At 41.9% G+C, this 285,107-nt stretch overlaps 15 protein-coding genes across 27 annotated transcripts; 4 read left to right on the top strand and 11 right to left on the bottom strand.

The window, feature by feature from the left end:
• Positions 1–38,730: 38,730 nt before the first annotated feature.
• hbp1 (HMG-box transcription factor 1) lies at positions 38,731–46,730 on the bottom strand. Of its 2 annotated transcripts, none has more exons than XM_080864696.1 (11): positions 46,655–46,730; positions 45,113–45,276; positions 44,844–45,021; positions 44,387–44,507; positions 44,141–44,255; positions 43,593–43,711; positions 42,591–42,747; positions 42,300–42,444; positions 41,820–42,107; positions 39,779–39,920; positions 38,731–39,639 (listed from the first exon to the last, which is right to left on the bottom strand). In XM_080864696.1, the coding sequence occupies exons 2-11, from the start codon at positions 45,249–45,251 to the stop codon at positions 39,622–39,624; spliced, it is 1,422 nt and encodes a 473-aa protein (XP_080720822.1). In that variant the 5' UTR covers positions 45,252–45,276; positions 46,655–46,730; the 3' UTR covers positions 38,731–39,621. The 2 variants fall into 2 exon arrangements, with proteins under 2 accessions (XP_080720822.1, XP_080720823.1); XM_080864697.1 differs by having other exon boundaries at positions 46,640–46,661.
• A 382-nt stretch (positions 46,731–47,112) lies between these two features.
• prkar2b (protein kinase cAMP-dependent type II regulatory subunit beta) lies at positions 47,113–53,979 on the bottom strand. Its single transcript, XM_080874287.1, has 11 exons — positions 53,413–53,979; positions 52,330–52,365; positions 51,223–51,275; positions 51,051–51,134; positions 50,697–50,803; positions 50,399–50,552; positions 49,117–49,218; positions 48,953–49,027; positions 48,778–48,846; positions 48,551–48,686; positions 47,113–48,408 (listed from the first exon to the last, which is right to left on the bottom strand). The coding sequence occupies exons 1-11, from the start codon at positions 53,675–53,677 to the stop codon at positions 48,275–48,277; spliced, it is 1,215 nt and encodes a 404-aa protein (XP_080730413.1). The 5' UTR covers positions 53,678–53,979; the 3' UTR covers positions 47,113–48,274.
• A 5,012-nt stretch (positions 53,980–58,991) lies between these two features.
• hsp90b1 (heat shock protein 90, beta (grp94), member 1) lies at positions 58,992–64,570 on the bottom strand. The gene is made up of 18 exons (XM_080874222.1): positions 64,405–64,570; positions 63,834–63,936; positions 63,373–63,514; positions 63,164–63,280; positions 62,748–63,079; positions 62,380–62,491; positions 62,141–62,269; positions 61,837–61,953; positions 61,614–61,751; positions 61,440–61,517; positions 61,273–61,338; positions 60,752–61,021; positions 60,410–60,655; positions 60,151–60,287; positions 59,982–60,060; positions 59,664–59,819; positions 59,363–59,458; positions 58,992–59,260 (listed from the first exon to the last, which is right to left on the bottom strand). The coding sequence occupies exons 1-18, from the start codon at positions 64,451–64,453 to the stop codon at positions 59,237–59,239; spliced, it is 2,391 nt and encodes a 796-aa protein (XP_080730348.1). The 5' UTR covers positions 64,454–64,570; the 3' UTR covers positions 58,992–59,236.
• A 3,745-nt stretch (positions 64,571–68,315) lies between these two features.
• On the top strand, positions 68,316–78,713 carry nt5dc3 (5'-nucleotidase domain containing 3). Its single transcript, XM_080876675.1, is given in 15 exon segments — positions 68,316–68,702; positions 69,710–69,894; positions 70,346–70,420; positions 70,515–70,570; positions 70,677–70,767; positions 71,774–71,911; positions 72,723–72,783; positions 72,945–73,047; positions 73,686–73,787; positions 73,931–74,012; positions 74,111–74,197; positions 77,122–77,262; positions 77,392–77,456; positions 77,564–77,789; positions 77,791–78,713. Coding segments are annotated over 15 exon segments (1,743 nt in total). The 5' UTR covers positions 68,316–68,410; the 3' UTR covers positions 77,830–78,713.
• Positions 78,714–78,965: 252 nt separating this feature from the next.
• Positions 78,966–82,268, top strand: LOC308393152 (parapinopsin-like). The gene is made up of 4 exons (XM_080876676.1): positions 78,966–79,631; positions 81,151–81,479; positions 81,629–81,874; positions 82,011–82,268. The coding sequence occupies exons 1-4, from the start codon at positions 79,280–79,282 to the stop codon at positions 82,164–82,166; spliced, it is 1,083 nt and encodes a 360-aa protein (XP_080732802.1). The 5' UTR covers positions 78,966–79,279; the 3' UTR covers positions 82,167–82,268.
• A 2,581-nt stretch (positions 82,269–84,849) lies between these two features.
• On the top strand, positions 84,850–86,811 carry LOC308392869 (uncharacterized protein). The gene is made up of 2 exons (XM_080876156.1): positions 84,850–86,425; positions 86,626–86,811. Exons 1-2 carry the CDS (start codon positions 84,911–84,913, stop codon positions 86,782–86,784), a joined length of 1,674 nt encoding a protein of 557 aa, XP_080732282.1. The 5' UTR covers positions 84,850–84,910; the 3' UTR covers positions 86,785–86,811.
• Positions 86,812–86,829: 18 nt separating this feature from the next.
• LOC308392868 (A-type voltage-gated potassium channel KCND2-like) lies at positions 86,830–119,029 on the bottom strand. Of its 3 annotated transcripts, XM_080876153.1 has the most exons (7): positions 118,704–119,029; positions 117,212–118,398; positions 92,925–93,087; positions 92,287–92,385; positions 91,068–91,166; positions 89,803–90,023; positions 86,831–88,930 (listed from the first exon to the last, which is right to left on the bottom strand). In XM_080876153.1, the coding sequence occupies exons 2-7, from the start codon at positions 118,321–118,323 to the stop codon at positions 88,756–88,758; spliced, it is 1,869 nt and encodes a 622-aa protein (XP_080732279.1). In that variant the 5' UTR covers positions 118,324–118,398; positions 118,704–119,029; the 3' UTR covers positions 86,831–88,755. The 3 variants fall into 3 exon arrangements, with proteins under 3 accessions (XP_080732281.1, XP_080732279.1, XP_080732280.1); XM_080876155.1 differs by lacking the exon at positions 118,704–119,029 and having other exon boundaries at positions 86,830–88,930; positions 117,212–118,372; XM_080876154.1 differs by lacking the exon at positions 92,287–92,385 and having other exon boundaries at positions 86,832–88,930.
• A 25,462-nt stretch (positions 119,030–144,491) lies between these two features.
• LOC308391677 (filamin-C-like) lies at positions 144,492–168,465 on the bottom strand. Its single transcript, XM_080874342.1, has 46 exons — positions 167,671–168,465; positions 165,144–165,392; positions 163,552–163,649; positions 162,263–162,413; positions 161,706–161,824; positions 160,160–160,237; positions 159,888–160,050; positions 159,599–159,799; positions 158,527–158,664; positions 158,235–158,361; positions 157,997–158,133; positions 157,698–157,891; positions 157,495–157,608; positions 157,252–157,395; positions 156,950–157,073; positions 156,516–156,676; positions 156,333–156,423; positions 156,036–156,205; positions 155,794–155,911; positions 155,445–155,707; positions 154,751–155,348; positions 154,410–154,583; positions 153,473–153,635; positions 152,987–153,315; positions 152,770–152,893; positions 152,446–152,602; positions 152,177–152,366; positions 152,057–152,080; positions 151,703–151,944; positions 151,501–151,600; positions 151,267–151,407; positions 151,014–151,142; positions 150,746–150,919; positions 150,461–150,625; positions 150,118–150,321; positions 149,884–150,036; positions 149,669–149,791; positions 149,300–149,548; positions 148,926–149,195; positions 148,684–148,821; positions 148,402–148,517; positions 147,390–147,522; positions 147,091–147,267; positions 146,764–146,982; positions 146,066–146,287; positions 144,492–145,136 (listed from the first exon to the last, which is right to left on the bottom strand). The coding sequence occupies exons 1-46, from the start codon at positions 168,044–168,046 to the stop codon at positions 144,949–144,951; spliced, it is 8,118 nt and encodes a 2,705-aa protein (XP_080730468.1). The 5' UTR covers positions 168,047–168,465; the 3' UTR covers positions 144,492–144,948.
• A 3,844-nt stretch (positions 168,466–172,309) lies between these two features.
• Positions 172,310–192,133, bottom strand: LOC308389800 (uncharacterized protein). 8 transcript variants are annotated; one of them, XM_080871328.1, is made up of 10 exons: positions 191,125–191,255; positions 190,815–190,959; positions 183,950–184,267; positions 179,697–179,771; positions 178,842–179,144; positions 177,730–177,847; positions 176,994–177,270; positions 176,779–176,910; positions 175,009–175,121; positions 172,310–172,964 (listed from the first exon to the last, which is right to left on the bottom strand). In XM_080871328.1, exons 2-10 carry the CDS (start codon positions 190,864–190,866, stop codon positions 172,952–172,954), a joined length of 1,401 nt encoding a protein of 466 aa, XP_080727454.1. In that variant the 5' UTR covers positions 190,867–190,959; positions 191,125–191,255; the 3' UTR covers positions 172,310–172,951. The 8 variants fall into 8 exon arrangements, with proteins under 8 accessions (XP_080727454.1, XP_080727453.1, XP_080727456.1 ...); XM_080871327.1 differs by having other exon boundaries at positions 190,815–190,962; positions 191,125–191,235; XM_080871330.1 differs by lacking the exon at positions 191,125–191,255 and adding an exon at positions 190,438–190,640 and having other exon boundaries at positions 190,815–191,118.
• Positions 192,134–199,020: 6,887 nt separating this feature from the next.
• On the bottom strand, positions 199,021–213,725 carry LOC308392834 (transmembrane and coiled-coil domain protein 3-like). Its single transcript, XM_080876103.1, has 4 exons — positions 213,481–213,725; positions 201,800–202,773; positions 201,461–201,596; positions 199,021–201,192 (listed from the first exon to the last, which is right to left on the bottom strand). The coding sequence occupies exons 1-4, from the start codon at positions 213,562–213,564 to the stop codon at positions 200,887–200,889; spliced, it is 1,500 nt and encodes a 499-aa protein (XP_080732229.1). The 5' UTR covers positions 213,565–213,725; the 3' UTR covers positions 199,021–200,886.
• Positions 213,726–217,305: 3,580 nt separating this feature from the next.
• nr2c1 (nuclear receptor subfamily 2, group C, member 1) lies at positions 217,306–225,930 on the bottom strand. Of its 2 annotated transcripts, none has more exons than XM_080876095.1 (14): positions 225,804–225,930; positions 223,427–223,561; positions 222,967–223,200; positions 222,745–222,823; positions 222,451–222,630; positions 222,219–222,369; positions 220,595–220,691; positions 220,184–220,371; positions 219,688–219,841; positions 219,455–219,576; positions 219,183–219,325; positions 218,685–218,822; positions 218,489–218,594; positions 217,306–218,198 (listed from the first exon to the last, which is right to left on the bottom strand). In XM_080876095.1, exons 2-14 carry the CDS (start codon positions 223,496–223,498, stop codon positions 218,027–218,029), a joined length of 1,836 nt encoding a protein of 611 aa, XP_080732221.1. In that variant the 5' UTR covers positions 223,499–223,561; positions 225,804–225,930; the 3' UTR covers positions 217,306–218,026. The 2 variants fall into 2 exon arrangements, with proteins under 2 accessions (XP_080732221.1, XP_080732222.1); XM_080876096.1 differs by having other exon boundaries at positions 220,184–220,368.
• Positions 225,931–234,519: 8,589 nt separating this feature from the next.
• LOC308389942 (FYVE, RhoGEF and PH domain-containing protein 6-like) lies at positions 234,520–250,151 on the bottom strand. Its single transcript, XM_080871552.1, has 20 exons — positions 249,905–250,151; positions 247,468–249,274; positions 244,329–244,467; positions 243,998–244,065; positions 242,693–242,723; positions 241,000–241,151; positions 240,383–240,539; positions 240,187–240,274; positions 239,605–239,655; positions 239,418–239,476; positions 239,255–239,326; positions 238,465–238,533; positions 238,089–238,172; positions 237,908–237,987; positions 237,635–237,737; positions 237,367–237,513; positions 237,085–237,273; positions 235,676–235,804; positions 235,444–235,583; positions 234,520–235,345 (listed from the first exon to the last, which is right to left on the bottom strand). The coding sequence occupies exons 1-20, from the start codon at positions 249,915–249,917 to the stop codon at positions 235,309–235,311; spliced, it is 3,615 nt and encodes a 1,204-aa protein (XP_080727678.1). The 5' UTR covers positions 249,918–250,151; the 3' UTR covers positions 234,520–235,308.
• Positions 250,152–250,951: 800 nt separating this feature from the next.
• Positions 250,952–258,448, bottom strand: LOC308392484 (uncharacterized protein C3orf20-like). The gene is made up of 16 exons (XM_080875556.1): positions 258,134–258,448; positions 257,959–258,053; positions 257,407–257,843; positions 257,050–257,088; positions 256,858–256,957; positions 255,914–256,120; positions 255,629–255,778; positions 255,366–255,480; positions 254,491–254,616; positions 253,959–254,130; positions 253,458–253,677; positions 252,664–252,744; positions 252,218–252,575; positions 251,975–252,091; positions 251,261–251,403; positions 250,952–251,102 (listed from the first exon to the last, which is right to left on the bottom strand). Exons 1-16 carry the CDS (start codon positions 258,188–258,190, stop codon positions 251,057–251,059), a joined length of 2,463 nt encoding a protein of 820 aa, XP_080731682.1. The 5' UTR covers positions 258,191–258,448; the 3' UTR covers positions 250,952–251,056.
• Positions 258,449–258,716: 268 nt separating this feature from the next.
• LOC308387026 (methionine aminopeptidase 2-like) lies at positions 258,717–264,833 on the top strand. 2 transcript variants are annotated; one of them, XM_080866898.1, is made up of 11 exons: positions 258,717–259,035; positions 259,725–259,835; positions 260,050–260,112; positions 260,653–260,755; positions 261,064–261,225; positions 261,402–261,583; positions 261,831–261,925; positions 262,545–262,641; positions 262,743–262,846; positions 263,853–263,968; positions 264,085–264,833. In XM_080866898.1, exons 1-11 carry the CDS (start codon positions 258,891–258,893, stop codon positions 264,335–264,337), a joined length of 1,431 nt encoding a protein of 476 aa, XP_080723024.1. In that variant the 5' UTR covers positions 258,717–258,890; the 3' UTR covers positions 264,338–264,833. The 2 variants fall into 2 exon arrangements, with proteins under 2 accessions (XP_080723024.1, XP_080723023.1); XM_080866897.1 differs by having other exon boundaries at positions 258,720–259,035; positions 259,722–259,835.
• A 185-nt stretch (positions 264,834–265,018) lies between these two features.
• On the bottom strand, positions 265,019–273,521 carry LOC308387016 (netrin-4-like). Its single transcript, XM_080866888.1, has 10 exons — positions 273,166–273,521; positions 272,491–273,038; positions 270,589–270,861; positions 269,691–269,817; positions 269,287–269,475; positions 268,451–268,658; positions 268,218–268,330; positions 268,002–268,070; positions 267,166–267,339; positions 265,019–266,753 (listed from the first exon to the last, which is right to left on the bottom strand). Exons 1-10 carry the CDS (start codon positions 273,275–273,277, stop codon positions 266,611–266,613), a joined length of 1,956 nt encoding a protein of 651 aa, XP_080723014.1. The 5' UTR covers positions 273,278–273,521; the 3' UTR covers positions 265,019–266,610.
• Between the last annotated feature and the right edge of the window lie 11,586 nt (positions 273,522–285,107).

Genomic DNA, 285,107 nt, shown 5'->3' with positions numbered 1-285,107 from the left:
GGTTTTACTCAGAATTCTCTTGTTAATGTGTTGCTTCCATAACTTTGCCAGTCTTCTAGCTTGCTTACTTGCCACAAGTGCACTGTGCCACCTACCAATAGAAAGGAAAAGATAATGTGCATATTTCCACGAGAGAAATCCCACGCCTGGACCGTCATTGACTGCTGCCATGATTCTAGCCTACGTCACAGCATCATGTGCACCTTTTACATCCAACACAAAAACTGCAGTCGTGGTGCTTTCGATTGTACTCAGAACTCAGAAATTCTGCCTTCTGAATAGGAAGATGTAGGCAACACCAGACTGCAGATGAGCTGCATACAGGGCTGGACTGGGACTGGGAAAATTGGCCCGGGCATTTTGACTAGAGACTGGCCCACCATTATAGGAAAAATCTTAAAGCCTTTGAATGAAAACAAACACTGTTGTGACAGTGATGTACACTGTTCTGATGCTATGCATCAATCTATCAATCGTTTGTTGTAAGATTCAGATAATTATTTTTTAAAAGCTAGACATTTTAAATGAGAATAAGAAAGAAAAGTATTTCTTTGTGCCCCCCCTCTCCCTGTTAATGCCCTACCTGGCCCCCTGGCAACACTTTGCTAGATCTGCACCTGCACAGTTACCAGCTGTCAGCTACCTAGAAAAGGATCCTGGTGTTATTTGTCTCTCAGAAACAGTTCATAACTTCCCTTCAACTCATTCATGTCACCTAAAAGGTAAACCTGTTTCTCCATCACAGCTCTGATGATTCAGTAAGGACATCTCCTGGTTTCATCTTCATGTTTCCCTCTCACCAGATAACCAAACCGATATCATGACCAGCAGCTTTACAGCTGTGGCTCCAGCAAACATCAGCTGATACTAGAAATTAATATTAAATAAATTCTAACAACAGCTGATCGAGCTTAAATGTGCTGCTGGTTTCCTCTTTCGGCGCAAAGTGGGCGATAAACAAACAAGAGAGCCGATCAGCTGATCATTGATCAGTTTCATGATTGAAGTAGAAACGGGAGAGGGAGGGGGGAGAATGAAAGAAGAAGAGGCAGCTGTGCAGCAAAGACACAGAATAAATCCAGCTTTGTGTCTTTTTCATTGTAGCTGAATTACGGGACAAACTGTTCCTTTTCACCTCAATAAGAAACGCGTAATATTTTCTCTGAATACCAGACGGGACGGTTGGCAACTCTAATAACTTATGAACAAAATAAAGTGCAACTTCATTAACTTCATAGCATCACCCAGCTGTATAGAAACTCCGTCATGCTAGCTAGCACGCAGTACGGAAAAAGTCAGAATAACGAAAATAAACTCCAACTAAACTTGGTTCATATCTGACCCAGAGAGACTGCAGGTCATAACTTCTTACCTGAAGTTCAGTTCACACTTGGACCGGCGGCCGCCTCGGGTCTCTTTTTCCTTCTGCGTCCCCTTTCCTTCATCCACCTGCTGCCCTCCACCACTTGCTAATGTTACTGACTCTGTGGAAGCTCCGCGATAGCCACCACACGAAGTAACGAGTAACGACCCTATCTAAATCCCAGTAACGAGTAACGCGTTCCTGATTTTGGCATAATAACTAGTTACCGTGCTCGTTACCACAATAATAACGTAGTTACTGTAACGCGTTACTTAATAACGCGTTAGTCCCAACACTGCCTGTGACATTTCCAATAAAGTCCTTTCAGCCACAACAGCTCGGTTCTCATCACTGACCGAAAAAGAGAAGGGCAATTTTTCTGCGGTTTCATACTTTAATGGTTCATTTCATTCTGAATATACTGCACTTGTCTTAATGGATTTTTTTATTTATTTTAGACTTGAGAGTAAATGGGTAGGAGTCCTTGCTTATTGTTATTTGTTTTGTTTTTTTAATCTTGTTATTCTTATTCATTTTTATACCAAAACCATCTTTTAACTCACTTCTATAGGAACTCTCTGCTCATTTGTATTCCAGCCTTAAAGAAGAAAAGAAGGGAGGGGTGCGTGGGGAGTGGTTAATGCATAAAAAATTAACCTTTTAGTTTAAATCCAGTTCTTTTTCAGGTTCCTCACAGACAAAAGGGAACGTGGGTGAGTGTGTGAGTGAGTGTCCAAAACATTTGCACAGCCATGGGTGGATGGAAAACATTCAAGCTATGATCAGCTCTTAATCCATCACCACTCTGGTTGTATTTTTGCTCTTTTGCACAGTTTCACAGAAGGTTTAAAAAGTACTTACATATTTAAGAACAGAGAGATAAATGTAAGATGTACTTCTGCATGTATATAAAAATGAAGACGTGTTGGTATTTCAATCGAAAACTGCAGGAGGCATCACAAACCACAATCTTAATGTATGTAGTGCATGTTCATAAATACCATAGGATATACAGACAGCCCACCCACTCACATATGCGGTAGCTGTAAATTGGTGGGAATCCAACGGCAGAGCCAGATTAACTCTCCTTGTAATACAGAACCTCATTATAAGATGAAAAATGAACTCAAAGCTAGAAAACCATACATTGGAATCTACTGTTGAATTCCTGCATTTCTGTTGAGCTTTCGGAGTGTTTTACAGTATTTATCTTTCATAATGCGCCGATAAATTGAACTCAGAGTTTGATTATATCCCCAACCTTTTACAGTTATGACCAGTTTTTAAATGTTACGTGAACCTCTTGGTAAGAATTTCAATTTGTGACTTGAACATTTTTCATTTTGCTAAAACTTTCAAAATATATATGATTATACAGTATATACAAGGCACTGGAAGATTGTGAATGTCTTTTAAATCATTTCTACAGTTTAACCTTTTCTGATTTGAGATTATTTAGACTCATTTTTAGAGTTTATATGTTTTAAGAAAAGAAAACAGTTTGCAAATGCAGGATGTATTTTTCTCTAGTCGCAACATGCTTTACCAGCATTATATTGAACTATAAATCCTTCTGTAGAGCCTAGATGTACTGTAAACATGCATTTAGCAGAAAAATAATGAAAATATCAAAAGACAATGACTTTTCATCCAGCAATTGTTGCCAGTTGCAGAGAAATATTTGAATATGACCCAGTTTTAGGAGATTACTTGCGTTTTGCTGACGTCAGTGTCTAAAACGCTGGAGGCCTGAGAGCTTCTGCATGAAAGAAAGACGTCTTAAAATTTTAGGAACCCTATGCAGGAAGGAGGGCTGTGGGAAAACCTTGTTTGAAGTTTCAAACCGGCTCAACCTCAAGAGCATAATAAATTTAGAACTACTAATTTCACTAGACTCTAAGCCTTAGTGTTGCATTTAAAAATCTCTGTGTCTCTGATAGAGAATTGTTAGGTTGCTGTGTTACTTGGAGTCTGCATCCTGCAACTGACTGCTTCATTGCTTACCTGGAGTTTTGTATGAGGTGTGTAAAAACAAAACAATCGGGCCCATCAACATGCTCAAAACCATTTTATACTAATAAAACCTTGTTAACCTTCTAAATAAGCTGTCAGGACCTTTAAGAAACACAGCCAGCTCACTCCGTTATTAAACTGCGCTGTTATTTGTCCTGTTTTGTGCATAATTCTCATTGTCCAGATTTGGCTCAGAGATAACTGCAGATAACAGATTCCAGAAGTGAGTTTTGTGTTTGTAGGAAGATGTGGGTGGGCACCTCTATCAGAGTCCATGTAGATAGGAGTGCAAAGCTAAATAAGTAAAGCACTCTCTCAGAAATGCTAATCTGTTTAGTAGGCTCACTGTTAGATTTCCTGTAGCATAGTACACAATTAAAGTGATTGTATTGATTCTACATTTCCACTGCTGATAAAAAAAACTAAGATAAGTCATTACTGCAGTCATGGCATATCCTCTTCTGATTTTAATAATGTGCTTTTTCAGCCTCTATTACATTCTCTCAAAACTGCCTCCTGTCCTTGTGAAGCATGATGCTGCTTGATGGATTTCATGGCGTTTTCTTGGCCTTGTGCATTGAATCCTCCCCCTTCTGCATTCCCCTGTGGCAGCAATTATCCCTCAGTTTGTCAGAGGCTAATGGCTTTCTAACCGAGTCTCCGCAGGTAGTTTACCTGTTTGTGGAGGTTAAACGGAAACAATGCGGGCAGGACAAAGATCTCTCCCCCCCCCCCCCCCCCCCCCCCCCCTCTTCATCATTTTATGGCAAACAGCAGGAAACAGTGTCCTCAATATATAAGTGTCATCCTTCCTGTCTCTCAGATTGTCACCCAACTGCTCTTCATCCAGTTTGCTGCAGTATCGTGCTGTTCAGCTTTGACTTGTACTTGACTCCTTTAGTCTCCAGTAAACCTCAAAATTCAACCTTACACCAAATGTATGCCTATGTTAACACATTTAAAATTTACAGTACGCTTTCACATCAAAAAGTTAATTGACAGTATGACATTTTTTTTATTTGTTTTACAGGTTTTTTGATAAATTGGAAAATTTCACCTTGCAAAACTATTCCAGTGCACCACCATGCATCCTTCTTCTCATTCCTCCGCACCACATATATCTTTGCACCCTGCATTTTACCTAGCCCCTACTCAGCTTCAATCTTCTTTCCAATATCCCTCTCCTATGGTACATTTTCCATTTTCTATTATCATTCTCACACAGGGCTGTCTCTTTTCTTTAGATCCACAGTTGCCCATCTGTGTGCCTTTTTTCAAAAGCTTTTCTTTTTCTGCCTGGACTGAAGGACACCATCAACATCTCTAATATCACTTGCTGTATTTTTAAAAAATGATTCTTACATTCCTGTTCCCCAATTATTTGCTAGCTATGGGACAAACCTAAAATAAAAGTATCATCTCTCTCACCTTCATCCAAATGAGCACCTCTTCGTATTGATTGAGTACTAAGTGCATTAGTGCCTAAACATGGACTCTCGCTCCCAGCCTGGTAAAGCAATAAAAGGCTATTGATCATCCTGCTCATCTGACATCTGCCTTTTTTGTATGTGTGTGTGTGTTTGTGTGTGAGAGAGAGCGTTTCAGGTCATGCATTGCTGATGGAAGTGTTTGTTACATGTTTTTTTACAGAATTTTTTTTTACAGATTATTTTTTTCTTGCATAGTAGAGACGTGTAGCAATGTAATGGGAAGCTAATCATTTAGCTATGCACAGGTATAAGCCATTATGACAGAAAGAATAGCTTACAGCTGCTGTCCACCTAATTGCACCTGTTGACCTTTCCGAGGCAGTTTGGTGCAAAAACAGGATTGCATTCACAAAAACAGTCCCGTGTAATTATTGTACACTGGGCAAATGAATTTGTCAGAGTAGGTTTGTGGGATTTCGGTATGGATTTTTTTGCTTTGGGCACAACATCTACATACTACTGTCTGAACTAATTGTTAGTGAATGAAATCTCAATCATGCATCCCTCTATTTTCTTCCACTTTTCTGAAGTTGGGTTGCAGTGACAACAGCCTTAAGCAAGGTTTTCTCTCACCATACGGTTCTTGTTAGTGGATCCTGAGGTAATCCCAGTCCAGAAGAGATATAGCTCTACACCAGGTTCTGGGTACACCCCAGGATACCCAGGACCTGGGTATCCCGAAAGAATCTCTGAATGGATCCACCCAGGAGGCATCCTTGAAGATGCCCAACCCATCTCAGCTGGCTGATCCCAGCCACCCTACAGGGGAATTTCATTTCAGTCACTTGTATTCTCAACTTTAATATTTCAGTTATTACCCAGATCTCATGATCATAGTTGAAGCTTGAGACATAGATTGGTGAATCGAAAATTTTGGTTTTTAGCTCAGCTCTCTCATCACCGTGACAGTTCGATTCCTGCATTACTGCCTGTACCACACCAACTGACACTTGAATGCTTCATTCCGGCATGGACGGCATGAAAAAGTAAGGTTAATGTTAATGTGCATCATGGGACTGTAATTGTGATAATAGATACTATTTTGCTAAAAGTGTCAGCAATTACATGGAGGGGAATTTCTGAGTGCGAATAAATCAGACATCACTTACATTAACAATCATTGCCGAGCTATCTCAAAAGTAAATTAGGTACATATTTACCCAGCAGCCAACTATGATGATCACAAGCTTCATAACTATATTTCTATTAGGATATATTTGTCAGAAAGCCCAGTCTGTGTTGTGCTGCATGTAATTTATGAATTTACTTTCATATATAACATATCTATATATTGTAAGTACTGGATTCATTGTCAGTCTTACATAACTGATTATCAAGTTCATATTAAAAAGTGAAAACATTTTTTACTGCAGTCAGCTTACATTCCCATTCCCACTTCATCATTAGCTCATGTGGGAATCATCATTAGGTATGCCAGATAAAAGGAAAAAGTATGTGGAGAGAAGTGGGAAAATAAGTCAGTATGTTGTTATAGGATAATCGTTGCTATATGCATGAAAATTATAGTCTATGTTTGTTGAGGGGGGATGATAATGGAAAACTCCAGACCTCAAACTTAGATTTGGTCCCTCCAAAGCTGACTCCATGCCTTCCCACATGTTCATATTTCATAATAAATGATTTAATATCATGAAAGGTTTCTCTGGGTGTTTTTGTAACCTGTGATGCATCACTCAGTTTCCTTGACCATAGAACAAGGTGTTACCTCTGGGTAGTGAATAAGAAGGCAACGTGCAATCATAGAATTTCGTAACCTGACCGTAAATATCAGTTGCTGTACATTTAATTTAACTTTGATCAATCTTCCCTTCAAGGAAACCCCGTAGCTCACTTTCGCTCGTACAGTAAAGCACAAACTTGTTTAAATAGCAAAGATTCTGTGTTCAACTCAGCTAACATTCATGTGTAGGGTCATCACTGATGACAGTTCCCAGTGTCCAAGTCCAAAGGCTGTGCATCAGGTGAGAAGCAGAATCAGGAGCATTTTATCAACATGTGCAGCTGACACAAGATCAAATGCAAATACTGTGCAATGACATCATGGGTATGCTAATCAGCACTGTTAAGCTGTGTGTCATGGGTTAAACATGCCTGTGACATTTGAGCGCCTCATAGAAAATACAGAGATATGCAATATACAGTTCATTGTCATTCAACCTAAAAATACCACAATCTAAGTTTTGGTCCATCTGCATCAGAAAAAGCTGAACAGCTGTGTTACTATTAAGCAGTGCAACTTCTTAACTTCTGCAAGTTTTCAAATATTTAATCTTCATACAGTTACAGTTGATGTGATCTAAAGTGTGCAATGTTTTGTCATTTTAACCAGAAATGTTTAAGATGTAAAGCTTTGATCGTGCTCCTTTTTTGTGTTCTCATCCTAGCCGGATTCAAAGACAATTATTTATTACACATACAAAATATTCCACTTTTACATTTTTCTGTAGTTGCAGGGTTCCAAGATGGATGTATGGCTCAAATTTTTATGCTAAATGCTAAACACAGCACAATTCCCATACCACCAATGTATCAGTATCAGATCAGAGCATCAGAATGAGGAGAATAAAACACAGTAAGCCCAGCGAAGCCTGGAGTAGCATTTGTTTGACCCTATCAATCCTAAAAAAAAAGGTTTGATCCATGCCAACAACAATCCTTTAGAATAGCTTGGGGCAATAATTCATGGTGCATCATACTTCTTATATTGCTCAGCATGTCCTAAATTATTCTGTACAAATTTCAAGGCATAGAACAAAGTGTTATTTGGGTTCACTTGTGTTCCTGTCCCGTGTTTCTGCTTCTGTGTTGTACACAGTGTCCTCTTGGTGTCACTTCAGAGTTAGGACAGCTGGCACAGGACTATTTGTTTCCCTCTGTAACGTCTTTTAATTATGAATAAAATTAGATCTCACAGGGCCGTAGCTTATATGCAGATCCAATTCACACCAGTTTGTCCTTTGGGCTACTGGTACCCTTTTTGCTACATTGTGCAATATGACGAGCCTGCTCCCCTCTATGAAGAAAGAATTAGCATATCTGAAAAACCCATTGCCTGCACAGGTCTTTGACCATTATGTGCATTTGATAATTTTGTTTCTCTCGAAGTGGCTTTTGAAATAGAATTCACAGATACAACTGTATGCTTCTGTATCTCTTTCCCACTCATTTTGCTCAGAGCAGTGGAGCAGAAAATGGGAGTGTGGTGCATGGGATTGTGTTTATGTGCGTATGTGTGTGTGGAAGGGGGGGGTGTACGTACTTGTGCATATTTGGAGTGGGTGTCGTTTAAAAGATGTGAGATTATGTGCATGTGAATTATCTGGTATTTTCTTATGTGGTTCAGGGACATCAGCTCATTTATCAGCGAACAGCCTAATTACATTAATTCAAAAGCCGCGTGGTTTTCAGGTTAAGTGACATTTAAATTTTGCAGTCTGTTTTCGAAAGGTCTTTTTAACGATGTTGCACACGATGGAGAAGGGTGTGTGTGCATGTGTGTGTTCTTGTGCGCGTGCGTTTTTGTGAGGGAGCGAAGCAAAAAGACAGAGGGGGTGTGTGCATAGAGAGGTGAGAGAGAAGGAGGAGGGATGTGAATCCATGATTAATGCAGTATTGCCCTTGTATGTTTCAGAGGAGAGAGGACGGAGGTAAGCCTAACAGCATTAGCATTCTGCTGTACTCCTGGAGTAGTCTGCTGTGCCACTGTACAGATGCTCCATTGCCTTTCCGATTACTTGATATGTGCTTCACAGACACACTTTAGTCTGGATGCGCACTAAACAGACATTTTCCAAAATCAGTTTTAGGCCTATAGTGTACTCATAGATCGCTTTATTCTTTAATACAGTTTTTTATGGTGTGTCTATTCATCTGGTCTCAGCTGTCATCTCTCTTCATAGCTCTCATTCTAATGCTATTATTGAATACATAAACAATAGAGTTTGCTACCTACTGTAATTGGGGAATCGCTTTAATGGTACTGGGAAAGTGAAATATTATTGCCTTCAAGTGACAATGTTGTCCAAGGGCCTGGCTTCAAACTGACTTCAAAACTCATCACATATTTAAATCCCGCCACGCTGCCAAAAACCTTTGGGGTGTTATTTGGAGTAGTGACAGCAGGCACTTCAGGGTTACTGGTATGCAGAGCAAGCCGTTCCTGCACATGGAAGAGCTACTAGCCTGACGGTGCAACTTTTGACATTTCTGGTTCTGTGCTGCATTATAATGTGAAATATGAGCACCAACCTAGCAGAAAACTCCGTCACCAAGTTAACTTTGGTTCTGTACATGCCTGAGCAGGACCAATTCTGTCCAAACTACAGACACAGGCGTCCCAATTTAACATTTTTCTTCTCACGTGTGACACAGATCTGAATGTGAGCAGCAAAAAGCACAAGAGCATTATTTTTCTAGTTTAAGTTGGGTCAGCTTTTGTTAAAACCTCAATGAAACAACTCAGAATGCTTACATTGAGGATGAACCCATGCTTGGAACAATCATTCATCAGCACACAATATATGAAGTATTTAAAGTTTTAAGTGTTTCTGCAGCATTATTTGTTCTCAGGAGCAAAACCATGGTATACAAATTGACTGCTGATCATTTTCAAGACCAAACAATCTTCTGTTAGGAGTGTTTTCCAACCTTTAACATATACGTAGTTTGAAAATGACAAATTATTTCTGTTTCTGTTGCTTGTGTTACTCACTTATGGCAACAGTACCTCAACAGTGTTGAGGTAGTTTTTCAGAAAATGTAATTCATTATGCATTACTCATTAATTTCCTTAAAAGTAATGCAATTCATTATTTTTATTCACTGTACAGAGTACTTTGTTATACTACTCAAGGTCAAGGTCAAGGTAACTTTATTTATACCCAAAGGCAAGGTAAATTTGCTTTACAGAAAAATGACAGCATTACCTTACTGTGGTCGTGCAGCGTACTGTCACGTAATTAAGGTCTAACGATATGAAACTAAGGCTACCATCCAACACACACACACTTTCTTTTCCTTTTTGTATGAACACAGAAATCAAAAACGTAAAGCAAAGTTGAAAACGTGCAGCTTCAGCATCACTCTGGGGTTATTGCTAGCTTTGTGTTAGCATACTTCTGTCCAGATGCTTGCTTGCTAGCTAGAGTGGTGCTAGCATAAAAATGTGGTTTTTATGCACACATTACAACACAGGAAGTAGGGCTGATTGTAGCACTAAGGAAGAAAAGAACATGTTTTTTGGAGTTTTTTCTTTCTATCTGCCTGTCGTGCTGATAACTGCAAAACCTTTGTAATATGAGTAATGACCTTATTGTAACTCTAATGTAATTACTAACTTATTTAGTACGGTAATTTACAGTAATAAAAAGTGCATTTTCTTCTATCTGACAAATGTAATGTGATTGCAGAAGCATGTTATTTTGGAATGCATTACACAAAACCTCATGACAACAGTAAAAATCAGATGATGGAAAAGGCATTTTTTCATGACAATGCAAGAATTTGCTGTGAAACCATGCGTCTTGGTATGTTGTTTTTACTTTGACATATACTAACCACCAAAACATTGCTACAGTGAGCACCACCCCATCACCCCAGCCCTTTCACACTGAAGAAATTACTTGAGGAATGCAACAAAGCAGACCCCAAACAATTAGCCAGATCCAACCCCAGACCTACTCAGCAAAGAACTCAAACAATCTATTGTCACCTTTGTGATCTGGACATCAAAGGACACCCTCGGAGCTCCTGCATCCATGACCGAGAACTTTAACAGGTAACAAAGGCAGTGATGAGCAGTCAGGTTTGTAGTGTTGTAGCCTTGCACATGCCTATGAGAGGCTGAAGTCTCCTGCTGTATAAAAAGCTACATCAACGTAGAGTCAGCCTCAAAAGATGCACAATAATGAGATATGGATATTGTGGGGGAAAATAGACAGCTCTTGACATTTAATTGCGATGGAAAATTGATCTTTGCATTTACTCAGTCAGTACCTCTCAATGGATCAAACCTAGTATTTCATTAACATCCAGAGGTAAACCATATGTTCACACTGGTCGTGTAGAATTAAGTAATGCTTGGAAGTTAATCACAGGTCTAGGTACTAAAATGGTCAAAATCTCATAGTTCTTATATTTTGCGGTATAAAAATTGTCATCTCGTGTTATTGTGGCTGAAAGAGGCTTGTTTCAGAAACAACGTGAGCATCTCTTTGTGTTGTAGGAACTGCTTGATTTTTGTGCCGGCAGTGGAGGAGCTGTTTAAGAATGTCTTTTTGATCCATAGAGCCGAGATCATCACAGCTGCCATTGTACCAATCGATTCCTGCATTTACCCTCCAGTGCTTGTCGTTGTCCTCGTGTTTCTTCTCCGCTGGGTTAAGGAAATGTTTGCACACATGGCTTGTTCGGGTACTTATTTCTGCTCCTGCCTCAGGTCACATATTGAGCTGAACCTGGCAGTAATGTTTGTTATATTGTCGGTCAGACATTAACTCTGCATTGTCTCCTTGTTACATGCTGTGCCAGAATGATTTTTTTAGCACTTTGACCTAACTATCATTCTTAAAGGACAATCAGTGTGGTATGGTTATTTTGTCTATACTCATCCTTAAGTTTGAATATCACCACAGATCAGTTTCATATTGTTAACTAATGGAGTCTTGGTTAATCAACCAGCTGATATGCCAAATGTATGTTATCACTGATAATGTGTATACACTCATCAGCCACTTCATTATATCATGCTAGTTCTGGGTTGCTTTCCAAGCAATCCTCGGAGATATATTGACATGATAGAATCACAGAGTTGCTGCCAATTTGCTGGCTCCACATTCATGATGTGAATCTCCTGTTTCACCACATCCCAAATGTCCTATATTGGATTGAGATCTGGTGACTGTGAAAGCCATTTGGAGTACATTTGAGAACTCATTGTTCTGCTCAAGAAACCAGCTTGAGATGATTTGAGTTTTGTGACATGGTGTGTTACCCTGCTGAGAGCAGCCATAAAAAGATGGGTACATTGTGGTCATAAAGGCACGGACATGGTCGGCAAATGTACTTAGGTAGGCCGGGACTTTTTAAACAAGGTTTTCGCTAATGGGCCCAAAATGAGCCAAGAAAATATCGCCGACACAATTACACCACCAGCAGCAGCCTGAATTGCTGATACAAGGCAGCATGGAGCCATGTTTTCATTTTGTTTATATTATTCTCACCATATTCTCACCCCACCATATCAATGCTACTATAGAAATGAAGAGTCATCAGACCAGGCAACATTTTCACAATCTTATATTGTCCAGTAAGCATGACAGAACTGGAGCCTCAGTTAGGTTATTAGAAAGGAGTGGCCAGTGTGGTCTTCTGCTGCTGTAGCCCATCTGTTTCAAGGTTGGCATGTTGTGTATTTAGAGATGGTATTTACCATACTTGAGTTATAACAAGTGGTTATTTGAGTTGCTCTTGCCTTCCTATCAGCTCGAAGCAGTCTCCTTCAAGCGCCGGCATCAACAAGTCATTTTCACTCGGAGAACTGCAGCTCACTGGATATTTTCTCCTTTTCCAGAACATTCTCTGTAAAATCTAGAGATGGTTGTGTGCATAGTCATCCTAATCTAAGGAGCTTGGAAAGAAAAGCGTCTGGACTTCTTTAAGTTGCTTGAAGACGTTTCACCTCTCATCCGAGAAGCTTCTTCAGTTCTAGGGTCAAATGGTGGAGAGTCCCAGATTTATGCTTTGTGGGCGTAACCCACCGAGAGGGACAAAGGACCTCCTAATGATCCTCTACCTAATCACATGAGCATTTTCACACCTTGGCTCATGTGATTAGGTAGAGCTTAAATCTGGGACCCTAGAACTGAAGAAGCTTCTCGGATGAGAGATGAAACGTCTTCAAGCAACTTAAAGAAGTCCAGACGCTTTTCTTTCCAAGCTCCTTAGACTACAATGACCTGGATGACTGAGAACCTTCACAGACATAGTCATCCTAAGTTCATTGAAAATGTTGGGCAGTATCATTATTTGAGTTAATTAGTCAATAAACCAGTTAATTTGTGATTACCTATGAAGCAACAAAGTCACTATGTAACTATTATAGGGATAGTATATCTGAAATTATTTTAATAATGAAATGCATACAGATTAGATGAAGTTTAACTTTGTTTGATGGGTGTAAATGTAACCTTAGTATTGTAAAACCTGTTACTTCATTCATTTCAGCAGTTCTGAAACTTTTCTGGCACCATCATAGACTCACATGAGAAACTGGAAAAACCTCAAACTCTACACCTTAAAGGTCTTTTATCAATCTTTAGAAAGGAAAAAAAAGGATCCAGGTTCAATTTTGCTTAAATAATGAAGGTCAACATTTTCACAAGATTCAGTAAAGTCCTGCTTATTAACTTCTGTACACTTCTTATTTTTCACCTGGTTGTCCACACCCTAACCAGAAGGGTTTCGGCATCCTACCATGGGGGGCAAACAGTTTGAGAACCACTGATCCGATCCAACACTGCTGAATAACAGCTGAAGGAACCAGTTTATATCTTCAGATGTTGCAGACAATAGGCACGTAACTGGTGCACCTGATGTCTCGGTAATTTCAGAAATTGTCTGAACTTATGTCATCGGATGGGATTTTCTCATTCATGCTTTCAGGAATCATAAAATCTTCCCATTCTTTGCTATCGATGTCTCTGCAGAGGGTACAAATGTCAGCCTCAGAGGTAACTTTTGTTCACCAAATTCACAAATGTGATACGCATATTTTTAACCTTATTCACATCAGTTACACAGTTTTAATAGTGTTTTTTCTTTACGTGCTGTGAACTAAAAAATGACTTTCATCAGTTAAAATGTAAAAAATCTGCTATTTAAACAGCAAAACCTTATCCACGGATAACCTCAAGTATCACGTCTTCCTTGTATACATAGTATTTCAGTGTAGTTCATTATGCAGGCATATTGTGTTCAGCCACATTTAAATCAGAATCTGTTTTCAGTTAACAACCCACATTCATCTGTTCACATCTTCTAGCTTTGATACTATCATCCATATTTATCTGGCATATTTTAGATGCGCATAACACAGTGGTTTGGATGTGCACTGTGGGACTTGTGAACGTTGTTAGCCAAAACAGCTTGCATATGTTAAACTATAGGTAATTTCCATAAGTTATCATTGATTACCATGTAATTGTTAACGTCTTTTAGAAGCATAGTTATTAGTTAAAAATCTTGCTGAATGCTAAATCCATTTTATGTCACTTACAATACTTAAACACTTCTGTTCAAACAATATATAAGTTTTAAAATTTAAGTGAAGTTTGTCTCTAGCTCAGAAGTAGCAAAAGTGTTATTTTTCACAAAAAAAACAAAGCCTTCAGCTCCTGCCTAGTCATGTGTTGGACTGGCTGTCTGAACAGTCGTTGCAGTGGCATCTTTTTCTTTTCTTTCTTTCTGTTTTTCCCTTTTTTTTTTTACTGCCCTCTGCTTCACTGCATTGTGGAAACGGATGACAGCACCGATACAAACAATGCTATACAGTTACACACCACAGATTCAAGTTTAGAAAACTTTTTCTTCCCCTTTTCACGTTCCGCCTTTAAATATCTTTTGCTGCAGCTTCACCATTTATTGAAACAGACGTAACCTTTGCTTTCCCTCATTGCATATGGTTCCCCTGTGCTTTTGGTGCATCCTAAAATACCTCTAAAAATTGTTTCATGTGTTACTGAAGTAGGGAAAGCAGGCAACCTTTGGGCATCCAAATATGGGTCATGAAATAATTTGAGTCCTGTGGATGTGAGGATATCTTTGTGTTGGAGTTAAAAAATATCAGCAAGCTGAAATGTCATGGGGGTCGTGTCTATTAGTGAATAGATTTTTTTTAGGGGGATCAGGACCTGTTGCTGTTTCTAGGAGTGACTTTCATGACTCTTAGCTTTCCCCAGCACCTGGGCCCCAGAGCTGGGTTTCTGTGTTTGATGTAGCTTAATTACTTTAACTGTGCTGTAGAAGTCAAGGTCTCCACCTGTCTCCGGTGCCTGAAGTATAGTTCATTTTGCAACTTTAGCTATCCTTTAAAATTTTAAATGCTCTGCTGAGAAGGTGATTGGCTGCAGACTCCCATCTCTGCAGGACCTGTACACCTCCAGGACACTGGGGCGTGCAGCTCGGATCACAGCTGACCCTTCACATCCTGGACACAGTCTGTTTGACCTGCTCCCCTCAGGCAGGAGGCTCCGGTCCATTCGCACCAGAACCTCTCGCCACAAGAACAGTTTCTTCCCCTCTGCTGTTGGACACATGAACAGTAACCGTATGACTGTTCCCACCACTAACACATGACCCTACGCTGTGTTCACTGCATCATTCCATGTTTGGCACTGATCACCACCTGCACTCATGTATATATCATGTATATATCTATCTATCTACTTAGCACTTTTAATTCTTATTCTCATTTTTATTTTCATGTCTATTTTAGCGTAATTTATGACAGTATGTTTGCACTGAAGCACCGCAGCAATTTCCTAATGTTGTAAACCTGCTCAACATTTGGCAATAAAACCCTTTCTGATTCTGAAATTGACGTCAATTCACTCCTGCTTGGCTTGAATGATAGTCAAGTAGCATCCTTCCTGCCACTTTCATATACATAACTTTTATTTTACAGGAAATTTTCCTCTTTATTTATCCTGCTGTATCTCAAAACATTTTATTCTGAAAGCAGCGTAACAACAACAAACCAAAACATATGATAAAAAAAAAGTATTTTCAGCAACAAGACGAACAAGGAGTGTGTAACAGATGGTTTGACCTTAACAGAGACTTGATCTAAATATCCTCAAGTCAGTCTGATATTACAGAGACAGATAGAGACAGAAATACTGAAACAGACAAAATCTGCAGAAGTGCGGCAAATTTTCTAAAATGCTCACGCAGATAAATTGTCTGGTATTTGCATTTCAGCATGGACGTCCCTGCCAACTATGTGTATGGACACTTGTTCAGGAACCATTAATACTATTTTTCCATAAGCAGGCACATCTTTTACCCAAAATCACCACCTTTTCCAAGTAGTTCCCCCAAACTGTGGCCTCCTAAATATGGACAAAGTTACAGCTTAAACATTTGTCATCCATCCTGCCTTTGTATACAAAGTCCTGCTTCAAACAGGACTGTTTAGTGTCCAGTAGCCGTGGTTAATACGTCAAGGCACTGACACATTGCGTGTCTGTCACTTAGCACTTGATACCCTTAAATGTGACTGTATTGAAGATCTTCTTTGCATTGTTTTTGAAGGGGTGCTGATTTAACATCAGCGCTGCTAATGCTGTATTTATACAGGGTTTTTCTTTGTTAAAAATAATGCAGTCTGTATACCTCTGTCCACCCAAATCGTACACAGTGAGTCATGGCAACATATTTCAGGCTAATGTACAAAGAGCAGGTATGTAATTTCAAATATTGCAGCTTTGAATAACTGAAATGCTGTCAGAACCACCTAAAGCATTGCTTTGGACATCATTCTTTGTTACTGCACCTTATGCTCTAAATTATTTTCTGTGCTGTCAAAGTGTTTAATGATAATATGCTGCAGATGATTCATTATCACTGTGGTTTAGAACAGAGTATATAAAATGAGGCTGATATTGCTCAATTCATCTTAACCCATGCATACGCTGTATATGACCGCAGACTGTGTTAAACTGCAGCCACAATCACTAATATAAATTCTCAGCTGTTGAATATTTCCCCTGAGATGTGTATGCAAAGCCAAATAATGTACTCTCTCCTCTGTTGATAATTAGAGACGTTCACCTAATCAGGGTTGTGAGACCACCTACAGTAATGTTAATATATTAAAGTCCCCGATCTTCCCGGTGAGATCTTATTCCTCTGCAGTTCACTGTGTTAGACTTTTAAGACCCAGATCTTCTCAGCGGTAGCTTCTCCAACCCTTATTTTTCAAACATTGTATTATTCTCCTGCTGTGCCCCAGGTTTGAGGCTGTTGTCGTCATTAATTCTGGACACAGCGCAGTGTTGCTGTGACCCATTATAACCCACATCTCCATCTTGGTTCTGTGGTGATGCATTGCTCTATAATTCTCATTAATAATCCCAACTGCAAATAGCATGGTGGTGGGATGAGGCATGGCAAATGCACTACAAAAGGCAAGAAAGCAGTGTTTAGATAAAGCAAAGCAGAAGTAGCTGATGGCAATACTGAATGGAGTATTAAACCACCTGTGTAGGTTAATTACTGTGATGATCCATTAAAGTAGCTATGTCCACTGATGCTCCTGGGAAATGTAGTACTAAACTAACTGGTCATGGTTGTGTATTATTAACTTTCAAGGAGCTAAGACAGACCTGAGGGAGGTTTGTGATATCACAAATATAAGGCAGGCATGTTTCCCTCCCACAGCCTTCGCTGTAGCTGAAATGATAAATATTTTTAAGGAAACAATCTGTTTGTGCTTCCTCAAGTTTTCAGTGTTCAAAATGTAAATTTTACCATTTAAAACATGTCTGAGGAGATCAGTCATCACGTAAAGCTATTATGTTTTCTAGTGGTGAGGAAAAATGTCAAATAATTAATCGATGGGAGATAAACAACATGTAATTTGTGATAGCTGCGAGTCTGTAGCGTTAGTGCAATAATTTATAGCAAACAAAACTGCTGCAATGTCAGGAGAATCTGGGTGTAGTACACAACAGAAGACAGGCAGAAAGATTCAAGGGTTAAGCACAGTTGCTGCCTGGGTAGGACATGCAGGACACGTGACATGCTAGATGTGATTTCTCTGGAATATTACCTGCACTCTACTCACACAGACTTTTTCCTCTGCAGGTTAAAGGCTGTTTAATGTCTCATGTTGGACATTTCAGGTCTCGCATCAACCTCCATCAGATAATGTCTACAAAAGTTGTACAAAAAGGGTGCAGTGCATGTGGAAGAACAAAAAACTGTTAATGAATCATTTATTCTGTCGGTTCACAGAAATTTACATTATTGCGGTGCACTTTTAGAGCTTTCAGCAATACATCGCATGGATTTTCTTAACAACTTGTTGACAGTTTTCTAGTGTCTTTCAGGATGATTTGTAATATTTTACAAAGATGCATATTTGCTGCAAAAAAGCAATGTTTGTGGATCTTTACTGCTAGCGAGCGTTTTTGTAAATTCAATAAGGAAGATCTGATCTCTTCTCTGCCTGCTTTCCTGGGTGGTCTGCTGCTTTTCTGTTCTTTACATGACTACAGCTTTCCCACGCTGTCAATCTCAATACTGACATCATTACTTTAGACTCTCCACCTCCTCCCCATCTCCACCTCAGACACCTCAAGCCTCAGTCTTCATCTTCTCCGCCACCAGCAGCTAGACTCTGTGGTGTCCTGTCCTAAATCCTATCACCACTGGGATTCTCTTCTGCCGTGATGGTTCATCGGAGTCTGATCGCTAAATACATAAATTTCACTACCTCAATAAATCACGTTCAATTCTTTGGAGTCTGAAGGCACTACAAGCTCCATCGCCAAAAGTCACGCCATGTGTGTTGTTAATTTGTGTTATTTTTAGACTACACATGCACAGATAATGGCCTGCATTGTCAAAAATTTCATGTAGCCAGTGAGCTGATATTTCTAGTGATTGTTGTTAGCACATACTGTACAGTACAGTGCTTTAGGCTGCTGCTGGATTTCTGATATTCTTCATATCATAATTAGATCTAAACAGCTGAGATGGTCTTATCAAACACGCAGAGCTTGTTCGGTAGTCTTGTTAGTAAATGGAACTGAGGCAAAAAATTGGACTCAGACATGAAGGACATACTCTATTCACTGCACCATTCAACATTGTGCAAAAGTCTTATAGTCTAAATTTTCCTGGGAAAAGGCTTACAAAGCAATTTACGTGCAGCATTTTATTCAAACAAGCAAGCATGGAAATGCTGTATAAAAGACTAAAACAAAGCTTGTACAATTATAACGAGCTTGAAAGTCAATATTTGGTATGACCACCGCTATTCTCCAGCACAGTATGAGCACTCTTTACTTTACTGTGTTTCTCTAAGTAGCCCTAAGCTCTCTAAGCTCTTCTTTGGATGCTGCCTGCCTTTTTGTTGCATTTGCTGTCCAAATGATCCCACACTGCTTCCAAAATTTTGAGTTCTTGGCTGTGGGGAGGCCAGTCCATGACTGATAGGGTCCCATCGTGTGTTTGCGATCGTTGTTATTCTGAAAATAAAGCCGTTGCCAGTTAGATGTTTTCCTGATGGTATTGCATGGTGGATCAAAATCTAACAGCAATGTTCTCAGTTCATAATCCCATCAGTTTTGACAACATCCCCGCCACATTATTGACTGAAGCTGTAGCTCTGAATCAGAACAGAGCCACCTCTGTGTTTTACTGAGTGCTGTTGACTCTCACTGTTGTACCTCACCTGATGAAGGCTCAATCATCCACATGAAGAAATCCCAGAAAGTTGATTCTGTTCATCTGGAGGCAGCTTTTTCAGCTGGAGAAAAGTTTCTAACCTATAAGAGAGGATCCTTTATGAAGATGACAAAAGCCTAGAGAGTCTGATGGAAATATGTTTGCTGAAAATAAAGCTGTAAAACTATTTAATATCCTATTTGTTTTGAGGGTTATCTCTCCCATCTTCCATTTTCTTCTTTTCACTATCTCTGACTGGATCACTTGGAAAGGCTTACCTGTTTGAGCCTACTCACTATTCACTCAAATACAGGGCTGTCAGGCCTAAATGAAGAAAACTTTTTGGTGCTAATCAAGAGCATATGTTGCTTGCCACCAGGGTGACTAGGAACCTCACTGACAAGGCAGTTTGGCACACTACAGAACTCCCAGAATTAACAGTATGTTGAACGGCACTGCCAGGACTCCTTGATGAATCCATCACACTGTCACTGTGATACTCAGAGGATTCCTCATTAATTCAGGTATTTTTTCACACGACCACATTCACTTTAAAGGTAAATGGTGAGTCTTTCTATGTAAGTGCTTTCTATCTACCATTCACACACATTCATACTCTGATGGATGTATCAGAGAGAAACTTGGGTTTAGTATTGTGCCCAAGAGCATTTGGCATGCCGAGTGAAGCAGACGGGGAGCGAACCCTCTGATTAGTAGGTGACCTGCTCCACCACCTGATCTACAGCTACCCCATAATTGTGATACTGTTCTCTTGATTGTCTATTGACAGTCACTGAATTGGCTGATTTATTATTAGTAGTATTTTTTTAAAGACTGCTACTATTACTTTTAAATGAGATTTCAGCTATATTTGATTGCTCAGGCCAGCCCCTTCAGGTACTGTTTCTCCATCTGTCAATCTTTCTGATTTGTTGCATGGCAAAAAACGAAAATGCAGCTCACAGTATTGACCATTGCAGATTTATGTCTTAAAATTATTTGTCATTTTTTTAAACTGTGGGCAGCTAACTGCAGGCAAAAGCAGAAAAACATTTGATATCTTTCTGATTATCACTGATTCTGATGGATGGACAAATGTTACAGGTTGCAGGTGGGCTACAGCTAATTCAGCTAAAACAAACTGCACTAACTTGTTAAAAAATACTGCCTGTGAGGCATGAAGTTAAGGGATTATTCAGACAAGTGTGTCATTTTCATCTGGTCGTTTTTCAACAAAAAAAGGTGACCACTTGTAAAGGAATGTGCTCTAGCTTGATCACATCCATTAACCCTAAACAAGTTGTGTTTACTGCCGTGACCTAATCACCACATGCTAGAAAAGTTTAACATGAAGGGTAAGGGCTGCCTGCTCACTGAGTTTATTAGTGGATCCGTATGTCATGAGGCAAATGCAGTAACCCTGGTTCAAATATTCCCTGAGGCCAGTTATTTCCTTCCCCCGGTCTTTCTCCCAGCTTTCCTGGCTTCTCTCTCTCTCTTGGCTGTTATACCTGTCACTTAAGTGTCAACCCAGGGTGGAAACATTAAATTCAAATGTCAGCATACCCAAGATGATGATCCATGTGGAACAGAGGAAAATGAAAGAACAGCATTGCTTTGTATACAAAGTTTTCCACAAGTATAGGATAAGAACAAATATTCAATGTTATTATTTTAGTGTACATGCTTTTTAATATATATACATATGTGTGTGTGTGTGTGTGTGTGTGTGTGTGTGTGTGTGTGTGTGTGTGTGTGTGTGTGTGTGTGTGTGTGTGTGTGTGTGTGTGTGTTCATCTCTGGTAACACTGAGATTTCATGATTTTTCTTGGGAGTGACCAGCAGGGACAGGATTGAAAATCAGAGGGACAGCTCAGGTTGAGTGGTTTGGAGACAAACCTAGAGAGAAAAGCTTGATGTGGTTTGGACATGTGCAGAGGTGGAGTGCCACAGAAAAGATTCATGGATGTTGTGACGAAGGACATGCAGAGCATTGGTGTGACAGAGGAGGAGGCTGGGGTTAGAGCAAGATGGAGGCAGATGATCTGCTGTGGCCATCCCTAAAGGGAGCGGACAGAAGAAGGAGACCATCTCCGGTAACACCGACAGGACTGCTAAAAGTAAACATCCCCAAAAACTAATAAAGAACTGTACAGAGCTGGTAATGTTACACTAAAATCTGATATCTGAGAGAAGCAAGCCAGGTCACTGTGCTGTTGCTCTTATGTTCTCATCTTGGAGAGCCCAAAATATGACACCACTCTCCAAACCATCTAAATATGCCTCAGTTCATTCCCACCAATTTAGGTGTTTAGAGGTCAAGTGTGTTTGGTTCTTTTGTATTTATTTGTATTTTCAGTAAAATGCAAATTCTCCGCTGTTTACATTTTTCATAACGTTTAGATGGATTGTTGCTGTTTTATACGATCCTCGGTCTATCACGAGAACCAAAAAAAGACAGATTTGTGGGATTTATGAGTATGGATTTAAACTCCAACTTGCAGAAATTGATTTTTTTTTTTTACATCTAGTTTTGAAATGTTAAACTGTTGGAAGGCGCTCCTTTAGTTGTCCATAAAGATTAACTACTCAAGTGCAGACATCTGGGGAGACTTCCTCAGCAACTGTGATGCTTATGACTCTGCCTGCACACAGCAAACACTTGATGGCTTAAAAGGAGAGTTTGTGAAGTGCCACTTAATATACTGATCATCACCTACTGTAAGTGTGAAAGTCCAGGCATGTCGCTCCATCTGTTAAGAAGAAGCAGTGATTATTAGCTCGCGTTAGGGTTGTTGTCACTGCTAGAGCTGGCCAAAAAGCAATGTGTTCAAAGATTAACCTTAAAGCTTGGAAGATTTGTGCCAATGTATGAGAGGGGGAGGGGGTCAGAGTACTGCATGTATTATTCAAAAACACTTATTTAATCATCAAAAAAGAAAGAAAGAAATGCATTATTGACCAGTTGCTCCGCAAATAACTATGACTTTATTTGTTTGAAAGCACCGGATAGCAGTGGTAAGAATCGGATAACAAGCAAGGGCGCCGATGCAGTCTCCTCGTCTGTCTCTGATCCTCCTGACTTTCTCATCCCGAGAGTATAACCGTCATCTGTGGGCTAAGATCAGTGTCTTAGCTGAGAAGATCTTCTTTCCTCATATGCAAGCTATGCAAGTGTTTTATTTTGTGGGTACAGTCACAGGACGATCACGAATGGTGACAACCACGTATTTAATGATTGGTTGTTTTTTTTCTTCTATGGAAGATCAGAAAGACGTGCTCTATTCACACTAAGTTTTCTATAAAGATAATTTTGCATTTCTGCCACATTGGTTCTGTTAGACTGGACAAAAGTTGCACAGTTTTTGTTCAGTGTAATTTTGCAGAAATATTTCAATGATTTTTTTTTTCCTGTGGATGGCTGAAGGAGAATAGAACAGTCTGGCAGACTGTGGCATAACACTCTTTCTTATTTACATAATATGTCAAATTCACTGGAGAAGCAATGATATTAGAGTCCACTGGTGCTTTTGCAGCTTTTATTTAAATGTTGGGGGGGGGGGGGGGGGGGTTCTTGCTTCTCCATCACAGCAAGAAAATTTTTTCTCACTTAACATAGTGAGATTACATATCCACTATGACAGAAAATAATACACAATCGACATAATCTTCCCTTTGCCTGGAACAGTGAGGAAAGAGATGAGCAGGTAGCTGATAGTGAAATAAATATATAAATTTCAGAATCAATTTTCCTCAAAAGTGTATGTCACAGAGTTCATCAAGCGCCATCTCTGACCTTAGAACTTGAGGCGAGTGAGCGCACCTACATGAATGAATGTGACAATTACGTTCAGGCTGCACTGCGCTTGCTGATCAGATCAGCCCTGTGTTTACATTCCTGATGCCTCCCATTCATCACGTGAAAAGAAGACTATTTTTTAAGCGCTAAGCATCACTATGAATGAATTATGCGATCGTTTTATAGCTGAACGTGGCAGAAGTCCTTTTTGATTTGCACTCCAAAGATAAAGAGGTGTGTAATTCAGCAGTGCTTTTGCTTATTTTTGTCACGGTTCTGGGTCCGTCGGACCCAGTAGTTTGAGTTTTATTATGTTTTAGTTTGCATCAGGGATTGTTTTCTTGTTCTCTTGTAGTGTTGATTATGATGATGTTTATTACTTGAGTTTCATGTTTCTGTGGTGTTTAGGATTTGTTCTTCAGTTGTGTCTGCTTAATATTTGTCTAGCTCCATGTGCCATTTTCTGTCTGTCTCTCTATGTCGAGTTTGTGTCTTAGTGTGATGGTTGCTTGTTCCTGTTTTATTGTGATGGTCTGCGTCTCATGTGAGTGTGTTCAGTTTTACCTTTGTCTCGTCTTGTTGATTATTCCCAGCTGTGTCCACCACCTGTGTGTAATTCCCCTGTGATTCTCTGTGTATTTAAGTCATGTCTGCCGTCATTGTAGTTGCTGGTCCGTCTGTGTTTCCACCCTGCGTCATCTGTGTGTTTCCCTGCCGTCACCATCTTGTACCGTCGTCCACCTTGCTTCATGTTTGAGTTCCGGTTTGTACTCAGTAGTTTAGTTGTCTCCAGTCTAGTTTAGTTCGTGCTCCATTTGCTGTTTGTCTATATTTATTTCGTGTCCAATAAACCACCTTCACTCCTCCACTACTGCCTGCAATTGGATCCTCATTTATTATTTTTATACGGCTCATCTCACTCGCCGTGACAATTTTATCCATTTTATTTTTTAGACCTAGTCAGCCTCGTTGATTTGTATTGAATCTGGCAGAGATGCAAAACTCTTTATTATCTGCTTTGACTGGCTAAGAGCCTCAATAAGTGGATTGCATACATGTACAGATAGTAGTGCTATAATACGTAGATATGTAGATTAACTGAAATGTCATCTTTCCAACTTTCTTAGATTTTGCAGGTATTATGGGGATTACTGAAACATGCTGCAGAACACAACCATTCAGAAAGCGATGATAGCGCAACCATCAAATGGTCTCTGGCAAATCCTGTAGAGACCATATGTCAAGCAGTATCTTTGAAAGAGTTACAGCTGGGTATTTTCCTCGCACGTTCACATTTTCCTTCAGTACTGATGGCTATAAAAAAATAAATAAGAATAAAACTGGGCTAGTCTCTTGGCGCTAGGGGTTCCAGAAATACCTGCAGGTGATAACTAGCTGAGACTTTGTAGCAGGTGTCCTGTCACCTTCACCATTATCATAGCTGTGAGTGGAGGTGGTAATTAACTGTTTGCCTTTTTTTAGAATGTTGCCATGACAGCTCTCCCTGTCTCTCTCTCTTTTCACCACTATTTTCTCAATAACTGTCACCTACTTCCAAATGTCTCTGCTTCTACATTTTTACCCTCTAGCTATGTGCCATTACACTTGTTCCTCGTTGTTACATATTTTTTTAAAATAGAAAGTCTGCACAATGCAGTTAAAATAGAATCATCTCATCTTACAAATGTGTGTGCATGTGTTTGTGTTTTCTTCAAATAAGGATGGTTTTGATGGGCTGACAATGTCATCCATCACGGTCAGGTCAGTTCATGCACTCTGCCCAGTGGGTGGTGGCCTGCAGGTAACAACAGCTGCAGCACAGTGTCTCAGTTGTCATCGGGGTACCGAACATCAGTGCGACAAGCCCTGCCCATGTCAGCCTGTTGTAATTCAATGGGCACACACGTAAAAACATCCCTGTTCTTGTTGTGCTCTGAGCCCTTTAAAGCCTGTTCTTTGATCGATGTTGATATCCAGGCATGTGGGTTTTAAATTACAGTCTTGCAAAAGAAGAGAAGATTTTTTTATAGTTGGGTTTATTTATAACAGTTTGAAATGATTAGTAATTATTTGTTAGCTGAGAGACAAATGCTTAAAGGGGAACTATTAGAGTCATTTCTGGCTCCATATTTTTATTCTTGAACTCATCACAGGTCATCACAGCGGGCGGCTCCACATATCGGATTTGGCTGATTTTTTACGCCCGCTGCCCTTCATGACACAACCCCCAAGGGATTGGTGTCTCCTCCGGGGGGCTTTCACTTGTCCTTGTTTATCTTACCTACTGAGCTTGTACTCGTGCAGCCCTTCAGTCCATCCACAGTCCAAAACAAGTCGTTTTAGCTCCATTCTCTTGAAGCCAATTTTCTTCTGACTGGCTGCACCTTGCAGGCAGTAGATTTGAAGAGCATAAGGGAGGGCTTGCTGTGTTGACAGCTAGAGCTGTGTGCCTGACATGACTATATGAAGTATATCTGCTCTCACTGACATGATTCAGAGCCAAGAAGAAAAAAAAAAATGGAGAGGTCTGACTCCCGATCTTTTCCTCACTGGGATTACTTGCACATATGCTGCCCACAGGATTTGAAACTTTTACCATGTTTAACATGACCATCCTCCATTGTTACAGTGCAAAGATGACAGAAAATACTGAAAAGCATATCAGATCTCTTCGAATTCTCAGAGTTTCTGCAGAAATCCTCGTAATTTTTACGGTCCACAAAGCTATTCTTGCGACCTTTTTCTTTTTAGCTCTTCCTCTTGTCTCATTCAAATGCACTTACTGCAAGTTGCTTTGGGCAAACGTAATTGTCCCGGGAATGTAATGTTAAGGTTCAGCCATGTATTGTGCTCAGAGGGAAATGGAACACTTAGAAATGATTCTCAAATAATCTGTAATCTACTGTACCCGTGGATTTGTTTTTTCTGTGGAAAGATGATTCGGTGTTGCTGCTGTTGGCTTCGAGGTTTCCTGCTCTGTGTGGATTTAGTCATATGCATCTTACAGCGAATAAGCATGTGGTACTACCTCTGCTTGTGCTTGTCTCCCTTCTGTAGCACTATAGCTAGATGCTGAAATTCCACTGTCTTAATGCGGGGATGAGGATGAAAAACGGGTGTATAGAGAGTGCAGGTGGGATGATGGGGTGACATTACTCTGTAATTTAGTGAGTGAGTAGCCCCGTGAACACCAGGCTGCGGCACACAAAAATGAACTCACTTCATATCGTTATGTATTAAACTCCTATTAGGTCAGTCCCAAATCATTCCGGCCCACTTCAACCCCTGACTGTGCTACCTCCCTTACTACAGATGAGTTTTTTTGTGATGACAGTTTGTCATTCAGAGTCAGTCACTGGTGAGTGAGCACCATCATAGCCATGATGGACAGGTCCCTTCGAGGGGACCCTTTCCCCCAAAGGAGCAGAAGCTCAGACTTGTCCAGGTCGAGTTTTCAGGCAGTCCATCTCAATCTGCTCTCAGATGTCAGCCAGGCAGGCATCAATCTGCATGGAGTGTAGCGTATCTGGGAGCAGATAGGTCAAGGAATATGAGGACAGAAGAGTCTGTAGCGGAATGAAGCTCTCGTGCTACTGCGAGGATAGGCAAACTAAACTGGTGGGGATCTAAGAGGTAAGCAATTCTGTTTTGGCCATTTGTGGGTCCAGTGTGTGTTGACAGTGTGATAGTGATAGCGGCAAATTTGACAGGAGTAGAAAAACCAGACAGGTTTTGATAGGGTTGGTCCAAAAGGAGAGAAGGTTGGAGGTGACAGACTAGTGGAGGATAGATAAATGGTAGCAGGTGGGAGCAACTGGGAGTCTAAATAGGAGGCGGGGTATAAGATTGGATTATTTTAAATGGAATTAGATTGTCCAGGTGTTACTGAATGAGCACGTTGTTACCAGTACAAATTGTCACATTAAAAATTATGTCTAACCTCTCTAGTTCAGTGACAAATGAAGTAATAACATGAAAATAGTGTCACGGCGAAATATTTGTTATTTAAAAACCAGGATAACAGATATTAATATTGTGACTGAAAATACTAGTGCAGCATCATCAAAAGGTGAGTATTAGTTGAAGAAGGAGATGATGCTTGAGTAATGATATCTCAGGTCTGCGAAAGCTCTCCTGTGCATCTGCTTGAACACTGGTGATGGAGAACAAAGGCGATAAAGAGCAGACATGCCAGCATTAACATGCTACTGTAAATCACTCAGGCTTTGGGGGCCTATTTTGTAGATTGCTTGCAAGGCTCAAGCGCTTGTTATCTGTACATGTTTTCACCATCAGAGAGTAAAAGGTTATATCTTCTGTATTTCATCTTCAGCTGGTTGATTGAACTTGATTTGATCCTGTATTCTTCTGTGCTGAAATTGATCTACCACAATGATGTCTAAAGTGTGCTGTGTTAAATCTAGCAGACCATAACTCAGACAGCACTGTAGCACATTTTAATGGTTTTACTGCTGGGAGTGTGCGAATGAGGATGATCTGTTTGGTTGTTAAGGATGTTTTACTGAATTAGACACACAGCCCCTGTGGAAATGCAAAATAGCTGTTTTCAAATCATGCAGACTCTTAATTCTAAATCTCTAAAGCAGGGGAGTCAAAAAAGTCAGTCAAAATTGGCCTGTAAAGACTCCAATCCAGCTAACTGAATGGCTTTAGAAAATGTGAAGGGGCGCATACATTTTGGACTTTCAGCTTTTGCTCCTCTATCATGGTCATTCAAAGAATCCTTTCTTTTATTTACCACAGCAGCATGTCTCTATCATGTAGAAAAACTGAGACGTACTGTTGATTTTGCATTTCTTATCTTAAGATATCTCTGGGATAAGATGTGTAGTTAAACTCTTTTACACTGACAGGAGGGAACGTTTGACTGCTCCAGCCCTCTTAAGATCAAAGTGGGCTGCATGTGGCTCATGATGTAAAATGAGTTTGACATCCTGCTCTAAAGAGACACGTATGTTTGCAGGAGCGCTACTAAAACTGACAGTAAATTTCATTCTCGTGATTCCCGCCAGACATCCGCGAGAAGCCGATATTCTGCAACAGCATTGATTTTTTTTTTTCTTTCTTTTTTTTTTTTTGGTACGGTCTCAAATTACAAACTTCAGCTGGTGTTTTTGGAAATCTTTGTTGAATGTACTATATACACTTGATGGACAGACCCGATATCAAGGATTTAGCCATACCAGCGGGCTTAGAGCAGCAGCTTATTAGGTTTTCATTAATGTCTCCAAAGATTCAATAAAAGATAAAGCATCCAGATCTGAAGCAGTGCTTGCCCCTCTTCTTCTGTGTCCTTGGCACAGACTAATTCTCACTCATGCTGGCATATTTATGGTGTGAAGCACAGGTTGACTGCCAGGTTAAAAGATTTACTTTTGAATTTAAGAGGATGTTTGGAGTGAGGGGGGCTTGAAAGAAAGTTCATATTATGTGGTTGGGAAATAGGCCTGTATATATTGTGAGGCTATAAATTTACCAGTCTTCAGATATTTTTACTACACTGTTTACACCGTGACAGCTGTCACTTTTATAAAGGTAGCTTCGGATGCAGAAGGTCTTTGTGCACTATGTTCTAAAGTACTGAGGGCAGCAGCTTTATGGCAGTATTCGATTTTTCAGCCATTCTATGAACTCAAGGAATGTCACAATTGATCTGCCTGCCAGCCTGTCCAGAATAAAATCTCTATTTATTGGACGTACTGCTGAAATTTGTCATTTCTACGACATAAATCTGGATGTTTTTTGACAATGCCTCGATTTTTCAACCAAAGCTTTCAAGTACAGTTAATCTTTGCATATTTTATGGGTTTGTTGGATTGCCAAAAGTTATTTATTTTACTTATGCACAGTTTTCAGGTCAGAATTGATCTAACATCTATCTTAGGTCCATTGATGAAATTCCCTTTTGCTGTAACTGGTGTTAAGTAAGTAAAGTTTATTTATATAGCACCTTTCACAGACATGTCACAAAGTGCTTTACAAGAAAGGTAGGAAAACACAATACCGTCATAAAAACATCATAAAAACCCCGGTCTAATTAAAAGCTTTTTGACATAAAAATGTCTTTAGCTGCGTTTTGAAGGCAGAAATAGAGGAAGTGCATTCCAAACAGCTTGGAAAGATCGGTCCCCTCGAGTTCTGAAAAGAGTGTGGGGGACCACTAAAAGGTTTGGATTCGCTGACCTCAGGTTACGAGAAGAGGTACGTGTACGAATCAAATCAGCAATATAGGGAGGGGCCTGTCCCTGTAATGCTCTAAAGGTTAAAACTAAAATTTTAAAATGGAACCTAAATCTGATTGGTAGCCAGTGTAGCGACATTAAAACAGGGGTCATATGAGCTCCCTTGTTCGAGCGGGTCAGTAGCTTCGCTGCAGAGTTTTGAACAACCTGTAGACGAGCTAGCCCTTTCTTGTTTAGACAAGTAAACAGACTGTTACGGTAGTCGAGTGTTGTAGAGACAAAAGCATGGATTATCATCTCAAGTTCACTTGTTGACATGATAGATCTAAGTTTTGAAAAGTTCCTCAAGTGAAAAAAGCAGATTCTTACTATCTGATTTAAATTTCCCTCCAAAGAAAAAGCTTAATCAAAAATAGCATTTAGATTTCTAAGGTTATGCTTCTGTGAGGAACCTAAATCACCCAGTCGCTGTTTAATATCAGACATTGCACTGTCTGGTGCAATAATCAAAGTTTCTGAACTTTTATCTTATGAACTTCAGAAGGCTTAAATGAGTAGTATAGCTGAATATCGTCAGCAAAAAGATGATAAGATACATCAGGAAACTACAGTATTATCTAGCCTAAAGGAAGGATGTATATTGAAAACAGAATAGGTCCCAGCACGGAGCCCTGAGGAGCTCCCCACAGCAGCTATGTAGATTTTGACATAATCTGGTTTGCAGATACACTAAAACTCCTTTCAGATATGTAGGATGAAAACCAGTCTAGAACAGAGCCAGACATCCGAACCAGGTCTCTCAGTCTGTTTATCAGGATGGTATGATTAACTGTGTCAAAGAAAGAGGTAAGGTCTAACAAGACTAGGACTGTGATGATAAGCTGGTGTTAGTAGGCCAAAGGGCTAAGCACACAAGATGAACAGTTGTTTCCATCATTCTTTGTCATTATACGCATGATCTGCTGCCTCACAGACCTGCTACCGCTGCTGAAGACTTACAATATGCTGACAGGCTGCAGGGTCCTGTGTTCGAGTCTTGCTTCCTGTTCACCCTCTATTCTCCAATCAAAAAAAGGTTGATATATTCCTTTAAATACTGTATAGGAATACTTAAAATGACATGTACTTTAACAGAGGCTTTGGTCTACAATGAACCCCCCTGCTTTGTGCAAAGGCATTGTCATTGCCTGTCTATGGAAGCATACAAACACCACTACACACAGTCATTAGCGCTGAAATTCTCCTTTTAATTCATATGTAAATTGCTGGAGCCTGATTAAGTCAGGATTAAGATAATGAAATTAAACAGCAAAGATTCAGAGATGGTAAAAAGGTTTTGAGAAGAGTGTGTAAGGCACCTGTGGGAGTTTAGTAACAACAATGTCTGGATGTCTCAGAGCAGCAGTGTTGTTAACCTGTATTGTTACCCTTCTCTGCGGCTTCCTGGGCTTTTGTTTGGGATATTTAGTATCGTTATGTAGTGTAACACAAAGGACCCACGCGCACAGGGTTGTAGGTTGAGTATTATTATTTTCAGAGTGTCTTTGCGGCAGCTTTCAGCTCACCTCCCCTTCTGTTTCACGGTGCACACAGTTTTGTCTTCTTATTCCAGCGACATATTCAAATGGAGAGACATGATCAAATGATGGAGGTCAGATGTGTGAGTCAGCCTCCCCTGACACCACACCCTGAACTCACTGCTCCACCCCTCCAGCTGAGCCACAAACCACACCCCACAACATGCTGATTAAAATGATTTCCTTCACAGATTCATAGTCAAATTAATCTCTCTCTTACTCTCACTTATTAGCAGTGCATCAGATGGTAGCTTATGTATTAGTTAATGAGTCACTCACACTTGAATTTATTTAAATTATTGCTAACATATGTCGAAATACAATATATAAGTCAATTACTGAGCTTCAAAGTCAATACTTGGTATGAACACAGCCTGAACTCTCTTACGTTTCTTTAAGTAGTCTTCTTGAAGGACATCCAAAGCTCCACTTTGCCTTTTTTTTTCTGTTCTCTGTCAAGATGATCCCACACTGCTTCAATAATATTAAGGTCCAGGCTCTGGGCTCTGGGGAGGCCAGTCCATGCCTAATAGTACCAGTATTCAGTTGTGCGTTTGGGTTCATTGTCATGCTGGAAAATTAAGCTATTGCCAGTGTGGCGTGATCCACATGGTATTGCATAACAGATGAAAATCTGACAGCATTTTTTTCCACTCATACTTCTATCAGTTTTAACAAATCTGCTTCTCACAAAGGCTCCTGAGCAAATAAGAGGGCAATAACATTATGTTGAGGTAGTAGTGATTTAATTTAATAAAAGCATTTTTTTAATCCACCTAAACATATGAGAACAATCAATGAATTATATTTCCCAGTGAGACCACATTCTACCAGTATTTTATGGCACCTTATAGAAAAACTATTTATTAAGCATCCATTCACTCTCAGTGAACCCACTGGAACATAATGTGAGCAGAGTCTGATGCCTGACTCCATACGTCTCTCTTTCATGTCTTGAAGTCTCATTAGCTGCGTGCTCTAGGGCTATTGATCTCGAACAGACGTTAATTACATTATCAAAGCTCGAGTTCTATCCTTCGTTATAGTAAACACAGGAAATGAGCATATGAGGCTGGTTTTAGTCATGTACTGACTCGGGCCTCTAAGTGAACCTCCAGTTTCACTGCTTGAATAATATTAATCAATTAATATACGAGCAGCAATAAAAGCTCCTTGTATCTTGTTTAATATTTTCCTGTGAGAGATGCCTTTTGCTTTCTAGCTTCCTCTCTCTTACTTCCTTTACATTTGCAGTGAACTAACAGTATTTTTTCTTGATTGTTAGTTTTTGAGAATGAATCACTGCACCACTTCCTGTCCCAGTCCCAAGATCCACGCTCATTCTGTGGGTTATTATTATATGTTGAATACAACACATAACAGGCAGTAAGCTGATTGGTATCACTTCTAAATACATTACCACTGAGTAGACTGATCATAAATGTCATCTGTGACAATTAAAGATTAATGGATTCAACAATCATACATCGTTAATGATACTTTAAATAGAATATCTACATTGTGTTACTGTGTTCCAGCAGCGTATTGGACCTAATGCAAGTTTTTCTTAGTTAAAGGCTAATTCATCAGTACAAAAGCTCTTTTCCCGTCCTGTTAGCACAGCTGATAAAAGGAGTAATAAATCTGGCTAGCTGGATGCCCGGAAGCATTACCCTGGTACAAATGTCTCAAAGTGGGGGAAAAAAGGCTTGTTTTAAAACTGTCAGAACACTCTCGGGGTTAAGAAATGCAGGCTACTTTATCAAGGACATTTCCAAATTTCGTACAAACATTATATACTACTCTATTCACAGAACACCACAAAATGGGAAAATGGGTCTAACCTTAATGGAAGAAATGATGTCTTCTCTGGTTGAGAAGCAGTTGCCTCACATGACTTCAGCTGGCAGCTTTGTTAAACGGTACCTGCAAACCATCAGGATGTAGGCCTTCTCGCTGTAGTAGGACATAAAAAGAGTTGGAGTGACCCATGAAGCGAGGGATTAAGATAAACACAAGAAGACAAAGATAAAGAAGAAAAAGATATTAACAGCAGACAAATTAGATTCTAGATGCTTGGATCAAAATTAAGGACATCTGTGAACAGACAAAGACATGCTAGAGGAGTGCTTGAAGTCTTTTTGTTGGGAAGTCTAGATATTTACTGAATTATCCTGATATTTTGACCTGTACTGTAGTGGATCACAGTTGTTTTGGTGATTCTTTGAGTTTTTATGTCTCCTGATAGATTTTAACAACACTCACTAGATGAAGTGATGCAAAAATGACACATTCTAACAACTGTCCTCAGGTTTTCATGATGTTGACATTTTACTTTGTACCATAAGCAGCTTAAATTATATATTAATTAACAAAATTAATGTTTTAATTTTTCATTGCCCTTCTCATTCTCTGATCATTTCAGCCCCAGTTTACTTGGTTTTTAAAAGGTTCTGTAACCCAATTGTGACACAACTTTTTTTTTCATACTCCAAACTCAGTCACGCAGAAAGTGTGCGTTGTTAACATTAACAGCTATCGCACATAATCCAGGGCAGCAGCTACTCTTTGAGCATTAGTGTAGATTAGTCTGAAACAGCAGCTTCTCTGGAGCAATGTTCAACTCGTGTGATTTCTGTCCTTTCAGCTGTTCTGTTGTTCAGCTGTCAGAGCAAAGTGCAAATTCTATCAGCAGGAGTTTATTCAATCCAGTTTTCCCCAGCCTGAAACCTGTGGACCGAGAAAATGGAACGATTTTCCCCCCTTTCACAGTGTTCACGCACCATCCAATTAGAGCGCCGAAACACAAGGGACAGCGCAATAGGCAGGCAGAAATGTGGGCAGTGTTAAAGGACAAAAGAATGGTAGTACGGCAGGTCATAGAATATTATTAGAGAAGGAAGGACACACAAAGAGGCGCAGAAGTGGTGTCCTTGAATGCCAATTATGTGCTTGTATATGAAAATTAATTGAATACATTAACAAATGAAAGTTCACTCTGTAAGTACATGTGTTTTCTATGTGGTGCAAAAACTGAGTATTTTAGAGCTAGGACCAATATATTGCCCAAGATTTTCTTTTGGTTACTAAATCAGATATAAATGTTCAACTGCTCATTATTGCAAATATCCAATTAGCCAATCACATCTCACAACCAGCTCTAGTGTTTACAGAAAATGGTCCAAAAAAGGGAGTAAAATCTCCAGTGAAAGACAGGTCTCTGGGTGAACATGTCTGGTTGATGACCTGATAGGAAAAGACCTATAACTGAAAAAAACGATTACTCAAACTAAACTAAACAACCAAGGTATGCGGAAGAGCATCTGTGAACACACACCACGATAAACATCGAAGCAGAAGACCACACAGGTACACTGCTGTGAGCTAAGAACAGGAAACAGACTACAATTCCCATGGTTTTACTACAACTCAGCAACAGAAGAGGCCTTCCAGCTGTTCTGTTTTTCAGCTGTAATAGCTAATTCTATCAGTTCAATTCAGTTTTATTTACAGAGGCTTATATCACGGCTGTGTGTGTCGAGATGGGCCAAAATCTCTGAGGAATGTTTGAGACTTTAAATAGTAAAAACACTCAAATATCTTTTAAATCGATGTTTTCTTTCAACTGCATTAGGATTGATTTTAAAAGTCCAAGCTGTCTTATAATTTAATTATATACACTTAAATCTATAGATCAAGTTCCAAATCTCTGACATGAATAAAAATGATTAGTGTTGTTGCGATTTGGCACTACATGAATTGAATCGAACTGAGTAGTGCGCAGGATAGTGGATTTCTTGGTTTTTATACCATACGTGAATTCTAGGGTGCATGTCTTTGTGGCATGCACTTTCCCACCAGACAGATCTCCTGCTACATGCTGCCACTGCATCAAAAGGCGTCCCCTGAATCATCGTTAACCTCGGCGAGCAGAGATTTCGTGATGATAGGTGTCGGTCCTTCCCACACAGCACTGATGGAAAGGACCAACACCTTCTTCTTCCAGTGGTCAATTTTAAATCACAGGGGGTGACTGCGTTTCTGCTTGAGTAAGGCAAAAGTGGCAAGTTAACAGTCGCTATTCTTTTCTGGACTCTTTGCAGGTAGAACAAAAGCAAAGTGACAAATATCTTTTAGGGTCGGTGCTGAGCTTATCCATCACTTTGGTAGCAGAGCTGTCAAAAATCGGAGTGTTCGGCAGCCAAATTGGGATTTATGTTTTGTATTTTAGGGCAACTAAAAGAAATAAAAGTACTGACTTTTCTCTGATGCAACTAAAGTGTAGGTTTTTTTGTCTATTTCTAGTATCAGTTAAATAAAAAAGAAAAACACAGCAATGTGTTTTTCAGCAATGTGAAATTGGTAATATTAAAGTGCTTTTCAGTAGACTTAACACGGCTGAAAAAAGATGCAGGGGCATCTCACTCTTCCAAACCTTTTATTTAATATGCATCAACTCCTAATGAGAAGTTTGTGCATATTAGATAAAGATCACGAGCTCGTCTTTTTCTTAAATCCCAACCTTTAACTGTTTTTTATGTTCTCCGAGTCAGACTGTTGCGAGTGATAGCTTTGCATTTTAAAGCAGCATTTAAAATTATTCACTGTGCAAGTAAAGTTCAAGGAGAATTAAGCAACCAAGAAATTTTGTAGTAGGATGGGGGAAAAACACTCAGTGCAGCAATATATCCTATCACATTCTCTTGTGACATGTTATATACAAACTGTATGTTTTTGTAAATACATACAGACGTTCTAAAGAGAACTCTAGTCCCAATTTTAGTAATATCACCATAATGACCAACTGACTGTAAAGAAGAAACTCAAATAACAAGGGAAAACATTTCACTAAGCTAATTAAGCTGGCACATTATTGGAATTATACTTATTATTATTATTATTATTATTATTATTGGAATAACATTGATAATCCTTATACACACTGATGGAATGTAATGAATAAATCCACAAGTTTTGCTTTTTTTGGCCTTTGTAGTGTTGTGTTTATTTCTTGTATTGTACAAGTATCATGATGTAACCAAAATCAATCAAAAATTGAGTCTTGAAAATACATCATGAGATTTGGAGAATACTTGGTCACTTTGTTACAAATACCTTGTCAGTACCGAATTTGACCCTTTTACCTTTTGCATAGTTTCAACAAGGTGCTGGAAACATTCCTCAGAGATTTCGGCCCATATTGACATATTGGCATCACACAGTTGCACATCCATGATAGAAATCCCCTGTTTCATCACATCAAAAAATGGGTACACTGTCATAAAGGGATGGGCATATTCAGCCACAATAAGCCTGTTTGGCTCTGGTATTTAAACAATCCAGCCTCAGTTTCCTGCTGTTAGCTGACTGGAGAGGTCTTCTGCTGTCTGTTGCCAATCTGCTTCGTGAATGGATGTGTTGTATATATTTAGAGATGTTCTTCTGCACACGGTCTCACTATTTTCCTGTGATCTCTCACATCAACCAGGCATTTTCTGTTGCTCACTAGATGTTTTCTCCTTTTCAGACCATTCTCTGAAAACATTTGAGATGGCTATGTGGGAAAATCCTGGTAGATCTAAACTTTCTGAAACACTCAGACTAGCACCAACCAACAGCCATGCCATGTTCAAAGTCACTTAAACCCAATTCCTTTCCTGTTCTGATGCTCAGTTTGATCTTCAGAAAGTTGTGCCTAAAAGCATCGAGCTGCAGTCATGCGACTGGCTGATTAGACGTTTGCCTTGAGGAGGAGTTGAATGTGTGCGCCTCACAAACTGGCCAGTGAGTGTATCGTGATAGTATCGTATCTTGTGCTCCCTTAATTCAAACATCTATCAAACAGACATGATTGTGTGGACTGGTGGGGAATAAGTGGACCTAGATTGCCTAAAAAGCACCCTTTTGTAGCTCACTTAAGTGACACATACGTCTTTCCCGTCACTACTGACAACCCAGTGAGCCTGCAAACATGTTCAGCTCTCTTCAGATGCCAAGGCAAAAGTGAGCTGCTGCTGATGGCTGTAAAGACTTGCCTTTTTACAAGTCATCTCCTTTTTTTTCCCTAAATCGTCAAAGCATCTCACACTGCGACATGTGACAAATAGGCCTCTTGCATGCATTCAGCAATCTACTCACATAATATCACACAATGTTTGTCCCACAGAGCTTCTTTTTTGTGCTTTACCAGATTTTAAAATGTGTAATGCTTAGTGTGTGTTAGTGGGGGGGGGAAGGCAGCCATGTATCCATAAGAAAAATGTCATTAACACATTACTGCCAAACACTTTGCTCTTACAAAGACACCAAGAGTCTGCTATCTCTCAGTGAATTACTAAAGCTAATTGCCCCTAATTAGAAAGCCTTGATTAAGGTGCAGCTTTTGATTCAGGAGGAAGCCAGCAGTGATGATCCCCTGAGTTTCTCGCCATTCTAATTTTTCATTTTAGTATTCGTCATTTCTTCCTGCAAAAATAAAGGGGCTTTATGCATGAAGGCAAGTCATTTGTCCATGATTGCAATTTTTCTGGATGGCTGTGTGGATTGCAACTCAGCGACCTCTCACATGAATTGTCTCTATCTTTATTCGTTTTCTAGAAAAATCATCCAAGATGGCATTTTTGTACGATTTTTTTAAGGGTTTCCATCCTTTTGTTAAACGTGAGAGCAGCAGACCTTTAAAATCCAAATGTGAGAGGACACAGCTTATGGGTTTTTACTGTTAGGTGTCAGGTTTGCTCACTGTCCACACCTTAATGTTCATAAATAAGACACCACAGCCGTTTCTGTGTTATCCTTATGGCAGTGATACATTGTTTTAATTTACAGAGCAGTGACAAGATTTGAAAAATGCTTTTAATTTTCCACCACAATTATGACATTCTTTAATTCTCCTTTCAGACGTACAGCAGCGTTCAGCCAGAAGCACGTCAGACTCAACTTTTCATTCCCCTCAAAACACCATAAAGTATTAAACATCAACTATTTTAGAGCAGTCTGCTATGGATATGCTATAATTAGATTCCTATGCTTGAAAGGCCTGCAGGGTGTTGATCATTGTTATTTTATGAGGCATGTTTTTCTCGCCAGTTTTAAAATTACCATTTTGTGCTAGCAGCCAAACAGGGACCCACAAAAATTTTTATAAGCATAAAAATGCTTTTATTTGAGCACCAATCACCCGAGGACTATATTACTCTTTTATTGTTTAATTACAGTAAGGAGAAAGGAAAATCATTTTCTTTCTGTTTTTCATGCTGAAGCATCATTTTGTAAAATTCACACATGCTTTTATACATGTTCCCTTTATGATGACCTAGAAATCAGGGTATTTTTTATAAAGAGAAGATTGACATGGAAGAATCAAAAAGCAACTGTCTCTTTACAAAAACTGGGTGATTGCACCCTCTGGTGGTAACCATACATATATATATGTAACGCCTAAAATGATTGCTTAGATTAGACAGACAGACAGACAGACAAACGGGCGCATGCCAAGGTCAGATTCCACTGAGCATAAGATTCAGCTAAAACCTTTAACGCTGCTGTCATTCAGCACAAGAATGAATTCGGCACACTTCCAACTTTGTACATGGTGGCTTTGGTGTGGTAGACAAACAAAAGATTAAACTGCATTAACCTGTGATGAAACTGTCAGTCTTTCCCAGTTGGACTTTCAGCTCAGTGAATATTAAGAGCTTTTAAAACTTGCTCATGTAGGAAACTGATAATTACTCAAAGGATTACCAGAACAAGCTATAAACACGTCAAAATATATTCACACTTAAAGCCAATCACCAAAGAAACACACAGCTGGAGAGAATTTTAAAAAATTATTTATAATATGATACAAGGATATTTTGTGCAAGAGGTTGTTGGTGCTGTAAAACCTGTACATTATGAACAAAAGCATTTAAAACTTAAGAGAAACCTGAAAGCAGAGCATGGCTGCTGGGCCACGATTGTGTCAAATGGCTAACTGTCAAGAGACGAGCTGTATTATACAGTTTCCCCCTGTATACAATGGCTGTATAGGATTAGATTACATATTTATATAAAGTGCAGAAGAAATAAACACTTACAGTGAAAGCCTGAAGTGCTTTATGACTGAGTATAAACCCACCACCGCATGCGGAAAGCCCTGTCATCATGTGACCGGGTGGTCGGGCAAAAACGACCTAAAGACTTGCAGGGCAGTAATCACAAACTGTTCGCCATAGTTCAGCGGCAGAATATGCTGTATACTGTAATACAAAATGTTTTAATAGATTATCTATCTGTGCAATATACTGAATATTAAAAATATCACTATGAACAGGTTTGAAAAAGTTATCTGAAATTCCCCCTTTTGTCTTTTTTTTTTTTTTGACTGAAGCATAGCACCACAGGCTCTCATGTTTTCCCACCACTAGATATGAAATAACCTGAAATTCATTCTTATTTCAGAGGAATAAGACCATTTTTGACATTAAAGATATAAGAAAATATATGCACTGTTAGTGACTAGATTAAATGCTTTGTATATATATCTCATAACTCTGTTTTGTCACTATAATGTTTCATGGTTATAAAAAGCAAGTGAATTCAGCATCACAGTCGAGTCTCAAGAATACAGGAGAGCAAAGAGGCATCAAGCGGTCCATCAGACTCTGTCCAGCACCTCTCCATGCCAAAACAACAGCAGCCAGGGATGTGGGTAGATTATCTAGGTCTGCTGGGAACCCTGTGCAAAGACAACAGGAGTTGTAGATACACAGCAGACTGGACCCATGTTTAAAACCATAAAAATGCAATGTCAGTGTGCAATGTGGAATCGGTTGTGAAATAGAAATCGGTGCGTGATATCTGATTTTGGTCCTTACCGAGTTGGTTCTTTTACGTTTCCAACAGTCTGGATTGAGCCTTTTCTGCTCTTCGGCCAGGGCCTTGGCCTCCATGGTGTACATCCTCCTCTCCTCGTTCTTCATCTTCTTCCACTTGTCACCCAGAATGACACTAATGGCTCTGGAGCGAAAGGTTAGAGACAAATCGAGATTCAGTTTTTCAGATTTTTGACATGCCAGAATGTGTCTTTGTTTTCCTTTTAACACCGTCCCGTTTGCTCCTTCTGTCCAGGATATAGAAAAAGCGGCCCGCATACGTTTGATTAAGAAGTGAAACTAAATGTCTTTAGAAAAAAAATGTAATTTAATTTAATCTAAACACTGTCAGCTGTCAGTGCTAAATCTGTGACAGAGTTTTAGAGTGGAACCCCAAGGTGTAGATTAGCCTCATCTACATCTAATGTTTCATGTCCACTCTAACTTTTGACCTAAGAAAATAAAAACAGCTACACTTGGTTTTACTATTGCTTTTTTAACAATTAAAGCTGGTAAGCCATCTGTGGGTGGAGAATAAAGCCTTAATTATAATGTGCTGGGAGACGTGTGTCTTCATACAGGGTTTGGGTTCCTAAATGAGAATAGAGTTTTAGTCCTTCTGGTTTTCTACGACTTGTTTACAGCTTGTCTACATATCAGAAATTCTAACCCACCACTGAATGAACAGCTTCTCTATCAGAAGCATGACCCACAGTGGCTCTGCTGTTTTGTTTTGTTTTTTTGTTTGTTTGTTTTGGGGGGGAAAGTTTGGGTTTCTTGGAGTGTTATTTTATCCTTGCTGTCAGGGCTACAGTGGCCAATAAGGAATTATCTTTGTGTTCAACTACAAGGCAACCTCTAACACAAGTTGGCGTGGGAAGGGAGACACAAAGCGACCATAAAGCTGTGGGCATTTTGAATCATGTGAAACTGTTCCACATGTTCCTCCGTTGACCTGGGGTCACAATAACCCATTTGGCAAACAGGTCAAAGGGATACATTTTGATCCAAGGTCACAGAAAAATTCAAACTAAAGGTCTGATAAAAATTAAATAATTAAAAACATCTAACCAAAGAACATCTAACCATGACAGGGGGTTGGTTTATCAAGTCACTTAATGCTCACCTATGACTCATTCAAGCATTTAAAAAAAAAAAATTTTTTTTTTTTAAAAATCCATCTTGAGCAAATCTGAAAGTCATGTCCCTGAAAAAAGTGCATCAAAGCTCTGGCTGTTAAGTTAATCCATCTATTGCTCAATGAAACCTCATCAGAAGTTATCTCAATTGCACTCAAGAGTCCATTATTAAGGAAGGGAAACAAGGAGGAAAGGCTGAGGTATGCCAAATCAGAAGTAGAAGTAAAGTGAAAATCAGTGAGAACAGGTCTGATGGATCCAAATGTAAAAGTTCAGGTTCAAATCATCGTCAATATGCACAGAGGAGGTAAAACGTAGAGTGTCTACAGCCACCTGTAAAGTATGGTGGAGGCTCTGTCATGGTTTGGTGCTGCATTTTAGCCAGTGCTATTGGAGATCTTGTCAAAACTGATAAAATTATGAAAGGTAATGACAGATTTTGATCACAATAGAACACGAACAGTCATGGTTTGGGCTCCCCAGAGCTCTGACCTCAACATTGTTGAAGCAGTGTGTGATCATCTTGAAAGAAAACAAAACAAAAGAAAACATGCAACATCCAAAAAAAGAGCCTTGAATGTCCTTCAAGAAGCCTGGAGAACTATTCCTAAAGAAATGACCAAAAAAAAAAAAAAAAAAAAAAAAAAGAGTTCAGTCTGTATTGAAAAATAAAGATGTTGATACCAAATATTGGCTTTCAGCCTTGTTAGAATTGTACAGACTGAGTCTTTGCCTTACATAATCTATATATTTCCAACTATGTTTGCACGTTTCATGAAATTATTGCACTTTTTTCATATTTTCCTAGCAAAATATAGAAAAATTAGTGGTGGCACAAGACTTATGCACAGTGCTGTAACTGGGAATATCTGTAAGTATATTGTATTTCAGTGACATTTGCACACCTGTTGTCCTTTCCAGGATACATCTGTGTGTACTCCACCCTGTACTTCTTGGCAAAGAGCATGAAGGCATTCATTGGCCGCTTGCATTTCGTAGGTGTGGCACCACTGGCTATCCCTGAGTTGTGGCTCCTGTTCGATTTGCTACTGGAGGAGTGAGGGGAGCTGGAGCGCTCGAGTTTATCACAGTCTGGACTGACAGCACCCCCACTGGACAAGGAGGCCCTCCGTTGACGAGCCATGCTGCTCAGAACATACACCGCTGAGGAATCTAGTGGGGTAAAGTCATAGCTGCAGGAGACAGAAAGGAAGGATTCAATTAACCAATCAATAACCAGAACCTTCTTCTGGTGTGTGGAACAAACAGTATTTCTAAACAGCCAGGTTTCATGTGAAAATATTTACAACTACTTTGACTTATCATGTATCCAAGTGAATGTGAAACGACTGCAAAAAAATTACATGACCATCTAAAGAGCATACCTTCTGAAAGTGTCAAAGACGACTGAGTCATCACAGTTAATGGCATCTGGGTGGTTTGGCGGCAGGCACACATCACCCAGCTGCATCTCATAGCAAGGGATCCCATGGTGCACCACAGTAAGACTTGGATAAAAGGAAGACCACCCTGAAACAGGATATTATATATTAGTTTGATCCTAAAGGTGTTTACTGAAATGCAAAAACTAAATAGATTGGATTCAGCAAATTGTTTAAGTGGAAGATTCTAACAGCAAAGATCAATTTAAAAGGAAAGAACATGTGTTTTTGTACCTTTGTTTTTGACAAAAAAGGGGTGATCCAATCGGCATTCAGCTGTTAGCAGGCCTTCATCTTGTGAGCCCGGGTCAAAGGTCAGTTTCAGAACTGCCTGCCCAAAGGATAATGTCTCCTCGTGGTTCACCAGTTTAAGCCCATCAGAGCCATATCTCTGTAAAGGAAACATAAATGCAGATAAGAAATGTTTCTATTAACTGGAAAAACGTGCATGACAAATTCACTACCAGAGAAGAATTAGTGTAGATACAAATCAGTGTCCAACTGCTTAAAGACTCAGTACGCGAGACACCCACAGTGCTTAATGTAATAGACCACCTGTGATTAAATTTTTTTTTTTTAATTAAAAAAAAATTTAAAAACCAAATATTTTTAGAAATCTGTCAAAAACTAAAAATAACTGAATTCATGTTTTTATACCCAAACTTCAGCCACCACTGGAGAATTTAGAAATTACTCAAGCGTAATATTTGACCACTAAAGCTCATTTTTCTGTTCGGGAATGCAGTTAAATTTATTTTAATTAACAAATAATAATTTGCTTTAATATTATTAATATTTATTTATTATTTATTTATTTTGCAAAACCGGAAATTTGAAAATTTGTGGAGTAAAGACACTAAATTGATTAAACAGTTTGTACACACTGGTGGATCGACCATTACAGAAACATAAAAGATCATTTTAGTTATTACCAATACTGTTAATTTAGGACAGCTGTGGCATAAACCTTACTTGGGTGATAGTCTAATAAATTAGTTAATTACTTTACACCAACACACACATATATATATATATATAAAAACGACCATTGCTGCAAATCATTTGAGACTCATTTGTGCACACAGTTACTCAAATTTACTGTCAGTCACTTTCTATAAAGTACAAAGTAAACTACATATTATAAAGCACCTTATACAAGTGTCCACAATGATTTACTCATCTAGTCAGACTATCAGAATTTGTAAGACATACTAAAGGCACCATACGTTGCCATACCTTGAAAGAGGATGAGGATGGAGGCATGCTTTCATCATCTGAGTCATCATCCGAATCCCCGAGTTCATCAGCTTCCTGCCACTCCACATTTGGACCTCGATGGAAGCGCAGACGAGTCCCTGAATAGCAACAGAACAATGAAGCATGACAAATTAGCATAAGTGTGCTGATGTTGCAGAGAGGATGCTAGAAACTGGATGCAATGCTGCTGTTTGGACACCAGAGGTAAGAACTGGTCTTCTTTGCAATTTGTGCTAATCCTAGTGGAAGAAAATGTTAACAAAATCATCCTGAATGAATCTCTAGTTGTCCTCAGCACATTTTGAAGGATTTTCCTGCCTTCATCAAGTGATGACATTTGAAAAAAAAAGTGAATTTTGCATTCATGTTTAAATATCAAGCAAACACTATGAGGAATTTTCAAGACAATTGTTTCAAGTACTTCAAACGTTCACCATTAACTCCAACATGTGTGACTGAATTGACTTCTAGGTGTGTGTGTGTATGCACTGACGGATGCATATGGTCATGTATTCTTATTTATGCACCTTTTAGGAAACAATGCCAGGCTGTGGAGGGCCAAGAGTGAGACCATGCCATGTCTTCATCATCAGAAAACGATGATGACATTGAGAAAACCCCAGACTCTGATTCACTGCTGGCCTGTTTTTGATAATTAAGAAAGACAAATTACAATCATATCAGCATTGAGACAGGTTGAAAATCCATGCTGAGTCTGTCAGAATGAATGATTATCAGGTTTTTGAGTGAGAATGTTAGAAATGAAAGGTTACCCTGACACGCCTGCGCTCCCTGAGGTGGCCTCTGGACGGGTTGGGTGCACTACTGGCTAACGGGGGCCGGGCATAGGAATGTAAACTATTGCTGTTGCCAAAGATGTGAACTGGAGATGATCTGAAAAACAGTGATAATGTCACAAACATCAGTAGTTAGTTTGTTACGCAAGTAGATATATTTGTCACACACTCAAATGCACTTATATGCAGCTTTATGTGATTCTTTTGTAATTAAAACAGATTTTGCTCAGTCTTGGTCATAATGTTGCATGTCCCAACTGCAGTTAAAAATCTGCACAATTTTAGGGGCTATTTTTGCTGTTGTTCTGCTAAACTGCTACTCTTAATCTTGTGAAATTACCCCCAGGTGTACTGGGGTGTACTGTTACTACATGTGTAAAGGCGTCTCTGTGTTTACATCACACATGCAGGCATTCCTTAAACATCTACAAACCTTTTGTGTGGGGCGTCCTTCAGTAGAGGGCTCTGAGGACTGGTGGCTATGTTGGCCAACTCGGCAAGCCAGTTGGTGCTAGGAGAGCAGCTGAGCTCCTGGTGAGACACTGCTCCAACTTGAAATAACCTCGGAGACCTCTGGTCCTCCTCCACCTCCTGCAGCTCTGGCATGTCGTCTAAGGAGATAATTCAGTACTTTTCATACGCATATCTGAAGGGTTCGGTTTGCTTAACTGCAGACTGCACATTCTTTTTGGCTAGTTTTACCATACTCCATGTGGCACCCAGGAGGGGAAGGCAGGTCCTCATTACACTTGAGCGGATCGAACGACTCGTCCATTTTCAAGATGTTCGGTTTCCTCTCTTTCAAAATAAAAAACGGGCTACTGTCCAGCTTACTCAGCATCCATCGTCATACTCTGACACATCATCTGGTTTTGGGCAAAACCAAAAGACAAAGTTAGAGCTAAAATGGAGCTACTGCTGTCATCTGAATCAGGGCTGTGCAATAACCAGTTGCACTTGAAGCCCTTGAGGCAACTGTTGTTGTAATTTTGCACTATATATAAATATATAAATAAAAATTTAGCTCCGTTGAATTGAAATATGAACTAAATCAAAATAAAGTCTTTGCAGTTATAAAGTTGTATGTATGTCTGCGTTTGTTTGTTTTTTTATGGTAATATGGTTTGAAAGAATAATCAACTGAAAGAAAAACACGACTATAACACCCATGAGCTATCAAAGATCATCACCACAGCAAAACAAAAACACCACAGTTAGTACTGAATCATTGCATATCACGTATGACATCAATATTACGGAAAAGGCACAAAGCCTTTGGGAACTCCTTTGTCTCTGAATCGACACAGCAAACCTCTGTGAATAGTCATGTGACTCCCTGCGTGGAGGCCTTGTTTATAAACTTAAAAGGGTTTGACGCATGCGTACCAGAGCTCATTCATTCATAACTGCGCAGCGAAAGCGAAAAATACCAGAAATTCGTCTTAAAAAGTGTCTTACCGACGGTGGAAAACATCGATTTTGAAAACAAAAGTATGTGAGTGTCAATGACAAAGTAAAATATATCATTCTTATTGGGAATTTATATTGTGTTAATCGACAAACAATGTATGGAAAATCGTTAAAATATAAAGGTGACCGTGACTTCCTGAATTTAACACATTTAAATGAAAAACTGACGAACACTAACGGTCTGCCAACCGATCAAAGGCCGCAGGTTCGGAGACACCGTTGTTTCGACTTCGTAAGCAAGGATACACGAACAACATAATACCGTTCAGAAAACGCTTCAACAGTCTTATATTGTCGAAAAAGACGGTTGGGGACTCGGCCTGCTCTTTCTCCAACATTTAAATGCAGCAGTACTTTCCTTCGCTCAAACCTCGAAGCTCTGGGGTCTAACACTGTAAACAAAAGAATGTCAACAAGTTGAGGCATGACGCAACATCTTTGCCCCGTTCAAAATGAATGACACGAAAACCTATAGAAGCATTTTGACGGCATTTTCACACTATTCAAAGCATATTCTACTAATTTGAAGACTTGTTTTAATACAAACAACTGCTGTCGGATGGGTTTCTTGCAACAAAAACAACGAGCGTCACAACGGAGAAAAAAAAAGCCCCACTGTCGATCTCAATCTTTTAGTCGACGTCAAATTAACGCGTGACAACCTCGCTTAAACATTATACAATAATTGCAAAGACACGAGTCTCACGTGGACCGAGTTAAAAATTACTTTCAACCGTTTATTTCTTCGAAAAAACTCACCAACTTCCCACTTACCAGAGCTGTCGACATCAAGTAACTCTGTGGCATTCACTCGAGGGGAGGGATTGAATGGCTCCAGAGGAAGCTCCCCATTGGTGCGTAACAACGTCAACAAGACGAATTCGGATATTCTATTGGTTGATATGTTTGAGAAAAATAGGAGAGGTGTCCCCTAGTTTGTTGTTTATCCTCTCATTGGATAAAAGTACACGCCTGTTACTAGCCAGTAACAGCTGATTGGCAATAAAAGGAACAATACATGACTATTTTTTATCTGCAGTGTTGCAGTTACAGCAAGAATCACATGGACACATCGTTTTAAAGATTAAATTCTCTTTTTCGTAACGAAATAATCTCGTAGAAGATATGGGGACTGCCATGAATAATGAGTGGGTCAGTAAGAAACTGACTCTTTCATTCTTTTAACAAATACTAACCGGAAGCACAAATACAAAAAAAAAAACTTTATTGACATGAAAAGTGAAACATACAGTACTTTTAGCCAGTATTGTGGGTATGCCTTCAAAAATGACCAGTCCTACGGGGAAGGGTGGGGGATAAAATCTGCATGTTTAACCAGTTAAACCATGTAAGCTGCAGACAAAATACAGAAGACCTCAGTTACTTTAAAAAGAGAGAAGTAGTAAGAGAGAGGACCCACTTTAGATTCCTGTTGAGCGTAAAACTGTAGAAGTTGTTGGCAGAGGTAGACAGCAAATATGGATGTCATAATAATGTATGTTTCACCTATGCAAAAACAGTATTACCTAAATTTTACATTGAAACACAGAAAAATGAGTTGCCTTAAGATGTTGCCTGTAATGACTACTGTCTTGTTGGGCAACTTATGAAGTTTAAAGTGGGCCTATTATAATAACAGTAAATACTCCGTTTTAAAATTATACAGCAATGTGTTGTGTGTTGTTACAAAACTATCAGCTATCTCTCTGAACTTTGCTTTTTTGAAAAAAGAAAGAGCATAGTACTCAGCTAACTGCCACAAACACTTAGCAACAGTGATACGTGGTTTATGAGCATGTATTCCAGGGACTCCATCTTATGCTAAACAGGAATGTATTTTTGTAGAAATTTTAGGATACTGCCAAGTTTTTTTGTTTTTTCATAATCAAAATGTCAAAGATTTTATCCTTTACAAACCGTTTACCCTTTCTCAGGTTTGGGCCCTTTTGTACATGTGACGTTTGCTCGCACTTATCCAGTAAGAAATCAGCTTTGGCTTTTGACTTTGACACGCAATGTTTAGAAATTTACAAACGATATATATAATGTTGTACGTGTGGCTATAACACTGTGGAGAAAATGTGAAAGTAAAAAAAAAAAAATGCTCAAATTACAAACAAGTAATGCACCCAACACCAACAAGTAAAATGCACACTTACATTTTTTTTTTTTTTTTTTGTAAGGTGAGTGTTGTGGAAAATGTAATTTAAACAAGCTTTAAGCAACTCTGCTTTGGCTTTACTTTTCGGCCATAACCTTCCGACAACGTGTGTTTTATATATCTGACGCTCAAATGGTTTATGTAGGTGGATATTCACATTTCTTGTAAGAAAATCTGTTTAAGTGGTTACAAGCCTTTTTCCATCCACCCATTTACAGTCCACTGCAGTCGCTTCATGCAGTCTGTTGCTCAATTTCAGGGCTACTTCCAAACAGGGTCACCAGCTGCTCCTCATAGTTAGCAATGTTTCTCTTCATGATGTCCATGCATGGGCCTAGCAATCTCTCAAAGGCTTGAACATCCATGACTGATAAAGAAGAAAACAGATACAGTCAGGACTTGGAGGTGAATTTGAAAAGGATGGTACAAAATAATATGTGTTTTACTGGGAGATGTGCATCTTTGGCGCAATATATGAACGAACGAGCACAAAACTGCACAAAATTTACCCAAGCATTTGACACTCCCCACAGCATAGGCAGATGCAGCTCTGGGTTTGTTTGTGACGAGAGCAAGCTCCCCAAAATACTGGCCCCTGGAGCATGTAGCGATGTCCACCTCCTCTTCTTCTTGGTCTGTTTTTGTCTAGCAGAGAAAAAGAAATGCATACTCCAAGTTTCCAGAGATTTTTTTTTTTAATCAAAGGCTTGTCTAAAGGGTGGCGGTGCAAACTTACCCGACTTCTCTTCATAGTGATTCTAACCTGGCCAGATTCGACAATGTAGAAGCAATCCGCTAAATCACCCTATGACAAAAAGCAACACAGCAATTGCAAAGGAGCACAAAAACATGTAGAATTAAAAAAAAAAAAAAAGTCCAATAAAAGCAGATTGTACGAAGACATTATTCACCTGAGCAATGATCTGCTGCGAGTCGCTGTACACCCTGGTGGATAGCACGTCAACTACCTTCATTCTCTCTGACACCTGTGCATGAAACATATTTGGTTTGCAAATGTTTTACTGTAAATATGTAGTACACTGTGTAAATGCTGGAGGACAATGTTAATCTTGACCTCTAAAGATGTAAGCAGGGGTAGAGTTTCAATGAATGCCTCATACAGCTTCCTCTTCTTGGCATTGTTTTTCACTATGATCCTCCTGAATGTCAGACGATCCTGAAACAGATTTAAAATAAGGCTTCATTAAACACAATTTCTGATGACACTGACCCTGGGGTTAGACAAAAACTAACAATTCACACATTATAAAATATTATTCATAATAGTGCTATACAGTAATAAAAATAATAATAAACATAATGATGAAAAATCCCCAACCAAGAAGTCCAGACTGATCTCATGTTGTGTTGTGTTGTGTGCAGTGCCGACGTGGGACAGTTTCCAAATTCGTTATACTATTGCACCAGGTATGACTGTGCAATGACAATAAAGAGTTATCTTATCTATCTTATCAAATAGCTCACATAAAACAATAGTGTGCACTTATAGTTTGAATTTAAGAAAAGAAAAGAAACAGCACCATCCATGTGTCATTATGTGAATGAAATGAATGAAAGGACACCAAGCCTGAACACAAAGAAAGGAAAAATATCACAGACAGCATGGTCAACAAAGCTTGCAGTAACATACTGTGCTGCAGGAAACATATGTGACTGCAGAGGGCGCCCTATAGCTGACAAACCTTTTTCCCCTCACCCAAAGGTGCAAGCAAGGCTGGAACCTCATGGTTTAAAGGTTGCTAAAGTTGGACCCACTTCAAGTTCATATCCTATCGCTTGTTTACAAAATGAACAAGGGCCATAAATAAATTTTCGACTGTTTGACTGGATGCATTTTTTGGCAGCACTCTTCCTCCTTGACCTAAACCAATTGGTGGTCAAAAGGGGCTTCCTGTTTGAGATTAGAGACTCAAATAAAAACAACCTACAAGTCCTCAGGTGAGCACAGGACATGGCAGCAACCTACCCAGCTGCACTGAGAGGACTTAACTGAGACGTTACCCGCAGTTCAGCGATGGCTCTCATAGTCACTAATAAACAGCAGCTTCTCAGAAACAAGTCAGACTGCGACTGGATACTTAACTGGATGTTTTGCCAGTTTTCCTTAAGTAAAATAGCATCCATGCTGAAATGTAACAATAAAACGAACAGAGCCTGGAGGTAAAACAGCTGCTTTCGCCTTAATTTGTGTTCACCTAATGATGGTTTCCACACCGTCGCAGATAAACTCCCTGCTTACTTAAATCATGACAGCTGACAGCACAGCATGCTATAAAAACCCGATTAAGGATCCAACTGTGCCATTGCAGTGGGGTGCGGTGTAATGGTTTACTCACTAGGCACCAAAGGGCTCCAGGTGAAGTGGCGATTATTGTGGCCGCCCTGGGGGTGTTGTACATCAGCGCCAGTTCTCCAAAGCTGCCTCGGTTGTCATAGCAGCCCACCAACTTTTCCGTGCCATCAACCTTCACGAAAATGTTAAACGTGCCACTGAATGGAAAGGCAGCGGGGAAAAAATATCTTCAGTTAGCACAAAACAATGATTTCAGCAATTATTTAGCAACTGTGTTCACTTTTTCAAGTTAAATAACCAACTATGATGCGATTTGAAATTCACGAGCAAGTTAAACCCACCTTTCGATAACGTAGAAGTTGTCCCCGTCATCATCTTGATCAATGATATGTTCCCCTTCCGTGCAGAACTTCTCGAACATGGCATCCAGCACCTGAGACATCTCTTCCTGTCATGGGGGCGGGGACAGCAGTCAGACAGTGAAAGAATCATGCAGAATGCACTCAGAGTTTGTTTTCGAGTTTCCAAAACAAATAAATAAATAACTATCTCTAAAAAAAATTAGGCACGGTGTACTGGGCATGCAGCAAAAAAAGAAGAAGAAATTTACTGGCCTTGGGCCATGTTTCCCTTTGTTTAATTTAGGATATGGCAGGGCACAAACCAGAGAAGAGCTTATGGAATAATCCACTCACTGGATCCAAATTCTTGAACAGAAGAATGTCCCTACATGCTTCCTGTAGTCTCTGTCTCTGCTCGTCAGTTTTGGGGTGAGTGACCTAAAACAGATCACGAATCACACTTATAACCTCTGAACAGTTAAACCAGTTGTGTAAAAACAATAATCACTGGATGGATGCAGTTTACCCTTGGCTCTTTATCCTCATCATCTTCATCAGGATTGAATGCTTCAGCACACACTGCATGACACAAACACACGAATCACATTTACATTTCTCTTATTGATGAGCAGCAGCTATTTTGTCCATATAGTGTTTTCGACTCTGGGGCAGTTTTCTTGTTATTAGCGACAGTAGATGTTAAAGGTGTTTGTAAATAGAATTGTTAATTGATCCCTTATTAATTGCTTGTTTCTTCCCGTCCGCGAATTATAACGCTGAAGTATACTAGCATCTCTAGGGTCTCTGAGAGCTCACTTCCAGTGGAACTGTCTACCAGGTCTTTATTTGAAAAAGCTTCACTTTTTCTTTAAATGAACTTTTAGATGAATAACGACACCTTACATAACATCTGAAAAACAAATGTTCATCTTCAGGTGGCCCACGGCACAGACTTCATCCCAGTCAAACAAAAAAGGCAAATTCCAGGGATGATTCAGGACCAGTTCAAGCAATAAATCTTTCAATAAAAACAACTTTTCTCATCTTGAGTACAGGAATATGCGGTGATGGATGACAGCACTCTTACCACATTTCCTTCCTATATGTTAACAGAAAGATGGGGTAGTGGTATAAAAAACTTTCAACTTGACATAGGCTAACGTGGAATATGGTAAGTGACCAGCTTAATGTTAACTTAATTGAATCTGTTTTCATTTCATGTGCAAGATTTACGGTTTGCTAAGTAAAAGATGTTCGTTCCCCGTCTGAAGTGATAAGAGGTAAGGTAAATACCCAAGTTATTAATAAATAATTCTTTCCATTCAGAAAGGCAAACCAAGCAGCTATCCAAACACAACTAAGTTATGTGAAGCCGCAACTTTACTATTGCTACATTACTCACTGACGGGTTCGAGACAAAGTGGCTTCACAAGCTGTAACATATCAACACTATTACAATAAGTGGAAGACGGTAACAAAAGACAGATGGAAAAATACTTAAGTATCACTTGTACTGAAGCCAATCTGACGCAGCCTCGCTAGTCATGTGTCACAGAAGGCTTTATTTAATGTTTTCAGCTCAGACACTGTCCAGAGTTTCCCTCCTTGACACAACAGGAAGATGGTAACTCACCTGATGCTCTTCGGATGAATCTGTTTATCACAGGGGCTGGAGAAAAGAAAAAGAAAGATATATATCTGTATTTTTTTTTTAAAGCATGTTAGATTTCACCATAAAAGATATCCATCCATCACAAACTGTTATTGCTAGTAAGGTTTGAGGCCGTTGTATTTCGTTATCTACAGCACAAGTGGAGCATTCTCATTAGGGTCTATATTCATCCGAGTAAAAACTGAATGGGGGACAGCTGCTTTGAAGTGGATTTTAGCCTTTGAATCAAATTTAAATGAGAAAAACAGTGCCAAGCTGCTACACAATAGGTCAGTATGAAATATACATTAGATAGGTCTCGTCCATTAATGGCCTGCCAGCCAGTGATGACTGGGGAATCTCATTGAAATATGGGAGGCATTAATGGTGGTTGGTTGGTTGGGGGGGGCACAACAATGACCCAAAACACAGACGTTTAACAACTGCATGCGAGGCATTTCTCCTTATGTAACCATTGCAGCCAGTCTTGCAGAAGCCACCACTCATTGGGATGCTGTGTCAGAGCTCTGGGTTGCTTCTGGCTGCACCTCATTACACTCTGGCAGCAGTCACTGTGTTAAATACTTCAGGAAATGTAGGCCTGTCGACAGCACATTGTGTACTGCCTGCATCTATATAACAGCTAAAGCTATAGGCCTTTATATTTTACAAGCTTTGTCTTTTTTGGGGGGTACATATGAAGGGGAGGCCCACCGGGCCTGCACCTGAGACAGAAAACATTTAAACGGTCCAGATGTTTTTATGACTATCATAATTATTTATAAAGCAAAATAAGCCGCAGTGTGCAGGTGCTATTCTCTGAGCAGAAACGTGAAGAGCATAACACGTTCGTGAACCAGCATTGAGCCTCGGTGACCATATATGGCAAATGACAGAGCCGTTGTAAATGTATGGCGGCAGCATCAGCGCGCTCGATGTGGATTTTCATTCTCTCCCACGGCCATCCATCCATCCATACATGCTCACAATTCAAAGCAAAGCATCTCGAGTCAAGTTCAGCATCCCCCCATGACAGAAACACGCACGGTGAATGTGTTAGCCCACCTATGAATTCCTCGTCATCGTCGTCGTCCTCCTCTCCGTTTTCCGAATCGATCTGCATGGCTTCGTCAATGAAATTGACCGCTTTCCCAAGTCTCGGGGCCGAATTTTGGTCATTGCCAAATGAGGCCTCTTTGGTCTCGTTCTCCTTAAGCTGGGTGAAATACTGTAGCGCAAACTCGAGCAAGTCCCTGGGCTGATTCCTCAACACTTCCACGGTAAAGCTCTGTAACAGCTCCGTCAGTCCTTCAGGAATTTCTATACTCATTCCTGTTATCAGTCTATGGATGTGGACAAAACCGGTTTGCTGCGAATTTCAGTGATTCAAAAGCACCCAGATCAGGTTTTCTTCCCGTCGTGTTTTTTGGTTGGCTTTTTTTTTTTAAAAGATGCCGAAATCAGCAGACGGGTGTGTAGTCAGACCACCCGCTCAGCAAGCCCTCCACAGCGGATCCTCTCTTTTTCTTGAATGAAAATGGCTCTGGATTTTTGGTCCGAACATCTTCTGCTGCTTCTGGCTAGGAAACCCACGCATGTGACCCAGGAATCCATGGCAACCACCTATCCAGAGATTGCGTACGAGCAGCAGCGGCGCAGAAACTGCAGTCAGTCGCAAAATACAAATGATGGGAAAGAGAAGCCCTGGGGAAGGCTCTTTCAGTCATAGATCGATTTTTCACTAACAGAGATTAGATCAAATATCCTGCGGTCTGGCATGTATGTTTGCCGTGGTTGTTCGCTCATACTTACCCTAAACGATTAAAAATATGATTAAATAAGAAGGGCAACATCGCATATTATTTAAAAAGAAAAAACAACAACAGCAGCAGACATAGCAAGGATAAAGACAAAAAGGTACTGCCATGCAATGATAAACACTGAATCTGAGGGAAATGTACTATTTTTTGTTTACATGTAATTCATATTTAAACAGGTAAACATTAAAACCTAAGGCCTCTGTAAAGACCTACAAATCAATAAAGATTCGTTCTGTATTTTTATTTAGGCTTTCTTCTTTTTAAAGGCGCTAATAAGAAAAGATCGTTTATGATAGTTTAGAGAGTTTGGAGGCTCATTTCTTAGGGAGAAAATAATAATACATGTGCTGGATATTTTAATGTCACGGGACCTGTCAGAACACTTTGACCACGCCAGAATGAAGTTTCATTTCAGAATCAAACGTTCCCCCGTGATATCACGGACTTGTGTAGCTGAACATTTAGAAAAACGGCTCAGACAAAGAAAAAATAAGTCTAGGTCTCAAACTAAAGGCCATTAATCATAGACTTCATATGGGCATCTATCAAGAGATGAACTAATGATGCTTTTCTGTGGGTCACAATATGACTGAGCCACAAAAATGTACATCCATAATATGAGTTCAAATTTGGTTGACACTTTCTCATTCCAGAAACATTTGTAGGAGTGACATGAGTTCACAAGCCTGCAAAACTACATTCTGTCAAACAGCTAATCCAAAGAGCTTAGCAGAACAAGGGGAAGTAGAGCAAAACAAGGGGGTAAGGGTTAAACTGGAATGCAGAGCAAGTGGGAAGTCTGCCCACTTGCTGAGGTTGGGTGACCTCAGGTGAGTTTTAGTCATGGCATGTGGTGGCACTACTACTACAGTGTGAGAAATCCCCCCCAAAAAATCCCGTCTCATATTGTGTTGGAATTTCAAGGCTTCCAGCAGAGAGAAGGTTAGTTTGAGGGAACAGATAATAATTGTGCTAAAGGAGCACAGCTATTATCTGCCATGGTTATCATTCCACTGTGGCTCCACTATGACACCCCTCCCCCTGCTGTGGCCCATATCTGTCACCCTTTATTAAGAAAGGCGCAGCATTTTCTCACTCCGGCGAATGGGAGCATGTCGATGGAGCGACCTGTAATGCTCCACTGCTGCAGTTTAGCTGTTAGCTTTCAAACTCACTATTTCAGACCACTGTGAACTATAAGACACCCCCCCCCCCACACACACACACACACACATCTGAATACAGCACAACGCCATCATTTCATACTGTAAGAGTCAGCTGCACAAACACACACACTGTGCGTCAGCCCTGTTCACTGAACCATAGATCCTGAAGACTGTTTCTACTTTAAGCTTCACAACAGACCAGTGGAGCTTGCATTGGTGTAATTGTTAACTACACTTAAACAGCGAATATATATATATATATATATATATATATATATATATATATATATATATATATATATATATATATAAAGAAGATAAAAGAACACATAACTTCTAGCTACTCTTCATCAGACGTAGATTGGTTTTTTTAGGCCTGCAATTTTTTCTTTTGTTCTTCACTGGCATTCTTGCACGTGTAACTGAAGAAATGGGGGGAAACATGTCTTTTTGCAATACTTAAATAATACTTGTCAAGTGAAGTGGGGCGATATCAGCTTCGAAAGGGCTCCGTGTTTTTATTCTTTGGCTTTAACTCAAAAATGTAAAGCTGAAACCTCTTAAGTCAATTTAATGACGTAATGATTGAGTACGTCCTTCTTTAATTCATTGGCTGCTAGAACCCATTTTGAATGTATTAGTGCCACCTACTGGACATCCCACTACATTACAATGTATTGTTAAACTAGTTAAACAGTTGATGTTGCTTCCTGTTTCAAGTGCCATTAAGTTGCCGTCTTTCCTGAGTGTGTTGGAACAAATGTATTCCTTGGGTATTACTAAGGGTAAAATAAGCTTACTGTGTAAAATTAGATAATTAATTCAGTGGTGAAGCTGTTCCACATTCTTGTGGGTTTCATTGGTGCTTTCCTGTAAACCTTGAAAAGCCTGTGGTCTGCATGTTTAGGTCATTGTAACAGATTCTGAGATAAACCCACACAAGTAGATTTTATTAGATTTAGCATTTAGTGTACAATATTAATATAGTCAAAATCACTATATCCAACAATTAAGGCTAGGCACCTAGTTCTGCTCACGTTCATGAAAGAAAGAAAGGAAGGAAAGGAAGGAAAGAAAGGAAAGAAAGGAAAGAAAGAAAGAAAGAAAAAAGGGCATGGCTCAATGAAGACATCCTGTACAAGATGCATCAGTCTTCATGACATTTTACCAGTAAGCCATCTCCCTGGGGTTGCTGTAGAGAAACCACAGGGGTGTCACCCTCAGTGCACTTAATTTTTTTTTTTTTTTTTTTTAAATGCATCCTTCCTCATTAAATTTGCATAAATGTGCAACCGAAAAGAACAGTAAAGTATCCTAAGTGTAGAACAGCTCATGTCACCATGACTCTTTAATAAGAATAATAATAAGAATCACTTTATTTATCCCGAGGGAAATTCTTTTGTCATGTACATGCTCAAAGTAGCAGGAGAGACAGAGGAACAGATGAATAAGATATACAATATATACAATAAGAATAGTAGTATACAGTAATATACCGGTACAGTAGGATAGTGCAAGACATAGTATCAAATAACTCTAACGAAGTAATATATATAACTATAACCTGGAGAATAAAGAACTATCAGTGCAGGCGATTCTAGAAAGTGGCAGTATTGTGCAATAGAATAAAGGGAGTAGCAGCGTATGATGGGGGGATGAAACAAATATTCAATAAGGTACTGTTGGATAATATTGCACGGTCTGAAAGGTAACACAATAACGCTGGTAATAGTCTCAGGAAAATCACCTACAGAGTGAGGAAGAGTTATACAGTCTTATTGCCACCGGTAACGCGTTACTGTAATCCGATTACTTTTTTCAAGTAACGAGTAAAGTAAGGGATTACTATTGCAAAAACGGTAATTAGATTACAGTTACTTTCCCGTAGGAACGCTGCGTTACTAAAACCATGATTTCTTTTTGTGAGAACATCTCATGACATTGGTGACAACAGCTGTGTGCAGATCAACAACGGATCATATGAGTGCGGGAGAGAGTATGAACATGCCATGTTTAAAGCGTGGAAGTACTGACCTTACTTTGAGTTTGATTCCATAAAAACTGACAAAAACATTAGTGTCCATTGTGCGTGGGAAGAAAACTTCTTTTTACACCGAAGAAAAACCCCTAAACTTCCAAGCAAGCACAGAGTGCGCTATGACATAATGGGAAACTCACGGAGAAACTAGCGGATTCTTCCACTGACCGCTGCGGCACACCTGCACCAGGGTAAACCTCCGCCTACATCACTCCTGCTTTACAGGTGAAAATAGAGCAAAAGGACCGCTAGTCTTTGATGTTATTTATTTTCTGCTGTGTTTTACTTGCATCTATTTGAAAGAGTGTAAACACAAAACATATTTTATTTTATGTGCTGGAATGTGCAGAAAATAGGTTTAAATATTAAACAAATTTCTTCCAGTCAGAGAATATTGCATATAATTAAATTTTTGCTTGATGCATAAAGTTAAAAGATTAAAACTAATAAAACAAGTTTTAAAAGGGGACCTTTCCGTTTGATTACATTTTGTATGATGGATTATGCAGAAAAAGTAGAATTGGGCTGAAAGATCTATCGCTTTATCACCTATTCAGGTTGTAAATTGTGTTTTTAAAAAGTAACTAATTAATTACTTTTGAAAATAAGTAATCAGTAAAGTAATGGGATTACTTTTGGGGGGAAGTAATCAGTAATTAGTTACTGATTACTTTTTTCAAGTAACTTGACCAACACTGGCCACCGGTACAAAGGATTTACTGTGGCAGTCAGTTCTGCATTTCGGGGCAATGAGTCTTTTGCTGGGTTTGCTCCGATGGTCCATCATGGGGGTGTGCATGGGGTGACAGGGGTTGTCCATGATAGAAAGCTTTTTTTTTCCTCTTTGCTTTTTTAAAAAAAAAAAAAAAAAAAAAAAAAAAATTTCTCCTCTCAGACACATCCAGGTTCTCAAGTCTGACACCCAGGACAGAACCAGCCTTTTTAATCAGTTTGTTCAGCCTGTTGGCATCAGCTGTCTTCACCCCACTTCCCCAGCACACTGCTGCAAAGAACACGACGCTTTCCAACACCGAGTGATAGAACATGGTCAGCATTTTCCTACCAACATTGAAAGACCTGAGTCGCCTCAGTAGGAAAAGCAGACTCTGCCCTTTTTTGAAGATAGCATTGGCGTGCTTGGTCCAGTCCAGTTTACAGGCCAAGTGTACCCCCCCCAGGTACCGGTAGTCCTCAACGATCTCCACATCAGCCCCTCTGATGGTGACAGGGTTAGGAGGAGCCTGCTTCCTAAAGTCCATAATCAGTTTTTTTCTTTGTGATGTTAAGTTGTAGGTGGTTTAGCTCACACCACTCGACACAGCTCTCCACCACACTCCTGTACTCCTCCTGTCCATCCCTGATTCAGCCCACAATGGCAGAGTCACCTACCAGTGGGGCGTCCACCTGCATTTCCATGAGCTTATTTACATCGCTTCAGTCTGAAAACAAACTGTAAAAAGTGTCATGGCACCCTATGCATGAGTAGATGTATTACACTGCAAGCTACAGCCAGACCGTACTTTTGATATGTTGGGATTAAGATGACTGAAAAAGAATAGTAGCCAAGACCTGTCTGAAAGCAACTCTTTCAGTTTTGAATAAAACCAGAAACGATGCAAACATTTTTCCACGAAACATTTATTTGATCAATAGACAGGATCACATCTTTCCATAAACAGGTCAGTTAAATATTAACAAATTTACAGTCATGAGGAATGTAATACAAAAGAAACAAAAACAAATACTCGCTTTAAAAAACCCCAACCCAGGGACCCCACCCAAAATAATGTGACCACGGTGGCACTGAAACAGAGACTTAAGTCCATTTTCCAGCGCCACTGTTACACGCTCTTCCCTTCAGTGCTTCACAGTTCATCCTTGTCTTTTGTCTGCAAGCATGATTAGAGAAAGGTCAGAAGAGTAAACCACTTCAACATCTAGATTCTTAATTTTACATTGTCCTCAAGCAAGAGTGTGTGAAGTCTTCTTACCGTTTCTTCGTCATCATCCTCATCCACAGTCTCCTCTTTATCTTCAGAGTCATCTTCTGCTGGTCCTTCAGGCTCCTCCTCAGGTTCTTCTTCAATCTATAAAAGAGCCATGATTATTAAACATATCCTACAGTCTTAAAAATCACTGCACAAATACTTAACATTTTACAAAGAAGATTTAAAAAGCAGAGACAAGACTAAACTCAAAAAAGGCTCACTGCTGGAAGAGGAATCATTAGTTCAGACACCAAGACATCTGCTATGCAAATTAGTACACCATACAAGAGCTGCAGTGACTTGCCTGTTCATCTAGTGGTACATTCAAGCTGAGTCGGAGCATGCGCTCTATTCTGTCTCCATAAGCTTTTGTATCAGCGAGCTGGTATCCTGAGCGCAGTGTGGCTGTCTCAAACAGAACCACAGCCAGATCTGATGCAGTCTGGTCCTCAGCATCAGTCTGGGGGGTGTGAGGAAAAGAAACTGTTCAACTATGTGCTCTGATTGGTCCATTTTAAGTTTATTCATGTAATGAACTACATTTACTAAGTAATTTGATGGTAGTCTTAGTAAAGGACCATTACTATAGTACAGAGACAAAAATGACAGTGGTTAAACTCACATTGACTCTATTAAGCAACTGCTTGACAAGAGGATGTTTGGGGTTGAGTTCTAGTGTTTTCTTCTGGCTGGCGTAATAACTGGAAAGATTAAATGGAAATACAGATTTAGAACAAAGCAATAGCAGTGGGAGTAATAAATGCAAAGATGAGCCCAGGATTAACACTCACTTTGTGGAAATGTCCTTTCCTGTCTGGTAGGCCTGTGCCTTCATGATCCTCTCCATGTTCCCTGACCAGCCGTACTGGCTGGCAACCAAGGCGCAGGGTGAGTTGGTTAGCCTCTGAGAGAGAACAGCCTTCTCAATCTGTTGGGGAATAAAAAAAGCAATGCATTAAATGTTGCAGACATAAATGAGCAGGTAGAGCCAAAATTAACTGCTTCTACAGCTGGCGCTCATGCCCCATTCTTTTAATGTCACAGAATTACCTTGTCCTTTAGAGCTTTGTCCTTCAGCCAAGTTGTGAGAGGTTCGAACTCCTTCTCCAGGGCCTCCCTCTTCTCCTTGGTCTTTTCACTCTCGTCAAATTTGACACCTTCCTTGGCCACGTTCTGGAAGCGTTTTCCATCAAACTCTGGCAGTGCCTGGATGCAGTACTCATCCACAGGCTCTGTCAGGTAGATGACCTCATAGCCCTTCTTCAGCAGCTTCTCAACAAAGGGAGAAGACTCAGCCTGTAGTGGATGGAAGAACAAGAGACATGAGAATTTCAGCTAGTGTAGGATAGTTTACACTTCTTTCTCCTGACCAATAAACACACATTCACTCACCTCTTTCCTGCTGGTGCCAGCCATGAAATAGATCTTATCCTGCTTCTCTTTCATGCGCTCCACATACTGTTCCAGGCTGGCCAGGTCTGTTTCACTGTTGGAGGTCTGGAAGCGCAGCAGCTTAGCGAGACGGGTCCTGTTGGAGTGATCCTCGATCACACCCAGCTTGATGTTTGTGCCAAACTCCTTCCAGAACTTATCGTTGTATTGTTCCTCTGCAATCTTCTTAATCATGTCCAGAGTCTTACGGACCAACTTCTTGCGGATAACCTGAAAAAGATAAAGTAGGTAATGACCATTTCATACTGCATTAAATCTAGCGTTAGTTATTCAGAATCTTTAATTTATGGTTTCATTTAACCATGTTCTAGTGCCCCCTGTTATTCCTGAAAGCACTTTATGATTTGCACTACATAAAAATTGCTTTGTTGCTTCATTATCCATTTTAATCAAAGGCTTCATTGGTTAATGATGACTAAATGATGGAATGGGAAGCGAACAGGGCTGCACGTTGAGCTCACCTTGAGCAGTTTGTGCTGCTGCAGAGTTTCTCTGGACACATTCAGAGGAAGGTCGTCAGAGTCGACCTAACAAAATAAAGTTTCCCTTAATCACAGTGCAGGTGATAATGTAGAGACCAAGCACATAACATTAGCATGAGACCAAATAAGAGTTAAAAATAACTCACCACTCCCTTGATGAAGTTCAGGTACTTGGGCATCATGTCATTGAAGTCGTCTGTGATGAAAACTCTCCTGACAAACAGCTGCGAATGGAAGGCATTTACTTTGAAACTCAGTTTTTGGGGAATTGCTGAAAAAGTTGAATAAATCTGATACCAAATATTGCTTAGAGTACACACCTTGATGTAATCGTTCTTCTTGGAGCCATACTCGTCAAACAGCCCACGGGGAGCTGAAGTGGGCACAAACAGGATGGACTTAAAAGTGACCTCACCCTCAGCTGTGAAGTGGATGTGAGCCATAGGGTCATCATTGTCCTGTTGGAAGATGGGTAAAGTTTATAAAAATCAGACATTAGTATACCAGCCTATAGAGCCGGTTTGATAAAGTATGTGTGCCTACCTTTGAGAAGGTCTTGTAGAAAGCCTTGTACTCATCTTCCTCAACCTCCTTAGCAGGCCTCTGCCAGATGGGCTTGATATCATTCATCAGTTCCCAGTCCCACACAGTCTTCTCAACCTACACATCACACAATTATATAACTTTTGAAAAATATACATTTTAGATCAGACATATTTTCACAGACTTCTATTTGAGTAAAATAGTCCACAAATCTTAATGACTCAGTGGGACTTTAACCCACCATAAAAACTGTTAATGATCACACTCACACATAGTCTCAACCACCATTTCTTCATCAACATACCTTCTTTGTTTTTGGTTTGTCTTTGTCTTCTTCTTCCTCCTCTACTTCAGCCTCATCTTCAGAAGCCTCTTTCTCTGGTTCCTCTGCTGCCTCAGCATCTTCATCAATGGGCTCTTCAACCGTCTCAGTCTTGAATGTTAAAAGAAATTATGCAACCGTTTGTTCATTTCCATATTTGTCAGTTTCAGTCTGGAATTAAGTCTGACTCATAGTGTTGAAGGAAATGACAAAGTAGTCACCTTGCTGGCCCACACATAGATGGGGAAGTTGATGAACTGAGAGTATTTCTTGACAAGGTTCTTGATGGTCTCCAGCTCCAGGTAGTCTGAGGCCTCCTCCTTTAGGACAAGTCTGCAATTAAACAAAGACAAGATTAAATGTAAAATTCCAGGCTTTAACATTTCAGACTCATGTAGCAGCATGAAAATACTCTGCAGTTCTTCTTCAATAGAGGCTGTACATTAACAACACATAGACATTAACTACGATTTCATAAGCTTTGACAAATAAAATGAGCCACGCATTGAAATTAATTTCACAAGAGCTGTTTAAAAAGATCAAGAAACCAAATCTGGTGTGGGCAAATGTTAGCACATAAATAACATACGTGATGGTGGTTCCTCTACCCAGTGTGTCCCCACGGGGGTCCTCAATGACAGAGAACTGATTTGAGTCAGACTCCCAGATGTGCTGTGTGTCATTGTTGTGCTTGGATGTCACAATGACCTTGTCAGCAACAAGGAAGGCAGAGTAGAAACCGACACCAAACTGTCCGATCAGCTCTGAGGTAGACTGTTCCTCTTCCTGCATCTCGGTCATCTTGTTAAGGAATTCGCTGGTGCCTGACTTGGCAATGGTTCCCAAGTTCTTTACTAGCTCCTCCTTGGTCATTCCAATACCAGTGTCAGTGATGTGCAGCATGTTCTTCTCCTTATCAGACTGGGGATAGAAATAATGAAATTCAATTAGTGGATGCACAGCTTTTCCATTAAAGGTGTCAGCATTCAGTAAGTTAATGCATACCTTTATTTTGATGGTCAGCTCTTCATTTGTGGCCATTGCATCCTCGTTGGTTAGGGACAACAAGCGGATCTTATCCAGAGCATCCGATGCATTGGAAATCAGCTCCCTAAGGAAGATCTGCAGCACAAAACAAAGTGATGAACTCTGTGAGAAATGTCTTAAATAAAAATATGTAGACACAGGTTTGAGTAAAGATTATTCCTGCCCACCTCCTTGTTCTTGTAGAGAGAGTTGATGATCAGCTTCATCATACGGTTAACTTCAGCCTGAAAGGCATGTTTTTCAGACTTTTCCCTGAGTTCCTTAATCTGAGCTGCATTCAAACCGTCCAACTGGATTGCCTCCTCCTCTCTGAAGGCAGACAGATGCAAATACAAACAGGGTAAGAGAGGAGAACGACAGCAAATCTTTGCTGCCAAACAAATCTGTTGTCCTTTCAGATAAGACTGAAGATGAAAGCAAGATACATACAACTTCCTATTATTACAGGCAACTTTACAGTAAAACTTACACACCTCTGCCTCCACTGTAACGCCAAAGTGGCCCTGAGCACTTGTACACAAGCTTTATCTTCTTGACCTTGTTCTGCTAAGATTTAGTGGACTTTTCCCTGATACAGTAACTGCAGTTTTCTAGAAAGATATATGGACTTACGGAAAGTAACACCTACCTCTGCACCACTTCATCGTCTGTTCTGGAGCCATCCCTGCTTTTACCCAAGTCCTCCTCTACTGTCCCGTCAACGTCAAATTCATCATCTGCCTTTACAGCAGCTGTCAAGGGAGAAGTTGCTCGATTAAAATTCATTATCAATTACCGGGAACATGTGGTAATTTTAGACTCATTAAGTTTTTAAAGCACTGTGCAAACACATGCTCACAGTCACCAAATTAATTAAGACGTAACGTCTGACCGTGTCAGCCTTTTAATCATTATTTAAACGTGCATGTATGCAACAGTGGAGGTTAGCTAACATGAGACAGCTTCAACACAGGTGGTGTTTCTGCTAGAAAGTTCTGGAAAGGCAAGGAGATTAACGGACACTGGCGTTACTCTAAAATAACAGGTAAATTAAATACGCTCTCCGTTGCTTTGACACCTGCAAGCCTTTTAAAGTCAAGTACAGAGAGAACGTACAAACTCCACAGTGAATGAAAAGAAAAGCAAAAACCAAGTTAGTGCTAGCATACGGGCTAAAGGTAGCTAAAATAATGAATAATTAAAAAAATACCACTACTCACCAAATGCTAAGAGTGCAAAAAGAAGCCCTATCACCCAGACTCGTTTCATTGTGAGATGCTTCCTGATTGACTGCCTGCCTGACGACTTGAGCCTTCAGTTGCTGAGACAATAGCCGGGAGATCAGCGCATGCAGTACTGGCTTTTACAACGAGGAATGACTAGCTGTCTCTCCCACCAAAAGAGTCCACTCGCCTTACCCCGTGACTACCGACCAATGGCTGTGCACCACGCACGACCGTCGACCAATCACAATACAGTCTACGGTACATGTTGTCCAATCAGTTTCTTCAACATATGCCTAGACCCGAAAATCGTGGCTGGACACCATTGGCTAGGAATGAATAATCAGCACATCACTTCCTAAAATTTACCTTTCATTGTAGGGAAAACATCACTGACAGCACTTCCAGTTAAAGTTCCAGAGCCAAGGAACACACTTAGGATCAATAATAGAAAGACGGCGAGTGTTTGGTTTATGGCTCCAAGGCCGTTTCAGTCTCTACAAAAGTAAATGATGCAATATTTCTTGCTGTGTATATGGCGCGTTATTCTGGAATTTTGCATTCCCTTTCCTTTAAATGACTGGATGCATCGTAATGCTGTGGAAGCATAAATGATAATGAATGAGTTTATTTCAAGTTAGTCACCGAATCTAATCCACTTGGTGGCGCTATATAGTTAGCAAGCTGAAATGGCAAATGCTAATGTTTCAGGAACTAGTTCTAAGTGTTCTCCCGCAGATCAGGATACCATTATTGTGCTGCTTGCTCAGTTTGTTTTGTATCAGGGGTGTTAGCGATCGTGTCAGCAGCGACATTTAATGTGAATCTTATTTTAAAAAAATGACAACCATCGTCAATACTGAACATCTCAAATGTATTACACTTGACTGTCTGACCAGTGTCAGCTCCTATTAAGTGTGATGTTTCTCCAAATGTGAATGGAAAAAAGATCAGAATTAACAATTTAAAGATAAATAATAAAATACTGGGCTAGTACTTTTTTGTTATAAGGTCAATAGTTTGATTTACTACATTACAGTAAGTCATAGTTCTATCTTAAAAATGATTTTTCCAGTCTAATACAATTTTCATAAAGCATCTTTTAAACAACAAAGATTACCGAAGTTCTGTACACAAAAAGGTGGATTACATAATAAAATACAAGATATACACATGTGCGCACATGCCCACACACATCAACCTAAAAGGACTGCAAAAAAACACAAAACAGCCTTAATGCCTTCAACTCTTATGCTGGGTCAAAGCAAAAGAAGAAAAGCTCGTTTCAAAGGTGGACTCAAACAAATGTTGCGCTTATGGCTGAGATAGCTTGATTCAAACATACAATGCAACATCAAAAATCAATTGTAAAATACACAGGAACCAGTGAAGGGAGGTCAGGACAGGGGGAATATGCTCCATTTTATGGGTTCTATTAAGAAGGTGAGGAGCTACATTTTCTTTTTTTTAAGCAGAATTAATTTGTTTACCCAATTTTAAGTCATAATCCTTCTGCTTACCCAATCCAAGATCATAATCCACAATTCAATGTGAACCTACACAGGAAAAACATGCAAACTCCACACAGAAAGGTCTCAGCTGGCTGGTGGATTCAAACTCTGGACCTTCTTGCGTTTAAGTGTCAGTGGTAACCACTACGCTGCTATATCATTATTAGTCTCTATTAGTCTTAGTCTCTGTTCACAACGATTGATTAATTTAGAAAGCACAGTGGATTCTAAATCAGACAATCAATATGTGCTTGAAGTGCACACTTTCATCTTTAATTCACTGTGTTTAACAAACCCTTTGCAGACACTGTTTAGAAATTACAGCACTTTTTATACATAGTGCCCCATTTTCAGGAGCTTCATGGCCAGGTGAGGCCTGTTCCCTCATTACTCCATGACAAATCAAGGAGATCTGCAGTTCATTCCAAGTGCTGAACTTGTATTTGGTTACTCTTCACTGGAAATCTCAATATGAGTTCCAAAGAGATATTGATGCAAGTGAAAAAACAACAACAATCATTACACTAAAACCCAAATACATCCATCAGAGAGATGGCAAAACCTTCAGGAGTGGCCAGATCAATGAACTGATACCTTCTTAAAAAGAAATACACTGGCGAGTTCAGCAAAACCAAAAGACCTGAAAGACCACAAAATAAAGTGGATGATCACAGACTTCTTTCCTTGGATAACTTTGATGAAAGGTTGAGTCTTTTCATTTGAAAAGCTCTCATACGTATGTGAGATACTTAATATCTATCTGAAAATGTTAAATGTTTGGACCGAGAGATTTTGCATTTTCTTTTCCTTTTTTGGTATCAACTAATGAGGCAGACTAATTATGTGATTGGTTTGGTAAGAGCATCCCAGAGAGGAATGATAAGTTATCAATTAAGGAATAGCTTTCCACTTACATTAATATAGAGTAAACTGAACCAGACAATGTTTGTTGTCTTTGGATATAAACCTTGAATTTGGAAAAATTAGCAAAGTCCCAGAGTATCTAGTGATATAAGACTCTAAGCCTGTTCACATGGGATTTCACAATTTCTGCTATGTAGCTAGTCCATCTAGCTAATATTAGATAGATGTGATGTCATCTGCTAAAAAAGTAAGAAGCACATACTGTATTAGCCTAATAGCTATATTGTGAGCTATCTGGAGGTGAAATAATGACTTTTGGTGTTGCACTGATCAAAAGTCTTGAGCCTTCTCTCCACCTCTGCATAGGAGGTGAAAGTTTTAGTAGCGTTTGCATGCATATGTGCACGTCATACTTTCAGTCTGTAAACACGATAGTGCCAAAGGTTTTGAATGAATTATGATAAAACTTTGTAGGGGTGTAGATGATGTCATGTTCACAATCCATTAAAATGTAGCTCACATCCACCAAGGTCTTCAAGGTCAGCTTAAGAATTAATTTATCAAAAATCATCCTGTCATGTCACATTTTACCTCTGACCTCTCCCTCAAGATCAGTAGATTATTCCGGAGGTCAAATTGATATAGAGCTACTGCAGTTGTTAGTTGGTTAGATATATGGGGCAGCAAGGTGGCATGGTGGTGGCACTGTTGCCTCGCAGCAAGCCTGAGTTCATTTCCACCATCAGGCCGGGGCCTTTCTGTGTGGAGTTTGCTTATTCTCCACGTGTTTGCGTGGGTTCTCTCCGGGTACTGCAACACACGTACACACCTGCTAAGTAGTGTTGACGGTGAGTATTACACCAACTCATCTTGACAATGCTGTACAAGCATACAGCGAATGAGTGCTGATCTTTATCCACTAAGCGGCACTATTTAGCTACTGACTTAAAATATACACCTTATAGTAAACACAAATGATAGAAAAAACACTGGTGCAAGTTTCTCCCACGAATGTGCATATTATTCTACTGCTTGCTCATTCTGTTTACATGTTTATGTGGGCAGCGGAACAAACAGAAGCTAAAAGACACACAACTCTTTCTGATAATCCTCGTCCCAAAAGGATAGATAGATAGATAGATAGATAGATAGATAGATAGATAGATAGATAGATAGATAGATAGATAGATAGATAGATAGATAGATAGATAGATAGATAGATAGATAGATAGATAGATAGATAGATAGATAGATAGATTTGATTCAGCATTCAGTCTTTTATTGCTCTCATATTTTATTGGATTTCTACTCTCTAATAACACATTTACTACGTGTTGGCTACCTGTGATCCCAAATGATGGAAGGGCAGTAAGGAGCAAGCATAAAGTATTAGAAATATGCATCTTATATGCATTTATAAATATATTCAGGCTATGGGAGGCACTGAACGTCAAACGCACGAGCTCCTGATTGGCTGGCTGGTCGTAACCTTACCAAACAGGGAAGTGACGTAAGAGCAACTACACAGCGACAGTTTCTGTTTTTGCCGAGGGAGCCCGTTGCCGCATGCAGTCGGCTGGGGAGTACACCGCAACCTCCGCACGGTCCGCCACGCTCTGAACAAAGCTATGGCGCCCTGGTCTTTGCCGCTCTGTTCTCTTCTGAAACACACGGACTGTCTGCAGAAGGCCAATATTTTTTGTAATGTCGTACAGGGGTTACACCACCACTACCATCCGGTAAGGTCTCGGTTATGGAAACGGAATTTCAGAGCGGTGTCCCAGGGAGTTGGTCAGCTACTCTCCCACGAGCCCAGAGCCGGAAAGTGCGCAGCATCTGTTTGTAGCAGCTCCTTAGACGGTCAGAACACGACAGAGAGGCTGTGGTCTGTTTACGATGAGACCAAAAGACAAACTGGAGGTAAGGTCACTGTTCACAGTGAGGCGGCTCCTCATTAATAATTACAGCCCTGCCCTAAATACAAAGCTGCTGTTTCTTTATAACTCTGTCATGGCTTGTGTTTCCTGCTGACTAACTACATCTCGCCATTGCTCTATATTAATAGCTTCTCAGACAGCAGACTCTAAATGTGGAAAATAGGTTGTACCTGTAACTTGATTTATTTGTGTATCACTGATGCTAACAAATCCCCAATGTCTACATTTCGGAACCTTAAAACCTGCATGTTTTTATTTATTGCATTACTGATTAATGATCTTTTTTAAAGGTCAGAATTTGTTGGGAAGTTGACATTGAAGGGTTAAATCAACGCTGTGCTGATGTTTGACTGAGGTGTTCTTTTACACACCTTTTGTCCACTCCTGAATGAGAGTAACCTTGGGAGTTGGTGTGATTAGCACTGTTGCCTCACAGCAAGAAGCTTCCCGGTTTCCTCCACATGTTTTAGCTTCCTTCCACATTCCAAAGACATTCATGTCAGGTGAGTTGGTGACTCTAAACTGGCCATGGATGTGAGATAGATAAAATATTTTAGGTGCATAGAATCAAGAGCTGTATGAATGCATCCCCCCCCCCCCCCCCCCTTTTCTAATGTATTAGTTTTTACATGTTTGTCACAATTACATATTTTCAGATCCTCAAAAACTTATATTCACTTCTTCCGATTACTATAAATGATTTTAATAATGCTATAAATAAAATAGACGTGACAGTCAATGTAGGCAATATACTTATTAATTATAGATGAAATATATACAATAATGCAAGAATTTATTATAAATATTTTTTAAAAACACAGATGTTAATAATTGCTGTACATGTGTCTGTGCAAAGTTTTGCTGAGATTGGCCCACTTGTTAAGAAAGAGGTAGGATATATACAGATACATTCCTCATCTGTATTATTGTTTATATTTCTGAATTCAAATAAGCTGAAGAAAGCTCTTGTGTTTTTATTTTTCTTCTCAGATCTGATCTCCGTTATAACTGCCAACTCTGTCGACCCAGACACTATTTTTGCCAACAATGAGATGAGTCTGCGAGACATAGAGATCTACGGGTTCGACTACGACTACACTCTGGCATTCTACTCCAGCCATCTCCACACTCTCATCTTCAACATAGCACGGGACATCCTCGTCACTAACCACCGGGTGTGTGTTGTGAATGATTCTACAACCTGACACTACTGATTAAGTCACCCCTCCGCTCCACCATAACTGGTTGCCCACACATGGCCACCCATCCCTGAGCCCGGTTCTGTCCGGCTTCTTCCTTTGAAAAGGGAGTTTTTTTCTTTCCACTGTCACCAAATGCTTACTCGTATGGGTCATCTGATTGTTTGGGTTTAGGGTCTTTACCAAACAATCCAAAGCGTCTTGAGGCGGTGGTTGTTGTGCATTGGCTAAAAACAAAGCAAGTTAATTTATGTAACATATTCTTAAAGGTTGTCAGTGTGCTAAGGTCTAAAAGAAGCTACAACCCTGTTTAAGCTCCATGTGCAAAAGTACATTTACCTTTGTGGGTAATTTATGTTGCTCATTGGTTTTAAGTAAACCTAATGCTTTTCTTGTCACTAAATGTAAACCTTTGTTTTTTTTAAAGTATCCAGAGGGCCTGCGAAAGTACGAATACATTCCAAGTTTTGCTGTAAGAGGACTTCACTATGACGTCCAAAAGGTGAGAGTGGAGCTTCCATTGTCTTAAACTGTTTAGACAATCTAAGAACGATGTGAGGACCATCGGTATGATGATTATATTTAATCATTTTTAGGCATTACTGATGAAGATAGATGCTTTTCACTATATCCAGTTGGGAACTGTATACAGGTATGTGTGCACTTTGTTAATTCCATGTCTGAGTAGTGACCATTTATATGACGATACAAATGACATGCTGTTTAGGAATTTACATTGTTTAATGTTTTTGATTCAGAGGTCTTCATCCAGTTCCTGACGAAGAAGTAATTGCCATGTATGAAGGCTGCCATGTTCCTCTGGAGATCATGAGTGACTTCTATGGCAAGGTGATCAGCACTTCCACACTGTCATGTCTCCACACAGATACTGTAACAAACATAATAATTATGATAATGACTAGGGCTGGGCTATATCATACCGTTCACGGTAATACCGGTATAATGTTGGGCAATGATAGGAAAATGAAATATCGCGACAGAATATGGGTAAAACGGGCATGCGCCGTGCCTTTGCTTACATATGAACATGGCGGCGACGCAGAATGAGAAGAGCGAAAGCGGATCGTTGAATGAAACGGATGAACCAGAATTGGTTTGTAAAAATGCTGCAACTTCAGTGGTGTGGAACTGGTTTGGCTTTCATCCGTCAGATACACAACAAAACACTATTTTTGGTAGAGCATGCTAGCGGGCCGTCGTTATTACCGTGTTTTTTGGAAAATACGGCACACTTAAAATCAATCCTTTGATTTTTCTGAAAATCGACAGTGCCCCTTATAATCCCGTGTACCTTGTTTATGAATTCTGGTTGTGTTTACTGACCTCGAAATGATTTTATGTCGTACACGGCGCTCGAGAGTCTGTCAAATGTTTCAGTACGACTTTGCTAAGCTACAAAGCCGCACAGCTTGATGGATTGTCGGAGCATTACGGTTATCGTAGGCAGGAGCCTCGCGGAGTGATACGTACTGTGCTTCAACATAATATTACCGTATTGTATGTGTATAACCTCTTTTTAAGTTTTGTGGATATTATACATGGTTATGCTGAGGATATGTCGGCCAGTTTTCACTGGAAATGCCTTTTGGTTAAACTGTCAGCAAGGAATTTGCATTTGCACTGTTACATTTTTATATAACTTTAATGCACTTAAAACAGCTGCTTGTTTAAGTGAAAATACATTGATGGGTTTTTTTTGCAATTATAAAGTTGAGGAGTTGTAAAGTGTTTTGTCTAGTGTCAATTATATCATCAGTTATATCGTTATCGCAGATTTTCAAATGTATATCGTGATAAATATTTTTGGTCATATCGCCCTGCTCTAATAATGCAGAGTTCACATGGCCATACGATGAAACAGTTCATGGACATATTCTCCCTGCCTGAGATGACCCTTCTGTCGTGTGTCAACGACTTCTTCATGAGGCACAACATCGACTATGAGCCAGTCCATCTCTACAAAGATGTAAAGGTCAGCTGTCTTGTTATCGCTGTACCTTGTTTTAATGCAATGATTTAACAGCACTCTCTTTTTCCTGATTGGATCTCGAAAAAGGCCAGTGTGTGTGTGATGAGAATAAATCCAGCCACATGTTCATGACTGTAACTGTATTTACATGTTTCCAGGGAGCGCTGTGGTACTCCAGCCATTCGGTTCCATCTTATATTTAGATCTGAAAAGCAATGTCTAATTTTAGTCAAGCATGCTCGCTTGCAGCCATGTGCGTCTGTTCTCTGGTGGCTCCACGACTTCACAGGGAGACCGGCGAAAAATCTGATCTGCGTTCTCCCTTTGAGGCCAACTGTCATGGTGGGCTTCTCAGTTCTGTGTCACACTGTAGGGTATTTGTCAGATCGCTGTCTTTAAAAAGTCCTCACACTGACTCTCTGTTCCGCTAATGCTTCTCATGTTTGCTCAAGGACACCCCCTTCCTCCTTTTTTTAATTACTTTCAAGCCCATTTTATTATTTTTTACTTCTTTTGTGCATCAAACAATCTTTGTATATGTTAAACATCCTAAGTTTTCCCTGAGGGGATCAGGATTTCAGGGGAAAGTTTACTCGCACACTCATTGATTCAAACACTTTCTCAGTGTGTCACCAAAGAAACTAAACTCTGGGGCTTTCTTTCTTGATATTCATTTGTATTCACAGATGCACTTGCTTTGTGCTTCTAAGTCAACTGTTTATATTCACAGCAAAGTTGCTATTGGACCTGAATGTTAACATAGCGTCGCTGAAGTTATAACTTGTGGCTAAGGGCTGTTTACTTTTCTTCACAGGAAGCTATTAGGGATGTTCATGTCAAGGGCATAATGTACCGAGCTGTGGAGGCGGATATTGGTAATTTTACTTTGATTTATATTACTTAGTTTGAACTAATGAAAGAAACGATATGGCCACATCTGAATAGTTGCCAAGAAATAAAAACACAATTTAGGCTTAATGAAGCTGTGATTTACAATTAAAAGCATAGGGTTTCTTTTCCCCCTCTCTCTTTTCAGAGAAGTACATTTGCTATGGTGAGCAAAGCCACGCTGTGCTGAAGAAGCTGTCAGCGCAAGGAAAAAAGATGTTCCTCATTACCAATAGCCCTTTTGACTTTGTGTAAGTGAGAGCAAACAGAGTGCAAGTGTTTGTTGACGTGATTAATTAAAAATGTCGTGTATTGGTGTACTAATGTTTAATTGGTGCCGCTTTATAATGCCCCAAGTTTTATGGATGGGCAAACACACATCAGCAGGCTGGTGTTTGTAATTCATTGTAAATCATTCACTGTGAAGCCTTTTGAAGTGTCTTTTTTTCCAGAAATATAACAAGCTTGTGCGTATCCAACCTCGAAAGGTTGAAAAATCACTGAAATTATGTCTTTGATATAATATTTTGTTACACTGAGTTATCAGGATGGGCCTGATGTGTGCTACAATGTGCACGATCTCGTGTTTTTATTAATGTCGTAATTGGAAGAATGGGCTTCATAACTGTGTTAGTAAATGTGTAAATGTTAAAATGAGATGTTGATATTTTAATTAACAGGCAATCTAAGTTGTGCCCAGCTGGGTTTGGATTTGACTGTCCTCCATTTTTATGAATTAACAGGTGGACCAATTTCCAAGTTTAACTGAGTTTACGCTAGCCTAGTGCTGCATTGACATGCTAACCCTAAGCTTAGTGTTATTGCACCCTCATAACGAGCTCTAAGGCGTTGCTGACAAAGTAAAAAGCAGAATCTTTGTTTGCTGCAGGGATCGAGGAATGAACTTCATCGTAGGAAAAGACTGGAGGGACTTGTTTGATGTTGTCATTGTTCAAGCTGATAAACCTAGTTTCTTTAATGACAGGAGGAAGTAAGTAATATGCTTCTCATACTATCTTCATGTTATGTTTTAGGGCACTTAAATAACACATGCCAGTGTGGCTACATTGTGTTGATCGTTGTATAAAAATGTGCATCGCTTTACTAAATATCCAATTTGCCGTTTTGTTTTAGACCTTTCAGGCGAGTGACAGACAAAGGTGTGCTGCTGTGGGACAGAATTCACAGGCTGGAAAAAGGGCAGATCTATAAACAGGTACTGTGCTCATTTAACAATTCTAATAAATCCCACTGGATACACTGCATGATGAAACAAATGGTTAATCTTTCTTTCTGTATGACTTTGGTATTCAGGGAAACCTTTATGAATTCCTCAGGCTGACCGGCTGGAGAGGATCCAAAGTACTCTACTTTGGAGATCACATCTACAGCGACTTGGCAGTAAGTTGCATATTTATAACAAAGCATTAAAACTACACCAAGGCCTGCAGTGTTAAAAATTATTGTACTATGAATACAAACAAAGAGTGGAACCCCGCTTTGACCATGCAGTGCTTTGATAATGCTCCATTTAGTGTGTTTTCCCAGAACTCAAAGGTCTCAGGCTGGATTATTCTTTACAACAATCTAAGTCTTACCTGTTCTGGAAGAAGACAACAGGGTTTGAAATATACAACTAAATGCACTGAAGCCTAGTTACTTAGACGCTGCATTGGGTTTGGCTGATAAATTAAAGGGAGACTTTTTAATAAGAGCACAGCATCAGGTCAGTTAAACTTTGGGGTATTGATCTGGTCAGTTAAGTAGCAGAGGGGGTTGTTAATAGGTTTTAGTTGCTTTCATGTTAATTACATTAACAACAGGTGCACTAGTGGAGCAACAATAAATCTACCCCCAAAACAGGAATGGTATTACAGGTGGAGGCCACAGAGATTTTTTTCCCTCCTCATATTTTCTGTCTGTTTTTCACTAGTTTTGCAGTAGTCCCACTCCTCCTCCTCCTGCTCCTCCTCCTCCTCCTCCAAGTCCTCCAGTCATACATGCAATTTCCAAAGGTTTACTGTGTCTCCCAGCACAGTCTCAGGAGCATGGAGGAGATTCCAGGAGACAGGCAGTTACTCTAAGAGGGCCAGACAGGGCTGTAGATCTGTTTTTGCACAAAAGAGCAGATACAGAGGAACAGGATGAGAATGCCAGAGCTGCAAAATGACCTCCAGCAGGCCATTGGTGTGAATCTGACCAGACAAGTAGAAACAGACTCCATGAGAGTGGCTTGAGGACTCAATTGGCATTTGCCATAGAATACCAGAAGGGCACCCTGTGCTTTTCACAGATGAGGTTCACCCTGAGCACCTGACAGACATAAAAGGGTCTGGTTTGGGCTTTATAATTGTGGAGAACGTTATGCTGCCTCTAATATTGTTCGGCATGACTGGTTTGGTGGTGGGTCAGTGAGGTCTGGGGAGGTATATCCATTGAGGCAGGGACAGATCTCTACAGGCTAGCCGACGGCACCATGATTCCCATTAGCTATCAGGATGAAATCCCTGGACCCATTGTGAGAACCTACTCTGATGCAGTGGGTGCTGGGTTCCTCCTGGTACATGACAATGCCTCATGTGTGAGAGTATGCAGGCATTTCCTGGAGGATTACATAATTGATACCACTGACTGACCTCAATGTTCGGCTGATCTGAATCCAGCAGAACACCTCTGGGACATTATGTTTTAGTCCATCCAACGCAGCCAGATTGAACGTTAACTGTCCAGGAGTTCAGTAATGCCCTTGTTCAGATCTGGGAGATTCCCCAACCGTTGTCTCATTAGAAGCATGGCCCAATGTTGTCAGGCATGCATGTAACCACATGGGCACCATACAAACTACTGAGTGTAGATTGATCATTTTGATTTTCATCAAATGATCTGGCTTCCTTTCATTCCTAACACATTACACAGTAGGTATCAGTACAGATATCCAGTAGGATTTTTTCCCCCCATTGACATTTGATGTGTTTTTAAAGTGATCACTTAAGTTTGTATGACACACCTGCTGTAAAGATAGATAGATAGAACTTTATTAATCCCTCGGGTAGGTTCCTCCGGGAAATTCACTCATGAGTAGCACAGCACATCACCACCTCTTATCTTTTCATGCCTGTAACTCAGGAACTGGCAACAGCTTGGACAAAGCAGGTTACATATATGTATAAACTTGATTAGCAGTAAAAGCTGATTATGAGAGGTAGATTTTATATCGTTGGCATGATGCCTTGCAGGTGGCAGGCAGCCAGGAGTCAGTTATGTCGTCTTGCTTGTTTAGAGAGATGGAAGCTGGTATTTTGTAGTTTACACTAGTCACAGCTTACACTCAGGCTGTCTGGCTGTGGAATGACCTCATTGCTGCAAGTGGGCACAGAGTAGAAACATTTCTGAGTTTCCTCTTTTTAATTACTCAAGTCCAAAACATGTTCCTGCTTTGGATGTGTTGCAGATGGCATTTTCAGAGGTCATGTTCCTCTTAACTAGCAGATGAAATTGTTATAGTTTAGTTCTGGTTATCTGTCTTTACTTAGACATACTACCGTAAGTACTGAAACACTGTGTGTTCTGTGTTTATTATTGTTTAATCAGAATCAGAATCGTGTTTATTGGCCAAATATGTGCAGACACATACAGGGAATTTGGTTCCGGTAGATGGTGGCTCACAAGCACAGCAATGTAACACACACACACACACACACACACACACACACACACACACACACACACACACACACACACACACACACACACAAAGCTGTGTAAACCAACTATAAATAACTAATCTAAACTTATATACATAAAATACAGAAATGAAATGAGGTGGAATGAATACTACAGAATGTACATAAGGTGCAGTTTCAGTTTGGCAGTGGGAGCAGTGTGACAGGTCAACTGTTAAGAAGGGAGATGGCGAGGGGAAAGAAACTTTTCCTATGTCGGGTGGTCCTGGTCTGCAGGCTTCTGTACCGTCTGCCAGAGGGCAGCAGATCAAAAAGTCTGTGTCCAGGGTGTGAGGGGTCTGTGATGATTTTCCCTGCCCGTTTCCTGGTTCTTGAGAGGTACAGATCCTGGATGGAGGGCAAGGGGGCGCTGATGATCCTTTCTGCTGCCCGTACAGTCCGCTGCAGTCTGCTCCTGTCCTGTTTAGTGGCTGCACCATACCAGACAGTGATGGAGGAGCACACGACAGACTCAAATGATTTATTTCCTCCATACCCTGTGCTAAAGATTCACGGCTCAAGCCCCAGACTGAAGGAGTATATTTCTAAATTATTGGCCTATCATGATCATGAAGATGGATCTACTGATCTTTTGTTCAACAGGATCTAACACTGAAACATGGCTGGAGGACGGGTGCCATCATTCCTGAGCTGAGGAAGGAGATTAAGATCATGAATACACCAGAGTACGTCCACATGATGACCTGGTTACAGTCACTGACTGGACTTATTGAACAGATGCAGGTCAGAAACCTAGTATATCATCCCTCCTCTTAGTTTTTTATTTGTATTATTATTGTTATTGTACTTTATAAACTTTAATTTCATTCTTAAAGTTTTTTTGGTTCACATTTATGCACTGCTCTCTAACAGGTGCACAGGGATCCAACGTCTCGAGCTGTGGTCGAGGAGTGGATCAAAGAAAGAGAAGCCATGAAGTAATAACAAAATGTTTTATTTATCTAAAACCATTTTGGATAATTTTTAGAGATATTGTGGAATCGATCTAACCATATCTCGATGGTTGTGTTTTCATATATTACAGGCCTCATACCAAGGACATCTTCAATGCTCAGTTTGGAAGTCTCTTTCGAACATACCACAACCCCACTTACTTCTCACGCCGACTCTCGCGCTTCGCTGACATCTACATGGCCTCCATCAGCTGCCTGCTCAACTACGACTTCCAGCACACCTTTTTCCCTCGCCGTACTCCTCTGCAGCACGAAGCCTCCTACTGGCCCGAGCACGGTTCTGCCGGTTTAGGTGCCTCCTCTCCAGCTCCACAGGACCAAAGCAGAGTGTGATTAGCAACAGAAAACCACCGTAAAAAGCAAAACGCAGAGGCTGAATGATCTCAATCATTCGTTCATTTATTTAATTTTATTTTCTTCAGCATGCCACATTTTGAAGTGAGCTCCAATGGTGACAGTTGATGTAAACTGTTTATGAAATTTGTGCTTTAAATTAGTAATTTATGTCCTTGTAAAACAACAAGTCTTAAGATGAGTAGTTTGTGTTTGACAGAATTGTTTAATTAAACGAATAGATGATTTTATGCAGTACAAACAACAGGGGGCAGTCACGCACCGTTTTAGTTTTCTCCTATTTCGAGCTGTGAATTGCACACAAATCATCTATGCCTTTTATGTCCTTTGCATCTGTGGGTGTAATGGATATTTACAGTTACATTACAGACTGCGTTGCCTTAATCCCTTTGTTTACGTTACTGCAGTATTTACTTTTTGCAACACCCTGATATAACTTTGTTGCAATTAGCTTTTTCAGAAAAACATTTGCCAGCCACAATCTCCGTTGATGTCATTATTTGCTGCACATTGTCAAGCAAACTGCACTTTGATGTTCTGAGACGTTTAATAGTTTTAGGAGTTCTCACACAGTACAGCCTGTATGTCTCATTTTAGCACGTGAGAAATGTTCAATTTTCTCAGGAGAAAAAAAAAATTGAACATCATCGCTATATTTAGCATGAATGTTGCTTTTTGATGTGTGAAGGAAGCTGCGTTTTGGGTTTGTTAGGTTTGAGACTTTTGTAGGAGATGAGTAAAATGTTTTGTGCTGTAACCGTGGCTATATTTCATATATATATATATATATATATATGTATATATATATGCTGGAGTTTTTAAAAAAGGAATATCAAAGGGAAAATTACAGTGGCCACAACCATGACCTCATAGTCTTGGTCTGTAGTTTAAATGATGTGTTTATGAAGTGTTTACTTACGGTCTATTTCATTATTTATTAAACTGGAAATGGCCTGATCCTAACCCAGTGATTATGTCGTCATTTAAAAGGGCATGATCTGATCTGCCGACTTAATTAGCACGTATGTGTTCACTGAATGAGTAATCCATTCATTCTTTGCTTATGTTATTGGTATTATTACCTATACAAACAACAAAAGGTTTCATAGTTGAAATTTAATTTTCAGGACTAATTGCACCGGTGTTAATAACCACTCGAGTTTCTAATTACAGTTATAGCAGAGGGTTTATTGGGATTAATCCCCCACCCAAATCGTGTTACTGACTAATTTACCGTATTGCATCTGGGGCTTTAACTGTCAGGCAGGTGCAGGCTCTGGGATCTTAGAAAGAAAAAAAAAAAGCCTAGTGCTTTGACAGGGATCAAAAATGATCAAACCAATGATATTGGCTCCTGAGCTGAGGAGAGAGTATCTGGGGGTTCAGTCCCTGACCTCATAGATGCTTCATTAAGGCTGGATAGTTTGGGCACCATGGACACTAACAGCACACCTCTGAGCTCCAGCTCTCCATTCCCTTCCATCCAAACTGAGGTGGTGACCGTACCACCAACCATCTTCCCTCATGTGGGCTACAGCATCCTTTCTTTCCTCATGTTCATCAACACGGTGCTATCAGTGTTTAACAACAGTGTGGTCATAGCCGTGATGCTGAGGAATTCGGCTCTCCTACAGCCAATGAACGTTTTGATCCTCAGCCTCGCTGTGTCTGACCTCATGATAGGCCTTTGTGGCTCCCTGGTGGTCACCATCACAAACTACCAAGGCTCCTATTTTATTGGACACACAGCCTGTGTGCTCCAGGGATTTTCAGTCAATTACTTTGGTAAGTTTAGTTGTTATATGCGGTGTTTTTGTATGTGTGTGTTTCTGGAGTTCAGACTTTCTGTCTGTCTTACTGCCTTTGGTCCATAAAATCACATTATATTCTACCATTCTTATGCAGGTGACACTCAGTTGTATCTATCATTTTACTCTGATGATGTAAATTCTGTTCTCAAACTAATGAGCTGCATTGATTGCCGTATGCCTTGAAACTTTTTACAACTGGACAGGGACAAGACAGAAATACTTGTAGTTTCTTATTTATTATCCCTGTCTCTGAAACACAGTGAGCAGTGAGCTGAGTCAGGGACCTTGGCATTATTTTGGACAGTGATCTCAGTTTTGATAATTACTCATTTAACCAGAACTGCTTTCTAGCACTCAAAAATATATTAAAAGTTGGAAAATTCTTATCTCAAACTGACTTTGAGAAACTGGTTCATGCTGTCATATCAAGGATGTTCGAATATTATAACGCTGTGTTTTCAGGACACTCCAAATCATCAGTAGAATTACTTCAACTCATTAAAAACGCAGCAACCAGAATTCTTAAAGGTATGAAGGACAATGATACCCCACTATTGAAGGCACTGCACTGGCTCCCAGTACAGCATGGAATTACCTTTTAAATCTTTTTAATAGATCACAAAGCTCTTAATGGTTTGAACACCCCCAGTACATCTCTGACTTGCTCACTGTTTATGACCGAGTCAGACCTCTCTGGTGATCAGGTGTAGATCTTGACGTTCCTAGAATCAGATCCAAATATGCTGATGGTGCTTCTTTTAGATACTGTTGTCCTGCTCTTTGGAACAAGCTGCCTGCTGACCTGAGATCAGTTACATCTGTGGCAACATTCAAAAATAGACTCAAAACCTTTTTTGTTCAAACAGACCTACACACAGAGGTTTATATGTTTGTTTCTTCTGTTAAGCACATTGAGTTTACACATAATAAAATGTAGTGTATGAATCCAGTTGCCACTGTCATTCTGTCACAGTGAGACATACTAATTAAAATTACTAATGCTTTAGATTTCAGTGCCAAATCACAACAACAGTTGCCCAGGGAGCTTCATATTATAAGGTAAAGACCCTTACAATAATCGAGAGAAAATTATCCTTGTAAGCAAGCATTTAACAGTGGAAAGGAAAAACTCAATTTTAACAGGAAGAAACCTCCAGAAGAACCAGACTTAGGGAGGAGCCTGAAAGCTGAAGGCTCTGCTTCCCATTCTGCTTTTAAATATCCTGGGAACCAAGAAACATTAGAAAATCTTACATTTTTGGAGCATCTTTTTTAGCATTTCAAGAAATGACTTTTGTTTCTTTTGTGTTTTATGAATGTTTTCTTTGCATGTAGAGTTTAGTCACGTGTCAGATTTATCAGATATCTTCTTCATGACACCCGAGCATACTCAAAAATCATTGGAGTTGATAACTCTATAAAAGAAAAGAAATCCGAGTATGCCTTGAACTGTCTAAATGTCAGTTATGTTTTCTTGTTGTTGTCTTGTCTAGGTTTGGTGTCTCTCTGCACTCTTACTCTTCTTGCCTATGAGCGATACAATGTGGTATGCAAGCCAAAAGCTGGTTTAAAGATGAGGATGCGGAGAAGCATCTTTGGCTTGCTGTTTGTCTGGATCTTCTGCTTGTTTTGGGCTGTGGCGCCATTATTTGGCTGGAGCTCCTACGGACCTGAGGGGGTCCAGACATCCTGCTCACTGGCCTGGGAAGAGAGATCATGGAGCAACTACAGCTATCTCATTTTCTACACACTCCTCTGCTTCATTATTCCAGTTGCAATCATCATCTACTGCTACTTTAAACTGCTGAAATCCATGAATAAGGTGGGTGTGTAATAGCTTTTGCTTATTCATTACACCATTTAAGCAACATTTAAAATTCATGCATCTATCTATGTTTGCTTGCAGTCTACCGCATGCATAGTAAAACAAGTAATTAGCTTTTAATGTGGCCCAACGTTGCTCTCTTCTAGCTGAACAGGAGTGTGGAGCTACAAGGTGGGCGTTCCAGCCAGAAAGAGAATGATCATGCCATCAGTATGGTGTTGGCTATGGTAGTAGCATTTTTTGCCTGCTGGCTGCCCTACACAGCATTGTCATTGGTGGTAGTTATAGATCCAGAGCTGCACATTCCTCCTCTAGTTGCCACCATGCCAATGTACTTTGCCAAGACGAGTCCAATCTACAACCCCATCATCTACTTCTTTTCCAACAAACAGGTAAAAGCACACAGGTACTGTAGAACTGAGATAAAATCTTGATTGTGAACAAAGATTGAAGAAACACTGTTTGTGAAATTATTGCTCATATTTCCTGACAGTTCTTGTTCTTGGTTGTTTTTTTTTTTCCTATCAGTTCCGTGATTGTGCTCTGGAGGTGCTGTCTTGTGGCCGTTACATTCCTCATGGGTCCACCAGTGTCAGCATCCGCATGCACTCTGTGAACAAGGGGAGCTGGCTGTCCTCCTTTGGCAGAAGCGTCAACACACACAGCAAGGTGTTGCCTCTGTGACAAAAAAAAGCTGTCATGGTTGTCAGCGTTCACTGGTGCCTCATCAAGAAGACAGACCAGGACACCTACAGACTCGAGTCTGTCACAGAGGTACCAACGTTGTTAGAGAACAGAATCAGCTCAGAGGCTGACAGGGATATTCAGAAGGTTGGACAAAAAAACGGGAAACTTCACAATAAAATGCTGTAATGCAACCCAATACCATGTAAATGTTGTGTTATTTTTTTGTTTTAAATGTATTTTCCTGATTAGAATATTATATTGCGTGGTTATTTTGTAGTCTCTTCTTTTGATCTGTAACATTTTACTAACAAAACCAGTGATGATTTTTACTTATGAATTGAAGGAGATATATAACAAACAGAAATACACTACATAAAAAATGTATGTGGTTTTCAATTTCTTTCCATTTTTAAACACACTATGGTTAAACACACCCAGACTGCAGAGAAAGACTGCGGGAAACTGAAATCCTAGACTTTTTTTCTTTTCTTTTTTTTTTGCATAAATTTAATGCAGTGGCTCTTTTTCTACTCATTTTACTCATATAAGACGTCATTTCCTATTTTTCTTCCTAATATTGTTGAACTGTTGGGTAATGAATTGTTAATTCATGCATATAGTAGACTGTGTGACCCTTTTTACATTAGGAGGACTGTTCTGGGAATAGGTGATCTGTTTTTATGGAAACTATACAGCACACCATCCTCCTGTGTGATAGCATTATGCAACAACAACAAAAAAATTTGAATTAAAGTCAACAGTAGCCAGCTCCGTGGTCTAATCAATACTGACAGCTTGGTCAAATAATTTTATTTGTTTTTGGATTATGCAATAAGTTCTTCCTTTTCCCAACTCTCACACTTTCCAAACGTCTGCTGCACAAAAACATTGCTCCGGCATTATTTCTTTGTCGAGCGCCTTTGTGAATACACAATGTACTCGGTAAAATTATTATTTTTATTCTAGGGAAATAGCAAAGAAAAAATAATATGCTTAAATCAGTTTTTCTCTACCCACAAAATCGCATTAGGAAAACATGAGAAATTTCGGTGCACTTGTTAAGCAAGCTTGCTGCACAGCTCACCTTGTGCATGTTTTAACAATGAGTAGTCAGTCAGGCAGTAAAAGACTTTCATTTTACTTGGTTAGCCTGGTCTGTGGTCTGGCAATTTTTCATTTGTATTATTTTGTGCTTTTTCGTCTGTGTAGACAGTTCAAAGGGGCATTAGGCGGTTCAGAGAAGGGTAACATAATAACATCTCTGGGTCTGATTCAAAGGCAGGACATCGTGTCCCACGTGACACGTTCCTGAAGCAACGATGAGTCACGAAGAGAAAAATGCATTGCTGATTAACGATGGAGTAAAAGCACCCAGTTGAGGAGAATTTTTTTTCACTCTTGAGTTGGTGCTAACAAACAGGATAATTAATTTAAATCAATCACTGTAACAATCCATCATTAGTTTTACTCAAAAATTACTATGTGACAAGTCAAACTTCAGCTTTGAGCAGCTGGACCGTTCCGTCTGTGAGCAGCAGATCAGTTTTTCAGTGGTCCTAGTCAATGAAATCCAGCCACACAGTCTCAGGCTTCAGGAACAGCCACAAGCACGGCGAAAGAGCTAGTTTCCCCTTTGGCGCACTGTAGTTATAAAACTGTAGCAGTATTTTTAAATTAAATCTACACGTCACATTACATCACATTACACTGTGCACAGCTGAGTGATATCTTTCAGGTAATTGTTTAGTGCTCTGCTACAATATTTTACATTGTCTTTTTTTTGTCTGTATGTAAGCTTTGTTATATTAGTGTGAATCTGTTTCACTCTCTTGCTCACATTGTTCCCACCCACCTGTTTGGTGCGCTGTAAATATTGCAGATGGGCATCTGCTTCGGAATAAAGTGTTTTTGATCTTTTATCTTGTGGTTATAAGCTGCACATTGTCTTTGGCGTCCAGATATTGTCAGATGTGCGATAACTGATTTTGTTCTTTTCCAGAACTTCTGATTTGATTCCATATGTTACTGGAAGATATTTGATCAGCCTAATATGTTAGATGATCAAAAGCAAAATGCATTATATATTAATCTAATCCCAGATTTGGTGTAGTCCATAGGTTGCATATTTGAAGCAAAGAGCATTTCACACTTTATCTCCAAACAGGATTACACAGTGTCGTGCAATAATCCTGCAGCATTGCTCGCTTTATATCCTGAGCCAATTCAAGAACTCCCAAGTCATCCATCTGGCATGCTTAATGCAAAGCTTTTAACCTTTGTGGTGCACTGTATTAATATGACACGGACAGCTGTTCAGTTCGCACATATGCGCACAGTATCCTGTGCATTACAGTGCCATGCCGTCATCATCGCCGCATTATAGATTTGAACCCCTGCCTGGTTTTTTTGTGTTTTTTTTTTGCAGTTATATCAGGATTGAGACAATGGTGACGTAATTGCTATTTAATTAACAGCCATCGTTTCCCCCCAGTTGTCTCTGCTGTGAATACACTGCAGAGCTTTTAATGAATGTGAACACTGAGGACTCCCAGGTGACCCGCCGGTGCTGTCGAGTGATAATGAAAAGGGCGGATTCTTTGGCGCAAATTGTCTGAGCTACAGGTTTACCAGTTAATATTATTCATTCAGTGGCGATAAGGGACGCAGGCTTGACGTGCGTTTGGTCAGCGTGGAAAGAGTGATGATAAAGAACTAAATATGTTGGCTCTTTGAATCCAGAGATGAGAGGCGAGCCCACACCTGCACTAGACTCTGGGAACAATACAGCCTTGGAGGAATACGTTGAAATCGCATTTGTGCTGGCGAACAGCTTTATTCTCTCCAGCACTTCTGTTGTGGGGGCTGCGGCAAATGTTTTTGTCATACTGGCGGTGTATCGGCAAAAGTCCCTGCAAACTTCCAATAACGCGCTGGTGGTCAGTCTGGCTGTTATAGACTTTCTGAGATGTGTAATCGATTGCCCGGTTCTCTTAACCATCGTTGTGAGTGTGTATCGAAACAGAAAAGTGGACAGTTTCATCTGTGATGTACAAATGGCCTCTTTTTCATTCAGCTGCTGTATCCAGTTGTTAACACTGGCGTGCATAAGTGCAGAGAGATACCAGGCCATTGCACAGCCCTTCAAAGCCAATCAAAGGAAAAGGCGAATTAAGGCGCTGATTCCTCTCACATGGACCTTCGCTATTCTGGTGTCTGCTTTTTGTGTGATATTTTTGAGGGACTCACCTTTGCATATGAAATGCCAACGACAACAGAGAGAAACGTTATTCTCTTTTGACAAATTTGGGCTTTACATGCTATTCCCACTGTGGGCAGCGTGTTTTGGTGTCATCATTGGATTCTACGCTCGCATATTTGCCCTGGTGAGATCACACAGCCGTAAAATATTTGACAAAGGTACTTTTACTCTTGCTACAAAAGACAAAAATGAAGAGAAGCCGGAGACAGAAAAAGCCGCAGTGGTGGAAAATGAATGTGGAAGATTTGAGCAAAACCCCACTTTGAGCTTAGGCAATGCTCAGACACAAGCTGAATCAAATTCACCCAAAGAAAAATCAGTACAATCTGTCTCCATCAATTCAGAGGATAAGAAAGAATTTAAAGATACAGTGAAGATGAGCAATGCAGAAACAAAACAAGCTCGGCCCCTTCCAGTACAGGCTACAGTGCTTACTGAGAAAAAACCTTTAAAAACAGAGCAGTCAAACCCCCATGTCATGAAGGTTGAAGTGAATCTGTCAAATGGAGATGCTGATTCAAATGTTAAGAGCTTAACCACAAAGCGGGCGTCAGTCAGTTTCAACACACAGGAACAGTCCAAAGACAGACTGAAGTCTGAAGAAGAATCCAAAGAAAACAGCCTCCTGCAGCCCCCATCATTGCCTGCACCAAATGTAAATTCTCAGTCTACTACTATCTTACTGACAGAGCCTGACCAAGCCCTAAACAACAATGAAGGAGAAACACTGACTGTTGCCTCACAGGCTCAGGTGACCGCTTCACCTCCAGTCTCAAGCAACGTCCCCGAAACAGAAGCAATGCAACTCCCTCCAGCGGTAGAAGGGGCTGTTTGCATGATGCCTTCAAAAGCAAGTAAAGAGAGAGCAAACAAAAAGAAAGAGGGCAAAATGGCTAAACGTGCTGGCTATATAATTCTAACCTTCCTCTTATTCTGGTTACCACTGATCACAACGATCCTGGTGAATTACTTGGTTCACAAAAACACAAACTCACAGGTAAGTGCCTGCAGAAATAGGCTTGTGATTTCTCTCTATTATTGCAGGGTCGTTACCTTACAATACAAAACACGTCGGGGGGCTGTTGCTGTGATTTAGTGCTATGTAAATGAAATGGGATTCACATGAAAATCTCTGTTGTGTTATACAAAGTTAATCTAAAGATCTCTTAATTCTTAAAATTGCCTATTGTTTTTCAGATAATTATCATTGAAGACATGGAGGTCCTGTCAGTGTCTGTTGCCTGCATCACGTCACTAAGTGACCCAATCATATACGCTGCAGTAAACCCTCAGTTTTCTTCAGAATTTTATCGGCTGAAAAACAGGATGAAGTCCATATTTCATAAGAAAAGATAGACTTTCCACCCCTATAAACATCTTTTAAGTGGCTCTAGTCCCAATGACTGTATTCATATTCGCTGTGCAAGTGAATATAGAATTTAATAACGTTTGTCTAGTCATTGTCCAAATATTAACTAAATTAAATCCCAGTTGTCAAAGTGGGATTTTTCTTTTTTTTTATTTGGGTATAAGAAGCTTATTATTTTATATGCCGCTGCGTTATCTTAGATTTTATGCAGGCTGACTTCTCAGCAGTTACTAAACACTGCAGAGCAGAGGCAGTGCATGCTGTGAGAAGCTGCCTGGACTAACGCAATCAGCTCTGCAGGGGGGGTCGGTGCTGCGCTCTCTGTCAAACAATCACAGAGGCCTGCAGTCTGCCTCCAGAGACCCTGCAGCCGCGACCCACCGCTGGGCCAGTCAGGTCTTCACATGTCCTCCAGCAGCACCTAATTATTATGCCATTCTGTTATAAAAGATGCTCTTTGAGTGGTCGTGAAAAAAACATTATCAGATCTACCTAATTATTTTCTTTCTTTTTTTGTAAGAAAAGAAAAGACATGGGTCATTTAATGGATGTTTCCATAGAGCTACAGTATTTATTCTATCCACTGCACCAAATGCACAATGTGTGTGATCATTTGTCCCCTTTTCCCTTGCCGCTTACATATGTGGTCCGTGACAAGACTTGTGTTTCATTAAAAGCAGAATTTACATCATGACATACCAGGCTCACTTGTTTCCTTCCCACCAATCTCGTTTTTACTGACAAACCAACAAGAAGCAGAGACATACTTTAATAAAACAGAATTCGGCAATGAGAGCATGCAAATCCTTAATTCAACCAGTTAACAGACAGAAAGAGAATGCCAACAAGTGTCAACTAAATCTAGAAATAAGAGAGGAGCCAGCTTCAAATGCGGTTGAGAAAGTCCTAACTGAGATATTTACAACATGAAAAGTGTACAAAATGGCCCTTTGACACAGTAAACTCCACTGAGGCTTGCTTTTGAATATCATAAGAATTGGTAAGTCATTGGGATTGATGCTCAAAACTCTCTCATATAGTTTTCAGTCCAAATACCACGTGTCCACATTAGGGTTAGTATTAGTTAAGTGCCGCCGAGAACATTGACTTATGTTTCTACCTTGTGACCTAACTAATATATACCCTGTATAGTTCTCAGTATCAATTATTAACTAACGACAGCGGCTGTCACACAGATCCATATCAGGATGTCAAATATGTAAGCTAACACAGAATTCGTCATTTGACTTTCACTTTGCACATTTCACAAACATGGTCAGGATGCGTAGTATATTTTACTCGTCATCGAGCGATGTTTTTCAACTAGTTAATGAGTCAGTTAATGAATATTCACAACAGTTATCCATTCTGGTGGATGTACGATTTTTGGAATTTACAACAGTGAGGGGAGCGTTAGAAAACATGTCATTGAAGGGGGTTGGGGTTCAAAACAATCGATGTAACAAGCAGTGAGTGAAACGAATGTCCCGTGATGTGTAAAGGAGACTGATTTAATATTCACAAAGATCGCCTTCAGGCAATGAATATGTGTGCTTTGTCATCAGAGGCCATCGAGAATGACCTTTAAACATTCGCATTTCCTCCTTAAATCATAGACAACAAATATGACTACATTACATAATCAAAAATAAAGTTGTTTTTCTTTTTTCCTCAGTATTTTTAGGCAACGACGATGACCACGCGTTCCTCGCCCTCTTCCTTGCTCTTGCTGTGCTTGATGGAGCAAGATCTGCTGGTTCACTTCCAAGGCAGCTGTCCACATCATACTAATACCATGCAGAGTTTGACATCAGATGAGATAACAACTTCAAAAAAACCCTTGACCTCTGTTAATCTTATAATCCTTCTTAGATTATGGCAGGTTGATGCTCGGTGGTCCCTCTCCTCAGCATCTGGTGCTTCTTGAGACCAGTTAGCCAACCAGATAGGCGTGACATCTACAAGGCAGATACTCGGACAATGTTGCTCTGAGAGTATGCTGTGGTGGTGGAGCCGTCCCCGTCTGATGAAGTCACCACCGGGGCAGATAAGCTGACCATGGAGGGAGTGATGTAAGGTTCATCACATTTCAAGGGCACGGTCTCGTCGAGTTTAGCGTTCAGGCTGGCGCGACTGTGAAAGAAAACAAAGGAATTAAAAGAGGCTGAAAGGTCTGAGCTTGCAAAATGTACACGGCACAAACCTGTTATTTAATATGTTCTTGTACAACGTATACACGAGTGAGGATTGTATACAGGCATGAATACACGCCCTCTTTATGAAGTGGTTCATCCTGTGATGCGTATGCTGTAAAAATCCTACATTTTTAATTTACTGTCCGAGAACAGTCCTTTATTGTAAATACTGAAATGATGTTCCACACACGGTAGACGTTTTCAGAGCAATAGCACCAGACTACTCCACCCAGTTTGGAATCGCAGATTCTTTTTTTTTTTTGACATTCTGAAGTAACAAGAACTGCAGATCATTTATATTGTACTTGCCTATGGGAATGGGTTTGCTCAGGGGAATCTGCTGCCACCCGTTGTAATGAAGAGGAAGGGTATTTAATTTGTGGTACTCACAGGGGGGGAGAAAAAAGACCTGTTACTCTGCATAATCCACTGAATGTGCTTTCAACAGTTTTCATGAGAGCAATTAGGCAGGAAGCAGTTCCAGTGAAAAACAGTGAGGATTATTCCGAGATAACAGGAATACTGTGCTGGGATAACAGCATTAACTACAGCACGTTAGTGCGTTTATGTCAATACAACCTACATACTGTATATATGCCAGCTGTACTGTCGATCTTTTTTTTCTTTCCTTGTGCTTGTAGCTGCTTGTTCATTTGTTGCTCTTTGCTGTTGCTGCATATCTCCACATTTATTGAGGAGGGAAGAGGTGACATCACTTGTAGATGTATGATCAAATCAAAAAACACACAAGTCATTCATTTAATTTCTCAGCATCCCAAAAAGCACTGTGAAGTCAGAGAGACTACATACCTGTTAGCCACTGGCCTCTCTCTTATCTGTATGGTGCTGAGCTCCTGGTTATTTGTGCTGGGCAGGCTGAAGCTGCTCTTCTTTCTATGGCGTCGAGAGCAGCATGAGCCCAGGCCGTGCGGAGACGAGGACACGGAGGAGGTCCGGGAGCCGGACTTGTTCATTACGGAGACCTCCATGCAGTTTGCCTGAAAGGTCTGCTCGTCCACAAACTCGTGATTCTGGAGAAGGAAAAAAAATTGGATTCAGTGTTGCTTATGAATCACTCTATTACATCGATGATTGGCTCTGCTCAATGATGAGTAAAGATGTTTCACAGTAAAGCCTAAACAGACTGAACAGAATCCACTGCAAAATTGTTTAATAATTGGAAAATGAATCATCAAGGGAATAGAAATATATTGGCCCAGATGTCCATATTAAGTGCCATCTGTGAGAACATTCACAACTGTTATCGCTGTGAAAAACGAGCAGAACTTGAAGGTCAGCCTTCAAGTGTGTTTCGGGCCCCGCCAGCAGGTGGCAGAGAGCGGCTGTGCAAGATCTGATGCCGTGCCTTGAATCTTATAGCTCACCTCTGTCACTCTTGGTCTGCTCTCTGTCTGTTATCTATAATGCACACTGTAAAAGACCTGATGTAAACCTTTTCATCGCCACGGGAATAGTGTGAAACCATTTTTTGGAACTTTTCCCAGATGAGAGGCAAGCCGGTTAATAGGAGAGGGATCATCTCATGACATGAAAAACTGATTCACTCCCTGCACACGTCTGTTTGCAGAGTTTAGATCTGCACGAGTGTAAACCTCATGTCAGAGCAAAGAATAAAAGAGGCCCCTGCATCTCTAAATTATTGATACAGTAAAATGAAGTACGCCGGTTTGTTTAGATGAAATAATCCTTGTGGATGGCAGAGCCTATCTTTAGCATGTCGCTGGCTCGGGGACTCAACATTTCCCAGCCCCATTTAAAGCTATTTTTAACTTAGCTGAACAGGAAATAGATTGTACAGTCTGAGCATAGATGAAAAAAAAAGTCACTTTGTTTCTATTTGCAACTCACTGTAACAGGTTGGAACTACTGATGATACAGCGCAGACTGTAGGAGTAATGCAATGAAAGGAGCTTTTTTCCCCCCCACAGAGAGCTATTTTAAACCGTGTGAAGTCTGTTACCAAGATAGTAAAAAATGAAAAGTACCAAAGCTTTCATCTTCCAATCGACATGGCTTTAAGGTCTTCTAAGATTTTTTTTGTCTGTTTTTTTTACCGTGGTCTTTTCCAGGCAGTGCAGCAGATGATGATGCTGGCTCTCGAAAGGAGGGCTGGGGGCCTTCCCCACCAGGGCTTGTCCTGCCTCCTTGGAAGCCTTGATAGAGTTAAAAGAGAAAAACAAAACAAAACAAAGAGAAAACCACAGCAGTGTAGATGAGCAGGGTTACATTCTGCTAGTAGACAGTCAACAGCAAGTAGCTCGGCGATGTAGTGGCGAGGACGCAAAAGCACCGAGAGTTGAAATGCTGATCTGTAGCATGGCAGCCAGTCCACTGAACCTAGTGACACGGCGACGTTTTAGGGGTGGGTGCACAGAAACTGCGACTAATCGCAGCGTCTTTACGCTGAGAACACTGGTTTTCTTATTCTTTCACAAATTTGATGATAAGAAGCAGGAAAAGTCCAATTCGAGGTGAAATCGCTTTCAATGCGGCAGCAGTGGCACACCTAGACACAGATCAAACACAGCGTACCAAACACAGCAACAGCATTCTGCACCATAATGTCACCACACATATGAGACACACTTTATGAAGCTTTGCGCGGCTCTGGGATGGACGGTATGCTGTATTAGTCTGCACTACAACCTGGGATGCTCTAGAAAATACGCACAAAACACACAGTAGATCCAAAAAAACACCCCCCCCCCTCCCCCTTCAAAAAACCCCTCCCCAAATCAAACAGCAACAAAAAACAAACCAAAACAGAGTTTAGAGGAGATGTGGGCTGAGCGGACAGCCTCCACAGGTGACATACTGTCATGTAAGCCTTTGTCTCCCTCCTTCCCCTCCAAACCCTGTTGGACAGACATGCAGAGCTTGGTTAATGAGTAAGTGTGAGTGTAATGGCTGAGGCTCCACCAGAAGGCAAGTATGCCTGCCTGGTCCTCCTGCTGCATGGACAGAGAGAGGGAGTGTTGACAAGGAATGTCAATGCTGCAGCTGAGAGGGTTGATGTAAGAGAGGACGATCACACTGAAGCACTGGAATGACAGCAGCCCCTGTGTTACAGCATGAAAAGCTTCCCCGTGTGTGTGTGTGTGTGTGTGTGTGTGCGCGTGTGTGTGTGTATAGTGTGTGGTGGCATGCCCCCCCACCCCCGACCACCCTACCCACACCCCTGAGCAGAGTGACATGCAAGCATCAGCGAGGCCCCGGTCAGTCAGCCCCCACCCCCCACCCTCAAGCCGCTGCTTGGCCCCCAATCCGGTTTACCTCCTCCAGTGAGTCGATCAGGAGCCCATTTTGTTTGTAGCGCATATAGGCATTAGTGCCTCGAATCTTCACAGCACGGATTCTAGCGAGGCGAGTTTTCTGTTTGAACAAACAGACCTCTGTTTTAGCCTCTGACAGTTTGTCCGTCACACTAATTGGCTACGTCTTCCTCCACCACCCCTCCTCCCCACCCCGCCCTCTCCACCCGCCCCGGCAGCCGCAGTATTTAGTGGAGAAAGGGTATGCCCAAATCTACGATTAGGAAGTTCTGCCTTAGCAAACACTTTTAGAAAGAAATGCACATATTGCTATCGAAAAAGCTGCTGACACAATACTCTGAAGATCATTTGTTCTGTCATTGTCATTCGCTCTTTTATTTCCCTCGTTCCCCTCCCACCCCGAAATATACTTAAGCAAGTCAATACACACATACGCTCAATAGACACACAATACGCAGAAGCACAATAAAAGACTAATATTCTGGAAGATAGCGTTTGCCCTGTCATTCTGTTACATGCGGATAAGACAGGGACAGAGAAGAGGGGGAGAAAAAAGAGGGCAGATAGAAGCAAAATAAAGACAGATAGGGGGAAAAGGAAGACAGGGGCAAAGGAACGGGGAAGGCGGGGAGCCAATACCCTCTGTGCTCGTCGTTTCTCTGCCCGCTGGCTTTGGTGGTAGATACGGCTGAAGTTTGACACTATGACAGGGACAGGCAAGGCAATGACCAGCACCCCACTCAGAGAGCATATGGACCCAAACACCTTCCCTACGATTGTTTTTGGCACCATGTCACCGTACCTGAAACACACACAAAACAGATAAGAGTGAGCACACTGGGTAGGAACACAAACAGGGAAAATCTTCCACTCAGGAGGTTTATTTAGCATGTCAAGTTGTTGCGTGTGCCTAACGGTATTTTTAATAGTCTTGAAGATAGTTACGGTGACCTTGGGATATTTCACACCTTCAAATAAAAAGTCACACATTTGAAGTGGGCGAAGAATAAATAGGACTCCCTCTGATGTCACCTCTCCCCGGCCTAGTTTCTACACGCCATTGCGATGTTCCTCTTTTAAAACACTGTTTCATATATAATTACACACCTGCTGGCATCGGCTAATGCTTTCACGTCGTGACCAAATGCGCTACATATCCTCCGTGACCTCTGTTAGCCAAACAGCTTGTGAAAGATACAGCGAGTAGTATCACGTTGAGTAAAAGCAAAAAGGGGAAGGGAGCAGTGTGATGCCGAACCCCGGAGAGATCGATTAAGTCTGTGGTCCTCGGCGACAGCCACCGGTGTGTTTTGTTCTTATTCCCACATTAAAATGGAATATGGAGACGCAAAGGGAACCCAAAAATTCAACACAAGGAGAAAAGAGCTTTTCTGGCACACATGCATGACACTGATGAGGAATGTTTCATGGTATACCTGAGCACAATTAAAGCATGTCATTTTTCAATGGTGAACAGGCTGCATTCAACAGATTAAAGGCTGCGCTTCTGTCAGGTTGGACTGACTCATCCCCAGTCCCATCAAATTAACGTGCCTGTCTTCTGCTAGAAAGCCAAATCCGTCTCTGTTCAAGGCAAACCTGAAATCAAACTGTTTTCGTCACCTCGTTTTCTTTACTTTAGCAGGCACCCTCAGCACCACTTACTACGGTAAGCACTAAAACCAAGGATACCAAACTGAAGAAGAGAGACACTTCCTGACTTTCCCTGAAACTTTGTTGTCTTTTCACCTGTTTTATAAAAGACATAGCTTTGGAGATACTAGGCCATTATATGCTCCTATTTTGATGACAAAATTTGATTTAATGCCAACATGTGCAACAAAGGTAATTCAGGTCATTCATAAACACTGTTATAAAATGATATCGCAAAATGTAAAAAATTTGCAATACAATCCCAGGCATGTCTGAAAGCAAGAGACATGCCTGAGGCTAATATGTTCACGAGCTTTTGAAAAACTGCCACAGTGAAGGTTTTAAAAACCTCAGTTTCTATTTTTAACATGTGGTCGAATAAAACGTGGATTTTGTCTCACAATGTTAAAGGTGTGCAGCCTTATTTCCTTTTTTGATGTTGGACTGTGCGCCGTGTTGAGCCTGGGTTATGCTTGATTGCGGACACGGACACAGATAGCTGGACGGCCGAGTTGTAGTTCTTATTATACTTCTTTAAAGTCCACTGCCTGGGCGCGTGCGTAGTTGGTGCACTGTTATCTAAATTATCTGCGCTGTCACAAAATTTGGACAACCTCATACTCAATGTTTGATGATGAAATTTATGTTATGGGGCCCAAGCAGAAATCGTGTGCACGGAAAGTAGAAATCTCGCTTTATTGTTTGTGGACTTTTAATTGGCCAATATTTCTTTACGGTTAAGGTTATATTACCACTTGTTCTTTTGATATGCATGAGATAATTTTTTGCATGTGGACGGCGACTTTTTTCATAACGAATTTGGAAAAAAGTCCCCGTTGCCTGAAGCCTAAAATGGGAGCTACTTTAACAACCTCTAACAAATCACAGTGCTTTGTAAAACACGCTAGAAAACTGTCTCCACTAAATGTGGAAACGATAAATTCAATTCACCTCATGAGGCACAAACACGCCGTCTATTACAAACAGGCTACAAGGAGGAGATGCTAGCAGCTGGTGATGTGCAAAACACATGTAAACAAATGACTCCACCGAGCTTCGGGAGAGGACTTGCTAGTTTCACTCCATGTGACGGGAAGAGCAAATGGTGGACGGAAATTACTGATGCGATTACAGGTGGATAAACAGGGTGGTTAAAAAGCTGGATCTAAGATACAACATCCCAGGTAGGAAACATCTTTCAGTTTTATAAGGCGACAACATTGTGCAGCTACTGAGAAGTTATTTATACTTGAATTTTCCTGGGAAAATGCTACCTTTGCATTTGACTTGCAATAGATTCACACTTCAAACTAGGTAATGTGTCATCAGTGAAAATGTGTCCTCATTGTAAAGTTTCTTCAAACATTGTGATATAAGGTTGAGGCTATAATGGCTGCCCCTAGCACTCAGGAGGAAATGCTGGAAAAAGATGGAGGTATTCCTTCTCAAAAAAGGCCAAATCAGATCATTTTTGTGTTTGCTGGGTGGTTAAACAAGCTGTAGCCCCTGCTACTATATACACATTTCAATATGGATTTTTGTATGGACGATGGATTTTATGTAAATAACATTTTTTCTAGTGCTTTACCAGCTCACTGCTAGTTTATTACAAATGCATCCAATGTAGTATATTATATATGAATTTATGTTTTTTTTCCTCATTCATTTATGACATGTGTGGGTTGCATAGACTACCAGATAGTCCCCCCTGGGACAATAAAGACAATTCAATCCAATTCAAACATTTAGCTGCAAACACAGTGACATCCTGTAGCCACATGCACATCTGATTACTTTTCAAGATTATTACTTTATCAAATAGAAAATCCCGATGTCTCCAAGGCAATTAACAGATCCAGGGAAAAAATCTGCAAATTCATTCGTATGAGCATAATCTGCATATTCACAAGCGGCTCTGTGCTGACATGCTAGGCCACCAGCAGCACTGGGACTTAAAATGAATGATTCAGGGCACGTATGTTTTCCGTGTCATCTAAACATCTCTCCGTGTGCTGCAGAGGACCGGCAATTCACACGTTCGCAGGTGGGTGAGATGAATGAGTGAGACCCTAATGCGCAAATGACCTGAGTAGACCATTACCTCCCGAGAGTAAGATGAATGCAGGTAGGAAGGAACATCAGCATTGCTCAGTGGCTGTGACAGTAGTCCGTCTCTCAAGTGAGGCAGGGTAATGTGAATGTATCGCTACACGGGAGGTTGACTATTTCATAAATGAAGTTGTCTAATGCCCACAGACGTCTGCTTGAGTCATTAGCTTCAGGTTTCCATCATGTTGGGCCCAACAGTCTGGGCTTTTACAGAGCTCGGGCGGAAAGATGTAAAAGTGGACATTTTAATATCACGCTTGATGGGACTTCATGTACAACAGTTTGCTTTCAAGTTGACTAATCTCGCACAGATGTCATTAGTTTTGCAGTTCATTACAGGTCAAGTCATTTTCCTATCTAATGGCAGACAATGACTGAAAGCAGGTGTCAATTATAGGTTCTGGATGTGCTGCTGAAAGCCTATTAAGAGATCCATAAAAAAATGGAAGACAGCATTCCCTCGCATGTACTTTACTGCGGCGAGTGGAGTGATGCAGGCACGTCTGTTGTGGAATACAGTGTGTTGCAGTGACTGTCTTCTTTTGGAAGGAAAGCCTAGCAGCGAGCAGATGAGAAAGGAAAGCAGCAAGCGCACTCTGGAGAGAAACAGTAACAGTGATGGATTGTTCATAAGGGAAAGCTGAGATACACAAAGCCTCGTGGATGATGGCAGAGGTAGGAATTAACAGCAGCTGCAGATTAAAGTAATGTTCCTACTTTGTTCTTGTTGTCTCTAAGTACCAGGTACTCACATTTGCTACCCCTGCTACCCTAAGCTGACACGGGTGAGACACAAAGACGGATGACCGGATTCTTATCCTCACTGCAGAGGATGAAGAGGAATGTCGAGATGACTGAATATCAATTCCCCACTTCCACCCACCTAAAACCATACCGTGCTCGCGCTGGCGCCGGCCTTTAAAAACAACGCATTCTGTAGAATTGTCCGACAGCGAGATGACAGCATTGCAGATGAAGCTCGGCGCGTCAAGAGAGAGTGAAACCGCGGGGTTGCCTCAGACTGTAGGAGAAATGTCAGACTCAAAGGAATATTTGAATTCTAGAAACGGGGGGATGAATGTCCTCACCTGGCTTTGGATAATAGACCAATCAAACATTCATGAGTCCCTGTATCAACCTGCGTGGCAGAGTTTGTGCAGTTGACCTTAAAAGCAGTGCGGTATTCCATCAGGGGTGCTCTGAGACACTTCTGTACATGACCTCACCGCCTCACAGCTAGCGCCAACACCTAAAAACAGGGACACGCTTGGACACACAGGAACTGACACACAGTCAAAACAGACGCTTGTTTGTGTGTATATGTGTGTGCGTAGGGCCTTTAATTTGACATATAGTTAAACCAATCCTCCTTCCTAAAAAAGCAATCTTGTTCCTTGATTGTCTTCCAGAACCCTGTGTCTGAAATCTGACTGCCATCTGGTTAGTGGGAAGTGAAAAAAAAAGATATCTGGATGACTTTGCAGATACGTCATTTGTTTATTTCTCTTTTCAGAGACAGGGCAGGTTCGTTTTTTCCCCCTAAAGATTAAACTAAATGAAATGAACCTTTTCAGGTAATAAACTATGCCTGAATGGCCTTTTCTGGTCATTTGTACCACTCTGTCTGCTGCACACAAATAGGGTTTGGTGGCTGATAGAAATTACAAATCCCTACTTTAAGCGAGCATAAGCTCAGGTTTCTGAAATAAGCACAGAGGCCTGAAGTAATCACACTGCTGTCCCAACAACTCACATTCCAGTTGTGATTACTGCCAACAGCTTACCAGTGCTGACAATTAGGATTCAAGGAGGGCTGCGGCAGATCTTTCAGAGGCTTCGTCAACAGCATCGAAGACCAGTCGCCCAGCGGCGCCTCTGTCGCGGTCTTCCTACCCTCCTTTTTGTGGATTTTAGTACAAAACTAGCTCACACACTGCACAAGTGACTATAGTAAAGTGCATTAATCAAAGCAAAGTGAATATCTAACGTTCAAAAAGCCTCACAGTGTTCGCCTGTGCCGATAAGCGATCAAGGTCAAGGTGTTCAAAGGAAGAAGAATCCTATGATTAAGATAGTGAAACTGCTGGACTGTGAGGTGACATCCTATTAAATCCTTCATGGTAAAGACATTAAATCTCACTTTCATCAAACCACACTTTGATCTACTCCAATTTGATATTTCAGTGAGAAGCAGTGGAATGAAACTAATTTAATTATTAACCGTTTTGATTCATCAGCTGATTAGAATACAGATGAGTTAAGCACACTGTCCTTATCTTGTGCGCCATCTATGCATGTTGTTTTATAGCAATAATTACAAAGGGACCTGCAATCTGAAAATCTGAATCTCAAATTAATTTCGGTCTCATTTTCTTCCCTGAGACTGATTTAACTTCACATCCCACTCAGCATTTGTCTTTTATGCTCGGAAAGTCACAATGAGCTTACTGTGCTAAAACAAGGCTTTCATATATTATAAAAAAAAAGGACTTTTATCAAGCAATTATGTGCAGGTGAGCCACTTTTACTCTACATTTTCTTAGACTGGTAAACTCCCACCGTGCATTGTGAATCAAGTCTCCTCAACACGTCTTTGATCATTCTGGGAATGCACAATTTTCTGTTTGACCTTCACCGAACATCTCATGGCGCACCGACTCCCCATCATGCTTCCAGAGGTAATTCACTGGCTCCGTTTCACAGTTCAGTGGTTTCTACAGTGCAGACAAGCCCTCCAAACCTGTGAGACCAAATCCTGTCAATTATAGTGAAACTCTGATACTGTCACCGACTGTACCAATCAGAAGTTGATAATGACAGCGAGAGGCAATAAAACTGTGCGGGGACAACGGGACAGTGGCAAGGTCAGGAAGTATTAGGCGCTCTTGAAGTGAAGACATCTCTTGTGGGCAGTGCTGTGAAACGTACCACAGAGATTAAAGTGTCAGAGTGGACGCAACATTAAAATCTTCTCTAAGGACTTAACACAGACTCTTCCAGATATTAGCCTGACCAGTTGAAACAGTCTCCATTTCTTTTACAAGTCATGACAAGGAGCAAATGGAGCAATGCTGCACAACAATACTGCTCTCTGTACCTTCTCCATGAGGCTGAAAGAGCACAATATTCATCCGTGCTGACAGTTAAATAATAGATGTTACCCCCCCACCCACCCACCCCCCACAACAAAAAGAAAAAAGTAATTTTCCTCCAGAACTCTATCATACTATGAACTACGAATCGAGAATTTGAGGAAAATAGATTACACTGCCTGGATGTCATACAAGGCATATGAACATGAGTGACAAGAGGATATAGATTCTCTGACATTGTATTTGTGAAGACTGCAAGATTCATGGGTTACTGAGAGGTTGTAAGGGTGCTTATGTCATATTAAGAGCCTTCATAAAATGTTTGTTTCTAAAAACACAAATGAGCTGACCAGTCGGCCATTCTTTTATGTGCCAGTAGGTAGTAAATCTGACCATGTAGTAAGAAAATCGAAGCTGGATAGACATTCTTGTATGTACAGATATACAAGGGCAAGTGAAGGTAGCAGAATGAAAGAAAACTCCCTCTCTCTCGCGCTCATAAATTTATATCATTGATGCACCAAATGTGCATCTGTTTCGTGTTTAAAATAAATTAAAAATATTAAGGACATTTTGTATTTATCTATTTCCACCACGAACAGACTGCAAAACAGTACAAATTAAATCTTTGTAATTGCCAGATAGACTGGCACAATCTTTGGAGGCTCGCACTCAATACACGCTAGCACACCTACAGTATGTACCACTGCAATGCTGGGAGACACACCACAAGGGTTCAACAGTCTGACACACAATAAATGAACATGATCTCCAGCATGATCCCTGAACACAACATATCATTCCTGATGTTCTGCACCACATCTCTGGCAAGAGGCCGGGAGCACAACATTCAAAATGCTCCCTCTCCTGGGTTTGGACACCACAGACTGATGGGATTAAGAGTGTGTGGGCTGATAGGACTCTGCTCTGATGCTATCCCTCAGATATACATCATTATAGAGAGGGGAATCCCACAGGCACTGGGATTAGCCCGCTAGATTTTCACTGCAGGTGATAAGGGAAAGAAGGAGAGGCTGGCAGAACTACACAACATAATGGGGAGAAGGAAGCACAGATAGGGGAGGACCAGAGGACCGCACTGCCTGGTGTTATGCATGCGGTAGGAAAAACAGGGTGCTCAGGTATGAGTAACTGCAAACAATAGCTACAGGGAAGGACAACTTTGTGATAGGTGCCTGTCGCAGTCTCTGCAGGCAGTAATGCAAAGGCTGCATTGTTCTGGCTGTTTGCTGAAATGCAGGGAAAAAAATCAAATTAAAAAAAAAGAAGTGTGGAGCAGATGCGCGAGATCATTTTTTATGATTTTCACAACCCAGCTGAGATCCGGTCTCTGCAGATTTGTGAAAGCTGACGAGTGGAGCCAAAGGTTGGGATGTGAAGTTTGTGGGAGCAAGAATGTGTGGCTTCGTGCCAGTCAGTGTTAACGCATAGTAAATGAAAGCTTTTGTGGTGCTGCAGTGTCTATATAACTTTGATCCTCCAGCTGAATGTTCACCTCAGAGTCTCAGGAACCACACAGACCTAATAAAGAGCGGCAAAATTCCTCTCTTCGAACCACGAAGACACAGATAAACCATATAAAATAATCCCTCACGTATGGCTCTGGCAAAGGCACCTCAGCTCTCTCTCTCGCTCACATATCAAACATGTATTCCCTCAGCCCTGCAAATCCCAGCTTAACCCTCACCCTGCAAAACCAGGCAGCTAGTTATCACCGCGGCTTTGACATTAGCATGCACGCCCTCTCTCATTTGGGAGATCTTCTTAAGAGTCAGGGATGATAAAAAGCTTTCCTCTTTACCGCTCTTCCGCTCCTGACTTTGACTCACCCTTCCTCTGCCTGGACCTGCCTGCCTCTAACTATGAGTTGGAGATGAAACGCTTCATTCACTTTCTTTTTCTCCTCCTTTTCTATTATCATGCAGTGCTAGCACAGCCCTGCTTGACATTTTTCTTTTCTTCTGCTCCTCTCCAGTCTCCAGTCTACACCTGCTGACACTTGAGAAACAAACGCAGTACTATGCAAAAAAGCGCCCTTTTCCCCCCATTACTGTATATGCCGAGTCACCTCTAGGCCCACTTGAGCTCCTTATGGTCATAATTACAACCATTTCCTTGTGCCAATTGCTTTCGATAACTAAATGAAAGGCTGTTTTGTATTATTAAAAGTTTTAAGAGGGTTGAGTGTTGACCTGGACCAAGAAAAATAGCATGCCACCGTGTAAATATGAGAATTATGATTTGTGGCTATTAAAGCGAGGCCTGAGAGATGCTTTAATCAGTCTGGACATGATGAAACCAAGGTAAGCCAACTCAAACATTGCTCAGAATCTTAATTTGTCATTGCATGTTTATATTTCTGCCCATCTGCCTTACATCATTCCAGAAAGCCAAGGGCTAAAAATATATTCCACAACGTCGGTATAATACTTTGATAATGCAATTACACTCCTTCGTGACTGAATGGGGAGGGCAAAGGAACATGAAAGACTGGGCTGAAAGCACGAAGGGGCGACAGAGCTATGGATTATAAGGGAACGTGATAATAAAAATGAAATCATCAGACACTCAAGCGATTATGCTAATGAACTCGTTCTGTATTCATCGTAGGTTAATCTGAATGCTGGCAAAAGAGCAGTGGCATTTTCTTGAACGCCGAAAGCTTTCATTGAACTGGCAGCAAGTTACCTCACCTCCGGAATCTAAATGCCGGAGGCAGGGTTAAAGGTGAAAACTGAATTTCTTAAGATGATCAATTAAGGAAAAACTAGCAGTAATGACAGCGGTTGCTGTGTTCGTGGCATTCGCCGCATTAATACTTGTGTTTTTTCCAGTCTAAAGTAGAAAAAAAAGTACACTTCAAAGTAAGATGTGGCTCTTAAAGGCAAAATGCACCAAAACCAGCTTTCCTTAAACTGAAACACAATAAACACCAAAACCAGTGGCGATGCTCAGCTAGTATTGACCAGACGAGATTTCAAAGGGAACCTTGTGACCTTTGTTGTCTGGTCAGGTGATGAAGCGGAGAAAAAAACGTGAAAGGTCTTGTGGATTAGTGCCTCTGTGTTGGAAAGGGGAACTGGTCCAGGAGCCTCATCACGCTGACAGCAGATTAGTGCTCCGCGGCGCCGCCAGAGCAGACGGCACAAGATTAACTTTGATGTGCGATTCCACGCAGAGCAGCCGCTGGATATCAGCTTCCTCCACCAAATGGCCCCTTTTGCCCTGACTTTGCAGAGTGTGCATTCACAAGCTACGTTATCTAAAAAAATCTGCTCATTTAACAGGAGAGTACAGCGTCACCAGGCAGAGGTAAAGATGTATAGCTCTTTTTTGGGCTATATGTCCCTTTAGGTCTGCATTTACAAGTTTCATTATGTATCAATTCATCACTTTAAAGGGTAGGGGGGGGGTGTTTTGGGGTTTTTTAGATGACATAAGGGTACTCCATCAATTTTCCAGACAAAGATCAGTTTTATAAGGAGGAGAGCTACTTGTAAAAACAGCTGTGTAATTTTTTCTGTGGATCTCAAAGGAGGTTTATCTGGTGTATATATAACCCCTGACTATGTCACAGCAGTGTCATCAGGGTTATCTGTACTATAAGATAAAGCCAGAGTAGAATGGGGTTTGAAAGGTTTAATGAAACAGTCGCCCGTCGAATGCCTCACAACTGCACATGTAATACAAAAACGAGTAGGCCATTAATTCAGCAGCTGTTTAAACTATTGAATTAAAAAAACAAATTGGAAATGCCCGTCACAATATAGCAGAGCTGAAGGTGATGTGGCGATCCACCATTTCAAACTCAAAGGTTATTCGATTTCCAATTACAGAAGACAAATAAAAGCTGCCCATTTGAGAAGCTGACATCCAAAGTAGTCAGCTGACGTGTCAATTGATTCATCGTTATGACAAATGATGAAAATTGTGGTGTTAAAAGCTCCAGACAAGCTAACCAATGGACTGGCTTAAAGGGTTACTCATGAATCAAGTCGAAAAATGAATTTTGGTCTTTAGCTGCGGGCATGTTAACGTCATAACAAATGGTTAAAAGAAAAAGACTGAAGGTAGGCAAAATAAATAAATAACATGAAAAAAGTTGCAGGATAATACGTGTTGAGGAAGAGAATCAATTGTCCTCAGGCTTTAAAAAAAAGTTCTGTATTCTGTTTGAGCTGCAACTTTAAATTGTCTGTATCAGCTTTTTGCACCAAACAGCTGCAGCCTCTCATATATCGGTTCACTTCCTGTATACACAAGACTATACATACATTCAGGATGCTTTGTAAGTAGTTACAGTACTCAGGGCGTAAATGGCCTGTGCCAATGGAGCATTGTCTTTGAAATAAATATCAAGGTAGAAAAATACAGCTGTTAAAAATTATATATGTATATATAAATATAGGAGCAGTCGCCAGTTCAAAGGGACACTTCAAAATCTCACAGTAAAAGTGAGAGGAATAGCTGAGGTTGGAATGAGACGGAAAGAGTGGCGAAGCGTAAAAATGTACTGAGCGCGCTCTCTCCCAGAGAGTGTGGACGGCAGCCAGACCAGCGACAGCAGCGAGCCCAGATAACAGCGAGTACCAAGGAAGCAGCGAGAACCTGCAGGGAAGAATTGGGAAGAGCTGAAGCTCTCCTAACAGCTGCAGACTGGCCCCCGGGGCAGAGCAGAGCTACTAGCTGCGGCCCTATCTACCATCGCCCCACCTGCACCACGCTACATCACGCACATGGGGACATCATTACTTTTTCCATTTCACTCCTCGAGACTTCTCCTGTCAAATCAAAAAATGACATGAAAAGTAATAACTCGGGGGCCGTGGCGACAACAACAACACAAGCAAAAGGTCATTTTGCCAGTGAAAATTGGTCTTGCATCCACACAATCTATCAGTCATCAACAGGTTTATTGCGATGTCTGCATTAACAGCAGGGGTGGCTAAAAGCCAGAATTAAACCGACCTAGGCCCAACGCGTGCTTGATGACACAACTCCCATTATTTATAACTTCGGCATCTTTGCCAGCGCTGAGGACGAGCTTCCTGGTGAATAATGATGTTCAAACTTGGAGGACAAGGCAGATAAAGGCACAGCTTTGGCCCCCACCACAGACAGCACATTCAAATGTACCGTTAACAAACGTGACTGAATGAAGGTTATTCGTTTTAATCACACCACAGCACGCCCTTCCTTCTACTATCCCAGGGGGGTTGCTATATTTAAGCACTTTTTCATTCTTTCTCCTTTTTTTGGTCTTGGCTAATGGCAAGGCAATTGCTATGTGGGATGTTTGCCCTTGAAGAATCAGACAACATAAGGAGACATTTATACATATTGTAGATGTGGCGCGAGCAAACTGTATCATATTCGGTGGCTACTTTTTTGACTGTGTCATGTTAAGAAATCAAATCCCAGCCTCGTTATCCTTTATTTCTCTTTTTTTTTGTGATGTTTTCCCTCCGACACGTGTTGGTTTTAATACCTGTGCTGAAAGAAAAGCTGTCTGTCCCGGGAGAGAAAGAGCAGGGACATTCATCTCTCATTTTTCCCACTTTCTAATTGGACTTCTCCATCTGTTGAGGTCTACAAATTGTCTTCTGGGGATGCTTTAGCTAAACCATCCTATCAAACACGCAAATACAGGAGGGACGCTCTTCTTGGAGCTCTGCCATAGCAGGCACTGAAAGAGTAGTGTGTGTGTGTGTGTGTGTGTGTGTGTGTGTGTGTGTGTGTGTGTGTGTGTGTGTGTGTGTGTGTGTGTGTGTGTATAAACCTGTATGATGTATGATTAGTCCAGCAGCATACTGCCTGGAGATAAGTAGATCTACGTGATTCGCTGAACTCTGATTGGAAGCTGGCAGAGTTGGCTTCTTGGGAAATTAATCTATCTAGCACGCAGCAGATCTGTCAGTAACAAGTGACATACTTTAATAAGAATTATTTCACCAGATGACAATGTGGATGGGTGCCTGAAAAACGGCGTCAGTAGTATTGACTGTTTGTCACATATGCATCTAATAAATGTTTCTCCTCTGCAGTCCCAGAAGAGGTTGAGCAAACAGAATCTAAATCTGAAGAATAGGCAAAACTTTTTTGGGGGCGGTGGGTGGATTCTTTTCCAATTCTCACTCGGAGCCGTTAATGATATGGGAAATTGTGTTCCTCATGCTTGTCACTCTTTACATCCCATTGACTGGGAGTTGAATACTCAGGAGCGAGCAGTGGAACGTGTGACAGTGTATTTGTGGTGATGATTACAGCCCATTAACTTTGATGGATGCCATTTCATAGAAAAGACGATGGGAGTTGAAACAACAGCAGCGCAGCTTGTTTTCTGTCTCTGACATATGTGCGCAAAAATCTCGGGGAAAGAAACTGCAGTTAAATCCATGTAAAATGGAATTTTTGGATTCAAAATGAGACCGTGTTTCCTTTGGAGGTTACTGAATGTCACATCTGACACTTTGATGCTGGATCAGTTTACGTGAAAGCTCGGGTATGATTGTCCTGCGACCTCCAGAGGACAGTCTACCACAGATTTCACCATATAATACATTGCCAGTGAAAATACTGTGAGACGCATATGTGTGCAATTAAATAAGGCTGAGCTGGTTCTGGAATTGACTGCAGTGTCTGCCTTTATTAAGGTTAACTATCTGGGCAGCTTTTTTTTCCTCTGCACAACTCACTCAGTCAAAGTGAGATACATTCCATTTGTCTGTGTTGGTTGTGTAAAGATAAGAGAGTGTATGCCAGAAATCTAACTCTTAAGCTCCTTCGTGGGATTACAGACAATTGGCTAAGAGGAAAATACAAATAATCATCAACTGTTTACGATTTCCCACTAATACCTTTGAAAAAGGAAAAGATGAAAATCCCCCACATGGAAATGCAGTCCTTAACTGAGATACTCCTGTGTAGGACACCTGCAACAAGATTCACAGGCAGGAAATCCTCTAGATGGGAGCTGGACCCACACTGCAGTAACACCCAGACAAGCAGAACAATCTACAGTAGCTACCGTCTATCCCTTTTCAAATAGCGCTTTCGAGTATTGTTGTTTTTACATCCAAGAAATCCAACCAGCAAAACATCAGAAGGCACTGATAGGCAAGATAGGATTGGAATTTCTCTCCCTCTCTCCTTTTGGACCTTTAATATGTCTGCCTTGTTTGACCTTATTAGTTTTCTGCCTAGCGTCCCCTGTGAGGCATGTAATCACTAAAATAGGGGCTTAAACTGTGGGCTAAGAATCAAGCTTTTTTTCCCCCCAATGATTAAGAAGTACTCTGTTCTTCTACACAGAAATACTTTGTTTGAACTACATGTTCAGAGGATAACACAAAGTCGTCCTTTTCAAAAGATCTGTATAATTCTATCTATTATATGGATAACATAATGCACCCAGTTAAGCAAAAAGTGTCAGCCTAAGCCGCTGTGCTCACGCACCTCTAACCGACAGTGTTTTCTCTGAATCACTGCCCAAAAATCATTCATTAGACACATCCAAGTGATAGATGGTTATGCATCTGTGGACTTGATATTAACTGGGCAATAATAAGTTTTTTGGGCAGACAACGATCAGCGATCACTTTCACCGCCGATTTCTTTCTCCAGAAGTCGATGAATTCGCCCCAAGTTGTTCTGTGCTGTAGCAGGTGACACATTATCAGGGGAACACAGACATCCCGCATGGGTGCTTTAAGTAATGCTCAGCACAGTAAAATGTGAATTAATCAAGGAGATAGCCAGAGAAAATACAGCTGAATACATTTCTCTAACAAGATATCCTGTAACACTGATGTCAAAGCAATCAGACGTGAAACTCCTTCAGTGTGATATTTGAGAAAATTAAGGGGTCTTAGTATTGAATAGTTATAGTTATATATTTTAACAAAACAAAGTAACAGGGTGTAATTGGATTACAAAAATCGGAATACTTCTACAGCAACACAAGCACTGTGAGGCTGTAGTCAAACATATGGTTGCTTTGAACAGACTACGTGCTCAAACCTGCAGTACCAACATGCTGGTGTTAAGTAATGTCACCGTTTTACAGTAGCATGTCAGGACGCTCATATCTGGATATTGCAGCTATTTTTCTTTTCATTTCATCATAAAACTTTATTGATCCTGAAGGAAATGCATCAGTGTTGGTCAGCGGTTCACACACACAATAAAATAAAGTGTTTGCTCTATAAAAAAGACGAGAATAAATCAAATAATAAGTCAAAAATATCTTAATTAAAAATACACTCGCTCATCCTTAAGGTCCATTAGGTCCACAAGGTGCTCCTGCACTTTTCTAATCCTTCCCCCTGGTAAAGTAATGGGAAAGTCCATTTTTGAAACAGTTCATGGATTTCTGTATTAGATTTCAAATCCCTCCATACATGTGCTAGAAAATAAATGTAGGGATGAGTTTGCAACACACAATTCCAATGTCATTTCCTTTTTTTGGAACACCTTTCAAAAGTAATTTCTTGTAGAAATACAGTGGTGCACGAGAGTTTTATTTTTGTTGGGGTGGTACAAATGTTGTTTTTCATGCACTTTGCTACTAAAGTTTTGTTATTTCTCTGATATAGTGAGGAGCAATCATAAGAGTTTTTATAAGTTTCAACAAAATCTTTTAGTGGCAAACAAAAGCAAGATTTTGATTGTGGCAGTGGTGCCTCTGCCAAAGCTTTTGGCCACGATGCACTTCCTTTCACTGCAATTCTTCATTGTGTTCATTAAACAGTTTGTGTGTCATTAGTTCAGTTGGACTGTGTTTTTTGTGTTGTGAAAATAAATGATCAGAATTCACAGCAAAAGCAGATTAATTTTAAAGCCAATTCCCAAACTTTTTCTTGCAACTGTAGATGTGACTAAAGTGGCGCACTGACTTACAGATCAGCTTTGCCATTCATGAAGCCATGCCAGTAAATTGGCTTAAACAACTTCTGCTTCTAGCTGTTTATACAGAAACCTGGAAGGAAAATACTATGCTTTATCACAGTGGGACAGTAAATTACGCTCAATACACACAAGAGACTGACACTGATATGTGCTGCTTTCCGCCGGTCGTGTAGCTGCTCTGAGTTTACGGTGGGTGGGCACAATGAACCAGCATCGCCGGTTCCCTCTGTGAAGATTTAATGCTCGGTTCTCGAGAATGTGACAGCAAAGAGTTGATTTAACACTCTTTCTGCAGACCGTAGTTTGTGGTAATTTAATTGTGTCGCAGCGTTGTGTGTGACTGAAATGTTGATGAGCTAAAACAACACCTTTCTGAGACATTAAAAAAATAATAATCACACAATGAAACACTATAATAGTCACAAGCTGATCCTTATTGCAGGCCTATTGCGCCGGGATCATTCAGACTGCCTTTATTTACTGCCTCAGGATTTTAGCTCTACAATATCTCATCAAAATGTTAAAATTATAGAAGAATACTAATGAAACCTGTACACAATTGTTCTTTAAAGATTTTTGAGCGTGCATTCGCTCAGCTGAAGCTCCGAACCTGACGTAAAGTGATGGCGCTGCAAAATCGCAACCTAATATGTCATCAATCCACGTTGGACAGGAAGGAGATAGTCACAGAAGGATAAAACGGTGAAGATTTGGTGACACCACCGTGCATGAGAAATTCGTTTGAGGTGAAAGGGAAACATATAGGCCCAGAGCTCATGCCCTGTTTAGTTTCTGTTTGACCAAATGGCCTACATTAGGTGATATATTTAGCTATTTATAGTAGCTGGGGCAGGCAGGAAACAGCTGCCATGTGTCAGGGTGACAGGCTGACATCCCTCATCTCAGCAGGACCTCCCTGCCAGGCAGACAGGAGGAAGCTCTTTATACCTAAACTGAAATGGGACATAGCCTCTTATCATTCATGCTGCATACAGAAACTAATAATCTATGGAGCCTGTGGCAAAGACTCAACAATGAAACTGGGTTAACAGTGGCTAGCATGGGCAGCTCGATTCAAAGCCAGACTCGTGAGCTTTGCACAGCTCTGTTTTCTTTCTGTTTTTTCTTTTTTTCTTACAGAGAACACTGTGGATTTCATTCAAGCCGGATCAGTATTGATCACGAGGAGCTTTTATTGTGGCATCTTGGCGGCGTAAACTGGCACAAGATTCCTCAGTTCTGATGAAATAATGTGTTGATTCACAAGCGCTGGAAGAAACGTTCAGGCTGACAAACGGGCAGAATCAATATTCACGACTTCGCTCGAATCTGCAGGCGTTCAGGTATTACGGATGGCTGTAAACAAAGTTTCCATTAATGTGCTAGCGTCAAGGTCTTATTGTTTTCTCGAAAAACTCATGAAAACCCATGCCTTACGTTTGTTTGGGGAACATGAAAGTCCATATTGATTTCAGCTTTTTTGCAAAACGCATGCCATTAAATGGCGTTAACATAACATACTGCTGTACAATAAAAGTCTGACACAGCCAAATGAATGTATGCCGTGTAGCTTTTAAAAGTAGATACTTTAAAAACTGGGGTAGGTGTCAAGGTAATGTGCTTCTCTCATTTCAGCCTAGTTAATGTTTTGCTGAGAGGCTTTAAAACCAGAACCGCTTTCTTTTTAAAACCTTATCTACAGTGAAATCCTATCGCTCTTCAAATGAAGTGTCAGAAAAAGCACGAAAGCAAAGCGCGACTTTGAATGCTTTTTTGTTTCTGTTTCATTCACGCAACAGACTGATTGTTGCTGTTAGCTATAATCTCTGAATCTCTGCTGATCACAGATGTAGGCTTGTTAGCTGAGGGGTATTTCTGATAAAGAGACAAATGTCAGGGGGAGGGAGATTCGCACTCTGGCATTACAAAAGCTGGCACCATTTCAAGATATTATGTTTGCTGTGCTGTCCCCAACGCTCGAGAGAAATAGTGGGTGCAAAGAGCAACACATTTCTCCCAAGCTCCTCACAGAGACGGGCGAGCCTATCGTTGCCATCGTCTGCGAAACTCTTCCGCCCCACGCCCGTGCTGCGACGTCGGATTTTGAGGTCAAGAAGGGTGCGAGGGCTGGTTCGGTCTTGAAAAAGCAGTATGATGATTGCTAGTTCCACATTTATTGTAGTGACGGTGGCATCTAAAAATTTAAGAAATAAAAAAAGGTGACATTTTCTCCCTCAAACTACTCCATGTTGCATGCCAATATGGGTGCTGTGCAGTGTTCACATAGGAACAGTGGGCATTAAAAATGTTGCAGCTCACCATGAAAACAAACACAGCTTGTACTTTGTATGCTGATTAGTTTGAGAGCTACACAAAGGTAATAAGTGCAAGGGCATTGGCTTGCATATGTAAAACTCAACAGTTTATTATCAGTGACTTTTTTTTCCCCCTCCGCAATGTTAATGTGACCATGTGGCTCATACCAATTAATTCCTTTGTTGTTTCAACACCATATTGAGCTGATAATGAGTTTGTTGACCTCATGGTGAAACCCACACCATGAAATTTTAAACAAGTAAGTGGTACTCGCTGTTTTTCTCCAGGGAAACTTTTTAGTTGCTGTTCTTGTAGCTATAAAAAGGGGTCTGTGCAATGTGTGAACAGTTTTGGTGTAGCAAGCAACAACGCTACACTTAAAGCATGGTTTGGTTGATTGGCAAGAATCACTTGATTAGCTCTGAATCATGATTATGTTAGATAAGCACTCAGCTTAGGTAAAAATAACTATTTTGGTAAGGTACCTAAATGATTGCAGTAAAAAAAAAAAAAATTCTCTCACTTTTTTAGTGCTACTTGCTGAAATTATCGATGCTGTCACTGTTATTCGGAGGACAGTGTCAAATAAGAAAACTGCTTCCACTCAGTAGTTGTTTGCTGTAACCAGCTCCTGTCAAGGTTGCTCATTAAGAACATATATGGGTCATATCTTTCTTCAAACACAAGCAAACGATGCTGCAAAGAAACACAACAGAATATGACAACACACACACAAAAAGTAAAACTACCTTGTCTAGTGTATCAATACATCATCATCAGCAGGATCAATAACGCACAGGCCGGTTGTTCCTTTATTGCTGTGCTTGCACATGGCAGTCGCTTTGCTGGTTCATAAAAGTCACGCAATATTATTTTCTTGTTTATCATTAAAATTGTCTCGCACTTTAGCGCACGTGTAGTTATTTTATTAATAAAGAACTGAAAAAAATTAATGAGCAACGTCGGAGATGGTGAAGATATCCTCAGAAAATATATTAGCCTCATAAATCATGACAAGTGGTCCTCTGCTACATATATTACCTCCGTGAATATTACCACCTTTATAATGAAAGGCCTCTAATTGATATGGGTGATTCTGGGATTATCGCAATAATAATGCATTGCACACCCTCTGTGTGTTGTGCTGAATACATTTTTATTGATCTTGATATGATAACTGAATTGATCTAATGCTAAGCTCTTTGTAAAATATATGATTAAACCTAAGAATCTATTTAGAGTACGTTGTACGTTTCAACAAAGTGATGAGGAGGCATTATGTGTGTCTGCATGGCAGACAAGCCATTTTCATCTGTATGTAAATGCTGAGTATGTAAATAAGCCATGCAGCACCACAGAGGGAAATAGCTGTTGGGCTTGGATTTATCATTTGCAAACTGTTTGATCCTCTGATCTTGTGGCACATATACACATCCGATGTCTTTTTACAACATATCAAATTTCAAGATCATACACAATCACATAACAGGCGATATTTCCTCGTTTCATTCATTCACTCAGGCTGGATCGGGGTTTCTTGGCTGTTAAGATCAGGTGGGAGTGGAATCAGGCATAACAAATGCTTTCTAGCAACAATGGAATCTAGGTGATGTTTTTTTTCTCACATATCTCCTTATTTCCTAATGCAATGATGCCGCATTCATACGGTGCAACTTTAATCTTGTTCTGAAAAATTCCATTAATCTCGTACGTTGATCACAATACAAAAGAAGAAATGCTGAGGAGTTGCAAAAAGAAAAGAAAAAAAAAAGACACTGGTGCCATATTTTATATCCTCGCACTGCCTTACCAAGGCCCAAGTGCAGAACATGCTAGTCGATTTCCCTGCTTAATGCAGCACATTGAAAGTGAATTAATGAAAATCCCCCCTCGTGGAATGAGTGTTATTGGGGCTGCCTCGAAGATGGGCTGTCAAAGAAATCGAATCAAATGGGGGGGACAGCCATTTTGTCCTTGCCATATAGATTATTTATCAATCTGACCATCCGCAGTGACGCATGCCTGCTTTTAGAGTCAGTTCACATACACAGTAACCTGACATCAACCTACCAGCTGGCCATAATCTGTTTTTCAGTTCAGGGTTGACTGACCGCAAATGCATTTTCTTTCTGACGCTGGATTTTTTTTTTCAGTGAAATATATATAATTGAAAACTCATTTAACACCCAAATAACCAAATAGAAACATCTACCTTTCAAAGCACAGGATGTAATAAATATGCAATATGTGAATGGCCTTAAGATTTTAATCAATCATTCCACTTCAAACCTTCAAAGCACCCTTTTAAATCTCTAACTGCCAGAGTGAAACTGTTTGAGCAAACAAAGAGGAGAAAGAAAATGCAGGGGCTTGCGTGTTTTCAATTTAGCACTTTTTTTTAATGGATTCCTTCTTTCACAATGATCTTAATCTCCTCTGAAGAAAGCTGCCTGGTACCCTCCCCTCGCTTCCACTCCTCCATTTCGCAGTCATTTGCATGGGCAGAAAGGAGCTCGCACAGAACACATTTCAGTGCCAGGTTCCTCTCATTAAGTCACCTGTCACTTCAGGACTATTATACCAGCCTCGTATTAGCGTCACCTCTCCTCCCCAATAAAGCACCTGGAGGACCGCCGTGAGCCCACAGGCTGACGGCGGCCTACACATTTCACATTAGCCACTTCTGTTTTACACGGCGCCACATCACGTCGCTCAAAATGGATTGCTGATTTTCATAATGTGCATAACATACACAATGGCAAGTGGTGTAATTTATTCTACTGAACACAAAAATTACACCAATTGCGCTACATAATCAAACGCACCAAATGTTCTCGCTGACTGCCGAGCTCAGAAGGGGGGAAAAAAAGAATTAGAGGAAAAAAAAGAGTGAAAATTCTCTGCATTGGCTGCCAGGGGCACGGCAACTTATCCAACCGCATGAGGACTATATCATCAAGAATGCGTTTGTTATCTCTTGGGTACAGATACAGTAAAAGGCCCTCCAGATTGTTCCTGCACGTTTCAATTACATTTGACATGCGGTGAAGGGTTTCGACTTCAAAAAGCTTCGCTCTCTGCACCACGCTAAACCGTGAAGCTGATGCTTTGCGTTGTAGTTTTCGATCGCCAGGGGGGCTGAGGTGTCAGAACTGGCAAGCATGATAATGGTTATACTTCTGCTGGCTTATGGGCCCTACAGTGACCCTCGTGTCTGTTAACCTTGCTTTCTCTGTCTTATAAATCCTATCCTGAGAGGTTTATAGGGCTCACTTGTCAAGCCGTTCCGGTTGTATTTGGTGGGTGGAGCTGCAGCACAGACAAACGGCATGGTGATAAATTCTGCATCTGTTGAGTGACTACAGCGTACACGCGTATTTGTTACACCGCAGGACAATTTACATAGTAAATGTCACAACAAATCAGTAATTATAATGACCATTCCTCCTAGGCATCTTGGCGGGCAACGAGTACATTTCAATATATGGAAACTGTGTGTGGGCTTGCGTGTTTGAGTCAGAAGCTCGAGCCTATCGTGTCTATCAAAGGTAATGTTTGCCAGTGTCCAGAGGAACGTGTCTAGGTTTAGCTTACGCCAGACTAAGCCCTGTCCTCCCCACTCCTCTTCCCCTGTGGGTTGCGCTTGGCTTCCACCGTTTTCACAGCTGCTCTCAGCAGTGCACTCCATTACACCTTAAATCACTTAAAAGATCTGAAGCACCAAAAACTCCCTCTGCAGCTAATTCACCCTGACCATGTGGATCATCCAGAGAAAATAAGAGCAGGAAAACACTGCAATGTCTGATTCCAGCCTAATAAAGTGCAATACCAGCTTAAATGAACAATATTAAATCAAGACACTAAATTATACCCTCAGACTCACTTGCCGTTATCAAAGATACCGCAAAGCTGCAGATAAAAATCTCATATTTTACACCCAGTTCTTGAAGTTCACGGCAGAAGCAGATTCCTCTTTGTTGGATATCCGAAAGCAGCCACAGAGATTAGGCTCAATAAAGAAGGAGGGATAAGTGGGTCTTGTCCTGTGTTTGGTGGCACAGAGGAGTAGACACACAGAGGCATGACACGCAGCTGCACAGTGCTATTGATTCTCCGCTGGTCTCCAGGCACCCTTCCCTTTCATTCAGGCTGCCTGCCAAGTGCCTCTGAACAGGAGCCCCTGCTCTCCCAATGTCTGCACGTCTGCTTAAGCACAATCAATGGGCCATCAGCAGGGGAGAGAACGCACACCACAGTCTTTACTTCCACGGGGTGCAAGTGAGGGGAAATTGAAAATATATGTAGTGGAAAGGCATCATGATACCATGCAGGCATAAAGCATCATTGACTAACAGAATGAAATCAAATGCTTTCAAAGGCTTCAAATGGAGGTTCCAGCCAGTAGTGCACCCGCTAGTCTCTAAATAGCTTATTTGCCAGCGAATGAAAAGACAACCCCATTCATATGGGTCTAAATACCTATTTGTTAGACGTGGATCAATTTTTCTCCATGCTGAGCTCTGATACATACCATCAGAATACCTCATTTCCCCTGATCAGATAAGCATCTGAAGGTGATTGGAGAAGAATATAGCAGATGCTTTTCTTACATCGCTGTATCAGTAGACATGACTCTGGTTTGTAGGCTTGTATGAGATGTGTTTTTTCAGAAGCACGCCTTTAAAGACAAGGATGGATCGTGAGAAGGGGCTGACTTTGTCTTACACTGATGAGTATTCAGCCTCTCCAGCAGTGGTCCACTATGCAGCATTCTGCAGCACTGTAAGGCTTCGGTTCAGGTTGCGAATCTGTCAGCCGGGCTGTCATGGATCACAATGGAGTGACAAAGATGTCCCCATTACCAAGGACATTTCAGTTTTGTTCTCTCGCGGCAAAAAACATCTTTTTCAAATCCATCTTGAGCAACACAAAGACTCCGAGCTGAATGCAGCAATATCTTTGTTTCTCCCCAAAGATAAATAATGAACCCTCTTACACAACTCATCCTTCACCCGCGCTTTGAATCCAAATGGAAAGCACGGCCGATGCAGCATTGTGTACGAGGTGGCTCGCTTCAATCACCAGATCGTGCCCATTACTAATTATGCTCTCATTGGTCATTTCGAGGGTGAGTGGTAGTTCGACTGATATTGAGTGAGCACAGAGGGAAGAGTTGTATGCCATTAAGAAGACAGAAAATCCACTAACTCAGTGTCACCCGCAGCATGAGCACAGATAGAGGGAAATGTCACCGTTTAATTATATAACAATTACAATAATGATAATAATAACAAAATATGCTGCCTGCAGAGCTGAGGGGTACTCAGGTGCTGAGTGGCTGCATCAATGCAGATGTGAAGGAAGACAAAAACAAGAGGGATTATTCCCCCCCCCCAATCAGGTTGCGCGCAATGTGGAGATCCCTGTGTCAGTTCAAACCAACAGTAATAATGATAGTAGTACAAGAAGGAATACATTTTGAACTTAATATTCTCAGGACTGTGCCTTACATAGCTCCAGCTTATGCACTGCTGCAGACACACACACAAGTACACACTGCCAGAAGCAATTTGTTTTTGTAGTGTTTGCTTTGCGATGTTGTGATTTTGAAATTAAAACCCGGGCCCTAATTTCTGTGTCATCAGCGAAGAGGAGGACTAACACTGGCTGAGCGGCTGTGCTCAACCTCATACGAGCAGCAGCAGCGAGTGCTGAAGCAACCGGTATACGTTGTTGTGTTTTTCCTTTAGTGTGATTGCGATTCCCCCGTTGCTTAAACTCCGCATTACCTTTTTTGTTGATTTTTGTTTTGTTTTGTTTTGTTTTGTTTTGTTTTGTTATGCGAGCAGGCATCAGGTCAAACATATCGACGGTGACAAAAGTTTGCAACACACAGAGGTGGTCCGAAAGCGCATCACCAAAGAAGACTGGGAATAATGCTCATAACAACAATAATAATAATAATAACAGCAAGCCACACAGTGCAGCTGAGCGCGCTCATCAATACAAATTAATTTGATGTAATCGTCCAACCCGAGTTTAATTATTCTATGCTACATCAGCACGTGGTTGCGACCGGCGGTGTTCGCGAGCATGAAATTGGCATTCAAATATTTACTGCACCTTGTTGAAACGGAGAGAGGGGAGCTAAGAGAGGGTGAATGAGAGGCGGAGAGGAGGCGGTGCAGGGAGAGGAGAGGTGTGTGTGTGTGTGTGTGTGTGTCCCCTATACGTTGCTTTGCCTTTAATTTGGCCTGTTAATGCGGTATGTGGGAGCGTGGTCAGTGAGCTGTAGTTTGTTTGCTCCTATAGCTCGACAATAAAAGCGCCTTTTTTAAAGACACTGCGGTAACCTTTGGAAAGGCATTCGGTAACGACCCTCAGAAACCGGCAGGGACGGTAGCTTACCCTCAGAATGATAAGAGGTGCTTGTGAGGGGCAGGCTCGCTGATTGGGGAGCGAATCGACCACGGAAGCTTCTATAAAGCACACTGCTCCTGCTCTCTGATTGGCTGAGCATTAATACGTTCAATGACCCACACCTGTGGCCCAGCTACAATTTTCTAAAATATTTTTATGCAAATTAAGATCTACTAGCTAATTGTAAGTGCTCGTTGAGAACACTACTACATAATAATTGTTTAATTGTTGGTATTATTGCAGTAATATTAATTTTGAATTTTTTAATTGTTGTGTGTTATGTGTGTTTATCGACACAGTAACAAAGCCGAGCTGGTGAGTTGTGGTGTGTCTCGAGCGCTTGAAGGTTTTTTTTTTGTTTGTTTGTTTGTTTCTTTTGTTTTTTAATGGACTTTTGCAGCCACCTACCCCAGTGTTGTCATGGTGACAATGGTGTACCAAAAGGCTGCGGGGATACTGGTGAACTTGCTGGCCGTGGAGCCTTTCTCCGCATAAAACATAACCGTGGCAAAGATAATGATGGCCATGGTGAGCGAAAAGAGGAGGAAGCCCAGCTCGGAGGCGCAGCTCTTCAAGGTGTAGCCCAAGATGCGCAGCCCAGCGGAGTGCCGGGAGAACTTGAAAATCCGAAAAACCCGGAAGACTCTGAGGGTGACGAAAGCACCGCTCACCTGGTCGTTGTCGGTCATCACCAGGCCGATGTAGTAAGGCATGATGGCGACCACGTCGATGACGCTCATCACACTTTTCATGAACTTGTACCGGCTGGGCGCCGCGATTAATCGGAGGAGGTACTCGACCGTGAAGATCATGACGCACGCGGTGTCCAAACAAAAGAAGGCTAGAGCGTAACGGTCTCCACAGGAAATCTCCTTTGACCTGTTGGGCAAAGACCCACAGGGAACCGTCTCCACCACGTTGGCCATCACTGATATGGCAATGAAGAACCCCGTGACATAGTAGAAGACCAGAGCCAAGGTGCTGGTGTGGGGGTTTTCAAAAGCCCGCCACAGGTACTCCCGGAACGTCAGGTTGACTGGCGTGACGTCATTGTTCATGTCCATCTCCTCGTCATCCTGAAGCCTCTCCGCGTTTTCGCGCCTTCGGTCTTTGTACTCCTCGTAGCAGCAGTCCCCGATGATCTCGGGAATAATACCAAAGAACGCGAGCTCCTCGTCGTACGCGGATATGCATTCTTGGCGCGGATAGTGTAGTTTCCCCGTGCGGTAGAAATTGAGGATGTGTCTGAAGATGTCAGGGTCGCGGTCGAAAAAGTATTCGTTCGTCTCCTCGTGGAAAAAGAAGTCTCTCTCCGTGCTCCCCAGCAAAGTGTCCGGGTACCTCTCCAAAGTGGTTCGCCACGTTTGAAACTTGGTCCCACTCACGTTGAGGATAATAAGTCCGTCCTGGGCTTTCCTCTTGTCTTGAGGAGGCATGGGCATCGGGGTGCTCGCCACGGGCATCCATCCTATGGCCGCTGCTCGGGCGAAGGGAAGCCATGCCGCTACACCTGCTGCCATGCTGACCTGTAGTTTCTTTTTTAAAACGACCCTGCTCCGGTTATCACAGTGCTACGGCTCGGAGATGAATTGCATCTGCAGGAAGAACAGATAGGGACAGTGACGGTTATAGGCTTGTGGAGCAGAATGTGATAAGAAAACGCATGAGCCCATTTACTTTTACTGATACTCTATGGTGTTATGCGCAGTATCACTCTCCACAGCCTTATCAACAGTGTAACTGTTCAGTTATGGAAGCCCACTTTGCGGCAGAATATGAATTAGATTTCGATCATCATCCATCAATAAAAGCAGGCGTGTTTCTTCTTCTTTTACCCCCGGTCTCAGCAAAAAAAAAAAAGGGAAAAAAAGAGTAAGAGAAAAGGGGAAAAAACACCCACCTTAAAGAAGGTTTCTCTTTAAACTGCATCCACGGCGAGTTCAATAAATACCTATCATAGGAAGAGAATACTTGCGATTCCGCCACCCATCTATGTGTCACTGCACCCAGACGAGAAGGGGGGGAAACAGTAGAAAAACGTTGCATCAACAAGTTAAACAATTCAAGCGCCAGTGTTTCAACAGAGCGGTCATCTGTCCAGGCGCGAGCCTTTCTTTTTTTCTCTTCTTGACATCCGCAAGGCTCATGTGCACAGGCTTTTCCTCCCGTTGCAGCTACTCCTCAATAAACTCCTGTTCCTTTCGTCGACTGCAAGACCATCCTCCCCCTTCCTCACCAACAAGCCCCGACTGTGGAGAGAGGAGAGAAAATCGTATGCAGAGAGAGGAGTGGTCCTATATCTGCACCCAGAAATTCCTCTGCTGCTTCACTGTGGGGGGAACTAATCAATGCGTAATGGTGGTCTCAGTAGGCGGCATCGCCAAAACCTCAAGTTAACGCTTTTGTTTGTGTGTTTTTCCTCTCGTTGCACACCAGGGACTTACTCTCAGCCGTATATTACTCCGCTCTAATATTATGCATATTGTATAATGTCGCCAATATAATGACATGTCTTAGATAGAGTGGTTTGTTTTCTATGGAGGTCGTAATGAACATCGGCTTTATGTCGACGCATTAACGCACATATAGTTCCTCAAGGCGCATTTTTTTAAATGTACTCGTGTATTTTTTTTTTTTTTTTTACCAATTTAGAGGGAAAAAAGTAAACCTGACACCACTCTAGCTTAAAGGAACACGTGAGTGCGCGCATACTCGAAATTTTCTGACTGTAATCTTCAGCCTGAGTTTGTTTAATTTTTTTCTACATAAAAACAAACATCCGATCTCAGATCTGCAACAAATCCTGATCAATACGGTTTCCTGGACTTGCACTGTTGTGTAATGCTGTTGAACAGAGTTACACAGCTTAAAAGGTCAACATCATTGGGCTACACCGCTCTACTGACATTTTTCCAAAATAACCATAATCAATTATATGTCTGGCGTGCTCTATAACGTAACAACACTGGCTTTCCAAGGGAATCGAGACAGCTGTGTCCACTGTGTAACACGTGTTTAGACTCAGGCCATGTTTGGCTGTGAAAACAGCAATTTGGGACATAAAGAGCACGTTCCCAGTAAAGATTTAGCTCCCGTTTTAGCCAGTTTTGTTTTTCAGCACCGCGGACAGCACCCGTGTTGTCCGCTTCTCGTGCAGACGCCTGCGTGCAGGTTACAGATTACAGGCGTGTTTTGCCCTGCAGTCACATAATTGTAGAGCTTCTCCAGCTTCAGCCAAACGATCATGCTTAAGTAAACGCGGCTCCTTGGAAATGGACGGTCAGTGCAGATATGTGGATTCACTCACTTTGGCAAATTTACTGCAGCTGTTGCTCTTATGTAAAGTACTGTAATTTGTAGCAAATGAATAGGAAGGGGCTCCCTTTCTTGCCAAAGGACAGTTTGGCACTATAAATGGCTCCTGATGGACACATTAGATGTTGCACCAGTTTGACCTGTGGCCTTTTACTTTCCAGATCTTCAGCCAGTGCACTACATTCACACCCAGCCTCTGTTCCCCTCTGGCACCATGCCGGGTTTTTGTAGGATGAATGCACAAGACTGTCAGAAGTCCCATTAGTGTATGCTGAGCATGTCAGAACACACTCGGTGTTCAGTTTGAGCCATCGGGCCCAGGGGCTATGTATTCATCAGGGCATTTAAATATTCCAGCGGTTGCCAAATGGCACCAAACACAGGCTGAGGTGGTTGCCAGACTAGCTGCAAGCTTGTCACATCTCACATAGCATCAGTGTTTTAGTTTAAAAGGAGGTAAATGTGGTTGTTTAGTATCTACATATGGTATAATTTAGACTGCACACGGCATTTATCAGAATTTCTGCCATTTAATAGTTGCTTTATGAAATGAATACACGATGAAGCAAATTAACAGCTTGGGTTTTCCTTTTTTTGCCTTTTGTTCTTTATATTTCTGCTTGCATTCAGTTTGTAAAATCAGTCATCCCAAGATATTCCAACAAGTGAATCCACCATTCAACCATATGTTCTTTTTGAAAGAACAGTACGAACCTGTCATTTTGCACAGTTTCAGTCTGTAACATGATAGGAGGGTCAGAACGACATCATCCAAAGTGCCAACGTGCAGCACTTTATGAGCACACTAATTTTCAAGAAGCTCCAAGGTCATTTCAGATGGCTGGTGTTGACACAGAGCTGTGCAGATTATTTAATTACAATGTCTGTGTGTTTATGGATTTAGTCTTTGAATCATGTAATTAGCATTTGTCCTTAACAAGGTTGAAAACATCATCCTGGTGTTTTTGTGGTATTTTGTTTGGACGTCGGGTCATAAATGGAAATCTTTGATGTGGACTTGAAATGAATGCATGTATATTTTTAAAACAGTCTGTAGTATTAATAATAATAATAATGATGATGATGATGATGCATATAATTACACTCTTGTTCTGACTATCTAGATTGTGCTTCCTGACATTTTGATGTTGTACTACTGAAGTGACTCGGAGGCTTTAAGGATTAGGTTGTGTAACAGAATAAATTCTGTAAACGGTTCCTTAAGTGTCGTAACCCAAAGGCACGAACCCAAAACAAACACACACTGTCTGATAAACCCTTAGACATTCATGTGGGCTTACACACACGCGCACAAACATACACAGCTATATTTTTTTGGATTTGATCCATTGACAGTAGCAGTCTGCCCGCTGTAGTACACTGATGCAGCCCACACTGCAGCCTGTTTTCTGTATTCCATATTTAGTTGGGTCCAGCTCAGTGATTGAGATGATTAAACAGATGAGTCCCCTTCACTGGATATGCGCCAGGACTTGTTAAGGAAAAAGCCAAGAGGGCAGCCACCATTTGATTCGGGTCATCAATAGAGAAACTCCAAATATTTGAAACTATTGAGGCAGTCTCAGAAGTTTAGGCCAGAAATAACTAGTGAGCACGATGAATCATCTGCAGTACAAATACTCACAGCAATGCCTACACCGCCTTTAAGGAGAACCCCATAGGCGAACACTCTCCAAAGGCTTTGATGGAAGGACAGTGGGCTAGTTTAACCTGATAATAAACTTTACATTTATAGACTTCTTCAATGAGATGCGGGTCCATGACAAGCAGTATAAAGGTAATAAATAAAAAACAAAAGGATGAGCTGTAAAAAAAAAAAATCCCAGTTAGAGAGAAAATGTCAGAGGAGACTTAAACAGGCAAACTGCACGTGTAGTACCCCATTTCGGGCTTGGCGATGCCCGGGCACGTTTTATGAAATGCTGCTAAATGAAGTCATAATTTGTCATCATGACCTCTGAGCACAATGACACGCTGATATCCTCAGGTGAACAGCCCACAGTCACACCGCCCATCTCCCACCACGTCATCTCCCTCAGCTGCCTCTGCCTTTTCCTTGGCTCTAATGAGTTATTGACCCCCTGCGGATGTGTAAAATAGAACAGGTCTTTTTGTCTTTTTATTGCAAATGCCAGCTGGTGTGTTAGTATCTGCATCCGTGCGTGCGCGCATGCGTGTAAGCGCACATTCATGTGTGAAGCTATTTATATGCATGTTCATGTGCTCCAGTATGTACTGCAAGGAAGGGAGTTGCCCAGAGTGGGAGGCTGATGCTTGAGGACTTTATGACTAGTTTCATCCCTGTCAGGATTGTTGGGATAATCTGTAATTTAACAACTGCTGGTTGTCAAGAAGCTGCAAATAGGACATACAGGGTATGTGCGCTTCAAAGTACCTGTATTGTGTCATTACAAGCATATCATTATTTTTGTTTTATTTATTTTCTTGACTTGACACTGCTGACATAACTAAAACAATGAAACTAACAGCACTGGGGAAAAAACATACATTTGCTGTTTACAAATCTACTCATTAATTCAATTTATCATTTCTATTCAGGACTTTCTGCTCGGAATCAACGAGAAGGGGACAAGCGTTTCACCCACTGGCGCATTTTTAATTGTTTTCACCCAACTCTTTCTCACTGCGTCTACAGGGAAAGTGGCTCTTGTCATCTGGTGAAGAGGTGTAGAAGGCATTGCAAGGGGAACGGAGGTGTCTGTCACTGTGAGTGCTTGTGCCTATAGCTAAAACAATATGCTGCAGCATGTCTGGGGCTCTGAGAAGTGGAGTACATCACTGCACCATCAGCTGTGTGAGTCCCTTAACTACTAATGCACAAGGGCGCATCAGCTGGAAAATGTAAAGCGTGGCCGTGAGACTGAACTGAACCGTACTTTCCCTTACCTTGGCTTGTCTGTTCAACCTTTTTAGAATCTCTTTTGGCCTTGCAACGGCACAGAGGAATGCATTATGTGTATGTCTCTCAGTGTGTAATTAAAAACCAAAGCCAGCATGGTGCCCAACTGGCAAACCCTTGTCGAAACAGTAATTCTTTGCAAGGGCATTGAGTTGTTTACCCGCCTCATCTGTTGATTGCGTTCCCCATTGCAGAGGTGCTGAGCAGATGCTCTGTGTGGATCTAAACACAAGGCTTTTAACAGGTTCTCACTGTCTGTGTGTGCAGACGCAGCCTCCAAACGAAAAAGAGCTCTTTTCAAATGTGGCAAGTGTTAAAACCTTTATGTTCCAGCTGCTTCTCTGCAATGAAGTGATGGTGAAGAAAGGACTTGAATTAAGAAGCTTAGAATCAGATCACACATTCATCAGCACACTGTTCCTCACGTGTGTGCTCGAACTGGAGCACAGGGGATAGCAGTTGGAAAAAAGGGGAAAAAAGATCGACTCTCCTTCAGTATAGAAGTCATATTTGTTTGGCAGATGTGAGGTACCATTTCTCCGGATCATGATTGCATTGCCATTTCACTTGATTGATACGTAAATGTCACTGGCTTTAATAGTTCTGCCTCAGACAAAGGTATTCTTTTTTTATTCTCCTTTCCTTTCTTCTGTCTTTCTTTTAGATTATCTGGGTGACCATCCTCCCTTTAAGTAATAGGATACATTTCTTTCCCTTGATTTTGAGGATTCAGCTCAAATCCAGAGTGACTCGAGTTCGAGTATCATGCTAGGAAAAGCTTTAATTCCTAGATTACCATCGCCATCATTACAAGGAACCGACAGTGCGACAAAGGGTCAGGAGGGGATCAGACTCTGTGGAAGGGTTGTTTATTTGGGCAGTGGCAGTGTGGGCTTCTCCTGACGTCATTTGTCGGGACTTGGCATTGGTTGGCCTGACCAGTGACATTTGCTTTCCCACCATGTGGCCCCTGTACTTTGAGGCCAGATGGCAGATGATGCCTCCGAAGCAGACGACACACAAACACCCAAGCGAGTGTATCCACACACACACACACACATGCACGCACATGCGCATGCACACACATATGTGCACAGACAGACATGCATTTACATAAGCAAGCACACACACATGCACATAGACTGCTCACAATCAAGTCTCCCTTCTCTCAGCAGAGGGGGGGGGCAACAGATCGATTTGTCACCCAAAATAATTTATAAAGTCCTGATAGAATGCCAGAAAGTAAACTTGGGGAAAAGTGGATGTATTATGATTGGAGCCGGGTAGATCGATGCTTTCCTCTCTCTGTGAGGCTCAGCTTGTTTGTTCAGGGTGAAATATCATCATGAAGGCACAGCTCACAGCTCTTACACCTCCCCCTTTATGTGCACTGCAAAATTTGTTCTTCGTTCGCTCTCTGTCTCATGTCCCCTTCTTTTTTTTCTGCTTTTATCCATACCTTTGTGCCACATGAAGAAACGGTCGGTCATCTGTGAACAGCATACAGTGGAACCACCGAACAGGGATTTGTCATTGAACCAGGTATCTGGTGATTTTGTCCAGGGAGACAAATGTTGATAGGCACGCTGTACTTGAGCGTTGTTGTTGAGCGCACATAAGCGTGGCCTATTAACCCGCAGACAGGAGGCAAATCAATTTACTAGCTCTGAAAGTTTTATCAATCATAAGCATCGCGGCTCGGAGGAAGACGGAATGAAGAAGGGCTTTCTCTAAGTACATCATATCAGTAAACTGCGATAAGCATCAGCACTTTAATCTGAAGCTTCTTTGAGCCGCTTTTGTCAAATGATTTCTGCCTTACTAGAAACCGCACAAACCACAGTCGCAGAAAATTATATGGACGGAGGGATGATGACAAGGAGCGCGCATGGTGATTAATCCTCAAGAAAAGCCAATTGTGAGCTGCTTTTCTTAGCTTCTTTAATTATTTCTAATTTGTCTTCCTGCCGCATGTTGTGTAACTTCCGAGGCTATAAATGAACAATTCTTTTTCAGCGAGAAATTGATTCCGAGTTCACAATTTGTGGAGGTTTATTTTTAACCTATAAAGCACAGTGTGAACTGGTAGCATCATTATGAGGTCACAGAGGAGGGTATTGGTAAGGTAACAAATCAAGCAGAGGAACAGAGCTGCACACTGGAGGGGAAAACAATTCATTGCTTTCCACTAACTTTGTATTGCATATAGGTTCCTTCTTGTCGATTCTTTCTGCTAGCATAAGAAAACCTAAAAAAAAAAGGCCTTTAAGTCTCAGCCTGATGGGATGCACTTGCAGCAGTGTAAAGAACCCCAGCTAAGCAGGTGAACTGAAAAACCGAGCGTTTCAGGAGACAATAGTGGATAGCAGCAATGAGATGTGAGGCATCAGCAGGAAAAATGGGAAAACTGTGGGATCTGAATGCTCAGTATGTCTACGTGTGCTGCAAGCAATTTGTCAGTGAAATGTCCTGGCATCATGCAAGTTGTATGAAAGTGGAATTTAAATCATTTAGAAAGGTATGAGTAACATAATTTGTGCCCTAGAAAACTACAGTAGTTTCCTGTAACACATAGCTACATTTTTTTTAACCTCTAGCCAGTTAAAGGGTTTTTGTTTGTGTTTCAGACCTCAGTTGCATATTGTAGTGGTGCCTGTTTTACACTCCAGTGGGTGTGGTTTGGTGGCAGGAAGCACTCTGTCATTATAAGAGCTGAACTGTAATGTCAGTAGATGACCTGGGTGCAATTTGTTGGGGGTGGGCAGCTATGAATCAGCTCATCTCACTTTTGTTTCATAAAATTATGTATTTATTTAGTTATTCATTTTAAGCTTCAACCTCTCAGATTCTCACCTTTTTTTCAGGGATGATGGTGATGATGCCTAGCAACAAGAGATTACAGGTTCTGGCTATGATTTTCGAACAACAAGGTGAAAACTCCAACAATGAGAGCACCATTCAGTCATCCACCCATTCACACACTGGTGATGGCAAGCTACATTGTAGCCACAGCCGCCCTGACAGAGGCGAGGCTGCCGGACACTGGCGCCACCGGGCCCTCTGACCACCACCAGTAGGCAACGGGTGAAGTGTCTTGCCCAAGGACACAACGACCGAGACTGTCCAAGCCGGGGCTCGAACCGGCAACCTTCCAATTACAAGATGAACTGCCAACTCTTGAGCCACGATCGCTCATATCATATATATATTCTTGAATGCCAGGCAATTTGATGAATACAGTGAGTACATGTATCAGTTGATAAATAGGTGAAGGATGTTCTTAATCTGTGCTAACAATTGTTCATTGATCTAAAGTCCTGAGCCACTCAACTCTTTATATTTTGTAAGAAAATGGGAAATAGGTGGAGTGATTTATTAAACCTACAGAGAAATAGTCTGCAAGGCAGATTCTAATGGTCTTGAAAGTCAATATTTGTATAACCACCTATATTATTTAACATAGCCTGAACTCTTAGGCCTCCCTTCTATAAGTAGTCTTCAGGAATCCTTCTCCATGGCTTCAAAGCTCTTCTTTGGCTGCCCTTCTGTTCTGATCCCACTCTGCTTCAGCATGTCATACTAGGGGTTAGCATTGGTGCACGAAGCAGGCTCTGATGAGAGTTAACATCTCTATTTACAGTCAAGTAATAAAGCACAGATAAAGTGGTGGGGGTAGTGGGATTGGACTGGCATTAAGGTTGCACACACAGGAGCTCTGCAGAGAAGAAGACACAAAGTTGCTTAAATGGAGACTGTGTCTTTTTTGTCTTACTTGTAGGAGAGGTGAGCTTGAGCCCCTGGTGCAGCTCTTGAGCGGTGGGTCTCCAACAGAAGTGGAAAAAGTACAGATATTCTATACTTAAGTAGAAGTACTGATACTAGTGTTAAAAAAAAACTCCAGTAAAAGTCAAAGTACTGATGAAACTTATTTACTCAAGTAAAAGTAAACAAGTACTGGCTCTTAAATGTACGCAAAAGTTAAAGTAGCTCTTTGGTTTATACCTGCTGTTTTTGTGAAAAGCTCACTGAACCGTGTGCTATAGTAATGTAATAATAATATAATATTAGTAGATGGGAATACAAACTTTGTTTTAGTCTAAATTTTAATAGATGTACTCAACTTCAGTCAGTTAGTAGGAGCATGAACAGCAAAGAAGAAGGAAAATGTAGACGGGGGGCTTTGCTCTAAACAGGAAAATGAGTATGAACAGGGTCAAAGTGGTTAAAGTTAGGCACATGGGGAAGCCCTACAATCAGTTGTAGTGGCTCAGCATGGGGAAAAGAATTACAACAGAATCATTTATATTGAGAGCTATAGTGAATTTGTTTAATGTACAGACTGCGATTAGCTGATTTGGGCTACTGCTGCTCTGAGGTTTACTGCTCTTTGTGGATTTACACAAACTAACCCTTTTATCCTGCATTAAACTGCAGAGTATTTTGTCACATGCATAATGTCACATGTACAGACCCAATATCTGATTTAAAAACATGAGGCGTTACTTGTAGGAGTTAAATTTTCAGTTTATCAGATACCACTGAGGAGTCCTTTTAACATCTTTCTTATCTTTCTCCATCTCTGAGTGAAGTTAGCATCTTTCTTTTCTCTCCCTGTCAAAAACAGCAGCTGGACCTTTAGCTAGCAACACAAACTGCAAACAAACACTTTGTGTGTTTGCTGATGTTTCTTTAAACTGATAGAAATGCTGCATTTAAATTTAGCTGCCACTTTAAAAATGTTACTCCCTTTATGCTCATCTTCTGTAGGGCTAGCTAGAAGCTCAAGTACCTCAGCAACTTATGGACATCTGGACTCGTTCCAGTGTTGTGCCAAAATAAATAAATAAATAAATACATAAATATGTCCCACTTTAACCCCAGACTATGGGACACGGTGCCTCTTCCATCCGTTTTTATGCAACATCCGCTGATAATATATGAACAGGACTGTCTTTCATGTGTTACTGTTTAGGCTCAAATCAGTTTGATGTTTGAAGGCGTGCGGTGACATGAAATAATAACTCTCCTCAACTCCTCAACAATAACTCTCCTTACTCTTTTTTCAGTAATAAGAGAACAAGACAATTAATTGAAAGGAACAGAGAGGCTAAGAGTTAGCTGTTGAAAAATACTTGTTACGGGATCAGAGTCGGTGGTGAGGAACCAAGGCAGCCTTCTGCTTCAAGATAACCTCCACACGATGAGCTGATCTGGAGCAGGTGCAGAAAGGACTGGAAACTCCACCCAAGGACGACTAATATCAGTGAAATTAAACTTAGTGTCAAAACCTCACCTTGCAGCACCACAACCTTCGGGCTCCAGGGAGGCCAATCTCTGACTAATAGTCTTCCATTTTTGTGTTTTTCTGTCCAGCTGGGTTTTTTCTGTATTGGCAGTGTGTTTGATATCATTGTCATGTTTTAAAAAAAAATCACACACAAATTGTGTACCAGAGGCTCCGATGACTGCAGCAAAGCCAGACTGCAAGCCAGAACCCCGTATGTCTGATTTATGTATAGAGTGGATGTATATCACCAAATTATTTTAAATGTGGGGTTGTGGATGCATTACTATCACTTAGGGGGCTAATGGTACACTTGATATGATAAAGACACTACAATATCTATCTATATATATATATATATATAAACAATCAGATGATCCCTTTTAACAGGAAAACACAGAACCAGGCTCAGAGGTAGCCATCTCCCACAACTGGTTGAGGGTGAGGGGAAAGATAAGAGAGAAATGGGAGGCAGGACAAAAGACCCACTACTGAAGGGAGAGCCAGAGTTTAATAATTACTAATGATTAATGCAATAGCGGTGTATATCCCTGTAGGGAGTGAAAAGATGTGATGTGAAGAAACGCTCAGTGCATCATCAGAAGCCCCCCAGCAGCCTCAGTCTACTGCAGCATACTCAAGGGATGGTTCAGGGTCATCTGATCCAACCCTAATTATAAATTTTAAGCCTAATATTTGAAATAAAGAGGGTGTCAGTCTCCTGAATCCAAACTGGGAGCTGGATCCACAGAAGAGGGGCCCAGAAGCTGAAAGCTCTGCCTCCCATTCTACTTTTAGGAGCTCTAGGAACTACACGTAAGCCTGGAGTGTGAGAGGAAAGTGCTTTGCTGGGATAATAAGGTAGTATGAACTTTTTAAAGATATGATGGGGCCTGAAATTAAATTAAATTTTGGATTTAACAAGAAGCTAGTGAAGAGAAGCTAATGTGGTAAAAATATAGTCTGTCTTACTGGTCCTTGTTAGTACTCTCTCTCCAGTGTTTTGGATTAAGTGGAGGCTTTTCAAGGAGCTTTTAGAGTAGCCTGATAATAATGAATTAAAATAGTTAAGCCTAGAAGTAATAAATGCATGAACTAGTTTTTCAGTATCACTCTGAGAAAGGACGCTTCTAATTTTACAGATGGAAAAAGCAGCCCTACATATTTACTTATGCACGTTGAAGGATATATCCTGATCAACAATGACTCCCACATTCCTCATGGTGTTATTGGAGGCCAAGGTAATGCCATCCAAAGTATCTGTTTAGAAAACACGCTTTTAAGATTTTTAAGGCAGGGTATATGACCCCAGTTTTATCTAAATTAAAAAGTAGAACACTAGAGGTGATCTAGACCAGCAGTCCCCAACCCCCGGACCACGGACCAGTACTTGAGGCTTGGGCGTGAAATTTATGGTTTTCAGGGTTTTTATTGGTTTTCATCATTATTTTTTTTAATCGTTAACTCGGTTTCTCTGGGTCTTTTGCCCTGTGTTATGAATAAATCTTTATTTTTTTGGTACTGGTACTGGTTTTATTTTGTTGTATTTATCCGCGACACCTTAAAGACCGGTCCGTGAAAATATTGTCGGATATAAACTGGTCCGTGGCACAAAAAAGGTTGGGGACCGCTGATCTAGACCTTATGCCTGTAGTTTAATTAATTAGCATCATGTGGCTTTTTGGATGCTTATCATCTACGAAGCAATGACAATATATACAGAGTTTTTTAATAATATTATCTTGGTAAATGCATTGAGGAAATCAATGACTGGTTGTGCCACAATTTTCTCCAGCTAAACAAAAACAAAACTGAGGTAATAGTCTTTGGCGCCAAAGAAAAACGATTACAGGTCACCAGAGAACTTCAATCTATACATCTAAAAACCACAAACCAGGCGAGAAATTTGGGTGTAGTGATGGATGCAGACCTAAACTTAGAAAAACACATTAAGACAATAACAAAGTCAGCTTACTATCACCTCAAGAATATATCAAGGATAAAAGATCTGATGTCTCAACAGGACCTGGAAAAACTAGTCCATGCATTCATCTTTAGTAGGCTTGATTACTGTAACAGCATCTTTACAGGTCTACCTAAAAAATCAGTCAGACAACTACAGCTCATTCAGAACTCTGCTGCTCGAGTCCTCACTAAGACCAAAAAAGTGGACCACATCAGTCCAGCTCTGAGGTCCTTACACTGGCTGCCTGTCCGTCAGAGGATAGACTTTAAAGTTCTGATGCTGGCCTATAAAGCTCTGAATGGTTTAGGACCAAAATACATCAATGACCTCCTGACCCAGTATGAACCATCCAGATCCCTCAGGTCATCTGGATCCGGTCTTTTATCAGTTCCCAGAGTCAGAACCAGACACGGAGAAGCTGCATTCAGCTTTTATGCTCCTTATATCTGGAACAAACTCCCAGAAAGCCTCAGATCAGCTGAAACACTCAGTTTATTTAAATCCAGGTTGAAGACTCACCTGTTCTCAGCTGCATTTGAATAAAGCACCAAATCCACACTTTAAGCTTAAATTTCAAAACTTACATTTAACTACTGATTTTATCTACTGTTCTGATTTTATCTGTTTTGATTTTATATACTGTTGTTTGTTTGTTTGTTTGTTAATTAGTTAGTTAGTTTATTTGCTTGTTTTATTCAATTTTAAATCATGCTTTTTATTTGTTCTTGTTTCTAATGTCTCTGTAAAGCACTTTGAATCACCTTGTTGTTGAATTGTGCTATACAAATAAACTTGCCTTGCCTTGCCTTGCCTAAAGAGAGTATGTATAATGTGAAAAGTATTGGTCCCGACACAGAACCTTGTGGAACTCCATGAATAATTTTTCTGGGCGACAAAGGCTTAAATTATATTAGGTTTATATGCACAAATCAAAATCTGTCAGATATACTCTGTAGTAAAATTTTGTGATTAATTGAACATTGTACTGAGGTCTAACAGGACAGAGATGAGTTCATTGTCAAAAGCTATAAGAAGATCATTCATAACCAGGGGTGCACATAAGTGGTCCGCAGGTGTGCACGCGCTATCAAAATAAAAGACGTGAACCCGATAAGAAGTTGTAACACGTGTTTGCGTACATATAAAAGGCACTGTTTTTGTCCACTAGAGTGGGATTTTTACGGCATATTCTGCACCACATTTCTGTGTGTTCATTATTTGTTTGAAGCCAGCTCACCTCCTGCAACCACTTCTCCGAGAATACACACTTCTTCTTCTTTTCTTTGGAGGTGGAGGAACACCAAAGTAATTGCTTAAAGGAGCTTGCTTCTCCGACATCTTTAAGAGTTCTAAACAAATGTCTGTCCTCCTCTAGAAAATCTTATGTACGCAAACGCGCGTTGCTGCTTCTTATCTGGTGCGCGTCTTTTCTTTGACAGCGCATGCGCACCTGCGGACCACTTATGTGCACCCCTGGTCGTAACCTTCACTTGTGCTGTTTTTCTACTGCTATAATGGATTCAGATCCTGACTGAAACCCTTCAAATAAACCATGCCTCAACTGATTATCCAGCAGTTTCACAACTACTCTTTCAAGGAATTCAGCATTTTGAAAAGAGATAATGAAAAATTAATTAAAAGATTGATAGCACTCATATCTCATTTTTTAATAGAATGATACAGCCTGCAGCAGGTTTGCATACCTTAGCATAAATACTAGCTAGACCGTCATTGTTCAAACATCACAAAGTCTGCCTAGAATTTTACACCATATTTGTTTATCTGTCGAAAAAGGACAAAATTTAAGAAGAGACTGTTTGTCATACCATGTAGAGGTATGTACCACTTTCTTTCCTATTTTCACTCTTGGTGCAGAACTAAGTTAGCCAAATGTGGGATGGGTAGATATGACAGCCATGGTAATCTTCTCATCTTACTCTCAGCAAGAAGGTAGGCAAGTGTGTTCCCACAAATGTTTATTTATTTATTTATTTATTCATGTGAAGCATCAGAGTTAGATATAGTTATATACCACTGAGCGAACCTTCTAATCGGCATCTTTAGCAAACAGTGTGTATAGAGTAACAGGGAAAAGACCAGTATGGGTATATGTCATAAACTCAATAAAACTCAATTGAAATTCCATTGAAGACACGATTGTCTTACCCTTTAAAGAAAATCTGTACATGGAACAGCTTGATACAAAGATAATGATGTATTTCAGTCTTGCAGAAAGAGCAATATAACAACTGAATGGGTGAGCTGCAATGAATAACGAGATAACCTGCCTATTAAAGATAAAGCGGAGGTGTTGAGGTCGTCAGCTCCTGAGCAGCTGCTATTGGATGGCAGTTCAATTTAAGAGGGGGTGGACCGTCCTTTGAGAGTTTTGTAATTGATCAAAGTCCCCCTTTAAACTCAACTATTTCACATTCAATTTTATCTGTTCGTCTCCCACGTGCAAAGCCCTTGTGTGATGTGAGCCCATATCTTAATTACTCTCAGATCACTGATACCCCCCCACACACACTCACAGTATCTCTTGAAGAGACAGAAAATCATTTTACAGCTGAGCAGATAAGTCCCCGTGCTCCCTTTAACAGTCGTCGTGTCCCCCCCGCTTCCCTCACCACCACCACCACCCCTCGCCGAAGCACATCTGACAGTGTTTTAATGACAGACAGACAGCGAAGGGCCTTGTTCTGATAATTCCTCAGCTACATATTCAGAATACCCCCAACCCCTCCTTGCATTTGTGATGGATTTCAAATGGAGCCCTTGCAAAAATATTATAATTTCAAAGCAGACATACATCATTAACATGTTATTAATGGCAGAGGCTGGTGGAAGTTGGCTGCTACTGTACAAGTTTTTCAAGTTGAGTGAAAGATCATTATGGAATGTGTGTTTGAGCATGGAGCATGGATTTTTGAGCGTTTACTGAAGATGTGTCCGGCGTTATTATTGACCTACTCCAGGGCCACAAATCACTGAGTAGAATTCGGTGTCATGTTCTGCTTAATGCACCATTTTATCACGTTTTGTAAGGGGGGGGGGGCATTTTATGTTTTATGCTGAGCCGCCACCTCTAGGTCAGCATCAGTTCTAGCTTAGTCACCCAAAGAGTTAAAACTTAGGCATGGTTGGATGGTTGGATGTTTCTTCTTCTTCCATTTTTTTGTGGTGATGCCTTTAACTTTCATATCATGATCATAGGAACCCTGTCATAACTTCATCACTGAGTGCTTTCATTTATCTTTCACAGGGAATCAAATATTTGGACACATCCATGAGCTACTGCTGTAGAAAGTAATTGAAGAGGGATGTTTCTGTTCATGAATATCTAAATGGAACAACGTTTGGACAGAGAGCATTACTGAAATCACATGAAAACATTGCCAGAGTTGGACTCTTGCTCACAGTGCACACAGTGAAGTGCCTGGAGCTGCTTGTCAGATGTTACGATGGCAAGGAGCACATACAGACTTTAGAATGACACAGCGCGTGCCTTTTGATGCTGAAATAATTCTAAAACCTTCATTCTATAAATAAAGCTGCCACATTAAGACGCAACATTTTGATACGCTAAGACATTGGTATCTTTTTTTTTCCTACAGAAGGGAAAAAAGTGCCCGAGGGCAACGCTGAGGCTTTGAGAGCAGCTCAGGGGCTACGCTACAACTCAAGCATGTGGTTAAATTAACCAAGAGGCTGAAACAAACACAAGGTGAACGACACAAACTGAACTGCTGATATTAAATATATTTCCACTTTCTGATCTGCCTGAGCGGCACCATAAAAGCACTTCCATTTCATCCTGCCTCGGTGTGCCTCGCGTCTAAATTAAAGTGGTAAAAACCCCATTTTATTACAATTTAACTTTCTCATTATGGTTGAGTTCACCACCAGGTGTATAAACATCATTAGATCAACTTTTGCTGCATAAAGCAACACAAATATTCACCTGCAGCGGCTTGGTTTTTTTCCCCCACTGGCGGATGAATCAGCATGCCGTTGTCTAATCACCTCCTTTCGCTCTTCCAGCTTGTTACTGGCTAATCATGCTCATTTAAATAGCTCACATGTGTAATTACTGCTGTCAAGCAGTCCCAGACCTAACAGGTCAGCTTGCTCAGAGGGCCAAGCCCATTATGGAGACGTTAAGTTATGATCATAGCTATAGGCCAGCTGTAGTAATACAGCCCAGGGGAACAAATGCCAGCGTCTCTCACTGGGAAAATAAAGTGTTTGTTTAACATAAAACAAGGTGCTTGTATGGTGTGTGTGTGTTGCTTTGATTAGCATAAATGACCATAACTCATTTATGGCTCATCAGTGGTTGCTGTTTTCTAATCAGACCATTTAGGTAAAAATCACCAGGCTCTAGTAATGAAAGCGGTGACTTTGTGCTTCTGTTTTTCTTCCAACAGCAAATACAGTTCAGTTTTGTTGGTCAGAACAAAAGACGATGATGATGAAGAGTTGATTGGTTTTATTTTTCCAAGGTTGTGTGAGGTGGGCTAGAGCCTAGTCACATATTGGGAAGTGTCTGCAAATACCGTACGAAAGGTTGTTCTTATTTAGGATGCGGAGAGTGACACTCTGAGGATTAGCCGCAGCTTTTTCCGTATGGCAAAAGCACTCTCAGGACACCTTCAAGTTTTTCTCACTTTTCTTTTACTCTCTTGCCACACTCCCAGGAGGTGAAAGAAATAAGCCCTGAACTGCTGGAGGAGAGGAAGAATGGGAAGTGAGAACATGGTGAACACAAATTCACAAGGTGTTTCACTGAGACGTGGGTGTGTGTGTTAGCTGCATGTATGGGAATACACAGGCAGACATCTGGGGATCTACTGGTTCCTGCAGGCGATAAAATAATGTTAAAAAGCAGTGCAGATCTGCAGCTGACTGAACCAGTGTTATGGCTGCTTTATGAGCTGTGCCCATCCAATCAGAGCTCTAATTAAGCAAGAACAGTGGTGGTGGAAATGGCGAGGATGTATTGTTTACCAGAGCCTCAAGACTGCACTGTGTGAATGCTGCAGCACCATGTTGACACGGCCGTTTTATTATAAGCAAATAGCTCCGATTTTTTTTCCTTTCTTTTTTTTTTTTCCTAGCGTCTTCTCTGCTCTAAAGACTCTTGGTGAGGTACACCCAGGAGGCTGTACATTCTATTTCATTTCCATTTGAAAAACAGCGCAGTGGAAATGACAAATGCATGAGGCCTATCGAGAAGCCTTCAGGGCAGTAATGTAAATAACAGAAATTAATCATCTTCTCCAAAGAGAGAGAAACACGCCTCACAGTCACAACAAAGGTCACAAATCTGGCCTATGCCTTCACATCTTCCAAACAAGAAATGACAGACTTCTGACACGCCACTAATGCTTGAACGTGTGGTCCGTTTGTGTGTGTGTTTCCACAGCGTGTGTTTTCATGCGTGTGTGCAATCGTCTTCCTGTGCATGCCTTATTTTTGATTGCGCGTGCGCATTTTCGAGCTCGCCTTTGAATTTGTTTCGTTTATTTGTGTGCGAGTGTCAGGTTGTGCACGTGCATCTGCGTCCGCACACACCTCTGTTGTCTGCGCGAGCGAGTGTTTGGTCGCACATTCTCAGAATACCTTTTTCTCCGAGGCTGAACCATCTACTTTTAGCTGACAGCAAATAGTTGAGCAGAACCAATTTAATCTTGTTTTTCAGTCCAGGATGACATACAGGGGAATAAAGCAGTGAAGCTTGTCCTAACTCTCCTGGTGGAGGCAGCCACTGCAGGCAGACATTCACTGAGGAATAGATGGTAATTGCAATGTGTTGATTTGAACTTTATAGGCATCATGGGAAGCTATGGCAACGCAGTGTAGTATTACTTTATACTGGGCAGAGACACTCTTCAGCCCTCTTATACTTAGTGTAACAGCTGCTGGGGAAACTAATTTGCAGCTCGGGAAAATACTACCTGACAGATCGATTCACCAGTTGTGCCCACAATTAATGGACGACTCACTCTCGTGGAAAAAAGAAAGAAAGAAAATAAATTCCTCCGGGTAGCTTTGGCACAGGGGAAAGGTGGCATAAATGCTGCTCTCCTACAACTCATAAATGTCACAATTAAAACAAACCACAAGCTCTGTGTGCATTACAAAGCCTCTCAAGGGACAACTTGACATTTGGACAATCAAGTCAAGTTTCTCATCGCGAAGAAAGTCGGCTTTTTATGTACCCTGGCGAGAGCTTGTGCGTCGCAGCGTTACTGCACTCATTTGGAAAAAAGGAGGCAATTGCGTCGGAAATAAAGCGCAGGAGAATGTTGCACATATATTCATAGCACCAAGAGCAAACCGAAATAGGCTTTTTCAATGACAGCGATCTATACATAGAGCTGGTCTGTGCTGAAGTGTTGGCGGTGAAGAGCACACACCAGCTGTCAGTGTGAGGAAAGAGAAGAAAATAGCTTTCATCGCAGAGGGGAGAGGACTGTCGGGCCACTCGGAGGCAGAAACTGAATCAGTCATACATTTTCAAATAAATTCACATGGGAAGAAGAAGGGAATGTGCAGGAATTCAGAGTGCTACGTAACGCAACCTGATCTGCTGATGATCCCCGGGAGGAATCTGCAGATGAACCGAGTGGAGCCACAAACAACAAATCCTTTGAACTCCTGGAGTCCAAACCAGATTAACAGTGGCTGTGCACCAAAAACAGTCAATGAAATTTTAAAAGCAAAGCCTCCCTGATTGTTTTACATAACACCGGGGTAGCTGCGTTTGTGTGTCGACTCCGTCTTGACTTCCTCCGTTCGCAATGGCTGAAGCTGCAGCTTATTCTTGCCCTGTTGCTTCTGTTTTTGTTGATGGACAAAATTATGGGATTTGACTAAGAGGATTAAAATGACAGCAGTTAATGAGACACAGCTGGGACTGGATCACAACACACAAACTGTATCGCACCCCCTCACACTAACCCCCCCAGCACCACCATAAATATAGACAAACACACACACACACACACATAATTTGGGCATGTACATCAGCGCGCGCACACATATTTGAGCTCCCTCTTATTTTCTTCACCTAAAGACCCAACGACAAGCTGCCAATCACTTTCACATAATTCTTATTACACAGGGTTTATTATCCCTGTCAAATGAACCAGATTAATTATGTCTTTTCTGATGGATTTGAAGTATTTAGCCTAACAGGGCACACTGGGAATAATAGCGTAATTGTAAGCTCTCCCTAACCCCCTCCCCTGTCATGTTAAAAAAAAAAAAAACCCACAACAAACAAACAAAAATGCTCCATTAAATGTTCGTTACAGAGAAAGGGGCAATATATGCACATGACAATGAGACTCCGGATGTTGCAAATGAAATTCAAGGTTGAGCCACATCTCATTACCCACTTGATCCATGTTATTATGTCTTATAAAGTCTTCCACCATGACAGGATAAAAAGGAGAGGCTGGCATCGGCAAGACAACATTTTATTGCTTTGTTGTGATGTAGAATTAATGCCCGCCCGGCAGAATTGATAGTGACATATTATAATCTTGTAAAGTTGATACGTGCTAGCAAACAGCTGTCTGTTTGCACATAAAGCAGAGCTTAAGCAACACTGGGGTTATGTTTCAGTTCGCACTACAAGTGCAGTTGGTGTTTCCTCGGCACGCAGCCAGCAGCAGTAAATTCGGGAGCTGTAAAACTAAAGCAGTGAGCTGAAAGACGTCAAGAGGGTCCGGCGCTCTGAATGGAAACAACAGAATCAGATGATAATTTTCTGTGGGCTTCTTTGTCTTTAAGAGTGGCTCATTTCACACTTCATAAAGTCATCCAACCCACTGTTAATTATTAAGGGTTTAAAAGCAAATGATCCACATAATCCAGAAGTATTTTTTTAAAATGAAGACAACGGGGTTGTGACAGGCATAGTTGATACTCATACCCAAATAAGATGTCTGTCTTTACTCGTGGATTAGAATGTAAGAGTTAGCAGTCAGGGGAAAGCATACATGTTTAAAGTAACTGTGTGTAAAATCTCACCACTAGATGTCAGTAGATTGCACATTTCGAGGCTTCCAGGTTTAAACCTAGATCGTTAGTGAATAAACTCTCGTACATTGTGAGAATGTAATCAAGCTGTTTATCAGAGTTAGCTGACATAATGTTAGCTTAAAACCAGCCGGGTTGTTGTCAGCTCTTCATTGGTATTGGGGTCACATGTCTAATCTGCTGGCAATAAATATTTATGCACGTTTTAATGTCCTAGAGCAGCGGTCCCCAACCCCCGGTCCGTGAGTCGTTTGGTACCGGGTCGCGAGAGTTGAGGCTCAGGTGTGAAATGTATGGTTTTCAGGGTTTTTATCGGTTTTCAGCGTTATTTTGTTAACGTTTTTTATCGTTAACTCGGTTTTCCTGGGTGTTTTCACGTGTGTTATGAATAAATCTTCTTTTTTTCGGTACTAGTTTTATTTTGTTGTATTTATCCGCGACACCTTAAAGGCCGGTCCGTGAAAATAAGTGAAAATAAGGAAGTTCAAGTTGTTTCTTTCACATCTGTGGTGAAGGGAAACCCATCTCTGACGATTAAACAAGCTCTTTCATAGCTTGAATCTGAAGCTAAAACATACATAAAAATTTGCACATGAACACTTACGAGTTCTCTTGTCCTCTGCCTTTGGCGTACTAAATGTGTGACTGGTCTCTCTCGGCCCCTGTATTCAAGATGGTGGGACAACATGGCAGCTTCCACAAACTGGCGCTCGCTCCTGTGTATAATGGTTTCATTGCACGTTTATGAGAACGTGCGAGTTCGTTAGAATACATAATCACCCACTAATTAATGTGTATTCATGAGTACAACATTGTTTTTTCTATTAAGTAAACTCAAAATAACAACTGAGGGTGCCTTTAAGGGTTTATGTTTACTCATCTTTAATTGAATTTAAACACTTTATTTTGTTAAATCACCACTTCTGCTGTACATGAATAAATATCTGTAATCTGCATGGTTGCGCTCTCTGCCTGTAGGCACAACAATGTCTCTGTGGTATGTAAATGTCACCATGTGATATTCAGTGCAGCAATTATAATATCCTATATATGGAATAGCTTTCGTGACAATATTAAGGATTGATTTTCTGTGATGATCATTGTCATGATTACATCTGCCCCCAGATTTCCAGAAAGTCAATATTTTCATTCTTCTGCCTTCATCAGTCCACTGTCAAGTAGTGAAATCTACTGAATCGTTCTGATGAAGATGGGGGAAGGGCACGAAATGTATTCCGCTACGTGACGTCTTTATGAGCAGCCCGTAGCATACTAAAGACAACACGCTTAATTAAATTCATGGGGGACTTTGATGGGCATACATGACAGTAATGTGGCCTGGACCATCTCGATAATGTAATATGCATGTTAATAAAGAGGCCTCTAGTTTAAAGTTTTAAAATAATGTAAGCAACACGCTATTAAGCATGGCCCGGAGCATGTCAGCGAGAAGCTGCACTGCATGCTTTTTGGTGGCTGCCCTATGCTTTTGTGTGTGTGGGTGTGTGGGTGGGTGTTTTAATCTATGTGACTTTGATGCATTATATTGCATTTTCTCTTACAGCAGTCAAAAAAGACATTACCTGTGCGAGTTTGCTGCGGCGTGTTATTTCAGATCCCTCTTATCTTTCAGTCTTACAGAAAGCCCACCATGAGGTTCAGGCTGTTTTGTGGTACAGTGAAAAAAGGGGTGACTGTAGAATAATGAAACTTTGATATAACTAGTTGTGGTTCATGTTTTGAAGCGATGCTGCGCTGGTCAGTCGCATACAAAAGATAAAATGAAAAGTAGGGCTTTAAATCAGAGGGAGCTCACAGCGTTAAGGCTGTGGCCGCGAATTCTGGTTACATGGTGTGATGTGGGACCAGGATTGAGCCAGCCAGATCAGAGGGATAACCCATTGCTTCGCAGTTTTTCTGTGGTCAAGCCTGCATGACGGGCATGACATCTCACCGTGCAGTGCTGTCTGCTTGTATTAGCATTCAGCAATTAATTTGAGCACTTGTTTAGACTGTACACAGTGAATCTGCTTCAAATATTTGAAATCATGTCGCCCCTTGAAAGCTCAAGGGCCGCGGTATTATTTAGCTTGGCCCGATGCTGTGATGAATAAGTGAATTTCTGCAAGTGTGCTCAGAATGCTATTATGCTAATATTAACAGACAAGCCATCTGCAAGGAGTGTCGAGTAGGATATGCTTCTTCTTTTTTTCCCTTCAGAACTATTTCTGCTTATTGGAACATAGATTTAACCACCTGTGCGCATATGTTAATACAGCATTTTCAAAAAAATCTGCACCTGTGACCGAACAAAGTGTTCCGTAATAGGAAATGGGATACAAAAGACAGCACAGGTGGTGCCCAATGACCCACAGGCCCCTATCATCTCCAGGTTTAAAGCTGATTGAGACCAATGACTTTGACTCTTACAGTAAGAGGGAACAAAAAGTTATGCTTCCATTTGGAATCAGCCTGAGTTTCAGCCCACACACAGGGCATGCTTCAGTGGTCTGAGAAATTACAGGATACCACCCCTTCCAATTTCACCATCACTGGACCGGGCTGTTGCAGGCTTCTGAAACAATTACCCCAAGGGGACCAGAGCAACCTTGTTTATACCTCATTGAGCAGCCACAGTTCCAATTTAGCACAGGTAATTACAACATCGTTATCTTCTCCTAAATCTTCACCAAAGGTGCTATCACAGAAAGCTACCTTTGGCTCAGCTCGCCATTTGGACAGTGATCGAAACAAACACAGCATCAGTATGCCCAGGCATTTCTTGGACGGGCTTATGTTCGTTCTCCAGGTGTCGGTGACCCAGCGCAGCCTGCTCACCCAAAACACATCAGTCACACTAACACACATCTGTCGTACCGGTCCAACCCACTCCATCACAGCACACGGCTGGTCTCTCTCCTTGAATGTCCCACCCTGCTTGGAGAGGACAAACAAATCTTCTGATTTGCCTCTAATCTGCAGTCTACCCTCAGCAAGGGCTGCCGTCAAATCGCACATCAAGGACAAGCCCTCCGCAGGGGGGCTATCCATTAGCACAGCATCCTGCATTCACCATAGTGCGATGGGGACAGGGCAGAGGGATACGCTCCAATTAGAGATGGAGACATGGGGACTTTGCCCCTGACATGTCCCTGCTGCTCCACAAAAGAAGTGTGAACACACCTTTCTCAGAGGAAAAAGGACGCTTTTTCTCCCTGTCATTTCTCCTGCCTCGGGCTGTTGCTGTTCATACACCTCATGAAGCTAAACCATTTCACATCACGCTGTTTCTTTTCGTGTGCGTGGTGCTGCCTGCCTGTTCGAGTCTGCTCTGTTCGAGCATGAATGACTGGCCAAGCTTATATGTATGTGTGTATATGGCAGAAATGTGTGCCTCTTGCTTTGTGTGAAAATGCTTTCTTAGGGTGGGAGGTCTTTGGTATGCATCTCTCGTTGGAGGCTTCCATCAACAGAAATCCATCCCTCTCTATAGTGCAGCAACTATTCAGCAACTGGTTTGAGGGCTTGGACCAGCTTCATGCTTTACGCATTTGCATGCTGCATGAACACAATCTGCTGACGCCCATTGGGAACTCCGTCCATCCATTTGCATTGTTTTTACACCCCTACACGAAGCTAACCAATTTGCGGCCGTAGTCCGTCTTGATTTTTAATCGGCTTACGTGTAAGAGACACAGACAAAAGCAGAGCGACAACAGGCTAATGAATATTTCATCTATATGAATAAAACACATCGCGGTCCTGATTCAACTACAGGAGAGCATACCTTTCACTGGTCCCGCGTGTGCCTGTGTGTTTGAAAGGAGAACGTTGAGCGCTCAGATATGAATGAGTTTTTGCGTTAAAAGCAACTCCAAATCCTAACTTTCCAGTGGCCCTCAAAGTCCAGATCTACACAAACAGAGAAAATCCAGCATATATGGTTGATTATGCAGTGTATCAACTATGCATGAAGCAATTACACAGCAGAATCTTCAGGCTTGGATGGAAATTGAATGGATGCATTGCTACAACAATCCCTCTCTCTCTCTCCCTACATGTTCATTCATTAACCCGGCCGGGCAACCATTTGTTTGTGCAAACACTCGTTTAGCTGTTTGTTTGCTGGTTCATTTCCCCTTTTTTTTTCATTATTTGCTCCGAGAGATGTCAATGTCTTGTGACCCAATCTTCCGGGATTTCCATCTGAGTTGAGGAGACAGCCGGCATTGACAGATAGAGGTCAAAGGTAGAAGATGCAGGCCTGGGGACAAGGCTCTCAGTGACAGAGGAAGGAAGATGAGAAATAAACTGCAGAAGCTTAGATTGATAGGAGTTTAAGGAGCGGGAGGAAAAATTAAACTCGGGGGAGGCGGGGAGGGAAGGAAGAAAGGGAGGGTGGGAAAGGCTGGATCAGAGTAGATGGAAAAGAGAGAAGAGAACAGGAGTCAGCATGATAGGGGCACGCTGGAGAATGAGTTTTTTGCCCCGAGAGCACCATCTTCAAAAGCTTTTGGGGGCATGCCTTTACACAATTTTACTTTTAACATAATCCAGACTTTTGTGTTTGTCGGTAAGTGTGTGTGTGTGTGTGTGTGTGTGTGTGTGTGAGAGAGAGAGGGAGAAGCATCTCGATGCAGAACCCCCCCCCCATCTTCCAATAGTCGAACACCAGTGCTATCTTTGACGGTAAAGTTATGCACTGCATTAGGATGCTCTCAATGACCTAGAACAGCGATTTGATTGCTTCATCTGCAGTCAGTTTTTTTAGGTTGTCTTTAATGTACTTTTGTTTGTCTGCTTCTCTGTTTTTGTGTCTTTATGTGTGTGTGTGTGTGTGTGTGTGTGTAGGTGTGTGTGTGTGTGTGTGTGTGGGCCTGTCTTCCTTTCTTCCATCTGGATTCTTTTAATCCCATTCTCTTACTCTAATCCATCTTTCTCAGCCTCTTCCTCCCACACTCTCTTCCCCTCTCTTTGCCCTCTCCTCTTCCTCCCCCCTATGCTTGTACCCCCCCGCCCCCCTTCCTCTTTTTTTCTATGCTGCTGGATCGCTGCACCCAATTCACTTGGCATCCACTCGAGATAAACATGTTGTGGTGGACAGACGCCTGGGTCCCGGTCCGGAGGAGCGGTACGGGGAGGACAGACTGACGTGGGTGGGCCCTGCCCCGGTCCCAGCGTCAGCAGAGACAGCAGCGGGCAGCGTCAGCCACTCGGCCAGATGGTCTCGAGTCGAGTTCTCGCCACTGTTCATCAGATGCACCCACGCGCTCTGTCTTGCCTCGCCATGGCCCCCAGCATCATGTCACAGTGGAACCAGAGAAAATTAGCACCTAATTATAGGCTCCTCTCTGTGAAGAATGGTATTGGTTCAGGTGAACTGTGTCACCGTGTGGAGGCTACTTGGCTGACTCACTGTCGTACCAAGGCCCACAGACCACACACAATTCATGGAGAGGCACACACACACACATACACACAAGCGAAAGGGTAGACCTCCCTCCTTGCTGGTTGGTTTGCGCCCCACCATGAGGACGCCACAACAGAATCCACTTGTGTTCCATCTCTGATCCAACAGGATTAATTACACAAACAACAGAAGCCGTTTCCCCCTGCTTTCTACGCTCCGCGGGCTTCCTCGTGTTGAGCATGGTGTAGTCAATCTTTACTGGGAACAATGGAGATTGCATTATGGTGTATTTTCTGGAGATATGAATACAGATGTGAGCTTGCCTATGCTGCCATCTTGTGATTGCATCTGGACAAGTACAGGATGCAAACAAGGTGAACTCGAAGAGAAACCCTTTATTATTTATTTGACGCAACACTGTATCGTGATATCGAGTTAAAGGTAAATGAAGACCTTTAGGAGAGTCGATTTTAAATGTTGGTTGCACAGTCTGAAGTTTGCCGGGAAGAAAGTTTTCAGCTCTCAAATATCTAAAGGGCAGCTACTCAGCTGAGAGCTGCGGTGATCGAAAAGAAAAATCCTGAAAGCTGCTCAGACAGAGGAACCAGCAGTGGTCAGAAAATAGCTGCATGATGAAACTATGGAAATGTAAAACGTAAGAGATGCCTCTTGCAGAGCCCGCGAAGCATCTGCCAGCACAGCGTGAAATCAAATAAACCAAATCATTTTCATCTGGAAAGTTAGCAATTAAATCTTTATTAGGTCTGCAAAGACTTACCAAAAAAAAAAGGTTAATATAACAAAAAAAAGTCAATTTTGTCATTCTTAAATCATACAAAACCATACTGTATCACACTCTAAACACTGTTACTCTAGCATCTGTTTAACATTCGTGTACTTGTGCCATTTGGGGGTCGCTCAAGGACTTCTGAACCACAGTGCTGCCCCCACACCCGTCTGAATGTGGATGCATACCTGTGAGTGTACACGCACACATCATCTGAAGTTTAAACAATAATTTGGCACAATAGCTTCTTGCATGTTTAGTAGATTGTGATCCCTGCTGAAGAGCAAACAGCGGTGCCGGAAATGAAGCACTGAATGATGCATGCACATGAGGAGGAAAGCGTGGAGGGTCAAAAGGGATGGAGTCTTTTTGTCACTGTTGCTGTTGTTTTTATGGTACAGCCACTTTGTACGGGCTTCCTGGCACGTTATCGTCGCCCCATTTAACAATGACGGTGTAACTGCCCTTGTCCTTCACGGTATAGGTGACGTTATAGAGCTTGTTGCCCATGTGCTTGACGTAGACCTCCTCACAGGGAGCATGGGGTCCGTGCACGCCCACCATCAGCATGTTGGTACCTGGATGGAGCGGCAAGAGGGAGATTTAATGATAGTGGTCTACAAAAGCTGGTGGTTGTGCAAGTTTAAATATTCTTTTATTCAGCCAATGAAAAGAAAATGTATGATGTCAGAGAGGTTTCCTAAAATGACAAAGTAACAGAGAAATATTCCTCGTTTCTGCAGTTCATCATGACCTCTGTGATCACATTGTCTTGTGTTTTTTATACATTTTTATACTCTTTTCAGGAAATTAGACTTTATGTTTCTTGCGTAGCATTAAATATTCGAATATTACACTAAGTTTGCAGCTGTCTGCCGAAAGAAAATGAGCAATTTAACATTTACCAGCCATCTATGATGATGATGTTAACAAATTATTTGGTTGAGCCCGAAATAAGTGAGGGAGGTAGTGTAAAAAAATATAGAGAGCTTTGATTGTATCAGAATTTTAGGTTTTTATGATGATTTATTAATGTATTAATCCCTGACTCTCTTCCACAGTTTGTCTTTTGTCTTTTCTTCCTCCCTTCACTAGCAGCCGGTCACAGCATATGGATGCCCCTCTCTGAGCCTGGTTCTGCCGAAGGTTTCTTCCTGTTAAAAGGCAGTTTTTCCTTCCCACTGTCACCAAGTGCTTGCTCATAGGCAGGTGACCTGATTGTTGGGTTTTCACCTTAAAATATAAAACACCTTGAGGCAACTGTTTTGGGGAATTGAAACTAAATTTGGACTTTTATATTGTGAAATATGTAAATCCAGATCCCACTCATTCACTGCATAAAAAACCTGAGATTACTGAGGTCATAGCAGCTTAAAACTACGTGTTAACATACAGTTACAGTGTGAATCATTTAATAAACCTCACTTTGGTGTCTGTATATACCAGTGCTCAAATCCTGCTTTTTTTCTGTATTCACGCAAAATATGTTCGATCTCTATCGCCTCACCTGCTGTGCTGCAGTCGACAGTAAAATTGTTTTTCTGCCCAACCAAAGCCTTGGACAGCCCTGTTCCACGACAAACCACCTTGCTAGCATCTGACGTCATTTTGGATGAGGTGGTAGAAGAGGAGGAGCTGTAAGCACCACCCACTTTGGATGTTTTGGTAACCGTTTCGACCAAGACGGAGGAGGTCTCGTGGAGGCTGTGTCCCCCAGAAAGCCTCGGGCCTGCGGGAGAGAGAAAAAGAGAAAGAGAAAGAGAAAAAAAAAGTTATCTCCAGCCATCATGGCTTAATCCAGACATTACATAACACACTGGGTATTGACAAAGATATGAGGGAGGAAAAGCTGCTGTTTATAGGGAGAGTTTTTCCTCAACGGAAACATTCAAGGAAGCCCAAATTGGAAAAGATTTTATACCACTTTCAAATAAAGTGAACTTTCAGGGACTCTTGGGAGTTGTTTTCAAACTTGAAAGCATTTTTATGTAACACTAATAAAAAAAAATGGGAATGTTTTTTTTCCGTCAGCCAGTGACAGGAATATATTGCTGCAGTGCAAGAGAAAAACAGCTTTTATCTAAGATGAACACGGAGAAGCACACACGTGGAAGACGTGACATTTTCATTACTTCTGCACTTTTCAGAGATGCACTTATCTCTCAATCGAAGACCTATCATGCAGATATATACTGTCAAGCACACCTGTTATTTTGGCTTTGAAAGGGCTGCCCACTATGTGCTGTGGCCCGCCGTATTTGATGGTGATGAGATAGTTGCCGGGTGCCATGGGTGTATAGGTGATCTTATAGCCTTCAGGACACTCCCGACAGTCCATCTTGACCTTGGACGGCCCGTCGATGTTGACCGACAGAGTGCCGGAGCCTGCGTTACAGGTTTTGACCACAAACTCTGAGGGTACACCTGTGAGAAGAAAGATGCAGATGTTTGAAGGGCTTCCCCCTTGTTGCAATTGTGCAAGAATATTAACAATAGCAGGAGCACATGGTGGTGAATGGCAGTGAAATGCACCTGTGGTTCCCCCTTGCAGTCCAGGGCCATGTGCAGTCACCATGCCAGGGTCTCCAATAAGCCCTGGATCTCCCACTCGCACTTTGAATGGGCTCCCAGGAATGTGGCATCCATTGAACTTGACATCTATGGAGTGAACTCCGTTCTCTCGTGGAATGAAGCGGATTGCACTCTTGTCTAAAAACACAAGAGGAGACATTTCTGCTCTTATGCTCACAGATGACGCGTTGAAATGAAAAAACCTGAGTTATCTCTGTTGTGCAGCCTACTTAATGCTAAAAGCTGAGGGTGGTGCATACCGCTGTCAAGCTCGGTGACATAGCATTCCTCAGAAGAGCCAGAGGGGGTGTGGACTTTGGCATCAACCACACCTCGGGCGCTGTTGCGCTGCACCATGAAAGATGCCTCTTGGTTCACCTTCAAGTCTTTCTCCTGCAAAAGACAGGTAATAATAGGATCACAAAATGTGTGTGTGTGTGTGTGTGTGTGTGTGTGTGTGTGTGTGTGTGTGTGTGTGTGTGTGTGTGTGTGTGTGTGTGTGTGTGTGTGTGCGTGCGGCCCACACATTTAGGGACACAATGTGTGTGACTCATCATGCCTGAACGAGAATAGATAGAGCATTTGCGTGTGAGAGGCAGAAAAGGTCAAAGATTACAGCGAGGCGTTTAGCGTTTTTTGCCCCACAGATGGACAAGAGGTCCTAGCAGACAGAGATAGCGTGACATTTTAAATGCTGCTGTTGCACTTTACCTGCCTTTTTCATTTTCTAGTGCGAGAAAAAGTGCTCTGAAGTGGCATTTCAGTTAACTAAAAATACATGGTTTTAGCATCGTTGGCAGCTGTTACGGAGACTATGAAAGCAAATAAAACAACATCTGTCTGCCACTGACACCGATATCGTGAGCTGTCAGAGGTATCTTTATCTTCAGCTCACAATTTGCTTTCTTGCTTTCGCTCAGACGGAAACACAATCACAGCAGAGCAACTGAGTGCTCACATAGCACAGCTTGTGATGCCCCACATTACAGAGGGACAGTTAATCCAGCCCTTCATCACTCGCCAGCATCACAGTATTATATTCATGGGTACTGCTCCAGCGCTGGCATTCAATTACACTTCAAGGGCAAAGTGCTTTTAGAAAGATCTGCAACCAATCGCACATTATGTCACATGCCATCTGCTATTCTACCTTGATATTCTGTGATTGCGTATCTATTTTGTCTGTGATAGCTGCTGAGACAAATAATTAATGTGACTATTGACAGCTGCGTATGTGTGTGTGGAAGTGTGCATATGTGTGCGAGAGCTAACCTGAAGGCTTGTGACAGTGAGCCTGCGGGCCTCGTCTGACAGTGTAGCAATCGGAACGATGAAGGGGCTGTCAGGGATGTGCTCGTTGTTGAACTTGATTGACACCTCGTAGTCACCTGGGGAGGCAGACAGGTTATTTACTTCCACCATCAAATGAAGTGGAGGAGGCTCACAGGAATTACTGAAAAGCTTAGCAGCTCAGAAACAAACACACACACACGAGTCGCACTGCTAAAACATGCATGAGGAAAATACCACGGCTGTGTGTGATAGAAGTTCTACCTGGTTCTTTCACTATATAGGAGACACCGCAGGAACCATCTTTTCTGTCCTCAAATGAGATTTCAGCCTTGCTGGGCCCCTCCACGGCAATGGACAGGCCACCAGCACCTGCCTCTCTGGTCCAGATACTAAATTCAGCTAAAGATGATAAAGTAAAGGAGAATGTTAATCTTAAGGAAGAAGAATGTCAAAACACAGTCATTCCCGTTAACAGCATGGCTGTTTACAAACAGGAAACTCACAAGGCGCTCCAGCAACGCCTCTCTCCAGCCCGGGACCGCCTGCGCGGACCTTGTGTGCTCCACCCTCCCCCATGGGACCCACGGTGAACTGGAAGGGGCTACCGGGGACGTGCTGGCCTCTGTACTTGACGTTGACTGTGTGGGGTCCGATTTCCTGAGGGATGAAGCGCACACTGTAGGTGCTGCTGCCTCCATCCACGATGTCGGCGTCCACTGTTTTCCCACTGGGGCTGGTCACCTGAGCTGTCATGGCCTGGGAACCACTCTCAACTGGTAAAACGTCAGATCAGAAACAATCCAGGATATATATAATAGGCATAGAGTACATCGGTGATTTAGCAGGCAGCTAAAGCTGGATTCAGAGCTAGACTCACCCTCAGGTCTGGCAGTGATGCCGGCGAAGCTGCTGAGACTCTCTCTGCCTAGAAAGTCTCCAAAAACATCTCTGAATGGGCTTCCTCTTCCTCCCACCTGAGTGCTCTCCTCCACTCGTACTTCCCTCTTGGTCTCTCCACCGCGGATTTTGCTGATCTCTGTGCGTTCGGTGCGGGTGTAAGTGTGGCTGCTGCGAGTGAATGTCCTCGTTAGCCTCTCCTGAGCTGAAACCATCTGGAACCAGTTTCCTAGAGCAAGGAAGAAGCAGTGAGAGTATAAATGTAAAAATACCGTAGCTTCATTTATTTAAAATCGCTCCCCGTTGTTCCTCTGCTCTCTAACCATTTCTAACTGGCTTCTGTGCTCACCTGGGATCTTAAGGTTAAGACCGCATGTGCTTCCCACTGACGCAATGGATGAGGCCTGTCTCTTCCTAGTAATACTCTCCTTGATCCTTCCCTCTCCGGTCACCTTCACTGTGAAAGGACTTCCTGGAAAGAACACGCACACACACATATGCAGATTTAATTCATTTTAAGATAAAAAAATATCCTCTTTTTTTCCCAAAGTAAAAGATTCTAACCTGGGATGTGCTTTTCTGCAAACTTGATGTTAACAGTGTAACTTCCAGGCTCTGTTGGGCAGTAGGTCACCCTGCAAGTCCCATCCTCCACATCTTCACAGTTGATGTCCACTTTGCTCGGACCCTCAATTGACAGTGCCAGACCTCCGTAACCTAGGCAACAGATTTGACTGTTTATTTGCTTCTTTTTTGTAAAACTATGTCTGTGTGTCATGTACCATTTAAAAAGCATACCTGCATTCCTAGTATCCACAAAGAATTCAGCCATTTCAAAAGTGTGTGCCTCCACCAGGCCTTTACCGAAAGCCTTCACCCTGCTGGCCTCACCAATCTCTGACTGGCCAACCATGATTTTGAAAGGACTGTTGGCCACATGCATGCCATTCTTCCTAACGCTCACTTCATGCTCACCAACCTCCTTAGGAGTGAAAGAGATGCCTGTGGGCATAAAAAGAAGGGTCAGAGGAAAGAAATTCAATGCGACCAACCTGGGAAAAAAAGCCTAAATCCGTCAGGTGAATCTTATCAATCTTCTACTCTTCTTAGTCTTTGTGTAACAGGAAAATTAATATCCCACCGAGGTGTCTGTTGGGCAGTCTCTTAAGTAGGCACGGCTCTTCGTTGCCAGATGGGGCTCTGATACTGGCAGTCAGAGAGCTCAGATCAGTTTCTGCGATCTTTAGGGACACATCGGCCGCTGTGCCGACATTCAGCTGGGATGTTCTGGTTATGGAGTCATCCCCTTAATTAAAAAAAGAGATGATTTAGATCTTTGTCGAGCCATAAATGCAAGTGATAGTTTAAAGATTCAATATATACATCTATGTGTATAGTGTATACATATTATAATGTACTTCCTTACCAGTGATCTTGGCAGTAAAGGGACTGCCAGGAATGTGCTTGTTGTCAAATTTGACAATGATATTGTAGTCTCCAGGTGCTGTGGGCAGGTAGGACACAGTGCAGGTGCCGTCTTTGTTGTCCTTGCAGGTGATCTCAGCCTTGGAGGGGCCCTCCACTGCTAGCGACAGACCACCTGAAAGGGACACAAAAAAAAAACTTCCGCTATGTATTTTTTCTTTTCAGTTGTCTCATAAATATCACTAAAAAAAAAGCGTATGTTCTGCTACCTTCTCCTGCATTCTTCGTGACCACTGTGAAAGTGGCAGCCTTGTTGACCATGCCATAACTCAGACCTGGGCCATAAGCAGTCACCACTCCACTGTTCACTGCATCCACAAAGAACTGCAGAGGGCTTCCTAAAGAGTGCATAACCATCAGCAACCAGTGATTAATACTGCATTTTATATTTTTAAATCTGGAGCAAAATTAATCAATAGCACTAAATTCCGATCCATCCATCCAACATGGTGTGCTGCTGACCTGGTATGTGGTTTCCATCATATTTGATGTCCATTTCGTGCAGGCCTTTCTCCGTGGGCTGGTACTTAATAGTGATTGTGCCATCCTTATTGTCAGTGATGTGTGGGCGAGCAGTCTTGCCAGAAGGCATCCGCACTTCACCTGCAGAGGCAAGACGGTTAAATGTCAGTGACCTAAAAAATAAGATATTTTGTGGGCATGTGTGTGCAGACTTTTTGTGTGTGTTTGTCACACCTGTGATTTCGCCTTGCTGTGGTGTGAAGGGGACGAGAAAGTTAACGGGACGGAAGAGAGGATCCACAGTATCCCGGGGAACGACTGGCTCATTTGTGGCCTGTCAAGGAGCAAGAAAAAATGAACTGTTGGTTTCATTCGACTGAATGTCAGTTTAAAAGCACACAGAACTGTGGCAGCTAGCGAATAATCCTTTACTCACCATCACATGGAAGGGGCTTTTAGGGATGTTTTGTCCCCCAAAGCGGATGGTAATTACATATTTCCCAGGTTCAGGTGCTGTGTAGTAAATGTCAAAGGTGCCATCGTGGTTTTCCACCACATCCATGTCCACCTCCATCCCCTGTGGGGTCAGAACCTTGCAGGTCACCTTGCCTTTCCCAGCAGCCTTGGCATCCACTGTTATAACTGTATCCTCAGAGGTCTGCAGCTTTTGCAGACTTGCTGTTAAGGACAGAGAGGAAAGAAGGATAAGTGGTAAAATGTGCTGCATTGATTCCTGTAAAGTCTTCCAGCAGTGCAGTGCAGATATAAAAGCAAAGCTTTGGATACTCACACACGCCGTGTCCTCCAATAGAAACTGCGGAAATAAAAAAAGAGCATGATGGTTAAAAAAACATGAACATTAAATTAAAATTGCTGATAATATTGTTATTTATCATAAGTATTTTCCTACCTGTGACGCGACATTTGCTGGCATCTCCTGTGGGCAGAGACTGGATACGGTATGGGGAGTAAGGGATCTCATCTCCTCCATATTTAATGGTGATAGTGTAGGGGCCAGTAGAGTCAGGCACATAGGAGACCGTGTATGTGCCATCCCTGTTGTCCTGGATGGTTGCATTCTTTGGCTTTCCCTCTGGGTCCTGTGACCAGACATTTCATGTTATTTTACATAGTGTCTTATTGTTTAGAAAATACTGTGTAATAGGAAGGAAAACCTACCAGAATCTGCACAGTGAGCAGTCCCTCTCCAGCGTCACGAGCATCAATGGTGAACTCAACAGGCAAGCTAGCGGGCACACCTTTGGTATCGAGACCAGGGCCACTGGCACGTACTTTACTGGCGTCGTGCCCAGGCTGAGACATTACCTTGAATGGACTGTTGGCGAGGCCAGTAGCAAATATAATTACATTTTCAGTGTGACAAAAAGGTAGAAATGGGACACAAAAATGTGTTTAGCGCTTCTAAATCCAGACACAAAGAGCAGAGATTTAAACAAGACATCAAAACAAATTGCCTGGATTACTCTTATACTCAGACTCTACCTGTGTGGGACTTCCTGGTCAGCATATTTGACTGCTACAGTGTACGGGCCATCCTGGGCTGGAGTGTAGTGAACTGTGTGGGTTCCATCACCGTTATTCTTCACACCAACAGGCTCCACGGTCCCTAGAAATAAAGACATGCCACATAATTACTGCTATTTGTCACTCACTTGGTGCATTAATGACAGTTTTTCTTATTAATAGAGCCCATTCACACCTGTTGGGCCATAGAGTTTGACATCCAGTGGGGCCTGTCCAGCCTTGGTGCAATCCACAGTGAAAGTCTGAGGAACATGGGCTCTCACTCCAGCGCCCAGACCTGGACCTGAGCACTTTACTTTGCTGGGATCCACGGGATCCTTAACTGGCACACGGAACGGACTGCCGGGGATCGGGTGACCTCCGTAGTTAATATTCACATCGTAGTCTCCAGGAGTGAAGGGCACATACTCCACACTGCAGCTGCCATCTTTGTTGTCCTTGCAGGATATTTTTGCCTCTGAGGCTCCTTCGATGGTCAGACCCAAGCCTCCTGTACCAGCACCCCTGTGACAGAAGCAGACAATTTAAAAAATGTTCACACTGGGGTTCTAATATACTCTCTCTCTGTGTTTTATCCACAAAATACAGAAAAAGAAAAACATTTTAAAGAACATGCAAATATTCTTTATATTCTTTTGTCTTATATGTGGTTCAGCAGTACCTGGTCTCCACGGTGAAACAGTTTGGTTTGTTGGTTATTCCTCCCTCCAGACCCGGTCCAAAGGCACGGACCCGGGTTGGATCACATCCCTCCACCACAGACACTCTGAAGGGACTCTTAGGCACCGGCGCGTCATTATACAGCACTTCAATCAGATGCATCCCTACACACAAACGAATACATCACTTACAGGTCTGACGCCAAACCTCTGTGTCTGCTTGTTTTTAACACAAGAATATATATATATATATATATATATATATTCTGTTACTGCTTCTTAAATTATGGGCCAGACAAATTCCCTTTTAGGTAGGTAAACATCTGTTTATTTATAAAAGACACTATCAAAAGCGCAGACGCTCGGGTGAATGTACAAGGCGTTACATCTGTTCCCTATTCATTATTCTGTTACAACATTTTTCTGACAGAGCCCTCTCAGTAGGCCTACACACCAGATTCCCAGCCACACTGCTGTGATATTAGAGCATGTCTGGTGGTAGAGAAGTGCTCTGTGATATCTTTGCTTTGTGCTATAGGTCTCTATTAATATCCCCTGTCATTCCCCTGCTGTACTGCTGTGTGCAGGCAGCCTTCAGCACACATACATACCTGGTTAAGAGCTTCTGTGCGCACTATTTATAAAACAGAGCCTGTCTGACTCTCTGCTTCCCTGCTCTCTGCCCCTCACATCATTGCACCACTGCATCATTCTGTATTTATACCCCCCTCTCTCTCTCACTCGCTCTTTCTTTTCCATCTCTTTAGCTTTATTCCCAAATGGCGCCCAATGCAAGCAACTGTTAGCGATTTTTTTCTGTCTGTATGAACTCTTTCACATGCCCTGTCCATGTAAAATCCTCCATTTATCTGCATCGGGTCAAATCTGGACATTTTTCACCACAGTTTATGTATGATCTAACATAATGACTGCTCCTACCATCCTCGAACGCCGTATATTCCACTCTGTAGGTGCCGTCTCCCTTGTCAGTAATGTAGGTGTCTGTATTGGTGCCAGAGGGGTTGATAATGTCAACCTTCACGTGATTTCCTCCAACCTTGTTGAGGGCGCGCGCATCCACAATGAAGTGGGTTGTGACTTCTCTGAGAACACCTAGAGAAGAAAATAGGCCTTCAGGTGCTGAGATATTAGATATCTTTACTAATACTTATTTCTGGGCAGTTGGCATATATGTTAAGGCGGTAACGACCAATAAAACAAACCTTTATGTCTATAATGTAATGCAGTGATTTATTTTGAGGTGATTTTGTCATGTGTACCTCTGGGCTCCACTCCAGGCCCGTAGACGAGAACACCCGTGGTGTCAACAGAGGGCTCGACCTGCAGGACCTTTGGAAAGTGGGGAATCACGTTTCCGCCGTACTTGATCGTGATGGTGTGTGTGCCGTGGAAGGGTGGGATGTATGTGACAGAAAAGGTGCCTTCAGCCGTTTTCTGGATGTGCACTTCCGCCTTAACCCCAGTCTCTGACACAATCTCGATAGTGAGCTCGCCGTCGCCTGCTCTGGTACAGTCCACAGTAAAGGTCGCTGGTTCACCCGCCTTGGCCCTCTCTAGACCGGGCCCACTAGCCGTCACCTTGCTGGGGTCAAAGGCTGGGCGGACTGCAGCTTTGAAGGGAGAGCCTGGAATGTGCTGCTCTGCAAACAGGATGTTGATGGCGTACTCGCCGGGCTCAGTGGGCAGGTATGCGACTGAGCATGTGCCGTCACCGTTGTCTTGGCACTCAATTTTTGCCTCGCAGGGACCTTCCACCGTGAGGCCGAGCCCACCTGCACCAGCTCCTTTTGTGTCAATAGTGAATGGAGCTGGTTTACCCACAACCCCCCCCTTCAGACCTGGGCCGAAGGCTCGCACCTGTGATGCAACAGTCAAGTTAGTTTGCGGGAGATGGTAGAGAAACATGTCTTCATACATAGTGCAGAAATCTATACAATTTTCATGATCTTTTACCTTTGATGGATCAGCAGGCATTACTGCTTCAACCCCAAAAGGGCTTCCCATCACAGGGTTCCCATCATAGCTGACATCAACCTTGTACTGCCCCTCTTCTGGGGGAATATACTTCACACTGTGAACGCCTTTGGCTTTGTCTGATTCCAGCTTGCACGGGATTGGTCGGCCAGAGGGCGAGGTCATCTTCACACCTACGTTGCCCTGCCCACCAGCGTCCTTTGTGTTAACTGTGAACTCCTGATCCTTTCCAACCTCCACTTCTGCATGAAAGAGCACAATAAATTTACATAAAACATGTAATTATACAGTTAACTGGACTATAGATGTGTGATGGGTTATAACTTACTGGTATCTAATCCCTCCACTTTCACTTTTCCAATATCCATAGCTGGCGACACTGTGATGTGGAAAGGGCTCTTGGGAATGGGATCTCCTCCGTGAGTCACGGATATTGTCATGTTGCCCTAAAAAATAAATAAAAAAATTTAAAAAACACCAGAAGAAGAATGAGTATTTAATAATGCATGGCACTACTGTGAATAATTCCTTTTCTAATCTAACTGGACATCGAGCAGAGGTCCACTGTACCTGTTGAAGAGCCGTGTACTTGACAGTGTAGGAGTAATCGTGGTTATCGATGATCTCAAAGTCACGAACTGCCTCTCCTGGGCCTGACGCAGCAAAATGCACCTCAGGCTTGGCCTTGCCAGCTCCCTTTGTGTAGATATTGAAGTGGGTTGGAGTGCCCACCTCCACACCTGAAACGCACATGCGTCTTGTCAAATTGTTCTATTACTTTGTATCAAAGCTAGAGCATTAAAGCAATGTAACGGAAGTGGTTGCGAATGTAAATACCTATACAGTGTAGATGTCACGAAAGCTCACCTGTCTTGTTGAGGCCAGGCCCTTCTGCTCTCACCTTTCCAGCATCGTGGGAAGGATCCACTTTCACTTTGAACGGACTTACTGGAATTTCCTGGGGAATACAATTACCAAGTAATGAAAATGAAAACTACTGATAATTTTACGGCCCGGCCCCCTCAGCTCAGGCAAAAACTGTTTTCTTACCTGATCTGCAAACAGCACCATGATGGTATATCGGCCTGGACCGGGTGGAGTGTACTTGACAGTGAAGGTGTCATTGTCATTCTTGATGATGTCAAAGTCGATGTCAGCCTCGGCAGGCCCAACCACCCCCGGGGCGCATTTTATTCCAATGCTGATGTCCCCTAACGGTGCATAACAATGAGCACAGTTCACAAAGGTTATTTAAAAGTTGAGCGTGTGAATATATTGAAGCAGTCACTCAACTCCTCTGGCTTTATTTATAAAATACTGTCATCCATTTCAAATAAATTCAGCTTCACAGATTCACTTATTCTTCTCTTTCTGTGCTCTACATTTTTTTTACATTTGCATGGTGCAGCACTAGTTTCTTTAGGGTCGACTAAACTTAGGAGTGTTTTTGTAACCACCCACATCATCTCCTTGTTCAGGCTCACCTTGCCCAGCCTCACTGCAGTCCACAGTGAAATATGTTGGCTCGTTAGCCTTGAGCCCCGTCTTCTCTACTCCGGGCCCATAGACCTTGACTCTGTCTGGATGAGACCCCTCTCCAACCAGCACCTAATGAATTCACAGTGTACTTGAAGCAGATGCAATTGATTGAAGTACAACCACTGCAGTCCTCTTATTTTGTCTATATCTGGTGAAGTATCATCCTATTAAATAGACTTAATTTCGAGAGCGGTATAAAGTCATGTGTGCGCGCGTGTGTGTGTGTGTACATCTACAAGTCTCTTACCCTGAAGGGGCTGCTGGGCACATTGACCTCGCCCCAGGTGATGATGATGGTGTGTTTAATGGGCTTGACAGGAGTGTATACACAGTGAAATGTGCCATCTCCCCTGTCAGTGATCTTGATGTCTATGGTGGAGCCTTCAGCATCCTTAGTGGATACAAAATCTTGTCAGGTCTGGCTTGTACACCCCACATGAATATAAGTGACCCACTCCTATGAATGCAAAACAAGGATTCCAGGCCATACCTGTGCGTAGATCTTGAGTTGACCCTTCCCAGCCATGCGGGCGTCAACAGTGAATTCGGCCGGTTTGTTCACAATGACACCAGTCGGCTTCAGGCCTGGACCATAAGCTTTCACCTTGAAATACATTATTTGGGATGCAGTTGAAGATCTCGGCGATGTGATTTGTACTTTCTCAGTTTATAAGTGATATCAGCTAGAATTACCTTTTCAGGGAAAACATCATTGGCTGCGGGCAGAATGTGAGCCATGAAGGGGCTGTCCTTGATGTCTTCATCGTCACAAATGACATGGACAGCATAGTCACCGGGCTCGGTGGGCCAGTAGCGTACGTCACAGGAGCCATCGCCCTTATCATCACACTCAATTTTAGCTTGTGATGGGCCTTCAATCGAGAAGCCTGAGAAAAATGAAGCATTCACACGTATAAAGCTCAGATTTAAAGCACTGAAGAATGGTATTACTTTTCTTTCATAAGAGCTTGCATAACCTGCACACATCTTACCCAGCGTTCCAACTTCAGTGCCAATGGCCTCTACCACAAAGTCAGCAGATTTTCCCACCATGCCAGTCTTCAGACCAGGACCCCAGGCCCTCACCTTCTGAAAACCTGCCTCCGCACCCACCTGAACTTCGAAAGGGCTGTGGCACACAAGAAGAAAAAGAAGTATACACAATATTACCTGGCACAAATGTGATCGCGCATTATTAATGAATCGCTGAAGGCAACAATAGGACCCTACCTGCGTGGGATGGGCTGGCCTCCCCAGGTGATGGTGATTGTGTATTTACCAGGTTTAAGGGGGTAATATTCACACTCATACACGCCGTTCCCCACATCTCGCACTTTCACTTGCTCCTCTGCTCCAGCTGAAAAGGAATAATATCAGCTCAGACGCATTTTATGCATTTCGTTTTGTTGTTTAGTGCCGTATCATACGCGTATGTGAATGCAGACAAAGGGCCCAAACAAAGGAAATCATTCTAAAAATGCACGAGCAGGAGTGATGCAGAGAACAGAGCTGTCTGACTCACTTGGTCCTTTGACTGAGACGCTCAGTGCACCGCTGCCGGCTCCCTTGGTGAAAACTTTGAAGTCTGCAACCTCCTTTACTCTCACACCTGTAGGCTGAAGCCCTCTGCCAGTAGCTCTGCAAGCGTTTGGGTTTATGGCTGAAAGGAATAACAACAAGTGTGAGAAAAATATTCAGCAGCAAAAAAAAGCAGAGTAGCCAAGAGCTGATTGCAGCAATGTTAGTAGCAAATTCCAATTGAAGTGTTGAAGTGGGATTCCACAAATGTTGACAGACTGAACCTGTAAATGAGAATGATGCTTTCTGCAGCACAAATTTCAGTGCAGTGCTGCACAAAATATTGACACATTACGGGGCATCAAGGAAGCATCCGGCAACATTTCAGTCAGTCACTCTGAAATGTTGAGGGCAGGCTTTGAATGGAATATTGGCTGAGGCAAATGCAGCCATGATGAAAACAAACATGTCGACAGCACAAGCACAGATATTTTAAGAGAGAGGAGCAAAGACAGGCAGGAAGTGGCTGAAATTCTAACTGGGAAAAACTGCAAACTATGTGTACAACACTGCATTTCCTCTCTCTCTCTCTCTCTTTCTCTCTGAACATGACTAAACCACCAAGCTTCAGGACACGGGACGATAGAGCAGGCGGCCAAGCATGGCATAAAGCCACGGCACCAAAAACTCAGAGGAAAGCACAGAGGGGCATCTGCAGGGCCTGGCGCACAGGATTGCACTGTGTCAATCTGGCTAGGCAAGAGGCACAAGCTCCTCCAATGAGACAATACTAACTTGGACGGTCAGGTTTTGGGGGAGGAGCCCCCGTCGCACCCTTCGCTCCAGGAGGGGTGCGCACTGACTGAGGAGTTATCGGCAGTGGCGCTCCCTTGGGAGGAGCAACAGTTGGAGCTAGAAATGACAAATAGGAAGGATTATGGACTTTACAGGGTGGCTGTTTCCAGGATAAATAAAGTTGACTGCAGACTGTGATGGATTGATCAACGCGACACTTACAGCACGGTAAGAAATCAGATTTGTGTGACACTAATTTACAACACAGACAGATGGCTCACCCTCTGCGATGTTGACAGTAAAAGGGCTCTTGGGGATCTCCTGGCCTGCGAAGAGCACATGAATCTTGTGAGGGCCCTCCAGAACAGGACGATAGGTGCAACGGAAAACACTGTCCCCTTTGTTTTCCAGGATGAGCTCCACCGTGTCCTTTTTGCCTTGAGGATCGACGATGACCACACTGACATCGCCATTACCAGCACCTACGTTTGCCAGAAAACCATTGATTATTGGAGGACTGTTGTTTTCTATATGATTTCAGTAAGCAGTGGGTGTTTTTTTCATGCTTACCAGCTGTGTAGATGTCAAAGTATGTGGGTTTGTTTGCCACATTGCCTGTGGGCTCCAGACCTGGTCCCCTGGCCTGGACTTTGCTCGGGTCCCCTAAAGCTTTTGCCACATTCACTGTGTACGGGCTCTTGTCAATGTCCTGGCCTGCAAACAACACTTTCACCTAATGTTGAAGGAAAAAACAAGACAAATTGAATACAGAGTCCGTTTTATCCTGTCGTGACCGTGTTTATAGTTAAAACACATAATAAATATTGCCAGTGGGCTCTCACCTTGTGAACTCCCTCAACTTTAGGAACATAGGTGACAGTGTAGGTTCTGTTTTTGTCATTGTTGGGTTTTACTTTTGCCTGAAGAACAAAAAAGTCAAAGTGAGAGACATTTAGTCAAAGATGAGCCAATTTTTTTGTGTTGTTGCAATGGTCACAATGTAATATTCATAAACTGTATATAAAAGCTGGCCATATCTTCAATTTCTGAAAAGTGACACCAATGTGTCTGCCTTCAACCAGCGCTCTTTCTGATTACTAGAGGTGGGAATACCCATACAACCCACGGTACTCAGCATATTGCAGTTATTAGTATTTTGCAATGGATGATTAGGATAACGGTTAAAGCTAAGTGTGTCCAGTGTTTGTTGTGTGCATTCGAGCTGATTCAATGTAAGTTTACTCAGCTCGCATCATCTCAGGATGGTGGTGTATGAGATGAGCCCTCTTGCTCACTGTATTTCCAGGGAACTTAAATGTATTTGATAAAATATCGAGTTTTTTATCGACACAAAGTTGCCAGACAAAATATTTTTCCCTGCCCCTACGACCTACTGTTCTGTCTGCTATGAGTCCATATTCAATTCAGTTCAATTTTATATACACCACAACAGTTTCCTTAAAGTGCTTTATATTGTAAGGTGGAAACCTCAACATTCAGACAACCCTCTATGAGCAAGCCCTTAGCGACACTGGCTGGAGTGAGGGAAGGGAGACGGGACAAGGACAGGACAGGATATGGGTGAAGTCACTGTAGCTACACCCATCTTTTATATACAGTCTATAGTCAGATTAGGCATCTACAGAGTTAGAAAATCTTGCCTTTCCAGAACTGAGAGGCATGACAGGCTTTACACTTCTCCTTGATTAATCACGCTTACTGCCTGCTGCTAATGCTTGTTAGTGATTTCCACGTACGTGTGTATAATACTGGCTGTCGTGTGTTATTCCATTTGACAGTTTCACCTAACTACACCAGGAACATCGTTCCTAATTTGCTTTGGCATGTTGACAGTTGTATACAGACAAGCAGTAGAAAAAATCTCACAGAAGTGACAGAACTTCCACGGAAAACTAAAAATATTTCCCATCTATGTTTTTCTGCTGGGATGCAGCTTTTGTTTTGGTCCATTATGATGAGACGCAGCAGTAGTCATACACAACACCCATTTTTTTGGTTTCAAACCAATGCCCCAGTGTCACCTGGATTAGGTCATTTCTGGGCTGACAAAGTGAGGTCTAAATTTAGCATTAGGGTTAATAATTCAATAATTTGACTGATAATGGCACTAAAGAAAATGTAAACCTACAGTTTGGTACCCTGTACCTTTTTCCTGAGGGCATCATCTCATACTCGTTATGAAGGATGTGATTTTTGTCCTTAGTAATTTTCAGAGCCTGCTTTATCACTGACTCTTCAAATACCTCCTGGAGGGATGATGAAGGGGGCATGCCAACTATCTTTCCAGCCCTTTAATCAAATTTTGAATTTGGGGCTCTGAGCTTGACGAGCTTGCCAAACAACCCTTGGGTATCATGTATGACTCGCCTCCTCTTTGTGTCCCTCTGGATCCTCCACGTAGACCAGGACTTCACCACTGCCAGCTTCCAGAGTTTCCACAGTGAACACAGCTGGTTGCAGTACCTTGTTTCCATGAGGCTCAATGCCTGTGATATAAATATAGAAACACGAGGCATGTTTTTTCTTTCTCATCAGAGCAAACAAATAGGCCCCTCTAGATTACAATTATCCAATTAATATAAAGCATTGAGCTTACATTGCTGTGCAAGGCAGGCAAATGCAGTGAGAGTACAGAAAATAAATTTTTTAATGCAATCGGATAAAATATGAGTTTCTTTCACAAAAGCTTGGGGCAATGCAACACTTACAGACAACCAAATGCAACAAAGTGATGCACCACCAAAAAAGAAGTATTAAAAGGTTTCCCTGAGGGAACACTCTTGTGTTACTGCTAAATTATCTATACAGTAACAGTACCTAGCATCACTGTTTTCAAGACTGAGAAGGTGAACATTCATTATTCATGTCATAGTACTTGTACGAACTGTTGTGAGCTGTTCATTCATTCATGTTGGGATGCCCACCTGGTCCATAGGCTTTGGCCTTGTTTGGAAAAAGCTGTCTGGGCTTGAGAGGAGCTCCAGGCTTCAGTTTTGCCTTAGGGAACTGAGACAGGTAGGTCATCACCGAGTGCTCGTCCACATCTGGGTCGACAATTTCCTCGGGGGCAATCACCTGAAGCGTAGAAATCGGCCAGCGTTAAAGCGGTTAGTCACACAAACTGGCTGACCTTTTCTGTGGGAAAAATTTGGTGTTCATTAAAAAACTGTTTTCAATTACAGACGACACGGTTTCGCTTTTAAGCAAAGACCACGATGACAGCTGTGACCATAAAAAGACAGCACGGCTTTATTTATGTCTTAATTAAACATACTGTCTTTTTTGCAACAAGGGTTTTGGGTTACTCTTTATACACATTTGCCTTATTAAGTATAGTGCAGTGGGATTTAATGAGGATTAAAACTTATTTATTCCCTTCACCCCTGCTCCTCTCCACCCCTTTAGCACTTGTTTGCCTGTCTATCACACACTGGCACAAAGCCCTGCGCCACACTGGTTATATTTAACCTCAGGACAGCAGGGTTAAGGATTGTTGCCCTCAATAAGCCAGCAAGGGGGGGATTTATTCTGAGCCAGACCTCTCCCACATCTCCTTAACAACACCACAATGGAATCCAGCCCCCAGCCCTGCAACGCCATGACATACAGCCCCTGGCTATCTCACCAATGCTAAGCCTCATGGAGAGTAACTAACCCTGTGCCTTAGACAAACAAGTAAACAACGCGCACGGTGCACATTTCAATACGGAAACTGGGTCTTACAGACGGGACTGAAAATATCGCACACTTCACATTGTTATTCTGATGAACGCAGGCATATTTACACCTCAGTTTCAGAGGCTGGCTCGGAAGGTGTTAAGAAATCTCACACCTCCACAAATTCACAAAATGAAACTCCTACACACTCACTTACTAAGAGCTACAATAAACTAAATGGAAATATTAGACCTGAGCTGGGTAATAAATATTTCATGGCATCCTCCAGCATAATCTCCCTGGAAAAAACTTTGGTCTCTTTATAGTTCTGTTGTTTTTCCCCCCACTTCAGTGTTGCCTTCCATGTGTATGAGATCTGTTTGCATTTGCAAATTAGGCTTCGGTTTAATCTGCCAGTAGTTGGTTTGTTCTCTCTGAACCTATGTCCCATGAGTATAGCTAAGTTGCCAATCAGAAAACTGAAGAAACACTCTTGCTTTTCATGTTGCATTGTTTCATGAGATCAGCCCCACCCAGCGTCTATCATGCATCTTACCTGTGGCACACCCAGCCAGTCATCAGCCTGTTGCATGGCTTCTCTGGCATTCTGCACAGGCTTGTTTGGGTCCCAGTCTGCCCAATCCGGACACAAACCTGACAGGACGCAAAAAGGCAATTTAGCTCTGGAATGACTGACGTAGGCGGTGTTAAACTGCACATGGTATAATAGGGCCATTTGGGTTGTCACTACTATCTCTCCAACACCTCTAACTACAACAGCGACTGACCTTACCCGCACTTCTGCTCTACAATCTCTCAGGACTGTTCAAAAGAAACAGCTTCGACAGACGCAGTGGCTAGCCTGCTCTGTGCCGCTAATGCCTAAATTGGATTAGTGTTGGCAATGGAGTGGCCACTCACTCAAAAGGCCCACGCAGGCACACCACAGAATACCATTATCCAATTAGTATGGACAAAGAACTATTGTATTAACAGGGTTGAGTTTACATGTGTCTAAAAGCAAGTTTTTTTCAGCACAACGCAAAATAAACCTTTATAAAAATGTCACGTGAGAGATGTCAGGGAGTTCCTGCTACCATGCTACTCTTGATGCTTTTAAGCCATGCCGTAAAGGCCATTTTAACACCAAAGGAGAAAAGAGCATCTATGCTTTAGTTGTATGAAAACTGGACAGTAACAGAAACTGTAGCTAACTGCATGTCAAACAGGATATCCTGTTGTTCAAGGTCAAGGTAACTAATGAACCAGCTCCTTGTACTTTGGGACGTGAAGTGGAAGCAGAGCCTCTGTGTTTTGGTTTTTCAGAACAGAGCTAGTTTCATCAGCTACCCTGCTGTATTTCGCTGACAGGACCTTGTATGGTCAGTGTTGCAGCACAGTGTTTGAAAGATGCGTCTCCCCAGATCAATGGCTCATGTAAACACAGTTAAACATGGTGTTGTACACTTCTCTTGCTACTCCTCCACCTTTCGCTCTGTAAAGCACAGCTAGAAGTGGGTTCTCTAGTGTTCATTGCTGGACACAGAAGCCTTAACTGGCAGAGATTCACATTGCGGCCTTGTGGTCTTTGGATCTGTGGCTTAGGCACCTCCCTGTGACAGATTATTCTGCATTTTGATGCAGGGCCAAGCATCCCCCTTGACAGAAGAGGAGGAATGATGCCCAAATTTGGGGGTGTTGTGTAGCAGCAAAGCTATAAACACTAAAGCTGGGCCTGGGCCTCAGGGCCTGATACAGTGAGGTTGAAGGCTTCAGTGACTGTGGGACAGCTGGCGGGGACATCCTCCGGTCATCAGCAACCTCTCTGCAACCCCATGACACTACCTGTTCTCCAGAGACAGATTACACTGGCTGACGTCTGAATCTGAAACGAGATGCGTGTTTGTGTGTGTGTGTGTGAGTGTTAGACAGAGAAAGAGTAAGAGAAACCAGGCCCCGATTTCTAAATGAGGAGACGAATTCTCCTGAGGAAGTGATAGCGTTTCAAATGGGCACATGCCCGACCTCAAATTCCACTAAGAAAAACTGCCACGCAACAAGCCTGTCAACAGACGCTGTGCATATTCTGACTCAGCGCTTGCACGACCTGACCTGTAGAGTCAGTCGATGCCACTACAAGCTTCTTACCAGGGGCACAGTTGTCAACCAGAGCTCCCAGGGCTTTGCCATCCCGCCAGTCACGGTTGAAATTGTTGATTGGCAGCTGAGGCACCTTGTTCTGTATCCAGCCCAACAAGCGCTGCTTCGGGGTCAGCTTTTTGGCCTCCTCGTCGTCCTCGTCATCCCACATGGGCATGGAGATGGAGTAGTGGAGGATGAGAGTCCAGATAAGACCCAGGATCAGCTTTAGATTCCCATCCACAATGGCTTTGCTATCTGTAGTTGGACAACAGTGACAGCGGAGTTCATGAGGATTTAGAACTTGCTAAAAAAAATCAACACGATAAACTTTCAATCTCTGTTTTCATGCTTATGGGCCATCCTGATAAGATACTAGATAGATTTTAGGATAGTAAGATGTAAGCATAAGTGTAATCTATCAAATAGTGCTCCCCTGGCATTCTGCAGAGTTGACCAGGCTATTTTGGGTAAAAATATAAACAATGATGATTGACTGCTGAGAAGACAAGAATCTAATGCTCTTCCCTGTCCCCCACCACTCACCCCACCCCCCAAGTCCCTTTCTCTCAGACAGCTGTCTGGCTGAGGACCCCTGACAATCTGTCATCCAGTCACAATGGTAGTCTGAAGATAGTGACAGCTGAGGATATGTGGAAACGGATCCCTCTCTGCATAAATACCACTTGGATTTCAATTACCTCCTGAACTTGTTGCGCGAGAGTGCGATAAATCAAATAGATGGAGATTAGATTCATTGACAGTTAGCGTGCGGCTCATTTCCTGAAGTTCATGACGGGAAAGTTTGTCAAATAGCTCCCGATAACATCCACTCTAATTTTCGAACTTCAGCCATTTAAGCCAAATAACCTCCGACGAGAGGCAGGACTTTAATGTGTAATCGACTAATCTCATTTGATACACCCCACTTAATTCACCGAGGCTTTAATAACGAGGCGCCTCTGATGCCAGTTGTTTATCACAAGAGCGTTTTATTGAGACTCTTCTAACTTTTCATAGATCTGCACCCCCCGACCCCCCTCTCCCCCCCCCGTCAGAAGGCAGTGTTTGATGTGTCGCTGTCTGACTGACAGAAGCAGGTGGCACAATGTGGCACAGTGTGGTTTTGATCCCGCTGTGTCCGGCACCAGCGTGGTCAAAGAGACAGCCATCAAATGGCATCTAGTTACACATGGTGACACATGAGCATCTAAGCCCGAGGTGATTTGTTTTTTTATGTTATTTTATATTTTTCTTTGTGTCTCTGGGTCACTGTAATGAGGCTGAGACATTATCTCGAGACGGCTGCAGTAACCCCATAGCGCTGCATGAAGGGAGATGGTGCTAGGAAGCAAAATGCCAGGGCTGTTATTATCACGCCCTGTTTCTGTCAAAGCAGTCTGACCTAAAGTGTGTCTGTACAGCTGCGACAACTGTGCCAGACACACACCACCATATTAACTCCTAGACACAATATTCAGGACATGTACTCTGCTAGACTTTGAGGTAATGCCTGTGATTGTGGCCTGTTCTTCCCTGTGATGAACAGAACTCCTGTGATTTGAGAGATGAGTGTTTTCCCCCGGTGTCATCGCGCACACCCGTAGTGCTCTTTCATTTGGACACGCTGTGGCCTTCACAGTCCAACGGCCAAAGCTTCAGATATGCCAGGAATTTCACTCAAGTGTGTGGCAAGGATCATTAGACACCAGAGCACAGAAATGTAATAAATACTCTCATTTATAAAACACAGGGTTGTCTACTGTCAGTATGGTGAAGCCATATGTCATCTTAGTTTTCATTTAGACCTAAAATTCTCCTCCCTGTTTGTTAAATATCTTTAAGAGGTGGCTTTCTGTTCACTCTGCTGGAGAAAAGTCTTTCTATTATGACCCTGTCGACGTGACAAAAACATCCACAAATCCACAACAATTTATTGTACCTTCAGCTCTCTGCAGCACTGTCTGATCCTCAAATCCCACCACAGTTAATCCTCACCTCACATACATTGCTGATGGCTCTGGATAGAAATTGGCTATCAGTAGAGAGCCTCTGTGAGTTCTTTCTGAACCTTGACCTGACGGAGACAGCTGCCTGTGTGTCCGTGTGTGTAGCTGCTGTCCGCATGTATGAAGTGTGTCATTCTCATTAGCGCAGTCCTACTGAATTTCCAGCCCGTAATTTACCACACTGCTGCAGTGCGAGTAAGCAAAAGTAACAGTGTTGAGGCGCCGGGTTTTGGCCCTGGCACAAGTTAATGACCTCAGTGGCACCTCCACAATAATTTTCCAGTGAGCTGGTGACCTCTCTCAGCACTGCCTTCAAGGGGCCTGCAAAAGCCATGTTATTGCTGACTGACACCTGGCCTGATAACATACCAAAATAGAGTGTGTTTGCCATGGTCCTCTGTATGTTTTAGGATCTAGGCGACATAAATTTCTTTTTCATAACTTGTTCCTAAGTAATAGTGGCCTGTTAGGGTTTTAGGACAACAGTGAACTTTCCAAACAGCTAATAGAGCCCAAGGCTGGCTTACCTATTGAGACCAGTTTGATATGTTCTCTGTCCAGGAACTCTAGTGCCACAGAAACATTTTCCAGTTTCATCTGACGGAAGTTGGGTCTGTTGTGGTGCTTTCTGTACATTTTCTTCTGGCTCAAAACTTCCAAGAGCGAAATGAGCTTCAGCCCATCACTAAAATCCTTCTGCAAGTCGGTGACGGTCTTGTTAACGCACTTGAGGTGCTCGTTGCACCACCTGGTGAAGGTGTTCTGCTGGATCTTCTTCCACGGCGCGTCCTCGGCCAAGTCCTTCTCCGTGGCGGGCATCTCGTCCTCCTCCTCTTCCCCGAAATCAGTGGCCTGGTAGTACTGCGGGGGCAGCTGGTCGTCGCCGTAGTTGGTGCTCATCATGATGGCTTTTTCCGCGTCCACTTTTATACCTCGGTGACACTTGTGTGTTGAATTGTGCGCAAAAAAAGAAAAAAACTTTAGCGGCTCGGTGGCAAGCGCGCTCTCGCGGAGGAAAGTTCAAACTCGGATGAGTTACACACAAAAAAAAGCAGCTTAGAGATTTTTCGGATGTACGTGCGAAGAAGCCTCTGGTGTCAGTGATGGATTAAATGATCCGAATCACAACGTGCAAGACAGCTGGTCGTCTGTTTTGTTTTTTAATTGGCACCCTCCTGATAAGTCGTCCCTTTTAATATGGCCCACGGGGGGAAAGAATGTCGCTTTTTCAAGTTTCGTGGCAGGTGAGCTGGAACAGCACCGTTAAGAGTTCCCTCTGTTTTAACTTGAAAGTCGGGTGAGGAGAGAGATGGGTTTATAAAGGACCCCCCGGGCCACGTCACCCAGCGTCTGTGATCATAGTCTATTTGCTAATCCACGCGGATAACGGGAGTCGGTTTACGGGGAAGATGGGCCAGTGATTGGTCAGACATTAGGCAGCGCAACAGTTGTGGCATGCTGCTTATTTTTAGGCGCTCCTATTTGGGCTGTTGAGGGGGGGCGGCTGGGGCTTGCCGATTGTTGTGAATGTGTTATGCAGCTCGGGGTCCAAGTGGCTGAACCACTGAACTAAGAAAAGAAAATGAAACGTGCCCTGAGTGTCTCAATGGCTCTTTTTTTTTTCTAACGATACAGAAAAGTAGGGCTTTACATCCTGAAAGTCCCTCATTGTGGCCTGGGACAAAACATCTTAAAGGATGAGGTCACAGAGGTGAAGATGAAGTCGCTGCATTACGTGGGGTTGACTGCTATCTGCCACCACTGAGTGAAATACATCTGTGTGCAGGCAAGCAAAGCTCAGAAAAGCTCGTGAGATGATGGTTTTGAGTTATTGTCTCTCTCAGCTTTCAAATTTCAAATTTTAAAAGCCAACCCCTTTGTGGGTCAAGGTTATCCAGCTACATGAGTAGAGTTTCATCTCCAGCTCTGATCAGTGACAGCACGATATCAGCACCTGATGAACAGTGTGTTTGTGAGAGAGAGAGTGGGAGTGTGTGTGTGGACAGCATCAGCTCACTGAAAAATTGATTATCTGTATTCTAAATGAGTAGGTCAGAATAAACACCAGGCTTGCAGCGGCTTCAAGGATTGTGGTGGTGCTGTGACTCAGCACTGACATGGCAGTGACACCAGATGCCAGCACCAGCCTTGATGAAGTAGTGGGAGGTAAGTATAACTGTGACACATGCAGATGGCATTTACAAGATACTCAGTATGGACACAGCACGGGGTGCCCATGGTGATCTCCCACCTGCTAGTAAGATACCTTTTAACACTGTTGTTCCACTCAACAACGACGTGTTCCAGCGCTTCATATAAATGACATATGTTGTGAAGTTACTGTAAATTTGACATTTTCCTGCAGCTGAAAGAGTCAGAGCCTGTCAGGACCTCTCAGGGCTGACCACGAAGCACACCAAAGTGAGTTTGTTTCTTTCTGAACAGAGGATTTCTCTCCTTTATGATGGAAGCAAGGTGTCCCTGAGATACTGGAGTGTTACTTTACTCTGCTAAATCTATGGTGGACCATAGCACTGCAGGAGAAATGCACATTCTTTTAAGCTTCATCCAGAATATTGTCCAGAAAAGTTGTGTCAGTGGGTTTTACACAGGCACAGTGAACTGATACTTCAACTACAATCTTTAAAAAAAAAAAAAATTATATATATTCGCACAAATTACAACATCACTGAATATTTACACAGAATCAAATCATAATATAATAATTTTTTAAAATACAATTAAATAATGAATCAGAATTTACAGAAAAAACAGAGCACTATTCTACATTTTAATCACTAAAAACATTGCAAATATTCAAATTCTACAATGGTATTTCTTTAATTTGTTGGTATAAAGTGTCTTATTTTTGTTCAACTCCAGCTCCCATCTTTATAAGGAACTATAAAGAATGGTGAATAACTAAACTCAAGCAAGAACCGTAACACGGAGCAAGATCTGTTGACCTGGACTCTGTTGAGTTGGCATTATATCTCCACCAGATTGCCCATGGCTGCTATCACAGTCAGCGGTCTACCTTTTTTAATTAGCTTTTCCCTGTTAGTCTGTCAGGTGAATATATTAAATATTTAATAAGGGATTTGGGGTGAATTTGCAGGACAGATAGGCCTGAGGCCAAAGGCCAGCTGATTAAATTTTGCTGGATCTGACACTTCTTTAGCCCTAACTCTGAGCCAGAGCAAAATAGAAACCTGGTTCACAATCCGAAGTGAAATATTTTGAAACTTGGAAAAGTAATTTCATGTGAACCAAAAGTGAAAGACAGCCGTGCAGTGAAGGGTTTTACCGGCACTAGTTTTCTATAGAGCTGCACATGTAGGCTACTTTTAGATAATTGGATGCACTCAAACTCAGTAAACCATGAGCTGTGGCAGTGGAGTCATGAGTGTAACCTCTGTGCCATCTGTAAGGAAGCCATGTCTGTCAGCTTATGTCACGCCGTTGGAAGGAAGTTTATTAATATCCATACAACCCATGTAATGTGACGCCACCAGGGAGACTGCTCTTACTCAGGCTGGACTTATGTTTTCATGAATGGGATTCCGTAAGACCTTTATACCTTGTGACTGATGCCGAGTGAGGCCACCACCCAGGAAAAAATAAAGCTCTCAGACATCATGTGGGTCGGGTATATTTATTTTCTCAAGTCGTGTACAGTGCAAAATAGACCTCCGTGTAACAAAATAGCCACAACTATATTGAAAACAACAATGCTATCCAAATGTAAAGCAGTAAGCCGAGAAACACTGCAGTTACAGAAGCTCGTGAAACTATGATAACAGTCAGTATTCATGAAGGAAACTCAGAGTGAGTGACACATGAATCAAATCAGACAGTATTCTATACTAATGCAAGTAATGCGAATTCCATTTCTATTGTACGATTGATCCAACAGACACTGACAACATTTGCAGTCCAGCGGCACATTTTCTGTTTTCTTGTGCATATGCAGAAATAAAACTTGTCAGGCATTGCTAATGAAGGTTGAGGCTTCAGAAAAAACTTCCAATACGTTTCAGAAACTCAACAGGTTTTAAGAAACAGGAGTTGCACTTTCTGGCACCTACGGTCAACTGCAATCTAAACGCATGCAACGGCTACACCACCTCTAGACACGGAGGTACTGAAAATGGTAAGCGATGCTATCAATCCTCCTGAATGACATCACCATAAATAATGAACATTAAAATGACATATATTTCGGCTATCAAATATACGATGCTCTTTCAAAATAGAGTAGACTTTCTACAAAGCTAGTACAAATGGATTTAAGAAATATCTCTCCCATAGTACTATATGTCACATCTATATACATGAAATACAAAGAATCCACATAAACAACATAAATTATATATTTGTGCTTCTATGTTTTTCTAGCATGCCGTTTTCAGTTCTAAAAGATTTTTCACCAAGAAAATAACATATATCACAAATGTAAACAGAGTCCTGCCATAGATACATAAGTTTTTCCTAACTGATGCTTAGCCTAACTCGTTCTGACACTTTCTTATTTACATATTTTGGACCCATAACTGCGTCTGTAATGCCTTCGGAAATAGCTGTGCTCGCTCATTTCACTGCATCAGTGTTATAATCTGTCAATATCTGGATATCAACTGGTAGTAATCAGACCTGCAGGGGTTTTTCCCCCCATAAAGCATGTAGTAGGTAAAGCTGAAGGTCGACATTCTCACACTGTGTACCTTGAACAATCTGCAGTCGCCTAAAAAAATCACTAACAAAACACTCAAAAGCCAGTTTAAAGCCTTACAGAGGAAAACGAACATGAATTCCTTCACAATGACATTAGCATTAGCTTAAAGTATACGAAACAATGACTACATAGACCCTCCCCACCAGGATTTGCTCCTAACGCTGCTTTATTATGTTGGTACATAACAAGAAATCATATTGTTGGGGTATTTCAAAGTGAAGTGGCTCTGCATTAACCTCCTGGTGTGTTGGTTCATTGATAAATTAAGGGGAATGTGAAGAGGGGCTGACCACAATCAGCCTTCTCATGCTTGCAGACTTTGTAATGAAGGCTGTCTAATATCTAACTTAAGGGCAAAATAACACAATAATAGATATGATAGACTGCTAATTCATGAAGACTTGTTAACTTTTGTTCATGCATATATTGCATTGTTTTTTTGGCGGGTGGGTGGGGGGTCAGTAACTGATTGTTAACAATTCTTTCTGCTATGTACACTTTTGGGGGTTTCAGCGCATTACTCCAAATCAAATGCTTGTCCTTATGATCAGAGACACCTATTAACAACAGTTTAAATAGTAAATAAATAAATAATGGTTAAATAAACTAAAACCAATTTAGTACATCCTACTGAAAAACATAATTTGTCACATTGTTAAAAGAGAAAAAAAAATCATATTCACTGGCACAGAAGAGGAATGACACAGCACTAGCATACATTTAAAGGACAGTCCTTGTGTGCACTGTCTGCAGGTCAGCTCATTGTCGTCTTCAGCCTTGAGTGATGCCGGGCGCATCTTTCTCAGCCTGTGCGTGCATGTAGTACCGTCTCGTTAGAGATAAAGGTTTCCCCGTAGGTGTTTCTACTACAAAGTTGTCACTTCTATCACATTTAGATCATTCCGGGTGACTCGATATAGACATGGCAGGAGACGTGAGGGCTGGTCTGAAGCAGACGTCCGTCCCGTGCGGTTGTTACCCATCCAGTCAGAATCGGACGAGAGCTCTCAATAAGCTAGTCATCACTAGAAGCACAGCTGTGGCTGCAGTGATAGTCACAATGGAGCTCCAACCTACCTCACTCCCCTGAGGGAAGACACGAAAAGAAGAGTGTCAGGAGTCAGCAGAGGTTAACTGTCACCAATAGATACAAACTAGATGTCTTATAGAAAGAATAGTTCCACGTTTAGGGAAATGGGCACAATTGCTTCTCTCAGAGATTGAGATGGGAAAAAAAAAAGGAGATTGAGATGAGAAGATTGTTACTGATTTAATGTCAGTGCAAACAAATCAGGGGGTAGTTGGTTAGGGAAACACCAACTCACACCTCCAAAGCTCACTATTTACAAACCACATTTTAAAATAAATACTAATTTAAGCTAAATATCATTTGGCTGTAGTTTCACATTTGACACAAATAAATGGTAACAATCTTCTCATTTAAATCTTGGCAAGAAAGCGGTAAATCATATTTCCCAATAAAATGGTTGAGCTTTTTCTTTACATTATTCATTCAGTGAAGCTCAAAGATTTCTTGTTTTTCAGTTTTGCCAAACTGCCCACCCGTCCCATGTTGACCTTTCATAAATGGTCCACAGTGGTTCATATTATCTGTTTTTCAGTGTGTTTCAGATTTTAAAGGCCGTATTTGGAATTTCTTCAGTTTATATTCTCCCATAACAACTAAACACAAAGATTCCTGACAAATAAAGGATTAGTTCACCAAAATAACAGAAAAACATATTTACTTCTGACTGTATGGACTAAAAGCACTAGGCTATCAACACTTTACATCTACAGGAGCTGCTCGGCCATGGAAACCCATCCCATGAAGCTCCTGGTGCAGTTTATGTGCTGACATTAATGCCAGAGGAGGTTTGGAGCTCTGCAGTTATTGAGTCAGCAGAGTGTTGTTGACCCTGCTCTGTAACTTTACATATCTAACAGTAGACGCTCTTTAGATTGGCCCATTTTTTCACAAATGTTTGTAAAGCCAGACTGCATTGCTCGATTTGCTTTGCAATGCAACTGAAAACACCTGATTCCCAACATAACGAGGTGTGGACATGCTTGTATTCTTTAAATTTCATCTTTGATACCTCCAAAGATCATTCGTCAGCTGTGTGGTTTATTAGCCATGCACTATCATTCCGTGGACTGTTGTTATATTACACAATTTATGAATAAAGGAGAGTAGTTTTAAGTAGTTTTTCGAGCCCTGCCATCTTTAGTACAGTGGCTAAGACAGACAGCGCCATTTCACCTAATCACTTTTTATGTAGTACTCCTTGCAAGTTCATTTTAATTTCAAGATCCCAAATATCCAAATATATATATTTACACATGACCATTTAACATTTGTATATGTTTATTTTTATCACCTCATTTTCATTATGTCTTTTTCCTCCTCCACCATTGCACTTTCTCCTCCCTTATTTCCACATCTTGCTCTTCCTCTTCCTTCTCTCAGCTGAAGTCAGGACTCTAACACATAAAAACCTGCTTATTTATTATTGACCCAATTACGTATTGTCAGCAAATTAGACGTGCAACCCTCCCATCTCCAGACAGCTCACAGCGAGCCAGCTAAACACTTTGAAACTCCAGGATTTCAAAGCTGACCTTGAAAGAAATTTCATGAAACTATAATGAGTAAGATATCATATGAAAGGGCATGGAGAGAGCTGTACAACATGTTTCATTTTTTCAATGACGGCTTAATGTTTTGCAAATGACACGCCGCAAGAATATATCTTAAAAAAAGTTTTTACAGCTTAAAAGCCAAAGATTTCAGCCAGTTCTGCTCCAATCATCTGGGTAAAGATAATAAAATGCACGATTTTAATATGTAATGCTTCCTTGTCTGAGGTCAAACATCAGAGTTGTTGTTGTTATAAAAGCAGGCTGATGTCAGCATGTTGTAATAAGACATCATAAAACCTTAAAGTTTTAGTATAGCCCTTGCATTCTGGGGGAGGGGGGATTACGCTCTCTGAGTGCTCTTGTTTTTCTTTCGTTTAGCATATTATTGAAATTTTTTTTGTGTAATTTAGGTGAACTAATCCATAGCATATTTTGCGAGAACCATAAGTAGCATTACGCTTCAGACAGATATAAGCTCCTCCCATACCTTGCTCTCTGGGACGCCAGCTCCGACAACCAGCACCAGACCACAGCCACAATTACAATCATTCCTATGAAGGGGATGGAGAGAACAGCGTGCTCAGACGGATGGATGAATCTCTGAGGAGGGAACAGAAACAAACACAAGGACCATGGCAATGAAGGGGATGAATGAATGATGGAGCGACGTAGCCAAATAATAAAACAAACAGATAAGGATGTGTGACAACGGCACAAATGGACCACCACTACACTACACAAATCACTCAATTCTAAGTGTGAAATGGCCTGTGGCTGTGATATACGGGGGGAAGGACTGTGATGGAGTGATTTAATATTTCCTATTAAACAAACAATGCATAACTTTACGGTGACATAAACATCAACTCAGTGTGAGTATGCGTGAGCAGTCCTGTGTGGCATTTCCTGGCTGCGTGTGATATCATGCTAGCAAAAGAAAAGAAAAAGAAGGAAAGGCACGCAGGATGGACTTAGCATATGAAGGTGTATTAGTCTCTCTATCCTCATTTTGAAGTTAAATTGTTCGTAAGTCGTAAGAAATTTGTCGTCAAACAGGCTGAGAGGTCATGGACATTCAGAGAACAAGGACAGCATCAGAGACAGGCACGGGTAGACAGTTTGACACGATGTGGAGACATCTCATCATGGCTGTTGCAGACAAAACACAGTTCTGTTTTCACTGGATGATTTCAACCATCGCAAGCATATGATCCAAATTCTGAGGTTTTGTTTAGATTTTTCACTGAGTTTTTATGCGCTCTTTTTAAAACTTGATAATACTCGACTTTCAGAGTAGCGACTGTCTTTGCATGGCAATGCAGGTGAAAGCACAGACTGTTCTACCGTCAGTGCATTCTAATTCCTCGGGAGCTTTGCAATGGAAATCACAACCTATGCTTTCATTCAGTGGCACCTGGAAGGCTGAGAGGTCATGAAAAATACATTGAACTGAGAAGTTATAACTCATAGTTCAATGTACAAACCATGCTGGATGCTTTCAAGTACTTATTATGTAAGAATAGTCGCGCTTTAAATGAATATGGCATGAATTGTGTTCACTTTCATTTCATTTCATTTAGATTTTTCATATGTAACTTTATTAGAAGGAAGAGAAACCAGTCTGGTATTAAATAAAAAGTCTAAACAAGAAAAAAAAAGCAGCTTAATTACATTTACTGTTTTAAAAAGATCTCAAGTCTGCTTATATGCTTCAGTGGTATAAAGTGCATTAGCTCCAAGGCGCCTGAATGCGTTTTATTAGAGATTTTGTGTTTTTGTCAAACAACAGTATTTAAGCATTGCTCTAACTGAGCAGTCAGGACACAGACACAGTGGGGGGAACGTTCCCCAGCCCAAAGCACACAGTAAATACTGATATGGGCTGACAGGCCAGGTCAGCTCATATCAACACATGTATCGCTGCAGTATGGGACACATAAAAAAGTGGGCTCAACAGACACAGGATACAGTGAGGAGCAATGTGAGGTTCGTTATGTGTTAGTAGATAGTGTGACTGCAAACAACAACAACAAAAACAACTTTACATTTTCTTCATTGTGTAACTGGAATATTGCTTTTAGAATAAATTCATATCATTTAAAAACAAGTTCAGAAAGCGATGATAAATATCTACTAAATATATTATTAGTAATCGCAGAAAGCTGTGCAGCTTTTCAATCAGTTGCTCTGCTGATGCCGGCGCTATACTTTTATTATAGTTTGTCCCGTGATGGGCGTGAGCTCTGCGGTTCCTCACCTGCGTCCCCCCCGACAGCTTCTCCAGCTCTGCCTTGCAGCGCTGCAGCTCCTCCTCCAGCTCTGCCCTCTCCCTCTGACTGCTGTCATACAGTACCTGCAACTCCTGCAGCTCCATCTTCAGACCCTCACACTGGAGGACACAGAGGCCAAAAGAATCAGAAGAATAACGTGTACCAAATCTGTGCCACTTTCTAGCAAAGCAGGGCACTGTACCTCTCTCTGAACTTGTGAGGCCTTCTCCTCAGCCTGTTTCAGCTGGTCTCTCAGCGAGAAGATCTCCCCGATCCCTCCGGTCCAGCTCGTCGGCGTCATCGGCTTCCCATCGAATGAGATGTTCTTCTGGATGGAGGCGTCCACCAGACGACAGTTCTCAGACTGGGCCATGGTCATGTAGCTCTCTGTCATGACCTCATCTGAGCCGGTCTCCATCTCCTTTCCCTCTGTGCCCTCCCCCGCGTCTTCCTCTTTCAGCGACAGGTAGACGCTAGAGCTGCGAGATCAAAAAGCGGCTTCAAATTAACCGGCTTCTACCATTTTTTTTATTTCTTATTGTAAAAACGGGAGGATGGGAGGATGTGTTAACCCTTAGAAGAAATGTTGATATCAAATGGTGACACTGTTTTGTCAACCTGCTTGTCAGCTACACATACATTTAAACCTGAAGTTAAAATATTTACACCCTATAGCACAGTAACAACTATTCTTTTCAATTTCCCAGTAAATGGCCAGACAATATTGGCAAATGCTCATCATATAGAACAACCTTACAATTCAAAGGCATTCTTAATTCTTAATTGCTTATGTGTAATCCCTCATATCATGCTACAACTTTACTGAAGTGCTTAAACAGGTGGTCGGTGCTGTGATGGGAGCTAGTGATACCAGAGGGTATCCCCTCCAGCTGATCCAGTGAGCACAGCTGACGAGCGAGCAGTCGTTGACCTCTCACCATGTCCTCTGTCTTTGCAGCAGCTGCAGCCTCTCGGAGAGCCGTCTGTTGTCCTCCTTCAGGGTCTGACACTCCTCCCTCAGCATACGGCACTCCTCCTTTAGCAGGTCAACGTCACCTGTCGGAGCAAGAAGGGCACATATGAGGATGTTTAAAACGACATTGTATACTCCTACACATCTTTATAGTACAGACAGTGTAAAACGTAAATTTTAGTCATCCGCTCTCTTGTCAGAGCACGAGAAGCTTTGGAACAATCTCATATCTGTCTGCTGAAGATGAAGCGACAACCAGCAGCTGGTTAGCTTAGCCTGGATTGGCAGCAGGATGACACATCCATGCCAGCTCTGTCTCACTGGTATCAAAATCCGACTGGCAGTTCCTTTAAGGCTTACAAATGTTTTAGTAAGTGCAAGAACTGAAGCAGAAAAGCCATTTTCACCAATAATGTTTGTGCATTTTGGGTGATGTTCCCCCCACCCTCGGTCCCACCCAGCTCCAGACCCCAGCGGTGACATCATGCGCTGGAAGTGTGGGTCCCTCCCTGTCGTGACCTCATGTCCCTGGTATTCTGAATATACACACACATGTCACTCCCTTTTCAACTCCCAGCAATCCTATTTTGTAGCATTTACTGAACCCGCCAGTGACAGATGTTCTTGACTGCAGTTTACTAACATGCTGTGAGGGAACGAGACCATCCTCGTGCAAAGACTGATCACAGGCTTTTTGTGCTAAACTTAAAAGCTTGAAGAAAGAAGAAAACTTTATTTTTAAGCTTGTGAAGATGTTTTCACCTCTAATCCAAGAGGCTTCAGTAAGAGTCCCAGGTATTTAACCCCTACTGGGGGTTGTTCCTGTGAGAGGTGGTCATTGACCTACTACTTCTCATGTCCTACGTCACATGAGTTAAGATGGAGAAAAAAGGTGGATTTAATGCCTAGTAGGGTTAAATTCACAAACTTAAAGATGACCAGTCGCCTTTTTTTCTCAAGTTTGTAAGACTACAATGACTTGGGTAACTAAGAACCTAATAAGACACACGTGATGCAACGTCACTTCTTCTCTGACATCTGTCCCCCCCCCCCCCCCCCCTTTTCCTCATCCCTCACCCTCTCTCCTCTCAGCCTCCCTGCGCTGGCTCTTCATGCTGATTTCGGCCCTGAGCGTGGTTATCTCCAGCTCGTACTCCTGGGTTTCTTCACTTAGGCGCTGGAGCTCGGCCCGCCGACGACACAGCTCTTCCTGCAGTGAGGCGATGTCGTTCTCCCTCTCCGCCGCTGCCTCCTCAGCGGCCTGCTGGAGCAGGAGCACCTCCTCCTGAGCCGTGCGCAGCTCCTCCTGGGCCTCGGCCAGCTCGCTCTCCTTCTCCTCCTCCAGGCTGTACATCTCCTCCTGCACAGAGCGCAGCTGGGCTGTGGCAAGCGGGGGAAGAGGAAGAGGAGGAGGAGGAGAACGTTAGGTTTTCTTTATGGCAGATGTGTGGGTGAGACTGCAGTGTCAGTATGGGTGTATATGTATGATCTCACCTGAGGCTTTGCAGTAGTGGGCCTGTGTGTGTTTGTGTGTGTAGGTGGTTAGTGTGCACTTGCATACGCCTGTGTGTGTGTGTCTGTGCGGGTGCTGTTTGAAAGAGGAGCTGATGTAACTGATGGTAACTGGCATGCTTTTTATTCAGGGTCAGGTTGGGATTATTAGTTTAGTCATTTCAGGAATGGAGAGTTTTCTCCACCTCGCAACTTAAAAAAAAAAAAATTTCCCTTCTGATTTTCTGTCTTTGAGAACAAAAAATCTGCATAAGTGGTAGCATGAAACAGAAGTCAAGCTAATAAATTAGCAGCTTAAAGATCAAAATCTGCAGAGACCTTAAGCACTGAGGGATGTAAAACTTTTGATTTTTTTAATCCAAGGGGAAAAAATGACACAAAATGTTATTTTAGAGATCTTTAGGCATATTGTGTTGATACCTTGCAGATTCTGGATCTGCCGTGTGAATGCCTCAGCCTGATGGGCACTTGCCAGACGCTCATCCTCCAACAGACCTGAAGAGGAGAGACGGGGAGTCAGGAGTGTGTAGTGAGATAAGAGGGAAAAAGTGCAGCAGGCCAAAAGAAGAAAGATGACAACTTGATAAGCTGTTCAACCTTGAGGCATGACTGGATGACACAAGCAGCTTTGTATGTCTGCTTCTGTTAAAAGCAATGAACAGTACGTGAGCAGACCGTCAATATTACTTAGCAGGATTTTTCTTTCTGGTATGCGAGTTCCTAATGATCCTTTTCATTGGAAAATTCTCTTCTAAACTTAACAGATAGCAGTAGAAAAATAACACAGAGTGTTTTGGCTGCCAGTTTCACAGCTTTTGGTTTGCTGCTATTTTTGAATTTCTGTTTATTTTTGGTCCCTATCAGTATGTCTCATGCCAAATGTTTTCTGCCACATACTTCAGGCAGATTCACTGATGGCTTTTATATAGCAGCAAGAGGAGCTAGAAGGATAGCGAGAGCGTATTCTTAAATCAAATCATATGTCCATTCAATTCAGTTTTATTTACATGGCACCAAACCACAACAACTGGCTCAAGGTGCTTTAAATTCTAAGGTCAAGGCCCTAAAATAATAGAGATAAAACTCCAAAAATCAGACGACCCCCTATGAGCAAGCACATGGTGACAGTGGGGATGAAAAACTCCCTTTTAACAGGAAGAAACCTCCTTTATGTTAATTGGGTTAATTACCCATGGGGTAATGTAAGCTGAATGGTGAGATGTCTCTATGTGTTAGTCCTGCGACAAACTGGCGATCTGTCCAGGGTGTACCCGGCCTCTCGCCCTATGGTAGCTGGGATAGGCTCCATCCAATCCACAATAAAGATAATGGAAGATAATGGATCGATGGCTAAATTATAAACACTTAGAGTGAATTAAGATACTTGTAAAAAAACATGCACACACACAAAGTACTTTCACAAGTACAATTTAATTGTAAAAAAAGGGTTTTTTTTAATCAGTATTTGGTGCACCTTTCATTAGTACAACTTCTTCTATACATTTTTGGAAACAAGTGGGTTGCTCCAAGTGTTTTGGAAAAGTTGCCACATTCCTTAATTGCTTGTGTCTCTTTGTGTAATCCCAGGGTGACTCCATGTTGCTAAGATCAGGGTCTCTGTGGGGGATGTACCATCTGCTGGAGGACGCCTTAGCCTTCTTGTGGCTTGTGTACTTAATGGCAGTGAGTTATCTACAGATCAAATTTCAGATCAAATGCCTTCTTCGTTGTGTTGTGTCCTGCATAAGAACCTAAACATGTAAAGTGCCTGTTATGCCCACTGACTTCAGGCTGCTGCTTGGAAGAGTGTTTCAGGTCTATCTGCGGCACCCCTCCAGGCGCCTGATCACCAACACCTGCGGTCTGTAATATGAAGCAAGACCAACAGACCCGGGGTATATTTTCATACCCCAACGTTTGGGTTCCTGCCATGCAGTCACGCAAAAGGTGGCTATCAACCCTGAGTTTTCCAATCTATTCACATAAAAAGGCATTGGCAGAAGGTGACCAGTCTGCTGGCAGCACGCAGGAATATTTTACAAAATAAGAGCAAACTATAAAATTAGAAAACTCATCATACACGCCAAATGCACAGTTGCTGCAGCCAAAGGAGAGGTGTGTGAGTGTGTGTGATAGGAAAAGTGCTGTACTAGCATGTGTATGCGCTTTAAGTGATTTGGTGGTCAGCAAGACTGGAAAAGCGTGAGACGGCCTGAATAAAATCTATTTAAAGCCGGGAGGAAAGTTGGAAAAAATGTGCACGGGAAGATCTGACTAAAAATACGTCTGAATTCACTCGCTGCCTAAATGTGAGTAGCTGCTTCTTTTCTGTATAAGCCAGTTTTAGCCTTACTATTTAAGCAGCAACCCGGTTGCATTAAATGGTGTGAGAGTAAATATAAACACATAATTCAACCTGGTAAGGCTTGCTTGCAAATTTTATATAAGGTCAACGAGTACAAGTTTGAAAATAGGGTAGGTAGGTATAGCGTAAGTTGCCTGGCAATATACTTCATTATGAATGATCCTTGTAATACAGAAAACTCAGTTAAACCCTGAAATTCTTTACTGACTCTTATTCCTGCTTGATAGTGCTGGTCTCTGAAGTCCATGTGATTATCACTGGGGCTGGATAACTCTCATGTCTCAAATGTCTCAAAATCTCATTTGGAGATTTTGAGACATTGTCTGTCTGTTTTTTGATCACCTGCTGCTTCACTGTTTCGCTTTCCTTATGTCCTGTTCAGTGACTGAAAGAAGTCTTTGATTCAATTTAGCTTTAACAATATAACATGTTTTGTGTTTAAACAGGGAGCTTAGCATTGTGACATTTTGTTCGGTTAAACTATCATACCAAATGGAAAAGACTGTGATAAGCCAACTTTAAGCTTGAAATGAGGAGCAAGCCAGTCACTGGCTAAAACTAAGATAAGGGCTGGCCTCTTCTTAGAGGGTTGGGGTCACTTAGGTCTCATCTATCTGCACTGGGCCTCTCTCAGCAGAGGGTGACTTCTTAAAAAAGACAGATAACCGCTGACTACACAGGAAGCCCTCCATAACAGGCCATTGTGCCATTTCACCAAACTCACCAGTCGCTTCCCAGAATGTTCTCACCAAGCTCATGAAATTCATAAACAATCTACTTGCTGAACATCAGCTGTTCAGTATCACCTCACAGTGCCACTTGCATGGATGTAGAATCTCACTTTTTTATTTTCATAATGTTTAAGCTACAGTTAGTAGATTGTTATCAATATTATTTATAACTTTTTCCATTTTAAATTTGGTTTTTAATGCCCTCAGATTAATCCATTCATCAAGCTACATCATTACTGGTGTGGGCGTAGAAACCCGAAACCGAGACAACCGCATCTGCATGCATCAGCTGCCAACGCACCGAACAGCTGACTGTTCCCAGAGGGTCTCGACCAATACTGAATTCTGGTTGAGGTCTAGGACACTCCGTCTAGAAACTTCCCGCAGTGTGAGCGCAGTTGTCTGAGGAATGGTTCCTCCCGCTGCCAGACAAACTGCTGAGCTCACCATGCTATGTCTCTAAGAATAACACACTGTTAAATGCACACACTCATAAACGCACACACACTGAGCTCAGTGTAACCTCATACCCAAGGCCTTAGTCACTGCTAGTGTCTCTGAGCATTATGCTCATCATTTCTAAGGTATGAGCTTATGCTCTTCTTAATGACTATGAGCAACAGACTGTCTGTAACCACATATAAACAGTTCGCCTTCTATATATGTATCTAACAAAATTTCACAAGGATGCCTCAGGTACAAAGTTAAGAGAGGGTTTTTTCTACTGATCAGTGTAGAAATAGGGGAAAAAATAGTGCAAACATTTATGTAAAAGTACTCTGAAGAAAATTCAGGCTGAGATTGTAACAGGAATTTTATAATCATGTGTCTTACAGCACAAATGGAGTTTTTTTCACAGCGAGGGAAAGGCCAAAAACAAGGTTAGTTAAAAATGTTAGGTAGCGTTTTTAGCTCACAGAAAATTTAGCCGCAATTAAATGAAAGGTTTTTTTTTCTTTTTCAACTTTGCTTGTTGGTCTTAGCTATTTCCATTATTTTTCTTTTCCACTCACTGAATATGCATGTGTTGGAAATGTAACGAATGAAAGCCCAGGGTTATTGCTTTTGTAAATGCGATTTAGGAGCGGCGCTGGCAAACAATTTGCAGATTTGAAAAATGATGGTTAATTGCAAAATGTAGATTCATTTCTAAGCAAAGCGCTTGGTGTAGCATTGCTTTTTGCAAAGCTGTCCCAGAATTAAAAGAAGGAAAAATTATTTTATGAAGAGAAATCGGCGAAAGAGGCCCAGCTATTTGTGTTTTATTACCTACGTGTGTTCAAATGTGACGTGCTTTTTATTCAGCTTTTGTTACCGATTCCAGTTGTGACTGAACATGACAGATAGAAATGTTAGAACGGGGACTATCATGGCAGTCAGCATATTCTATAAATGCCAGAAAAAATGTTACAGAATTAATGCATGTTGATGGATGATTAGTGCATTTGCATTGATTTTTATGGGAGATGCTTTAATGTTAATGTTAATAAATTAATAGTTAAAGGTATTAAATAATGAACATACATATTACAGTTAAGGGATACAGTCCTAGAGGTATTCAAGGCTAGAGTTCTCACCTTGCAGCTCGTGGAAGCTCTCCTGATGTTTGTTGGAGGTCTCTCTGGCCTCCTCCAGCTCCAGCAGCAGCTGCAGCACCTGCGCCCTGAGCTCCTCCAGCTCCTGCTCCTCAGTCAGCGACTCTTGCTCCTTCTTCCTCTTCTCCTCCCCTTCACCTTCCTCCTCTTTCAGTTTCTTTTCTTCCCCCTCTTCCTCCTGAGATCTCTCCTGGTCCATCTCCTCTTTCTCGTTGTTCTCCTCCAGGACTCCTCGCTCCTTGGCGGTTATCTCGTTGTCCATATTGGGGCTGCTCTCGGCTTTCAGATCACAGGGGTCATCTGGTAGAGAGATGGCAGACATTACGAGAAGGAAAAGGGATGGAGAGCCTTACAGGTGACAAACCCATCTGTCATCGCCTAAAAACTCAGTCACGCTTGGCTGCAGAGCAAATGGTCTCTTCTCCCCCGAATCAACAGCACCATCTTGTGATTAAAGTGGCACCGACTTCTTTGTACATCACATCCTGTTCACTCTGATTTAAGCGTAGCTGTTCAATCCCACAATATAACTGAAAATCCTCTTTTGTGATTAACTCTAAGACGCAATCCTTTTTCTTGAGCGATTCCACTGATTAAAGGAAGAAAATCACACGTGCCTTAAAATGTCAGAATTTTGTAATAAGCAGATGTTAATGTAGCAGCATTCACACGCAACATATTTCTCTTTATTCACCGCATTTCAAGCTTCGTTGTGTTTATGGCACACGCATCCTTGTATCCGCACTGTGGATTTAAATGTTTGGCCAGCAGGTGGAGCAGGTTAGCTGACACAATGCGGAAACAGAAGTGGGGAGGTGAAGCAATCGCTATGACTCACCACTCAGCAATGCACCTCAAAGTCCACAACAACAGAGCTACCACTCATAGTAAGAGAGATGTGACACACAGCTCTTTCACGTGCTCTTGTGTCACATTTTTGCCTTCTTCTTAAAAGATTTCGCTCAGTAATAAGCTCAGGCCCAATCAGAAGCTCTAAAACCAAAAATGAGACATTATATATGAGGCAGACCAATAAGAGTGAACTTGATTTTGCATTACAGCTCTTTGTCTCGCTGCAGCTACTGAGACAAAGTCAGAGCAGTTCAGAAGAGAAGGCATCCCCGGCAGTTCTTCTTGCATTACACACACACGCAAACACACACTGACCTAATATCCTTTCACTCTCACTTCTCAACAGCATGCCCTCCTGGGTCAAGTCCTTCTCAGAAATAAATCAATATGTAGTACTGCGCATTCATGTCTGAGTGGTCTCCAAGTGGCCAAAAATTGCTGTTTGTACTCAGAAAGCAATGTGAGGATGGGAGAGGGGGAATAGTGTTCACTGAGGGACAGAAGATGGAGAGACGTGATGAGAAAAAAGAAGAAGGCTGCAGCAGGGGACGGAATAAAGCATTAACTAAAGATCTACCCTAATTAAGAGCGATGCTCACCGGTGTAATCTCGGCTCTGGGGATGCTTCCGGTTCTTGTGCTAATTATTTTTTCTTTCTTTTTCTCTGCTCGCTAGATGTAACCGTGTACATCACAGCATATTTTATCATGCATCTGTGACAGCCTTATTCCTTCCTGTCTCATAATGATGTTAATTTAAACAATGCGGCCCCTGAGAGGCATGCGAGAGGTTTCATGAGCGCAGGGCTATTTTGTCATTAAACTTTGATGCTGGTGTAACGAGTTAGTCATAAAGAAAGAGAGAGACGGAGCTCTGTGGCGGGGAGTTTTAGCCGGAGCTGCTTGTATAGCCAGGGGCGGCTAAAGGCCATCAAGAGACAAAAGGCTTCCCACTGAATATCACTCACATCCAAATCTCTTACAGGATATGTTGAGCTCATGGTAGGCAACTCCAAAAGGCTTTGGATCAAGTGTTTTCTTTTGTAAATGTCTATTCTGTATAGACGGTCATTATTGTCCTCACTTTAAAAAAAACACTTTTTAGGTATATTTAGGAGAAAGAGTCTGGCTTTGCATGATGCATCGTGTGCAAACCCTTACCACCACCTTTCACCTTTCTACTCATCGTATCGCTCTTAAAAGAAGCTTAATCTTCTCACCTTGTGGGTGAATATCGAGCACATTATGCAGCCAAATCAGCTGCAGTGACACCTGTGCTCACTCCACTGTGCTTGATTTTTTCTTTTAGTCACGCTGGGATTGCATTAGACATGGACGCCGCGCACATACAAGAGCAGGCGACGGACAGCGGTGTCATCTCAGGAGCAGTGCAACAGCTCCGGGGAGAGGACGCCTTTTATCTATGCACAACACATTCTTTCATAATCACACTGCAGCACAGCACTCTGAGTATGTTGGTATACACACTGTGCCACTTTAGAAGAGAGGCAACAGGCAGAGCCAAGTAGTCTTTGTCAGCATCTCAAAAAGGCTGCCTGAGATTTAATTCAAACATTTAATGTGTCAACACCAGCCTTTTTGTTTTGCTTCTGATTTGGCATTCTGCGATGGAGCGTGGAGCATAATGAAAATTGCACTTTGCAAAATTGAAGAGCAGAGCGGGGATTTTTAGCCAGCAGAGGGGTGGGTGAGGGACGGGCAGCGAAATCTGAAGCTCAGCCTCGCAGTCTAATTAAGTAGACAGGAATTTACTGGAAAAAACAGCATTTATGCGCTCACCTTTTTTTTTTTACAGTCTTTATCTTTAATGATACCGCTTCATGCAATCAGGTGTAATATAATAGGAAATGTGGAGCAAAGTGCTTTCGAGAGAATAGTCTCTCCCTATTGCTGCTAGTTAAATGAATTGACTGCTAGTTAGGTAGTTAGGAACATCTGGAGTCAAATCAGCCAATAAAAGAAACGACTGCTCGCTGAAAGGCGGCGCTGGAGGAGGCTGTCTACGGGTGTCGTGTCCTGGGTGTGTTGAGACTGAGCAAACAGGTGTGTGCTGCGGTGTCAGTGGTTCATTTGTGCATATGCCTCAAGAGTTTGCATTTGCATATGAATACACGCCAAGAGTGACCACTTCTCTTTGGTTTTGCATGTGTGTAAATACATAGAATATGAGCACGCATACATGTGTAGTGAGATCCCCACTTCTGATGAGTCTATATACACAACATACTGTATTTATGATCATATATGTCTGTGATCTGCTGTGTGTGTGTGTGTGTGTGTGTGTGTGTGTGTGTGTGTGTGTGTGTGTGTGTGTGTGTGTGTGTGTGTGTGTGTGTGTGTGTGTGACGGATGTACGTGTAGGAGGCCATGCATAATGCACAACACCCCCTCCTACCCCAGCTTTGAAATCAGCCCTGCTCTGATGTTGTAGCTTTTTCCCTGCACTGGCACACTTCCTCAGCAACACATAATACAGAGGAGGGAGGGGGAGCTGAAATAACAAGGAGCCACCGTAGGAGCATATGTGAAAGGGAGACGGGGAAAAAACAATTAGAGACACACAAGGAAGGAGAAAGATTTACGACGTTAACCCCACGCATCTCCACATCCACCATGCACCCTTGGTCAGCACACCAACAACCCAGAGCTTCAACATATAGAGAATCACCATGGTGATAAAGCTGTATTTTGGTCCACTGCTTTGCTTTCCATAGAAACCTTTCCTTTACCCCCCCCAGAGAAGAGTCTGTGCAACTGTATCAGGTGCACTGTCACGAAGCCCACACGGTGAGGTCACCATCATATGAGATGCACTGCTTTCAAGCTGCGTGGAGACTCCAGATGAGCAGCAAGCGACAGAGGTGGAGGTCTTGTGAGGTTAAAGTGAGTTTATCTCTTTCCCTTGCTCTCTCTCTGTACTGCACTTCAGAGGCTGAAAAGTCCAGGGAGAGTGAGGAACAACAGCAGCAGGAGAAGAAAAGAAAGTTGAAGCGACTTAATCAGCCGTTCTGTTATTTAAATGGAAAATTCGTATTTGCGCTTTCAAAGGGGAATAAGGGAAAGTGGGTCAATGGAATAGAAAAGCATCGCAGGATGTGCTATAATTTGGCCTCATTAGATGAGTACGCACAAAATCTGTGTCAGTGTGTGCATGCTGTAGGTGATTTATTCAGGGAATGTGTGTTTTTTGGGGGGGGGGTTTTCAATACGAATCTGTGGTGGTGCAGTGTGTGCATAAGCTTGTTGCATAGCTATTCCATTAGGGGTTTGAATAGCATCAGAAGAAGAACGGAAAACAAGTCATGCAGTTATAACCCATTTCATCACAAATGAACCCTCCCCCCAAACCACCACCCCCAGCAAAGCAATCACTATGGAAAGCTTTTTTTTAATCACTTAGGTCTTATTTTGAAAAATAGGGGATACCACAGCTCACTGTGTATCTGCCAAAATTCAAAAAAGATAAATCCAGAGCACGAGGAAGGGTGCGCTAATGATAGGTTGACAATGCCAAGCATTTCTGCGAGGGAAACAAAAAGTTAAAGCCATGGGGGCGGGAGGGGGGCTGAAAGAAGGAGCTGCGGGAGTTCATGAACCTTCTCCATTCACTTGAAAGTTTTAAGAATTTTTCCATTATACAGCCGAGTAAGAGTAAAGCACACATGGCACACTTGGTTTAGCCAGGGACCTGCAGAGTGCCTTAAGAGCCCTTTTTCCCCCCTATTTTTTTAAATGAAGCACTTAAGTCTGGTGAGAGAGACCAGAGAAGTGGGTGGGGGGAACATGTGACAGTGAGAAACAGGGATCAGGGATGCTTGAGGACAGAAAAGCATGCGAGATTTGTTTTCGTTTGTTGTTCTTGGCTTTTTGGTTTTTTGGTTTTCTCAAAGGTCTAAGCAGCTCCCACATCTACAAAGTTTGTCCAAGGCAGCAACTTTGCTGTTTATTAGTTCCGGAGAGCTGAGAGAAATTCTGTTTGTGTATCTTTGGGGAGTATCACTGCTGATGTGAATTTTTGCAGCATGAGGGCACAACACTGGAGAGAAGATGAGGGAATGGAGGGAAAGAACAGGAGAGAAATGCTGCGTGGGCTGACGCGCTGGCAGGTGCAAAAGGTTTGTGTGTGTGTGTGTGTGTGTGTGTGTGTGTGTGTGTGTGTGTGTGTGTGTGTGTGTGTGTGTGTGTGTGTGTGTGTGTGTGTGTGTGTGTGTGTGTTGGAGGGTGCGTGGGTGCTGAAGAGAGCAAAGGATTCCATCTGAAAGAGGGGGACGAGATACTGAGTGGGAAAAGCTGAGAGAAGGATGGAGAGAGAAGTGTTCGGCAGCTCGTGCAAGTAGGAGGGAGGAACAATATGGTGGCCAGTGGCGGCATCGTATGCAGACACCTTGTAAATGTCAGATGTGCCTGTGATCTTGCTCGGCGGCAGCATGTGTTTGCACAGGAGCATCTGCAATCTCTGTTGGTAGATGTGGCAAGGCAGCGTAGAATTAATCCTCAGCAAAAGTGCAAAAACCAGAGAAATGCTGTTGATTTTTAATAAAATTGCTTTTTTGAAGAACCCAGACTTATGCTGAGAGTTAGGGCTGACCTCAGCCAGGGCACAATAAATGCACTTAAATCCCTTTAGATCCCCCAAAGGTACATAATTCAAAACTATATCACTTATCAACTCAGCTCAATCCACTTTCTAGGTCTTTTTATTCTCCAGAAGTCAGCCCTGACACCACCATAAGCTCAGTGTTGGCCGTCACGAGCACTGAATTCCCAGCTTTAAAAACATGCCTCAGGTTGTGATGAAAGGAAAAAAAATAAAAGAGTCCCTGGAGTTAAGAGGCTAGATAACAGGAACAAGCTTGTTAGGTAAGGAAGGATTTCTCCTGAGACAGCATCCGCGTTACGGCGATCAGGCTTCAGCACAACAAATGTAATAAACAAAACTGCTCACAAATGCAAGTGGTTCGATAAGTCTACGGGCATCTATGGTGAGCATATTAAAAGAAATGAGCCACCCAGTCCTTGCTCCTGAAAGTTCACTTTTAGGACATTAACAGAGGAAAAGGAAACCTGACTCTGAGCAAACTGCTGACCTGTGTATGTGTCTGTTTCTCCGAGCCCCTCCACACCAATAAACATCCTCCTTCCAGCGTCCACACACACACACACACAGGGCCACTCTATCTGCAAAACACATACTCCTTCCTCATTGAGAATCATGGAAAGAGAGAGAGAAATACCACACATTTTCTCTGCATAGTTGAACAGTACTAATTCTATCTGAGGCGAAAACATAAAATAAAGATGCATTGTGTTCGCTGTCATGCAGCAACTTTCAGTGGAATGAAGTTACCAAGCAAGCCTAAGTGCAGCTGCTCATCTGCTCCAAGCCACTATGTGCACTAAAACAACGTCTCATTCCTCCGCAGATGATAATCTGTGTAAAACATGAGAGAGATTCAATCTTTAACAAAAATAACACCCAGCTCTGCATGACTCCAGATTCCATCAGTTCTCCATCGGGATAACATATGCAACAAATTCAACAGTGCTAAACGCTAGGCCTAAATTATTTCCTGCCTTTGGCTGCCAGCAAATCGTTACCTGGCAGCGTGTCGCCTCCATCAAACGTCCACAGATGCCGTATCTTACCGTGCTGTCCACTCACTCACTCAGTCAGTCTGTCAGCTCGACTGCAGCTCTTTAGAAACACGCTCCCACAGTAAACACCTCGACACCAGACCACCCTTCTCCCGTTCCACATCCTGCCCACTTTACATCACTCACTTTTAGAGAGCATGCTCTTTCTTTGAAAAAAAGAAAAAGAAAAGAGAGAGAGAGATAAACATTAACCATCTACCTTTTCCCCGGCTGATCGCTGTCTATATAATCTGTAGTGGAAAAAAACACCGCCACACGGCTGTATCCAGCTACGCGGAGTCGCAGATGAACACACACTGACAACACAGCAGCACACAGACCTGTGGAGTCCAAAGCCTCCTCTATGAGTGGAGGTAAACGCAGTCCATCCATAGCCCCCCTGTCGCTGCTGCGAAGAGGGAGAGACGGAGGAAGAGTGGGCGAGAGAGGGTCAGAGGGTCCGCACGCCCACCTCAGCGGCCGCTGCTGCTGCGCGGAGAGGAGAGGAGAGGAGAGGAGGGAGACAAACACACGGAAAGTACTGATCGCGTGTCAAGTACTCGTACAGCACGCGCGCGCGCGCAGGCTTCGAATCTCGCAAACTTGGCACACGCAAACACACGCGCGCATGCACACACAAACCGCCCGTACCTCGGGAGAGTTTGGGAAAGATCCCGGGAGCTGAAGGCTGGGCTCTGGAGCGTGGGAGAGATGCCGAGAGGGAAGAAGAGGGGAGGAGCGGAGCGCAGGGAAAGATGCTGTTTTCCAGATGGCAAGCTCCGTCTCCCTGCCCTCTCTCTCTCTCTCTGTCTTTCACATGCTCTCTCTCCCTTCAGGCTCTGTTTACTATGTTTGCACTCCTTTTTTTCTGCACCATCCTTCTCACCAATGCCTCCACTTGTGCCCCTTTTGCATTTGCTGACTTTTTACATTTGTTTACGGATTCACGATCATCGAGGCTGGGACGCAGATCTACGCACAGACGCGGACAACAATGATCACCAAGGCCCCCTTTTTTCAAAAGTCTTTTCACAGGTCCAAATGTGTGTGGTGATGCTTTAGACTAGCTTGCTAAATGTTAGCTTTAGTTGGAATCTTGGTGATTCATTTTTAGAAGCCCTAATAACAGGTAGTGTGAAAGGCATCACTGGCAATGCATTAAAAGTAGTTCAGACAATCACAGAACCAAGATATATGCAAATCCTACTTATAATAAAACACCGACCCGTGCTTCCCTTTTTTGTGCACACATTTACACTCACATACACTCTCTCTGTCTCTCTCAATTGCTTGAGCATATTTTGGCCGTGGCCCCAAAGCCAAATGAATTTACCTATAATGAGATCCAGAATCCAGACAGGCTGTTGCAGTGGAGGCTGACAGCTAGCGTCGCAGATTACTGATCATTTCCCCTCCATTGTTCATTTCCTCCCCTCCCCTTGCTGACTCTCTCTCTCTCGCTCGCTGCTAATGAACAGTGTCACTTATGCTATAAATATATACATCATCTCAACCATAACACCACTCGCTCAATTTTCATCACAACTTTCACACACACAGCTTTTTTTGTCTCTCCGTCTGTCTTTCAGCCCCCCACCACCACCCATACACACAGTTTCTCTCTCTCTCACACACACACACACACTTTCTCACACTCAGTTTCAGCTGCCATCACATCTGGCAACTTCTGTGCAGTAAGGAGCCAGAGATTTGAGGTGTGGCGTGAAAGCCTGAAAATATGTCAGCAGACAGAGAGAGAGAGAAAAAGAAGAGGAAAGGAATGGGGGGCCAGGCTTAACCGTTCCCTGGCCCAGGAGGGGGATATTTCTAACACTGCACTGTCAGGAACCAGGAAGTGCTTTGCAGACAGAAGATGCACACACAACGTTTGACACATGCACTCTCATGTGCAATCTGGCAGCATCTGAAAGAGGAAATGTGTTTAAAAAAGGCACAAAAAACTGTAGCGGAACGGAAATAGAAGGAAGCAGAAAACCCGTGTCTGAGTAGCAGCATGTTCCTGTTGTTTGTATCTGTAATGAACAGCAAGTGATTTCTGAGAGGTCGACAACACAAAACAAGGGATAGGAAGAAAAAAAACAAAAACTGGAAAAGACCGATGTCTCCTTGTAAGCACTTCCTTTACTTCCTTGTGCAGCTTTTCTCGGGCAGCCTTAATCCTCAGACAAGGAGCCTGAGCAGGGAGACATCTTTCAGCTCTTAAGTCATCCCACAGTCTCCTCACCACACACAATAACACCCCCCACACAGACACACACACATACACAGGAAGGGAGAGCTGTGGAAAGCGCAGGCTGACAACACATGACAGGGTGTTGATAATGAGCTGACAATGTCTGGCTTCAATCCACGAATGTCACTCTAGTGTGGCAGAAGCAGCCGGGCTGCAAAGTAGAAGTGCCAAAGAGGAAATGCAGATACTGTCAAACCTTGGTCAAAATATTTTTAGTAGAAAGTTGAACCAGATCGATGTCATGTACCTGCCTCACCACAGGCCCCACAGACTCAGCCATGAAGCTGCAGTGAGGATAGCGCTGACTGCTGCACTGTTAGAGGCTTAAAAATCACTCAGAAATGTTGTTTGGTGGGAAATCGCGAGCATTTTATTGCAGCAAATGTCTCTACGAGTGCCTGTTGATCAAGATCTGGTCGTCCTGCAGTGAAACTGTTAGAGATGAGTTGTTTGTTCTGCTGCAGAGAGCAGTCCTACAGAGTGTGAGGTCACATGAAGGGAATCTGTCCAATCTGCTCAGACTGTGGTCTTTGTCTTGTCCAGATTCAACAAGTTACTGTGCCCACAGCCACAGTGCAGACGTCAGGAATGCGAGCCTATATTTGGCATGAAGCAAAAGAACAGATACGCACAAACATGCACACACACACGTCCAGAAGCCCCTTATTTCTTACTATTCCTCATATGCGGCATCACATTAAGCATCTTGCATTAGTGTAGCGACTGAATACGAGCGTTGACAAAGGATTTACATAAAAACGTGCATAACAACATGAAGAATTCATGCAATGACTGAGAGCATGTCTCACTACCAACTCATTTGATTTGCTGCAAAATTTCCATAAACATACGTACACAGCTGTGGTCCCCAGAGAAAAAAATCCTACTGTTTTCAGCTATTAACATTTGTGATTTGTAATGACGTGCGTCTGTAACCTTTGTACCCCCCCTCCACACAACCGTGAGGCTGTAGCATAAAAGAGGTCCTTAACTGGTGGACATTCCTTAATAGATTACGCACTAAGTACTGCCCTGTTTAACAGTCACTAATTTTATTTGTCAGCTGGGTGCTGCAAAATACAGAGAGGTGATTAGTGGTGAAGCTAGAAAATAAAGACAAACCACATGTTATTGAAAATCTGCTAATGCTTCCATTGGATGCTTCTGTACCTTTAAAACCAGCTTTAGAGGTGGCCTGGTAAATAACATTAAACTCTGGGCAGATCTGGGGCATGTAGATGTTTTTCACCAGCGCTGTAAGCTGAAACACTGTGTACCGCAATGCACCGAGCACTAGAGGACTACACTGTAAAATTTAATGAGCTGGCTTTACTTTAAAAAAAGGAAAATGCAAAATTGATGACTCAAAGAAAAAGTAACCTCAACTTAAGAGGAGTAAGTTATACTTACTTAACAGGGTACCAAGGATAGTATAGAGCCACAATTTGAAGTTAAAACTGTATTTTAAAAAGTCTATAGAGTTGTATTTTTTATAACTTTAGTGAATATTTTGGCAATAAATTCAGAAAATGTCACTATAAATGGTTATTATATTTATTAGTCAAGTCAAGAGTACTCGTGCACAATATTTACATTAAGTGTTATAAGATGTGGATCCAATTCCGTGTTACACGCATAAGCCTCATACGCTACACAGTCATAGGATTGCTGATTTTATTAGTATGCATAAGAGCCTTTCACTCCATCCAGTGCATCACTCCAGAAATCTCAGACATGGTGGTCCGTTGCCAGCGAAGCCTTTACACTGTTCTTGCCCACACAAACGCTTGGCACCACATCACACATCTGGTGAAATAATCATCACAATGTCAACAATAACAGTCTGATGAGTCTAGACTTGCAGAAGTATTAAAAACAAATCAAGCACACATTATAAAATTAATTACGTATGCACAAATACTCCTCAGCATTTGGGCAAGAAGTGCAAATAAGAAATTTCAGTTAAAATTCACTCATTTATTTAAAGTAAAGACATTGTTTGGAGTTACAGGGTGGGAGTCAAAATGGGTCCAAAGCACATTTTTAACAGCAGTTAAATCACAAACCAAAATAAACCTAACACAGACGCAGCTGCGCCGAGAAGAGCTATCACAAGTGTCATGCCGACCTTAAAAGGAACTTTGCAAGCATTGATGGCAAATTAAAAACACACTATCAAAAAAACACTTTTTTGTTGTTTTCACAGATCTAGCAACTGCCCAACAGCTTGTTAAATTTCTCAAAAATGATCATAATGACCAACTGCTGGTCCTGTGGCACTGGTCAACCAGCAGAAACCTCACTACAGCCATTGAGCTGGCATAAATTGCTTGCGGATACACCAGAGGGATCAACAGGACGTATAATTACTCTGCAATGACAGTGTATCATTGTCATTGTCTGCAGGCCGTGTAATGGAACCTCAGAGCCATAAAAGACAGTGATTCACCCCCACAATCGACTTTACACCACTGGGCTGCCAGCCTTTAACTCCAAGCATCACTGTGGCGCTCTATGGTTGCTTAGCAACTAAAGGAAATTGGAGGTGCCTTTGAATTAGGGCATTTTAAGAGGAGATTTATATGAAGACCTTGATGATAAATGCCTCCATAAATCTGGAACTTTCTATTTCTATGAATTAATCGCTGGAGGTTCTAATTCTGGTTTTAGACACTGCAGCGTCACGGGGGCTGCAGATCTCACGCTGGCTCTATTATGAGACTGTGGCTCGTTTCCAGATGCAGGCTACATTTTCATGTTATAGTGCAAAAGCAGAGGAAGGGAACATGGCCTGTTTCCATGACACCATAAACAGGAAATAGGAAGGGCCCAGTGCTGCCAGAGCAGTCTACGTAAATCACCGAAGAAGTTAGCAGAGAGGTCAGAACTTTCCCATAATTTCAGTCAATGCACGAACGACACCAGAGGATTTCTGAAGAGTAGCGCCTCCACCCTTGGCTTCAAATGGAGGTCCGATGGGCCTGTAGCCCAAAAAGTGTTGCATTTGGGGATTTTTGTTTTCAGCATTTATTTTCAATGAAATGAGCTGGAGCATGGGATTTCTAGCTCTAGCCACCTGATAGTGGTTTACATATGCTCCCAACTTTAGGTGTAGTTTGGAAATGAGTGCAATCAAGAAAGTATGTTCCATCCTAAATCCCTGACAGACCAATCACCACAGACATACATTTGATGGGTGCTCTTTTTATGTGTAAAACAGGCTATACTAAGGACCCTTAAAATAATGTTTTTCTTTTGATTTGAACCAGATTTACACAATCACTTAAGCCTTCAGCTCTCTTCACTCAAATTAATTGAGGCCTACGTCGGCAATGCCCTCTATAAACTCCAGCCTATGTTTTTATTTATGGGATTATTTGGAAGTGAACGGACTCTACGCACTCAACCCACATTTTTATAAAATGCACGTAAACAAAAAGACAGCGGTACTTATAGCTAATTCTATCTACACACTTCCCACTCTGTTTTCCCGCAAGTGAAAAAAAGTGTCCCTCTCACTCCTCCTCCTCACTAGAGGAGAAAGCAGGAGTGAAGCTGCGGCAGTCCTTTTTGGCGGCCTCCTCCAGGTCCTGTCCCCTGCAGTCACCATGCCAACCTATGTGAGGAGGAGTCTTAGCTGCGGGCCCAAAGAGACTTGATGAGGTCCTGTGATAATTAGCACCTCATTATGGAGCCCAGTGAATAGGCCAGCGGGCTCCAGGAGCCACAAGGGACAGAACAATGGAAAAAAACACACACACACAAGACAGAGGCTCACATCAAAGGGAAGCGCCCACTTTTTAGACCACGTAATAAAGAGGAGAAGGAAGATTGGGGAGGAAAATATTGCTCTCGATTCATACCTAAAAATATAGCTCATAATCCCAGTTTTTAAGCTTCCGCGTGTGGGTGGTTGGGTGTACGTGTGTGTGTGCTTGTGTGTTAGGATCTCTGCGTCACTCCAATCTGAATTTTCCCCCCTCCGGAGGCCTTAGTTGCTCCTCAAATGCATGAAACATAGTCAGTCCTCCCACTCTCTCTCACACACACACACACTCAGAGACAGAGAGAGACTTATGCATAAGCAAGTCACCATTTCAGTGTTGAACTTCAGTGAGAACCAGAGCCAGAGGGACCCCGGTTAAGCAACATGTCCATCATCAGCATTCCTGTTCCTGTGTCTCACTATGTGTCTGTATCTCTGCTTGGCAGGCAGGCGCTAATCACACAGACATTACCATGCACATGCTGAGCCAGGTGAACCGTATTGCACTGCATCTGAGTTTAACCACGCACTGGGCTTCATTTCGGGTGTATTGTGTCAAACACTGAACATCCTTTAAATACTAATACATTGCTACTGTTTCACAAACTTAAACTTAAAAAACAAACAAACAGTAGTCTTGGCATATTGCAAAAGCAAAGCCCATAAAGTAAGCACTAAATCTGTTCTTCCCTCTTAACTGTGCAGTGTTTCCTGTACCTCTGACTGCCACACAAACCCCCAAAAGCAGAATATTTTCACACCTATGATTAACAGTTGTCAAGCGGTTCTTTTCATCAGGCGCTTTTCCCGTTTCACTCAAACACACCTTTCGTGATTGTGCCCAGCGAGCTTAATGTTAACTTCATCAGTCCACTCCACTTCTTTTTCTAAATGAGTCTGGCTTAATCAGCTGTTGCTTTGCAGACGTCAGATTGTTGACGAGGTCGCAGGGATTGTTGATGATTCATCCATATATAGAATGTGTTTGTCCTATAAAGTTGCAATGTTTAACAGAGCACCACTCAACACTTCCTGGAGACTTTTTTCAGTGATATGTGGGGGCACGGGGGGGGGGTCCTTTCAAATGCCTTTTTCCTCCTTCCTTGTCCATGACATCTCAGGAAGAGGACATTGCGAGCTACATTTTATTTGCTTAGCCTAATTTTCAGCTGCTCGGTGAGTTGTCATGGTAAGTAAGTGTTATCACAAGGTTTTAATTTACACTTTACCATTAGGTCCGGAAATGTTTGGACAGTGAGAAAATTGCGATTTTGTCTCTCTGTTCCAGCACAGTAGAATTTAAACGAATCAGTCAAGTGCACTTTCATCTTTAATTTGAGGTGCTGAAAAAAAGAATGTGTCATTGACTACTGAAGTATTTTTATTAAACAGGTTGAATTAAAAAAAACAAAAAGGTCCCAAGGAGAGCAGGAACATTAGAAGTAGCCTAATTAACAGTTTTTGGTTCTGGGAAAAAAAAACAGAAAATGCTTTGGTTGGTTTGACAGGATTAAAAGCCCCAGTCTGCTGAACAATGGTGGATAATCACAGATTTCTTTCTGTAGCAAAGAAAATCTCTCTCAGACCATCTAGCCAAGCAAAGAGCACTTACACTTTCACAAAAAAATAAGAGTCACATTAGACTTCATCAAAAAAAATAATACTTTGATGATCATTCACTGTGATGATGTGGCAGGAGACAAAATCATCTGGATGACTTCCACAGAGCTTCATGTTCATTCAAAGTTAAGTGAATAAACAAAATCTGGTTGGAAAGAATATTTCAGAGGTATTGTAGCTTTACAGTGATGTGATTTTCTATCGGGCCTGATTGATATCGCTGTAATGTGCTCATTCATTAAACTGAAGGCATCTATGATCATCAGCCCCATGGGTGCTAAAATCCACACGGATGGGAGTCACACCGCTCATTTATGGAGAAGCATCTCAAATGGCCTCCACAGTCAGCAGATCCCAATCCAATAGACCATCATTGGGATGTGGTGGAACAGGAGATTTGGATGCAGGAATAACGGCATCAGTTGTGTGATGCTGTGATTACAATATGAACCACAATCTCTGAGGAATGTTTCCAAAGAATTAACCCAAAAGAAGGGACAACCTGGCGCTAGCCCAGTGTACCTAGTAAAGTGTGATTGTACAGGGTAAACTGTAAATTTCAGAACAGGGCACTACTTCTCCACACTGGTTTGAATATTACTGTTTCAATGAATCTTTGTAGTTTATATATTTGTTTGAAGTGATGGCTTTTTTCTTTCTTTTTCTTTTTGACTGAATCTATCATTTAGATTAAAGAAAAAAGAATAAACGTGTATAGTACTGCCATGCAGACTGTGTAATGCTCTGCCCCGTTCTTGCCTACGTTCATGTCAAAAGTGCAGCACTACCACCCCCTAGTGGTGATGAAGGAGATAGTGTTTAGTAGAAGAGCCATGCAAATACTTGGACTGCTTGAATTAGGTTTATTTATCCCATAAGAAAATAAGATAATGAGAAATAAAAATCAGTATTATTAACAAGGACTACACTGATACTTTTCCGCTGATATAAATATCTTACTCAGATGGCGTTTTACCGAACTTTGTTGTTTTATAACAGCAGTCCACATTTACAGAATGACACCAAATACAACAAAAATATCACAGTCACTCAACACCAATTCCATCAACAAGTTGATTTAAAAAGGTTTAATTTAACAGAAATGGTTAGACGAAGGCACATGATGCATAATAATACAACTGATTGATCAGATAGTGCACCAGAGATGAAAACAGCATGTAAACCAGATTTGAGTTCTGCTTGTAAAACTTCCTTTAAACATGTCAAAACGGGAACAAACAAACAAACAAAACAAAACAAAAAATCATACAGTCAATAAAACAGAAAGATGACGACAAATATAAATGCAAAGCTGATTATTGTGGCAGACAGACATTAAAAGTGGTCCACGGCTTTATGTGGAATTCTTGTAGGCAACGTTTACAAGACAAAATGAAATAACACAACTGTAAGTCCAAGAGAAAAAAAAATATAGGCTTGTAGTTTTTCACTGAGAGCTTTTCGCCTGCATCCTCTCTGCTGCGAGTAGTGAAGGCTTTTTTTGTTGTTTTTTTGCTCTTTTAAGAAGGGAATTGCATTTTTCCTCAGAAAAAGGCATTGTATCACAGTATACCCCATCATCTCTCTGTCACATTATTAGTAAAAGTCCAACATGAAAGTGGAAGTAGGGAAAACAAAAAGCCTAAGACATTATTTACTGTATATACAGTGAACCAAGTGAGCGGCTGTGCTGTGTGTCTATGCTAGAGAGCTGGTGTGTGCTGATATTACACTACTAGCATGCGCTAATGCAGATGGATTGATTTTTTTTTGCCCTTGAGAGAAGAGACAGCTGGTCTTGTCAGAGCTCAGCAGTGACTTCCGTGGTTATGGATCTCTCGTGCTAACATTAGTGTTGTTTTCCTTCCTTCCAGCTCCCTGTCACTGATGTAAAATCGCCCACTCCTAAAAGAGTAATTGTTAAAAACAAACTGTGCTCTTGGAAATCAAATATATTGCACTTTAGAACAAGGCCAGACAACGTTTTAAAAAAAAGTAAGAAGAAAGAGAATGCATAAAAATAGGATGTCCAGTGTCGCTAATTTTTGTCTGCAGATTCTCCAGTGAAACAATTACTTTCACAATTAGAAAAATATGGTCATTCATTCTCATGCAACCTGTTAATGTACCTTAAAACTAAGCCTGAGGACACTGAGGAACAGCTTTGCAAAGTCTACCTACCAGCAGCAAAACCTCTTAAAAACCATATAACAGTTTATGTTTTGTGTAAACGAAATGTCTGCTAGCACATATTTAGCAATCAGAATATCAAATAAATGCAAATATTCCTAAATATGGAAGCGTTCCTCTTCAGTGGAATTAGAAATTCATAGGCGTGGACAACAAGACACGACAACCGAGGTCTTGTTTGAGTTTTTGAGTGTAGTTTGATTTATGTTAAAGTCAAGCTGAAGACAAACGAGAAAGAATAATTGCACATCTTTATCTTATTTATGGATTATTTACCTAAAACAGTAACTCAATAATAAAACATCACTTTTCCTCCCCCCTCTTGACTATTGACTAGCAGAGTTTGCTGTTATGTAAATATAATTTGAATGTTATATGAAATAGTTAGTAACACACATTCAAGTTCTAGAGGAGAAAAAAATCAAAAGAGTTTTATTTCAGTCTGACTAAAAAAAGAGAGATCTGTGTAATTGCATGGCGACTACGTCTTCTGACGATTGTACAACCAATCCTCTCAGACCGTCCTCTCCTGACAACTTACAGCATCTGTGTTAATGATATTTTCAGTGTGTTTTCTTTCCTACTAAGCAGGCATCAATAACCTGTCTAAGGCATACTGTAAACGGTCCCAGTTCTTCCAAAATACAGTCAAAAAACAAATCCCCAGGCAGGTAGCTACCACATGATACCGGCTCCTCATCAGTGGAGCGGCAAACTTGGCAGCAGTGGAGACGCACACCAGGATGACGGTGATGATGGCCACCATGACGTTGATGCTCTTCCCCAGCAGGACTCGGGCGTCGTGGCTCTCGAGTTGGACCGTCTGCTGCTGCTGCTGCTGCTGGAGCTCCAGCTTGGACACGCGAGTCTGACACGACTCCAGGGCTTCCTGAGAAAGGTGGGGAGAGGGGTTTTTATGGGTCAGACCGTCTCTCAACTTGCTAAAGGGCATTTCGCTGACCTTTAAACACTCAATTACCCAAATTCCTCTAAAAGAATTCTTCTGCATCAGCAGAGAGAGGCCGCTTGGACAGATGACAATGGCCATGTGCTGAGATATTAGACACTTACAGGCATGGTGTATTTTTGCGATCCATCTTACGTGCTGCTTATGTGTGAAGCATCGCAACATAAGTAGATTCACCACCACTATTTACCTGTATGTCCCTGGCCCTTTCGTGAGCCTGGTAGGCCACCCTCTCCTCAATGCTGGCCAGCTCCTGCTTCAGATTTGCCATCTCATTCTGGTGAAGTTCTGTCAGGTCGTTCAGCTGGTCTTCCAAACGCTCATACCTGCCAGTCAACACAAGGGGATGGTTAATATTCATATCACTGCGGATTTTAAAGTGGTTAATGACACGTGGTATTAAGCTTATTGTTATCTCAAATTCTCTTAGAGTTATGCTTGTTTATTTTAGATGAACATTTTATATTGGTATGTCTGTTCTTATTATTGTTATTTAACAATAATGAAATGCCAAGTTGTGTAATCGTACCTGTATCTCTCATCCTGCAGTGATTGGCTGATAATGCCATACTCTCTCTCGAACTGTGCCTTTAACTCCTCTATATCCTCCTCCAGCTGATTCTGGGCATCTTTAATCTCCCTCACCTCCTCCAGGGTCAGGGCAAGTCTGCCCTGGTTGTCTTCCCCTGTTTGATCCCCCTTAGCTTGGCTCTGACACGGCCCTGCAGACGCTCCTGCCCCTGCTGGGTTTCCATTATTGTCTGAAACAGAAGCGCTGCCTGAGGAGCACTCGTCATCACTGGGATACTTGGGTTTGCCCACTATAGAGGTGCTGTTACTCAGTCCCTTCACTTCAGTGTCAGTGGACAGTGGAGAAGAAGAGTCCAGAGTGGTTTTGAGGTGGGCAATGTTATCAGCGCTGCCAAACTTGTTCCTGATGAGGTTGGCGAACTCTCTGGGCTTGCTGAAGAAGAAAGGAGGAGACAGCGAAACACCTGGTCCAATGGTTTTAATCTTGTCCATGGTCGGGTGTCGGCCACTGCTTGTCATGTCCCTCAGCTGTCTGGGTGACTCCCGGGGTATGGTGCTGTGTTTAACAGAGGAAGAGCGAGCGGGAGGGCTTTGATAGTTCTCACTGTCTTTCATCTTTCGATGGTACTGTTCCAGCTTCTTTTGCATCTGGGCAATGTTCTGAGCTGACTTCTGGTTCTTTTTCTCAAACACCTGCTTGATGCGCCCCACCTGCTGCTTGTCCGCACTGTCCATGAGCTTCAGATACTCAGCTAAATTCTCATCTCGTGTCGTTTGCTCGATCTTTATCTGTTCTGTGACTTTCAGTATCTTTTGCTGGAGGCTGTCCAAGCACGAGCGACTACGCTGGACCTCAAAGCCGAGAGCAGGATAGGGACTTCCATCACTGAGCTCCAGATCCAAATTATTCTCTGAAGAACCCCGGCGCATTGACAGCGGGAGGCCTATAAAACTGCTCTCTCTACTCCGGTCCTACAAAAGAAGAAAATCAAAAATTAAGCAAAAATATATGAAATTTGGTACAGTCAAGTATCAGTCAATACCACAGCGCTGCTATTAGAAACAAGCTACTTGTCATCTCACAGTACAATAAAGGATTTTTCCTTTCTCAGTTAAGAGACACTGGACTTGCACCACCTCCAAAATATATACACACATACATGCTTGTCACTAAAAGCAACCATCCAAAATTCAAAAAAGAAAAGTAAAACGCACATCGTACCACACACACAAGGCACATAATCTACGGACACTCATCGCACAAATCCACTGTTTTCAATTGCAGTAGGTATCCTATAACTGTTTCATGCTTTTAAATGTAGATGACAGCATTTTACTGTAATTTACAAGAGATATATTTTTCAGTGTAAATAATGTATTAAACTGGTGCATTTACAGGAAGGACCTTTTACTACCTTTTACTCTGCTTAATAAAAAAAAACCCCACAGCATTCTGGGAAAGTAAATATTTTATCAAGACTTCCAACTAAAAAAGTCTGAATTCAAAAAGTAAGGTTTTTATTTTATCCCTTTTTAAGATCAGGGCCTGTTTTCTAGTTTTGGCCCCAATTTTAAATTTGATCATATTATTTTATTCGACATAGAGCTGGGCGATAGAACGATAACGATATGTATCGCGATATAACTTTTACTGATAGAGAAATTAAGCTATCGCGATAGACCTCGCCGCTCTTGTCCTCAAAAAAAAAAAAAAAAAAAGGTCAGCCAATCCAAACTAAGTAGCGCAGAGCCGAACCAATCACAGCCGCAGCGTCACGTCGCGTGACTTGTTACGTACAGCACAAGTGCCAAGCCGCACGTGTGTTTGTTTGGGAAGCAGCCAGCGGGTAATGGAGCCAGCGGGTAATGGAGGAAATGGGTGTGCCGACTAGAAAAATCAACCGAGCGTGACCGAAGAGAAAACAGATAATGGTTCCAACGCCGGAGAGATTGTCAAACGGAAGAGCCATAGAAGTTCCGTAGTGGGAAGGTATTTCGGCTATTTCAAGTCTGACAAAAAACAGAGTAGCGTGCACTGTAAATTGTGCCGAAAGCAAGTCTGGAAATACAATAAACTGGTGCATGCGTCACACTGTGCGCCACGTTATTGTTTCGGTGAAATGAATTTCTACAATACTGTTACTGTTAATTCTACTCTCTGCAGTATTTAAATGCTTACATATACACACAGTTACTGTCCCTCCACACATACGACTCGGTTCTGCTTCTATGCCCCAGCTTTGTTTACTTTTTCCCACCGAGGCTTCTAGACTTCTGATTGGCCAACATTTCGGCACGGTTAGGAATCTAGCGCCACCTGCTGCTTTGGCATGTTCATAGCAGCGTTTTCCTTCATTTCTGCCTTTATGTGTGGACGGGATTCTTTTTTAAAACGAAAACGGAAAATCTCAGTTTTCAAAAATACCCGTGTACGTGTGGACGTAGCCTCAGTCTCTGACTGGAAGCGCTAATTCGTCATTCGGCTTTTGTCAGACTAAAGTAACTGTTAAAACTGTTTGAAAAGCTAAGCTATACAACAAGGAGAGATTGAGAATTTCCTTTTAGTTCTCAGTTTATTTGATATTGACAAAAGTTAGTCAGTTTTGTCTGTTCTTCTGTAAAACAAACTAAGATTTATTTTTAGAATTAATATTTTGTTTCTAAGTGGAATTGACAATTTAGTCTGTTTTGTTTGTTCTATTTTGAAACTTAAACGCTTTAGCGGCTGCCTTTTGTGTAGTTTGCAATATTTGCCTTTATTTATCTGAAAAAGTCTCATGTTCCTTAAGTACATCTACCCTGTTGAACTTATTATGGGAAATAAATATTTAAATAAAAACAAGCTGCTGATTATTTCACATTTTACTTGTGAGCAACGGCACATTTAAATCTTACAAATATAGTTATTTGGCTTATATCGTGATAGATATCGTTATCGCCTGAAATGAAAAAAACATATCGTGATATGAAAAAATCTCATATCGCCCAGCTCTAATTCGACAATAAAATTACATGTACACTTCCTGGGTACGAGTCTTTAATACAGAGGGTCTTTATCATTATCACAGAGACACAGCTATGCTAAACAACCTAAAAGTAGGTCAGCATTTTTAACTAAGCATTACAATCTACAGCTGCAGCTGTAAAGTAAAAGCACATGTGACCAACTGCTCATACTATGAATCCGATGTTTTCAGGTGCTCATTTGCTTCAAATTACTAGCTTAAATAATTGGGGTAAACATCATTATTTTCTTAGATACATACAAGAAAATACAACATTTCCACATAGTAATCTCTGGCTCGAGCACTATTCAGCATTTCACACTGTGAGGCCATCTGGGTGTGTCTATAATGCTCTTATTTGGAAAATCTGTTACATTTTAAGAGCCAGAATTTAATCCTGTTTGTTTATAATATAGATTAAAAAAACAGTTGACAAAATTCATACAACTACTCTTAGTATGTGTGAAAGAAGTGGAGCATGTACATCTAATGTAGGTCAGTGATAATGTCACACAAAGGCGCAAGGCAGCAGAAAATCCCTATTCCAGACAATGTACCCTAGTTTTACAGTTAATAACCGTTTTTTGTGATTAAAGCTGAACGTTATGCTCACTTTTTGTACTCTGTTGTAGGTTTGAGGAAGTAAGCATAATATATACAGGCTGAGTAAGCAAGATTGCATTTACTAGGGAACTAGAAGACATCCCGTTATGAGGAAACTGTAGGAAAGCAGAGAAGCAAAAATGTAATCATGCTTCTAAGCTGCACTTTAAAGAGCAGAAGTGTCGCTTAAAGTGTAAAAAAAAAACTGCAGCCCATCGGTGGCTCAACAAACCATTTCGTCTTGCAAGCTGATCACAGTGCAACACCCCTGTAGTGAAAGAGGGTGTAAGCTATTAAAGCCTTACACTAAGTGTTGTACAATAAGCACTATAGGCGGCACAAAACTGCACTAATCCTTAACAAATGTAACACCGCTAGTTAGTAAATAAACAGCTAACTCAAGCAGGCTCAATCTTGCTTAGCATTTCAGCATCGCCACGTAATGGTCACTTATTGCAAGCTAAGTATCTTGACATCAGCAAATGCACCCACAGTTAACCACATAATGAAACTTCTCAACACATGACTCCCACGTGAACCTCGAGAGAAGGTTTACAGGATGATGTATGAGTACATGCCTGGTGCACACACTGAAAAACACTGCTCAGACTAAAACAAAAACACAGTCAGCGGGACCATCTTTCTGAATTCAGCTTAATTCAAGGTATCCAATTACACAGGTGAATAGGATTTACCTGCTGTTGGCTCTATGATGTCACACCAAACTAGCCACACTTGTTTAATAATGTGAAGGCAAGAATCTAATGACATGATTATTACTGCAGCGCACTGTGTTTGTACCACAGTGAACAAGCACAAACAGCTTCACGTATATTTGTAGCCATGCTTGTGGTCACGTTGATGCAGACTGTAATCAGTCTGCAGCCACTGAATGACATGCTGCATGATTTAGCACACATAACTATGGCTCCAGGAATATATATCTACTGGTGTTGTAATGCCATCATCAGGCAACAAGGCAATTTTCCCCAATATTTAACCTAACTATCAACGCAACTAATAGCATGTTCAGTGCCTTGTTCTTAAAGGGAACTTCTGGCAGCAACTTTAGAAGTCCAAAAATAAAAATTATTTCCACACCAGGAAAAAAGACTTTTAATCAACTACCAGTTAATTAATCAAGCATTGATAATATGCAATCAAACATACAAAGTGAGGTCACGCTGCTGTTTTATTCATTGCTATTCATTCAAGGTATCCTATTACACAAGTAAATTCAGTTTACTTCCTGTAAACAGAGTATGAGGTCAGGTAAAGGAGGTAAATTCCATTTACCTGCTGCTGGCACTATGACTTCACGCTCAACTAGTCAAACTTGTTTGATAGCCTGATAAGTTAGGGAAGAACTGATTATTACTAGAAGAACCTGTTGGTTACGTTGGTGCAGACTGCAATCCTCAGCAGCCACTGGATGAACTGTGACATAATTTATATATACATATCTGTGATCCCAGGAATATGTATAATATGTATCGTGACTTTGTAATGCCATCATCGGGTCAAAAAGTCAACAATGCCACTAATGGCATGGTTAGTGACATGTTCCTCAAACGTGTTCTGTTCGGTCTCTGCTTTCAAAGTCCAAAAAGTTACTTCCACCCCAGAAACAAGTATACTTTAATCAACAATCAGCAAACTAATCATGTTTTAATAATACACAAACAAAAACTTAAAAGCTAAAGTTAAACTGTTGTTTTATTTATTATAATATAAGATTCAAGCTAGCCATGTTAGTTTCAGACCATTTCACCCATCCTGGATGCTCCCCTTGAACTGAGCCCTCTAAGAAGGACACCACTGGGATAACATGATCAGCTCAAAAAACAAAACAAAACATGGTGGCAAACTGTGATGGCTGAGCTGACAGATCCATTACTTCCTCTAGGAATGAAGAGGACAAACTAACTCCACAGCATCCATCTATTAGAGAATCACTGATTTAGTGCAAATCAGCAAATGTTGGAATGCTAACAGGCTCAGCTAAGATTGTGAAAACAGTAACAATTACACTTGTTAAACATCATTATGAGCCTGTTGCAAAGGCAAAATCAGCATTAAGCTGCCATCATGGATTTAAACTAATGTCATTTATACACACACACACACACATATATAAATATATATATTTGTCTGTAATTACACAGTATATTCTTCATTATGTGTAGTGTGTAACTGGAGAACAGCACGCTTATTTCTACAAGCAAGCCAGGGTTTTTTTCAGCCTCTGTCCTCATCCTACTCTCACACTCTCTCTGGCATCTGTCCTTATTGAACACAGAAGTCTTTCTCTGCAGAGAAAAAAGCTTACTTTGTCATGTTCTACCTCTGCCCTGTCCAGGACTGAGCCACTGCATATGGAATCACTGGCCTGACGTAAAGCCAGACGAACCCTGCATCCAGTTGTGGTCTTGCCCCATCGGCTGTGAAGGCTCTAATTCTCCACCAAACAATAGGTTTCACATATAAACCGACCTTTTAGTCAAACCTGATTTCCATACAAAACAATAAGAAACTTAATGTTGCCTCGCTTAAGAGGAAGTGTAAAGTAAGCTGCTGTATTGCTCACTCAAATTACCAAATCTTTTCAGAGTTCATATGACAGTCACAAAGAACTGCCTGTTCCACCAGACAGCTTAGACTGCATGCTATTTCTGCAGTGCTTGAACAAAGCTAGCTCCTCAGGCGCTCTCCCACCACTAGCATTTACTTTGGAAATGTTCAATATTGTCCTCTGCACCATTAGGGGCTAAACACTGAGCACAGGGGTCTTACTCTGTTGCTTCAATGTGCTGAGATAACATAAATATGGAACAAGTGCAAAATAGATCAGATGGAAACCTGGCAACCACTGGTGAATCACTGCCGAGGCCTGCAGTAAGATTTATGTAAAGGGTATTGATAAAACTTCCACACTTGTACTGCACCTGAATTTCAAGCTTAAAAATGATAAAACAAGGAACTTTGTGATATAAACACAAGTGTCTTTTAACTGGATGAGGCCATAATCGTGAGAGCGACCTAAATAACATAACCCAGACATTTTTTACATTCTGGAAACCATCTGCAAGTATGACAGCTGGCAATTTCCTCACACGAGATTGATGAAATTGTATCATTTCAATTTAATAAGCACATCTGCACCACCACTGCTGCTGCTACTTAAAATTTCGAACCACTCTGAATAACCGCAGGAGCAATCTGAAGGTCTCTGCGGATGAGTGGTCCTGCTAAATGAAGTAGGCTCACGCTGATGAAAATGTCCTCCCCAAATCTGCTGAGGAGCTGCCCTACTTTTCACTCACTTTCTCCAAAAACATTTGTGCAGCCAGAGACCGGTGAGATCCCGGTTACATTTTTGATCCCCTCTAATCGTGCCTTTAAAATATGTTTTATCACTACAAATGAGGTGTGTTCTCACCCTAAATAAAGTCTTCGAGATGCTGTCTTTTGAATTAGCAAGCCAGGCAATACACCCACTGGTGTTTTGACTCACAAATAGATTTTAGTGTGTCAGTAGAGCAGAAGAAGAAGAAAACAGAGAGCGGGAGACAAGGCAGAGAGAGAGAACTGTAACAGATATAAAAAGGACAGGAACAGAGGTTGCCCCCAAACAGAGCTCAGCAGTACACATCATCCCAATCATCATCATCATCTCCAACAGCAGGATCAGCAGGAGTCCTCCGTGCCCTCAGGGTGCCTCCTTCACAACTCAACCCTGCATGAGCCCCCTGTTCCCCCTCCCACGCTGTCCTACATAGCACACAGTCTGTCCAGCACCATGACCCATTTAATAAGCCCTGACCTCGCTTGACAGCATAACATAAAGATCCATCTGCATTAGCCTCAATCTTAACCCAACAAGGAAACGCTGTGTGTTGTTAGGCCTGAGAAAACCCACTCAAAACTTAGCTACAGTTCGAGGGCAAAGTCGCTGCAGATGCTGCTTAGCTTGCACTGAAGTGTACTCTCTCTTGGATCAATGATCTAGTTAGTGATTCAATTTTTCATGCAAAGGCAGGCCTCGCACTCATCTGCCCACTGCACCACCACGAGAAACAGACTGAGCAGCAATTCAGCATTTAAGTTCTGAGGAAGAGCAAGGGTGAGAGCTCACAAATTATTTAGAACTGGGTGGATATGCAGGGGATGTTTACTAAATTCTGAGTAGTATGGATAAAATAAATATTGGTTTAGATTGATTGAACGTGCAGCTGATTTCTTTTCATCTTGCTGAACCCACTGCCCCTTTCAGTTTGAGTGAACATTATTATAACCACAGACATTTTCTTATGCAAACAGGAACACATTGTCCCCAATACCAGGAAGTAATGTTTGCTAGTACTCACAATCCCTTTTGCAATCTAGAGAAACCATCAGTTCACAGGGCCTGGTCATGCAAGTGCACAAGCACATTCAAATACAAGCACAGGTGTTTGCACCAGTTTGATGTAACTGGATCCAAATGACAAAACATTTGGTGTTTGGTGTGCTGTCACTGGCTCTTGGCACGCCCAAGTAAACACGCACAAACAAGGCAACGGAGCTGGCACACTTGAAGAGATGGAACAAAACCGTCCCTTCAGCCGAGAACAGAATCACAGAGGGGAAGAAGCCCTCGATGCTTATTGGTATTCCCTCCAGCTGATCCTCATGGATACAGACGCTCTCCCACTCAGGGCTCACACAGGGAAACAGGAAGAAAACCAGCGATATGGAGCGTGAGAGGGACAAGGAGCACATCTTTCATTTTAAAGAAACCTGACCCGGCGTCTTCCCCCCTCCGCCCTCTCCTCTCATCTGCATCCCACAGCTGCATATGTGGTCAAACTTTGATTGCTTTCTTTACTGAGGGGCCAAACTGTGCACCTTATTGGACTAAAAGGAATGGGGAAACTTGCAACAGAGTCTAAAGTCTTAAATTCCCTGAATGAATGATCCCCAGGGGGTCAGGGGAATTAATTGCTTAAGACATATTCACTATTATCTTAGAAGACAAGCTGCTCCAGGACTAAATCAATAGTCCATTAACACTTACTAGTGCCTGCTTGCCTCCAGTGACTGAGAGAGTATTGAGCGGGATTCAATTAAGATAAATACGCAACTATATTCAAGTGACCAAAACCGTTGATGTAACGAGGCTGGCGAGGACTCGAACACTTCAAAAGATATTTTCGGCTGCTCCCTTATTCGCGAGGTGTCACGGCAGGTAGCTCTGCATGTTTGGTTTGGCAGATTTTTTTTTTTTATAACACTGGTGCTCTTCCTGAAACAACACTAAAAGGATTCGTGTCTCCTCCCGGCATCGAACAGGAGATCTTTCAGTAAAGCACTACATCACAGAGCCACTGAGGACTGAAGCACTTCTTTAGCCTTAAAAAGAAACACACAGGACCTACTTTAAAAACTTTTATTTAAGGACTCTGGCATACAATGCACAACATGTAAATATTATGCCGACGTGAAGGTCAATGTGCACCTTTTGCACGATAACACGCATGCGAGAATAGCATTACAGGTAAAGGGCACAGTTCACATATGGAGAGCTGGGTCACGGAGAAATGCCACAATCTCAGCAGAGCCACCACTCAGTAAGGGTTAAAGGCAGTCTCTGGAAGCCAGCCACGAAAAGCCAAGTTGCATCATTTTTGGCCTCTAACCCACTATATCTGCTGCACAATGGCTTTTTGAGAAACAAAACTGGAATGCCATTTACGGGCAACAAAATGAGGAAAAGCAAAACTACACAGCACAGCATTAATAAACCAGCTAACAGTCAGATGAGCTGATCCACTTTACTGTGTTAGCGATTATAACAAAACTGGTCTGACTGCTTATATAAGAATCCGGCTATAAAGTTATTCCGCATGATTCTTTCAAGCTGTACTCCAGGGGAGAAGTGATCGATTTCAATTACTTATACTCTTAATTCAGTTTAAATTCAGTCTATTAACAGGAACCTAACAAAAAGGGGGAAAAAACCCGTAATAGCACTTTTTAGTGACTGGGTGTCAGATGTAAAGGTTCATACTGAAAATGAGAAACAGTTTGCTGCTTCATGCCACTTTACTGAAGCAGCGAAAGAATCACACGTTTTATGTGTTAAAGTTTCTGGCTTTTAACAGATAACAGATCTGCCCCAGCCATTAGGGGACTTCTGACTCCTCGTGTGGTTTTCCCCCTAACCACCCAGTTTTAGTTAGCTACTTTTGTCAAGTTTCTTTCAGCTAAAAGACTTGTCATGGGACTTGAGTTAAGTGCCATTCTGATACTGTGTACTCTTAAGATTTTGAGGATATAAGCATATAAATAAAAACTTTCTTTTTTCCTTACTTTCATGAAATTGTAATATGAGTCATCAGGAGATTTTGTGATATAATCCTCCTTACCCTTCATCTACATCTGAAATCCTAACTTATGTGGTCGCTGACCACAAAGAGAACTCAACTGCGCTATCAAAAGAATATATTATGGTATAGTTTCCTTTAAATATCTGCTGTTATCGCTTTAATATAGATGAGCTGGGATCCTCATATGGTTGTGAAATAGTAAATAAATCCAATCAGAATAGGTTGCTCTGAACAAGCAAATATTTGATACAGTGTTTGCGTGATTAAGGTTTGTATTTGAACAACACCATAGCTGTTTTTACAAAGACCGATTCAGCAAAAATATTCCCTGGTGGAAAAAGTCAGTAAGCAAGCCGTTCGCCTGAGAAACTTGTATTGTCCCCTGTAGAGGAACCGACTTCTTGTAGGTACTTTGCATAGTTTCTTATCAGTCTCTGACACCAGCTTCCTGGGAAAATTAGCAGTGAGTGCGCATATTACATGTTAAATATTCAGTACTTTAGATTTTTTCTTTAAAGTGAACATCTTTCCAAGAAAGAATTGATGATCTTTCAAATTTACGAGCAATCATCATGACAGACTTGCAAAGGGAACAGCAGGCACTGATTCTAATTGATTTGAAAGTCGAATAAATGCGGGGAGCGTATTTACCTTTTCTGTGTGACTGACCTGCTTTTTATTTGCTTAAATTGGGAGAAATCACTAGAAAATATTGATTTTATGTATCACTTGATTGAGTATATCTCTTTGATTGTTTAAAAGACAATAAGCTGTTTACGTGTCCAAATATGTTTGTTTTTTGTTTTTAAGTTAACCCTTTCCGTGGGTTCTACTTACTACTTTTTCACAGCTGTGCATGACAGTAAGGTGGGGATGGATGAGAGTTTATGTTTTTTTTACCCTTTAAAAACAAGGTTATGAACTGAGTCACTGAGCACAAACACAGAAGCACCTGTAAGACGCAGCGCAGTACAGTAGCTTATAACAAACACACTACCTAAGCTATTAAGTTTCCGCTCAGACTATTAGTTCTGCTGATAGCAAAACTGATAACCCAGCCAATATTCTTGGAAACAATGGGGGAAAATGGCCAGCTCATAATTTACTTTCCAACAATACGTTTCATAAACTTGTTCGCAACTTAAAGCTGGTCCTCATACCAGCTGGCCTTACTGAACATTTACCCAATATTGGCCTAGGCTGACTCACATATCGGGCAGACTCCACACCTGTGAGCAACACAGCAGGATCACAAACCATAGCCTCGAAAATGAACAAATGCATGGAATATGTATTAAGGAGTCACGTGTTTGTTTGGTTTAATATGTTTGCATGCTTCCACTAAACTTACCACCCTTGTGTTTAGAAACCATATTTAGGAGTGGTGGGCGTGTGTCTCTAAGAATCAATAAAACTTTTCAGATTATTATTAAACCATAGGATCAACCGCTTTTGGTAGCCCGGAGTTCACAGCCTCGGAGTCCCTTCACATCCCCATGAAGACATGCCCTTTTCTACGGTATCTGTATGAGAGCGGCTCACTGAAAGCTCTTTGTTCGGGGAAACACGCAGCTTTAAAAGCGGCGCAGCTGTCGGTTTCACATGACGTGGAGCTCGAGAGGCAACAATGCATCGCCGGTACAGTACGGGTCCTGCCGTTCATCACACAACAATGCTGCAAAAACAGTCATTCACACACTCACCATCCGGCTGCTGCTGCTGGTGCTGCTGCTGAGGTATTTCTCGACTTCGGACAAACTTCGCACGGACACGTTTGCGCTGGGCATAATAACCTCCAGTTAGTGGCCAGTTAGGAGCTGGTGGGTCGTCACTTCGGTGTCAGGACTAGTTTACAACTGTCGCCTAAACTCGTATCCATGTTTAGCCCCCCTTTTTTGCTCTCTCTCTCACTCCCTTACTCACTCACTCACCCGTGCACTGGCTGCTCCCTTCAACAAAACTGCGCGTGAACCTAAACCCCGCCCACTCGTCTCTCTGAAGGGTGGCTCAGCTGAAAGAGGAGGGGTTAACTCTTTAAACACACGTACCTGCCTGCTGAAGATAACACAGCCTTGAAACTCTTTTTCTCTCTTTCTCTCTATTACCACAACAATTTAAGGTACTGTAGTTAGAAATATGCGCATTAAATACGGTTTTAGATATATTATAAATGGAGGAATCTCGTTTTGGAAAGTAAAAGTAGATAATAACTTATGAATATTTAAACCACTTAGCCTACATGTGTTATTAAAGGGGAAAAAATGCATTATAAGCAGGCAATCTAGTTATCATCGATTGAACTCTTGAGAGCATTTGCTAGAGTAAAAGCTGAAGGACTGTGGTTTAAAATTACTGTTGCAAATATCAGTTTAAAAGCTCATTTGTTGCTCTTGAAGTATCAAAGTGCACATCCTGAATTGGGTTCTACTTACCCTACAGAGCATTACCTAAGTCATTCAGTAAGCTGAATAATGCATACATTTTCTGAAGGGCTGAGTTTTTAAATTTAGTAAAGTGTGAAAGGGAAGGTTTACCAGATTGCATTTCGTTGCCCTGTACCTGTGCATGTGCAATGACAATAAAGTTGAATTCTATTCTATTCTATTCTATTCTATGTGTGTTTTGGAGGTGGCAGCACTGACTGAAAGATAGAAGGATGAGTTGGAGACTGTGGTTTGGAGACGAAGTTAAGGAGGCACACTTGGCTGACTTGGTTCAGATGTGTGCAGAGGAGGGAGAGTGACTATATTGGACAAAGGATGTCCAATATAGTATATGGAGGGAGAAAGGACAACAGAGGAGGGTGAAGAAGTCACTTGGATGAGTGATGAAAATGTTCCTACGACCAAAAGTGAACAGAGTTTTGTGGGATTGAGCTGGATGATTGAGCATGGATCAACACACATCAAAGAATCTCATGGATGTCATGAAGGAGGACATGTGGAGAAGGGTGCGGATGATCTGCAGTAGGGGCCACTGAAGGGAGCAGTTAAAAAAAGAAGTAGTACTGAAACTGGGTTACTAGTACCCAGCTGTTAATGTGGTGTTGTTGTGGTGTGAAAAAGAAAAAAAGTGTTTTTTTCCTCTGAGCTATGAAGTTTTGACAATTTAAGTATCACAAAGTGCATGAGGATTCACTCAGATATTACTTACTGTGTCGTTGTAAAAAATACACCGATGAACATGTATTCAAAACCAATCTATATAAACTATTAAAGTAATTACTTGTGGGGAACAAACCCTTTGTTTCTTACTGTAGGGTTAATGCCATTGAACGATGCGGTCATTTTTAAAACTGTGCAAAAATAAATACAAGAAATGAAAGTGCAAAAGTACAAAAAAAATGTGATGACCATTATTACGTGATAATATTTCAGCTTAAGTGGTGAAAAACAGGGTGGCAGTCAAAATGCGGAAGAAAACTAAGCAGTACACGCTGCAAAGTGAAAAATGTTGTAAAATAGGGTGATGATTGCATGTATCTATAACCAGACAATCAGCAGGCCTAACAGGAAGGAAGGAGGTTTGGCCTGATGATACTCACAGCAAGTTTGATCATTTTAGATAAACCGACAGCATAACTGACATATCGTGCTGATGTTTCCCTCCAAGAAGTATTTCAATTTGATGTAAAAGAATCTGGCTTACATATAACCGGTTCTGTCACCTTGTTTTTCAACACTACCCCCCCTCCCCCTCCTCACCCCTCCCAGCTGCACAGACACCCCAGAGGCCATGAGAACAACCCAACTGGTTCTTTCATTCAGATTCAGCTCAGAATGAGCTAATCCACCATAAACACTCAGGCTCGTGTTGCATCACAAATCCCCGAACCTTAACAGTTACCGTGTTGTTTCCCATTTCTTAACTGGTTTGCATCACACATTGATATGCAGGAGCTTATGCAGTTCAAAGGTGGTGACTAAAGCGATGAACTAGTTTGACAGGACTAAGGAGAACCACACAAAGAAGCTTCTGGGATACACTGGACAATAGACTTCCAAAAAATAGCAGCAGACAACATCATTCATTTGTTCATCAAGTTTTAATGCTCCTATCCGTGCTTTTAATTAGCTGGACACACCCATGGTGTAACTACCACAAAGCCTGCAGACACTGTCCTCCGTTCAGTTACGTATATGCGCTGAGCTCTGATTAAACATTGATGAGCTTATAACACAAGCTGTAAGCACAGCGCCCTGCAACATCTTCCACCGTCATGTCATTTGACACAAAACACAACAATAAGTCGGTTGGGCAGGATGCAGATTTTGTATTACTAATTCAGAAGGGACATGTAAACAATCTGGTGTGTTTATAGAAGCGGTTCAGCGTCCAAGAATTAGCATTTAGACTAAGTGAAACCAAAGTCCTGCTAGAAACAGGTCTTGCAACTCAGGAGACATCCTGAAATTCTTATTTTGAAGCATTACTTAAATGTACTTATATAGAGAAAAGTCTGACAAAATACATTTATTCCCCCCTGGAAGTTATACTTTTACCACCATCGTCATCATCATTGTTTACAACAGGCTGAACTGCAGGACCAACACAAAGAGCTGTGTACAGAAAGGGGAGTAGTAAGTTTGATTTCCCAGGTAAGATGATATCTCTCAGTGTGTGCCACAAAATGATGGGAGATTTTCTATCACTAAGCTGTGGCAAGCACTGTGTACTCTGCTGGGGGACAGCATCAGAGCTGGTGACACTGAACAGACTGAATAAACTGATTAGGAAGGCTGGCTCTGGGATTGGCTGCAAACTGGATGCTTTCAGCGCTGTGGCGGAGAGGAAGCCACTGAAAATATAAATGTGACAAATATCACCTGATCAGCCCTCTGCACTTATGAGTACATAGCTAGGGTTAGCGTTATTTCTCTGTGAAGTTCTGAATAGATCTCAGTTAAATGGCCTTTTGGAAGTGGGCTTTTCTGCTTTGCATGAGACAGTGGGTTTACAAACCCCTTGTGGTCAACCACTTTGAGCCAGTTTCGTTCTGAGAATGATTTAGTTCATGAGAAAGGTGTTTAAAATGGTGTTTGAGCTTTGTCTCTGCATGCTCAAGAACATTTGTTTCATTTACTTCTAGAAAGCTACTTTCAGATGCTGCCTTATTCATACGGGGTCACCATAGCAGGCAACTGCATGATTTTGTGCACTGGATGCAACCCCAAAGGGATTTATGTCTCCTCCTGCAAATGAATCTGGGAACTTTTGCTTGTTAGGTAAATATGTAAACAACTACACTATTAAATTCTTATTGAAGTATGAATGTTCATCCATCTGCAGATTATCACAATTCACAAGCTGTTGTCTTTCTCCAGTGAGGCTGTATTTTTAAAGCACTTTTGCAGTTATGACTAAAATATTTTCACCTAAAACTGAATGATAATGAAAACAAAACCTGTTTATGTGCAAAGTTTTCTTAACATGACTGGTAATGGTGCAAAACACGTGTTATATTTGTGTGCGCTATATAAAAGTATCATTCATTCAAAATAATCAGTGCCGTCAACTCCTGCTGACAATCATGTTTGAAAGATGTTTTTATTTTCAAATGATATGACCATCATTTTCTGTTCGTGTGAATTTGTCCAAAAAAAGATGAAACCCACGAACTACCAAGTGCTGCCCGTTAGCCTTGGTCAATTCTATATACAAAGCTATATACACAAATACTTCAGATCCAGATGACGTCAGTTTTTTGAAAAGCGATGTTGCCAATCCTTTGGACTGGCAAACAAATGAAAAATAAAAGTTTTAACTTTAATTGATCTCACAATTCAGTTCACATTATGACAACTTTTTTTTTCTTAATTACTTAATAATTACCACTATAAAAAAAGCTGTGTATGAAAACAAACCATACTGATGTCGTCAAAAGTACAAACAAGATTTGCCAAAAAACAAAACAAAACAAAAAAACACAAGGCCTGGAGTCTTTTAAGGATAAAATATTATGTACAATAAAAAGCACGCACCAAGCCTACCATCCAAGTTTCAAAGGGTTTGTTCCTGAACAGGCAGATACAGATAGGCTTCCTTGCAATTGGGAGTTGATTTTATTTGTCCTAATTGTGAGCTGCGCTCTACTGACAGGTTCCTAAGGGGTCAGATGAAGGACAAAGTTAAGATGTGAAAAAAAAAATTCACAAGTTAAACTGGGTCATTATGTTATGACCTTTCAGTGACGTGAATAGGCGGCCACTGAATCTTCAGTCTCGTGTCGCTATAATAAATAGCTGCGCGTCAGACAGCAGAGGCGGCCTGGCTATTATAATCAGTGGACTCCATTTTGAGGATGTAAGGGATGATGCTGTCAATCTGCACGTTGCCAATGAGCCCAGCGAAAAACAGCTCCTCGGTGACAGCTGCACTTATCAGCCTGAGGGCAGGGAGACGCAGCAACAGCTTGGATAACCTGGGATTGATGAGAAACAGACATCAAATTCAACATGTAACAAGTAAATCTACGAGAACAACACACACACACACACACACACACACACACACACACACACACACACACACACACACACACACACACACACACACACACACACACACACACACACACACACACACACACACACACACACACACACACACACACACACACACACCTCTGTCCTGCTTTTTAAGAGTTAAAAAACTTATGGTGCGTTTCCAGCATTGCCGGCGTTATGCAGCACAGAGGTGAAGCCTACAAACCTGTAAGAGTCTTCTGGATATGTTCTGGTTACATAGTCCTGCAGCTCCATGTAGGCTTTTTCCTGGAATCTCTCTATCTGTGGGATATTATCTATGCCCGGATGATCTGTTACAAAAAATAATGTATATGCACAGTCAGACTTGAGTACACCAAGGAATCTGCTTTTGTGCAAATCGGGGGGGATTGTCTACGCACCAGGGCTGAAGAGTACAATAGCTTTGAGGTAGGCATATTCATACGAGTCGGGGGAAAGCTTGGACACGCTGTTACAGAACTCCTGCATCCTCCAAATGTGCTCCATCACTATTTTCACTCTCTCTGGGGACAGCTTCTCTGTGAGACCAAGGGGGAAAAAAGGGCATGATGTAACAGACATGCCACAAAAGTGAATAAGACAAGATAGGGGTAGGAATTGATAAGCATTTGCTTCCTCGTCCTCCTTTTCAAACAGGAAACTGTCAACATTTTGTTTTTTTCTTTGTGAATAGGATGGCTTTTAATGATTTTGTGTTTATTTGTTTTTTTATATGCATTAGCACTTGTTGCTTCCATTTTCAAAATAAAAATTTGTTTGATTCATTGAACATCTTGTGTTACTGTCCCCTGAGTCTGTCTAGCTTAACAGCTTTCCTCTTTCTCAAACTGTAAACAAGTATTAAACCTCTCAGGAAGACAGCAGCAGAGCTCTCCTACCTTCCTGTAAGCTGGTCTGGAGATGGTTGATAATAGCACTTAAGATGGTGCCGACATTCATTACATTTGAACACTGTGCCAGACCCAGGGCAAAAAGTTCATTCCAGCAGGCTTTCATCAGGTTAATGTCATTGTCTTGCCCGCTGTAAAACAAAATGCACATGGTTAATGTACTACAAAGGACAGTGCGTGCACATGTAACGGTGCACTTCAAAGACACGTGATTTAACAGACATTATCCACAAAGAATATTCTTGCAACAACAGGCTTACCCGAGGGTTTGAAAGGCAGGTATGGAGCGTGCCCAGTGCATAGAGAGAAAAAGTAGCCGTGAAGCCGATTCACAGATGTAGTTGACATTGAGGTACTCTGGCACAGGCAAAGGCATCATAAGCTGCAGGAATGGGGAAAGAAAACAAAAATATGCTAACAATGCAGCTCTGTTTAACACAATCAGGTGTTTTTAATCAAAGGGGAGAGTCACAATCAGTGGCTGTCCTTTTACCTTGAAAGGGATATGGCTGTCAGAAAGTAGAGGTCCTTCCAGCTCCACCACAGGGCCCGACTGGTCCCCTGATATCAGCTGCATTGTAGCCTCCAAGGACTCTCCTGCTGAGCCATCACCAGGGTGCAGGACTTTGGCCAGGGTGTCAAAAGCTCTAATGATACACAACATATACACTTATTATATTTTGAAAAATGCTTGCACTGAAAAATCCTCACATTTGCATTTATAAGTTGTATATTACAGGAGATTCATCACAAAGCAATACAGCACCACTGTCACAGATGCAAAATGCTATACTTTTGATCAGCAGAGTGCCAGTCTAATTAAAGCCTTAAGATCGAATTAGAAACCACATGGCCCTGCAGGAAATTCAATTACAGCTTTATGACAAACAGAAAATAGAAGCCAGAGAGTTTCGTGAGTTTCATTCTGGTGCTTCTTTAGGCCTCGGTATCAGCATCAAAGCATCTTGATTTCTTACGACAGCTCTCACCTCGAGATATCACTTGCAGTTTGTTCATCTCCCTGGATATCAGTCATTGAGCTGTCACCGTTGCTAAGTGTTTCAGCTCCCATCAGATCATTTCCGCTGTCACTCGCTTCTCTGCTCTTGTTGAGGTGGGCAAGGGATGTTACTACATTTGCCAGTGTTCCAAGGTCACCCTGGCATGGGTCCTCCTGCTGAGGAAGGGACAGTTGTTATCGAACAGTCTGGTCACTGAACTGGTCCCAGAAACAACAGGGACAAAACTGGTTCACAGCAAACTTATTAGGACACGTCTTCATCAGTGAATGTGCAATGAGTTTCGTTTGTTTGTTTAATCCTAAACACTCTAAAGTTCTCTGCTTGTATATAAGGTAGAAAACATATAAGCATAATACAGTTATACTGCATCCGTGTTACCTTTTCAGGTGAAGCTGGAATCAAGATGGTGTTTTCCAGCTTGGAGAAGGGTTGCTGAATGTTGAGCAACATGCTTGACTCAAGCAAACTTGTAGATCTGATGTTAAGAGATTTGACATCACATATTGCATTATACTTTACAAGGCCGTGTAGCAAAATAATCATTTCCAGGCAGAAATATTAATCGAGCTTCTAATTGTATATAACGTTACATAAAAGACTTCCAATGTAAGTTCAATATAACTAAGCAAAGTCAAAGGAGCTTGCAAAGAAAAGCGTCTGGACTTCTTTAAGTTGCTTGAAGACGTTTCACCTCTCATCCGAGAAGCTTCTTCAGTTCTAAGGTCAAATGGTGGAGAGTCCCAGATATAAACCTAGTGGGAGTGACCCCCCACAGAGGGACAAAAGGACCCCCTGATGATCCTCTAATCGCCTGAGCCAAGGTGGGAAACTGGGCGTGGGTCCCAATCAGCCAGGGTTTCGGGTGTGTTCATTGTGAAACCTGGCCCCACCTTATCATGCGAATTCCTGAGGTCAGATGGCCCAGGATGTGAGTGGGCGTTAAGGCGTCTGGGAAGGGATCTCAAAACTGGATTATAGATGGCAGAGAGTTGGTGTCGTAAACCCCCGCCTCTGTTCAAAGATGGTCGCTCACAGTGGACATAGATGGCTTCTTTTACTCCTCTTTCAAACCATCTGTCCTCTCTGTCCAAAATGTGAACATTGGCATCCTCGAAAGAGTGTCCTTTATCCTTAAGATGCAGATGGACTGCTGAGTCTTGTCCTGTGGAGGTGGCTCTTCTGTGTTGTGCCATGCGCTTGTGAAGTGGCTGTTTGGTCTCTCCAATGTAGAGGTCTGAGCATTCCTCGCTGCACTGTACAGCATACACCACATTGTTAAGTTTGTGTTTTGGCGTTTTGTCTTTCGGGTGAACCAGTTTCTGTCTGAGCGTGTTGCTGGGTCTGAAATTTTGGACAGAGAGGACAGATGGTTTGAAAGAGGAGTGAAAGAAGCCATCTATGTCCACTGTGAGCGACCATCTTTGAACAGAGGCGGGGGTTTACGACACCAACTCTCTGCCATCTATAATCCAGTTTTGAGATCCCTTCCCAGACGCCTTAACGCCCACTCACATCCTGGGCCATCTGACCTCAGGAATTCACATGATAAGGTGGGGCCAGGTTTCACAATGAACACACCCGAAACTCTGGCTGATTGGGACCCACGCCCAGTTTCCCACCTTGGCTCAGGCGATTAGAGGATCATCAGGGGGTCCTTTTGTCCCTCTGTGGGGGGTCACTCCCACTAGGTTTATATCTGGGACTCTCCACCATTTGACCTTCGAACTGAAGAAGCTTCTCGGATGAGAGGTGAAACGTCTTCAAGCAACTTAAAGAAGTCCAGACGCTTTTCTTTGCAAGCTCCTTTGACTACGATGACCTGGATGACTGAGAACCTTCACAGACATAACTAAGCAAAGGCATTGGAAATGTAGAAAAATAACATGTACAGCACATTTTATTTATTATGTTTTCTTACACTGTGGACATTTAGCAGAATTCAACAAAACTAATAATAACAACAACTGTCTTATCAGTATATTAGAGTTTAAGTAAGATTTACCGAGCAGTTTCCTTGTCGGATGCAAAAGTAGGTGTAGCAGCCAGAGGGCTACACAAGTTCTTGCGGATGTAGATCTTTTCAGTGGAGGCTGCACAGTTGACGGATTTTTCTCTCGCAGTGACTTCAACAGGCTTTCTCTCACACTGAACAGCTAAGAGATCAAAGTCATAGTCACGTCAGTATTTTATCGTGCAGGTTCTTAATAACTTAATATAGTATTACAGTTTCTTACAGTCCTGCTTCATGCCCAGAGCTATACAGCGCTGCAGTCGACAGTACTGGCAGCGATTTCGGTGTAGCTTGTTAATAGCACATTCTCCGGAGCCCCTGCATGTGTACACCAGGTTCTTCCTTATGCTGCGTTTGAAGAAGCCTTTACAGCCTTCACAGCTAACGGCTCCATAATGACGTCCTGAAAGATGAAAGGGAAATGTAATCAGGTGTGCTTATGTGTCATTTCAATACCAACATTATAAAAAAAATCTCTTTCTCTCTATACACACATATATATATACCTAATGCATACCTGAGGCCTTATCCCCACAGACAACGCAGTACTCCACAACAGGCTTCACAATAGACTGGTCTGAGCTTTCAGTCACAAACTGCCAAACAACCCCAGAAATTGAATAATTTAATACAGCAAACACTGCAAGCAGGCTGACTAAACATATTCATGCCCCAGTCATTAGACTTTTCAGCTTGTTTATCAAAACTGGAAGGAGTCAATAACATCTTCAGGCAATACCTGAATCTGCTGCCCAGTGAGTTCGGGGGAGGCAAACAGCAGCTGATTAACCCCAGAACCATCTGGAGTAGTGAGGATGACCTTGTTGGGTGAGCCTTCCTGCTTGGCCAGAATTACTTTCCCCCCAGAAGAATAATCAGCATTTGCAAGGATAAACTGCTGCTTTCCAGGGGAAGATGGCTCAAGTGCTGTGACGATCTGGATCTTCTGTCCAGTCTGCTGATCAGTTACAATCTGTTAAAAAAATATATATATATATATATATATATATATATATATATATATATATATATATATATATATATATATATATATATATATATATATATAAAAACATGAGCAGGTGTTTACTGCATGTGCTGAAATGATAAGTGGAATTGACACATTTTACAAGCAAATTGCGCATCTTTATTTATTCACACAAATTCAGTCTCTGGGGGAGAACGGGCCATATCGTCACCTGGATTCTGTGTCCTAACGCCATGTTGTTGTCTGCAGACACAAGCTGAATCCTTTGAGCCTGTCCATCCATTCTGATATTGCACACACCTTCCTCCACCACCGTTCACATCAGTGCCCCATGAAACAGGCACACCTGTACAATTAAACATCTGTATTACTCTGTTGGGATCAGAGAATATCCTTTAAAAACAAAACAATTACTTCACAATGTTCTTACAGTAAACAAATCCCCGAATCACTTATCATCACTTCTGATTTATCATCCTTTCCCCCACGATAAAAATATGTTTTTTCTAATGCTGAGGCTTTTTCTAAAAATATGCATGACTGGTTGTTTTGCACAAAAATTCAACAGAAAAGCAAAGTCAGCAGTGGCTTCACAGTAAATTGCCAAATAGTTCTTAAAACAAACTGCCAGTCATTTCATTTTTCAACACACTGATTGACTGGCTAAATAAAGTCAGTCTCAGCTGATATACAGAAATGCTTTCCTATCTAAAAATAAACATTAAAGTCAACCTCAATAATATTCTATAGGTTGAGATCTAGCAAATACATTTTAAAACCATTTTTAGCAGATGCCAGGGATTTCCCAGGAATATAGAACTGTGATATAAAAATTTAAAAAAAAAATGTAACACATTTTTCAAAGTAGTTTTCTTTACTCAATTGTAAAATATGTTTGTGTTCATCAAATGGCATCAAATAACAAGAAAAGGCACAGACTTGTCTTAAGTAAGCAGAAATTTGCCAACCAAAGAGGGTTTGGCCTTCTACTACAGTGAAATCACGAGAACTTGATGAAAGTATTTTTTCAAAAAATTTTTTCCGATAATTGGAGTTTGATTTTAATATGGCCAAAAAAATGCATAGTCCTCTGTTAATTAAGGCCACATTGCCCTTTGACTTAACTATATGCAGTTCAGTCGACACCACCACAGGTCAGTTTGAGTCAGGAAAATCCCTCAGTTCACAGTTCACACTTGTTGAAACGCAGTTCAGCTTCTAAGTGTTTTACAATGAACAGTGCAAATAATGCAGGAAGAGGTCACCCTGGAGTTACATTTCCTCTGTTATCATTATATTATTATAGTTAATGTTATAATTATTATTGTTGTTGTTGGCTCGATCTCATATTTCTGGACAATAGCCCTAGTCTATAAATAGGAGGAACAAACACAATCAAAGTTAACTTGATTAATCAACTGATAACATGTTAATAGAAAGAGTAATGTAAAATAGCAGAAGACTCATCTTTTAATCACAAAAAATATTTCTTAGGTTCTACCAAAGATCTAATTAGTGTTTTTTAATAATCTGATGTCTGCAAAGGGAGCTGGGACAACGTGATATATTTCAACTAAGAGCAAATAAGTCTGGCAGAACTTATACTTACATAACCAATAATTATTCATACTCCAGTTTTCTCCAGTCCTTGTAGTTACAGCCCGACATCTGTTTATATTTTTAAATTATGTCAAAAGCTAATAAGTCATGCATTGCTTGAAATAACTTTTACTAAACCAATATAAAAATATAGGTATTTAATCTGTTATGTACAGTGTCAGTAACTACATGTTAATTTGTGGCCTGTGCTAACCAATCAAGCCGGTGCTAGCTCGAAAATGCACTATTGGTGGCCTTGCGATAAAAGACAGCTTAATGTCGCGGTAAAGTAACAATAAATGAACGACAAAGACACTGTATGAAAACATACATCCTCCTGACAGCCAACTATTTAAAATCGATACGGAAGATAAAGGTATTTCTTTTCCTGTGGGTGAAAGGTCAACATTGAAGGGTTAAAGCATGCTAGGGTTCAAGGCCCATGATGCCGAATCGTACAGTGAACAGTTGCGCTCCGTTTTTCACAACTGACCAAAAATCGCAATAATTCTGGCACCGGACTTCCACGCGAGTCGGCATTTGAGAACAGCTCACGATTTAACACTTTTAAATTGCTGCTGTTATACTCACACTTACGGAAAGGATGCTGTTGCTTGCTTTACGCAGTGTGGTTTGCGACGCTAGCATTAGATAGCCGTAGCACGGTTAGCTAAAGCGGCTAACATAGCTAGATAGCATATATGTTGACGATATTACTGACGTTATGCGTTAACCTATGATGTTAGCTCTATAACTGTCTGTAGAGTCTCACAAACATAGCAGCACCTTTACATACTTGCCGATCTTATGTCTTGTGCTCCCAGCTCCACACGACAGTGCTAGCGAGCTAAATTAGCTTTTTGCTAGTTGGTAGCTAATGGCAGCTTCCCTACTGTAGACCTACTGAACACTCCCTCCCTTCCTGTGTTACTGGCCGCTCACGGATCCTTCTTTAACCTCTCCTCTCCGCATAACTAATAAAGTCTTACCTTTCGACGAGCTGTTGGGTCAGATATTTTGCTGCCTTAAATAAATTAATATTTTTAAGTGTTTGCTGCAGGTAGTGGGAGGGTCAGAGTTCGTGACCTTTTTTTTATCAATAAATAAGACTCGCACATGCGCATTTGGGCAACATCGATTCATATTGTGTACACTAAAACCTACAGCAATTGTCATGTTTAGACGACATTCCTGGTAAACCGTTCATAATGTAGTCTTCCTTTCATTATACTCATGACAAAAATCAAAACTCAAAGAAAATGAACAGGAAATCTTTCATTTGATTAATGTTTTTCTCAATGACAATATACTTTAAATTGTTAAATCTTTTTGTTGGTCATTTTTGTCACATAGTTTTAGGTTTAAGTTTAATTCTGAAATTTTAAAACAGCTTCTGTCACACCAGCTATTATTCCATTGCCTACAATGTCCTAAACCATTTTCTCACAATCCCTGCACTTGAATGATTTAGCAAGAGTACACACAACTGGGCTTAAATTTGTGACATATCACATTAGTGAGGATTAGATATTGCACAACATTTTTCTTATCAGTTGGGTTACGGTGTCTTCGCAGCAAACTGATAAATTTACATTGAAGATTACGATAAAATTCAGCAAACTGTTATGAAGACATTGTAAGCCTTTTGAAATTTCATAATCAAATGTTGAAAATATTGCACCTTTATACTAAAAAGGGGCACAGTGACAAAAAATGAACCGCCCTCTTTTAAGTGCAAATAAATTCATTTTACATAACCAGCTTTTCGATACATAAAGTGCAGATAAAAAGATCACAAAGTGCTCTTTTAAAAGCACTAAAAAGATCACAAAGTGCTCTTTTTATCTAGAAAGGTGCTATATAAATACAATTTTAAATTGTCTCATTACATGTCTTTTCCAGTATATTCTTGACTGGTTACTGGTTCTATATTATTATAATTGAGAGTGAATAAAGTGACATAAATAAATAATATTTAGTTCCATATAACAGTAGCATAAAAATGAGTGATGCCATTTGCTCTGCTGTCATTACTTGAAGAATTCTAATTGTAAAGATAAATGAATAATCCTAAAACTATGCTTTGGTAACTTATGTTATGTAATGGATGGTCTCACAATGCTGTACATGTCATGAGCTGCCCCTATTTTGCTAGCAAAGTAGGAAATAAGTGCAATAACTTATTGGCACATGTAAACATAATTAGAAATAGAGTCTATAAGGCAGAAACAGAGTGTGTACAATTTTAATAACATCATATCATGTGTTTCTTCAACACAGCTTGAACTCTCGTAGTTAAACTTTCTTGTAATTTCTTAAAGAAATTTTCAGGAACAGTTCTCGAGGATTCTTGAATGACATTATTTTTAAAAAAGGATGAACCCACACTGCTTCAATAGTGTTGATCTCTGGTGAGACCAATCCATGACTGACACTGTTGCTTTGATGTTTCATGGCACATCAAAATCTGCCAGTGCTTCTTTGTATTCATTCCATCAGTTTAGATAAAATCCCCCACACCACTGACTGAATTCCAAATCCAAACCATGTTTACAGGTGACTGTAGACACTCACTGTTGTATCTCTTTCCAGGCCTCTTCTGGACACATTAACAAAATCTGGGGTCATCACCTCATAAGACTGATTTTAAGTCCAGTTCTTGTGTACTTTGGCATATCTCATCCTTTTCTTGTTTCCATCCCTTAAGAATGGTGTTTTGCCTGCCACCCTTCCACTGAGACCATTTCTGATGTGGCTTCAATGAAAAGTAGATGAATCAGTTGAAAGACCACATGCATCTCTCAGGTCCTGTGTCAGGTCTTTGCTTGTTTTTTTCCTATTTCTTAAGGACATAACTTTCAGATACTGTCCATCTGATGTTGAAGCGTCTTGGGGCGACTGTTGTTGTGATTTGGCACTATATAAATAAAATTGAATTGAATGTTACTAGTAGCTCTTTGAGAATCACTTTGTTGGCGCAAAACTACTATTTTTATGCCTGCCAAACGGTGTTAATCTTTTTGCAACAGGCTGCTAGTAACACAGCGTGTAAAGATAAAATTTAGGTACAAGGACTGGACGGAAAATGAATGAAAAAGCAGACATGTCCAAAGAAGACACTTTTAAAGACCTTCTGAAAGCCTGAAGAGCTATGGCTCAAGAGCAATTCTGGTAATGAAATGAGGGGTGACTCAAGATATCTGCAAAAGACTGTATAAACTAGGGGTGCAACGATACACAAAATTCACGGTTCGGTTCGGTTCGATACTTTGGTGTCACGGTTCGATATTTTTTCGATACAAAAAATGTTCATGCCTTTTTAATTTGTCATTTATTAAAATTATAAATATATATTTTAACTCAAAAGTACAGTTTTTAAATTGAATGTTGCTGAAACAAAAGTAATTAAAAAAAATAAATTATCTGATTGAGGAATCACTCATCTTTGGAAAAGAGAGTTTATTACAGAGTTCTGTTTGTACAGTTATGTTTTGTTTATGTTGCCATAGTGACGGGTGACGCCCTCTCGCTGCGACGGTGTGTCCTTCCGGGGTCAGAGGGCGCCCTGTGTGTTGTTGTTGCTGTGCTGTTGCTGAGCAGTTAGCTAGCGGCAGTGTTCTTCTGCAGATGTCAATTGTTAGCAGAGCTGCTCTGTGCAGCGTTATGGCATAATAATTTTAAGGGAGAATAAAAAGTCGACACACATATCTCATTCCTGACGGAGGACTCTACCACTACACTTCTCCAGTCCATTCACAGAGTCGTTGCATGGTAAGACATGGATAGGAAGTGGGCGGAGCCTTTTACCGTCATTTTATTACGACGCAAAGTACAAACACCTGTGGACACACAATCCAACACCCCCACTTGTACACAGGTTGGGGAAAAACAATCCTCCGGAAAAAACATCTTACATTCCAAACACAAATACAGAGAATTTTTCTAACTTAGACTTTGAAACTGGTTTCGTCATCATATCTGCTACCATTGACTCAGTTGGACAGTAATCAATGAGCACTTTCCTTTCATGTACAGCTGACCTTATAAAATGATATTTCACATCAATGTGTTTACATCTTTGTCTGTTCACTGGATTTTTTTGACAAAGCGATTGTTCCCTGATTGTCCTCCAATATCATAGGTATTTCATACTCAAACTCATCAAGATCTTGAATCAAATAAGTCAAATACATACATTCCTGAATTGTTGCTGCTAATGCCATGTATTCGGCTTCACAAGTTGATAGTGCTGTAGTTGTCTGCTTTTTGGTTTTCCATGATATCAAAGGACCATTTTTATTTAGGCTTACACAATAACCTGTCATACTGCGTCTATCAGAAACATCGGATGCCCAATCTGCATCACTGTATGCTTGTAGACCTAGTTTTCCACTTGAACATTTCCTAAAACACAGTTCTTTTCCTCGACTACCTTTTAGATACCTCAGAACATGTTTCACTGCTGTCCAATCATCAACAGTTGGCGCATTGAAATGTTGTGACAGTTTGCTGACAACATAGCTTAAATCAGGTCGCGTACAATAGCTCAGATAAATAAGACATCCTACCGCTTCACGATATCTCCTCACATCTGGTAATGTCTCGAATTTATCAGAATGAGTCCATTTCTGTTCACAGGGTGTTAACCTTGGCTTACAGTTTTGCATGTTAAATCTCTTTAAAATGTTCTCAATATATATTTTCTGTGACATTCTGACACATTCTTTTTCTTGAATAAAATCTATTCCTAGAAAATGGTTAAGTTTCCCCAGATCTTTCATTTGGAATTTAGAAGAGAGCATTTCTTTCACGCCTGAAAGCACATTTTCATTGTTAGCTGCAATGAGTAAATCATCCACCCACACTATGATGATTACTTTTTCACTTTCAGTTTCTTTTGAATACACACAATGATCAGCAATATTTTGTCTAAATCCACAACTGCTTAAATAGTCATGTAAGGTTTGGTTCCAGTTACGACCCGATTGCTTCAGCCCATAAAGTGATTTCTTTAGTCTGTACACCAGTTTATTAGTCTCACTTGATTCTGTCTCAAAACCTTCTGGTTGTTGTATATATATTTCTTCATTTATTGGTGCGTGTAAATAGGCGGTTTTTACATCCATCTGGTGAACCAACATATCATCCTGAACCACTTTCTGCATCAAAACTCTCACACTCGATAAGTTAGCAGTCGGTGAAAAAGTCTCCTCATAATCAACTCCTTTTGTTTGACTAAAACCTTTAGCCACAAATCGAGCTTTATATCTGTCTGATCCGTCTGAGTTCTTTTTAACGGCATAAACCCATTTACCCCCCACTGCTTTCTTACCCTCTGGTAAAGTGGTTAAAGTAAATGTGTCATTCTCCTTAAGGGATTGAATTTCTTCATTCATCGCTTTTTCCCATTCTTTTGACTCACTTGACACAATAGCTTCGCTAAATGATGTGGGTATTTCACACAACAATCTGTAGCAATAATCAACACTGGTTTGCATCTGTTCATTTTCACACTCTTTCACATCCGTGATATAATCACTCAAATAATCAGGTCTCTTTCTGATTCTGGATGGATAACGTGTAGCTCCAGCATCTACTTTATCATCAGTTTTAACCTCGGACTCAGTTTGACTGCTTTCACTACCATCTGGAATATCCTCATCCTTCGTCTGTTTGGGTTCACCATCTTTTCTGGATTCATAAACCTCATCTTCTGTGTTTGTTGATCCATTGTCGCGGGATTTAGTATTTTTATCAATCTGTGCTTTTCAACTTTCCCGGTTTTTGGGAAATAGATCAAATATGCTGGACTATTTTTGTCATATCCCAAGAAAACACCTTTGTCGCATCTTGGATCCAGCTTTCCCCTATTTTCTTTATAAGCATAGCACAATGATCCGAATTTTTTCATTCTAGAAAGATCAGGTCTTTTTCCAGTTAACATCTTATACGCTGTCTGACCTGTGCGTTTGTTAAAACATCGGTTCCGAATCACTCCCGCGGTTTGTACTGCATATGGCCATAAAGACTTTGGCAATTCGCTCTCAACTAACATGCATCTCGCCATGTCAAAAAGTGTACGCCAGTTCCTCTCTGCTGTTCCGTTTTGATGAGGCGAATATGGCGCCGAAGTTTCCTGCCTAATGCCGTGTCTACTTAATAAATCTCTGAACTGTCTGCTTGTAAATTCAGTTCCATTATCAGAACGAATGCACTTGATTTTCCCATATGACGCCACCTCTGCAATAAATCTTTCAGTTGCTTGAGTTGTATCACTTTTGTGTTTCAGATTATATACAAATGTTGCACCTGAATAATCATCAACGAACGACAAAACATACTTAAACCCTTCTTTAGAGTTTGGCGTAATCGGACCAGCTAAATCCGTATGTACCAACTCTAATGCTGCCCTGGCCTTTTCATCTGGTTCTCGGTTCCTAGTTTGAGTAAACTTCCCTTGTATACAGGCTTCACATTGCATATTTTTGTTGATTTTACCCTTAATTTCCATTCCATCAACGACATTTTGCAGATTTTGAACATCCTCATAATTACAGTGTCCTAGAATTTCATGCCACGTTTGCATATCAAAGCATCCATTACATTTCTCTTCAAACTCTTGCACAGTGTTTATAAAGAACAGTCTCTCGTGTTCATATATAGGGAATTTTGTTCCATCAACATGTTTAAGAAAACTGTCCCCGTGTTTGAAAACCACAGTGGCTCCGTTACTAGTAGCTGCTTTTACTGACAAAATGTCGTGTGGAAACGATGGAATGTAGAGTGCTTGTTTCAATGTTACCTTGTGACTGCGTCCTTTACTGTCAATCATACTTATCTCAGCATCTCCTCGCCGCTTTGCAGCTCCTCTGCTCCGCCTTCCGTCAGCCAACTCTACACAATGAGCCTCGGGTCGAAATGTGTCATCAAAAGTCTTAAAACTCTCGATCTTCGTAAAGATATGTGACGTCGCTCCCGTATCCACCAGTAGCTGGTTATTCAGCATCTCTTGGCCGCCGTCCGGGACCCTCTGGGGTTCGGAGCCCGTCTTGAACACATAGTCCTTCTCCACAACCCCTCTCGCTTCATCCCGTCTTAGCTTCCTTCTACAGGTCGCATCTTTGTGTGTACTACTCCGGCAAAAACTGCACCATACTCTGGATCGGCACGTTCTTGCAGTGTGTCCCTTTAGTCCACATTTAAAACACACAATCTCATTATTCTTTGATCTTCGGTCATCTGCTCGCCATGAAGTAGAATCCTGGTCTAATTGCACTTTTGTCCTCATTACGTTGTCATCAGTTACAGCCGCACGCATTCTCTCGGTTTCTTCATAACTTCTGAGTTTTACTTTAAACTCTGAAAATGTGATTTTTGCTTCGCTCTGTGTAACGTGCACAATCAGGGGTTTAAATGTCTCTGGTAGACCTTTCATTATCATTGCGATCAGAAGTCCATCAGTTAATGACTCACCCGCATTTTTTAACGCTGTGATAATTGCTTCTGCTCGGATAATATAGTCCGTCACACTTTCATTCTTTTCATTTGTGAGAGAAGTAAGTTCGGTGTACAGACTTATGATCCTTGGCTTGCCCACTCCTGCATAATGACCTCTCAAAATTTTTAGGGCTTTCCGTCCGTCATCAACTGCATCTCTCATAACTAACGATAAACTTTTGTCATCCAGAAATTGTATCAACTCTGCATATGCTTCTGCATTTTTGTCATCATCTTCACCATCGGCTTCTTCATCACCCTCAGCCTTTAAGATGACATCTTTCAAACCTTGTAGTCTGAGATGACCAAGGAACTTCGTTTCCCATATCTCATATTTCCTTTCATCTCCATCAAACTGCAAACGGGAATATCGACTGCCCGACTCTGCCGTGTGTCTGCTCATGATGCACAAAAACGCTTACTCACTCAATCGTGCCAAACTTTTAACACCTGCCGGTAACTTGCGGTTTCAGCAAACGCTGCCCTTCCTTTGGCAGTTACAGGATCTCTTTACTGCTGCTCTGGGCCCATAACCTGTTAGCAGAGCTGCTCTGTGCAGCGTTATGGCATAATAATTTTAAGGGAGAATAAAAAGTCGACACACATATCTCATTCCTGACGGAGGACTCTACCACTACACTTCTCCAGTCCATTCACAGAGTCGTTGCATGGTAAGACATGGATAGGAAGTGGGCGGAGCCTTTTACCGTCATTTTATTACGACGCAAAGTACAAACACCTGTGGACACACAATCCAACATCAATAAACGGCTGTGCTCCCTGGCTAGCTCACGGGAAGCAAGACCAAACGACACCTCCGTCTCCTCCTTGTCTAAGCTCGCCACATTGGTGTCAGAAGTGGGATGATGGTGGCACCCCATGTTCTGACCCGAGTGACTTTTCCCCCGCAGGTCTTGACCGGCCGGTGCGCCAAAAGACGGCACCTGGACATTTGCAGGACTTTGTGTGGGGTAATGGGGTCGTCGGGGACGACTGACCCCATAGGTGGGGGCTATGTAGCGGGTCAGGGCTGTTCGGGGTTCTGTTTGTACAGTTATGTTTTGTTTATGTTGCCATAGTGATGGGTGACGCCCTCTCGCTGCGACGGTGTGTCCTTCCGGGGTCAGAGGGCGCCCTGTGTGTTGTTGTTGCTGTGCGGTTGCCGCACTGAGCAGTTAGCTAGCGGCAGTGTTCTTCTGCAAATGTCAATAAATGGCTGTGCTCCCTGGCTAGCTCACGGGAAGCAAGACCAAACGACACCTCCGTCTCCACCTTGTCTGAGCTTGCCACAATATTAAACATATCAGGTCCCCATAAGGAGAATCATGTGCTAACGGCTGTCTAAATGACTCGAGTAAAGTTTGTAGCATGCATGCTTGTTGTTTTTGTCTGCTTCCACTTGTCTTTGCACTTGGATGATGTCGGCGTAAACGCGCAGTCATATTCGTTGTGTTCCCACTAGTGCTGTCAGCGTTAATCTCGTTGAAATGACGTTAACGCCACAACACGGCAAATCTCCGTTAACGAGCTACCCCTGATCGCCCTTGCGTGGGGCTAGACGGCCAACACGTTAACGAGCTAACTGCGCTAACACACTAGTTCCCACCCATGTAATTGAGCATTGCTGGCACATCCAACATACTGTTTTACTTTAGTCCATGACGCGCTTACCTTCAGGGTCATACCTCACATGAAAACCAAAATAATTCTAAACGCCAGATCTGAATGAGGGTGGGGGAGGTTCAATTTGCCATGTTGCAAGGAGAGCTTAACTTCTGTCTCGCTAGCTTGCCCTGCGCTCTTCCTTCTGAAGATGCTGTCTGTGTTGAGCGCTCAGTGGATCTGCGTTCGACTACTCCGCCTAGGCTGCACTGTCGAGCGCAGATCCACTGAGCGCTCAACACAGACAGCATCGTCAGAAGGAAAGTTGATAAAATAAATTACAAATTTTGTATTGTTCATACATATGCGTACCGAACCGAAAGCACTGTATCGAACGGTTCAATATCGATACGAGTATCGTTGCACCCCTAGTATAAGCCTTTAAGATCCATCATGAGGACTTATATAAGTGACTAAACTGTACAGTCAATTTGCAGCATTTAAAGTAAAAGTGATTTGGGTGTAAAGTATAGCGTTAACGTTGGAAAAGAATAATTTCAGCAAACATACATACAACAACAATAAACACATGAAAATAAAGATTTATTACAATGACAGAATTTGAGCAGTAAAAATTAATTTCTTGTCAATCTAATTACAATCACTTCTATTTACATAGATATATATTTAGGGTATAATCATATGAAGCCATTTGATTGACTTAGGTGCAGAACCCATTATGGGACAGTTTGAACAGTGAATTCTCCACCAATACATCATTGAGACTTTAGATTGCAGACTCCAGTCTAAGAAGATAAAGTAAACATTTCTTACCCAAGCAGGAAGTGAACATTGTTTTAACATTGCTCTGAACGTGCTCTATGGTAACTTATGAAGTGTGAAAAGAAAAAAGAAAAAAAAAAAAAAAGCATTCTCAAACCACAAGAAATACCCACATAATTTATTTAGGAATCTGCTGGATAGACGTGTGTTCACATGTTATGACAGCAGCCGTGTCCACAGTAACTAATGGATAATTCTCTTTTTCACCAAATCTGTGCTATGGCAATCCAAGCACGACATTAGACAATTGCATTAAAAGCATAACCCAAAATTAAAGTCTAAAAATGGATTTCTGACATTGAAGCCTAAACTTTTTAAATGCATGTGGAAAAGATTCATGTGACTGTGCAAAAATAAAAATGGGTAAATCCCATCTCCACAAGAGAGCTCTAAAAACAATGTAAAAAGTAGTTACAGTAATTACAATAAAATCAATAAAAACAAAACGCACAAAACTGGTGACTCCAGATGCTGTTTACAGATTTCTGGGAGCACTGAGGTAAAACAGTTTCAGCCGAGGCAAGCACAGCCAGCAGCTTCACACAGCAGATATTAAAGCACAGCAGCCTCTTTAAAAGACGTGATCCATCTGTTAAAAAAAGAAAAAAGAAAATATTATTACAATATTTTAATATTATTAATATTGTCACTATATACAATAATAAATAGCATCTCTCTCTACAGTACTTTTGGGCAGTCTCTGGGCTGTCAGCTTTAAAAATGTAGTAAACTTTGTTTTTGTGGTAGAGTTTGAACTGCGACGTCTGTGAGGAATCAGCTTTTACAACAAATCCCAGCAGGGGCAGACTCTCCAAAGCTGCCACGTCCTGCATGAAGAAATGAAAAACAAACGTTGCAATAATTCTCTTTGTTCCAACTGCCATACTGAGCTTTTATTAATACAAGTAGAAGACTTTACCTCACTTGCTGCGTATTTGTACAGGACCTTGTCTTTAATGACGAACCATAACCTCTTCCCGTGCTTTTTAGCCACCTTGGACACCTGCAGGTACCCACTCATAGAGGAGTCGTCTGTGCTGGCCGTCACCTTTACAAAGTAAAAGCAGTCTGATGAGTTTTCTGAACATTATATGAAGCCAAGTTGGGACACTGTAAAATGTAAATATAAACAGAATGCAAATCTTCTAAATCCAAATTTTTATAACAAGAATTGAAAACATTAAATGTTTAGAAATTTTACTATTTAATGAAAAATATTAACTCATTTTAAATTTGATGGCAGCAAAACTTCTCAAAAAGTTGGAACAGGGGGAAATAAAGGCTGGAAAGAACTTTCTATAACTAATTAACCTGGATACATAAAGTCTTCAAAAGATTCAGAGATTCTGGAGAAATATATCATGCAAAGAAGAAGCCATATGTGAACATGAGCTAGAATCACTGCCATCTTCTCTGGACCAAAACTCATTTAAAATGGACTGAGGCAGGGGTGTCCAACTCCAGGCCTCGAGTGCCGGTGTCCTGCAGGTTTTAGGTGTCTTTGATCCAACACAGCTGATTCAAATGGCTAAATTACCTCCTCAACATGTCCTGAAGTTCTCCAGAGGCCTGGTAATGAACTAATCTTTTGATTCAGGTGTGTTGACCCAGGGTGATATCTAAAACCTGCAGGACACCGGCCCTTGAGGCCTGGAGTTGGGCACCCCTGCAATAAGGGGTCTTCTGGTCCTCTGGTGGGGTCCACGGAACAGTTTTCTGCTTTCCCTTAGTCCAGGGGTAGGCAACTCCAGGCCTCGAGTGCCGGTGTCCTGCAGGTTTTATGAACTTTATGAGGAGGTAATTTTAAATCAGCTGAGTTGGATCAAGAACACATCTAAAACCTGCAGGACACCAGCCCTCGAGGCCTGGAGTTGGACACCCCTGCCTTATTAGCATTCAGTACAAAAGCCTGGATCTCTGATGGTTTGGGGGGGGTCGCACAAGAGCTTATGGAATTTGGAGCTTGCATATCTGAAAAGCCGTTATTAATGCTGAGAGGTATTAAAAGCAATATATGGTCCCATACAGATGAAATCTTTTTCAGTGAAGACCTTGTATACTTCAGCAAGAAAATGCTAAACTGCATACATCAACAGTCCCCTACTGAAAACATTTCAAGCACCATAAAACAATAAATACGTTAAAGAAGACCCAGGACTGTTCAGCAGTTAGAATCCTATATCAGACAAAAATGGGACAACATCCCTCTCTTGAAAGTCCAGCAGTCCAAAATTTTTTCTATTGTTCTATTGTGAATAATAAATAAACTACTGCAGTAATAAGGTTGTAATGGAAAGTGTATACAGATGAGGGCGACATATGAACTACCTCTTTGAGGGTTGCGGGTATCAACTTCTGCTTTTTGTGGAAAGTAAACGCAGTTCTTTTTCCAAGTTGATGGGTCTGTTCGCCTTTCTGCTCCAAAAGAACTTGGAAACACTGGTCACACACTCGAGTAAACTTGTTCTTTTTATATTCGAGAGGGAATTCATTGGAGGAGCAAGATTGGCACACAACCTGTGGAAGAATAAAGCACAAGTTTTACTTTTTTTGCCCTTCCATCTCTCCCTCATTCTGGACAGTAAGCATGTTGTACAACTGATGCCTCACCTTTCCGCACGCACGGCAGTGATGTCTCCTCCATGTTTGGGTGAACTTGGAGGTGCAGACCATACACATGGAGGCCCGCTTGTCAGGGATCCATATGGGGGCTTTGGATCCCAAAGGAGCACCATCGCCAACATCAGTGCCATCCAGCTGAATATGAGTGGTACAAAAAAAATGAAGGCACACAGGAGTTTCAGTGGCTGCTCATACAATGTTAAATGTTGCTCACATATTGCAACAGCCGGAGATGTACTTTTTTAAGTGATCTTACCACATCTCGAGGCTTGCCAGGGGTAAAGCTGCTCGTCTTCTTGATGTGTTCACTGATCGCTGTGGAAATCGTTTCAAGCCATTCGTCCTGTTCCTCGGCCGAGCTACAGAAAGAGAAAACAGAGCATATGTAAAAAAAAACAAAAAAACCCCAAAATAGATTCAAGAAAAACAAAAAAGAAGAACATACACTAATGAAATAAAATGTAATAACAACAACAACAACAACACACCATCTTAAATTACAAAGGCCTCTTTCATTTCTGATCATTACCTCGCGGAGAGAATGAAAGAGCGCTCCACGCTCACGATGTTCAGCTCGTTCTGATAGGCCTCTTGACTCGGTTTGCTAACCTGTAATTATTTTCACTGTGAGCCGTGATGCCAGGATAAAGATGATCTCGTGATGTGAGAAAATGTGAAAATTGACAAACAGAATAAGAATGAGTTCTCACCTTCATTCCTCTGAGGGGCAGCGTGTTTTTGAACATGTACTGGCCTGACTGAACGGGTTTGGTGTACAGCAACATGTCGTTAAACTAAATGGAAAATGACATGAAACATTTTCATTCTGTCATGACCATCGAGTCTCAAATACACCAGTAATAAGATCATAAAAATGTGGGGAAAATATCAAACAAATGTCGAAAGACATCTGAGCACCATGGAAGCTAAATCTATTAATCAAGCCAAGTTCCTTATATCAGCTCAACAGAATGTATGACCACATGTTTTACTAGGAAGGGAACCATGAGTGGAGGCACATGACAGAAACACTGCTGTTCGATTGTGATTTGGTTATGAAAGCATAAAAGGAAATATCGACTATACCAGGAAGAACATTCTGGGCTGCATAACTTTCCTCGACAGCTTCATCAAGATCCCCTCTTTAAGGTATATCTGGAAAAAAAAAAAAAAAAGGGGGGGGGGGGAGAAATCACAAAAGTGTAAATTAGCAAAAAATATCCCTCCCCATATTTTACTTTATCACTCTTCTCACTGCCTTTTCTTTATCCAGAACTTCTTCGTGCAACATGTGAAGAAAAGTACTTTGCAGAGCTTGAAGTTCATTATTTTCTCCAATTGATGGCCTAGAGAAGGTCAATATTAGCAGCCCGCCTTAATAATCACGTGGCAGCATGGTGGCTCAGTGGTTAGCAAGAACATCCTGGACTCAGGCACACTCCCGTGTGCTGTTTTCATGGTGTCCCAGTGCTTGTGTGGGAGCTTCAGTTTCGCCCATCAATAAATAACATGCTACGTTAACGCTGCCTACGTCAGCCCAGGAAACTCTTGCAAAACATATTGTTAATCTCAACTGAGGAAACATTGCGTTCCCACTTTCTCACCAAGTGGAACAACTCAGTTAAATATGCCCAAGCATAGTCAAATAAACCAGACTCTGGTGGTTACACCTGCTTGAGTACAGTATGTATCGCCTAACGGGAAACCAGTTTAGCTGCTTCAGTTTTTCCCAGAGTCCTTCATGCTGGAAAAGCGTGATGGCTCACTGGGACATTAGAATCAGAGAGACATCATCCGTGTTAGCACAACCTTTGCTTGTCCTACATTGACATTGCCTGTGTACGTACAAAATCTTACAAAAGCTTTATGACCTCACCCGGCCAGGCTGGACAATCTCATGGTTGCCAATCAGACGGCACTGGACACGGATCAAACTCTGGAAGATATCCTGAGAAAAAAAACGAGTGGAATGTGTAAGTAACGTGTATTAGGGATTTACCATGTGATTGCTTATCATGAAATTTCTATTTTGCTCTCACCCCTTGTTTCATGAAGTCATTTGCATGACTGGCCACCTCTTTCACTATAGCAAGGGCAGCTGAATGGACACAAATTTGTAATTGTCACACACATGACATGAAATATTTCCATTCCACTAACACCATCAAGAATATTTACGGATCTGCAGGTTTAAAGAAATTAATAAAATAAAGGTTATGTCGTTACCTTCTGTGTCTTTGTAGTCGTCTGCATCTTCAGGCAGGTTTTTTAGATAATCTAAAACAAAATAAAAACATTTAAGTTTTGCTATCAACAGTGTAACCACAACAAGTGATCAATAAGTACGCAAATGGGTGTTAAGGGCTCAGTCTCTATATCCAATTCCTGGAATGATTCAAAACTTAAATCCTGGATGAAAAGGTCTTCAGGTGTTTACGTAACGCAGCTATACAAGAGTGACGTGGGAAACATTCATCATATGTTGGCACTGACCGATTAACCAGACTCGTGAATCCACAAGCTCACTCTTGTTGAAGCTTATGTTATGTCACCAAATCTGATTCGGACCCTACTTCAAAAGCCTTATTATACAAGGAGTCAAGAAGGAGCACAAAAGATTTTCATAATAAGCACCAGAGGGCAGCATGATGCCTGAGATGAGACATCAAAGGCTGCGCCAACGTGTACAGTTTAGGAGTCCAAAACTACAACAGTGAGCTGAGTTTGTACTTAAGTTAAACTCACCTTTAAGTATTAAATAAGAAACATAAAAGATCTATTTCAATGACTCTTTATTTACAGGTTTACCTGTGAGTAGCAGCTGGTACTGAGGAATCCTCTGTACAGGTTTTAACAGGTAATGCTTCAGAGCCAAGCTGGCGCAGCGTGGACTAGCCTTAACAAAAAAAGAGAACAAAACCAAATCAACATTTAATGGTTTTTGTTTTGTTTTTGAAAAAGGGAGCAAAGACACTTACACGCAGAACAGGTTGAGCACCATTACCTCAAATTCCCGTACTACTGCGCCAAATGCTGGATTCTTCTTAGTCTGCTCATCTAGGAGAACCACATTCCTGTCAAACTCACGAATGTATGTCGAGTACATCTTCAGATAGGGCCCCTGTTTCAGGAAAATGTCTGCTACCTGGGGATTCTCGTTCCTGTAAACAAAACAGAGCGAAAAGAAAAACACTGGTCAGTTCCTCGATCCATCTATGTGATTAGGTGGGGGGGGGGGCATACTTTGGTCCATACTTTTGTTTTATAGTATCTATTTTTTCTCCTATAGAGTAAATGAATAATCAAAAACATGTGAAAATATATATTCTTACCCAGAGCTTGAATACTTCCTTGTGGATCATGAACAGAAAAAAAATCACCAATGTTCTGAGTTTCCTCTTTACCCGACTAACCACACTTTCAACAGGCACTAACAGCACCACATAGGTATCGTGACTTGATTTAAGACCGTGGGCATTAGTATGGAGTTAAAACATAAAAACATCCCTCTTCCTCTGAAGACTATCAGTTATTACTGCATGGTTTAGCTCCCAATCGGCAACAAGAGCACATGTAAAGCTCTCAGTAAAAAAAATAAATAAATAAAAAACTTTGTTATACCATTTAGCTATTCTTTGTCTCAGTTCGGAGAGGAGGTTTTGGTTGAGTTCGTAGAGCTGTGGGAGGGAGTACAGTATCTGGTTTAGAAGACGGTCCTCAATCACAGGCTTCCCACTCTGGCGAGAGGCTTTAGACACTGCATCACGGAAGTCCTGTTGATAGACAGATAAAAAGTCAGATGGACACAGCTTAAGTGCATTCTTAAAAGACAATTAAATTCTGTTTTATTTGCATAGTGCTAAATCACAACAGCTGCCTAAAGGCACTTTATGTTGCAAAGTAAAGACCCTACAATAACACAGAGAAAACCCCAAAAATAAAATGACCCCATATGAGGAAGCACTTGGTGGCAGTGGGAAAGAAAAACTCCCTTTTAACTGGAAAACTCCGGCAGAACCAGGCTCAGGGAGAGGCGGCCATCCTCTGTGACCGGTTAGGGGTTAAAGGGGCAAGACAGGACAAAAGACGCACTGTCATTCTTATAAAATAAAATCAGGACCAAAGAAATAATAAATAGAGCAGCAAACACTGAGGGTACCATTTATGGTTCGCTTTCTGGTGGTTTATAGCGACACATGGCAAATAAAACTGCCAACAGACCATGTACCCAGCAGAGAGCTCCTGTGGTTAACGTGCGATTTCCTCCTACTTAAAAAAAAAAAAAAAAAAAAAAAAACAGCTGACAGTGTAGGAGGCGGCTCACATGGTGAAGGATGTAGCAGAAAAAAAAATTAAAAGCATATACGTTTCACGAGACTACGCTGCAGACAGTCAGCGGTAACAAACGTGTGACGTTTGTTGAGAAAAAGGCCAGTTTGGTTATCTTGTTTCCATTATAACACATGGGTTAGACAAACAAAGCAGCTAAATCAAAGTAGCTTTTATTGTCTGCATTTAGATCCCGAAAACGAGAGCATCTAAGAATATGCATTACCAGATAAATCAGATAGAATACACATGCTGTGGTGAGTGCTGATGTCCGTTTGAGTACCTGACAGAGCTGGGTAAAATAGAAAGCCACTTCAACATTGCTTTGAACTTCATCTGATCTGTTCTTCACAAATGTGCAATCCACGGAGACTCGAGCGCTTCCCGTGTATGCTATACAGTCATAGACGGGAGTCGTCACTCAAGGCTACTACATCTTACGTACCAGCCCTGATCAAATTTCCTCACACTTAACACTGCAATTCCTGAATTTATCACATCTCCTCTTCCTGAGCAGATATGATGAACTGTCAAGAAAAAGCGACTCAACAAACAAACAGAAGCAGATGTGGAGATTCTCGTAGAGATAGGGAGTGCTTTACTTCACCAATCTAAGAGTGGGTTGGCAAAGACTTGGTTAGACTGGTTGGACGACACATAAAAAATATTGTTCTTCCCTTCTTGTCACACAGCAAACACTGCAGGGGAAGTACAGCATAGGAATCAGATCATTTTTTTGGCAGCGGTTAAAACAACGCGACTGTGTATCATTCAGAGCAAGTATAGTGTTACAATAAGAACCTTTTATTGCCAGAAGGACGGAGAAAAGTCTATTCTGCCCTTCTATGAGGATCAAATCAAACACATATGGAGAATGTGGGCTCCGACACTAGACCAGCACTGGCTCAAATATATACCCACAGCTCTTTTCATGGCAAACACAGTGGTTGCTTTTGTTTAAAAGGTGACATGTGGAAGTACTCACAACATGAAGCAGCTTCAGGACGTCAACAAACCTGGAAAAACAAAATACAGTTATAATGGTTACGCAATCGCTGCCTCCATACAACAATACATCATCATGTTTTGTGAGGTTTTGACATATATGTGTGTCTACCCATTACAATGAAGGTGAATGGAAATTGTTTTGTTTTTTTCCAGTCAGGCGCTTACACACAGATTCTGCAAGACTCTACCATCTGTTGGGTGCAAGTGGACCAGTGTGTCAAACATATGGCCCAGGGGCCAGAATCAGCCTGACAAAGATTCCAGTCAGGCCCGCTGGAAGGCTTTGCAAAATGTGAAGGAGTTCATAGATTTTGATCATTTAACTGTACTTTCACGTTTTACAGCTTTCCCTATGGAGAAAGACCTCCCCCACTGCCATTCATACTACACCAAAGTAGTTTGTTTTTTTTGTTTTTTTATATAGCACATTTAATGACAACAGCAACGCTGACCAAAGTGCTGTACAGAAATCCAAAATAACTAGTACCAAGTAACTTTTATTATTAGCACCAAGTACCTCTCATACTGTATTAAAAGCCAGTGGATACAAATGTATTTTTAGATGAGATTTAAATTGATTGACAGTAGGAGCCTGTCTGATGTGTTGGGGTAGATTATTCCACAGTTTAGGCGCTACGACCCAAACGCTCGATCGCCTCTGTGAACCAGCCTAGACCTTGGTATGGCTAAAAGCAAAAGATCATTTGTTCTAAGAGATCTAGAGGGCGCATAAGGCTGCAAGAGGTCAGACAAATACCCAGGAGCCTGTCCATTCATAGCTTTATAATCAACAATAACATTTTAAAATCAGTTCTGAAGTGAAAAGAGAGCCAGTGGAAAGAGGCAAGCACCGGGAAATACGTTCACATCTTTTAGTTTGCATCAGAAGGCGAGCTGCAGCATTCGGGACCAACTGCAGTCTTGCAAGGCAGGTCCGACTAATTCCAACATATAATATAGTTAAACAATACAAGACACACACCAGATGATCTGGATGATGAGCTACTAGAACTTTTTCTTTAATATTTCATGTAGAAAAACTGAGATGTACTGTTGAATTTGCACTTCTTAACAATTAAATGTTTAGTTAAATGGCTTTTTCTCCAGTCTTTTCCCCCCAGTGTGTAAGTTAATGTTGCAAACACCAAGAGAAACTTTTAATCTACAAAAACCCACAACAAACCTGAGAGACAGACATCCCAAAATCTGGGCAAAATTATCCTAGACTATGTGCACACGTGGAGTTCAAGAAATGCAAATGAGGGAAAAAAAGGACACTCACACACTCTCAGAGGTCATAATTTCTTGTGCAATGTTGAATATCTTGTTTTTCTTCTTTTCACTCGCCGTCTGATGAAGACAATCAATAAAAACAGTACAGTTTGAATAAAACAGTACAGTAAATGTAGCACACACACTGCTCGCAGCAGACGTACAAGATGCAATAATAATATATTAATCTATTAGAAACAGCATGAGGATGATGCTATAAATGTTTTTGTTTTTCTTGTTAAAGGAAGGCGTGTTCTCCCCTGCAGGACTATTTTGCCTGCATCCTTGAAATTCCTGCAATGAGCAAACCCTGTCAGGATCTAACAGCTTCTGCTCCTCACCGTTTTCTCCTCTGGCTGCTCAGGGTCACCTTTACTTGAGTCAGAGCTGCTGTCATTCTCGCCTTCGTCTTCTGAGGTGGTCTGGATAAAGTCATCATCAAACGGCACCTCAAGAACAATGTCTTTTTCAAAGGAGCTTCTGTAAAAAAAAAAAGTCAGAAACACGTGTTAGTCAAAGAGCAAAACAGGGACCGACAAACACAAACAGGGCAGGTAGTCTTGACACACAACTATCTGAAGGCATTTATTCTGCATTTGAAAGGCGCTGACACACCTTTAAAATACACATGGCACACGAGCGAGGGGAAGGGAATTTCAGAAGAATGAGGAAGATTTCTGATATAAAAAAAAAAAAAAACTCTCCTCAGCATTTAATCCCAAGAATTTCTTATATGGGAGCATTTATTATTAAAAGTCATAGAAATGCACACAGGAAAGGGAGGACTTGACACCTTTAAATGTTAAATCTAATTATCAATACAATCACAAGCCTACTCCTACTGCATCTTTTTACATCTGCTCACAGAACTCAGAAATAAGGCACCGTCATCGTCAGCAGTTTTAACAGGACTTCACATGAACAGCTAACAGGAAATTGTGCCAAAGATGCGCCGCATGTCTAAAATGCCACAATTCCCAGAGGATTCTCAGAAGGCACCTCCCTGAACAAAACTTACAAAGAAAGAAAGCAGACAAAGCTAAGGGTCTGTGCCCCCTTTACAACCGCTGTAGTACTTCGCAGTGAGCGGTCTCTGCTATGAGCCAACGTGTTTCCAACATGTGAGTGTTTGAACCAAAGCGCTGCGACATGCTAAGCTGTTGGAGGCAGCGTGTACAGTTACACAAACTGTAATCCTGTTATCCAGCTGACTTCTGCAAAACTGCTCATTCAAAACCAGACATGTGAAATTCTTTGCCTACTAACAGGATTACTACAAAGATTACTTCAGGGAATATACACACAGGAAAAAAATAAATAAATTAAAAACTGGAGCCAATGAAGACGCAAACTCAGAAACATTTAAAAAAAACAAAACAGAAAAGAATAAAAAAGGGTCAGTTCAACAAAAGTGCAAAAAAGTAAAAACGTATCTATTTAGCACTGATCTGCTTCTTATGATGAATGTATGTAGATCTGCAGAAACGGCGCAATATCTAACAGTGCAAACACAAATCTGTACATAAACAGATTTAATGCACAAATCTGTGATATTTTCTCAGCTGAATTTGTTCATAATCTGCAAACAAAGTTAGAACATGTTCAGGAACAAATAATAGAAAGCACATCTTAAAACTTTACTACAACTACCACTAATAATGTTGATGATCAAAAATATTTCACCCATCCGTTTTCCACTGATTCAATTTAGGATTGAAGGTGGAGGGGAGACGGCAATTGTTTGGACAAGTCACTAAAATATTGCAAGAAAGCCATTTACAGTCACATTCACATCTATGGCCAGTTTAGAATCACTAAATAGCCTAAGATCATGTCTTTGGACTCTGGCAGGAAGGCGGAGTACCTGGAGAGGAAATGCAAACTCCACACAGAAAGAGCGGCCAGCCCGTGGATCAAACACAGGAGCTGCTTGTTATGAGATGACAGTGCTGTCCAGCACAACACCGTGCCACGGTAACACTTTCATTAGCCATTATTTACAGTTTTCCAAAATGACAGAAACAAAATAAAACACTAATAGAATTAAATTAATGACAGAGGACAATAATTAGATTAAATGTTAAGAAAATGGGAGCAAGATTAGACAGTGACTCAACATATAGTAGTTTAACAAACCAATACAAAGACCAAACAAAACTCGTCCTTCACACATGACACATTTGGAACAAATGTTCCAGTTACTATGATTATTTAAGTATATCTTATCCTGGTCAGGTACTTCTTATCAATGAATGATAAGATGATGGTTGGCAATGTCGCGTGCATGCTGGAGGATGTTTTTCGTTTTGTTTTTCCAGTAAGTGTAGTGCCTTTTTTAATTTTTTTAATCTTGAGCTGATAGATCGCACGTTCCTTCCTTCATTTTGTTCTGGTCTGTTCATGCAAAGTCTTTTCTATGTTTATTGTTTGACTGATTTTTAAACCCTAGTCTCCAGGAAAATAATTATCATCAGCTCTATTATCTGAAACAGTTTTGAAAGGTGTTGCTGTTTTTGTGGCTTCCTCCTCTGACACTACTGTTTCCATTTCTTCACCCCTTATTTATTTAGTACTAACTTAATGCATCACCATCATCACTTTCTTCATTACATCTTAGTGTTGATCATGGCATGCAGATTGCAGATTATTCTAAGTCACTACAGAACAAAACTGGCCAGTGGACACGCTTCATGAATCTGACGGGAATTTTGTGAGAAGCATAAGCACGTCACCACCCGCACATTTGTGAACAAAGGCCAGAAACTCCTTTTGTTCCCCTAATGCACACATCACTAACAGTTTTATAAACATATATACTTTTTAGCATTAGGTAGTTATAGTTGGGATTGTAGGTTTTTGGTTTGAAAACAAACAAATCTAACTATTCAGTAAAAGGACTAGATGTTGTAGTCCCTGATAATGGACTGATAACGGATAATCATTGTAAAATGAAAAATAAAGTCTTATATTGGGTTCTGATGAAAGGTTTCCTCTTTAAGCAGCAGATTTTTAATTCTATCACCTCCACTCTATTGAACTGAGCCTTTAAGAAGAGAAACAGGTGTCGTTTTAGCGTCTTCCTAACACCAGATAACCGCAGAGCTGCAAACACAAAGACACTGTGAAAGCGCTTCTTAAACCACAGAAATGTGGATTGCATTGATCTAGTATGTATTCTTCCCTTCTAGGCTAAAGATTTGTCTCTGCCTGTAATAATAACAACATGTTTATACTTTAAATTTGTGTAGTTTAAGTCAGTGTGTCAAGGCTATGCAAGCACACCATACCTGTCAAACTACCCTGACAGGAATTAGAAAAACAAACAATGCGAAGGCCCTCTGCGCTCTTCCTTTTCGCCCTCTGTCATCAGAAACATATTTTGCAGATGAATGGTTGTTTAAAAGAAATTTCAGGACACAATGAAGAACGTGCTGTTAAAAATAAATCAGGTTTAGAGGTAGTCGAGTACATCAGGTCTACCTGTCACAGAGTGCTGGTGTCTGTTGGTGGTCTTTCTCCAGGGACATATATGGATCCTGCTCCTCATAAATGCCCTCATTATCATACACCGAGCTCTCCGAGGAGTCAGGGTGTAAGTATAAGCCCTGTGGGTCAGTGTAAACTGAGCTCTGCCATGGTTTAGGCTGTGAGTAGGGGTCCTGAGGATATGGCCCTGAATTTTCCACATTGGCGAAGTCTGATATCTCCTCATACACAGGGCTGTCCTCAAATGGGACAACTTCTCCTTCATTTTCTCCGTCCACATTTTGCTCAAACTCAGTAAATGGAGCGGAGAATTTACGTTCGGGATAGTTCTGCCATAGGTCTTCGTCGTTGTCAACACTTAGTTCATTATCATCGGGAGTGTAGTCTGGGAACTGGTCTTCTTTTTCCGTCTGCCTGGGTAACCTACTCTTTGATAATTTCAAGGGTTGTTTCCGGAAAGAAATTGTCTTCTGTACTTTTTTAGAGCGAATGATGTCAGCGCCGGAGAAGGACTTGGCTTTGCTCACACTGGAGCGAGAATGCCTATTAACTTCAGCTGCTGGATGGTTACCGCTTGATTTGTCAGTGGAAGGCAGAGGCGGCTCCTTCTTTTTCCCGTGTCCTTCAAACTCCCTTGCTGCTCTCTCCTCAGATGATCCCTTATTCTGATTCAGCAGCTTCTTTCTCTGGGGCTTCTTTGGAGGTACTTTACCCATCCCAGTTTTCTCCACTGTGGCAACAGGCTGGCTGAGGGCCTGCTGACTATGCAAAATGCCACAAGCTTCCTCCTCATCACCCTTTGCTTTCCTCTGAATCTTTTTATTATTCTTTTTAGCGGAGAAATCCATCTCATAAGTGCCACGGCCCCAATCGAGATGTTCCCCTTTCACGTCCTTTGGAATTGCCTGAGGAGCCGAGCTCAGTACTTTTTCGAGCTCAGACAGAAAAGGTTTTTTCTTGGGTGGAGCAGCTGGAGGGGGACAAGTTTTCACTGACGGAAAAGCTGGCAGTTTCTTTTCACTTTCAGGTGCACTGACAGACAGTGATGATGTGCCCTTCCTGTCTGGTGACACCGCCACATTTTTGGTGTTTATTTCTCTGCCATCTTGGCTTACAGACTCTTCCTTCCCCTTCTCCCCCTTTTCCTTATGGTCCTGAACAGCTTGCCTGGGTTTCTGTGGTACAGGGATAGGACTGGGCTTCCTAGGGGGAGCTGGGATTAGTTTGGGTCGTGGCACACTGAGAGCATCTTCCTCTGGTACTTGTCCAGGTACACCGTCAAGAATTCCATCATTTGCCTCATCACCCCGCGTTCTGTGAGGAGAAGTCGGCCGAAAAGCCACCTTAGGACGGGAAATATTAGTATTTACAGTGACATTTTGGTAAATAGCATGTTCGTCTTGAACAGACTGAACTGTTCTGAAGTATTCATTGTTTATTTTCTCTCTGCTATGATTGCGGGTGCCTTGAGAATTGACGCACGTGCAGTTGTCACTGCTGCACAGACAAATAGGAACAACGTAATCCCAGTCAGGCCTTTTGCTCTCGTGCGGCAGTCCATTTTGGGAAGCAAGGCGACCTACAGTCTGGGGGGTATCCGACGCAGATGTCTGACGTGGGCTCGTCCAGACAGTGTTGAATTTAGAGGGGCAGGGTTTGGGGGCTAGCGCCGGTTTCACCTTCATCTGCGTGCCAGGAGATGGTTGCGAGAGGCCACCTTTTCTAGGGATCAAAGGAGATTGCCGTGGACTTTCGTAGTAAGGCAGCTTTGGTTTAGGGGCCACAGGTGGCTTATGCATGCCTGGGAATAGAGAAATGAAATATATGAAGTTGGGACTTGAGGTAAAGTTATTTCCTCTGAGGGAAAACAACATCTAAATGACTGTAACCCTGACTATAATGTAATGACTGTGTTTTCTTTCACTGCTGATCCTAACCTTGGTATACATCATAAACAACCTCTCCAAGGGTTCAAATATCACATGATTTATGTTTGCCCCTCTATGTAGCAGCACATTACTCCAACTAATAGCTCGCGTCAACACGCAAAAGTGGGGGATTAGCAGGTGGGAGATGAAGAGTGGGAGAAGCAGTAAAAGGCAAGCCTGTTGACAAGCAGGGTTTTCAAGGCGTTGTTTTCAAATATTTCCCTGTTCAACAAGACACAGTTTGAACTGCTGACTGCGAACAAAATCAATACAAAACTCGAGATAATCAAATGTAACTTCATTTAGAGCTATGCTGTTTAAATGACTACCGAGCAGGCTAAACCTAAACAGGTGAGATTTATACTGTGTAGGAATAGAAAGAAAAAACATGCTGAACTACAGTATAGAAGTACATCTCTGAGCATTTACTATTTCCCGATTAGCCATTATAAGCTCACCGTGTTCACGTATAAACCAGAAAAGTCATCGAACGGGGAACTTACCTGAGTTCATCATCGCTCCACTCACTTCGCTTCTGTTTTTCTTTCTTTATTGTTTTCCGGTCCTTATATTAAAAATAAATAAATAAATCAGTGAAGACAAAAGTCTTTCATATCCGGATAAAGTTCAGATCGTCGATTCATAATGTGTCAAATAATCGACATTTTCTTTGATTTTAACCCGAGCGGCACACGTGATTCCGCCGCAAACAAGTTCTTCTCTCTGGCGCACCGGCTGTTGATGTTCTGCGATATGTAGCCAGCCAATAGCCGCGAGCTTCCTTTTTGTTTCCGAGGACGATCCACTAGAGGCCCCCCAGGAGCCACAGACGGCCAGAGTCAATCTTTGCATCCAAATCTTCCACAAATTGGCATTATTATGAGTTGTCACACTGTAAAATCTCTTCTCCACGGGGAAACAATAAACACTGACTTGTAGTAAGATTTAACGCTGGCTCATGACTGCTCAGGAATTTTGCAAGGTGCCATGCACGCATATCTTTCCTCCTACATCATCTTTTCTATTATTAATGGTATGACTAAGAAGCCAAAATTATGCCAGGAAGCCAGCAGCTCCTTTGTAACACATATTTTACGCAGAGGAAGAAATACTTGAAAAATATATATATATTTCCCATCAGTTCCCTCCTTGTGTCAGCAGGTTGATTCTGCATTTAGTTATTTACAGGAAGTCACAAAGAAAGTCAGATGACTGACAGCTTGACTTGGTGAATAATATGAAGGACTGAATATAAATAATGGATTAGTTGTTGCTTTTTGCCATGTTTATTTGGCCAAGTCGAAACTCACTGAATCCAGGAACTTGTGGCAGATCTCTTGCCCCTGATCCATGTTTTATTTCATGGAGAAATATCGAGTGTGTGACAAGACAAGGGAAGGGAGGGCGTTTTGGTCTGTTGCTGGAATGATGCAGTGTGATTCCCGTCCTTGCAGAGGGGTTACATATCTTAAAGAAGGGAAAGTGAAGACTTAATTGATAATATAAATAAGGACTCAAGCATCATGTTATGTTTCAGTTTCATTTTTTTATTCCACAGAGAAATCCGTCCGAATTTCACGTAAATGTTGATGACAATTTTACATTGCCTTCGCCGTTTCCCTTTTCTGTGAAGGGCTCGGCGTGATGTCGTCGCCTCAGGTTAGTGCTGTGTCTGCAGCCGCAGGAGTGTTCACGGAATCACTGTGTGCAAAGATTGGAAGAACACCAGTAAAGTGTTCAGCTTTAGAAAGCCAACTTCTGTTATTTGTGGTTCTGTGGTGATGTGTTCCAGTATGCAATAACCAGTTTGATTCATTGGCTTACAGGACATCAAATCAGAGGGGATTGTGGAGTAATACCTGAACTTGTAGTCTGAAGGGAGAATCAGACCTAATCTGTAGTCTCTTCTGCTTCTGGAGATTTGCTTTTCAAGGACCCTGGCTGAGAAGCTGTGATCGCTGCATATGTAGCCCGCGAACAGCAGCTTCCCTCTGATATACATCTATCACATGAGCATATAAAAAGTACTTTACACGTCTGAAAGTGGAAGAAAACGCCTCTGCAGTCCCCCACTGCAGTTATTTTTACCCTCCCCACATGTAAAAATGTTAAGCAGGGAGGGCTTTTTTTTTTTTCTGCAGAGAAGTGGTTTACAAAAACGTTTCACAACAAAGGTCATACATCATGAGGTTATTTTTAAGCTTTAGATTTCAACACAGATTGGCGTTGATGCGACACCACATCCTGTTATTTGTAATGTATGTGCTTTCAGAGTTTCTGAGTAGGGCCTGCTGACCTACATTATTTAAGTGCTGACAGTGTGTCATGTGACTATAACTCAGACCTTTATGTTTGATAGTGAAGGACGTTAGCAAACGTCACTGAAGCAGTTGTCATTAGAGCTCCCTTTTGTATTTCCTACTTTTAATACTTTTAATACTTTTACAGGAATGTTTGGACATCAGGGGAAAGTAGTGGAGCGGTGCTTGTTGCTGCCACCCAGTGGGGACCATGAAGGCGTGCACTTTGCATAGCATGCAGCTTTTGGACAAGTCTGCAGTAGGTTTACTGACCAGGACCGTGCCGGGAGCAGCTCTGTGTCGCTGGCGCAGCAGGATGTTCTTGGATTCGTAGCAGGGATTCTCCATTTCTATTTCATACCTCACCACACGAAAAGAGTCCATCTGACACTGGATTTTAAGAAAAAAAAAATCAACCTGTTACTGAATCTGACTGGCTCTAAGCAACACTGTTTTTACCCTTGAAAATGTGCCTCAGTATCACTAACATAACTCTTATTTTGCCTAGATTCACACCTGAGTGCAAGGCGATGTTCTGTGTTTGTTCTTCCTCCTGTAAAGATACTCCAGCGAGTCCTGGCCAAGCGTTGCGTGCGTGTCGACAGGCTGACGTGGACAAGTCACACACACAACAAGGATCTGTTGACTCTGTGGAGGCTGGCCCATAATGAGAGCATCATACTCCAGGTCTGTCACTACCGGCATTAGTTTAGTGCTGCAGCAGCAGCTCCTCCGCTGCCCTTCCCCCAGCAGTGCCGCTCTGAGTAGATCCGGGCACACTGTGAGGGGGACAGAGGGGGGGAACGGTGCCACTGCAGGAAGGAGGGTGACGGCGGCCATCTGCAATTCGGGATTATTTGGAAGAAAAACTGACCTGGGAGACAGGGAATCTGATGTTTTATAAGGCTACTAAAACATGTAGCAATTGACTTTTTTCATCAAACTAGAGCGTCTGGTCTTACTCTGGTTTGATGCTCCCGTAAATCCGAAGGGGTCCTAGCTGCGTGAATCCACGTTCCTTCTTTTCAGGCTTTCTAGGTGTCCTGACAACAAACAGGTCAAAAAAAAGTTAAACTGTTCTTTAGTGTGCCTTTCAATAATGCAGCAAAGATCTAGTGCAAGTGTAGCACAAGTGAAGCACTGAAACTGCTCCGCAACGTGTTTCTGTTACTGCAGCTCAAGAATAACTAAAGCAGGTGCCGTTATAACTCGCTGGTTGAGCAGGTAATCCATACACTGTAAAGCAGTTTTTGTCCCCGCTGGCCTCTCGGCTAAGTCCATCATGAAAAATACATATTTTAAAATCTCAATGAGACTTTTACCTGGATAAATAAATAATATATATAAATTCTCTTTAGTGTGTTTACTTGGTTAAGTTATCCAGAGTAGAAACATCCAGATATCGCTGTATGTCACATCATTTTCACACATCCACTGGAGCACTGAGCCCTTCTAAATGTCGCCCAGTGGAGCTGTATGTCGGGAGGAAAATGTCCAACTCATTAAATGTTTTTCAAACTGCTACATCTTCAGGGTGAAGACTGTGTAATGTTTAATTTCATCTCTGTGAGAGTAGCGAAGGTATTTGCCCAGTGAATTTACAGAGCACCATCGGGTGCCATGTGTCCTGTTTCTAGCAGTTTTGGAAATCGACTGAAGAGCAAAATCTCCTGAAAATGTCAGAAAATGTCCTGACCTGATCCTCCTAACATAACATTGTTCAGAGTTTGTGTGTGGAAATGGCTTTAGCGTGCACCTAGGCAGGACAACGGGAAAGTCCGGCGCTCTTTCGGCTGATTGCGACAGGTGTCCGTGAAGCTCCCGAAACTCATCTCTGCTATCCTCCGGCTGGACAGGGTTAGCATTTACTCGTTCAGGTAGCTTCACAGAGGGCAGAGCAGCTGACTGTGCCTCTTTTCTCGGCCTGGTCCTCGGTGGGGCATCTGGCATCCGCTTTGAGCCAGGACACTTGATACCTGAAGGAGAGGAAGAGGTCACTCAGAAATGCACACAGATACAGAGTTGCACAGATGACCGTGAACAAGATCCTCATGGAACTATTCAATAATGTCGAGTTTGCAGGATAAAGTGATCCTGTAACTTTTTGCTTCATTGAACTATTCCAAGCAGCTCCGACCAGGTCAGGTTTTCTTGATGTTACAACCAGCTGTTGCAGTTTTATCACATGTGGGGAGAACAGGGTGAATGTCAGAGAAGCTAGAGAGGCTATGTTTGGAAGCTGTGAGCGTGTAAGTACCGACAGCCACACGATAACAGTCCAACCAATCTTCCACGGTTTTGTGTACTCTTTGCTGAAGCCTGATCAGTGTCCCGCTAGGATGACCTCCTCTTTTCCAGTGTGCTGACGACTCCTCCTGCCTCTTCCCTTCTCTCACCATCTGGAGAGCATCCCGAGAGCACACCGACTTCTGCCACACAACATTATGTGCGCATGGTAGATTATGTTATGTAAAGCATTTAGCTAGCTGCTCTATACACAGCAACCACCAACTATTTGTGCACAAACGCACTGGTGGCTATTAAGCTAACTGCTCCTCTTTATCTAATCAGCTGTTTGATTCACTGTTTGTGTCACTTTTCCACTCAGACACAATCATCTGATCATTAAAAGTGTCTTACATGTGTCAGTGGGGGATACAGGAGGTCTTGAGCAGCATCAGAGATAAACGTTTCCCGAGTCTTCAAATAAGACTGCAAATGCAGAACTGATATTACAGAGAAATATTTTAGCTTCCTCAATATCAAGGTGAAAAACAATGTAATCTTACTGTTTCCTTTGGCTGATTAAGGTGAGACCGAGCAGAAAGCGGAAGCTGGGCGGTTTCATTTTCACACCTGAAGGTGAGCACTGCAGACGTACCGCTGGACAGACTCACAGACACGTGATCAGAAATCTGCAGGAGACAAGCAAACACGTTTATCGGTTATTAGAAAATGAAAACCCTAAAGAACAGCAAAGTGGCATAAAGAGTTAGCAAGTCCTCCTGTCTTTGTCGCCTGAAACGATCCAATCTAAAGCAAAGAAACCCTGCAGACAATAAAATATGAATCTCTACGTCCTGTCAGAGACAGTTAGTGTTGCTGGGATTTATGCATGAGTAGGAAATCTACACCGTAGCTACATCGTAACCGCAAACCCCACTGAAACCCTACAAAGTGAGCTGATGTGCATGAGAGTGGATTATATATCCTGAACCCTAAAGTATAACATTGACAACAAAACTCCCCCATCATATTTTTATGATTTTTTTCCAAGTCTCTTGTGGTTATAGTACCATAACATATGATTTAGCATATGTAATTCCAAAGGCAAAAACCACAGGGACCAAAAATCATTTAGATAGTTTGCTAAAAAAAAATGTAATATTCATATTTATTTTCAACTTAGTAATTTTTTAAAGGTTTTTCAGATGTAAAAGCATTCTTGCCTAACAAAATGAGGAGTGCTGCATAAAATGTTTTTATTATTTCATTGAAATTCAATAAAAAAAAATCAATCAGCTGCCTCCCCAGAAATATAAGTACACACTGTACTGCCAGTTCCTCCTGTGTGTCTCTGGCTACTTTTGCTCCGAATTTTTCAGTTTATTGATGAGAGAATAGCAACAACAACATCGAGAGGAGATTAATTCGTAGACCCCACCTGTATTGCAATCTTTTCCCTGTGATATGGCTTCCAACTCCACTCCTTAGTTTTGTTTCCGTAAATATCGCACACGAATCCACCGTTCTGGTCCCACAGTGCTGTGACGGCCGAGCTGCATTAACAGTTACAAAAGATTTAAAACAAACAGGCGAAGCATGTGCAACAGAATTTTGTTATACGTGTATTTTTACATGTTACTTCATATTTTTCAGTAAGAAAAAAAAAATGAAAAGAATGGAAGCCACCTGGCATGCACTCACCTGAGAGGACGCGTGACGGCCCCGCGCCCAAATGCTGTAATAGTCGCGAGGATGGTGGGAAATTGGCTGTCAGTGAACACATTGGTATAGAAGCCTCCGCAGGGCAGGCCTGAGTGACTCTGGCACACTGCCATGCAACCAGATGGGTAACTGAGGGGCCACAATTACAGGTCATAAGGTCAGCAGCAGTGACACATTTTCCATATGCCCAAATCCGCCTTTAATTCTGGACACTCATTAAAATTGAAATCTTTATGAATAAACATGATGAGAAAAAGATGATACTATATGAATGAGGAGCCATCGTTGATCCTGTAGTGCAGTTTTTGCCGGGCAGGATCCTGCTGTTTCACTTCTGGTATCTGTGGCATCCCGTTGACTAAAGAGGAAGGATGGTCCTTTCTTCTCCTGCGTGTCACGTTAGCCTTCGTATCCCCATAGTGACGGAGGATAAGCTGTTCGTTCGGATCCAGCTCAGTTGTTGGCAGTTTTCTACGTTAAAAAAAATACGGTTAAGTGTAAACGTTTTTGGACAAATGTGACTTTTGTCGTTTTCGTGTGAGTGTTCTTGACTGGGTTAGATGTTGTGAAGGGGTTTTTTTGAACCATGGAAATAAGCCGTCATCTTTTGGTGTTGTTCTATTTGTTGATTTTGCTACTCCTAAAGTTTTTGCTCCGTCTCTGATAGGTTTGTTTTTTCCCCATCTTCAGATGGCCTTTGCTTTTACTGACCTTTCTTTGGACCTCATATTGAGAATTTAAATGAAAAACTATCAAATGCAATTGCATCATTTGAAATCAACTCCAGATCTTTTATCTGCCCAATTAGTCATGAGATAAAGAGGGAATCGACCTCATTTGACCATCAAACAGTTCCAAACAGTTTATGTGCAACCTTTGTCAAACCCTTTGAAATAAAACTAAAAGTCAGCACTTCAACCACATATTGACTGTTTGATTTCAGATCCCCTGTGTTGTGTACAGAGGCAAAATTACAAATAAATGTGTCACTGTCCAAAAGCCTATGGACCTTAACGTATATTAAACAATGCATGTGAAAGTACTGGATTATATTGCTTTAACCAGATAAGGATTTCAGTAACTGATGACCAAATGTAAAATAGCCTGAAATTCAATCAAAATGGATTCATCAGATCAGCCGACCAACAGGATCTGATCATTTGGAAATGCAAATGCTATTAATGCAGAAACAGACGCTGACAACTCACTCTGGATCTTTTGCTCCCTGCAGTCTCTCCACCACCCACTGATACAAACTGATCCTGTTCAGCACATCACTGGAGGCCTGATTAGGCTGAGCGATCAAACCTGCACACAAAACACACGACACAGCGGAGGCAGTGACAGAGTCATCTACGCAGTGCTGCAGCTGCATGTCATACCTGCATGTTTACACTTACTGGATGAGATGGAGGGAGTGGCTGCTGTGGAGCTGCGAGCTGTTTAAGAGCAAGAATGTGAAACTTAGTCTTAGAAGGATTATAATACAATTTCCAAGGAATTTCACGTAAATGCACTCCAAACTCAGAGTGCAATGCTCAGAGAAACTGCAAAAAGAAAACAAACAAACAAACAAAAAAAAAAAACAAGAGCTACATCTCAGTTTCTACATGCCTCACAAAAGAAGACTGAACAAGTATGGGCTGTTGGAAAGGTCCAATTTGGGGGGGGGATTAGATGGATACCTTCCTGGTATGTTATCTTCCCTTGTAGTGTTTTTATGGCCACAGAAATGTGCCTGAAATTATTTCTTTTACCTCTACTGCATCTTGGCTCGCTCTTTTTCACATGTGGGTTTAGTTTGGCTCGCGACTTTCTCCCTGTGAAACCAGCACTTCTTGCTGCGCACGGGTTCTCCTCTGCCGTTTCCTCCCGGCCGCTGGCTGACACCTGGCGGGGAGGTTGCTGCAGCTTCGGGGAGCCCACAGACTTCGGTAGCTTGTCAGTCAGTTTGGGACTTGAACGCAGCGCCCCTGCAGTCAGATCGTGCCAGGAGCAGTTCAGAATATTTACAACCCCGTGAGGAAGACGCCTCTCATCAGCCCACCTATGCTGCCAAAGCAGGCGAGCCAATTCATTTAATAACTGAGGCGCTGCTTGCTTGTATGCCTCGATCGAACCGTTCAGGGTTAAAGCAGACGATGTGCCAGGTTTATCGCCTTCTTCCTCCCTTCCCTCGTTCTCCTCCAGATTACTATGAGAAAATAAGACAGGTTATTTACAGTAAACCACGTTTCCTTCTCCTCCTCCTTTTTTCGGATGCTCCCACAGCAGATCATCTCTGTCAGAATGTGCAAGCCTCTAATTACCTTCGTATCCTGCCCTCGAATTGTGCTCCTCCATTTATCACACTCAAATGTAAAATGTTTCCTCGCTCTCCTTTAACTCGATTTCGTCCTGCTGGCTGCAGAGAGGCAAGTGGACGGTAAAAGTTGTGCTCTTTCTTTTAAACTACACAGTCAGCAAAACGCATCCTCACCTCACCTGATCAAAGAAATAAAAGGGCCCCCGTCTGCCTTCTGTCCCACCAGAAGAACTCATTTCCCGTTACAAAGGGAGAAATCCCCCACACTGTATCTCTTTGCAGCAAAGCAAAAGTAACCTAGCTGAGAAAAAGGGCTTCAAGATCAACATTTCACTCCAGCAAATACCCCCCTCTCCGTTCATGTTCTCGCCTTGTTGCTTGGATACGCACTTCTCGCGTTACGCACGTTAATGATCGACTCTGGGCATCAAATTGAATCTGTGACAGTGCAAACAACAATACGTTACTCTCAATAACAGATAAGGTGTCGAGCGTTTGGCAATGTGGACACACAAAGAGAAAGAAAGGGCGCGCAGGTTGATACTGAGGAGCTGTAGCAGTCAGGTGTGCGCTGGGCTGCCAGGTAACCTGAAACTCAGCCGCTGGACGATCGGAGAAAGTGATGAGTCCAGCACAGTGCAGCTTTTAAAGGCCACACACCGGGACAGGACTGTCACATACATCTGAGCATCACAGGAACTGTGAGTCCAAACAATGTAACTCTGAAAATCTGATGACGATTGAAACTTTTTTTTTCTTTTTTTTTTTGCTGCTTGGCGCACAGGAGGATCGTCTTCTTCTGTTCTGGTTAAGTTGTTGCATAGAGATCGTCTAATAGCTCGTTATTGGCTGAAGCTCCCTCCAGCACACTTTTCTGCTTTGACCACTGGAGGCTCCCAGCAGCTTATGCGTCACTTCGTCTCTTAGCCGCTGATCATGGCGGAGCTACAGTTCCAGGCTGAAGTGGAGCCTCAACTTCTCAATGGGGATGACTTGAACGAGGAAAGAGAAGAAGCGGACGCCTCGGAATCGGTAAAGAAAAAAAGAAGAAAGAAGAAGAGGAGCAGAACCACAGCGCCAGGTAAGGAGCGCATTTTGCGGTTAGAGGATCCTTTTAAAGAAAATAGCGCAAAAAAAAAAATATATTCCCCTTACTGCTCGGTGTTGTGCAGAGCATTAAGTGTACTGGACATGAGACTTTTTCAACCTGTCAGAGGGTATTCCTGTCCAGATGTCCCAACTCTCAGCGGCTGCTGCTGAAGCTGAGGGCGCTCATCTGGAAACGGGACAGACTCCGAAAATGAAATGTAACGTCAAAAATGGATTGGAAGCTGTCACTTGAAGATATGAGGGGAATAAATGTAACTTGCCCAGATTAAATATGTTTGATCCTATAATTCTCCACATAATCTGCGTGAAATTATGTAATAGACCCACAGTTGTAGTGCAATACGATGACATGTTGCCAGTTGCAGCATTACTGCTTCATCAGCAGTAAAGCTGCCCTAAGTCAAGCGTGGTCCTCACAGCTCTGTCTATGAAGGGCTAAATGTCATAATGCTGCAAGCTGCATATGCCCTTGAGGATACTGACTTCTCAAGGCAAGAAATTATTCACACATCCTGCCAAGTTCAGATCATGGTAGATGCACTTTCTTGAATGGACTCTGAACCACAGATAATTTACTCCCTCTGTGTATGTGTGTGTGCGTGCATGCACGTGCATGTTCACCTGCACATGCATGCACGGCATTGTGTGACTTTGCAGCAGGGACAAGCGAGGCTGAGGGGGATAGAGACGCCGGAGGTGTTGGTGATGTGACAAAACAGTTGGAACAGCAAACGCTGGAGGACAAAGAAAGGGCCGAGGATGGAGAAGAAGGTATCTTCTTATTACAGCCGCCCACTATCAGCATCATTGTCTGCAGCGGTCATGCTGCTGGACTTCAAGTCCCAGAAAGTGCACTGTGAAATTCAGCTGATCATATCTGCAATGTGATATTTGATTTTCAGTAGCACTCCGGGAATTGTGCCCAAACGCCTGTCGATATTTCTCACTTTGCAAACTGTATTGAAACTAATGATGCTTTCAACAGATGGGGACGAGGGAGAGAACTCAGCTGGAAAAAAGAAGAGGAAGAAGAAGAAGAAGAAAGGATGTAAGCTATTTTTTTTCCCGTAGCGCACCAAAATGCACCAAGAATTTAAATTCTTCACTCAGCAAGAGGATTTTTCTTATTGTTTGTTCATTTAAAAAGCAAACACACGCACACTTAAGATATTAAGTAGATATGTAGCATTTGTTGATAGCATTGAAAGATCGTTCAGTAAAATCTTTGCGGTTGTGTATGAGCATCGGCGTGTATTCGAAAACAGACGTCACTGCGTTGAAAGCGCTTTGGAACACCAGATGATTGCAAACAGAGCACAACAGCAGTTTGTCTTTTTTAAATCCATGTCATTAGTCGTCAGTATTGCAACATGCAGTCGGACAAAACTGCATGTTGTTCAGACAGGACGATATGAATGACTTCCCCAGCACTGTAATTCTCTTTCTGTACCAGAATGCCAGGCATTGTTCTCTTAAAGTCAAAATATCAATGTCATGAGCACAAGGGCTCATAACTTGTTAACGTGTTTTATTTCCCCTCTCCTGCTGCTTTTTCCTCTGCTCCGCCTTTTCTGTATCTGGGCCACAGTGAAGGGACAGACTGACCCTCCCTCAGTCCCTATTTGTGAGCTGTATCCCAACGGAGACTTTCCAAAGGGAGAGGAGTGTGAATATCCCCCATCAAAAGACGGGTGTGTGTGACCTCTACGTTGTTCCTTCCGTCTTCCGTTGTGTGGCATTCCTACATTTAACTTAGGTCCCACTTTCCGCCTATCCATACAGGCTATAATATACTAATTGATCGTGTTTCCAGTAAAGATGTAAATCCATTCTCTTTTTTTTTTAGTATGTTTTGCTGCAGTTAAAAATATCAGCACTGTTTTCACCTGTGCAGTGTTTTTTTCAGGGAGCATGTGTCATAGCCTCATTACAAACATTTGTATAATGAGAAAATAATGAGTGCCTCCTCTCCGTGGTGCTCCCCTGCACCCACCCCCAGGCGCAGCGCAGCGTGGCGGACCACCAGCGAGGAGAAGCGGGCCCTGGACAGGGCTAACGAGGAAATGTGGAATGATTTCAGGCAGGCGGCCGAGGCACACCGGCAGGTCCGTGCGTATGTCATGAGCTGGATCAAACCAGGGATGACCATGATAGAGATCTGGTGAGAAACACGCTGATTTGTCTTTGAGAGTTATTGATATGGTCTGAGAAGATGAGAATGTGATTAAGACCTTGAAAGAAAGGGAGGATCTGCTCCCACCTTTTCTCCTCTGAATGTTTTACCTGGCTTCTCTCTAACATCTGCTGCCTCTTTGTGTTTCTTTCTGCTTCTGTCAGTGAGAAGCTGGAAGACTGCTCCAGGCGGCTCATCAAAGAAGATGGGTTAAAGGCGGGCCTGGCTTTCCCCACAGGCTGCTCCATCAACCACTGCGCAGCCCACTACACCCCAAACGCCGGAGACCCGACTGTGCTGCGCTACGACGACGTCTGCAAAATTGACTTTGGAACGCACATCAACGGTGAGAGCTCGCTAATAACTTTTTAAGTGCTTTTTCAAGTTACGGTCTCCCATTCCCCATTTGGCACGGTGGAGTGATGATTGCCTTATGATTCTGGCCGCCTGGAATAAACTGTTCTCATAAGTTAATTAACGTCCTCTTTTTCTGGATGAATACATGCTGAATGTTTCTGCAAAAAAAAAAAAGTGTAAAAAAATGAAAATAATTAGCCGCTGCCGGCACTAACCAAACTGTTTGGTATTTTCAGGTCGAATAATAGACTGTGCCTTCACCGTCACTTTCAATCCAAAGTACGACCGACTGCTGGAGGCTGTGAGAGACGCAACCAACACTGGCATCAGGGTAATAGGGCCCGTCCTACCATGCACCGTGCTTACACAAAGACTTATGAAAAAAAACGAGAATCATCAAACCAGATCACAGTTTAGGTTATAATTCATATCTAGTCTGAAATGCAACTGTGATAACGGGTGACGATAACTCTGAAATAACGGCACAAATCATAACGTACAGTGGCGTGTAATAATTCAGGGTGACATAAAATGTGCACGCTGTTGAATTCCTGCCAGCTGCAGGGGACACACGGTTAAAATCTGATGTAATCTTATAGTGAGAAAGCATAAAAGCAATCAAGTGTAAAATAGAAATGCATGGATATACAGCAACTGAACAGCGCATAACGCAAAAAAACAATAATTTATATTTTTTTATTAAACATGTGGCTGGAAAAAGATGATGTCTCACTTAAATGTGACTACTTTGGTACCTGATGTTACCTGATGATGCTCAGACTGGATATATTAAAGGCTGTCAGTATACGATTCACTTATTCAGAGTTAGTTCCCCCTCAAAAATCAGAAAAAAAAGAAGTGGGATGTGATTCTTACTCTCCAGACCTTCAGTGTGCGATGGATGGCGTGTTATTTACTGACGTGTGTGTGCAAACTCTGATCTGTCCCAGTTCGCCGGAATTGATGTGCGCCTGTGCGATGTTGGCGAGACCATTCAGGAGGTGATGGAGTCTTATGAAGTGGAGATAGATGGGAAAACATATCAAGGTAAAATAAAAATGATGCCATGCTTCATCCTTTTTAATCACGAACAAGGCTTAGAGCTGCTTCCTGTTTATGAAACCCTCTGTGTGCCGCTCTCTTGACAGTGAAGCCGGTAAGGAATCTCAACGGCCACTCTATTGGACAATACAGGATACACTCAGGGAAGACGGTCCCTATCGTAAAAGGTGGAGAAGCCACAAGGATGGAGGTTTGTACACCATTTACCACAGATTACACGTGGATTAGACTGTGGGGCCCAAATTAAAAAACTGCAGACCTCTTTTTTTTTTTTTTACTAAAGCGTTTGAAATTAAACCTTTTCCACCTGACTGACCTTGCGTGAATGCAAATGGACCCTTTTTAATTCTTAAGTGCAACTGGACGAACATGTGGCTGGTTAGGGTTACGACGGGGTCTGGAGAAATGTTCCAATTCGCCGCTTTAACAGCTTCTCGGTCACCCTCCTAAGCACCCTAATTACACTTTTTAATGGAATTAGCGGCCCCATCGAGTTGCAACACGTGTTAGCACACCAGCCACTCGTTTCAATCGTGGGCATCAAGAGTTCATTAACGGGGCCAAGGAGAAAGACGGCTTCGCATTATGCAGGGAACTAAAGTGAGCCTGTGCCTGGCTGCACAGCTGTGGTGCATGGCTGGGGTTTTATCTTGGACAGAAGTGGGCATTTTAATTGGGAAGTTGCTGCGTCAAGCCTTTCACCTGATGGTTCCAGGAGAGTTGAGGAGGGGTTGATGCTGATGTGGCAGCTTTGTGTATTGTATATTTAGCTAAAGTGTGTTGGTGTAAAAGGGCAATTACCCTCTTTGTGATCAGAGAGTGGCAGCTGGGTGTGCCACGGGGACTGCTAGCACTTTGACTGATTATCGGTGCAGCGAGAAAGGGCGTCTCAGTGCTATCTGCTCGTACCACGGGGGACTCCGACAGCAGTCACGTGCTGATAGAGAAGCAAAGTGCCAGTGAGATCCGACCAATCAACAGCTGAAAAGAGCACTACCGCCCTTTAATAGACTCCACACGAATATGTCATCGGCTGACAACTTGAGGTTTTTGTTAAATTTGCTCTCAGCCTCCCCTCCTCCCTCTAAAGTGCTTTTGTCCTATGAGTGCTCAATGACACCTGCCCTGCTCTAACAGTCTTTCATTTCTGCACTTTAAAGTCCTCGTCTCTTTTTGCTTCTTTTGCTGCTTCTCAGGAAGGTGAAGCTTATGCCATCGAGACATTTGGCAGCACTGGAAGAGGTGCTGTCCACGATGACATGGAGTGCTCGCATTACATGAAAAACTTCAACGTGGGACACGTGCCAATAAGGTTTCTGTTTTCACCTCATCGCCTCGTGCTTTATGTTTTTATACGGTGGCTTTCTTCGATCTCCAGTTTGTCACATTTCTCTCACCTCTCTTTCCGTGTCGCCACCAACACCGCAGACTTCCGAGGGCTAAACATCTGCTGAACGTGATCAATGAGAATTTTGGCACTCTGGCATTCTGCCGCCGCTGGCTGGACCGCCTGGGAGAGAGCAAGTACCTCATGGCGTTGAAGAATCTGTGCGACCTTGGCATCATAGACCCGTACCCACCTCTCTGCGACATCAAGGGCAGCTACACCGCCCAGTATGAGCACACCATCCTACTCAGGCCCACATGCAAAGAGGTGGTGAGCCGGGGCGACGACTACTAAGCATGCGCCAAAATCCACAACGAACCAGGAGACGACAGACTTCTTCAGACTGACAGCAAATATGCAATATTTCTCTGACCTAAATTTCCAGTGCTTGAATACCTTTAGATAATTGTTTTAGCAAAAAAAAAAAAAAAGACTCTCATGAAGTTAGCTGAGATAGTTTTGTTTCATTTCTTTCTCTCTCTCCAAAGGATCAAGCCAATAGTAAAAAGGGCATATCTTTAACTGATTCAGCGTTGTCATTTTAGCTTTTTTTTGATGTGCTGCTTTTAGGTAATATGCAAAAGAGATTTATGCAAAAGAATCATGCAAAAAAAAGGAGGTTTAGGTGCTCGCACCTTGCCTGAACATGCTGTGCTTTATTGCCTTGTTGCCTTGTTAAGCTCATGCGAGGAAAACGGAACCGCTATCAAATATTTATACTTCTACATTTCTTTGCTTTATTGTAATTTGAGGCAGTTTTATAAGAAATAAATTGTTATAAATCTTGCATCCAATGCTGCATTCAAGTTCATGGAGCTCTCTGGCAGCTCTAGAGACATCACCGATACACAGCAGTTTTACAGTTTATTAGGAAGACTACTCCAAAACCTAATGCAGGCTGTGCTGCAGTGCTGAAACCTGAGGAAAAACCTCCGTCTTAAGAAAGAGTTTGACCAAAAATAAACATTACAACAGTGAATGTTTATTGTTTCCACTTATATTGCTCCCTCTTTTCTTAGCTAGTAAGCAAAAATGTCAAATGATGTCAAACTTTAACCACGTACATGTGTATTTCTCTCTTTTAACCAACGGAGGGCGGTACTCAAACATGGGTTAAATATCAGTCAGCCACCTCTGCTGGTGAAGATGATGCAGTAAGGCACATCAGGCTGTTTATTCATAGCCTGGTGCTTCTGCATAATGTGACCGAGGAATGAAACCGATTTTTCCCAGAAGCATTAAGAATGAGCACACTGATGTTTAGTTTATGCAGTTTAGATGAAACAGAACGGACAGGACACAGAAACAGCGTTGCAAGCATCACGATGACGACAGAGCACATTCATTCACCCTAAAAAATAAAAAAAAATCACCACCTTGTCCTCTAAAAGAAAATTTCCAGCCCATTTCTCTTATTTTGGCAAAGTCTTTCAGACAAGGGCATGGGTGGTGATGCTATGGCTGAGGAATGCATCGTGTCCCCTCATACAGTTTGTCCTTTCTCCTTGGAGACAGCAGACCAGGCCTATTCTTAACCGGGGGCTGGCTCTAAAGTGGCTTGTGGACTCCGGATCTGATACACTGTGATGTCCATTAATACCCCGGCTTTTAATACATATTTATTTTGAGGCAGCAGGAGTCACAGGCCAAAAAGAGAAGCATATGTTCAGAGAGCATTTGCAACACCCAAACACGCACCGCTTCCTGCAGGGCTGACTTAAGGGAGGTCTTGTCAAGCGAATCCTCCTCATGTGGAAGCAGGTCTTCCAAAGAAGGTGAAATCCTTTCGTAGCGAGCTGGCTATAAGAGCAAACAAATCCCAAGTGTTTTAGCCTGTTGTATGCAGAGAGGGTTTTGTTCTCATCAGTCAGCAGGGGGGCGAGTGGCCCAGAGTAAAGTGGAGCTGCTCAGATTTAAGCCGTCTGATTCCTTTAATGTTTTTTCATCCTCTCCCTTCATCCCGGAGTTACTTGTTCTGACTTGCACAGTCCCAGACTCACCACCAAGGACATCTAGCATATGTACTCTTCCACACACGCTGCCTGATGTTTACTCGTTCATGATTTATCGGCAATATCTGTGTGACGACACGGATCATTCAGTCTGTGCCTTTGCGAAATTTCAAAGTGGATACAGCAGGACGCGACTGTTTTTTGGCTCGTGAGCTCCGACAGCGAGGAAATCGAGCCAGGAAATGAAGTATAATTGAGTATTTAATATGCACTTCTTGCTGCTTTATAAATAATCTTGAAAGTTTTATGAGCTGAGGCACAGCATAACAGGAATACAATTCAGACAGCTTTGTGCGGATGAAGGTTTTTACGGTCTGCTTTGTTCTCTTTGATCCTACAGTGACTGTAGTCTGGAAGGTATCTGCTCTCACATGCTTATTTTTATCACAGGTTCACAACCTCAGTCCTATAGCTTTTTCCCCCTTTTGTTCTGAGACCATGGACCGTGGAAAAAAAAAAAAAGAAATAGGCAGCGGTTTCACTTTCATGTCCAAGTGAGGCCTAATTCAGACAGTCCTGCTGCCAGCTGCGTCCACTGCACTTCTCGGCGGTTCCCTACCAGTGGCCGCAGTGTTTTCTGAGGATGTGGAGGAGTTTGCGTCCGAGGCTTGCCTTCCAAGGTTTAACAAAGCTCTTGGTGTTAACAATAAGTCGGCCTTTCTTCCAGTCTTCATGACCAGCCACCACATACTCAGATCCTATATTGGAGAAGGGGAAAAAAAGCAATAATGTATTTCAGATCTGCTGAGAATGCCACTACAGCAGGGTGAAGAAAAAAGAGAAAAAAAATGACTATGGAAATGTACATCATTTAGCTATAACAAGTTAATTACCGCGCTTCCCTGGCTAGCTTAGCAGAAGCGATTATTGTGGAGTGTTAGACGTGAAATAGTCTCATAACAGAGAAGTGTGTCTAATCTTTTAGTTGTAAATGTCCAATTTAAATGAGTAATGCTTGGATGTTGGCACTCACTCAAAGCCTCTGTGAGAGGCGACAGGGATCTTTCACTCTGCACAAAGCCGGCACTCTTGTGCACTCAAGAGTCGACTAATTATACACTTCTGCATCGTGAGCAATAAAGTTTCTCATTGGAGCCGGCTGCAGCTGACCTGGGTTGAGGATGGGGCAGGTACAGCCGTGGGTGGTCCAGGACTCTGGGTAAAGGGTAACACTTCCCCTCTGGATCTTCATCTGAGGGTTCTGATACAACACCTTCTTGACCTTGACCTTCACCTCTGCGTGAGAGCCTTTGTCGTGGGCTGACATCACCTTTGCCACCAGTACTGCCAAGGCAAGAAAACAACCAAAAGAAGTAAACAAATAATAACCATGTGAGAAACATTCTAATCGTTTAGAATATAAGTGTTGACTAATAGTAGTACTAATAAGACTCTAATTAGAATTTTCTAATGTGTTTTTTGGCTCTGAAGGAACATTTCCTCACATTTATGAAAATATGTTCTTTTTAAGGCATGTAATTTAAGATATGGGGTGGTACCTGTGGTCAGTCAGATGTGACATAAGCATGAAATGTTTAACCTGCTAGCTCCGTAGACAAAGTCCACACGATGTCCAATTTTACTGATTTGCATGGTGTCTTGCATCAAAGGTGAAGGTAATTATCTAGTGAATTCCCCCCTGAGCCATCGGGTGTCATATGTCCTGCCTTCTGCACATTCTTTCCAGGTAGCAGCCTCACCTAACCCAAACTGATCACTTCAAGTCAGGAGAGCACGTCTGAAGCGGACTTTGTCCTGTTGTGTGCTCCCTGTGAGACAGGACCTGATTATCTTGACACTGTCCACAGGTCATGTGCAAAAATGATTTAAAATATGAGACCCTAACCCTATCCTGGCCTCAAGACATCAAGCATTTCATTATAAATCATTCAGATTGTTAAGATTGACTCTCACAGGTTTACAATAAATGTAAACATTTTTTTTACCATAGTCAAACTCTGCAGCACAGAAGAGTTTAGGGTTGCCAAGGGTTACCTCTATGCATTCACATTTCTCTGGAAAATGAAAGTCAAACAGATAACAAGATTAATACACATAATTTCACCGTGAAGTATAGATTGTTAGATGAAAGCAGCCTTATTTGCATCTATGTGGGCCGATGAGCACGCAGAGTGTTTGGCGTGATGTGACCTGTGACTCACCGGAGTGGTGCAGTGCAGAGAAAAGCTCCTCTACCCTAAAGAGTGCCGTCTCACTATATTTGCTGCTGTGTCCCATGTGGCCACTGGCTGTATAGAAGACCTCCACATCTGAGCTGTGCCGCAGAGGTAAAACCAGTCAGAGCCAGTTAATAACCCAGTATGCTCTCAAACTCCCCAGCATAAATCACCTGATTTATTTCCATTAATACATATGGTTGAGTCTTGGCTCTTACCCAGAAATGCAGTCACCAGTGTAGGAGTCACAGTCCCCCGTGCAGTCACACGGACGGCAGCCGTATTCATTAAGCCCCCAGTATCCCGTCATGCAGCTGTCACAGTAGGAGCCTCCGACACCGGGCTTACAAGTGCACTCCCCGGTGTTAGGGTTGCAGAGAGTGCTGCCACCTGAGTGGACTGAGCCGACAGGGTGGCAAGAACAGGCTGTGCAGGAGAGAGTGACAGAACAAGAGAACTGCGTGTTAACATCTCTGTAGCAAACACTTCTGAACTTCCACATCAGCTGTATTTTATCATTGCACTCGTTACAAGCGACAAGTCGGAAGTATGTTATGTAGTCAGTGTGCTTTGAGCAGATGCAGCAAAAACAAACAGTGAAGGACTCCCTCGGCTCGCTGTCTGAAGGCTCGTTGACATGACAGATTGATTTTTTTTTTTCATTTCTAGTTTGTGTAAGAAAGAATGTTGCAGAATGCTTGGAAGGATGGAAGGGCAACAATGGGGAAAAACGTGGAGACATTCCTCCACTGTTTGCAATTACAGCCACACTCTGAAACCTCGAATGCAACTTAAGCAAGAATTACAGAGACTCCTGTTAAGGAGCGGGCTGGAAGTCTGCTTTGTGTCTCATCAGTGACTTAGGAAGGTGCTGGAGCAAAATCCCCTTATCAAGGAGATCAATGTGCTTTAATCCAGAGGGTAAAAAAGAAAAATCAAAACCCTCCAAATAGCAAATTCTGCAACTCTTAGTTGGACTTTTCAGCTGGCATTGCTCCAAATAGAAAAGTTTTGGTTTAAGGCCAAAAAACAAAGACACACTGTGGGGTCTTACCTTTGCAGGAGTCAGGTGCCATTTTTGGTCGGCTGGGATCTCTGTAAAAGCCCTTCTTACAGCTCTGGCAGTGACGGCCCTCCGTGTTGTGGCGGCAGTCGTCGCACACCCCGCCACGCCGTCGCCCCGTTGCGAGCCACAGCCCTCGACTGAAGTGACAGCTCCTGGCGTGGCTGTTACAATTGCACTCTTTGTTCAGACGAGCGTGGGAAAAGAAAAGAAACATTCAAGTGTGACGCTTTAATCAGCTCACATCTCAACTTTGAACCCCAGTGACACTCTTTAAGCGGTGCATCAGCATCTAAAAGGTGTGCGTGTGATTTATGACGCTAAATTAATTTTCCCGATAAGCCAACGAGCCGCGTGTCCTACGATGCATCTCACTCTCTCGCCCCATCACTCACTCTGACACTCGTGCGCCGTCCCCGTGATGCCGTTGGCGGCCTGCCAGGGTTGATCGTTGTAGAGAGGTGCGCAGCGCTCGCAGTGCTCGCCGGCCGTGTTATGTCTGCAGGCACACTTGCCGTGGACCTGCCGGACAAACGCACCAGACAGTGAGAATTTAACAGTTATTGAGCGTTTTATTGTATCTGCATGCACTAAAGGAACATCGCTTAGAGATCAGTTATGACTTCATGTGTCATGTGACCAATTTGAAATTGTTAATTTAGCTGTTTATAGTTAATTATACACAATAATAGCCATTTTAAATAAATGTGTATTTTGGAGTCATTGTTGATCCATTTTCTAAAATTGATGCTGCACATAAACAACCATGCACATTGTAATAAGCACCTAATGTACTTATAACCAACCTCCTTCTTAAGTATCGCAACATAGTGGCATCTAAATGCACGCTGACAGTGTTTACACACTGTGCAACATGTCTACACCTCTTAGGCTGTGTTGGCAATAAACTATTGTTTCTATTCTCCACTTACAGTTAAGAGAATAACATGACTGAGACTATGGGCTGTTAAAGTATTAGGCCGAATACCATAATTAAGGTTTCCACCCCCTTAAATCCCTGTAATGGTAGGTAAAGCTGTGGCTTAATATTCAGTCTTCACTGCAGCCCTCCACTTCAGCAGCACATACCAGCACACAGCTGGGTAACGAGGGAGTGGTGGGAACAAAACCCCAAACCCAAACCACATCACAAACCTCGAGACAAACTGGGGGCATCAGCAGATTTCAACGTGACACAACATTTGAGTACATTCTCACAACGGGGCATTTTTGTTAGTGGGTTGTCATGTACCTGCAAACCGTTTCACAAACTCAAGCTCAATGAGTGCTCACCATGTTGCTGATGTTCTGTGTGCCAGAAAGGTGGGCACGGGCCGGTTCGCAGTGGTCGGCGTGTCCATTGCAAAGGCAGCTGCCTTTGACTATAAAATCATAGATGGCGTAATGATCCGTGGGGAGGGCAGAGGCACCAGGATGCTTGGCCTGGCAGGGGCACGGCTGAATCTGCAGCAGACGGACTCTCAGGTTGGTGACCATGAGCTGGTCCTGAGCAGCCGGGCCATAGGGATCCACTGAGTGCCAGGGTGACAAGGCTCGGTAGATCACCTGGAGGATGAAGGGCAGCACATGTGAAAACCTCCAAAAACCTCTCTAACAAGTATTAAAAAAACAATCTTAGATGCACTGACGGATCATGACCAAACATAAATTAAGTTTGTAAAAGCAGGCACCAGCCTGGATTTCCTCACACGCTTGTGCTACAGCTGCTGTTACAGCAATACATGAGTAGCTTAAATGTGAACATCAGTGTATGGTTCTTCTTCTCCCTCGTTACATTTTGTTAAATGTTGATTGTTTAGACGAATAATCTCAGCCCGCCTCTGAATTCTAAGAACAGGGATGAAAACTGTGAGTCACACAGAGGAGAAGGAAGTTATCACAGGCTCAAAACATTCACTTTTAATATCTATGGACCAAGTCTGTGTATAAAATACACTATATACTACAATATCCTCTCCAAATGGCCTTTCCTTTCCAGCCCATATAGATTATTTTTAAACATGTTGAGCCAACTGGAAGTGAATTATATGTTTTTCTGGAAGCATACTTGAATTTTGTCACTTTTCCTTCAAAACCCACACAGTCACCTGCTGTTTAAACCGTCTGTTTGCAAGGGGCACGCTTGCAGAAACCATTTGAGGGAGTGGAACTAAAGGACAGCAAACAAACTGAGAGCTCGTACCGAGGCCCAGCATGAGACAATGAGAACTCTAGAGAACCTCAAGAATAGAAATATGAAGCTGAAAATGAGGGAGTGATTACTTTGCTAAGGTTTGTACAAGTCATGAGCATGAGAGAGATTTGTTGCTGTGTCAGAATGGTTGTGCAACACTGTGGCACCACGCACTTGGTAAATATACAGAATCTGATGTGCAATCTGAAAAGGCTGATTTATAAGGAGCACGTTTTACTTCATCTCTTTACCAAAAACAAACAACAACAAAAAACAAGGTTGACTCTAAATATTCATTTCAACAATTAACATTTCAGGGCTTCTTTGAGTGTTAGCAGAAGAAGGGACGCTAATTATAAAGGATGAGAAGCAGAGCTCACATACTGGCAACACACACACTTCAGGCAAATGCACTGCAATTATGAGATCAGCCATATATTCATTGTGTTATCCAACCAGAACCTCCCAACATGTTCTTAGGCAAATTTAGAGCAAAACAAATCTTTACTCTGTCCAGCGAGAGTCGATCTGTGAATGAAACATAGCTGGTGGTAAGGCAGCATATGGCTTGTGTGTGTAAAAAAAAAAAGTGTCAAAATGAACTCTGATATTGTAGCTGTGCATATCACAGCAGCTTGAGGCCTTGAAGGCACGGCCCATGAGAGGGAGATTAGTTTACAAAGCTTGGTCAACTGTTTGGTTGGTAGTTTGTGTGATAGCAGCTAATAAAGTGCCAATAAATAAATCACAAAGGTGAAGCAGTTGCTGTGAAGTGCTGGGATGTCTGGCAGCACTGATGTGATCACTGCCATATCTCAGAAATGACACTCCAGATCTGCCCTCCAGATCTCTGTCAGAGCTACAGTACATCACTCTTCTCCCCTTTTCAAGGCTTATTTCAAAATGATTCGACTTCAGATGACTTGTTTGATTAGATATGTAAATCCGAAACGTTCCATAACTCCATAAGCACATAACTCAGATTTCAGGACAACACTCACCTCTCCTCTGCTACAAGGATAAGCTCCCGAATACTTGGAGGTGCAAGTTGCCCCACCCTCGCCAACTGGTGACCCCTCCACCAGGCCAAACGTCTCGTCGCAGTTTCTGGCAAAATATCTGAGGGTCTTCCATGTGCGTCCACGGTCCTGGGAGCGCTCCAGCACCATGGCAGCAGGGCGTGGGGAGCGGAACACCAGGATCAAATGGGTGAAGAGGAACTCCGTCTCCAGATCCAGCTGGAGCGTCTCCTCCTTTACCCCCTCCGCAGATTGCCACCAGGTGTCAGGGTGGCGGAAAGAGGAGTCGCTCATGGCAGATGGAGGGTGCTCCTGGCTGGGGATGGCAGAGTTACACCGGCTGCACGTTGCCGCCGAGCAAGACCCCCTGCTGCTGCGGGGGGCGGAGGTCTGTCTGTAGAAGCAGAAGGGCTCCGAGGAGTTGAAGCCGCACACCGACCGAGTGCTCAGCACTCTACCCAGGGCCAAGTTGCCCATGCGGGGGTTGCAGGCTCGTCCAGAGCAGCGGTGATCCCTGGCTTTAGACGTTACTGGGGAGAGAAAGTGTGTGTTTACTTTTGGGATATTAGTAATTGGAGATCCAGCTAGCATTTTCCAACAGTTAAACAACTTTCTTAAATGACACTGAAAAGAAACACCAAGCAGGTTCATACTCACCGGCTAACAGAGGAGAGGATGCGCTCACCGGGAAAATGAGCAGCAGAATCCACAGCCTCATCCTGACTGCGCTGTAAGTCTGCATAAGGTAAAACAAGGCAAGAAGGCGCATTCAAGTGCTTTATCTAAGGATGCCCATTTGCTAATAACGTCCTCTTTCCCTGTTATAAAACTGCTACAACAGACATTTAGAAATGCTGAGTTTAATTCCGCCTTTTGTCGTGTTTAAATCCTCTGCAGGCTTAGCTTGGACTACTTCATCCCAATCCTCGGCACGCATTATTCTTCAATTATTTCCACTCCACCCCTCAGGATTCAACTTTGCTGTGGAGAGTTTTCATTGACATTTGGGAATATGAAGAGATTAGCACCGCCCTCTTCTGGTCTTTTCCAGACCACTCCCACTCCCACTAAAATCTGAAAACACCAAAAGTATTCCGGGAAGACCTTATGACGTAAACGCTTTAAAGATGATAGTGTTGGAAAAAATGATGAAGCGAGGTGATTATACTGAAATATACAGGCTTCTATTTTTACTTCTAATAATCATCCAACACAGTTCTAATAATCTTTTCTTTTCTTATTTGTGTGCTCTATTTGTTTTCATTTTTAATTTTATAATATGAAGTTGGTTGTAATGATCCTCAGTGCAAACACATTAGCTTATCCTATAAAGAGAATACACAGCAAGTAAAATGAGACAGAGGGCACCATGGCTGTAGCTAAAGGGAAGGGTATGAGGTGGCACTATAAACTGTAAATCAAAGAAGAGAGTAGCCATCATGACATCACTGACTGGTCAGTGTAGTCCAGTGTTGGGATAGTTAGCCCCCCAAAAAGTAATGCATTGCACATTCCTTTATTTTGCCCTGGAGGAAATAAACTGTTACACTACTCGTCATTTTACTTTTCCGTGTCCCTGTCATGTCCTGAAATGCCTCATCAGTTCACAATATAAAACTTAGGTTAAAGTCCCTATCGTCCTGAGCACATATAAACACACACACACACACACACACACACACACACACACACACACACACACATATATATATATATATATATATATATATATATATATATATACCGACCAATAACCTGCCTCAGTACTACATGGAAGCTCCTGTCAGGCATCATATCGGCTAAGATGAACAGGCACATGGGTCAATACATGAGCGGGACACAGAAAGGAATTGGCAAGAATACCAGAGGCGCAAAACACCAGCTACTGGTAGACAGAACAGTCAGCCGAGACTGCAAGACCAGACTGACCAACCTGTGCACTGCCTGGATTGATTACAAGAAGGCCTATGACTCAATGCCCCACAGCTGGATACTGGAATGCCTAGAATTGTACAAGATCAATGGGACCCTAAGAGCCTTCATCAGGAACTCAATGGGGATGTGGCGTACAACACTAGAGGCCAACTCCAAGCCCATAGCACAAGTCACCATCAAGTGCGGGATCTACCAAGGAGATGCTCTGTCCCCACTGCTGTTCTGCATAGGCCTGAACCCCCTCAGTGAGATCATTAACAAGACTGGCTACGGATACCGACTACGGAACGGAGCAGTTGTCAGCCACCTCCTGTACATGGATGACATCAAGCTGTATGCCAAGAGTGAACGAGACATCGATTCACTGATCCACACTACCAGGCTATACAGCAATGACATTGGAATGTCGTTCGGACTGGAGAAGTGTAGTCGGATGGTAACAAAGAGAGGGAAGGTAGTCAGAACTGAGGGGATTGAACTACCAGAAGGCAACATTGCAGACATAGAGGACAGTTACAAGTACCTGGGGATCCCGCAGGCGAATGGGAACCATGAAGAGGCCGCTAGAAAAGCTGCAACCACCAAGTACCTGCAGAGGGTCAGGCAAGTCCTGAGGAGTCAGCTGAATGGTAAGAACAAGATCCGGGCCATCAACACGTACGCCCTGCCCGTGATCAGGTACCCTGCTGGGGTAATAGGCTGGCCAGAGGAGATAGAAGCCACTGACATAAAGACAAGAAAGCTCCTTACCATGCATGGAGGGTTTCACCCCAAGTCCAGCACCCTGAGGCTGTACGCTAAGAGGAAGGAAGGGGGCCGGGGACTGGTGGGTGTCAGCACCACAGTCCAGGATGAGACAACGAACATCCAAGAATACATTGGGAAGATGGCCCCAACTGACCGAGTGCTCAGTGAATACCTCAGGCAGCAGAAACCCAAGAAAGAGGAGGGAAACGAGGAACCATCATGGAAGGACAGGCCCCTGCACGGTATGTACCACCGGCAGATAGAGGAGGTGGCTGATATCCAGAAATCCTACCAGTGGCTGGACAAAGCTGGACTGAAAGACAGCACAGAGGCACTAATCATGGCAGCACAAGAACAAGCTCTGAGTACAAGATCCATAGAGGCTGGGGTCTATCACACCAGGCAAGACCCCAGGTGCAGGCTGTGTAAAGATGCCCCAGAGACAATCCAGCACATAACAGCAGGGTGCAAGATGCTAGCAGGCAAGGCATACATGGAACGCCATAACCAAGTGGCCGGCATAGTGTACAGGAACATCTGTGCCGAGTATAACCTGGAAGTCCCGAGGTCAAAATGGGAGATGCCCCCAAGGGTGGTGGAGAATGACCGAGCTAAGATCCTGTGGGACTTCCAGATACAGACGGACAAAATGGTGGTGGCTAACCAACCGGACATAGTGGTGGTAGACAAACAGAAGAAGACGGCCGTAGTGATCGATGTAGCGGTTCCGAATGACAGCAATATCAGGAAGAAGGAACACGAGAAGCTGGAGAAATACCAAGGGCTCAGAGAAGAGCTCGAGAGGATGTGGAGGGTGAAGGTAACGGTGGTCCCCGTGGTAATCGGAGCACTAGGTGCGGTGACTCCCAAGCTAGGCGAGTGGCTCCAGCAGATCCCGGGAACAACATCGGAGATCTCTGTCCAGAAGAGCGCAGTCCTGGGAACAGCTAAGATACTGCGCAGGACCCTCAAGCTCCCAGGCCTCTGGTAGAGGACCCGCGCTTGAAGGATAAACCGCCCGCAGGGGCGTGCTGGGTGTTTTTTTATATATACAGTGGGGCAAAAAAGTATTTAGTCAGCCACCGATTGTGCAAGTTCCCCCACTTAAAATGATGACAGAGGTCAGTAATTTGCACCAGAGGTACACTTCAACTGTGAGAGACAGAATGTGAAAAAAAAATCCATGAATTCACATGGTAGGATTTGTAAAGAATTTATTCGTAAATTAGGGTGGAAAATAAGTATTTGGTCACCTCAAACAAGGAAAATCTCTGGCTCTCACAGACCTGTAACGTCTTCTGTAAGAAGCTTTTCTGTCCCCCACTCGTTACCTGTATGAATGGCACCTGTTTGAACTCATCATCTGTATAAAAGACACCTGTCCACAGCCTCAAACAGTCAGACTCCAAACTCCGCCATGGCCAAGACCAAAGAGCTTTCGAAGGACACCAGGAAAAGTACTGTAGACCTGCACCAGACTGGGAAGAGTGAATCTACAATAGGCAAGCAGCTTGGTGTGAAAAAATCAACTGTGGGAGCAATCATCAGAAAATGGAAGACATACAAGACCACTGATAATCTCCCTCGATCTGGGGCTCCACGCAAGATCTCATCCCGTGGGGTCAAAATGATCATGAGAACGGTGAGCAAAGATCCCAGAACCACACGGGGGGACCTGGTGAATGACCTGCAGAGAGCTGGGACCAAAGTAACAAAGGTCACCATCAGTAACACACTACAACGGCAGGGAATCAAATCCCGCAGTGCCAGACGTGTTCCGCTGCTGAAGCCAGTGCATGTCCAGGCCCGTCTGAAGTTTGCCAGAGAGCACATGGATGATACAGCAGAGGATTGGGAGAATGTCATGTGGTCAGATGAAACCAAAGTAGAACTTTTTGGTATAAACTCAACTCGTCGTGTTTGGAGGAAGAAGAATACTGAGTTGCATCCCAAGAACACCATACCTACTGTGAAGCATGGGGGTGGAAACATCATGCTATGGGGCTGTTTTTCTGCCAAGGGGACAGGACGACTGATCCGTGTTAAGGACAGAATGAATGGGGCCATGTATCGTGAGATTTTGAGCCAAAACCTCCTTCCATCAGTGAGAACTTTGAAGATGAAACGAGGCTGGGTCTTCCAACATGACAATGATCCAAAACACACCGCCCGGGCAACAAAGGAGTGGCTCCGTAAGAAGCATTTGAAAGTCCTGGAGTGGCCTAGCCAGTCTCCAGACCTCAACCCCATAGAAAATCTGTGGCGGGAGTTGAAAGTCCGTGTTGCTCGGCGACAGCCCCAAAACATCACTGCTCTCGAGAAGATCTGCATGGAGGAATGGGCCAAAATACCAGCTACTGTGTGTGCAAACCTGGTAAAGACCTATAGTAAACGTTTGACCTCTGTTATTGCCAACAAAGGTTATGTTACAAAGTATTGAGTTGTATTTTTGTTATTGACCAAATACTTATTTTCCACCCTGATTTACGAATAAATTCTTTACAAATCCTACCATGTGGATTCATGGATTTTTTTTTCACATTCTGTCTCTCACAGTTGAAGTGTACCTCTGGTGCAAATTACTGACCTCTGTCATCATTTTAGGTGGGGGAACTTGCACAATCGGTGGCTGACTAAATACTTTTTTGCCCCACTGTATATATATATACACATATATACACACATATATATAATGCTTCTTTTTAGAGTTTGGAAGGTGACAATATAAATCTAAAAAGACACTTTGAAGTGGCCGACTGTGATTCTGCTGTAGAAACACGTACAGATGGAAACTGAGGTTTCAGTGCTGCAAGTCTGATTGTTCGTCACTTCCTTTGTTACCCATTGAAGATCAGGGTCTGGATGCTGGGCTGGTATTGGCAGACACTCAATTTAATGTCAGTCTGGGTTCTTTGCTAGCTTTGCCTTAACATGTCGTGTCTGTATAACACAATTGTTTCTGCAGTTTGCACTTTATCACTAGACTTTTGTCCTTTCATGCAATACAAAGAAAAGTAATTTTCGTATCTGCTTTCCTCAAAACTTGTAGCCGGAAACCATTTTTTGGTTCTTTTTATTTCTAATAAACAAATAAAGAATCATCCGCTCAACACAACATTCATGAATGTGCCTTCCTCCCTAAAGCAGGATTTAGAATTCCATTCAAAATCCACACAGGTGTTACATTCCTGCTACATATCAGCACTTATTTCTAACTGCAGCTCATTAACCACACTTTATCTGTCTGAAGTTGTCAGACAGGCAACAGCCCCAGACCTGAGGGGGTCACGCAACCCTTGACCCAAATAATTATCCGGTTGCATGCCTTTTTTTTCTTTAGCTTTTGTTGTTACTTAACCCCGAGATTCAAAAGAGTCATTTCAAAGAAGAAGGGAAAAAAAATGTGACAAGCAGGGAGCAGATTTATCGAGCTCATTTGATACTGTGGAAAAGGTTTAAAGTGCAGATAGATAAAAGAAAATAAGAGTAAAAATGCCAGAGACATAGTGATGAGTGATGAAAGGAGGAACATGCTGTCAGGACTAATGTTTTCTCACAGTAAAATAAAATAAAATAAATGCCTATTGTATGACTCATCCTCTTACACATGTGCATGTATATGTTAAAGGAGAGCAAGTGGCGCGGTTATGAGCAATCTCAGTCTCTTCCCTAAGGCATCCCGGCCCCGATGGATCAGGACATTCCTGGAATACTGTGACTCTCGTCACAGTGACAGCGTCTTTAAAGGGGACAGAGTTCATGTCTGTGTGTTTTTAGATTTACCACGGCTTATTTTAGGTTTCTCCACATGATCCACTGGAGCACAGGGTGATGCACCTTGAGCCTCTTTGCGCATTGCTTGCATGTTTTTCGATCTTAAAATCCCAGGAGTCACCGTGAAAAATGCTGCAGGAAGGATGTCTAATCTTGGCCAGTCTGCGCTGTATTCCCCTGGCAGGATGAAAGCAAGGCACGTTGCAAGAGAATTCCTCTGCTCGCTTTAACTCCAGCTGTTTGTTGTTTTTCTTTGTTACACAACTTCCACTCGGTCATATTTGATACTTTGACATTGTTGGGAAATCACTTTATTGAGCTTTTTAGATCAAAAAGGCAAACACCATCTTCAAAATTTGATCTGGTTAGCAGTCAGAGAAAAATGTTGAGTAAAAGCTGCCCAAAGCACATGATTAATTACGTAGCTTGTTGGTGTGGCAGACTGCTTTTCATGCGGTCATGTGTAGGAGTCCTTTTCCACCCAAAGGTTGCTCCCACAACCTTCTGAGATGCCGGGAAGTCCACTGAAGAAATAGCTGTGCACAAAAACTTCTGTAAAAAAAACACAACTTGAACTTTTGTGACATATAACATGTTACTAAAGGAGCTTTAGAGCGTCTGGCAGTCTTTATGCTGGCTGCTTCATAGCTACAAGTCTGTGACAGTTTTTCTTAACCAGGAATTATATTTGATTTCTCGCATATATACATAAATGACCAATGTTTAAGTGCATGTCAAAGGCAAAGACAACTGTCTGATTTGTTGTTTGGTGCACATAAATGCAGTTATAGATGTAAAAGGCCAGTCTGGGGAAGTTCAGTAACACATGAAATAATGCTTCCCATGTCAAATTACCTCCCTGCCTGCTGCAGTCTGGCGCTGGACCTCCAACAGCCAGCGCTGCTGTGATCCTGTCATCTATGGCCCAATAAGAAGACAGACACAGGGCTGCTGGCCAGCTTTATTTCCAGACTGTAAAAGGATATGGTTCCCTCCCCTCCCGTGCTTCCGTGTCACCTAGTACCTTCAGCCCACTGAACCATCTCAACCTTTGCAAGTAATCTGTCTACTCTCCTGTAAAAGCCAGACAAAAAGCCAGACATGCTCCAGGCAAGCAAAGAAGGTGCCCTGCCTGCAGGGTAAGCATTAAACAGATGGCTCTGAACACCCGCTGTCACTGCTTTTCCTGCCGTTGCATTTTTATGACGTTTATCACTACTATCTGTCTGCTCGATCCTAGCCATAACATCGCTCCCACCCACATTTCATCAGGCAGTGTAATCTGCAGTGCCAGCTCTAAAATGCAAATCTTCTTGTGATGTAACTCATTTGGAATTTAATGCTGTTAGTAATTCATATCATATAGTAACAATAGCAACAGCCCAACACATATTATTTTCTGCTCAAACACTTCTAGGAATTTATATTGTGTACCAATGAGCTTATGACACATTAGGAAAGAATTAGCAGATAGCTGAGTGCAAGCTCGATGTAAAGACAAGAGTGGACACAGAAATAGGGAAGCTGTGGAACTTTCACCTTCATGTAAGCCGAGCAGCCGGACGTGTCCCATTTTTTATTTTAAGTGTTGTGAGAGGGGAAGAGTCCCACAGAGAGATAAAGTGTACTGATGTCATGTCATCCGCTCCATGACATGAACAGTGGTAAGAATAAAAACGGAAAAAAGAAACTACAGCAGGAGGGAAGCTGTAAAACGCTTTAACTTTGCAGAAGTAGCAGGTGTGAGTTCCTCGTTTTGTCTTGTTGAAACGAGATAGCCGAGGAAGGAAACGTTAGAGAGAAAAGACTTTGCAGATGATGTGATTAGTTGGGTGTATAAGCGGGATGTTTCGGGTGAACGGACCTGTCACAGTCTCATGATTCAAAATTTTAAAGGTTTTCAAAGGGAACAATAACAGTATGAAGCAACCAAGTATAAAGCGCAGCTTCATTTTAACTTTCACTCAAAATTGTTTGTTGCCATCACGTGCATGCTCACTGATTCTGCTGATGAGCAGTGCTTGCATGCTTTAGTATAAAACTAATTGTGTATTTACATTTCATTGACTTTTTTTAGGTCTCAAATTGTTTATGCAAGACAGAAAAAGTTGTTCAGGTTTTTTTTTTTTTTTTTGCTAAAATATCTGTTTTCACTTTTCCTTTTATAATATGAATATGACACTGGTTGCAGTGATCTTCAGTACAAACACTTATACTCTACATTAACTTATTGCAAACTAATATCAAAGAGAGTGCATAGTAAGTGAAGTAAGAGAGAGGGCACCAATGCTGTGGCTAAAGGTAGGGGCATGGGGAGCACCAAAACTGTATATAAAAGATGGATGTAGCCATTGTGAAATCACTCATTTGACAGTGAACAATGTTGGGCTCTTTAGTCAAAAAAAGGAATGCATTACACATTCCTTTATTACTCCCCAGAGGAAGTAAACTGTTAAACTACTCATCACTTAACTTTTCTGTTATTCTGTAACATCCTGAAATGCATCATCATCAGTTAGCAATATAAACTAAGGCTAAAGTTCCACATAATGACACAAATCCCTATTGTAACAGGCAAATACATACGATGCTTCTTTTAGAGTTTGAACGCAAAGCTGAAAACCAGGTCAAAGAGACTTTGAAGCGGTCGCCACCTCCACTTAAACTCTGCTATAGAAACGCGCAGGTACAAATTAAGGTCACAATGCTAAAAACCCGATTGTTCATTACTTCCTTTGTTACCAGTTGACTACCACGGTCGGGTTGCTGGACTGCTGTCGGTGAACACTCAGCTTTAACGTTACTCTGGGTTCTTTGCTAGCTTTGTGTTAGCATGCCATCTTTGTCGATCCTTGCAATGAGCTGATGTTATATTAGCAGCACAACACAACATCAGTTATTTTGCATTCAGCATTTAATGCTATTGCTACTTTTTGAACCTAGAATCAAAAATGTGGGGTGAATCTTTCTGAGGAAAACCACTTGGTTATTAGCTACCTGGCTCTAAAGCATACTCTGCTTTATTGGCATTTTTTACTGTAATAGGGTAAAAAGTTACATTTAAGTTGCGGCGATTGAGACAGTAAACCAATTAGAGGAGCATTTACTCGGTTCCCAGTGCAAGTGAGGTTAAGACCATTTGTCCTATATAATTGAAAAAGCCCTTTTGCAACTAGAGAAGTCAATGTCTACTGCCCACATTTAAGGCTCTTCCTCACCTGCCTTACTTTCCAGATCAGAAGGCTACATCCATCTTTTCTTCCCTCCCAAAACTGTGTCATATTAAGAGTGGAAATTAAGAGTGGAAATTATGGGTGGGACACAGGGGAGCAGATCCCAGTATTGTCTTTGCCAGTGTGCTATTACAAATATAGCAACATAATATTCAATAATATGATCATTTACATTGAATGCTTTTGTGCTAATTACAGACGCAAAGCAATACCCTTTCAGTCCACAACCAAAGGCATTTTTTCCATTATATATAGTCTATGTGAAGGACTGAGGTCACACTGCTTTCAAAAAGCCACGTGATGATTTATGAATTATGGGATGTCAGACAGCAAACTAATGACCTTAGCCAGGTGTCCATCACTGTTATTTCAGGCTAAAACTTTAGAAACAGCTGATAATTTGTATATAATTGCACCACTAATATCTTCTTGTTTATTTACTACTTTTAAACAAAGTTCACTGATAAGAAATGTGCAGGTTAAAAAAGTTGTTAGCGAATGCGACTTCTCGTGTTCCTGATGAAGACCCACCCTTTAAACCTGCCGTAGGGTTTTGGCTGGATATCTGTCGCTCCCAGTTGAGACCAGTTGAGACTGGATGATAATCTGGGAAAAGGCTGGGGAAGATCTGGGGATTGGAGCCTGTGTTATGAGAAGAATGTCTGCTGCCTCACAAGCGTGACCCTGTGGTACATACAGTACAGACATGTAATGTAACGAATTGCCTCACTGTCAGACAGGTCAGGACAAGAATGAATACATCAGAGAGCAGCCCGACAGCAAGCCCTGTTTATAATTAAAATCCTTTTTTTTAAAATATGGGTTGTGTTTGTCAGATGGAAAATTTAGGACGTTTAGAAAAATAACACTCACATAGATATCCCACTGTGGGATGTGCTGGTTGTGTTAAAAATGTTAATTTTTCCTGGTCCTAAAACTGAGATATAGATTTATGGTGTTTATGAATATTTATGAATAGAATCATAGAAACCAGTCACGTTTTGACTGTATGCAACAATTTCTTTTTTCTTTTTTTTACAAGAAAGAAAATGTTTGTTAACATATAACATGTGAAGTTCAAGGAGATTTTTTTTAATTTCCTTACATGGTGAAATATTACCACCTAGTGGTTGATGTTGGATATCCTCAACTTAATTTGTTTTTTCATAACAAAGCAGAAAGCTATGTCTCTAAGTCTCAGAATTAAAATAAAATAAATAAAATAAAAATTAATTTATGTTTAATTTTCAAGTTTTGCGCTTAAAAAGATAAGCAGTTTGGATTTTTACCATATATAATTTTTTTTACTATATATCAATACGTTTCTTTCTTTCTTTCCTTAAAAAAAACAAAACAAAACAAACTTTATTAGCCATAAAAATGACTCCCAATCAAATGAAAGATTTTCAAATCTTTCTAGCTTTTCCGCAAAGGATATTGCAGAAAAGCTAAAGCATACCTGCCTGCTGAGACGCTCCTCAGCAGTGCTAATGGCCATTAGCACTATATGTGCAATATATGTAACTACTGTCCACTGTATTTAGCTTGAGCTCTCACCTGCGGAAGATTACATGCAGGTTCGTTTCGTTTCCCAATCTTTAGCTAAATGTTTGTCACTTTTGTTTCAAATAGAGAGCGCCGTTTAGCAAAAATATCTCAAAAAAATAAAGTCGTTATTCAGTGTTTTTGTTGTTTCGGTTGTCACAGTTCTGCTGTAATGGAGGAGCTGTTGACTTGGTACTATTTTAAGTTATTTCGCCTAAAACATTAGCTACAGCTGGACAGTTCAGTTTTTTGCGAGAGACTTTGAATGGAAGCAGTGTGGTAGCTAGCTAGCTATTTATCCAAAACCAGTCGTTGTGTGTTCGCGTTTTCATCAATGATTGTACCTCAGCTGTGAGAATGAAATTTCATACATTTTTGAAATCTATGATATAATATTCCGGGAATGGTACATTTTATTAAATACTGTGGAATGAGAATGATGGACACCGTCCCTTCGATAGCTCAGTTGGTAGAGCGGAGGACTGTAGAGGCGAAAGCTGAAATCCTTAGGTCGCTGGTTCGAATCCGGCTCGAAGGAGACATGTTTTTTTTTTTTTTGTTTTTTTTTACACACTTCTCAGTAAATGTTTTGACATACGGCCAGTCGTTTTTGTACTGTTTAATTTAAACGTGTGCTCATTCATCTTTCATTGACAGAGGAATGCGATCAGTTCAGTTGTTCAGCAAGATTACTGTGAAACTCCTAAGCCAAATTTAATGAACCTTGGTGGAGAGGTGGCGCACTGGAAAAGCAATAAAGCATTAATGCTTTAAAACTGCAAGGTGAGATTGCTGAGAATGCCTTTGTAATCGTCCATGCAATTAATGTTAGTATGCTATTATTCTGTAAGCTTCTTTCAGTTCTTGTCCTGCTAATCTGTCTCACCCCTGTGGTAAGGCATACCCCACCTCTTACTGAAATGTGCCCCAGCTCTGCCTCACTCTGGCTGGTAAAGTAAGGAATGGAATGAGTGCATATATGTTAAACTGAATCTATAATTGTAGAGCTATAGCATTTTTTCTAACGTTGAACCGCCTCTGTGCATGTTAGATTTCTGCTCCTGTGCTGCTATCTTGTCCTGAGCTGTTTGTTGAGCTGTTTGTGCAACCTTTGAGTTTATTGACTGCAGACCTTCTGCTTTATTTTCCACAGGCTCTTCCTTTTGGCACCTCAAGGTGGTGGAGCAGCTGTCCAGCCGGGTAGGTGCTGTTTAACTGGGTAAGGAAGCTTCTGCCAACCTAACTTTGCTGAAGTTCAACACACACAAAGACAGGACAAATGTAGCACCTCCAAACTAATTAGCATGTTATTCTCAGGGTATGCTGATGAGAGGCTGGAAATCACTGGCACATTTACTAATTTTG

Source organism: Rhamphochromis sp. 'chilingali' (genome assembly GCF_963969265.1).
Source record: "Rhamphochromis sp. 'chilingali' genome assembly, chromosome: 2".
Taxonomy (NCBI): domain Eukaryota; kingdom Metazoa; phylum Chordata; class Actinopteri; order Cichliformes; family Cichlidae; genus Rhamphochromis; species Rhamphochromis sp. 'chilingali'.
The sequence above is the reverse complement of the archived record's forward strand: the minus strand, read 5'-3'. Positions and strand labels throughout refer to the sequence as shown.

What these genes read in the sequence shown, in the direction of transcription:
- hbp1 (XM_080864696.1), bottom strand. Translation starts at nt 45,251, where the DNA reads ATGCTGAGTAAGCTGGACAGTAGCCCGTTTTTTATTTTGAAAGAGAGG. An exon ending in CATCCTCATCCTCTTTCAAG is followed by an intron (nt 42,748 to 43,592) that starts GTATGGCAACGT and finishes TTTCCTTTACAG; the next exon opens with AGATATGGCTCTGATGGGCT. An exon ending in CTTTTTTGTCAAAAACAAAG is followed by an intron (nt 42,445 to 42,590) that starts GTACAAAAACAC and finishes ATCCTGTTTCAG; the next exon opens with GGTGGTCTTCCTTTTATCCA.
- prkar2b (XM_080874287.1), bottom strand. Translation starts at nt 53,677, where the DNA reads ATGAGTATAGAAATTCCTGAAGGACTGACGGAGCTGTTACAGAGCTTT. An exon ending in TGTTCAAGAATTTGGATCCA is followed by an intron (nt 50,804 to 51,050) that starts GTGAGTGGATTA and finishes CCCCCATGACAG; the next exon opens with GAAGAGATGTCTCAGGTGCT. An exon ending in CCCTGCTTACATCTTTAGAG is followed by an intron (nt 49,028 to 49,116) that starts GTCAAGATTAAC and finishes TTTCATGCACAG; the next exon opens with GTGTCAGAGAGAATGAAGGT.
- hsp90b1 (XM_080874222.1), bottom strand. Translation starts at nt 64,453, where the DNA reads ATGAAACGAGTCTGGGTGATAGGGCTTCTTTTTGCACTCTTAGCATTT. An exon ending in AGCTGACCATCAAAATAAAG is followed by an intron (nt 63,080 to 63,163) that starts GTATGCATTAAC and finishes TTCTATCCCCAG; the next exon opens with TCTGATAAGGAGAAGAACAT. An exon ending in GGAAAGGACATTTCCACAAA is followed by an intron (nt 60,061 to 60,150) that starts GTGAGTGTTAAT and finishes TAATCTTTCCAG; the next exon opens with TTATTACGCCAGCCAGAAGA.
- LOC308393152 (XM_080876676.1), top strand. Translation starts at nt 79,280, where the DNA reads ATGGACACTAACAGCACACCTCTGAGCTCCAGCTCTCCATTCCCTTCC. An exon ending in TGCTGAAATCCATGAATAAG is followed by an intron (nt 81,480 to 81,628) that starts GTGGGTGTGTAA and finishes GCTCTCTTCTAG; the next exon opens with CTGAACAGGAGTGTGGAGCT. An exon ending in ACTTCTTTTCCAACAAACAG is followed by an intron (nt 81,875 to 82,010) that starts GTAAAAGCACAC and finishes TTTTCCTATCAG; the next exon opens with TTCCGTGATTGTGCTCTGGA.
- LOC308392869 (XM_080876156.1), top strand. Translation starts at nt 84,911, where the DNA reads ATGAGAGGCGAGCCCACACCTGCACTAGACTCTGGGAACAATACAGCC. An exon ending in ACAAAAACACAAACTCACAG is followed by an intron (nt 86,426 to 86,625) that starts GTAAGTGCCTGC and finishes ATTGTTTTTCAG; the next exon opens with ATAATTATCATTGAAGACAT.
- LOC308392868 (XM_080876153.1), bottom strand. Translation starts at nt 118,323, where the DNA reads ATGGCAGCAGGTGTAGCGGCATGGCTTCCCTTCGCCCGAGCAGCGGCC. An exon ending in TGATCGACTCACTGGAGGAG is followed by an intron (nt 91,167 to 92,286) that starts GTAAACCGGATT and finishes AACTCTATCAAG; the next exon opens with GCTTCCAAGGAGGCAGGACA. An exon ending in ACTGCCTGGAAAAGACCACG is followed by an intron (nt 90,024 to 91,067) that starts GTAAAAAAAACA and finishes TTCCTTCTCCAG; the next exon opens with AATCACGAGTTTGTGGACGA.
- LOC308391677 (XM_080874342.1), bottom strand. Translation starts at nt 168,046, where the DNA reads ATGATGAGCACCAACTACGGCGACGACCAGCTGCCCCCGCAGTACTAC. An exon ending in GCCTGGAGTGGAGCCCAGAG is followed by an intron (nt 154,584 to 154,750) that starts GTACACATGACA and finishes TTTCTTCTCTAG; the next exon opens with GTGTTCTCAGAGAAGTCACA. An exon ending in TGTTTCACCGTGGAGACCAG is followed by an intron (nt 153,316 to 153,472) that starts GTACTGCTGAAC and finishes CTTCTGTCACAG; the next exon opens with GGGTGCTGGTACAGGAGGCT.
- LOC308389800 (XM_080871328.1), bottom strand. Translation starts at nt 190,866, where the DNA reads ATGGATGGACTGCGTTTACCTCCACTCATAGAGGAGGCTTTGGACTCC. An exon ending in GCAGATCCAGAATCTGCAAG is followed by an intron (nt 179,145 to 179,696) that starts GTATCAACACAA and finishes CGCTTGCCACAG; the next exon opens with CCCAGCTGCGCTCTGTGCAG. An exon ending in CCTCACAAGTTCAGAGAGAG is followed by an intron (nt 176,911 to 176,993) that starts GTACAGTGCCCT and finishes TGTGTCCTCCAG; the next exon opens with TGTGAGGGTCTGAAGATGGA.
- LOC308392834 (XM_080876103.1), bottom strand. Translation starts at nt 213,564, where the DNA reads ATGCCCAGCGCAAACGTGTCCGTGCGAAGTTTGTCCGAAGTCGAGAAA. An exon ending in CCAGCAGCAGCAGCCGGATG is followed by an intron (nt 202,774 to 213,480) that starts GTGAGTGTGTGA and finishes CTTCTTTTGTAG; the next exon opens with GACCGGAGTAGAGAGAGCAG. An exon ending in CTGCAGGATGAGAGATACAG is followed by an intron (nt 201,597 to 201,799) that starts GTACGATTACAC and finishes GTTGACTGGCAG; the next exon opens with GTATGAGCGTTTGGAAGACC.
- nr2c1 (XM_080876095.1), bottom strand. Translation starts at nt 223,498, where the DNA reads ATGGATGGACAGGCTCAAAGGATTCAGCTTGTGTCTGCAGACAACAAC. An exon ending in TATTGTACTCTTCAGCCCTG is followed by an intron (nt 218,595 to 218,684) that starts GTGCGTAGACAA and finishes TTTTTGTAACAG; the next exon opens with ATCATCCGGGCATAGATAAT. An exon ending in TATCCAGAAGACTCTTACAG is followed by an intron (nt 218,199 to 218,488) that starts GTTTGTAGGCTT and finishes CATCAATCCCAG; the next exon opens with GTTATCCAAGCTGTTGCTGC.
- LOC308389942 (XM_080871552.1), bottom strand. An exon ending in TGCCCCTCAGAGGAATGAAG is followed by an intron (nt 237,988 to 238,088) that starts GTGAGAACTCAT and finishes AAATAATTACAG; the next exon opens with GTTAGCAAACCGAGTCAAGA. An exon ending in ACAAATACGCAGCAAGTGAG is followed by an intron (nt 235,584 to 235,675) that starts GTAAAGTCTTCT and finishes TTCTTCATGCAG; the next exon opens with GACGTGGCAGCTTTGGAGAG.
- LOC308392484 (XM_080875556.1), bottom strand. Translation starts at nt 258,190, where the DNA reads ATGAGTTCTTCTGGTGGGACAGAAGGCAGACGGGGGCCCTTTTATTTC. An exon ending in CCTTTTATTTCTTTGATCAG is followed by an intron (nt 258,054 to 258,133) that starts GTGAGGTGAGGA and finishes GCCTCTCTGCAG; the next exon opens with CCAGCAGGACGAAATCGAGT. An exon ending in TTTCCCGTTGTCCTGCCTAG is followed by an intron (nt 252,745 to 253,457) that starts GTGCACGCTAAA and finishes GTTTGTTGTCAG; the next exon opens with GACACCTAGAAAGCCTGAAA.
- LOC308387026 (XM_080866897.1), top strand. Translation starts at nt 258,891, where the DNA reads ATGGCGGAGCTACAGTTCCAGGCTGAAGTGGAGCCTCAACTTCTCAAT. An exon ending in ATGACCATGATAGAGATCTG is followed by an intron (nt 261,226 to 261,401) that starts GTGAGAAACACG and finishes TGCTTCTGTCAG; the next exon opens with TGAGAAGCTGGAAGACTGCT. An exon ending in CTTTGGAACGCACATCAACG is followed by an intron (nt 261,584 to 261,830) that starts GTGAGAGCTCGC and finishes TGGTATTTTCAG; the next exon opens with GTCGAATAATAGACTGTGCC.
- LOC308387016 (XM_080866888.1), bottom strand. Translation starts at nt 273,277, where the DNA reads ATGCGCCTTCTTGCCTTGTTTTACCTTATGCAGACTTACAGCGCAGTC. An exon ending in CACAGAACATCAGCAACATG is followed by an intron (nt 269,818 to 270,588) that starts GTGAGCACTCAT and finishes TTTGTCCGGCAG; the next exon opens with GTCCACGGCAAGTGTGCCTG. An exon ending in TGCTGCAGAGTTTGACTATG is followed by an intron (nt 267,340 to 268,001) that starts GTAAAAAAAATG and finishes TTGCCTTGGCAG; the next exon opens with TACTGGTGGCAAAGGTGATG.